This window comes from Salmo salar, chromosome ssa04 (assembly GCF_905237065.1).
Source record: "Salmo salar chromosome ssa04, Ssal_v3.1, whole genome shotgun sequence".
In the NCBI taxonomy this organism is placed as follows: Eukaryota; Metazoa; Chordata; class Actinopteri; order Salmoniformes; family Salmonidae; genus Salmo; species Salmo salar.
This window is the reverse complement of record NC_059445.1, coordinates 75,651,736-75,940,093: the sequence shown is the minus strand read 5'-3', so window position 1 is coordinate 75,940,093 and position 288,358 is coordinate 75,651,736. Positions and strand designations below refer to the sequence as shown.

The 288,358-nt window shown below is 42.8% G+C and overlaps 3 protein-coding genes across 7 annotated transcripts in view; 1 reads left to right on the top strand and 2 right to left on the bottom strand.

Moving 5' to 3' along the window:
- The window catches only part of gabra1 (gamma-aminobutyric acid type A receptor subunit alpha1), a 33,901-nt gene extending 27,808 nt beyond the window's left edge, over positions 1-6,093 (bottom strand). For 2 of the 5 annotated variants that reach the window (XM_014198036.2, XM_045717348.1), the window contains exons 1-2: positions 5,084-5,786; positions 3,426-3,523 (exon numbers count right to left, since the gene is read on the bottom strand). In XM_014198036.2, coding sequence (XP_014053511.1) covers positions 3,426-3,505 — 80 coding nt within the window. In that variant the 5' untranslated portion in view covers positions 3,506-3,523; positions 5,084-5,786. Of the gene's footprint in view, positions 1-3,425; positions 3,524-3,784; positions 3,848-5,083; positions 5,787-5,829 lie in introns of those variants that run through there. The other 3 variants (XM_014198037.2, XM_014198038.2, XM_045717347.1) reach the window with 3 other exon arrangements.
- A 16,033-nt stretch (positions 6,094-22,126) lies between these two features.
- On the bottom strand, positions 22,127-42,894 carry LOC106603847 (gamma-aminobutyric acid receptor subunit alpha-6). The gene is made up of 10 exons (XM_014198035.2): positions 42,464-42,894; positions 42,195-42,322; positions 41,664-41,731; positions 40,651-40,871; positions 40,111-40,193; positions 39,870-40,013; positions 39,344-39,496; positions 32,884-33,137; positions 28,429-28,682; positions 22,127-25,973 (listed from the first exon to the last, which is right to left on the bottom strand). The coding sequence occupies exons 1-10, from the start codon at positions 42,550-42,552 to the stop codon at positions 25,961-25,963; spliced, it is 1,407 nt and encodes a 468-aa protein (XP_014053510.1). The 5' UTR covers positions 42,553-42,894; the 3' UTR covers positions 22,127-25,960.
- A 25,329-nt stretch (positions 42,895-68,223) lies between these two features.
- LOC106603846 (gamma-aminobutyric acid receptor subunit beta-2) lies at positions 68,224-180,182 on the top strand. The gene is made up of 10 exons (XM_014198033.2): positions 68,224-68,390; positions 68,518-68,609; positions 69,307-69,374; positions 125,463-125,683; positions 141,269-141,351; positions 164,742-164,879; positions 170,147-170,299; positions 171,476-171,720; positions 173,098-173,238; positions 176,037-180,182. Exons 1-10 carry the CDS (start codon positions 68,308-68,310, stop codon positions 176,385-176,387), a joined length of 1,575 nt encoding a protein of 524 aa, XP_014053508.1. The 5' UTR covers positions 68,224-68,307; the 3' UTR covers positions 176,388-180,182.
- The last annotated feature ends 108,176 nt before the right edge of the window (positions 180,183-288,358 follow it).

The window sequence follows — 288,358 nt, the reverse complement described above, 5'->3', positions numbered from 1 at the left end:
ATAGATAGATAGATAGATAGATAGATAGATAGATAGATAGATAGATAGATAGATAGATAGATAGATAGATAGATAGATAGATAGATAGATAGATAGATAGATAGATAGATAGATAGATAGATAGATAGATAGATAGAGAGAGAGAGAGTTAGAGAGTTAGAGAGTTAGAGAGTTAGAGTTAGAGAGTTAGAGAGAGAGTGAGAGAGAAGTGGGGGCGGGGGGTCAGATCACACGGCTTTAAATGTGAGCAGGTAAACGATTCTTCTAAATAAGGACATGCTACTCACATCACTGCAGGAATTATATAGTTAATATGGCATCAACACAACTCTCATTCCCACATAGGCTATTTGTTAAAAATGCAGCTTCATGACAAAAATACTTTTAGGAAATATAAATAAGACAAATAATGAGACAAGCAATTGGAACAAGAGTCTGATATCAAACAATTCCACAGTTATGAATCTCTATTTTGTGTGAAACTTTAAGAAATGGCAAAATCTTCCATGCCATAGCTCAAGAGCCTAGACCACCAAAACAAAGATCTGAGGAACTGCCTGCAGGGTCAAGTGAGGCTGAAAAACTCTAATCTGAATAAAACACACACATACACACACATGTATTTTCTGCTTGCTTGGCTTGCTGATACAATGAGTGAACACAACATGCCGAAGGTTTTCGATTTTCCCCAGATACAGTAGATTAGTTCATTATATCCTCCTCACAAAAAACACAACAGGAAACGTGCAAGGATGCCTCTTTTTTTAATTTCACCTTTATTTATCAATTAAAAACAAATATTTTTTTACAATGACGGCTTGGCCAGTGATGACTGGGAAGTGCGGTGCAATTATTATAAAAAAATTTAAACATTGAAATCACAGGACAGTACAGACATCATAACGCAGAAGGACAGGGACATTATGACAAACACAAACGTCAATACAGAACACTTACAGCAGCAGGAGAGCTGATATCACAACACAGCAGAACAGAAACACATGGCAACAACGTAACATTTAGTAAAAACAGTAAGCGAAGCTGAGAGGTAAACGAACAAACAGAGCACACGCAGCACATCATGCTATGTTCACTCCGTCACACTAACACAGACTTACACTTACATACACGCCTCCGAGTTCTTTCAAGTGAGGAATAATTAAAATGCACTTGACATAGAATATATTTGGGAATGGGAGGTGGGGACAGAGGATGGGAGAGGCAGAAGGAGAGAGAGAAGGGGGGTGCAGATAAGCAGAGAGCAATGAACTGGATGCTTATGAGCTGCTGGGGTCACTTCCTCATAAAACATCATACACCACCCCCATCTACAGGTCATCTGAACAGCAACAGTACTGCTCACTGCTGCATGCCTTATATTTTATTTAACCTTTATTTAAGTAGGAAAGTTAAATAAATGCTGCTGCCTCCAGCCTGCCTACCTCACTCCCTGCCTCGCTCCCTCCCTCCCTGCCTCGCTCCCTCTCTGCCTCCCTCCCTCCCTATCTCCCTACCTGCCTCCCTCCCTACCTCCCTGCCTCCCTACCTCTCTGCCTCCCTCCCTCCCTATCTCCCTACCTGCCTCCCTGCCTACCTCTCTGCCTCCCTCCCTCCCTACCTCCCTGCCTCCCTACCTCTCTGCCTCCCTCCCTCCCTACCTGCCTCACTGCCTACCTCTCTGCCTCCCTCCCTCCCTCTCTGCCTCCCTGCCTACCTCTCTGCCTCCCTCCCTCCCTGCCTCCCTCCCTGCCTACCTCCCTGCCTACCTCTCTGCCTCCCTCCCTCCCTACCTCTCTGCCTCCCTCCCTCCCTCCCTGCCTCTCTGCTTTCCCTACCTCCCTCCCTACCTGCCTCTCTGCCTCCTTCCCTCCCTACCTCCCTCTCTGCCTCCCTACCTCCCTCCCTACCTGCCTCCCTCCCTACCTCCCTCTCTCTCTGCCTCCCTCCCTCCCTGCCTACCTGCCTCTCTGCCTCCCTCCCTACCTCCCTCTCTCTCTTTCTCCCTGCCTACCTCCCTCTCTGCCTCCCTACCTCCCTCTCTCTATGCCTCCCTCCCTCCCTGCCTACCTGCTTCCCTGCCTCCCTCCCTACATCCCTCTCTCTCTGCCTCCCTCCCTCCCTGCCTATTCCGTTAAAATATCACAACACCAATATCAACCTGTGCTCCTGATTATTGCGTTTGTTAAAAAACCCTCCATGGTTTGTTTTTGAGTTCTAGAGGTCAAAACAGTCAATCACAAGGCAGTAATTACACTGAAGTTTATGGTGACAGTTGTAAGGTGGAGTAATCAGGGAAGGTGTTTATTGGTTAAATGGACCATCCTTGAAGCAAGATACATTAAACTGTCTGTTGATTAATAGGGAAAATGTCACAGCTCACGGAAAATAAATCCTTAAATGGCAATTTCATTAGACTGATTAGATGTGGATGCAGCTCGGACAGTTCTACTGAATTATTTAGGCTAGCAGAATAGAAGAAAAAAAAACGTAATTAATTTAATAGTCACGCATCTTCATGCTATGTGATTCCACATGATCATATGCACACAAAGTTATCTAGGTATATGATGATCATATGCACACAAAGTTGTCTAGGTATATGATGATCATATGCACACAAAGTTATCTAGGTATATGCGGCTTCATTTGCAAATAGTGAATCCTTGATATTTGCATATTTTTGGTTCAATGTCAAACTTCTCAATGTTAATCCTAAAGACTGGATTAGCATTGAGGTGTAAATGCAAATGTCTGTCATTTCAATGGTGGGATTAATAGTGTGGTAATCACATGTCAAAAGCTATCATCTCTCATCCCATCTCACTGTGGTACTGAGTGGGTGGTCCGAGCACTGATGCCATCTGTATTCCCAGGTGTGACTTTTTATGTTGGACTAACCTCTACTTAAACTATGTCACTTGAAACACGTACATCCTTTGAATAAACGACAGAATGTCTGAGACATGCACTTCTCTACTCTGGTTGAACATTCAGTGTTATCCTATGTGGTTGCTTAGCATATGGAAACTGGAACACAGTATTTGCTATTTTGGGCAAATCCGCCCCAGCTCCTCTTATTATCGCAATTACAGTGTGGAGTCTTGAAGTGATGCCCTAATTACTGCCATCACAGAGTCATGCATAACATAAAATATGATCAGTTGGCAAAACATGATCATTACAATCATACCTTCTTATCCAGGATAATCAGGTGTTTGCTCTCAGACTGCCAGTGAGGGATGGATTCCAACATGACATGATTGCAGATCACAAAATATATTCTAATTCCACACTGTTGGGGACTTAAGAGATGAGCATATTGTCTCCGTAACTAGACCCTAGAACAGAACACAGTGATTCTCTTTTCTGGGCCAAATCTAGCTTGACAGTGAATATTTTGTTTGTGTGGTCGAAGCCCACCTTACCTTTTCCCACAAAGCACGTTGGCCACCAGCAAACAGGCCCACACACATATCAGTATGGCCGTTCCTGTCCGTCCACCCATGGTTGGAGAGTGGTGTCACTGAAGAAGGAAGACAACAACTACACATCAGAAAATAAAAAATAAAATACCACATCAGACAAAAAGCAGTACCATTGACAAGTCTGGCTCAAAAGAGAATCAAACAAGACACAAATGAAGAGGTGAGTGATTCTGAAACCAAGAGGATGAAGGAACATAAGAGACAGGCAACGTTCTAAGACCAGCCTTTCCCAAGAACTATGTTGTGTCTTTCAGTTCATATTAGTATCCAGCTTCTGTACACACAAAAACACGACTTACATTAAGATGTGGTGATGGGTCGAACCTCAAAGCTCTAAATATTTCACAAAATAGCCTATATAGGCTATCTTGAACTGAACTTTAACGGAACTGCATCCGTAAGCTCATATGTCACAAACCAAGCGTTCTCGTCACAAGTCAGATGTTAGTTAACAGCCGTTAAAGCCATCAGATATAATTTAGTGTTTTCAGTTTACTATATATTACACGTAATATAATTACCTGAAAAGAAAGCTAGCGAGAGCGCGTCTGAATTAACGTGATACACTGGCGGCGATGTATTGGTTTCGTAAAAAAAGAGCCACATTCCATGAAGAATCGATTTCGGATGATCCGTCGACATACATTACATTACGCATGCATATTGCATAAAGAATCAAACACGTTACCGGTTACATAGTCTTGTATGTCATTTGTTTTCATAGCACTTGTATAGCCTACTTAGTTTATTCATAGCCTGCAATTAAAAGGCGGCTGAAACCGCATATTAAACCAAATCCTCTTAGATTCACGCATTTTCACCTTCGTCCGAAATCATCATGTCAGCCCACTTTCAGAGGATGTAAGTGGTAGGATAATGTTATTGCGTTATGAGAATACAATTGTTGGCCAGATGCCCGTTTAACTGAACCATAAAAAAATCAAAAAATATATATAAAACGATGTTTCCCACGGCAGCAGCAATTAATTACCGGCGCAAAGGTATTGTAATCAATAGCTACACCATTATCAAACAAACGACTACAATAACCTGTAAATTAAAGATACATACTGTAGAAGATACGGCGCCTAATTTCTCCAAGCTGCGCTGGAATATACCGCAAACGAAGCGTATTAAACGATGTGCAATGTTCTGTTAAAATGTCGTTAGTTGACAAGGATTTGATAAACCAGGGATAATGCAGCTTAATGGGGGAAAAAATCATATACAGCACACTTTCTATATTATTCCGTGAAATGTGTCCCCAGTATAAACATCTTGAGTTCAGGGAGATATTGGCATTTCTCAATGCTCATTTTAAACATTCGTGTGTGGCGAGTAATTAAGCAACTGTATAATTCTACATTCGGAGCGCTGTCCAGGGATGAAACCACAGCAGATGCCAGTAAATCGTCTTCATTTTCAATAGCTAACTCCACATCCACCACTCCCCGACCGTTGCAACTCACATACCATCTATTTGAACTGGATTCAGCCTCTGTTAGGCTAAACACAACTCACTGCAGTTCGAACTGCAAGTCAAATTCCCCGACTCCCTTCTGCACCGAAAAAGACAAGCAAAATGAAAATTCACTTACAGTGATATGCCAGAGATGTTCGAGGCTGTCGTATTTTCAAACTTTTATGGATATCTTTTGTACACGGATTCGATTAGAACAATCCTCCAAGATCTCAGATCTGACGAAATGTAGCTTGAGTCTCGAGAAGTGGCAGCTGACGGTGCTGAGTATGCGCAGGTCGCGCGCACTGTTCAACGGTGTAGGGAGTGAAACTCTTCTCAGTCCCCAACAAATTGGCAATCTAACTACAAGATCTACTCTAAATACGGAGACTGCAGCCAAATAAAGCTTTACTTTACCAGGACAATGGTAACATATCACTGGGTAAACCGGATGTGAAATAGGCTGTGACTTCAAGCCAGGGCGATTTTATTTTAGAATGGAAGGTGGTACCAATGTCTCATCTAAAGACCAATCCGCCCATTGTTTATATTCAGCACAATGTAACTTCCACTGCTGTCGACTTCATCTTTTTTTCAGTGGCTGCAAAATCAAATCCTCTTACATTTTCAACCAGCTCCCTTGTCCCCCGCTCCCTTTTTCTTCCTGATTGATGTTTGACGTTTTCCGATAAAAACGGCGTTTTACATTTATAGAATTGGTTATATCAACTAGCACGAGATTTCGCTCTGAGCAAAACGAAGACTCCCAACTGATTATTCAATTATTATCTCATATCAATGAAGACACAATGCAAATAAAAATAACACATTCACACACACGAATACATTCTTCCCAATGTTAAGAAATACATATTCCCTCACCCGATATATTTGATGAGACAAGCCTCACTGAAAATTAACTTTAGTCACTCACTGTACCCCAAAAGCCCAGGATTCGCATCGAGATAACAGGACCGCCTGTTTACTGTCAAATATTATGCCGCTATGGCCTGCACTCCACGACTGAGCACAGACAGAGCTGTGCTGTGCTTCTGCAAAAACCGCCTGATGATACCGAGCGTATATTTTTGTAGTCATCTGCGTATTTCAAGTTAAACTACAAACCAGAAGACATTTTAATCATGATGAGATATGTAATAACGGAACATTTATGTAGCCGGTTTATTGACCTCAAAGCAAAATACACACTGATCTTATTGGTTTGTTTTAATACGTTTACGACACGCTATGATGACATCTAGACTACTCGTCCTTCATGTACAAATCATAACTCGTCAATGCGATATTGGCATTGGGTTTTATTTACCAGACTACGGAGACTGAAATGGAACCGGGCTTATGTGTTGTTTTATATGTGGTTAATATAGTGCATGTATGACTTATGGGTATTCAGTAAGGTTTCTGTCGCCCCCCCCCCGTCTCTGTCGCTCTCGCTCTCTGTCTCTCAGTCTCTTGTGCTCTACACAGATAGTGAGGTTGCCTAGTCTACATGCATCGACCTTAGCCTGATGCTGCAAGTGCATAACTCGTTATTCAAAACTAAACGCCGAATTCTGACCAGACTTAATGTTATTGTAACGTAATGTCTAGTTCATTTGTTTGTGTGTGCGTGTGGGAACGCGGGAGGATATATATATATATATATATCTTACTCTCTCTCTCTCCCTCCCGCGTCCCCAAACGCACACACAAATTAACTCACTGTTCATTGGGCAGTGAAGAAGCATGTCTGCGAAGACATTACGTTACAATAACATTAAGTCTGGTCAGAATTCAGAGAATATATATATATATATATATATATATATAGAGAGAGAGAGAGAGAGAGAGAGAGAGAGAGAGAGAGAGAGAGAGAGAGAGAGAGAGAGAGAGAGAGAGCCTACAGTGCAGTGAATGGCGAACTGTCATTTCAGCACCATGGACAGTTCAAAACCGGACCGCTTGTTGCCAATCAAGTCTATTTCCAATGAAAATCACACCCTTCACAGGGTTCGAACAAAAAGACAATGGCCTTTTATCATTTAGATTTGCTCACCTCCTGCATCCTCTCTCCTCCGTCTTCTCTGGCCTGCTTTTGAAAAGTTCAAGGGTAATCGAGGAGAGGCGGCGAGGACAGGGAAAGTGGACGAAAATGTGCTTGCATGAAATGACACTTCTCCAATCGCGCGTCATCAGGCAAATTACGTTTACCGGGTGGAATGCAAAAATAAATGTATAAAGTGATAAAAACAAATGTAGCTAGATGTGCAATACATTTTATAGATAAAGGATAAGTAGCATATCGTTTTTAAATGTTTGCATGCTTTTCTCCTGCGAGAAAACAATTGCTGATTCAAAGGGGGTGCGGCAGATTTCCAAACTTTTTAGTGAAGGACTTAGGTAGGATCATAGAGATAGATGACTCATATTTTTTATCTGTGCCATTATAGGGTCTGTGACAGCATGGGCAGTGCCACTGACACAATCTCCATTTTGAAGTAGTACATTTTCTTCTTCAGTATTGGCTGATCCCTCCTGATATCCGGTTGAACGTGACTCCAACAGGTCACAAGGAGGGATCAGCCAATGAAGTTGGAAGTCCCACCTAGTTGACTACATTAAAATGGTACAAGCCCTCAATGGCACTGACCAGCCTTTTGGCCACTAGAGGCCTCTATCATTCTCTATGGGTATAATACATTTTCGCTTCCTCGCCAAAAGAAGGCTGTAGAGGAAGAGACATCCCTCTTTCGTTTGCATACTAAGGAATTGACACAATCCTCCACCACTCGACCACTCGGGCCATGGAGGACAGAGGACCGACTTTCGCCCAAATGAGAAAAACCCAATCTCTGAGAGTTGCATGTTGTTTCCTTCAATGAAGGAGGAGCAGTGGTGTAGTGTGGAGATAAAGTAGGACTAAACATCAATGTGATGGATGACTAGCATTTATATAAGTGCCTTGTTTGATGTGCAGGTTACAGAGATATAATCACTGCTTCTGAAGTGATTATATCAACTAGCCATAGCCAGTTGCCCAGTGAATTATGTCATCTTTCCCTGCTGTTTTTATTCCATTATCTACATTCCTCACAAGTCTTTTGTGCAATATAGGCCACCTAACAGCATTTTCACTATCATTCACTATCCATATATCTTGTGTGTGTGTGTGTGTATTTATGTATCTGCGTGTGTTTCTGTGTGTGTGTGTGTTTCTGTGTGTGTGTGTGTGTGTGTGTGTGTGTGTGTGTGTGTGTGTATGTGTGTGTGTGTGTGTGTGTGTGTGTGTGTGTGTGTGTGTGTGTGTGTGTGTGTGTGTGTGTGTGTGTGTGAGTGTGTGTATATTCATATTAACCCCCTGCTCACATTGTTCCTCTAAAGTGGTCACCATTGTATCGTTGAAAAGCACAAAGACATGCGTATGTCTTCTTTATTCAAGGATGTTGAGGAAAACCTACATAGCTGTCACGCTGGAAAACTATATTTCTATGAAGCTTCCACACTGGAAGATTTTGGGACTGTCCCAAATGGCACACTATTCCCTATGGGCCCTGCTTAAAAGTACTGCCCTGCATAGGGAATCACTTAGGACATACTATTTCTCTATGAAGCTACCTGCCAGTACCAATCATGATGAAACGTGCACTGTCTGCATGAGCAGCATTTTTTTTAAAACCCTTTATTTAACTAGGCAAGTCAGTTAAGAACAAATTCTTATTTTACAATGATGGCCTACGCCGGCCAAACCCTCCCCTAACCTGGACGACGCTGGGGCAATTGTGCACTGCCCTATGAGACTCCCGATCACGGCCGGTTGTGATACAACCGATCCTGGATCGAACCGGGATCAAACCAGGGTCTGTAGTGACGCCTCTAGCACAGAGCCTTAGACCGCTGCGCTACTTGGGAGCGTTAACTGAGTCTGGACTAAATCACTCTGTTTTAGGAAGCAACCAGATTCCCACTGGTGGTGAAGGAAGGGGCTTCTCAGCAATCAGCCACAAGCTGACACTGCCTGTGACTCATCCACAGATCCACAGTGAGGCGGAAACAAGTTTCACTGGGGATATTTTCTTTATTAATTAAGTCATTAGGTGTACAACGTTCCATCTTGGTGACTCATGCACTAAATGTATGATCAATAAACTGTGGACACATTTGACTGCAAAGCTATGAAACACATGTGCAAGGTAGGCAAGGGGTCATTCACCGATAGTTACTCAACCATCCACCTTGGTAAACAACAGCGCCCGCTTGCCCTCACCTGCCTCAGGAGGATTGTCTGTGGGTCCGTTCTCAAGTGAGTTTACCTGAACATTTCGTGTCATTCCCATGCCTTCACAACTTATGTTGTTGAACATATTACTCAAAGTTACACATATACAAGTTCTAATGTAGCATGTTGATATCGGTGTATTCAGCTGAGGGAAAAGAAAACATCTTCACCGCGCAAGCCAGAAATAAATCAGTTTAGCAAAACATATGAATGCATATATAATACATCATTGATGGATAACGTCTCCTGCCAGCAGTCTTTTTGGAGTGGGTGATTCAGGAAGAGGGCTGCTTGTACCGAATAATAGTGTAGGGTTGATTTTATGTTGTGGGCGTAGGGAGTGCAGGCAGACGGTGCAGTGTATCCAGTCCGCAGTTTACGTAACACTGATTAGAACCCATAGATTTACCAAAGTCCAACAGTTTGGCTCCGGCATTAAAACCTCCACTGGCCATCTGTTCCTCCTCTTGTTTGCTTTCTTTCAAATACTTTCCTTCCATAACAACTTTTATTGGAACAACAATGTGCACAAGTTCAGAACTCAAGGAAAAGTATCAGTTAGATGCTGTGTTTGTCAAATATACTGACAATAAATGAAAATACAGGGAGATTGAATCCAATGCTTTAAGAGTCATGACACTTACTTTGTCTGTTGTGTACCTGGTGTAATTAATTGTGTATGTACTTTGCATTCTACATATGGTCAATTTGATGTTCCTATAAATATTTACAGCATAGTTATTGACCTTTCTCGCTGTGATGAAGGCCAATAAGTTACTGTCATAGATAGATATTTCAGTTACTTAGACATCTCATGAGTCCAATAAAACTCTACCTTCAAAGATACTTTGCTTTTAAGGATTAGCCTCTCTCTCTCTCTCTCTCTCTCTCTCTCATCCTTCCCGCTCTCAGGTTCCTATGTATTCAATAAGAAGGCTTTACAGGTTAGAATATTGACATTAAAGGCACATAAAATCCACTTCCCCTCCGCGGGCTGAAGCAATACAGAAATTGTCAGGGCGACATCATTAACTATAAAGGCTTCATGGAGTAACAGTAACCATAAAATCAATCCCAAAAATAGAGAGGAAAGGGGGAGTAGGAAGAGGAGGAGGAGAGAGAGAGAGGCACATCTCTGGTTGTTAGCACTGTAATGAAACCCTGAAAAGGTGACATTATCAATGCGAAAGGCTGCGGGATCCAGCATTTAAACAGATCAACACTGTGAAAGGAGAAGTGCAGGTGTGTGTGCATGTGTGTGTGTGTATATGTGTGTGTGTGTGTGTGTGTGTGTGTGATGAACACAGTGTAACACAGTTATCAGGCCCCTGCTCACATGTCCCAGTCCTACTTAGATCCAATCATATGACTCTTGAGCAGAGAGCTCCTGTTCTGGCTGATCTGCAATTAATACCTGTCTGAAATTACATCAGTCCCCAGGCACACACCCACACGGGGACTACTTCATGAGGGCACAGACAGAGAGGTGTGAAAAATATGTCTGTTCATTCATCCAGCCAATGTTACACAACTGTGGGAAGCATTGAAATCAACATGGTCCAGCATCCCAGTGGAACATTTATAGATTCTAAACAGATCTCATACTTTAGCATTCAGAATAATAAACCATAATGTGTGTGAATTCATAGCAGGTGTGGGCCTCAAGTTCGGCCTTTGCTTTTGTAATAAAATGAAGAGTGTCGTGGCTCATATATTACTGTAGGTGTTTGCTATGGCTATGGGTTATGACACACACACGCACGCATGCACACACGCACACACACACACACATTTTAATTTATGCATTTAAGTGGGTACCTCCGGTGACCACAGGGTGTCTGAAGGACTTGGGTTGCTGTATGTGGAGAGAGCTGTCCTTGGTGCTGAAATCTGTCAACACCCCGAGGCCACACTGCTGCTCCTCTCCTCCACTCCATCAACCTCTCCATCCTCCACTCCATCCTCCTCTTCATCATCCTCTCCATCCTCCTCTTCATCAACCCCTTCATCAACCTCTCCATCCTCCTCTCCATCCTCCTCCAGGTGGAAGGGGCCATTGCTTGAGTAAACTGGTGCATTTGAAAGTAACTCTCTCTCTCCATCTCCCATGGCTGCAGAGGAGTTTATGATAGCAGGGTGTCTATCAGCACTTGTTTTTGTTTTCATAAAGTACACTCCCATATAAAGTTCTCAGTAACAGCATGAGAGAGCACTGTAAATTCTTAACACTGTTATTTCCTCTGCACAAATAGATTTGAGCAGTAAACATACTATTATAAATGATCTAAAACAACTAGAGAGCCTGAGTGGAAGACTTTCAGCTCAGACATTTCAGCTCAGACTTTCAGCTCAGACATTTCAGCTCAGACATTTCAGCTCAGACTTTCAGCTCAGACATTTCAGCTCAGACATTTCAGCTCAGACATTTCAGCTCAGACATTTCAGCTCAGACATTTCAGCTCAGACATTTCAGCTCAGACATTTCAGCTCAGACATTTCAGCTCAGACATTTCAGCTCAGACATTTCAGCTCAGACATTTCAGCTCAGACATTTCAGCTCAGACATTTCAGCTCAGACTTTCAGCTCAGATATTTCAGCTCAGACATTTCAGCTCAGACATTTCAGCTCAGACTTTCAGTTCAGACATTTCAGCTCAGAAAATGGCCTCATAATCAGTTAGTGTGGAGAGTGGCTATTTAGGAAATAGTGCACAAAAAATATCACTTACCATCCAGACAGACAATCACCGACCACTCCCACCTGGATGGGTGTCTGGTCAGGTCCACATGGCGCGGGCATCAATCATCATCACCTTACTGACCTTGTGGTGACCGGCGGACTCTACCACCTGGACATGAGCCACAGGGCCTCTCTGCATTTCGTGAAGGCTCTGCCTCACCCTGGATCCTGCTGCGGGGTTCCTACCACAAGCCAAGAGAGCTTGTTTAAAATGATACATGGCAGTGAGCCCACATGGTGGAGAGAGAGAGGGGGGGAGAGAGTGAGCGAGTTGAGAGGGAGAGAGAGAGAGAGAGGGAGAGAGAGAGAGAGAGAGGAAGAGAGAGAGCAACCCTTGTCTCCCTCTCCATCTTTCCCCCACCTCTACTTCACCCGTCTCCCGCTCCCGTCCAGTCTGACTGCCTCATACACAGTGACATGCCCTCTAGTGTGCACTGTACACTGCATTCACTCAGGGTTGGAGCTGAACACTTGGGACTTCAGCACTGACAGCATGACAAGGCTGCATGCAGCGGCAGATTGGAGACACACTGTATTCATCCATGTTAGACACAGATGAGCAGACCAGCACCTTCTGGTAATGTGCTGTTTTAATCAGAGCATTGATCTTTTGTTGCCTGGCTAACCAGACTCCTTGCTCCAGCCAGATGCTACACCACGCCCACAGACGTTAGTTTCTCCTCTGCGATGAGTCTGGATCTGAGTACCTCCCCGACCCTTCACCAAACGCAAACACATTCGAGGCCGTCTGATTGGTCCAGAAACTGATGGGTTGGGCCAGAGCCAGACACACATGGGTAAAGCGGTAGTTTGAAAATTTGTCATTGGCTTTGATACTCTGATTGGTTAGAGACAATCCAATCGCTGATTACTTTGTTTTCTACAATGCCCCTCTTACCCCTCATCAACACAAACGGCTTCAATGACGGCCGTCTCAGACTATGAAGCGAACGATGAGTGTCGCGAACAACTGAACAGAATCTCTTTGAGCAGCTGATGCTAGAACCTACTAATTTACCGAATTTTCACATTCATAGTTAATCTTTTGTTTTCAGAACATCATGCGTGCCATGATTTCCACCCACTAGCAACAACATCTATACACTGAGCGTACAAAACATTAGCAACACCGTCCTAATATTGAGTTGCACCCCCTTTTGCCCTCAGAACATTCTCAGTTCATCGGGGCATGGTCTCTACAAGGTGTAGAAAGCGTTCCACAGGAATGCTGGCCCATGTTGACTCCAATACTTCCCACAGTTGTGTCAAGTTAGCTTGATGTCCTTCGGATAGCATGCTATTTTGATACACACGTGAAACTGTTGAGCATGAAAAACCCAGCAGCATTGCAGTTCTTGACTCAAACCAGTGCACCTGGCACCTACTACCATACCCCGTTCAAAGGCATTTAAATCTTTTGTCTTGCCCATTCACCCTCTGAATGGCACACATACACAATTCATGTCTCGGTTGTCTCAAGGTTTAAAAAATCTTTCTTTAACCTGTTTACTCCCCTTCATCTACATTTAACAAGTGACATCAATAAGGGATCATGGCATTCACCTGGATTCACCTGGTCAGTCTATGTCATGGAAAGAGCAGGTGTTCTTAATGTTTTGTATACTCAGTGTACATTTCTGACACAGGAATGAACAGACATATTTTTCACACCTCTCTGTCTGATGAAGTAGTCCCCGTGTGGGTGTGTGCCTGGGGACTGATGTAATTTGAGACAGACAGGTATTAATGTCAGATCAGCCAGAACAGGAGCTCTCTGCTCAAGAGTCATATGATTGGATCTAAGTGGGCTGGCAGGTAGCCTAGTGGATAGAGCGTTGGACTAGTAACTGAAAGGTTGCAAGATTGAATCCCCGAGGTGACAAGGTACAAATCTGTCGTTCTGCCCCTGAACAAGGCAGTTAACCCACTGTTCCTAGGCCGTCATTGGAAATAAGAATAGTTTCTTAACTGACTTTCCTGGTTGAATAAAGGGGGGGGGAGTAGGACTGGGACATGTGAGCAGGGGCCTGATAACTGTGTTACACTGTGTTCATCATACATACACACTTACAAAAACGTCAACCTTGTGACACGCATCTTTTCCCATTGAATGCAATATATTGAGTTTTCCCTTTTGGGAAAAAACGTGCCAGGATGATGTTTTCCTATGATATCATGTTGCAGTCTAGTCTTTCTCAAAAGACAGTGGGTGGGCTTGGAGATGTCTTATAATAGCCAAGCAGACTTGAGGGGATTGAATGTATTTTATGGAACAAGGAACAAGGAACAAGGGGTTGCAGGGCTGGATTGACTTTCAGTTTCCTCCCAGTCGCCCCTCTCCGCACCTCAGTCATTCCAGTCGGCCCTCTCTGCACCACGGTCATTCCGGTCGGCCCTCTCTGCACCACGGTCATTCCGGTCGGCCCTCTCTGCACCGCGGTCATTCCGGTCGGCCCTCTCTGCATCACGGTCATTCCAGTCGGCCTTCTCTGCACCACGGTCATTCCAGTCGGCCCTCTCTGCATCACGGTCATTCATGTCGGCCCTCTCTTCACCACGGTCATTCCAGTCGGCCTTCTCTGCACCACGGTCATTCCAGTCGGCCCTCTCTGCACCGCGGTCATTCCGGTCGGCCCTCTCTGCACCGCGGTCATTCCGGTCGGCCCTCTCTGCATCACGGTCATTCCAGTCGGCCCTCTCTGCACCACGGTCATTCCAGTCGGCCCTCTCTGCATCACGGTCATTCATGTCGGCCCTCTCTTCACCACGGTCATTCCAGTCGGCCTTCTCTGCACCACGGTCATTCCAGTCGGCCCTCTCTGCACCGCGGTCATTCCTGACGGCCCTTTCCGCACCACGGTCATTCCAGTCGGCCCTCTCTGCACCACGGTCATTCCAGTCGGCCCTCTCTTCACCACGGTCATTCATGTCGGCCCTCTCTTCACCACGGTCATTCCAGTCGGCCTTCTCTGCACCACGGTCATTCCGGTCGGCCCTCTCTGCACCACGGTCATTCCAGTCGGCCCTCTCTGCACCACGGTCATTCCGGGTTGGCCCTCTCTGCACCACGGTCATTCCAGTCGGACCTCTCTGCACCACGGTCATTCCAGTTGGCCCTCTCTGCACCACGGTCATTCCAGTCGGCCCTCTCTGCACCACGGTCATTCCAGTTGGCCCTCTCTGCACCACGGTCATTCCAGTCGGACCTCTCTGCACCACCGTCATTCCATGCATGCGCTCCACTGAGTTTCCTGGGACATCCTGACAGTGAGACAGGGAAGACTTTATGTAAGCACTCCATTATCGTCACTGGACTGCACAGAGCAATCAGTGCCTTTTGCAGCGAGAAATTGCCTATAAAAACATCCATTTGGCATATAGACGCCAAACACTTAGCAGGGATTTTACGCAATGGTGAACCCTGGCACTCTGATGCCGTGGGAGAATGGCGCAGTAGAAAAGGCTAGCGAGGGCATTGCATGAAGCATCTCACACACTAATTACACAGCACAGGGTGGGTGTAAAAATTAAAAAAAGAAGAAGATTGCTTGAACAAACAGCTGGCATGAGGTGTTGGAATTCCAACTCAAAGTTAGCTGGAACAGATGGAGCAGCTAGTCCGCTCTGCTGTGTTTCCATGGTAATGTGGAGTTGACCTGATGTCTAATATATCTCCTCCCTCTCCCCTCCCTCCCCTTCCAGGCTCTGGCAGGCCTGCTTGGAGGAGTAACTGTGCCCTGCTTCGCATCCAACTTGTACCTTAAACCCAAGGGGACGCTCCTGCACTTCACATTAGCATAGGTTCTGTCCATGCTGTTTAAGCTGTCATCAATCTTCCACTTAAGATATGCAAACGTGAAGCAACACAAAAAAACAGAGAGAAAATCCAAGCAAGACAAACACTCTTTGCTGTGAGGATCTGTGTGCAGCGTCATAGTCTTATTTATTGAATGTTTACTGTAATTTACACCTAAAATATACTATCTATCATGTTCCATACTGTTTGGACCTACAGTACATCATTAGCTTGATTCTAGCCTCCTCCGTCAGTTCTGGTTTAATGTTTCACTCGTAGAATGCAGCCATATTAGTCATAATCTGTCCCTTGTGGAGCAGTAAGCTGCTTACTTGTAGTTATTGCACAAGTGTTTGCCGTTTCTGTTACCCCCTCACTAACCTCCCAGGCCATCTTTTTATCTAAGAGAGAGTGAGCTCTCCTTGCTTTTACTTCACTATCAGGTTAGTGTGTCAACGGAGAGATGGCGAGACTGAAGCATAAAGGTTTGAGGCTGTACGTGGTGCATTTCAACAAGGTGCAGAACTAGACCATTTTCACTGGGCCATGGATGGCTGAACACTTTAGATATATGGCAGGAGGAGGTCTTAACATAATGAGTTTCTTCACTAGCTCTCCATATATATCTACAGTAGGCTATTATGCTAACGGAACTATTTATTTAACTGCAGACTGAAAACCTAGCCCTTTAAACGGATGAGGCCTGTTGAATATTTAGCAGCAAATCGGATCGTTATGACGATCAATGAAATGATCAGCTTTTAATGAGCCCTCGCTGCTACAGAAAGCTGGGTGTCTCCAACACTCGTCACGGGCCTCCGGCCAAGATGCCTGGCTTGGCGGTGAGTCAAGTGCATCAACAATACCCTTTCAGACATCCTTAATGGTTCCAATCCCTTCAAGCCATACCTCGATTATCTCTGCATGCTAGGGGAGCCTGGGGGCCCAGATGCACTAAGCGCCCCCTCTCTGTCCTTTAACTACAGCGTAGGAGAGCGGAGCGGAGCAGAGACACGCTGCCGTCTGGTTGGATCTCTCTCTGGATCCCAGAAAAGAGAAACGGTTGCCATGGAATCAGAATCATACGCTGGAAAGCATCTCCTCGCGCCATGTGTTTTACGAGTACCTCACGCATAAAGAGTGCTTCCAAGCGAACAGCTAACGGTCTACACTGGCGTGACTGTATGGTGCCGGTCCCCACTGGGTACCACTGCAAGCCACGCTTGACCTGACAGGGCAGGATCCTATAGGGTCCTGGAGCAACAGCGGTCACATGGTAGACCATGGTGACTAATGGGGATTTGATTGCTCCTAAAAATATATAATAAATCCCGGAAAAAAAGTTGGCTAGCTTATATAGTTAGTCACTTTTTGTCAAAGTATTAAGAGCTAGGCAATTAGTCACTACAAGACAATAATAGGGCATGTTAATAACGACATAGTAACGTCAATAGGAGAGCGAACGCCCCATTACCTCACTGAGAGACAACAGACACATCCCAGGGCAGAGTCACCTGACACCTCACCTCTACTCTAATAGGCTAATTCGTCGATTTCCAAGCATTTATCTGAGAATACTTCCTAGAGCAGGAGATACAGTAAAGTACAGAATATGTACAGTACAGTACACTCTCTATCTGGGCTTTCTTGGCTTTCAAATAGGCTAAAACACACACATAGACACACAACACACATACGCACACACAAACACATAGATACACACACACACACACACACACACACACACACACACACACACACGCAAACACACACTCCAGGTTATTTTTCTCTCACTGGGAGGAATTGTCAATGAGAATAAGGCCAATGTAGGAAATAGGGAAATTCAATGGGTTCACGTGGACGTGCAGAGGCCATTCATTCTACAGGACCTCTGTCTTTTACATAGGGTATGACTAGAGCTGATCTACTGTAACCTCACTATGAAGTTATCGGGGGTCCTTACCTAATCAGACAGAATTGTAACAGTACCCATGGCCTCTTCAATCCCCATCTTACAGTTTTTACAATCACTTTGGCACTAATTTCGGAACCTTGATGTCATGTTTCACAACTCTAGACACAAAACTCACAACCGATGATCAAAATGTTAATTTTTCAAAACTCTAACACTTTATCCAATTGCTTGGATACAATACACATAAAGCTAAGATCATTTGTTTATTGAACTAAAATCACCTGTTTAAAATGACACAACTTAACATCAAAGTATTACCATTTCAAAATGCAGTTCACACATTACATCTGAGATGACTGTCTATTCATTTCATTACAATGATCTAAATATCAATTGATACAACTGCTCAAAATGATAAATGACTGTTGCATTACTCTTAATGCATAGTTTTATGGAAACTGACAAACAATATTCCATGTTTAGATCATGAAAGTTTCAGGATAACGAGATCCATTGACACCAATTTCCGTGGAACATGAACCAATTGGACTACATTATCTATGGATGTAATATTTCATCATCATTCTTTATCAGACACTGTTTCTATGGTCCCATGTACCACTTTTCCAGACCATGTTTTCAGATTTGACATTACTGTACACTCACCGCCACTTTATTAGGTACACCTATCTAGTACTGGGTAGGACCCCCTTTTGCCTCCACAACAGCTTGAATTATTCATTGTGTTGTATGTTAAGAGATGCCATTCTGCACACCACTGTTTTAAACAGCTGTTATTTGAGCATTTGTGGCCTTTCTGTTAGCTTGAATGAGTCTGGACATTCTCCTCTGACCTCTCTCATTAACAAGGTATTTTTGCCCACAGAAGTGCCGCTCACTGAATGTGTTTTGTTTATCGCACCATTCTCTGTAAACTCTAGAGACTGTAGTGTGTAAAAATCCCAGGAGGGCAGCTGTTTCTGAGATGCTGGAACCACCATGTGTGGCATCAACAATCATACCACGGTCAAAGTTGCTTAGATTACTCATCTTGCCCGTTCTAATGTTTGGTCGAACAACAACTAAAGCTCTCTACTCTATATACTCTATATATTGAGTTGCAGGCAGCCACATGATTCGCAGTTCGAATGTAATCTTCCTTGATGAGCTAAATCAGGTCTGTAGAGCTGATGGCATGACCTATGTCATTGTGTGGGATAATGTCAGGTTCCACCACGCTCAAATGGTGCAAGCATGGTTTCAGGCCCAACCACAATTTACCACCCTGCACTTACCCACATAATCTCCTTTCCTTAACCCGATTGAGGAATTGTTCTCCACATGGAGGTAGAAGGTATATGATAGGCACCCTCACGAACAAGCCACCCTTCTCCAGGCCATGGATGACGCATCCAATGACGTCACGGCAGACCAGTGTCAGGCCTGGATTCACCCGAAGATTCTTCCCAAGATGTTTGGCTAATGGAAACATCCATTGTGATGTGGATGAGAACCTGTGGCCAAATCCACAAGACAGGGTTGATGGAAATATAGAAGTACAGTAATCAATCCTTTGTTTTGCTTTTTACAGTAAGCCAGGTGAGGAACACTGCAGTTGACATTTTACTGTATTTTTTTCTTTTTGTAGCTAATTATTTTTGCTTTGATTCAAAGAAACCTATGTTGTGATTTTATTGTATTTCATCAATAAATGTCATATTTTGTTCAATGATTCCACTGTGTCTGTAGTATTCTCTCTACTAGTCCTTTTACAGTGATGTATTTACGTGTAGTAGCATAATGAAACATGGATCACATATTTTGTACTACAACATTTAATGATTGTACAAACAACTACACAGTGAAACTATCGGTATCTTGTGTGTAGGTGATCTAAATGAATGTTCCTATGGTATTTCATGATAAATGAATTATTTGAAACAATGATTCTGCAAGTGCAAGGTTTCTTTAAAGATATGAATGCACAATGCAATGTTTTGAACATTGGACAGCCTGTGTTACAAGTGATGGCCGTTTTGAGTTTTGTGTCTAGAGTTTTGAAAAATGACCACAAGTTTCTGAAATTAGTGCCGAAGTGATTGTTAAACACTGTAATTCCCCCCTTTCCCCCAGCATCGTCACCGTGAGGGACTGTGAAGCGATAGAGCCCATGGAAAGAGGTCGTTTGTCACTGATTTCAGTTTATTTTTAACCGTGCCTCATGGGAGTTTTAATCAGAGCATGCTGTTCTATAATAAATTAAATCAGGAATTATTTGTCTAATCAAACAGAAGGCATGCGCGACTATCATTTTTGATAGCTTAGAACGTACAGGAATAATCTTGGTTTGGGGACACGTTGTTAATATTTATAGAGAGGTTATTACATGTTTCTCTTTAAGGAGACACTGTTATCCAGAGCGACGAACAGGAGCAATTAGGGTTAAGTGCCTTGCTCAATGGCACGTCGGCAGAGTTTTCACCTAGTCGACTCTGGGATTTGCTCTAGCAACCTTTCGGTTACTGGCCCAATGCTCTTAACCGCTAGGCTACCTGCTGCCCGTTACGCCTGATGATCATAGCAGACTCTTAGTGTGTGGACGTTCAGTTTCAACAAAGACACATCACCAGAAGTTACTGTACCTCCTCAGAAGACATGGAATTGGTGATCCATACATACAGAGGATACAGTGGTAATTCCTTCATATATCAGAATAAACGGAAATATCATTTTGTTAAAATCTGGCAAAAAAAAGGCGCCACACATTCTTGTCTTTTTCTTTATTTAGCTCTGTTATTGTGGAAGCACTGCCGGGCTATGTGTAACCGTGTGTGTGACACTTGATGTCCCTGGATGGAGCAGGTTTGCAGTCATGTTTTTCAAGCACCAGCTTGGCATTTCAGGCACGAGAGAGTGGGAGTTCTGCATCTATGCTTAAAAAAAATATATTCATCCTTCTCTTTCTCTCGATTCCTCCGCTGGCTCGTCCCCCTCTTTCTCTCTGGCTCTGACAGTGTCAGGGAAGTTGATGAATCAGACTGCATGTGACAGTCTGGCATTTGAGTGAATATGATGGGCCTAATATGGCGCTCTGACAGGCCTGTGGAAATCATCAGGAAGCTCAGTGTGACGAAGCCCGAGACACAACAGCAGCTCTCTACTGTCTGCCTGCCTCCCATCCACACCGCTCATTATGCCTCTGTGCCTGACCGCGTGGGGCTTTTTTCTTCTTCCGGGGGTCGGGGGTCAGGGATGATAACGTCTTCTCTCTTGGTCTCTATCCAACTACACCTATCAATCTCGCTCCAGAAAGCACAACAGCACTCGTTACAAGTAGAGTTCACTTACTACAGCAAAAGTTCACCATAAAAAAACAGAAAGTAGACACAAAAACAACATTATCCCGCCCGCCTGCATATGTAGTGCCTGACAGCAGAGCTGTGTGTGTGTGTGTGTGTGTACAAGGGATATGGTGAGCCTGTGCGGAGCAAACAAGATGTAGTAGGATACGGGCTGTGCACCAATAGGTGGCACTCTACCCTTTTTGACCAAAGAGGAGGGTAACCCAGGGCTTTGGAGCGCATGGGCGTCCCGTGGTCCAGACAAGAGGACAAGTGAACTTAGCAAATCTCTCTCTCGTACTCACTCACACTCCTCTGCCCGGCAGCTGCTTTCACGATGGTATGACAGAGAGAATAGAAAGAGAGGCGGGATTCTATTGCGGTCCTGTGTGCTTCAGTTGGTAGAGCATCGCCAAGTGTCGTGAGTTCCTTTCCCCCTGGCGCCAACCACACCTAAAATCGATGTACGCATGACTGCAAGTCGCTTTGGATTAAAAAACATCTGCTAAATGGCTTATATTAATACATGTACTGTATATTCTTATAGGAACATCCCCTTCACTACCTACATGAATGAAAAGTGCCTATGCCTGAGATGTACTGTAGCTGGTTTATATTGACCTCCTTTCTCATTCTTTAGTTCTGTTACATTGTTTCATCCCCTCCAGGATACTGACTTTGAGGTTAGACGTTGGCTCGAAGCCAGTGCATCATGTTGTAAGCCCAGGTCTATTGTAAATCCATTCAGAGAACAAATAAAATTGAAGGGAGTTTCGTAAAAGTGAATCATAACTCTTTCATGAGTTTCTGTCTTGACCCATCTCTCCTCCTATATGTCATTGTTATTTTGTCAGATAAGAAGGCATGAACTTGGTGTCATTGTGTGGCGTTGTGTTATTTTGAATTCCTCGAGGGAAAATGTTTCTGGCAGGTCATGGAAAGTCATATATTTTGGAGTAAAGGGCTTACTAAAAAGAGCTGAAGGAACATATTTTGGGTTTGCCATATTACCCATAAACAACTGCACAAACATTGCTATCTGATTGCTTGAAAGGGAATACATAATGTTTTGAATTGCGGGTTGTGCATTTTACAAGGAAAGAAACACACATACATCATTTGGATTTATTAAACATGATAATATTTGCACAATCCTGAGGGAAAGTATTTATGTGGAGATTGTTAATAAAACTACAGAATGTCTAAACACCAAAATATTGTTTTCTATGGCAATAAAAAAAACGGAGGCTCCAAGGGGAAATAAAAACAAATGGATTTCAATGTGCAGAATAGAGAATATAATGTGTGTGCACAAAATCATTTGCTAAAATATCATTATATACAAACGCTGCAATACATTTAAAGGCTGGGTTTCCTAAAAACATCGTAGGGCATCTTAATTCCATTGAAACTAAATGAACAAAAGACGATCTTAGTGATACGATGTTTATGGGAAACCCAGCCCCGATCAGTACAAATAATTAAGATAACAGCCGTCAAGCAGGGTTCCCAAGAAATAAAAATATAAGTCTATAAATACATTGATCATGAAATATTCACAAATATACACAAATAGCAGTGTTTAAAATAAAACTGCTTCATATTCACACTTTTCTTAGCCTGTGAATAAAAAAAACGAGCAAATAATACTGGTTAGAAATCAATGTAACCCATGCCTTTAGTGAAATATAATGTTGTCATGGTCTTCGACACTCACAACCCCCACACTCCAAACTCCTAAGGAGGACACTAAAGGGTCACAGGTCATGCTAGTGCTGGTCCCCCATATAGACCAGTGAGTTGAAGATGATCAGGCAGGTTGAGGGAAATCAATAAGGTCATTGATACCCTTCTCGTTTCATTCAGCTGAATAGCCCTTTCAATAGGGCTATTCAGTCGATGCTCTACATCAGCCACTTCCTTGCCTCTTTGTTAAGATTCAGCCAGTCTAATGTCAAGGAGTCCCTTCCAGGGCCTTCCAGTGTAGTCACTGGAGTGTCCTGTCTCCCCAGACTCCACATCAAAAGAAGAGGAGGGTTCCATTTAATAATAATATAATATAAGCCAATTAGCAAACGCTTTTATCCAAAGCGACTTACAGTCATGCGTGCAGACATTTTATGTATGAGTGGTCTGCCCATTATCCTGGCTTTGCAAGCACCATGCTCTACCAACTGAGCTACAGAGGCAGTCCTTCTACTTTTTCTTAGCAAAAGTTCTCACAATATTGGGAGGGGGACATAAAAACTGGAGGAATATTAATAGACTTTATGAAACAGTGAAAGAGATGCTTGATAGTGTTGTGATGGTGAAGTGTGTTGATAAGCTGCAATATGTTTTGCTGAGGGAGGCAACCAGTGGAACGACACTGTCATGAATAACCAATAAACACACATATCAATGTTGGATATATTTAGATGGCGCTACCGTGTGGATTTAATGGTTTACTTCTTTATTTTAATTGGAAATGGTGCATAATCACATGTAAATCCAGAAAGTAGCTAATTTATTAATGCATTTTGCATAATTGCTTATGAGGGGATTCAGTTATAAATTAAATGTAAAGCTGCCATTTAATGAATAATTGCCAACCACAAACCACTTTAGCATCCTTCCCAGTCCAATCATGACAGATGCAATTACATAAAAGTACAAAAAGGGAAAACATGAACACAAACAGCACAGCACTGACATTAAAGAATACATCCATTGATTGAGAGGCAGGCTGTTGCCAGGGAACTATATTTGTATTATCCGATACGCCAAATATAGACAAGTAAAGTTAGCAAGGAAAGAAGATTGTGAATGCCTTAAAGTCCAGGGTTTAGTTTGAGGTGGTGGATGGCAACAAATACAGGCCCTGTGATGGCTCTATGACCTGTGTGGAGAGGCCAATGATTTTACTGTCTTCCAAGACAGTGTGTGTGTTTGGTTGTGCGAGTGTGTATGTGTGTGGTTGTGCGAGTGTGTGTGAATGAGTGTGCGTGAATGAGTGTGTGTGTGTGTGTGTGTGTGTGTGTGTGTGAATGAGTGTGTGTGTGTGTGTGTGTGTGTGTGTGTGTGTGTGTGTGTGTGTGTGTGTGTGTGTGTGTGTGTGTGTGTATCTATGTGTTTGTGTGTGTGTGTGTGTGTGTCTGTAACTGTGAATATTAAACTGTATGTGATGAACAATGTTCATTGTAAGCTGCCTGCAGGCGAGCAGTAGCCCAGAGACTGCTACGCAGCTCCCCGGGACTGCCGCGAAGAAGAAATATCAGCCCACAGAGAGAAGCACGAGATTGAACTTCACTCAACTTTCTAGATGTTTCTCTGTTAGTTAACACTATCGTTTCCCTTTACTGTGGCAATTGTGATCGAATCAATGCAATATTAGCCACTTTCAATGCAACATACCAAAACAAAATGAACTACACAGACCAGTGCAGCATAACCAAACAGAGCTGCAGCAGGCCTATATGCAAATAAACCATTGCCATAAATGGATCTGTGCCATTTACGTTGAACTGGACTATGTTAACAGCATGAGCAGTCGTGAGTAGATGAGCTTGTTTTGAGATCAAAGCAAGAGCTGCATGTAGCCACATGTGCACATTTTGTTCATAACCTTGCTAGTTAGTGAGTTGTTAGCCCAGTTATAGATCATTTGTAGTCAGCAATAGGGGAATGATTGTTTCCTACAAGAGCACAAAAGATCATCTTTGAAAAGCGAGTCAGGTAAAGAGCTTTTTTTTGTCTTAAAGGGGCAGTGTTGTATTTTGAGACAGGCTTGAATAAACTAAGTAGCCAATAGGCAGAGGGTAGCATAATTTATCTGATTCTCTGTAATAATGGTATGGGAATAATAATGCATTTTATTTTGTAAAGTGGATTCTTGCAACAAACAACAGAACAACATTTTCAGTCACCTCCTTGTCTGAAGGACAAGTGGATAAACAGGTTAATGTCAAGCCCTGCATGTTTTTTCAAAAGTCTCATGGAATGTAGGCCTACATTGAACACCACAAATTGGCTGCTACCGTAGGCTAAACAATATAACAGTTATTTCCATGTTAAAATGTTATGGGATGTATGTTCTCCATTGTTTTTGATGGTAGGCCACTCTGGTAGGTCTACATTATGATCAAATAGCCACAGTAGCCTATTTGGCCACTGTTAAAACTATAACTTAAAGTGGGTACAGCCTCAGTGTTCACAGTAAACTCGTGCTGGAAATTGCACAGAATTCTCACAACATTCAATTTTGCACTCAGCAGACCTGAAATTTGCTCAGTGCCTTAACATTTTTGAGGGAACATTGTTGAGGAACCAATAAGAACCCTTTGAAGAAATGTTCCATGAGAGGAGTGAATATAAACCAATGAACCGAAAAATAGAGAAAGATGGCTATGTTGAAATTGGGAGGATAGAGTCAGTCAGTCAGTCAGTACACATTACTCCCCTCAGGTGTGTTCCAGTACTGTCCAGGGTAGACGGTGCCAAGCCGTGTGTCATTTTATACAGACAAAGAGCCTCCACTGCCTCCAGACCTGTGGCAGACACTCAGCCACTTCTTGGAAAGACCCACTGATTCAGGCAGCGACAGGGAAAGGGCATTACACATGGAAGAGAAGTTCAAATGCACATTGTCTCTTCAGGGGGGAAGACACAGAGGGATGTGCGAGAGACAAAGAGATTGAATACCTTTCTTAAATAGACTGAGAGCCCAAGCTATGAGTGAACATGAGCTCCCAGGTCAAGAGTTGGCAAAGCCCTTCAAAACCTCACACACTGAAATGATGTATGGAGGCAGCATAAAAATAACAATTGTGTGTGTGTGTGTGTGTGTGTGTGTGTGTGTGTGTGTGTGTGTGTGTGTGTGTGTGTGTGTGTGTGTGTGTGTGTGTGTGTGTGTGTGTGTATCCATGTGCGTATGTGATCAGTGAGGGGGCTCACTCCTGCAGGTGGCTCACACGCTGTCCCTGTAACAGAAAAACAGGAAAGACAAGAAGAGAATGTGAAAAAAAACAGAGAGGTTATAACCACAGTCACATCAAGTGAACAGAGACACTGCTGTGTGTAGTAGAGGGCGTACTGAGGGGGTTGGGAATGTGCGGGGGCAACATGTGACGCATTTTGAAAACAAATAAAGCTCTGCTTTCATCTTGTTAACGCAGGAGGAAGATGGAGTGTGTATTAACATGGCACAGCAGCCAACCAGCAGTGTGAACTGGCACACTAAAGGGGTTCTAATTTCATTCCCCTCCCAGGGTTGGCATGCAGGGGCCTGCGTATATTTGAATCAATCCCTTGCTCATGGGCTGTCGACAAAGACCTTGCGAAACTAGTCCGCCTCTATAATTTCTTCCCTGGGACACTCTGCCAGCTATTTCACACCTACGCCTCCTCCGTCTATGTGTCAAACCAGGGGATTATTGTGAGCACAGCCTTCCTGAACAGTGTAGTACTGGATTTATTGTCATCAGGAATATCTGTTTCCAGTTTCCTATGGTAGTGTGCATGGACACTGGTGTGATGTCTTAAATGTAATCATAAACACAACTCTATTGCTTTATATTGGACAACAGTTTTACTGGCCCCCTATTGTCTCTGCCTAAAATGCAGTGATTGAATGATCATTACACCAAAGTTATGGCAATGGTCTGTGCTGGAAAATAGGAATTGAGTTAAAAATGACATTTAGTGTTTTGATTTATGAGAGACAAGGAGAGAGCTGTTTTTCAAGTGTGGTACTCCAGTGGGCAATAAAGAGGAGAGGACACATAGCAAGACCCAATCCTATTTATTTATACCAACGTGTCTTGTGGCTCTGCTCCTCTAAAGAGCCTTTCTCCCTGTTCCTCTTCAGAGGGACTTGTCTAACAAAAGTGAGGCTGCAAGGAGGAATGCACTGATAATGTGATAACTGCATTCAATTAAGTGGCAGGCGTCATCAGAAAAATATATGTATTTCCCATAAATGAAAAAGGGGGCTTTCAAGAGATGCGAATGACATGTGGGTTAGGATGAATGTACAGCTCCCAGAGCCAGAGATCAGGTTGGCGGGAGGCAGCACATGGAAAACTATACAGTGTAATGCGGTTGTATAAACAAGGAAGTTGAAAGCTGACAATGGCTTGCACTTGGAGAATGAACCATATCCACATATCCTGAGAGCCTCACTTCAATGGCTGGTTGTTGTTCTATTTTTGATCACAGTGCTTTGGACCGCCTAGGCTTTCACTACGCTGCCCGCTGCGTATGTAGCTAACTGCTTGGTCACTTATAGTCCATATCAATAGTCAGAAACAAACCCTACACACTTAGAAAAAAGGTGCTATCTAGAACACTAAAGGGTTCTTCGGCTGTCCTCATCGGAGAACCCTTTGAAGAACCCTTTTTGGTTGCAGGTAGAACCATTTTGAGTTCCATGTAGAACTCTTTCTACAGAAGATTCTACATGGAACAAAAACAGGTTCTCCTATGGGGACAGCTGAAGAACCCTTTTAGAACCCTTTTTTTCTGAGTTTAGTCAGCTCTTATCACTGTCATGTAATCGGCCTGAGGCACCTTACGTTTATATTCAGTGAGAAAACACACACGTACAAACCTGGTAGGCTATCAGTAAAGCAAAATAAGATCCAAGTTAATGGCTGGTGTCGAGCCACTGCTGTTCTAAAGCCCTCTGTGTGTGTGGTGTAACGGTAGCGCTGCACACGCTACGCTACTCCATCCTGTCAAGTGTCAACTTCTCAGAATCCCATGTTTGATGCATTAGGAATAAAAAAAGATATGCATAACACATCTTTACTCAACACACACTCCACATGTACAATACTAGGGCCATTTCCTCAACCAGAGTGTACAGTAGTTCCACTATTCATAAACGCAAAAGCACATTCATTTCAATCCATTTGCCTTGACATGAGGCAACTATTGTGTCTTTAAAGCAGCCCTATACCTTGGCAGCCTGTGGTGTGTAGCATTCAATGATCAATCGGATGCTGTCAGGTGAAAAGAGAGATGAGCGGAAGGTGTCTTAATGCTTCCTACTCAAGTAGGAAAGCAATCTCTGACCCAGGAATCTGTGTTTGACAAACCACTCTCAGAAGCCATGAGGAAGCTGGATTCTATGCAATGTCAATATCACTGCATACGGAATGTTTACAGTGTTGTGACTGAAAGCTTCAGGTGTCACATAAGAAGTGGGAGTGCCTGTGCGTATGAGTAACAGCTGTGACAAACTGCAGATATCAATTAGATCTGAACCTGCCACTCTTCCATAATTCATCATCTCCCATTGGCTATTGAACATCTATAAGGATGAGAACAACCAACTTGATCTCAGTCCAACACATACATACTTTTATTTTCTCAGTACTGGTTCCCCGTGGGAATCGAACTCACAACCCTGGCGTTGCAAGAGCCATGCTTTACCTTGTCATCTCCATGGTGTCCTTAGTGAGATAGACAATCCAGTACACCAGGTTGAAGGCCCCGAACGACAGAGGGAAGAGGATGCGCGAGTACTTGTCTATGATGCTGGTGCCAGTCAGTAAGTTGTTGGACGGCACGGCTGAGCCTTGCTGGAGGAAGGCCTGGGCATTCACTGGAGGGTTAGGGAACACCTCCGCTGGCCTCTCAAAGTGAGGCGTGGAGTTTATCCTCTTCTTCAGCATACTGCTGGCATCCTGTATAGTACACCAACACAAAGATCGGTGGAGGGGGGGAGTGAGAGAATCTATAGTAAATCTATGACCAGAACGTCAGTAAGTCATTGGCAATTAAGATTAATAAAATAGGAAATGAGTTGGGTTTAATTTTGGTAAAACACAGTTTTAATTGAATCCATTTCCCATAACAACACAGTATGTTATATGCACAAAAATCATAAAAGATAGAGTAATTGATTAATTCATCAATACAACATTATACATTAGGTGTACAAAACATTAGGAACACCTGCTCTTTCCATGACAGACTGACCAGGTTAATCCAGGTGAAAGCTATGATCCCTTATTGATGGTACTTGTTAAATCCACCACAATCAGTTTAGATGAAGGGGAGGAGACAGCTTAAAAATCCTTCTTTAACCTTTCAGACAATTGAGACATGGATTGTGTATGTGTGCAATTCAGAGAGTGAATGGGCAAGACAAAATATTTAAGTGCCTTTGAATGAGGTATCGCAGATGGTGCCAGGCTCATCGGTTTGTGTCAAGAATTGCAACGGTGCTGGGTTTTTCACTTTCAACAGTTTCACATGTGTATCAAGAATGGTCCACCACCCAAAGGACATCAATCCAACTTGACACAACTGTGGGAAGCATTGGAGTCAAAATGGGCCAGCATCCCTGTGGAATGTTTTTTATACCTTGTAGAGTGCCTAACTAATGGAGGCTGTTCTGAGAACAAAAGGTGGTGCAGCTGAATATTAGGAAGGTGTTCTTAATGATTTGTACACTCAGTGTATAAAAAATGCATGGCAAGTTAAGATCAGCAGAGTGTATGGAGCAGGAACTGAGGCAGGGTTGGAAAGGGTGGTGTGGGTAGCAGGGACAGAGGGAGGGTTGGTAGGGGTGGTGTGGGTAGCAGGGACAGAGGGAGGGTTGGTAGGGGTGGTGTGGGTAGCAGGGACAGAGGGAGGGTTGGTTGGGGTGGTGTGGGTAGCAGGGACAGAGGGGAGGGTTGGTAGGGGTGGTGTGGGTAGCAGGGACAGAGGGAGGGTTGGTAGGGGTGGTGTGGGTAGCAGGGACAGAGGGAGGGTTGGTAGGGGTGGTGTGGGTAGCAGGGACAGAGGGAGGGTTGGTAGGGGTGGTGTGGGTAGCAGGGACAGAGGGAGGGTTGGTAGGGGTGGTGTGGGTAGCAGGGACAGAGGGAGGGTTGGTAGGGGTGGTGTGGGTAGCAGGGACAGAGGGAGGGTTGGTATGGGTGGTGTGGGTAGCAGGGACAGAGGGAGGGTTGGTAGGGGTGGTGTGGGTAGCAGGGACAGAGGGAGGGTTGGTAGGGGAGGTGTGGGTAGCAGGGACAGAGGGAGGGTTGGTAGGGGTGGTGTGAGTAGCAGGAACAGAGGGAGGGTTGGTTGGGGTGGAGTGGGGTGGAGCCGGGGCCATAATTTGACTGGCTTCCATCACAGACCAGGTTGGAGCTGAAAATGTCAGCTGCTGAATGCTGTGCGCGTCTGACGGAGGTGAGAAACCACGCAGGGACCATGTGGCTTTAATACTGCAGCTATTTCTGAAACGACAGCAGGCTCAAATTCTCTGCTGGCTCTCAGAATCAGAGCAGATTCTTATGCAGTGCGTATTACATTGTTTTGCATGCTGCCATAATATAGCTAGAGATTGATGGGATAACTCATAAAATGTCAATACCGGTGCCATTGTTTTGTTTTGGTGAGATTGAACATGCAGGATTAATGGTGTGATATTGTTATAATACACAGGTTATCCTATCAATGTGGCTTGTGTCCTCTCTGTAATCCAATTTCAACAATGGAATTTTAGCATGCTGACATCAGTGTATAATATAAACATCAAGCAAGGAAGAGCTGATAGACTCAGTTAACAACATTTTATCCAGTCAGCAACCAGACAACCACTAAACAATATTTTATTCAGTCAACAACCAGTCAACCAGTCAACAACATCTCATCCAGTCAACAACCAGTCGACATCTTATCCAGTCAACAACCAGTCAACAACATCTCATCCAGTCAACAACCAGTCAACAACATCTTATCCAGTTAACAACCAGTCAACCAGTCAACAACATCTCAACCAGTCAACAACCAGTCAAAAACTTCTTATCCAGTTAACAACCAGTCAACCAGTCAACAACATCTCATCCAGTCAACAACCAGTCAACAACATCTTATCCAGTCAACAACCAGTCAACATCTTATCCAGTCAACAACCAGTCAACATCTTATCCAGTCAACAACCAGTCAACATCTTATCCAGTCAACAACCAGTCAACAACATCTTATCCAGTCAACAACCAGTCAACAACATCTTATCCAGTTAACAACCAGTCAACAACATCTCATCCAGTCATCAACCAGTCAACAACATCTCATCCAGTCAACAACCAGTCAACAACATCTCATCCAGTCAACAACCAGTCAACAACATCTCATCCAGTCAACAACCAGTCAACAACATCTTATCCAGTCAACATCTCATCCAGTCAACAACCAGTCAACAACATCTTAACCAGTCAACAACCAGTCAACAACATCTCATCCAGTCATCAACCAGTCAACAACATCTTATCCAGTCATCAACCAGTCAACAACATCTTATCCAGTCAACAACCAGTCAACAACATCTCATCCAGTCATCAACCAGTCAACAACATCTTAGCCAGTCAACAACCAGTCAACAACATCTCATCCAGTCAACAACCAGTCAACAACATCTCATCCAGTCAACAACCAGTCAACAACATCTCATCCAGTCAACAACCAGTCAACATCTTATCCAGTCAACAACCAGTCAACATCTTCTCCAGTCAACAACCAGTCAACATCTTATCCAGTCAACAACCAGTCAACATCTTATCCAGTCAACAACCAGTCAACAACATCTTATCCAGTCAACAACCAGTCAACAACATCTTATCCAGTCATCAACCAGTCAACAACATCTTATCCAGTCAACAACCAGTCAACAACATCTTATCCAGTCAACAACCAGTCAACAACATCTCATCCAGTCAACATCTTATCCAGTCAACAACCAGTCAACAACATCTCATCCAGTCAACAACATCTCATCCAGTCAACAACCAGTCAACATCTTATCCAGTCAACAACCAGTCAACATCTTATCCAGTCAACAACCAGTCAACAACATCTCATCCAGTCAACAACCAGTTAACAACATCTCATCCAGTCAACAACATCTTATCCAGTTAACAACCAGTCAACAACATCTCCTCCAGTCAACAACCAGTCAACAACATCTTATCCAGTCAACAACCAGTTAACAACATCTTATCCAGTCAACAACCAGTCAACAACATCTTATCCAGTCAACATCTTATCCAGTCAACATCCAGTCAACAACATCTTATCCAGTCAACAACATCTCATCCAGTCAACAACCAGTCAACAACATCTTATCCAGTCAACATCCAGTCAACAACATCTTATCCAGTCAACATCCAGTCAACAACATCTTATCCAGTTAACAACCAGTCAACTACTGCTTTTCCAGTCAATGACCAGTCATAACCAGTCAACAACATCTCATCCAGTCAACAACCAGTCAACAACATCTTATCCAGTCAACAACCAGTCAACAACATCTTATCCAGTCAACAACCAGTCAACAACATCTTATCCAGTCAACAACCAGTCAACAACCAGTCAACAACATCTTATCCAGTCAACCAGTCAACCAGTCAACTACTGCTTTTCCAGTCAATGACCAGTCATAACCAGTCAACAACATCTTCTCCAGTCTACAATCAGTCAACCAGTCAGAACGAGTCAACAACATATTATCCAGGTCATTAAGATTTGTCTGCATTTTAAATAGATAGTAATTCAAAATGGTGCAGATGGAGAGATAGAACTCCTCCCAATTGGACTATTTAGTTCATATATTTGGTGCAGCCACCTAATAATAGTCTCTTTCCCACAGAAGCAAAAAGCATTGGGCTTGCCTGTCCCCTCTAGGCTTCTTGTGAGCCTGTAATGATCTGCCTGGATATTCCCTTAATCTATTCCTTTCACATAATCTGTGCTCACGAAGCCACTGGCTGTCTCTTCTCGCCAAATCTTCTTGTTGTCACAGGCTAGGAGTGGGGGGTGAGAGGGACACAGAGATGGGAGGAAAGGGAAGGGGGGAGGAGTGTAAAACGAGGAGAGAGGGAAGAGGTGGATTACCGAAGAGGACTCCCCGTCGGTCCTCCCGGCCTCTGCTGCCTCCAGGGCTGCCTTAATGGAGGCCGCCTTGCGAAGCTCCCGGTTGGCCTGCAGCGTGGAGAAGTAGTTGACTGCGGCAAACTCAATGAGGGCTGAGAAGACGAAGGCGAAACACACAGCGATGAACCAGTCCATGGCCGTGGCGTAAGAGACTTTGGGCAAAGAGTGGCGGGCGCTGATGCTGAGTGTGGTCATGGTTAGCACTGTGGTAATGCCTGGCATACACAGGGCACATAGAGAAACGTTAGACAGAGATACTGGACATGGCAGCCATTTTGTTGTCTGCATCCCAGAGCCCCAGGGTTGGCTGGCTGGGTTTCCAGGGTACCAGCCCATCATCTTGTTGAGTGGTGATTGTCAGGGCATGGAGTGGAGTGAAGTGAAGTGGAGGGGGTTGGAGGGTCAACCATCCAATGGTTTGCGTTAGAGCTGTTGTGCGGGCAGTGTAATGTGAACACACGAGCTTACATGCAAAGGAATAGCTTAAGGGGAAATAGTTAAGGGTCTATTCAAGCATGTCATTTGGCCTGAAAATTGTTATTTCTATGATCCCAATAGTTTAAACCTTATCATACATTTTCAGATAATTATTTCTGTTGTAATTCTCATGACTGAGATCTAACATTACTGAACATTGAGCAACATTTATGCCTTTGGTTCATCAGATTAGACTGTCTCGTTAATATGTAACTGAGGATACTGTAACAACTTAATCAATAGCAACCTACAAAATGAAGATTAGTATTGCATTACACAAAATCCTCAGAGCCCATTGATCATTTAGATGGTAATTGATGCCATACTGAATTTGTGGGCATGATGTTTAATCTCTAGCCTTCGGCAACAAGTTCACACGTCTAGACATGCACTACTCAACCAATAAACTTGCTCTTTCATTCAGAAATTAATTTGTGTCCAAGTTCAATGCTAAGCACTTTGTATCACTCACTGTCCTTTTAAGATCACTTTATTCGTGATTTGTACACAAGGTCCAACCGAAATGTGACTACCGTGGAACGGTTGTTGAGGGCGGTTAAGTACCTTGCTCAAGGGCACAACAGCAGGATATGGTATCTAGAATTCTATACCAGCAACCCTCCTGTTGCCAGCTCATTTCTTGACAGATGTTTTCTGTCAGACCAAGGATTTGAACTGGCAACCCTCTGGTTACTGGCTTGCCTCTCTAACTGCTAGGATACCTTCTGCCCCCACCTTTGGATGGAGGGTCACCATTGTTTATATACCAAGAAGGATTATAATGTCAATCTCTCAGAAACCAAACCAATGTGTTCTGACAATATTGATACATCATGAGACCTGTATAGTATTAAAATAAATGGCCAGTGAAATGTTAAAAAGTCCAAATCAATAGTTCACCCATATTTGAAGTGTATTCACTTTATCAATAGTGAATCATACAGTGTAATGAAAGTAGCACAGTGTACACCCAAAATAATCTATTGATCCTGAGAGGCAGCAACCAAAAGCATGGCTTAGTTTACTCTCTCACAGCTTAGCCTTAGCATCATTGCATGCAAACACAAGAGCGGTACAGATATAGGATCTTAATTTGAGCCAGGTTGCTACAGCAGGAAAATAATCCTGCCACAACAGGAAATGTGAATTATTATGTGGATTATAATTAATGGACATTTTTATTGGGATTGACACATTTTTCGTAAGGGAAAATCAAGTCAGAGATTTTTAATACAACTTCAGAAGCCTTTTTAAACCTCTAATACAGTACAAATGTTACATTTCCTGCATTGCAGAAAAGTTATCTTTTAACAGCGTGAGCAAATTAAGATCCAACATCTGAAGTGCCTGTGGTAATGAAGTATATTCCTAACAAGCTGGCCTAAAACAAATAAAAGTCAGGTCACTTAGGCATGCTATTTGGAAACATCCTAGCATTTGTCTTGATTTGTGCATGCAACTATGCTAATACTAAGCTTTAGCTGAGGAAACTAAGCCATGTTTTTGGTTGCTGACTCTCAAGATGAATAGTCTATTTGCTGGTTATCCATCTAAATGAGGTCAACTTTTCTTTTGGGTCAACTGTTACTGTTCCTGTTACATCTTGGACACAAATCCATTTGAATTTCTGACTTCCTTACAAGTCAAGGAAGGTTAGAGGAGGAGATTAAGTTTGTCATACCATCCACCGTGTTTACTGGTCATGGGATGGCCTGTTTTTAGTGACGATGATGATGATGATGATGGTTTCAGAGCAGCACAACTTGCATGGGTTGACACATGGTGATCAATGGGATATGGGTTGGAAGGAGTTGCCCGGGTAGTGTAGTTTCCTCTCAGGGAGACAATAATGGCTGGGCCGCGAGCAGGCCTGGAATGAGCAGGAGCGGCCAGTAATGATGATGATGAGGAGGGACACAGATGAAATTGACAAAGGCTTACACGGAACAAGTTTACAGGGAAATAGAGCAATAGAAGTCCCAATCCTGGATAATGAAGAGAGTACGTAGAAAAGCTGTCCTGTTCACTGATTATATGAAGCAATTTAGTGTGCTATACAGCTGATATAATGTACATGTCTGAAATACTTTCTACTAGTATAAGGCTCATTGGACTGCCAAGTGACTTCACAGACAGGAATCTCCAGATGTACAAGATTTCACAATTCCATGACCATTTTATCTCATCATAACACAGGGAAGAGACTGCTAATATTATTAGACTAGCAAAAGTTTTCATAAACTACTGCACCTGTACAGTATATTGATATAAATCGATAGCGAACCTCAATCTGTACAACCTTTTCCAGAATGGAGATGCTTTTTTCAAGTGGATCACTGCAAGTTATGTTTCGAGGGAGTACAAATAAATTGCCATTGATTGAAAGTGTTAAGTAATACTATGGTCAGGTTCATCTGAGGCAGGGCTACTACGGAAATTGATTGGCTGCATAACAACAACAATAACAACAACAATAACAACAACAATAACAACAACAGCAACAACAACAGCAACAACAGGCAATGTAGTTGAGCCTGAATCTGTTACAGTTAGTGTGACAACAGTTATCTAAGCAATGAATTACATTGTGGAGATTCAACATGCAAACAGACCCATGGATACAAGGTGTGTTACATACAACCACGGTAATACATCTCTCACATGTATTTAAAGTACGTTTTAATCTTTGGGCTCACACTAAAGACCCTTACAAGCTCTATGATGGTCCATTAACAAGGTACAGATATAATTTCACTGAGATCGTTTTCAAAAGCTAAAACAGTTGGAAAGAAAAGGGTCATTGACCACTGGCCTGCTATGCTCTTGTCAATTTGATATTTACACAGTTCATTTGCACAGGGGAACATGTAGATTTAAGTGGATGTAATAATGTTTCAATGCATTTAAGTGCTGCTTCAGCTCTGAATGACAGTTACCAACTCTCCATAAAGCTAGATACAGTACCAACTCTCCACAAAGCTAGATACAGTACCAACTCTCCACAAAGCTAGATACAGTACCAACTCTCCACAAAGCTAGCTAAAGTACCAACTCTCCATAAAGCTAGATACAGTACCAACTCTCCACAAAGCTAGATACAGTACCAACTCTCCACAAAGCTAGCTAAAGTACCAACTCTCCATAAAGCTAGATACAGTACCAACTCTCCACAAAGCTAGATACAGTACCAACTCTCCACAAAGCTAGCTAAAGTACCAACTCTCCATAAAGCGAACTACAGTACCAACTCTCCACAAAGCTAGCTAAAGTACCAACTCTCCACAAAGCTAGCTACAGTACCAACTCTCCATAAAGCTAGCTACAGTACCAACTCTCCATAAAGCTAGCTACAGTTACCAACTCTCCACAAAGCTAGCTAAAGTACCAACTCTCCACAAAGCTAGCTACAGTACCAACTCTCCATAAAGCTAGCTACAGTACCAACTCTCCATAAAGCTAGCTACAGTTACCAACTCTCCACAAAGCTAGCTAAAGTACCAACTCTCCACAAAGCTAGATACAGTACCAACTCCCCATAAAGCTAGATACAGTACCAACTCTCCATAAAGCTAGCTACAGTTACCAACTCTCCACAAAGCTAGCTAAAGTACCAACTCTCCATAAAGCTAACTACAGTACCAACTCTCCACAAAGCTAGCTAAAGTACCAACTCTCCATAAAGCTAACTACAGTACCAACTCTCCACAAAGCTAGCTAAAGTACCAACTCTCCATAAAGCTAGCTAAAGTACCAACTCTCCACAAAGCTAGCTAAAGTACCAACTCTCCATAAAGCTAGCTAAAGTACCAACTCTCCACAAAGCTAGCTAAAGTACCAACTCCCCATAAAGCTAGATACAGTACCAACTCTCCATAAAGCTAGCTACAGTTACCAACTCTCCACAAAGCTAGCTAAAGTACCAACTCTCCATAAAGCTAGCTAAAGTACCAAGTCTCCACAAAGCTAGCTAAAGTACCAAGTCTCCATAAAGCTAGCTAAAGTACCAACTCTCCACAAAGCTAGCTAAAGTACCAACTCTCCACAAAGCTAGCTACAGTACCAACTCTCCATAAAGCTAACTACAGTACCAACTCTCCATAAAGCTAGATACAGTACCAACTCTCCATAAAGCTAGCTACAGTACAAACACTCCATAAAGCTAGATACAGTACCAACTCTCCATAAAGCTAGATACAGTACCAACTCTCCATAAAGCTAGATACAGTACCAACTCTCCATAAAGCTAGATACAGTACCAACTCTCCATAAAGCTAGATACAGTACCAACTCCCCATAAAGCTAGCTACAGTAGCAACTCTCCATAAAACCCCCACAATTGCCAACAATTGTCAAACTCAAGCACTTGTTAAATGATCACGCACTGGGAAAGAAGGGTATGGGAGAAATCGTGTCAGGAAAAAAAGCAGAGGAGGCGAGAGAAAGAGAGAGAGGGAGGAGGATGAGGAGGAGGAGGAAATGAAGGATAAAGACAGGAGAAAGAAATGAAGAGCTTGAGGCATCCGTGTGCTTTTAAAGGCAAAAAGCAAGGTACAAATTAGGCCCACTCAATTAAGTCTGTGAGACTTCAGCTCTGGAGACTTTCAGCTCTTAGAAAGCCAGCCTGCGAAGCTGCACACAACAACAACAATGCCTAATGTGCTTTAACCCTGATGGAGTGCTTCTACATAGCTCTCTGTCTCTTTCTTTCTCCATCTGCACACGTCAGTGCATTACCACAACTTATTTAGCTACTGGCTTCTCGCTGTGCCCCATATTACTGTTGTTCTGTTGTTGTGTCACCAGCAAAGCATTAAAATACATTGTATTTACAGAAGCAATTTACAATCTCTTAATCATAGAATTTCTTAAGGCCAAAAAAAAAAAAACGTGTAAACTGTGAAGATAAAGCCTGTCATTCTTGGGTTTGGGGAAAATCCAATATGTTGAATGCAACAGCCTCATAAAGGACACACCATGCTCACACTAAAAACACTCCAATATCTCCACAGCGTTTTACTCCCGCTACCATGCCAAATGAAAGCAGCAGGATGTGGGAGGTTAATGACTTTCTGCATATGTGCGTCTCATATTGGGCCCAACTTGAACACGTACTAATGATTGGTATCTTTTTCCTCAGTGTGGGCTTGTCAAAATGCTGACAAGCTTCCAAACAGAGCCATAATCTACAAAGGCCAGCAGCCGCTCCTGCACACAAAAATGTAGCTGAGGAAATTTAAATTGAAAATCAAAAGGATGGCAAATGAAACTTAAGAGCGCTCTGCTCCTGAGGCTAGAGGCTGAAGCAAGTGTAGCATGATGTAATGGGAACAACCGGAACCTGCAACTCCTCAGAACAAGTTCAAGTAAACAACATCCCCCCGCTCTCTGCCCGGGTTTGACCGATTTCAGAAAAGCAGTTTTTAATATTCATTCAGATCCAATTGGGAGGGAATAGAGATAAGAGGTAGAAGACATAAGAGATACCATGTGACTGTGTTACCTATGTTCTCTAGTACCACTCTACATAATGCAAACCATTACCATGTCCTGCCAAGAAAACACATTAAAATACTGAAGTACAACACCTTCACCAAATTTACATAAAAGGATACAGAATAGATCATGTTATGCGTGATGAAACTGTGTTATCCAAGGTTAGTTGTTTTGTTATCTTAAAGAGGCTCTGGTGTTGAAAAAAACTGTTTGTGAACTAACACTTGCACGTGCCCCCTTGCTGATAGCTACTCCATTGAGGAACAATGAACTTACTATGACAGTGCTATGTGGTTGTCCAACCTAGATAAATGACTAAAATGTACAATGTAAATGTAAATATCACTTTAAGGGAACTCCAACTTATATTGGGACTTGTAGGGGTTACCTTGTAACGTAAGCATAGTGGACAAGACAATGGAGTAACGGTGGAGATCAGGAGGAGGCCTACCGAATACAGTTCGTGCAGGAACCGATTCCTTATTGATCCAAAAAGAGACCTGAGCCAGGATCACGGTCATGATACAGGGGATGTATGTCTGAATCAAGAAGAAGCCCATCTTCCTTTGCAGGTGGAAGTGAACAGTCATGACTACATATTCACCTGTCAGAAAACAAATGGAATACTTTCTGTGGGCACAGAGAGTTTCGAACAAACACATTGGCAAATCAGCATTTCACACAGAGCACAAAACTGATTTGTGCTACAGAAAACAGATGAGACAGTGAACTTCTCAGGGAGACATCGTACATGCAGTACATGCATACTCTAGCACATGTCAAATGCTGCAGTTTGAATGTGTACCAAACAAGCATAGATTCAAATGAAAATTTCATTTAGAAATAAAAAAATGATTTAGATTGAAATCTTCATTCAAAGCCATAAGCATACGGTATGCATATTGTTAGCATCGTTCTTTTTGAAGCTTATTTCTTTAAGCATTACTAAAGCGTTAAGTGAATGAATCTATTCTTACCAGTGTTGGATTTTAACCTCTCACTGGACACTGTCTGTCCTATTAGGTCGTACTGTAGCAAGCTGGAGGACTCCTCTGGTACTTCCACAGAGAACAGTGGTCCTTTTTTCCATGTGTACACAATTTCACTCATGGGGTAGGCATCTGGACAGCAAAAATAAAGATAATGTAGTCATTCTGTAATCACCAGCTAGCCTGGTGGAACCATCTGTCTGACTGAGGTTTATGAAGGACAACTTACAGCTACCAAACTTGAGAGGACAGGCATGGCCGTCCATGGGGAAGTTCATCAGTCTCATGGGACACTCTGCGTTTATTGTCAATCTGCAATGGAATGGCAAAGAGTGTTGGACACACCTTATGTACAGTAGTAATGGTCACCTATGATCATCTACAACTGATCACGTACCAGGCCAAACAAAGCAGTACTGATAGAGATATGCCTGGGTAAGTTGACGTGTATCGCACAAATAACTTAACCAGGGCTCTCCAATCCTGTTTCTGGAGAGCTACCGTCCTGTATGTTTCACTCCAACACGAGTTGTAACTAACCTGATTCAGTTTATCAACCAGCTAATTATTAGAATCAGGTGCACTAGATTAGGTTTGGAGCGAAAACCTACAGGACGGTAGCTCTCCAGGAACTTGGTTGGAGAATGCCGGGCGCTAAACCATAGCCAGGACTGTGTTTGTATGATACTCAGATAGATGTCCGGTAGAACACAGACGACTGTCCTACACAGGTCTGTTTTGGACCTGGATGGCTGTGACTCAGTAGTACCTCATAGTGTAGAGGATAGTTCCGTTCTGCATGATGCGGAACAGCTTGTTGGGAGTGGTCATGTTGTGAGAGATTGACCTCTTGCCATTCCGGAAGAATGTGTCCGGTGTCCAGATCTTGCTGACCATGAGGTTGTTGAGACGCAGAATCTCGATGGGGCCCTCAAATTTCAACCTCTCGTCAATCCACGTTTGACGGAAAAATACATCCATAGTGTACTCCTACAACATTGCAGTTTGGAAATCAAATCAGCAATCAATTAATATGCTAACGATGACATTGCTGTACAGTACAGTACATAGCCTACAGTATGTCAGTGACCTCATTTACGTTAATGAAATGTCAATAATAAGTACGATTACTATATTAAATATTTTAGAGTCTTCCCTACATGTTGTTTTTGATCTGTTGAAGTACTGTGCAGGTCCATATTTCTCAACTTCTCCACTAAGAAAAACTGACTGTATTTCATTACAGGTTCCAAGAATGATCCAAATTTTAACCAAACAGTATTGATTTACTTTGTTTTCTTGAATTTCTTGATGTGTACGCAGTTCAGCTTTTAGCTGCCATATATAATGAAATAAAACTCAATGGATAATGGCTTTTTCAAACCAGGAATACTTTTAGCTCTGGTCTTATCTATACTGCCTATGGGATGGCTACTAGTGGATCACATGGTACCAGAAGTGGGTTTTAGATGCTGTGAAAAATAATATAGTGTGTAATGGAAATCAAACGCTCAGCCGGCTCGGGACCCTCACTGACAGGGATTGTCAACCAGATTAAAATCCCTAAGCTGCAATAATGACATCCTGCCCAGAATAATGAAGGCTGGTAGGAATATGACTTGAGGCTGTGGACGGACATGCTAGGACTGGGAGCACCAAGCAATTATACTCTCCTGTCTGCACTAACACAAGTATGTGTTATTGAAATATAAATAAATGCAAACACTCTGGAGTTTTGTGTTATATAAGTGGACTGGATAAAGTAGTAATGAGGCCACATACCATCTCAACATCTGACACTGGACCAAAGCTTGTGACAAAGATGTCTGTTTTGACCTCAGTAACTGGACCTACAAAGATAAATGTTGTTTTGACATAAGACATAAATAAACACAACTCTTCAGTCTAAAATCAAATGGAAGGATGTGAGATATTGACAGGATAAAAACGATGTTATTGTTAATTTTATCACTTTTCTAGTTTACAGTTACTTGACCTGTAGTTCTTGGCTATTACACGTCAGCACAATAATATCCCTTAGTAGGATTGGAATTTAGCAATTTGTGAGAAAGAAACCCTGTGGTCAGTGGGTTATATTAATTGCCTGGACACTCGATGTCACAAATTCGACAGTTATATTAATGACACTAAAAGCAGCTTCCAACGATGGGACAGTGACCAAGAATTATGCTCTATCTGGAACATAGGCGCCTCACTACTGTGGAAAGGAAAACTTTATTACTACGTGAGTAGACTTGAATTTCACACATTATCAAACAACCTGTTAGAAGTATTAAATATGTATTACTGTACCTCCAAATCCAGGTCGCAGTCTGTTGTCATATCCATCTAGTAATCTATCCAATACACGCGTGATGTTATCCAAATAGATATTCTCAGTTTGCGTTGATTTCACATGATTTCCCCAAACATTGCTCACACTGTAGACAAAGTGCATATTCATTATCTGGTGGCTTATTCTACTCAATACAACTTGTTACTGCATCAAAGTTGCATAATGTACATTTATCAACATTCTAACACGCGTAAAGTCGGGGGGAAATGAGTTCACTTGTACTCACCAGGACAGAAAAAAACAATTGAAAACGAAAGCCATGCCTCGTAAACACTCCACAGCCACAAAGCCGTGGTCAACTGTTATAATTTCCATATTCCATCATTTAAAACCATACAAAACGCTGATCACACGGCTTAGTCTAAAAACGAGAAGGCTTTTGCGCCAGTCCTGCTCGACTTCCCCAGTGCGGCTGCGCCTCATCTGACTCGCTCAGTTGAGAAACTAAAGAGTTTTAAGAGACTGAAGAAGAGCAGGCACGGAGGGCATTGACAATAATCGAATAAGGCATTATGGGAGATAAGAAAGAAGAAATCCACTGATAGTTTTGGCAGGGAATTAGTTTGGACCCGTTTGGAGATTTGGAAAAGGCTCAAATATCCTCCTGGAAGAGATTGCACCAGAGATGGTTTCAATTTCTGGGGTGGAGAGCATTTTACAGATCATAATTCCTAATAAAGTTGAGGAGATAACAGCATCACTCCATTATTGCATGTTGGACTTGGTCATGTCCAACTTAGCTGTTTCCATTTCCACACCTGTGACAGTCTGTTTGCACGTGCTGTCCTTCACATCTCCTGCACATCAGCATGTGGGCTAACAAATAGGAAATCAAAAAAACAGATACACCTTGGATGGTGCATGTGATTGTGCTGATGGTGGTGGTGGTGGTGGTGTTGGCAAGGCTGGAGTGGGAAGGGGTTTGCTGGCTTGCTCCAAGCTTTCACTGACCTGGAGTGACATTGTCAAAGTCAGTTCATTCTCGATTTGGCACAAATGTGACTGTTACCACAAAAGTATTGCTTGTGTTATACCACTAAGATATAATCACAGTTATACGGACAGATCTTTTATGATTAGTACAGTAACTGTAGGTCTCATTTTAAATGAGAAATAAAGCACTATTTAATACACCACAAAGGCAAATGTGAGAGCAAAGTGATTTGTGCAGTTAAATATTAAATGCTGTTTAGTTCAGGTAAGTTCTCTGCCACAAGATATACTCTGATTTTTGGCTCAAGCGTTTGATTAATCTTATCTTCTATGTTGTTAATCTGTACAGAACGTGGCACACTATATTTTATTGTTAAACTTGACATATCCATTAAGGGTATAACATTCCACATATGTATAATTGACCTAAAGCATGTTTTCTTGAAAAGCCTAAAAAGAGTTATACATGAGTTATGCAACGAAATCCCACTATCCTGGTCTCATTGTACTCAATATGTAACTTATATAATGCTGTTGATGCACACCCACCTTCTTCAAGATGTGGTGCACTGTGTAATGCTGTGTCTATGTGGACATTGGAAAAATGTGTTAAACCGCGGCAGTCAAGAGAATAGGCATGATAAGATATGTGTTTGTATGTATGACAATGATATAGTTGTTTTATTTATAGTAAGAGGCCTGGAGACTTATATTAGCTCCCTAAGCTAATGCCTTGGTTTTAGTTCTGCGGGCTAACACAGTGTTGGAGGTGCAGGAGATCTGAGTTTGAACCCAGTCACTTACAGCAGCACACTAATCATAGTAAGAGCTAGGGCCTGAGTCCTGTATGTAGAGAGTTGGGTCAATGTGGTTTCTGCATTATGATGCATTTACTTGACACTACCACATTCTATGGCAGCGATGTTAACTCCCCATTAACATTACATGGGTAACATTTAAACAATGCTATGTAACTGAATGTCTAGAATCAAAACAATATTCACAATTCCAAAAATAAGCCTAATTCTCTAAATATATGGCATGGGTCACATGGTCAGCTAAATCTCCTGGCCCTGATAATACTAGAAGCAGCACTGATAGTTGTAGAGGCCATAGTGATAGTAACATAAGCAAGGGCAGCGGTTGAATCAACATTATATGAAACATTACTGCATAATATGATTCACTTAGCGTTAATGGAAGCCATTCTCTGAGCCAATGTGCCTCTTAGGAAGGGAGCTTGTTTCAGATATCATTGGTGTGAATCTGCTTGTCATGCTATGTAATGCCACCATTGAAATGACACAGGGCCATAATCCACATCCATGACAATAAAGTTTAAGCACCATGAAATTGGCACAGCATTATTAATTAAGGAGCGTGAGGACCATGGTCAATACAGGAGAGGCTTCAACCACAGATCATTAAGGAGAGGGAGGACCATGGTCAATACAGCAGAGGTTTCAACCACAGATCATTAAGGAGCGTGAGGACCATGGTCAATACAGGAGAGGCTTCAACCACAGATCATTAGAGAGGGAGGACCATGGTCAATACAGCAGAGGTTTCAACCACAGATCATTAAGGAGAGGGAGGACCATGGTCAATACAGCAGAGGTTTCAAACACAGATCATTAAGGAGCGTGAGGACCATGGTCAATACAGGAGAGGCTTCAACCACAGATCATTAGAGAGGGAGGACCATGGTCAATACAGCAGAGGTTTCAACCACAGATCATTAAGGAGAGGGAGGACCATGGTCAATACAGCAGAGGTTTCAACCACAGATCATTAAGGAGAGGGAGGACCATGGTCAATACAGCAGAGGTTTCAACCACAGATCATTAAGGAGAGGGAGGACCATGGTCAATACAGCAGAGGTTTCAACCACAGATCATTAAGGAGAGGGAGGACCATGGTCAATACAGCAGAGGTTTCAACCACAGATCATTAAGGAGAGGGAGGACCATGGTCAATACAGGAGAGGCTTCAATCACAGATCATTAAGGAGAGGGAGGACCATGGTCAATACAGCAGAGGTTTCAACCACAGATCATTAAGGAGAGGGAGGACCATGGTCAATACAGCAGAGGTTTCAACCACAGATCATTAAGGAGAGTGAGGACCATGGTCAATACAGCAGAGGTTTCAACCACAGATCATTAAGGAGCGTGAGGACCATGGTCAATACAGGAGAGGCTTCAACCACAGATCATTAGAGAGGGAGGACCATGGTCAATACAGCAGAGGTTTCAACCACAGATCATTAAGGAGAGGGAGGACCATGATCAATACAGCAGAGGTTTCAACCACAGATCATTAAGGAGCGTGAGGACCATGGTCAATACAGCAGAGGTTTCAACCACAGATCATTAAGGAGAGGGAGGACCATGGTCAATACAGCAGAGGTTTCAACCACATGTCATTAAGGAGAGGGAGGACCATGGTCAATACAGCAGAGGTTTCAACCACAGATCATTAAGGAGAGTGAGGACCATGGTCAATACAGCAGAGGTTTCAACCACAGATCATTAAGGAGAGGGAGGACCATGGTCAATACAGCAGAGGTTTCAACCACAGATAATTAAGGAGAGGGAGGACCATGGTCAATACAGCAGAGGTTTCAACCACAGATCATTAAGGAGAGGGAGGACCATGGTCAATACAGCAGAGGTTTCAACCACAGATCATTAAGGAGAGGGAGGACCATGGTAAATACAGCAGAGGTTTCAACCACAGATCATTAAGGAGAGGGAGGACTATGGTCAATACAGGAGAGGCTTCAATCACAGATCATTAAGGAGAGGGAGGACCATGGTCAATACAGCAGAGGTTTCAACCACAGATCATTAAGGAGAGGGAGGACCATGGTCAATACAGCAGAGGTTTCGACCACAGATCATTAAGGAGAGGGAGGACCATGGTCAATACAGGAGAGGCTTCAACTACATATCATTAAGGAGAGGGAGGACCATGGTCAATACATCAGAGGTTTCAACCACAGATCATTAATGAGAGGGAGGACCATGGTCAATACAGCAGAGGTTTCAACCACAGATCATTAAGGAGAGTGAGGACCATGGTCAATACAGCAGAGGTTTCGACCACAGATCATTAAGTAGAGGGAGGACCATGGTCAATACAGCAGAGGTTTCAACCACAGATCATTAAGGAGAGGGAGGACCATGGTCAATAAAGGAGAGGCTTCAACTTCAGATCATTAAGGAGAGGGAGGACCATGGTCAATACAGCAGAGGTTTCAACCACAGATCATTAAGGAGAGGGAGGACCATGGTCAATACAGCAGAGGTTTCAACAACAGATCATTAAGGAGAGGGAGGACCATGGTCAATACAGCAGAGGTTTCAACCACAGATCATTAAGGAGAGTGAGGACCATGGTCAATACAGCAGAGGTTTCAACCACAGATCATTAAGGAGAGTGAGGACCATGGTCAATAAAGGAGAGGCTTCAACCACAGATCATTAAGGAGAGTGAGGACCATGGTCAATACAGCAGAGGTTTCAACCACAGATCATTAAGGAGAGGGAGGACCATGGTCAATACAGCAGAGGTTTCAACCACAGATCATTAAGGAGAGGGAGGACCATGGTCAATACAGCAGATGTTTCAACCACAGATCATTAATGAGAGGGAGGACCATGGTCAATACAGCAGAGGTTTCAACCACAGATCTTTAAGGAGAGGGAGGACCATGGTCAATACAGCAGAGGTTTCAACCACAGATCATTAAGGAGATTGAGGACCATGGTCAATACAGCAGAGGTTTCAACCACAGATCATTAAGGAGAGTGAGGACCATGGTCAATACAGCAGAGGTTTCAACCACAGATCATTAAGGAGAGGGAGGACCATGGTCAATACAGCAGATGTTTCAACCAAAGATCATTAAGGAGAGGGAGGACCATGGTCAATACAGCAGAGGTTTCAACCACAGATCATTAAGGAGAGGGAGGACCATGGTCAATACAGCAGAGGTTTCGACCACAGATCATTAAGGAGAGTGAGGACCATGGTCAATACAGCAGAGGTTTCAACCACAGATCATTAAGGAGAGTGAGGACCATGGTCAATACAGCAGAGGTTTCAACCACAGATCATTAAGGAGAGGGAGGACCATGGTCAATACAGCAGAGGTTTCAACCAAAGATCATTAAGGAGAGTGAGGACCATGGTCAATACAGCAGAGGTTTCAACCACAGATCATTAAGGAGAGGGAGGACCATGGTCAATACAGCAGAGGTTTCAACCACAGATCATTAAGGAGAGGGAGGACCATGGTCAATACAGCAGATGTTTCAACCACAGATCATTAATGAGAGGGAGGACCATGGTCAATACAGCAGAGGTTTTAACCACAGATCTTTAAGGAGAGGGAGGACCATGGTCAATACAGCAGAGGTTTCAACCACAGATCATTAAGGAGAGTGAGGACCATGGTCAATACAGCAGAGCTTTCAACCACAGATCATTAAGGAGAGTGAGGACCATGGTCAATACAGCAGAGGTTTCAACCACAGATCATTAAGGAGAGGGAGGACCATGGTCAATACAGCAGATGTTTCAACCACAGATCATTAAGGAGAGGGAGGACCATGGTCAATACAGCAGAGGTTTCAACCACAGATCTTTAAGGAGAGGGAGGACCATGGTCAATACAGCAGAGGTTTCAACCACAGATCATTAAGGAGAGTGAGGACCATGGTCAATACAGCAGAGGTTTCAACCACAGATCATTAAGGAGAGGGAGGACCATGGTCAATACAGCAGAGGTTTCAACCACAGATCATTAAGGAGAGTGAGGACCATGGTCAATACAGCAGAGGTTTCAACCACAGATCATTAAGGAGAGGGAGGACCATGGTCAATACAGCAGAGGTTTCAACCACAGATCATTAAGGAGAGGGAGGGCCATGGTCAATACAGCAGAGGTTTCAACCACAGATCATTAATGAGAGGGAGGACCATGGTCAATACAGCAGAGGTTTCAACCACAGATCTTTAAGGAGAGGGAGGACCATGGTCAATACAGCAGAGGTTTCAACCACAGATCATTAAGGAGAGTGAGGACCATGGTCAATACAGCAGAGGTTTCAACCACAGATCATTAAGGAGAGTGAGGACCATGGTCAATACAGCAGAGGTTTCAACCACAGATCATTAAGGAGAGTGAGGACCATGGTCAATACAGCAGAGGTTTCAACCACAGATCATTAAGGAGAGTGAGGACCATGGTCAATACAGCAGAGGTTTCAACCACAGATCATTAAGGAGAGGGAGGACCATGGTCAATACAGCAGAGGTTTCGACCACAGATCATTAAGGAGAGGGAGGACCATGGTCAATACAGCAGAGGTTTCAACCACAGATCATTAAGGAGAGTGAGGACCATGGTCAATACAGCAGAGGTTTCAACCACAGATAATTAAGGAGAGGGAGGACCATGGTCAATACAGCAGAGGTTTCAACCACAGATCATTAAGGAGCGTGAGGACCATGGTCAATACAGGAGAGGCTTCAACCACAGATCATTAGAGAGGGAGGACCATGGTCAATACAGCAGAGGTTTCAACCACAGATCATTAAGGAGAAGGAGGACCATGGTCAATACAGCAGAGGTTTCAACCACAGATCATTAAGGAGCGTGAGGACCATGGTCAATACAGGAGAGGCTTCAACCACAGATCATTAGAGAGGGAGGACCATGGTCAATACAGCAGAGGTTTCAACCACAGATCATTAAGGAGAGGGAGGACCATGGTCAATACAGCAGAGGTTTCAACCACAGATCATTAAGAAGCGTGAGGACCATGGTCAATACAGCAGAGGTTTCAACCACAGATCATTAAGGAGAGGGAGGACCATGGTCAATACAGCAGAGGTTTCAACCACAGATCATTAAGGAGAGGGAGGACCATGGTCAATACAGCAGAGTTTTCAACCACAGATCAAAAAAATAAAAATAAATAAATAATAATTTAAAAAAAATTGATTTGATTTGATCATTAAGGAGAGGGAGGACCATGGTCAATACAGCAGAGGTTTCGACCACAGATCATTAAGGAGAGGGAGGACCATGGTCAATAAAGGAGAGGCTTCAACTTCAGATCATTAAGGAGAGGGAGGACCATGGTCAATACATCAGAGGTTTCAACCACAGATCATTAATCAGAGGGAGGACCATGGTCAATACAGCAGAGGTTTCAACCACAGATCATTAAGGAGAGGGAGGACCATGGTCAATACAGCAGAGGTTTCAACCACAGATCATTAAGGAGAGTGAGGACCATGGTCAATACAGCAGAGGTTTCAACCACAGATCATTAAGGAGAGTGAGGACCATGGTCAATACAGCAGAGGTTTCAACCACAGATCATTAAGGAGAGTGAGGACCATGGTCAATACAGCAGAGGTTTCAACCACAGATCATTAAGGAGAGGGAGGACCATGGTCAATACAGCAGAGGTTTCAAACACAGATCATTAAGGAGAGGGAGGACCATGGTCAATACAGCAGATGTTTCAACCACAGATCATTAATGAGAGGGAGGACCATGGTCAATACAGCAGAGGTTTCAACCACAGATCTTTAAGGAGAGGGAGGACCATGGTCAATACAGCAGAGGTTTCAACCACAGATCATTAAGGAGATTGAGGACCATGGTCAATACAGCAGAGGTTTCAACCACAGATCATTAAGGAGAGTGAGGACCATGGTCAATACAGCAGAGGTTTCAACCACAGATCATTAAGGAGAGGGAGGACCATGGTCAATACAGCAGAGGTTTCAACCACAGATCATTAAGGAGAGTGAGGACCATGGTCAATACAGCAGAGGTTTCAACCACAGATCATTAAGGAGAGGGAGGACCATGGTCAATACAGCAGAGGTTTCAACCACAGATCATTAAGGAGAGTGAGGACCATGGTCAATACAGCAGAGGTTTCAACCACAGATCATTAAGGAGAGTGAGGACCATGGTCAATACAGCAGAGGTTTCAACCACAGATCATTAAGGAGAGGGAGGACCATGGTCAATACAGCAGAGGTTTCAACCACAGATCATTAAGGAGAGTGAGGACCATGGTCAATACAGCAGAGGTTTCAACCACAGATCATTAAGGAGAGGGAGGACCATGGTCAATACAGCAGAGGTTTCAACCACAGATCATTAAGGAGAGGGAGGACCATGGTCAATACAGCAGATGTTTCAACCACAGATCATTAATGAGAGGGAGGACCATGGTCAATACAGCAGAGGTTTCAACCACAGATCTTTAAGGAGAGGGAGGACCATGGTCAATACAGCAGAGGTTTCAACCACAGATCATTAAGGAGAGTGAGGACCATGGTCAATACAGCAGAGGTTTCAACCACAGATCATTAAGGAGCGTGAGGACCATGGTCAATACAGGAGAGGCTTCAACCACAGATCATTAGAGAGGGAGGACCATGGTCAATACAGCAGAGGTTTCAACCACAGATAATTAAGGAGAGGGAGGACCATGGTCAATACAGCAGAGGTTTCAACCACAGATCATTAAGGAGCGTGAGGACCATGGTCAATACAGGAGAGGCTTCAACCACAGATCATTAGAGAGGGAGGACCATGGTCAATACAGCAGAGGTTTCAACCACAGATCATTAAGGAGAGGGAGGACCATGGTCAATACAGCAGAGGTTTCAACCACAGATCATTAAGGAGCGTGAGGACCATGGTCAATACAGGAGAGGCTTCAACCACAGATCATTAGAGAGGGAGGACCATGGTCAATACAGCAGAGGTTTCAACCACAGATCATTAAGGAGAGGGAGGACCATGGTCAATACAGCAGAGGTTTCATCCACAGATCATTAAGAAGCGTGAGGACCATGGTCAATACAGGAGAGGCTTCAACCACAGATCATTAGAGAGGGAGGACCATGGTCAATACAGCAGAGGTTTCAACCACAGATCATTAAGGAGAGGGATGACCATGGTCAATACAGCAGAGGTTACAACCACAGATCATTAAGGAGAGGGAGGACCATGGTCAATACAGCAGAGGTTTCAACCACATGTCATTAAGGAGAGGGAGGACCATGGTCAATACAGCAGAGGTTTCAACCACAGATCATTAAGGAGAGTGAGGACCATGGTCAATACAGCAGAGGTTTCAACCACAGATCATTAAGGAGAGGGAGGACCATGGTCAATACAGCAGAGGTTTCAACCACAGATCATTAAGGAGAGGGAGGACCATGGTCAATACAGCAGAGGTTTCAACCACAGATCATTAAGGAGAGGGAGGACCATGGTCAATACAGCAGAGGTTTCAACCACAGATCATTAAGGAGAGAGAGGACCATGGTAAATACAGCAGAGGTTTCAACCACAGATCATTAAGGAGAGGGAGGACCATGGTCAATACAGGAGAGGCTTCAATCACAGATCATTAAGGAGATGGAGGACCATGGTCAATACAGCAGAGGTTTCAACAACAGATCATTAAGGAGAGGGAGGACCATGGTCAATACAGCAGAGGTTTCAACCACAGATCATTAAGGAGAGGGAGGACCATGGTCAATACAGCAGAGGTTTCGACCACAGATCATTAAGGAGAGGGAGGACCATGGTCAATACAATAGAGGCTTCAAATTCATATCATTAAGGAGAGGGAGGACCATGGTCAATACATCAGAGGTTTCAACCACAGATCATTAAGGAGAGGGAGGACCATGGTCAATACAGCAGAGGTTTCAACCACAGATCATTAAGGAGAGTGAGGACCATGGTCAATACAGCAGAGGTTTCAACCACAGATCATTAATGAGAGTGAGGACCATGGTCAATACAGCAGAGGTTTCAACCACAGATCATTAAGGAGAGGGAGGACCATGGTCAATACAGCAGAGGTTTCAACCACAGATCATTAAGGAGAGGGAGGACCATGGTCAATACAGCAGAGGTTTCGACCACAGATCATGAAGGAGAGGGAGGACCATGGTCAATACAATAGAGGCTTCAAATTCATATCATTAAGGAGAGGGAGGACCATGGTCAATACATCAGAGGTTTCAACCACAGATCATTAAGGAGAGTGAGGACCATGGTCAATACAGCAGAGGTTTCAACCACAGATCATTAAGGAGAGGGAGGACCATGGTCAATACAGCAGAGGTTTCAACCACAGATCATTAATGAGAGTGAGGACCATGGTCAATACAGCAGAGGTTTCAACCACAGATCATTAAGGAGAGGGAGGACCATGGTCAATACAGCAGAGGTTTCAACCACAGATCATTAAGGAGAGTGAGGACCATGGTCAATACAGCAGAGGTTTCAACCACAGATCATTAAGGAGAGGGAGGACCATGGTCAATACAGCAGAGGTTTCAACCACAGATCATTAAGGAGAGGGAGGACCATGGTCAATACAGCAGATGTTTCAACCACAGATCATTAATGAGAGTGAGGACCATGGTCAATACAGCAGAGGTTTCAACCACAGATCATTAAGGAGAGGGAGGACCATGGTCAATACAGCAGAGGTTTCAACCACAGATCATTAAGGATAGTGAGGACCATGGTCAATACAGCAGAGGTTTCAACCACAGATCATTAAGGAGAGGGAGGACCATGGTCAATACAGCAGAGGTTTCAACCACAGATCATTAAGGAGAGGGAGGACCATGGTCAATACAGCAGATGTTTCAACCACAGATCATTAATGAGAGGGAGGACCATGGTCAATATAGCAGAGGTTTCAACCACAGATCTTTAAGGAGAGGAAGGACCATGGTCAATACAGCAGAGGTTTCAACCACAGATCATTAAGGAGAGTGAGGACCATGGTCAATACAGCAGAGGTTTCAACCACAGATCATTAAGGAGAGTGAGGACCATGGTCAATACAGCAGAGGTTTCAACCACAGATCATTAAGGAGAGGGAGGACCATGGTCAATACAGCAGAGGTTTCGACCACAGATCATTAAGGAGAGGGAGGACCATGGTCAATACAGCAGAGGTTTCAACCACAGATCATTAAGGAGAGGGAGGACCATAGTCAATACAGCAGAGGATTCAACCACAGATCATTAAGGAGAGGGAGGACCATGGTCAATACAGCAGAGGTTTCAACCACAGATCATTAAGGAGAGTGAGGACCATGGTCAATACAGCAGAGGTTTCAACCACAGATCATTAAGGAGAGGGAGGACCATGGTCAATACAGCAGAGGTTTCAACCACAGATCATTAAGGAGAGTGAGGACCATGGTCAATACAACAGAGGTTTCAACCACAGATCATTAAGGAGAGTGAGGACCATGGTCAATACAGCAGAGGTTTTAACCACAGATCATTAAGGAGAGGGAGGACCATGGTCAATACAGCAGAGGTTTCAACCACAGATCATTAAGGAGAGGGAGGACCATGGTCAATAGATCAAAGGTTTCAACCACAGATCATTAAGGAGAGGGAGGACCATGGTCAATACAGCAGAGGTTTCAACCACAGATCATTAAGGAGAGGGAGGACCATGGTCAATTCAGCAGAGGTTTTAACCACAGATCATTAAGGAGAGGGAGGACCATGGTCAATACAGCAGAGGTTTCAATCACAGATCATTAAGGAGAGGGAGGACCATGGTCAATACAGCAGAGGTTTCAACCACAGATCATTAAGGAGAGGGAGGACCATGGTCAATACAGCAGAGGTTTCAACCACAGATCATTAAGGAGAGTGAGGACCATGGTCAATACAGCAGAGGTTTCGACCACAGATCATTAAGGAGAGGGAGGACCATGGTCAATACAGCAGAGGTTTCAACCACAGATCATTAAGGAGAGTGAGGACCATGGTCAATACAGCAGAGGTTTCAACCACAGATCATTAAGGAGCGTGAGGACCATGGTCAATACAGGAGAGGCTTCAACCACAGATCATTAGAGAGGGAGGACCATGGTCAATACAGCAGAGGTTTCAACCACAGATCATTAAGGAGAGGGAGGACCATGGTCAATACAGCAGAGGTTTCAACCACAGATCATTAAGGAGCGTGAGGACCATGGTCAATACAGGAGAGGCTTCAACCACAGATCATTAGAGAGGGAGGACCATGCTCAATACAGCAGAGGTTTCAACCACAGATCATTAAGGAGAGGGAGGACCATGGTCAATACAGGAGAGGCTTCAATCACAGATCATTAAGGAGAGGGAGGACCATGGTCAATACAGCAGAGGTTTCAACCACAGATCATTAAGGAGAGGGAGGACCATGGTCAATACAGCAGAGGTTTCAACCACAGATCATTAAGGAGAGTGAGGACCATGGTCAATACAGCAGAGGTTTCAACCACAGATCATTAAGGAGAGGGAGGACCATGGTCAATACAGCAGAGGTTTCAACCACAGATCATTAAGGAGAGGGAGGACCATGGTCAATACAGCAGATGTTTCAACCACAGATCATTAATGAGAGTGAGGACCATGGTCAATACAGCAGAGGTTTCAACCACAGATCATTAAGGAGAGGGAGGACCATGGTCAATACAGCAGAGGTTTCAACCACAGATCATTAAGGATAGTGAGGACCATGGTCAATACAGCAGAGGTTTCAACCACAGATCATTAAGGAGAGGGAGGACCATGGTCAATACAGCAGAGGTTTCAACCACAGATCATTAAGGAGAGGGAGGACCATGGTCAATACAGCAGATGTTTCAACCACAGATCATTAATGAGAGGGAGGACCATGGTCAATATAGCAGAGGTTTCAACCACAGATCTTTAAGGAGAGGGAGGACCATGGTCAATACAGCAGAGGTTTCAACCACAGATCATTAAGGAGAGTGAGGACCATGGTCAATACAGCAGAGGTTTCAACCACAGATCATTAAGGAGAGTGAGGACCATGGTAAATACAGCAGAGGTTTCAACCACAGATCATTAAGGAGAGGGAGGACCATGGTCAATACAGCAGAGGTTTCGACCACAGATCATTAAGGAGAGGGAGGACCATGGTCAATACAGGAGAGGCTTCAACTACAGATCATTAAGGAGAGGGAGGACCATGGTCAATACATCAGAGGTTTCAACCACAGATCATTAATGAGAGGGAGGACCATGGTCAATACAGCAGAGGTTTCAACCACAGATCATTAAGGAGAGGGAGGACCATAGTCAATACAGCAGAGGATTCAACCACAGATCATTAAGGAGAGGGAGGACCATGGTCAATACAGCAGAGGTTTCAACCACAGATCATTAAGGAGAGTGAGGACCATGGTCAATACAGCAGAGGTTTCAACCACAGATCATTAAGGAGAGGGAGGACCATGGTCAATACAGCAGAGGTTTCAACCACAGATCATTAAGGAGAGTGAGGACCATGGTCAATACAACAGAGGTTTCAACCACAGATCATTAAGGAGAGTGAGGACCATGGTCAATACAGCAGAGGTTTTAACCACAGATCATTAAGGAGAGGGAGGACCATGGTCAATACAGCAGAGGTTTCAACCACAGATCATTAAGGAGAGGGAGGACCATGGTCAATAGATCAAAGGTTTCAACCACAGATCATTAAGGAGAGGGAGGACCATGGTCAATACAGCAGAGGTTTCAACCACAGATCATTAAGGAGAGGGAGGACCATGGTCAATTCAGCAGAGGTTTTAACCACAGATCATTAAGGAGAGGGAGGACCATGGTCAATACAGCAGAGGTTTCAATCACAGATCATTAAGGAGAGGGAGGACCATGGTCAATACAGCAGAGGTTTCAACCACAGATCATTAAGGAGAGGGAGGACCATGGTCAATACAGCAGAGGTTTCAACCACAGATCATTAAGGAGAGTGAGGACCATGGTCAATACAGCAGAGGTTTCGACCACAGATCATTAAGGAGAGGGAGGACCATGGTCAATACAGCAGAGGTTTCAACCACAGATCATTAAGGAGAGTGAGGACCATGGTCAATACAGCAGAGGTTTCAACCACAGATCATTAAGGAGCGTGAGGACCATGGTCAATACAGGAGAGGCTTCAACCACAGATCATTAGAGAGGGAGGACCATGGTCAATACAGCAGAGGTTTCAACCACAGATCATTAAGGAGAGGGAGGACCATGGTCAATACAGCAGAGGTTTCAACCACAGATCATTAAGGAGCGTGAGGACCATGGTCAATACAGGAGAGGCTTCAACCACAGATCATTAGAGAGGGAGGACCATGCTCAATACAGCAGAGGTTTCAACCACAGATCATTAAGGAGAGGGAGGACCATGGTCAATACAGGAGAGGCTTCAATCACAGATCATTAAGGAGAGGGAGGACCATGGTCAATACAGCAGAGGTTTCAACCACAGATCATTAAGGAGAGTGAGGACCATGGTCAATACAGCAGAGGTTTCAACCACAGATCATTAAGGAGAGGGAGGACCATGGTCAATACAGCAGAGGTTTCAACCACAGATCATTAAGGAGAGGGAGGACCATGGTCAATACAGCAGAGGTTTCAACCACAGATCATTAAGGAGAGGGAGGACCATGGTCAATACAGCAGAGGTTTCAACCACAGATCATTAAGGAGAGGGAGGACCATGGTAAATACAGCAGAGGTTTCAACCACAGATCATTAAGGAGAGGGAGGACCATGGTCAATACAGGAGAGGCTTCAATCACAGATCATTAAGGAGATGGAGGACCATGGTCAATACAGCAGAGGTTCTAACCATAGATCATTAAGGAGAGGGAGGACCATGGTCAATACAGCAGAGGTTTCAACCACAGATCATTAAGGAGAGGGAGGACCATGGTCAATACAGCAGAGGTTTCGACCACAGATCATTAAGGAGAGGGAGGACCATGGTCAATACAGGAGAGGCTTCAACTACATATCATTAAGGAGAGGGAGGACCATGGTCAATACATCAGAGGTTTCAACCACAGATCATTAAGGAGAGGGAGGACCATGGTCAATACAGCAGAGGTTTCAACCACAGATCATTAAGGAGAGTGAGGACCATGGTCAATACAGCAGAGGTTTCAACCACAGATCATTAATGAGAGTGAGGACCATGGTCAATACAGCAGAGGTTTCAACCACAGATCATTAAGGAGAGGGAGGACCATGGTCAATACAGCAGAGGTTTCAACCACAGATCATTAAGGAGAGTGAGGACCATGGTCAATACAGCAGAGGTTTCAACCACAGATCATTAAGGAGAGGGAGGACCATGGTCAATACAGCAGAGGTTTCAACCACAGATCATTAAGGAGAGGGAGAACCATGGTCAATACAGCAGATGTTTCAACCACAGATCATTAATGAGAGGGAGGACCATGGTCAATACAGCAGAGGTTTCAACCACAGATCTTTAAGGAGAGGGAGGACCATGGTCAATACAGCAGAGGTTTCAACCACAGATCATTAAGGAGAGTGAGGACCATGGTCAATACAGCAGAGGTTTCAACCACAGATCATTAAGGAGAGTGAGGACCATGGTCAATACAGCAGAGGTTTCAACCACAGATCATTAAGGAGAGGGAGGACCATGATCAATACAGCAGAGGTTTCAACCACAGATCATTAAGGAGAGTGAGGACCATTGTCAATACAGCAGAGGTTTCAACCACAGATCATTAAGGAGAGGGAGGACCATGGTCAATACAGCAGAGGTTTCAACCACAGATCATTAAGGAGAGGGAGGACCATGGTCAATACAGCAGAGGTTTCAACCACAGATCATTAAGGAGAGGGAGGACCATGGTCAATACAGGAGAGGCTTCAATCACAGATCATTAAGGAGAGGGAGGACCATGGTCAATACAACAGAGGTTTCAACCACAGATCATTAAGGAGAGGGAGGACCATGGTCAATACAGCAGAGGTTTCAACCACAGATCATTAAGGAGAGGGAGGACCATGGTCAATACAGCAGAGGTTTCGACCACAGATCATTAAGGAGAGGGAGGACCATGGTCAATACAGGAGAGGCTTCAACTACAGATCATTAAGGAGAGGGAGGACCATGGTCAATACATCAGAGGTTTCAACCACAGATCATTAATGAGAGGGAGGACCATGGTCAATACAGCAGAGGTTTCAACCACAGATCATTAAGGAGAGGGAGGACCATGGTCAATACAGCAGAGGTTTCAACCACAGATCATTAAGGAGAGGGAGGACCATGGTCAATACAGCAGAGGTTTCAACCACAGATCATTAAGGAGAGTGAGGACCATGGTCAATACAGCAGAGGTTTCAACCACAGATCATTAAGGAGAGGGAGGACCATGGTCAATACAGCAGAGGTTTCAACCACAGATCATTAAGGAGAGGGAGGAGCATGGTCAATACAGCAGAGGTTTCAACCACAGATCATTAAGGAGAGTGAGGACCATGGTCAATACAACAGAGGTTTCAACCACAGATCATTAAGGAGAGTGAGGACCATGGTCAATACATCAGAGGTTTCAACCACAGATCATTAAGGAGAGGGAGGACCATGGTCAATACAGCAGAGGTTTCAACCACAGATCATTAAGGAGAGGGAGGACCATGGTCAATACAGCAGAGGTTTTAACCACAGATCATTAAGGAGAGGGAGGACCATGGTCAATACAGCAGAGGTTTCAACCACAGATCATTAAGGAGAGGGAGGACCATGGCCATTGTATCTCTCCTGGCACACTTGCACACACACACACACATACACACACATGATGAGTGTCCCAGAGTGCACTGATGCAGAGATAGATATTGGAACTGGTCTTTGGAGCATTGTTTCTGTCGCAAAGTGTCAAATGGTCACAGATAGTGCCACTGAAGGCTTGTTGGCCCACAAGTGTAGCCGTATTGCTAATTGTCAAGATACAAAAGATCACTGGAATGTTAAGAGGTGTACTATATACATATTAATGATAATAATGGATTATATTAAGATTGAGGACTAAACAGCTCTCAAAACACTTTATATTGTACAGGTAACTTGAGGGGTAACCTCATCCAATACCAATGTTTATTTCTGCACTGTTGCCATTTTGAACTAGGATTTTAGTATTTAGTATTTATTAGAATCCCCATTAACTGCAGCCAAGCAGCATCAACTCTGGGGTCCAAACAGGAATAAAAACAGTTACATCATAACACAAGAGCAGTTTACATCATACAACAATATATCATACAATACAGTATTACAATATTCATGTATTATTACACATTTACAATTTATAATGTAGAATACTAAAATAATACAATATTACAATGTGTGTGATATTACACAGATTCAACATTGGAGAGGGGTAGGTTTTCCATTCCTCAAGAGATTTTGAAGAATAAATAACTTAGCCTTTTTGTGAACTGTGTCATAACTGAGTCATCTCCATAGATGACGAACTGACCTTGGTTAAACCTACGACAACGTCTGAGTGTTGGCACATATGTAAGGGTTGTGGAACTGGTGACAGTGAAGTCAGACGCAGGAGAGCAGAAAGAGGTAATAGCCAGAGCAGTTTAATTACAAAACCCACGGCAATACAAAAAGAACCTACATGGGTACAAAAATCCGACACGCACCAGTAACATAGAGTACAAGCACTTACAAACAATTCCACACAAGGACATGGGGGGGAACAGAGGGTTAAATATACAACAATAAATGAGGAAATGGAAACCAGGTGTGTAAGAAAACAAGACAAAACAAATGGAAAATGAAAAGTGGATCGACGATGGCTAGAAGACCGGTGACACCGACCACCGAACACCGCCTGAACAAGGAGAGGAAACGACTTCGGTGGAAGTCGTGACAGCATAACTCTTAATTTTAAAGTACTTCAATCAAGCAGCTTTCTCAGTGCCTTGCTGTTTCTTGCTTCACAGAAAACTTGTTTTATAACTCCCTGACCTTTGCCAAATTTCCTGGGAAAATAGAATGTTTGAAATGTTTTGTTCAGTTGAAATAGAATGTTTGAAATGTTGTTTTGTTAAGTTAAAATAGAATGTTTGAAATGTTGTTTTGTTCAGTTGAACACATTTTGTTTTGGGCATCCTAAAAATATATAATGTATTATTTATTAACTGAAATGTTATTATTCATAATTGTGCACTGAAATGCAGTAAATTAAAGTTAACTTTCTTTACCTCATAAACTTCAGCGGTGTACACTTCAGCACTGGACAGCGGCATCACCCTACCAGACCTTATTAAGGCAGTCTACAAACTTCAGCAGTGGAAATTTCAGCACCATGGACAGCAACAGAAGGTTGCGTGGAGCTGTGATGGCAGTCAATGCATTTAATGTTCTAAAAGTTAGTAACAGCACAGGCTAAGGAGCAGGCCCTCCTCTAAACTACAGTACCCAGATTGTGACCCAGTGAATGTCCTCTTTTACAGCCATCCTAATCTGGGGCATGTTGTTGTGCTTGAGTGCCAGTCTCTTTCAATCCTAATTATATCCCCTGCTTACTGCATCACCTGTTTAATTATTTACAACAACTCTGGATAAACACCAGATCCCATCATTTCACTAATTCAATTAGATAAATGTCTATTTCTAATCAACATTTTTAAATCAATTACTTCTTAGTTCAAATGTATAACGTGTTTGAGTGTAGTAGGCTACTTAACTTCATCAGTTTTGTAGCGGTGTGTTGTATATCATATACCGCCTACAGTAGATGTGGCAATTCTGCTTTATTATACAGTATCTATGGTAACGGTTCGCTCTTACAGAAAAAGAAACTCAGTGAGTCAAAGTCAGAGAGCCTGCAGAGAGGTGGTTGTTCTGAGGTTGGGTGGGCAGTGGTTGTTCTGAGGTTGGGTGGGCAGTGTTTGTTCTGAGGTTAGGTGGGCAGTGGTTGTTCTGAGGTTGGGTGGCAGTGGTTGTTCTGAGGTTGGGTGGGCAGTGGTTGTTCTGAGGTTGGGTGGGCAGTGGTTGTTCTGAGGTTGGGTGGGCAGTGGTTGTTCTGAGGTTGGGTGGGCAGTGGTTGTTCTGAGGTTGGGTGGCAGTGGTTGTTCTGAGGTTGGGTGGGCAGTGGTTGTTCTGAGGTTGGGTGGGCAGTGGTTGTTCTGAGGTTGGGTGGGCAGTGGTTGTTCTGAGGTTGGGTGGGCAGTGGTTGTTCTGAGGTTAGGTGGGCAGTGGTTGTTCTGAGGTTGGGTGGGCAGTGGTTGTTCTGAGGTTGGGTGGCAGTGGTTGTTCTGAGGTTGGGTGGGCAGTGGTTGTTCTGAGGTTAGGTGGGCAGTGGTTGTTCTGAGGTTAGGTGGGCAGTGGTTGTTCTGAGGTTGGGTGGCAGTGGTTGTTCTGAGGTTGGGTGGGCAGTGGTTGTTCTGAGGTTGGGTGGGCAGTGGTTGTTCTGAGGTTGGGTGGGCAGTGGTTGTTCTGAGGTTGGGTGGCAGTGGTTGTTCTGAGGTTGGGTGGGCAGTGGTTGTTCTGAGGTTGGGTGGGCAGTGGTTGTTCTGAGGTTGGGTGGCAGTGGTTGTTCTGAGGTAAGCCTAGTAGGGCTCTTCTGTGAGGGGGCAGAGATTGGGACAAACAAATAAAATAACATTTTATTGGTCACATATACGTGTTTAGCAGATGTTATTGCGAGTGTGGCGAAATGCTTGTAGTGTAGTGAAATGCTTGTAGTGTAGTGAAATGCTTGTAGTGTAGTGACATGCTTGTAGTGTAGTGACATGCTTGTAGTGTAGTGACATGCTTGTAGTGTAGTGAAATGCTTGTAGTGTAAAGAAGTGGCCAGGGGGGGGGGGTGAGGAGCAGATGTTGCCTTGAGGTTCTCATGTGGGAGGTCTGCCAGTGGAAAAGCTCCAGTCCCTCTGTTGGAATCTCCATCTCTGAAGCCAGGACACGAAAAGGCACTGTTTGCCAAGGTCGCTCAGATATTCCTCCCAACTGTGGCTGAAGCTGACTCTCACCCCAGATTTGGCGATGGTGTCCATTGTCGTGTAGTGGGAAGGGTGCGGTGACTTTGAGAAACAGCAGGTTGGCGCCTCCTCTGGTTGGTGGCGGTTAATGAAGCATGGAGGATGGTCGATGGTCTCCATTTTTACTGGTTATCTACACTTTCAAGGTTGAGCTCACTCCTGGCATTGGCAGGGACACTGTTGATAGTCTTGTCAAAGCACCCTGGTGTCTGTCACAGTGGAGGAAAACCACATGGCTGCTGAACAACATTAACAGATAAGAGGTTAAGAGAGAGGCAATGTAATGCATTGTGAGATTGAATGAAATGTAACGATTGGTGTCATAATTCACTTTTTGTAGCAAATATGGATATCAGCTGCCTCTGATGTCAATGACTTAAGATCTGCAAATGGTTTCAAAACAACTTCAGAAGCAGCACCTTATTAATGTGTCAATACAGTACTGTGTAAAAGTATTGTCCCCTTTTCTGATTTTCTCTATTTTTGCATATGTTTTGATACTGACTGTTATCAGATCTTCAACCAAAACCTAACATTCGCTAAAGGGAACCTGAGTTTACAAATGGGATACTTTTTGGATGACAATGGTCCCATTATGCCTGGCGAAAACCAAACACTGCATTCCATAGTAAGAACCTTATACCAACAGTCAAGCATGGTGGTGGTACTGCGATGGTTTGGGGATGCTTTGCTGCCTCAGGACCTGGACAACTTGCTTTAATAGAAGGAACCATGAGTTCTGCTCTGTATCAGAGAATTCTACAGGAGAATGTCAGGCCATGTGTCTGTGAGCTGAAGCTGAAGCGTAGCTGGGTCATGAAGCAAGACAATGATCCAAAACACACAATCAAGTCTACATGAAAATGGCTAAAAAGCAACACATTTGAAGTTTTGGAATGGCCTAGTCAAAGTCCAGACCTAATCCCAAATGAGATGTTGTGGCAGGACTTGAAACGAGCAGTTCGTGCTTAAAAACTCACACGTCACTGAGTTACAGAAGTTCTGCATGGAAGAGTGGATCAAAATTCTTCCACAGTGACATGAGAGACTGATCAACAACTACAGGAAGCATTTGGTTGGATTCATTGCAGCTAAAGGTGGCACAACCAGTTATTGAGTGTAAGGGGGCAATTCATTTTCACACAGGGGCATTGGGTGTTGCATAACTTTGTTTCTGAAGTAAATTAAATAAATATGTAGTTGTTGTGTTATTTGTTCACTCAGGTTCCCTTTATCTAATATTAGGTTTTGGTTGAAGATCTGATAACATTTAATATGACAAATATGTAAAAGTAGAGAAAATTAGAAAGGGGGCAAAAAGTTTTTCACAGCACTGTATACTACTCTATTCAGCGCATCTTTTGCCATGAGAAACAGATCTGAGAAATGTCAAGTTCATACTAAAATACAGCTTGCTTTGGAAATCAGACTTTATTCAATGAGTCAGCTATGATCAGTCCTAAGAGTACCAGATGTCCTTTTGAGTTTTCATGCTCTGATTATGTGTTTAATTGGCCAACCTCTGTGATTTCATCGCCATAAGACTCCTTTGACTAAACATCTTGTCAATAGAGAAGCATCATTCAAATGTACCTTTTAGGACTGTGACCCCCCATTGAGTTAAGAAAACTTAATCAGCACTGTAAGCGCTGTCATATTTTCACTGCATGTTAAATACACAAAACCTTTTTAATTGTGGTGGAACAAAATGGATTATGATTTTGATACATGACACACTGTACATACAACAGGTAGAGATACCAAACAACCAAATGATAATTCAGAGGATGGGTTTTGAAAAATGATATGTCTCAAAAGATATGAGTACCATCTAGCCTCATTGTACCATCCTGGCATCCTACCACATCTCCATCTCCCTTTGGTCCCTGGCCATGTCAGACGTTCACAGGGGGTCTATACACTGATCTGTGACCAGGTGCAAACTCCCCGCAAACTTTCCAAGCGAAAGAGGTTCATTAGGCTTAACAAAATAATCCAGTCTGTCCAAACGTTCACTGCTATCCACTGAATCAATAATCAAGTGATGATATTGTTATGTATTACACTTTATGTACAGTGTGTGTGTGTGTGTGTGTGTGTGTGTGTGTGTGTGTGTGTGTGTGTGTGTGTGTGTGTGTGCGTGCGTGCGTGCGTGCGTGCGTGCGTGCGTGCGTGTGTGCGTGCGTGTGAAAACACCCCTGGTTAGAATAGAATAGTTTGCAAAGGTTGTTATTGTATTTACATTTCTAGCTAACAATGAAAAATATTAAACCTTTTGTTCTCCAATTTAAAATCAGTTGCTTGCTCCTGAGTAGGTACATTGCAATTACAAGCGTCTCCTTGGTAACAAGATTGTACTTACATAACATTTGATGCAATAATCCCTTTGAGACATGTAATGACATGGAAATAAACTTGTTACTGAAAATAAGCTGTAGTTGGCAAGGTGTGTTAAATAGTCCGAGTCTATTAAGACCATATCTCCCATGGAACAACAGGGGACATGACCTTACTGGCATTGTGTAGTTAGCTACATGTAACAAAGTCACTTTGAAAAGTCTAGTTATATATTGGAACAACAAAAATGTCATAAGAAAATATATCATGGGTAATTAGGCTACACATGTGGAATTAACTTCAGCAAGTGGATCTGTAATCACACAGTCCTTGTCCAATTGTGTAAAAATCTATACCGATATACACTATAACCATGTAATTCCATAGCAGTTCGTAAGTAACTACAATGTTGTTGTAGTGAGGAAACACAGGCAAGTTGGTATGGTGTTAGCCAAGTATCTCTTTGTACTATTAATGTTTACACATGGAAAGACAAATTATGTTGCTTTGAGTATACTGACTATACTGAGTATACTTATACAGATGTGGGATCTTAATTTGACCCCCCTTTTGTTGCTGAAAATGTTCCTGCGCTGCAGCAAATACTGATGAGCTTCTTGATTTACATAAATTCACTGAACACACAATTATATTAACAGTATTGCACTTTTCATGTAATTTTGGCCAGCCAATAACATTGATCAAGGAACCTTATGGACTAAATGTCCTGTTGCTGCAGGATTATTTTGCTGCAACAATACTGGTCAAGTTAAGATCCTAAACTTGTATACGTTTTCTTTTATCTGAAATGTAAAATGAAATCAGACACGTGCAGAGACAAAAAAGACATTGTCTTCAGTGAGGAGATTGTATTACTTGTCAACAATCAAGTTAAAAGAGATCTCAAACATCATGCAACTTTGGTATTTTCAAGAGTTTATCATTTTGAAATGAGTCATTGTCTCATAGCATTTGAGGAGTGTATCTGGGTATAACATTCCACATATGTGTAATTTATCTAAAGGAGTGTAACATTCAGAATTTGAGTTATGACCTTTCAAGTTTGTTGTTGTTGTAACCGGCAAACATAACCCATCCCTGAGTGAGTGGGTACCATAGTGTGATGACTGCTAATGCTTACTTCCCCCCTCTTTTTCACTGCTTGTGGTGACAGTGCAATCCAAAGTCATGGCAGACGATGATCTGTGTGGTGCTATCTGTGTACACCAGCTCTGTGCACACACAGGCCAGACAGGCCTCTCTATCAATACCCTGGATGCCAGCAAACAAACCCTGTTTACTAAAACACAGCCACAAACGTCCTGTTCCAATACATGCTGTGATGTAGTTTGACCGGACATGAGGGCTGAAAACATGACTCATGTTTGATTATAATGACTCAGAAATCCATCAGACATTATCAGTCCTGGGTCTAAATACATGTGTAGTTGAATGTCTGATATTTAAAATACTTTTTGGGGGGTATATTTTTGTGTTTTCAAATAAACAGCCCAAAACAAGTACTTTTATTTGGGTATTTGAATGGTTAGTTGTAAATATATATATATGAATGTGAAAGTATTTGAGATATTTCATGCAGTATTCGAACGCAGGTCTGGTGATGATCATCTTGTTACCCTTCACTCTCAGTGCTGAGTGAAATACATTCAAATCCACTCTGGAAGCAACTCAATCAAGAACTGAATATTTGAGGTCCGTTCTTTAGAGGTGCACAACAAATGAATGGTAATCAAATGAGTGAAGACAGAGTGCCAGAAGGTGTGTGTGTGTGTTGTGTGTGTGTATGAATGAATGAAGTAGTGAACATTTAAAAGCCCATAACGTTGCTGTTGTTTTTTGTTGTTGTATTGTGCATGTGTGTTTTTATGTATCTGCTGTAAGCCACGATGCCAAATGCAAATGTCAATGTTTTTACAAATACACTGTAGACAAAGCTTTTGACCTTGACCTTCTTATTTATTCCTGTTTGGCCACTAAGGCCCATGGTTTTAATGACATATGTTCTACTGGTTATTGTATCCAACTGAGGACAGGGTTTTTCTCCACATGGCCTAATTACAATGGTGCCATCATTCTCAGAAAAGCTAGGTTATAGTACAGTACCTTGCAAATACACATCTCACTTCTAGCAGCTTATAGCAACCAATTAGGCTACAAGTAAACCTAAACAAAACACAAAGTAGCCTATACATACCGCAAGAGGCGACTTCAACATGTGCCATAATGTCTACTAATATAATTCTGATGTACACATGGGCCAGCTACAGTAGCTTAATGATACACATCTTAATTGTGGGTTGTTAAAGAATGACAGATGAGGGGGAGAGAGCCGATGATTAATTGTCACCATCGTCCAGGGGTTTAGTACGCTCCCCTCCCAGTGTCATGCAGCAATGCATCGGATTCCACCAAAGCATGACCACTTTAACGCAGAGGCGTGTGTCCGGATCGGATGTTGGTAGCGCTTACTTTGAAATGTATAGCGTACTTGCTAGTGTTCATGTATTATCTCAGCCTCGAGGCGCTATATTGACGTGAGCAATAGCTCGTGGTAATGTAGTCGCTCTCCATTTGAGCACGCCTGCGCACGTTTGCATCAAACGCACGAACGCGTAGGAGCGGTGCGGTTGGTGAAATTGATTGGGAAGTATTGAGTCATGTCATAATAACTTTGACGAGCATCTCTCATCGAAAGAAAGAGAGAGAGAGAGAGAGAGAGAGAGAGAGAGAGAGAGAGAGAGAGAGAACACATCCAGCACAGTGCATGGGTAGCCTAAAAGCCAATTTATGCTTGATCCGAAAATGAGGGTGTCGGCGCCGTATGGATGGTGTCACGCAAACGCGCAGCCTCTGGAGGCACACAGAAGCCAAATTGAGCCTCTCAACGTTTTCCGTAGGATATAGCTCCCCATTGACATGGTTGGTTAATGGTAGGTGAGGGCGGGAGGTCCTGTATAAACACAAACTCACTTTCTTGACAACTTCCTTTACAACAGCTCGCGCAAGACGTATGACTGCCCTAACTTCTGCAGAGGCCATATCACCGTAAATGCTGCACGGCCAATGCAGACGTCAGATTGACCACGCAACACCCTTAACTCTAATTTCAGAACCATGGACAGTTCCAAACTGGAGTTGACCATTTCCTGATTGACCAAGAGATGTTCAAGAATGCCATTATAGGTTTATTTAGGCTATTCATGTAGTGTTTGAAGGTACTATAAGAAATGATAAACGTTGCTCCCTCTCCTTTGAACAAACAACTAACAAATTAACCGATGATTACCTAACAATATTTCTGTTCATCATTCTACACCTTGAAAAGCCCTCACGCGCGCTCTCGGAGCTGTGGCTACACATAGCTCCCCTCCAACATTTTCGGGGTGCAACAATCGCGAATCTGTAAATGCGTGCATTGACGTTAGACAAAGTAGCATATGAAACACCTCATCCTAATTTATCCTAGTCCTCTTTCCCACGTTCCCACTTCGTTCAGCATGTTGTAGTTTTAAAACATGCTCTTTATTGGAATACACCATGTATATTAACGGAATATAAGAAAATAAAGAAAGTAAAGGTTCATGTATACTACGTTTATTTCACAGTTTTATTAAATATTGAATGGCGAGGGAGAACCATCCGTTTTCCTCACTTACTTGTTGGCTTCACTTTCCCCTTAAATAAAAAAATATCTGGCCGGGAAATTGCTCTGCCACCAGCATCAGCAACCACTGCTCCTTGATGTTGTGGTAAAGCATGCGCATGCGCCACACATTGGAATTACTGCACTGGCCAGAATAAGTTGGATCACGTCTGTCTTCACTGAAATCCAAAATCATATCAAAACTATGGCGGTGTTGAGAATAAGAACAATGAGATACTTTGGGGTTTGGACCTTCCTCGTAATAGTGGCTGTGGTCTGTGCGCAAAGGTAAGTGGTCGGCTTAGATGCTCTTCACTTCGAATGAATGTGTTATGTGTTATACACTGTGGAAAACACTTTAATAATGCCTTTGGAAGCCTGCACATCTAAGAACGTATTCCTTCTCCTTCTCTAGGGTCAATGACCCTAGCAACATGTCAATCGTAAAAGAAACTGTGGATAGACTGTTGAAAGGATATGACATTCGCTTGAGGCCAGATTTCGGAGGTAATTCAATTAATTGAATACAAACTGTAATTGACTTTTCTGTTGTCAGCCCTATAACACTCAGTTGTTGCTCTAATTGTGTGGATCGTCCAAATCCCTCGTCTTATTTTTTTTAAATTAAACGCACGTAGCCTACCCTTCAGTTTGTCCAGGTAGCCTGTACATACATCGGGCCACCTCGTTCCACGTGTGCCAACGACACGGATTAGGATCACTTTATAACACAATACTAGAAGGGTATTAGAAGTTGTAGGCTCAATCAATGATACTCCTTTTGACTGTAGTGTCATGGAATGAGATGATAAATTCCCCAACCCATTGTTATGTTGGCGATTGGCGTCTACCTTACGAACGTGGTTATATCTTTATTCAGGTGTAAAACCCTTGACATTTAGCTGGGTGCTCGTACAAGCTGTCGACATAGGTATACAATTTCAATTTATTCCGAAGCATTTAGACGTAATGAACACCATGCACTGTGTTTTGCGAAGAAACAGACACCGTGCGCACCTGCTTTTTGAAATCCCATATTGTATCGTGTTATCTGGCTGACAATAAATTAATGAATGATTGCTCGTGTGCTGCTGCTAGGCAGTTGCTATGCAAAGGGTTACATTTGTGGTTTATGATATTAATGTTATAAACCAAAAATCATGAAATGGTTAACATTACTGCCCGTTTTGTTGGTTTGTTCTAGGTCCCCCTGTGGGAGTGGGGATGAATATAGACATAGCCAGCATAGACATGGTATCTGAAGTCAATATGGTAAGTACTCGATTATCACCCTCCTAATGGTTTGTGGGCATTGCCCTAATATTCTATGCATTGTCTTTCCTAAAGGAAACCCAGTGCACTGCATGGAATAGGCTACCAGTCAAACCAATGCTAAAATATTTCGTCTTCTCAGAGCTATGACAATCGACCTTTTTAAATTCACACCAATAGGCCTAGCCATTATGTGCATGTTGTTGCTAATTCGCCCACAACCGAGTTTCTGTGAATGTGAAACACTGTGAATGTGAAGCACTGTGAATGTTTCCTAAAACACGTTTCAGGTTGTAACCTGCATATCAATTTATGGCAGTTGATCATGGAATTTCCTGCCGTAACGGATGAACACAACATCTTGCATACCAGTGGTTTGAGTCTTTGTAATGTGTTTACATGTAGTGGAAGTATTTACTAACGTTTTAAGGAATTTATGAAGTGCATACTGAAGTGGAGGCAAAAGTTTTGCTTCATGCAAGAGCATCCCCTAGTGCTATTAGTCAGAACTGCACGTCAGTCTCGAGAGACAGGGTTTCGGGCTCTGCCTGAGAGGAAAGGTCCCTACACCAATCCGTTGAGTATGTTTTTGACAAAATCCATGGTTATGCTTCCTGTCACCATGTCAACCTCTCTGCTAATCTGTGCTATTAGCTGAGTGCCGTGGGAAAAGGTATGCCTCCATTGTAGAAGACGGATAAGGCCCCTTTATATGACACTGAAATTGACATGATTATTATATCTGTGCTTATAAATAATGTTATGAATACATATATTTAGATTTCTGTTGAGTAGGATTGCAATGACTGTATTTGCGTTGAAATAGCAGGCTCTGGGCACAGACGTCACTTCAATGTTGATTCAACCAGTGTGTCCAGTATGTCTTTGCTCAGGTACATTTCTACTCTACTGGTTGTTGAAAGTATTTTTTCCAGTTGAAATGTGGCTCATCATAGTATGAAGTTAAGAGCACACAACTGGCTATTTTTGGCACAAAATACCCAAAGGTCTTAGTTTAAACTGTTGTCATTGTATTCGTCCCCCAGACCAAATGCAATTCCAGTTGGGTTTATTGTATAAAACGAGATTTATGATTAACAAGATGTATGATTGCTCACAAACAGTCTTTAATGGTGGAAGTTGCCCTTGTCCTCCATTTATCATAGATCACTGGTCCAGTGCCTTCCACGTTTTATTTGTCTGGCTCTGACTTCTGCATGCATTCATCTGGATTAAACACAGATTTTCACTGTGTAACCAAAGTGAGTGACCAACGCACCATGAACTGAAGGTTTTGTCATGGTAGGCACCTCCCTGTGGCAATGTGGACTCTCGTCATTCCTGGCATTTCATGGGAAACACTCCCTTTATGTGACGACCCCTGTGTGATGGCAAAAAGCTGGCCTTGGTTATGTTTAATCTCCTAATAAACGGCCTAATCCATGGCTCCTGGTTGGCTGAACCCCTGAATGAAGCAGCTGGGTTATTGTTTTAGGTAATGATTTTACCTTTAATGCTTTCAACAAATATGCTCAGCGACTATTACAGCGTTGTGCTAATCCACAAAGCCAGGCTGGAAGTCAACACAGGAAAGGGATCGTGCTCTTCTAGGTCCTCTGTGGTTGGCCCATCACCCTCTTATCTCTGGGTTGGGACTTTCACACTACACCTAAAGGAACAGGATTAGTGATAGATCTCACTACACACTCTCCATAGCTGTACCAGTCACAGCCAGCCTGTCAGCTAGCCAGCCAGCCAGCCGGCTAGTCAGCCAGGAGAAACAGGTAGCAATACAGGCAGCACCAAATCATACGTCATCTCCAGCAGGGCCTCGTAGAGTCCATTCCATCAATGGACAAGAAAAGCCTGTTCAAGAGCTTTGGCCCTATAGCCCATTTTACATTTACATTTTAGTCATTTAGCAGACGCTCTTATCCAGAGCGACTTACAGTAGTGAATGCATACATTTCATACATTTTTTTCTTCCCATACTGGTTCCCTGTGGGAATCGGACCCACAACCCTGGCGTTGCAAACACCATGCTCTACCAACTGAGCCACACAGGACCTGTCTAGGCCAGATCGCAAGGTGTTTCCCCACTCCAGCCCATCTAGGCCAGAATGCAAGGTGTTTCCCCACTCCAGCCCATTTAGGCCAGATCGCAAGGTGTTTCCCCACTCCAGCCCATTTAGGCCAGATCGCAAGGTGTTTCCCCACTCCAGCCCATTTAGGCCAGATCGCAAGGTGTTTCTCCACTCCAGCCAATCTAGGCCAGATCGCAAGGTGTTTCCCCACTCCAGCCCATTTAGGCCAGATCGCAAGGTGTTTCTCCACTCCAGCCCATCTAGGCCAGATCACAAGGTGTTTCCCCACTCCAGCCCATCTAGGCCAGATCGCAAGATGTTTCCCCATTCCAGCCCATCTAGGCCAGAATGTAAGGTGTTTCTCCACTCCAGCCCATTTAGGCCAGATTGCAAGGTGTTTCTCCACTCCAGCCAATCTAGGCCAGATCGCAAGGTGTTTCCCCACTCCAGCCCATCTAGGCCAGATCGCAAGGTGTTTCTCCACTCCAGCCAATCTAGGCCAGATCGCAAGGTGTTTCCCCACTCCAGCCCATTTAGGCCAGATCGCAAGGTGTTTCCCCACTCCAGCCCATCTAGGCCAGAACGCAAGGTGTTTCCCCACTCCAGCCCATCTAGGCCAGATCGCAAGGTGTTTCTCCACTCCAGCCCATCTAGGCCAGAACGCAAGGTGTTTCCCCACTCCAGCCCATCTAGTTCAGAATGCAAGGTGTTTCCCCACTCCAGCCCATCTAGGCCAGAATGCAAGGTGTTTCCCCACTCCAGCCCATCTAGGCCAGAATGCAAGGTGTTTCCCCACTCCAGCCCATCTAGGCCAGAATGCAAGGTGTTTCCCCACTCCAGCCCATCTAGTTCAGAATGCAAGGTGTTTCCCCACTCCAGCCCATCTAGTTCAGAATGCAAGGTGTTTCCCCACTCCAGCCCATCTAGGCCAGAATGCAAGGTGTTTCCCCACTCCAGCCCATCTATGCCAGAATGCAAGGTGTTTCCCCACTCCAGCCCATCTAGGCCAGAATGCAAGGTGTTTCCCCACTCCAGCCCATCTAGTTCAGAATGCAAGGTGTTTCCCCACTCCAGCCCATCTAGTTCAGAATGCAAGGTGTTTCCCCACTCCAGCCCATCTAGTTCAGAATGCAAGGTGTTTCCCCACTCCAGCCCATCTAGGCCAGAATGCAAGGTGTTTCCCCATTCCTGGAGCAAAGATCCAAATCTGACTCTCTGGTGGCCCCTTTTTCATGTCCTCTTAAGATCACAGCTGGGATTCAGATGCTTTCTTCTTCTCTATCAACTCAGAACACATAGTTGGGTGAAAGAATAATTCCAGTTCTCTCATGTCTACCGACAACCTATCCTTTTCTACCGTCCTTCATGGTACTCTAGCAGCACCATGTCTCTACCTACCTCAGACAATGTAAATTCATTAAAGCCAGCGGAGGGAGCTTTGTGGTGGACAGCTACTTGGTCTGTGGTTGGAATGTGCCACGTTTACTGAGTCACATACAGTGAGCTCCCGAAGTATTGGGACAGTGACACATTTTTGGTTGTTTGGCTCTGTTCTCCGGCATTTTGAATATGAAATTATGCAATGACTATGAGGTTAAAGTGCAGACTGTCAGCTTTAATTTGAGGGTGTTTATCCATTTCGGGTGAACCGTTTAGAAATTACAGCACTTTTTATACCTAGTCACACCATTTTAGGGGACCAGAAGTATTGGGTCAAATTCACTTATATGTGTAACAAAGTAGTCAAAAGTGAAGTATTGGTCCCATATTCCTATCACACAATGATTACATCATGCTTGTGACTAGGATATATTTCTAAACACTTCTAAATTAATGTGGATTCTACCATGATTATGGATAGTCCTGAATGAATCGTGAATAATGATGAGTGAGAGAGTTACAGACACACATACTGTATATCATATCCCCCCCAAAAATGCTAACCTCCCCTGTTATTGTAATGGTGAGAGGTTAGCATGTCTTGGGGGTATGATATAAAATGCTAACCTCCCCTGTTATTGTAATGGTGAGAGGTTAGCATGTCTTGGGGGTATGATATAAAATGCTAACCTCCCCTGTTATTGTAATGGTGAGAGGTTAGCATGTCTGGGGGTATGAATTAAAATGCTAACCTCCCCTGTTATTTTAATGGTGAGAGGTTAGCATGTCTTGGGGGTATGATATAAAATGCTAACCTCCCCTGTTATTGTAATGGTGAGAGGTTAGCATGTCTTGGGGGTATGATATAAAATGCTAACCTCCCCTGTTATTGTAATGGTGAGAGGTTAGCATGTCTTGGGGGTATGATATAAAATGCTAACCTCCCCTGTTATTGTAATGGTGAGAGGTTAGCATGTCTTGGGGGTATGATATAAAATGCTAACCTCCCCTGTTATTGTAATGGTGAGAGGTTAGCATGTATTGGGGTTATAATATTTGTGCGTCTATAACTTTCACACTCGTCATTATTCACAATTCTTTCAGAATGATCCATAATCATGGTAGCATCCACATTAATGTAGACGTGTTCAGAAACATAGTCTAATGTTATTTACACTAAAAGTGACTCCAAATTGACACAATACATTATTTACCATTCATTTCTATTGGGCACAAAACCATCTGAAACACAACCAAAACAAACAGCAGATGCATCTAACAAGTTTTGTAGTCACAACGAGATGTAATAATTGCGTGCTAGGAATATGGGACCAAATACTAAACTTTTGACTACTTTAAAACAAATATAAGTGAATTTATCCCAATGCTTTTGGTCTCCTAAAATGGTGGGACTAGATCCAAAAAGGTCTGTAAGTTCTAAAAGGTTGAATGAAAATACCCTCAAATTACAGCTGGTGGTCTGCACCTTAACCTCATAGTCATTGTATCATTTCATATCCAAAGTGATGGAGTACAGAGCCAAAATCATACAAATGTTGTCACTGTTCCAATACTTTTGGAGCTCACTGTATGTTCATCCAGCGTTCTAGGTATATAATAGGCCTGTGTTTGAATGCACATTCCCTCCTCCGAAAGGTACTCTGCTCCTGCATGCTCTTCCACACACAGCCCTGGGAAGAGAGCAAAGGTTAGATGTAAGGCTGGGCGATGTAAATCCTTGGGGTCAGGCCTCTCCATTTGGAGAGGCAGCCTGTGAGGTTGGAGGGAAGGTCACGCACCTCATGTTGCTTAAGGTTCATATGATTTAGAGACAGACAAACACAATAGAACACTCGGAAAACAAATGAAATAGACAAACTGCAACTCCAGGTAGCTATTGAATCTTAGGTGATGAATGGTTGGCTAAGTGGTAGAATCTAGTGCAGTGTTGCCCTACAGTATCTAGTGCAGTGTTGCCCTACAGTATCTAGTGCAGTGTTGCCCTACAGTATCTAGTGCAGTGTTGCCCTACAGTATCGAGTGCAGTGTTGCCCTACAGTATTTAGCGCGGTGTTGCCCTACAGTATCTAGCGCGTTGTTGCCCTACAGTATCTAGTGCAGTGTTGCCCTACAGCATCTAGTGTGGTGTTGTCCTACAGTATCTAGCGCGATGTTGCCCTACAGTATCTAGTGTGGTGTTGCCCTACAGTATCTAGTGCAGTGTTGCCCTACAGCATCTAGCGCGGTGTTGCCCTACAGTATCTAGTGTGGTGTTGCCCTACAGTATCTAGCGCAGTGTTGCCCTACATTATCTAGTGCAGTGTTGCCCTACAGTATCTAGCGCGGTGTTGCCCTACAGTGTATAGCGCGGTGTTGCCCTACAGTATCTAGCGCAGTGTTGCCCTACAGTATCTAGTGTGGTGTTGCCCTACAGTATCTAGTGTGGTGTTGCCCTACAGCATCTAGTGCGGTGTTGCCCTACAGTATCTAGTGCAGTGTTGCCCTACAGTATCTAGTGCGGTGTTGCCCTACAGTATCTAGTGCAGTGTTGCCCTACAGTATCTAGTGTGGTGTTGCCCTACAGTATCTAGCGCAGTGTTGTCCTACAGTATCTAGTGCGGTGTTACCCTACAGCATCTAGTGCGGTGTTGCCCTACAGCATCTAGTGTGGTGTTGCCCTACAGTATCTAGCGCGGTGTTGCCCTACAGTATCTAGCGGTGGCGGTGTTGCCCTACAGTATCTAGTGCGGTGTTACCCTACAGCATCTAGTGCGGTGTTGTCCTACAGTATCTAGTGCGGTGTTGCCCTACAGTATCTAGCGCGGTGTTGCCCTACAGTATCTAGCGCGGTGTTGCCCTACAGTATCTAGTGCGGTGTTGCCCTACAGTATCTAGTGCGGTGTTGCCCTACAGTATCTAGTGCGGTGTTACCCTACAGCATCTAATGCGGTGTTACCCTACAGCATCTAGTGCGGTGTTGCCCTACAGTATCTAGCGCGGTGTTACCCTACAGCATCTAGTGTGGTGTTGCCCTACAGCATCTAGTGCGGTGTTGCCCTACAGTATCTAGCGCGGTGTTGCCCTACAGTATCTAGCGCGGTGTTGCCCTACAGTATCTAGCGTGGTGTTGCCCTACAGTATCTAGCGCGGTGTTGCCCTACAGTATCTAGCGCGGTGTTGCCCTACAGTATCTAGCGCGGTGTTGCCCTACAGTATATAGTGCAGTGTTGCCCTACAGCATCTAGTGCGGTGTTGTCCTACAGTATCTAGCGCGATGTTGCCCTACAGTATCTAGTGTGGTGTTGCCCTACAGTATCTAGTGCAGTGTTGCCCTACAGCATCTAGTGCGGTGTTGTCCTACAGTATCTAGCGCGGTGTTGCCCTACAGTATCTAGTGTGGTGTTGCCCTACAGTATCTAGCGCAGTGTTGCCCTACATTATCTAGCGCAGTGTTGCCCTACAGTATCTAGCGCGGTGTTGCCCTACAGTGTATAGCGCGGTGTTGCCCTACAGTATCTAGCGCAGTGTTGCCCTACAGTATCTAGTGTGGTGTTGCCCTACAGTATCTAGTGTGGTGTTGCCCTACAGCATCTAGTGCGGTGTTGCCCTACAGTATCTAGTGCAGTGTTGCCCTACAGTATCTAGTGCGGTGTTGCCCTACAGTATCTAGCGCAGTGTTGCCCTACAGTATCTAGTGTGGTGTTGCCCTACAGTATCTAGCGCAGTGTTGTCCTACAGTATCTAGTGCAGTGTTACCCTACAGCATCTAGTGCGGTGTTGCCCTACAGCATCTAGTGTGGTGTTGCCCTACAGTATCTAGCGCGGTGTTGCCCTACAGTATCTAGCGCGGTGTTGCCCTACAGTATCTAGTGCGGTGTTACCCTACAGCATCTAGTGCAGTGTTGTCCTACAGTATCTAGTGCGGTGTTGCCCTACAGTATCTAGCGCGGTGTTGCCCTACAGTATCTAGCGCGGTGTTGTCCTACAGTATCTAGTGTGGTGTTGCCCTACAGTATCTAGTGCGGTGTTGCCCTACAGTATCTAGTGCGGTGTTACCCTACAGCATCTAGTGCGGTGTTACCCTACAGCATCTAGTGCGGTGTTGCCCTACAGTATCTAGTGTGGTGTTGCCCTACAGTATCTAGTGCGGTGTTGCCCTACAGTATCTAGCGCGGTGTTGCCCTACAGTATCTAGCGCGGTGTTGCCCTACAGTATCTAGTGTGGTGTTGCCCTACAGTATCTAGCGCGGTGTTGCCCTACAGTATCTAGTGTGGTGTTGCCCTACAGTATCTAGTGCGGTGTTGCCCTACAGTATCTAGCGCGGTGTTGCCCTACAGTATCTAGCGCGGTGTTGCCCTACAGTATCTAGCGCGGTGTTGCCCTACTGTATCTAGCGCGGTGTTGCCCTACAGTATCTAGCGCGGTGTTGCCCTACAGTATCTAGTGCGGTGTTACCCTACAGTATCTAGCGCGGTGTTGCCCTACAGTATCTAGCGCGGTGTTGCCCTACAGCATCTAGTGCGGTGTTGCCCTACAGTATCTAGTGCGGTGTTACCCTACAGTATCTAGCGCGGTGTTGCCCTACAGTATCTAGTGCGGTGTTACCCTACAGTATCTAGCGCGGTGTTGCCCTACAGTATCTAGCGCGGTGTTACCCTACAGTATCTAGTGTGGTGTTGCCCTACAGTATCTAGCGCGGTGTTGCCCTACAGTATCTAGTGTGGTGTTGCCCTACAGCATCTAGCGCAGTGTTGCCCTACAGTATCTAGTGCGGTGTTACCCTACAGCATCTAGCGCAGTGTTGCCCTACAGTATCTAGTGCGGTGTTACCCTACAGCATCTAGCGCAGTGTTGCCCTACAGTATCTAGTGCGGTGTTACCCTACAGCATCTAGCGCAGTGTTGCCCTACAGTATCTAGTGCGGTGTTACCCTACAGCATCTAGCGCAGTGTTGCCCTACAGTATCTAGTGCGGTGTTACCCTACAGCATCTAGCGCAGTGTTGCCCTACAGTATCTAGTGTGGTGTTGCCCTACAGTATCTAGCGCGGTGTTACCCTACAGTATCTAGTGTGGTGTTGCCCTACAGTATCTAGCGCGGTGTTGCCCTACAGTATCTAGTGTGGTGTTGCCCTACAGCATCTAGCGCAGTGTTGCCCTACAGTATCTAGTGCGGTGTTACCCTACAGCATCTAGCGCAGTGTTGCCCTACAGTATCTAGTGCGGTGTTACCCTACAGCATCTAGCGCAGTGTTGCCCTACAGTATCTAGTGCGGTGTTACCCTACAGCATCTAGCGCAGTGTTGCCCTACAGTATCTAGTGCGGTGTTACCCTACAGTATCTAGCGCAGTGTTGCCCTACAGTGTATTTTATAGTGTAATTTCTTTCTTTTTTTTCTTCTTTCTTTTCTTCCCCGTTGAGGCATATTACTGTTGACGGAGTCGTCTTATTGTTGAAGACTATGCCAACAGTATCCACAGGGAAAGAAATACTCAGTGATGAGGATGAGCCAAACAACAGAAATACCATTATTGATGTAGATAAAGGCCAAGAGCAGCTTATTGATCACTTGAGAAGGTGTTCAGAGTGCAGAGCCCTCCATTTTGGAGCACAACACATTCGACTCATGGCAGCTGAGGAGTTCCAGATATCACGGTTCAGAACAGACTGTGCTGTATCAAAGGATGACTCTACTGTATGATTTTAGTGATTGAGAGATAGAACTAAGCAATAAGGCACCACGGCTAAGGGCTATTCTTATTCGTGACACAAAGCAGAATGCCTGGATACAGCCCATAGCCATGGTATATTGGCCATATACTGTACCACAAACCTCTTCGGTGCCTTATTGCTATTATAAACAGTAAAAATAACAGTAAACCGTAATTAGAACAGTAAAAATAAATGTTTCGTCATACCCGATCTACATGGTCTCATGTACCACCACTTTCAGCCAATCAGCATTCAGGGCTCGAACCACCCAGTTTATAATGTGGAGTAACGTTTGCCCAAGGCGGGTTTATGTTGGCGTAGCTGGACACATTTATTGTAATACGTTTCATATATTGTAGTCTGAGTGCTATGGCAAATCTTTCATTGAGTCTGGACTTGTCTGTGTTATGATAGTTTATTGACAGGCTTATGAATCAAGAGAGGAAGTATATACAGAAAGAAGATCCATAATCTCTCATCCGGTCAGGAGAGGTTTAAAACAACATTCTCTCTTCATCTAATGCAGTCTGAATCTGTTTCCCAGCATTCCCATGGAATGGCGACTCTGGGTGGAACTGCGGTGACTAGTGAGTGGTTGTTCAATATGTTTGGAATAGGAGTGAAATAGGCTTGCATCACAGACAGAGCACTGTGGGTTGATGAGATATTTACCCATCTTAATTGAATCATAAATGACCTGATTTAATCTGTGGATGGATGATAAGGGAAATCTCAGAAGATATATTGAAATAAACGAAGGAACTTCAATTTATTACAGCGCTGTTATCACTTCCAATGTGTCTGACATGACTCATGAAGCTGATATTGTTAGTTAGCATATATCAGCTAGCTGAGCGCCGCAGTAATTTCTGTCACATTGACCCTTTAGCATTATGACGTTTAATTAGCATACTGCTAGCCTAATGGTCCAGTCTGTTTGTGCTTTAACCATGGCAAGGATATACATGTTGGCTGCTGCATGGGACTAGGCTAGCCAATAGCATAAGCTTTTCCTAAAGCCTTTGGATAAAGTCTACAATAGAGCCTGAGTTGTGCGTGGGAGATGTATCAGTGTTGTAGGACTGGTCATAGGGTTGGTCTGACTGGCTCATCCCTGGCCCCCTATTATGTTGCTGGGCTCCAGTCATGATTACTCATCAAGTTGTAATGTGAAATGATTGTTGCGTTACGTAATGGACAAAATGCAATAGAGGTTATCTCCGTAAGGGATGTAGAAGGTATTTCAGACTAGATGCTACTGTAGAGTGCTACGTATGGCACATACTAATCTCTCGTGTGCAGATTGTGTAACATAAATGCTACCAAAGATCTGTCATGATACAATGAGATGTGTGAGATAACAAGCAGCATTAGTTCCGGTGCTTTGGATAAATCGCGATTTCGCAGGTGTTAGCATCTTTCGAATTCCGGAAGGGGAGACGACACTTGGGCCATAGACTTGCCAGTAACTTGCAAAGAGAGAGGGTGGAACTCTTCGTTCAGGTTCTGATCTCTTCTCTTAACACACGCTGTATGAACCCAAAATGTAATCGAGCATCTGACCAATTACACAAGACTTTAGTTCTGGGTTAAACGAGATTAAGCACATACATATGTGCTACAGTCTCTCTATTGACACTGGTCGATACACAAACACTCCCTTATATAAACGTGTATGTACTTTCTGCTCATGCCTTGCTTTACTGTGGGTTATACAATAACATTAGAGACAATCTTTACTGTGGGTTATACAATGACATTAGAGACAATCTTTACTGTGGGTAATACAATGACATTAGAGATTATCCTTACTGTGGGTTATGAAAATACATTAGGGATGATCCTTACTGTGGGTTATACAATGACATTAGATATGATCTTTACTGTGGGTTATACAATGAGATTAGATATGATCTTTGCTGTGGGTTATACGATGACATTAGATATGATCTTTACTGTGGGTTTTAAAACAACATAAGAGACGATATTTACTGTGGGTTATACAGTAACATTAGATATGTTATCTTTACTGTGGGTTATGAAACAACATTAGGGATTATCTTCACTGTGGGTTATACAATGACATTAGAGAAAATCTTTACTGTGGGTTATACAATGACATTAGAGACAATCTTTACTGTGGGTTAAACAACGACATTAGATATGATCTTTACTGTCGGTTATACAACGATATTATAGATGATCCTTGCTGTGGGTTATACAATGGCATTAGATATGTTATCTTTACTGTGGGTTATGAAACAACATTAGGGATGATCCTTACTGTGGGTTATACAATGACATTAGAGATGATCCTTACTGTGGGTTATACAATGACATTACAGATGATCCTTACTGTGGGTTTAAAAACAACATTAGAGATTATATTTACTGTGGGTTATACAATGACATTACAGATGATCCTTACTGTGGGTTTTAAAACAACATTAGAGATGATATTTACTGTGGGTTATACAACAACATTAGAGATGATCTTTACTGTGGGTTATACAATGACATTAGATATTATCTTTACTGTGGGTTATACAATGACATTAAATATTATCCTTACTGTGGGTTATACAATGGCATTAGATATGTTATCTTTACTGTGGGTTATAAAAATACATTAGGGATGATCCTTACTGTGGGTTATACAATGACATTAAATATGATCTTTACTGTGGGTTATACAATGACATTAGATATGATCTTTACTGTGGGTTATACAATGACATTAAATATTATCCTTACTGTGGGTTAAACAATGACATTAGATATGATCTTTACTGTAGGTTAAACAATGACATTAGATATGATCTTTACTGTGGGTTATACAATGACATTAAATATTATCCTTACTGTGGGTTATACAATGACATTAGATATGATCTTTACTGTGGGTTTTAAAACAACATTAGAGATGATATTTACTGTGGGTTATACAACAACATTAGGGATGATCTTTATTGTGGGTTATGCAGTGACATTATATATATTATCTTTAGTGTGGGTTATGCAACAACATTAGGGATTATCTTCACTGTGGGTTATACAGTGAAGTTAGATATGATCTTTACTGTGGGTTATGCGATGACATTAGAGCCAATCTTTACTGTGGGTTATACAATAACATTAGAGACCAATCTTTACTGTGGGTTAAACAATGACATTAGATATGATCTTTACTGTGGGTTATACAATGACATTAGATATGATCTTTACTGTGGGTTATACAATGGCATTAGATATGTTATCTTTACTGTGGGTTATGAAAAGACATTAGGTATGATCCTTACTGTGGGTTATACAATGACATTAGATATGATCTTTACTGTGGGTTATACAATGACATTAAATATTATCCTTACTGTGGGTTATACAATGACATTAGATATGATCTTTACTGTGGGTTTTAAAACAACATTAGAGATTATATTTACTGTGGGTTATACAACAACATTAGGGATGATCTTTACTGTGCAGTGACATTAGATATGTTATCTTTACTGTGGGTTATGAAACAACATTAGGGATTAACTTCACTGTGGGTTATACAGTGAAGTTAGATGTGATCTTTACTGTGGGTTATACAATGACATTAGGGCTGATCTTTACTGTGGGTTATACACATTAGATATGTTATTTTTACTGTGGGTTATGAAAAGACATTAGGGATGATCCTTTACTGTGGGTTATACAATGACATTAGATAGGATCTTTACTGTGGGTTATGCAATGACATTAGATATGATCTTTACTGTGGGTTTTAAAACAACATTAAGGACGATATTTACTGTGGGTGTCACGTTCTTGAAAATGATCGGACCAAGGCGCAGCATGAGTATAGTTCCACATATTTATTTAAGTGAAACTATACTCACGCTGCGCTTTGGTCCGATAATTTTCAAGAACGTGACAAAATATCCCACCAAACCAGGACCAAGCAGCGTGTTCACCAGGTAAAGGAGTTTTGGACATGGGAAGAAGTGATGGGTGGATGCGAAACCCTTCCTTGGCGGCAGACGGAAGGTAATAATGGAGGACAGCGACGACACCAGGGTTTCGCTGCCACAGAAAGCCTAAGGACAACCCCATTTTTTTGGGGGGGGGGCACAAGGGGTGGCCAGTCGAGCCGAGGAGAGTGCTAGAGCCCGAATGGCAAACTCTGGAGGAGCGTGTAGTCAGACCACGGCCCCAGAAACCCCAAGATTTTTATGGGGGGGACACATGGAGCTGTCGGCTGAGCCGCGGGAAGAGCCAGAGACTGTCAGGGAGGCAATGGAGAAGTTGGGAGAGAGAGAAATGAGAGAGATGTTGTGCAACTGTGTTCTGCTCAACATTCGACCAGAAGATCCGGTTAGCAGTCTGGTGAAACCTGTGTCGGCTCCACGCATCTGGCCTGAAGTGCGTGTCCCCAGTCTGGTACGTCCTGTGCCTGCTCCTCGCACTCGCCCTGAAGTGTGTGTCCCCAGTCCGGTACGTCCTGTGCCTGCTCCTCGCACTCGTCCTGAAGTGCGTGTCACCAGTCCGGTGCCACCTGTACCGGCTCCACGCATCAGGTCCCCAGTGCGCCTCCCCAGTCCGGTACGTCCTGTGCCTATTCCCCACACTCACCCTGAAGTGCGTGTCACCAGTCCGGTGCCATCTGTACCGGCTCCACGCACTAGGCCTCCAGTGCGCATTCACAGTCCAGAGCTTCCGGCGACGGTTCACAGTCCGGAACCTCCAACGACGTTCAATGGTCCGGAACCTCCAGCGACGGTCAACGGTCCGGAACCTCCAGCGACGGTCAACGTTCCGGAAACTCCAGCGACGGTCAACGGTCTGGAGCTTCCAGGCACGTTGTCCAGTCCAGCTCCAAGGCCAGAGCCTTCCTCTGCGCTGATGCCCAGTCCAGGCATGGTGTCCAGTCCTGCTCCATTGCCAGAGCCTTCTTCTGCGCTGGTGCTCAATCCAGGCACGGCGTCCAGTCCAGCTCCAGGGCCGGAGTCCTCCTTTGCGCTGGTGCCCAGTCCAGGCACGGCGTCCAACCCAGCTCCATGGCCAGAGTCTGTGGGTTTTAAAACAACATTAGAGACAATATTTATTGTGGGTTATACAATGACATTAGGGATGATCTTTACTGTGGGTTATACAGTGACATTAGATATGTTATCTTTACTGTGGGTTATGAAACAACATTAGGGATCATCTTCACCGTGGGTTATACAGTGACATTAGATATGATCTTTACTGTGGGTTATACAATGACATTAGAGATTATCTTTACTCTGGGTTATGCAACAACATTAGGGATGATTTTTACTGTTGGTTATACAGTGACATTAGATATGTTATCTTTATTGTGGGTTATGATACAACATTAGGGATTATCTTCACTGTGGGTTATACAATGACATTAGAGACAATCTTTACTGTGGGTTATACAGTAACATTAGAGACAATCTTTACTGTGGGTCAAACAACGACATTAGAGATGATCTTTACTGTGGGTTATACAATGACATTAGAGATGATCTTTACTCTGGGTTATGCAACAACATTAGGGATGATTTTTACTGTGGGTTATACAATGACATTAGAGATTGTAAGGCTCGGGCATCGTGAGTGAGGAATCAAACGCAGGAAGCAGCGAGCACAGGGTAGTGGCTTTTTAATAGGTCAAACAGGCGAGCACACACAAGCCACCCCAAACAGCGAATAACGCGCACACAAAATAAAGTGCCCCAAACACAGGGGAAATCACATGCGGCGCAAAAACAAACGCACAAGCGTAAACACAAGCACAAACAGGAATGACAATCCCGCACAATGAGAAGGCGGACCAGCTAATACTAATAGCCCCGCTAATCACCCCCACTAAGAACAGGTGCACACAATCACAAAAAGGGGGAAAACAAAAAAGGGAATCAGTGGCAGCTAATAGGCCGGTGACGACGACCGCCGAGCCCCACCCGAGCAGGAGGGGGCGCCACCGTCGGTGGGAATCGTGACAGTACCCCCCCTCCTGACGCGCGGCTCCCGCAGCGCGCCGACACCGGCCTCGAGGACGACCCGGAGGGCGAGGCGCAGGGCGATCCGGACGGAGGCGATGGAAATCCCTCAACATGGATGGGTCCAAGACATCCTCCGCCGGCACCCAGCACCTCTCCTCCGGACTGTACCCCTCCCAGTCTACGAGGTACGGCAGGCCCCTCACCCGGTGTCTCGAGTCCAGAATGGCCCGTATGCTGTATGCCGGGGACCCCCCGATGTCCAGAGGGGGCGGAGGGGCCTCCGGCACCTCATCTTCCTGCAGGGGACCAGCTACCACCGGCCTGAGGAGAGACACATGAAATGAGGGGTTAATACAGTAATAGGAAGGGAGTTGTAACCGATAACACACCTCGTTTATCCTCCTCAGGACTTTATAGGGCCCCACACACTGCAGCCCCAGCTTCCGGTAGGGCACGCGGAGGGGCAGGTTCCGGGTTGAGAGCCCTTTCCGCCTGCCCATTATTCTAGGGGTGATAACCGGAGGTCAAACTGACCGAGACCCCCAGCCGCTCCATATACGCTTTCGAGACCCTGAATGTGAACTGGGAACCTCGATCAGAGACAATGTCCTCCGGCACCCCGTAGTGCCAGAAGACGTGGGTAAATAGGGCCTCCGCAGTCTGCAGGGCCATAGGGAGACCGGGCAACGGGAGGAGACAGCAGGACTTTGAAAACCGATCCACAACCACCAGAATCGTAGTGTTCCCCTGAGACGGGGGAAGATCTGTCAAGAAGTCTACAGACAGGTGCGACCATGGCCGTTGCGGAACGGGGAGGGGCTGTAACTTCCCTCTCGGGAGATGCCTAGGAGCCTTACTCTGGGCGCACACCGAACAGGAAGAGACATAGAACCTCACGTCCTTAGCCAAGGTGGGTCACCAGTACTTCCCCCTGAGACTCCGCACTGTCCTCGCCACACCAGGATGACCCGAAGTGGGTAGCGTGTGCGCCCACCGAATCAATAGATCACGAACACCGAGCGGCACGTACATGCGACCCACGGGACACTGTGCAGGCGCAGGTTCCAATACTAATGCCCGCTCGATGTCCGCGTCCACCTCCCATATCACCGGTGCCACCAGCCTAGATGCTGGAATGATGGGAGTTGGATCGATGGGCCGGTCCTCCGTGTGATAAAGACGGGACAGCGTGTCGGCCCTCGTGTTCAGGAAGCCTTGTCTATAGGAGATCGTAAACCTAAACCGGGCGAAGAACATGGCCCACCTTGCCTGACGCGGATTCAGTCTCCTAGCTGCCCGGATGTACTCCAGATTTCGATGGTCGGTCCAGATGAGAAAGGGGTGCTTAGCCCCCTCAAGCCAGTGTCGCCACACCCTCAAGGCTTTTACCACCGCTAGCAACTCCCTGTCCCCCACATCATAGTTACGCTCCGCCGAACTGAGCTTCTTCGAAAAGAAAGCGCAGGGGCGGAGTTTCAATGGCGTACCCGAGCGCTGTGATAGCACGGCACCCACCCCAGCCTCGGATGCGTCCACCTCCACTATGAATGCTAGAGACGGGTCCGGGTGTGCCAACACGGGTGCTTCGGTGAACAGCGCCTTCAACTTCTTGAAGGCTCCGTCCGCCTCCGTCGACCACCGCAAACGCACCGGCCCCCCCTTCAGCAGTGAGGTAATGGGAGCCGCTACCTGGCCAAAACCCCGGATAAACCTCCGGTAGTAATTGGCAAAGCCTAAGAACCGCTGCACTTCCTTCACCGTGGTTGGAGTCGGCCAATTACGCACGGCCTTAACATGGTCGCACTCCATCACCACCCCCGTGGTGGAAATGCGATAACCCAAGAAGGAAACGGCTCGTTTGGAAAACACACATTTCTCAGCCTTAACGTATAGGTCATGCTCCAGCAGTCTACCAAGCACCTTGCGTACCAGGGACACATGCGCGTAGCGGGTGGCGGAATATATCAGAATATCATCGATATAGACAGTCACGCCCTGCCCATGCAGGTCCCTGAGAATCTCGTCTACAAAGGATTGAAAGACGGCTGGAGCATTCTTCAACCCATACGGCATGACGAGGTACTCATAATGGCCCGATGTGGTACTAAATGCGGTTTACCACTCGTCTCCATCCTTGATACGCACCAGGTTATACGCGCTCCTGAGATCCAGTTTTGTGAAGAATTTTGCTCCGTGAAATGATTCCACCGCCGTAGCGATGAGAGGTAGCGGGTAACTAAACCCCACCGTGATAGCATTTAGACCTCTGTAATCAATGCACGGACACAGACCTCCCTCCTTTTTCTTCACAAAAAAGAAACTCGAGGAGGTGGGTGAGATGGAGGGCCAAATGTACCCCTGTCCCATAGATTCCGTGACATATGTCTCCATAGCCACCGTCTCCTCCTGTGACAAGGGGTACACATGACTCTTGGGAAGCACAGCATTAACCTGGAGATCTATCGCACAATCCCCCTGTCGATGAGGTGGTAATTTGGTCGCCCTCTTTTTACAGAAAGCGATCGCCAAATCGGCGTATTCAGGGGGAATGCGCACGGTGGACACCTGGTCTGGACTCTCCACCGACGTGGCACCTATGGAAACTCCTAGACACTTCCCTGAACAGTCCTCTGACCACCCCTGGAGAACCCCCTGTTTCCACGAAATCCGGGGATTGTGATCAGCCAGCCAGGGGACCCCCAGCACCGCCGGAAACGCAGGCGAATCAATAAGGAAAAAACGAATCCGTTCCTTATCATTCCCCTGCGTTACCATGTCCAGTGGAACCGTAGACTCCCTGACTAGCCCTGACCCTAATGGTCGGCTATCTAGGGAGTGCACGGGGAAGGGGGAATCTATCGGCACTCGCGGAATGCCCAGCTTAATGGCTAGTCCGCGATCCATAAAGTTCCCAGCTGCGCCTGAATCGACTAGCGCCCTATGCTGGGAGGAGGGGGAAAAATCTGAAAACAAAATAGGTAAGAACACGTGACCAACAGGGGGTTCTGGGTGAATCTGGTGCTGACTCACCTGGGGTGACCGAGAAGTGTTCTGCCTGCCCTCTCGACTCCCAGACTGGCTCCTCCAGCACCGGTCGGCCGCGTGTCCTCTCCGACCACAGCTGGTGCAGGAGGAGCCACCTCCTCCGGTGCCCCTTGGCACAGCCCCCCCACCTCCATAGGAGTAGGGGCGGGGTGCACGGAGGTGGAACGGACAGGACCCTTTCCGCACGTCCGCGGGCAGCCAGCAGATTGTCCAGACGGATGGACATATCGATGAGCTCATCAAGGGACAGAGCGGTGTCTCGACAGGCTAGCTCCCTGCGGACGTCCGCCCGGAGACTACACCGGTAAGGGTCTATAAGGGCCCTGTCGTTCCACCCCGCCCCAGCAGCCAAGGTCCTGAACTCCAGCGCGAAGTCCTGCGCGCTCCTCGTCTCCTGCCTGAGGTGGAACAGCCGCTCACCCGCTGCTCTTCCTTCCGGAGGGTGGTCGAACACGGCCCGAAAGCGGCGGGTGAACTCTGGGTAGTGATCCCTCGCCGAGTCTGGACCATTCCAGACAGCATTTGCCCATTCCAGAGCTCGGCCCGTCAGGCAGGAAACGAGGGCACTAACGCTCTCCTCTCCCGAGGGAGCAGGTCTGACGGTGGCCAGGTACAGCTCGAGCTGGAGCAGAAATCCCTGGCACCCAGCCGCCACTCCATCATACTCCCTCGGGAGCGCCAGACGAAGCGCGCCAGAGCCAGACGCAGTGGGAGGCGGAGGTGGCTGGGTCGGAGGGGCCGGAGGTGGAGAGAGGAGACCACTCCTCTCCCATCGGTCCATCCTCTCCATCATCTGATCCATCGCGGATCCGATTCGGTGGAGGACAGTAGTGTGGTGGAGCACGCGTTCCTCCATTGAGGGAAGGGGGTTGCCGCTGCTCCTGCTGACTCCATAGTATTGTGGTGCGGGATTCTATAAGGCTCGGGCGTCGTGAGTGAGGAATCAAACGCAGGAAGCAGCGAGCACAGGGTAGTGGCTTTTTAATAGGTCAAACAGGCGAGCACACACAAGCCACCCCAAACAGCGAATAACGCGCACACAAAATAAAGTGCCCCAAACACAGGGGAAATCACATGCGGCACAAAAACAAACGCACAAGCGTAAACACAAGCACAAACAGGAATGACAATCCCGCACAATGAGAAGGCGGACCAGCTAATACTAATAGCCCCGCTAATCACCCCCACTAAGAACAGGTGCACACAATCACAAAAAGGGGGAAAACAAAAAAGGGAATCAGTGGCAGCTAATAGGCCGGTGACGACGACCGCCGAGCCCCACCCGAGCAGGAGGGGGCGCCACCGTCGGTGGGAATCGTGACAGAGATGCTCTTTATCGTGTGTTATTAAATTGTATTAGGGATGATCTTTACTGTGGGTTATTCAACAACATTTAGGATGATCTTTACTGTGCGTTATACAACAACATGAGGGATGATCTTTACTGTGGGTTATTCAACAACATTAGGGATGATCTTTACTGTGGGTTATTCAACAACATTAGGGATGATCTTTACTGTGGGTTATTCAACAACATTAGGGATGATCTTTTTCATCAGCTGTCCAGCCAAAATGAACATGTTAACGGTCTAGATTAAAATTATGTTCGGGAACAACACAAATCTGGTAATAGTGATCTGGTAACGATAATGTAAAGGCCTACCACTTTATAAGTTCCTTTAAAAGTGCCTAAGTCCATTCATCTACTGTGCTCTGTTTTCTGTTCATGCATACATGTATATGGATGTTGTAATGTATTATAGATGATGTCTGTACCATGTTCCACTATGGTTGTTTTAAATGTCTCAAAACTACATTTGAGTGGTCCACAATGTGGTTGAAAAACATCTGTATCTGTATTATTGTATCATTGTGACAAAAAAAGAAAAACCTCTATGGTGGGGAAACCAGTCTTGTCGTTTCAGACCGTATCTAACGGATTTGAGACAATGAAATAATGGATGATATGCATGTTGATAGTGAATCATCCATCTTGGCTGGGCTAGTCTTCTGTACTCTGGAAATATGATGCTCATGACATGTACAGTATCGAGAAGCCATCCTTCCAAATCTTGTCTCGCTGACTAAGCGAGCGAAGCCTGGGCTTCAGAGACTAGTGTAAAGCTAACTGTTAGTCAACCAAAGCCTTTTAGAAAGAAACAAGTGGAAGAGGAGTTTCACAGGGAAGGCTAATAGATTTGTCTTTTCCCCCCTGATCTACTCGATTTTCATTCTTCATGTGATTCATGTGATTAGCCGGTAATCCTGACTGAGACATTACATGTATTTTTAACAGTTAAAGGTCCTAATAATACTGCGTAATCCCTTTTACTTGCCATATAGCCGCAGTATAAATACTAAACTAAACATTTTAACTAATAAAAAATATTCAGTTTCAGTTTTTATAGTTTTTTTCATCAGTCAGGCGTTGACGTATTGCCTGTTACATGGCGAATGGTTTCATTTTCAGTTCACTTGCCCTGTAATGGTTTCTTGGCTCCCTTTCACTCAAAGGCCTTTTACCTCAGGCCTGTTTCACCTACCTCTTCCACCTGACAGCCAGGGGAGATAACCACTGCTGGGCCCATCAACAAATAGCACAGTCACAGGCAGGCCCAGTGGCTTTGTATATATTGCATATGCATGTATCATTCAGGGAAAAGTATATGCTGAGGGAATTCACAAGAGAGAGTGGGTTTATGTGGGTAAGGAGTAGAGAGCAACATCAGCACATACTGCATTTTACATAATTCATTAGGTTTTGTTTGGATACGTCCCTGTAGAATTTGGGATCAATTGTATATCCAGTCGTACGCTCGATATTACATTTAAGAAAGTGTAATATCAAGTGGATTGTTCATATGTATGCTAATAATGAGTTTACTATCAATGTAAATGCACAGCACATTGATTCATTATGATGATGATGGCTTTACGTTCTTACATTCCACGCTCCCTCACCATCTCCACCCCCCCTCCCTTTAACACACTGTAGGCTTTCTCAAGGGCTTCCACTTCTTTCAAGGGGATCTCCATAGAGGTTCCCTGATGACTCACCCTGCATTTAATTCCTCTACTCTATTGATGGAAGAAACGTCAATTTGGCCGGAGGTCATGGTCAGTGGATGGTCAGCCAGGCAACATAGAGGAGTGCTCACTCTTATTCAGAGAGACAGACAAAAGACAGTTTTCATAGTGATGACATAAGGTTTATACATACAGTACCAGTCAAAAGTTTGGACACACCTACTCATTGAAGGGTTTTTCTTTATTTTTACAATTTTCTACAGGAATGGAAGACATAGAGTTCCCTCTGCTGCAGAGGGTAAGTTCATTAGAGTTAACTGCACCTCAGATTGCAGCCCAAATAAATGCTTCACAGAGTTCAAGTAACAGACACATCTCAACATCAACTGTTCAGAGGAGACTGCATGAATCAGGCCTTCATGGTCGAATTGCTGCAAAGAAACCACTACTAAAGGACAGCAATAATAAGAAGAGACTTGCTTGGGCCAAGAAACACAAGCAATGGACATTAGACTGGTGGAAATCTGTACTTTGGTCTGATGAGTCTAAATTTGATATTTTTGGTTCCAATCGCCGTGTCTTTGTGAAATGCAGAGTAGGTGAACTGATGATCTCCACATGTATGGTTCCCACCGTGAAGCATGGAGGAGGAGGTGTGATGGTGTGGGGGTGCTTTGCTGGTGACATTGTCTGTGATTTATTTAGAATTCAAGGCACACATAACCAGCATGGCTACCACAACATTCCGCAGTGATACGCCATCCCATCTGGTTTTCACTTAGTGGGACTTTCATTTGTTTTTCAACAGGACAATGACCCAAAACACACCTCCAGGCTGTGTAAGGGCTATTTGACCAAGAAGGAGAGTGATTGGGCTGCATCAGATGACCTGGCCTCCACAATCACCCGACCTCAACCCAATTGAGATGGTTCGGGATGAGTTGGACCGCAGAGTGAAGGAAAAGCAGCCAAGAAGTGCTTAGGATATGTGAGAACTACTTCAAGACTGTTGGAAAATCATTCCTCATGAAGCTGGTTGAGAGAATTCCAAGAGTGTGCAAAACTGTCATCAAGGTGGCTACTTTGAAGAATCTCAAATATAAAATATATTTTGATTTGTTTGACACTTTTTTGGTTACTACATGAAAAACCATTCAATGAGTACTGTAGGTGTGTCCAAACATCTGACTGGTACTGTATATAACTACTAATGAGTTGGTCAACAGATGAAACTGTTGTTGGTCTTGATGTCTATACTCTCTGGAGTTTGTGTTATTGGGAGCCTTGGTGATGATAGAACCAGAATGTCCCACTTCCTCTGTGTGTCACAGAACAGGGTTCTCAGGGGAACCTTTGTTTTGCATAGTCTGTGTTTGTCTCAGAGAACACTATTTTGCTGATTGTATCAAAAATACACTCGACTTTTGTAGTTTAATTGAAAAGTGAAATTGAAACCAGTTTGCTGACCTCTTCCTTCTGTGGAACTCTGCGGAGAGGCATGGTAGTGGTAGTGGGCCTGCTCTGACCAAAAATGTTGCTGTTCAATAGCTAATTTCCTGCAATTCTACACATTTTTCCATGGGTGCGAGGATTAAAAAAACAAAAAACATTTAAGCTAATTTCCTGCAATACTACACAGCCTCTTTATGGTTATATTACCTTCCTAATATTGGTATGTCACCGTTTACATGGTGAGGCTATTGCGTGATAGGAATGAGAATGTTGAAGATTGCCCTCTGCACTTTACTTCATTGATAATTTTTTTTGTAATATGAAACCTGTAGATTTAGGAATCTTGAGGAAAGTTTGAAATGGAAGTTTATTAGTTATTTTATATACTTTATTTGGCAGCTTTAAGTGAGTAGGTGGGGAGTTCCTGTTAATTATTATTATATCATTATAACCCATAAAGTTGCCATGTAGATTTTCTACCAGCGAAGAGATGTGTGGAGGGCCATGTCACATGACCATCTCCTCCATTACACATATGAATGACAAGCTAAGGCGAGCTATAAGTGTTATGTTAAGTCAGCCATTAATTGTCATAATGGCTGCCTCTGAGCTTTGATATGGCCCTCTTTCATTTCACCAGCTTTACTGAAATGAATATCTGAAAAGCTATAAACCTCTTCACTGCATATGCAGCACACCAGCCTTTATTATTATAGTTAATGAAACAAATGGCAGCTTGTTACAGTTAAGAGGCAATTGCGATTCGGATAGGAAATGTTAATGTTTCCGTGTGAATCATTTGCCTTAGTGGATTTATTATGTTGGAGATTCCAGCACGCAGGCTTCCATCAAGCACTATTTAAAAATGATGTTTGAAAGCTAAGAGCTCTTTCTAATGGTAGACTGTGGTCATACTGTATGTTGAGCCTCGTCCTCACCTTCCAGTACGTGATAGGTTTTTATTATATTCATTCATTATAGAAAAAGGTATTCTGAGGCTTCTGGATATACAGACACATGCGGTTGTTGTGTATTGTGCTTGCAGAACAATACAGTAGTGTCTAGTACATTGTCAAATGTGAAATCGTAATCATCAAACATTGATCATTTTTTCCGGCGGTCTTGGTGTATGTAAGTGGCCACATTATTTCCACACAATTAAACAATGACATTCTGCTTTTAATTAGATGCAACAAGATGAACACTCCCAAATTAAACTGTCTCTAGCACTCATGGCAGGAAGTTCACACTGCAGATTCAACAAGACTATAATTATCAACTTGACTTCTAATTGTTGGAGGCACCCACTTGCCTGCTCTGCTAAGGGATGCTTCTCATGGCTCATTATAAGTACAGGCTGTCATATCCCCTGTAAAGTCCAGTCTATATAGTATTAGTGTCATTATATAGTTCAGCCATTATATAGTTCAATGGGCCACCTGCTTGCCCATTACATTCATGTGACTAGGTTCATACACACTGTTGGTTGTGGGGCCCACTAGAACTGTTGGTTATCCTCTTGTTGGTCATTTTTGGGACACTGAAGAGGCTGGTGAATTTGAACAGCTGCCGGGACGTAGGCCTAGTTAGCTAGCATGTGTCATAAGTCTGACTTAACTGTGCTCCTATCTCGGGCTGTAGATGATAATGACTGTCATTACCAACCATTATCTGTCATTACCAGTCATTATTATCAGGCATGTGAACCGGGGAATTCTCTAGCAGGAATTGCATTGAGACAGAGGGAGTGACAAAGAGAATGTCTGTCACTCATTTAACATTTGTTCCTAGAGCTTCAACTTGCTCTAAAATCACTGTTGATCGGCCCTGGCTACAGCCAGCCTTAGTGTCAATTCACTATGCCTGTGTGCTGAGTTAGCTGGGCTGAAGTTGAGAGAGGCTTTATAGTACCAGAGTTATACCTGCTCATCGTCAGTAAGGCCCACATCTGCTGACCCTGACCCTCTATGCCAAGTTTCTATACTGTCTGTTCAAGTTCTTTTTCATGTTGTTTCGCTTTCTCAAATACTTTGTTATGCGTCACTCGTCCACAACAGTCTGCACACCCTAACTGCTTCCTCCACTCTTCATATACATAGCCCATATCCTCTCTTGTGTATCATGTGTTGCTTGCTGTTCCTCCCCTGCCATCTCTCCTTCCCACTCCACCTTTTAGTTTCAGCCCCACTCTCATGCTACATCTCTCTCTAATGCTGATGGGTTTTTGATGGGTGCCAGCTGAAAACACTTGGATTCACAGCTGTGAAAGACAGCTGGCCCTAGAACTAATTTCAGGAATCATTGAAAGGATTGAAAACCCTTGAAAGTATTGGAAATAGTTTTGAAACTCAGCATTTCATAGCTAAGAGATGTGTTAGGATGATGAAGGAATTCCTATGGGGCCTAAATGATGGTAGCCATGGTCAGTGTGAGATTGGGAGCAGCAGAGGAGGGTGTTTAGCCTTGAAGGAACATAGACAGTCTGACAATCTGACAGAATGCTGCTGTTATTGTAGACTGGATGAGCCCCTTGTGTAGCCTAGCATCGAACGGCTAGGGGGACTGTAGTCTAGCTATACCCTCATGCTCCTCTAGCAGCAATCACACGCACAGTGACAAACACTAATGATATACTGCTTACATTATTATTAATGATGCAGCAGAGATGGCTTATCATGCAATTAGGGACTGTGCTCCAAATGTCAAGGGAAGGCAGGCATGTAATCAATTCCCTGTGGTTAGACTACAGTGGTAATAAACTGATTCAGAGGTGCTGCTGTCAGTGAATGATGAGCTGGGATGTGTAGCACATCAGCTGCTGCTGCGTCATGTTTGCTTGTCACACAGCAGCGTTGGGAATTGACAACATATTGTCTTGTGCCAGTCATTGTGGAACGATAATCTCCCCACCTGTCCTCTAGCAGCGTTCGATAATGGCCAAGGCCGGCACTACGTAACGGATTAGGCGGAGTGACAAATGAAAGTGGGTTAATCGCCGCCAGTGCCATTCTCTCTGTGCTGTTCGGGAGGCAGCACAAACCGATTGCGCTCTATTTCTTTATTTTTAATAGTAACACTGTGCTCGTCGGTATGTCCCCCCATCCTCTAACATGTGGCTTTCTCTCTGTCACTGAGTGCTGGGGTGAATATGGTACAGGGGTGAATGAACACACAAACCTAGATTTGTCTCTGTTGGATAAGTAGCTGACACATCTGACTGATGTATTTCTCTTCAGATATTTCTCATGGGGATTTCAATAGACTGTCGGACTAGGATGGAAGGTAAAGATTGGAAATGAAGTCCAGTATTTCTTACCTGTGTAAGAAATGTGTAGAAACAATGTGTAGAAACAATAAGTAAAACCTAATTCATAATTATTTAGCACTGTAGGATTCAATATCAATACCCCCACTATCAGATACTAATTTATCTTCGACTCTGACTCTCGAGAGACCACAAAAGATTGTAACAGTAAAAATACTATAGCTGGAATGAGAAATGCTCTACCCTGAGCTACCGGCCTCTCCCTCTCTGCGTGTGTTGTGGAAAGCAAAGATAACCACTCCAGTGATACTGTGCATTATTAGAAGATGAATCAAGCTACAGTATGTTTGCAGGCTTGAGTGTGAAGTAGCTACGGCACACAGTTATTTCGTATGGAGTGTTAGTGCTGTGCCTGTGACTGCAGTGGTAGTCATTTCAGTCAGACACAGTGTAAGGTACAGAGGTGAGATGAGGTGTTGCTGCTCACGCTGACAAGAGACGGAGTGTCATCCTTCTGCTGTCCCAGTGCGTTATGTCATCAAGGACTCTGATTGGCTATTCTCCGAGCCACCTTTGAACAAGCTGTATCTGTTGGTTGTTTTTCCCCCACTGAGTTTAGTTGGGTAAACATTTTTGAAAAGAATTGACTGTTGTCAATGATCAAATGCACTGTATCTAAAGAGACTTGTCACATCACTGTATTGCTCTTCAGAGGGGATGATTGCATTTAATGAGGAACCCTGTAACCATGTTGCTCTTAGACAATTGCCCCCAAAATACTGGTAAAACATTAGCTTGCTGTCTTACATACAATGGAAGAATACAACCAGTATAGTTATTCCCTTCGCAAGCAATCAAGCAGGCTAAACGTTGGTATAGGGACAAAGTTGAGTCCCAGTTCAACAGCTCAGACACGAGACGTATGTGGCAGGGTCTACAAACAATTACGGATTATAAAAGGAAAACCAGCCACGTCTTGCTTCCGGACAGGCTGAACACCTTCTTCGCTTACTTTGAGGATAATACAGTGCCACCGACGCGGCCCACTACCAAGGACTGTGGGCTCTACTTCTGTGGCCAAAGTGAGTAAGACATTTAAGCGTGTTAACCCTCATAAGGCTGCCGGCCCAGATGGTATCCCTAGCCGCGTCCTCAGAGCATGCGCAGGCCAGCTGGCTGGTGTGTTAACAGATATATTCAATCTCTCCCTATCCCAGTCTGTTGTCCCCACATGCTTCAAGATGGCCACCATTGTCCCTGTACCTAAGAAAGCAAACATAATTGAACTAAATGACTATCTCCGCGTAGCACTCACCTCTGTCATCATGAAGTGCTTTGAGAGACTAGTCAACGATCATATCACCTCCACCTTACCACCCATAATAGATCCACAGACAATGGAATTGCCACCACACTGCACACTGCCCTGTCCCATCTGGACAAGAGGCATACCTATGTAAGAATGCTGTTCACTGACTATAGCTCAGCATTCAACACCACAGTACCCTCCAAGCTCGTCATCAAGCTTGAGTCCCTGGGTCTGAACCCGCCCTGTGCAACTGGGTCCTGGACTTCCTGACGGGTTGCCCCCAAGTGGTGAAGGTAGGAAACAATGCCTCCTCTTCGCTGATCCTCAACACTGGGGCCCCACAAGGGTGCATGCTCAGCCCCTTCCTGTACTCCCAGTTCACCCATGACTGAGTGGTCAAGCACGTCTCCAACTCAATCATCAAGTTTGCATATGACACAAAGGTAGTAGGCTTGATTACCAACAATGATGAGACAGACTCCAGGATGGAGGTGAGGGCTCTGGGAGTGTCGTGCCAGGAAAATAACCTCTCACTCAACGTCAACAAAACGAAGGAGATGATCGTGAACTTCAGGAAACAGCAGAGGGAGCACCCCCAATCCACATCGATGGGACCACAGTGGAGAAGGTGGAAAGCTTCAAGTTCCTCGGCATACACATCACTGACAAACTGAAATGGTCCACCCACATAGACAGTATGGTGAAGAAGGCATAACAGTGCCTCTTCAACCTCAACCTCAAGAAATTTGACTTAACACCTAAAACCCTCACAAACTTTTACAGATGCACAATTGAGAGCATCCTGTCGGGCTGTATCACTGCCTGGTACGGCAACTGCCCCACCCACAACCGCAAAGCTCTCCAGAGTGTGGTGCGGTCTGACCAACACATTACCGGGGGCAAACGTCCTGCCCTCCTGGACACCTACACCCAATGCCATAGGAAGGCCAAAAACATCATCAAGGACATCAACCACCCGAGCCACTGCCTGTTCACCCCGCTATCATCCAGAAGGCGAGGTCAGTACAGGTGCATCAAAGCTGGGACCGAGAGACCAGCCATCACTAGCACAACAGAGGCGGTTACCTATAGACATAGATTAGGAATCACTGGCCACTTTTAGAAATGGATCACTAGTCTCTTTAATAATGTTTCCATATCTAGCATTACTTATCTCATTTGTATAAACCACACTCCACACTATTCTACAGTATCTTAGTCACTTTTAAATTGTGTTTACATATTGCATCACCCATTTCATATGTATATAATGTATTGTATTCATTTTACATTTTAGTCATTTAGCAGATGCTCTTATCAAGAGCAACTTACAGTAGTGAATGCATACATTTCATTTCATTTCATGCATTTTTTTTTGTACTGGCCTCCTGTGGGAATCGAACCCACAACCCTGGCATTGCACACACCATGCTGGCGTTGCAAACACCATGATCTACCAACTGAGCCACAGAGAAGACCGTATTCTATACTACACCCCTGACTGTTAAACAGCCATGTCCAGCACATCAGAGGCTGCTGCCTATAGACATAGATTAGAAATCACTGGGCACTTTAAGGAAATTAAACACTAGCCACTTTAATAATGTCTTCGTATCTTGTATTACTCGTCTCATATTTATAAACTGTAATCTATAATATTCTACGGTATCTTAGTCACTTTAATTGTGTGTAAATATTGCATCACCCATCTCATATGAAAACTCAGCAAAAAAAGAAATATCCCTTTTTCAGGGCCCTGTCTTCAAAGATAATTCGTAAAAATCTAAATAACTTCACAGATCTTCATTGTAAAGGGTTTAAACACTGTTTCCCATGCTTGTTCAATGAACCATAAACAATTAATGAACATGCACCTGTGGAATGGGCGTTAAGATACTAACAGCTTACAGACGGTGGGCAATTAAGGTCACAGTTATGAAAACTTAGGACACTAAAAAGTCCTTTCTACTGACTCTGAAAAACACCAAAAGAAATATGCCCAGGGTCCTTGCTCATCTGCGTGAACATGCCTTAGGCATGCTGCAAGGGGGCATGAGGACTGCAGATGTGGCCAGGGCAATAAATTGCAATGTCCGTACAGTGAGACGCCTAAGACAGCGCTACAGGGAGACAGGACGGACAGCTGATCGTCCTCGCAGTGGCAGACCATGTGTAACAACACCTGCACAGGATCGGTACAAAATGTGCTCTTCGCTTACGGGTCACGATTTTGTCTCACCAGGGGTGATGGTCAGATTCGCGTTTATCGTCAAAGGAATGAGTGTTACACCGAGGCCTGTACTCGATTTGGAGGTGGAGGGTCCGTCATGGTCTGGGGTGGTGTGTCACAGCATCATCGGACTGATCTTGTTGTCATTGCAGGCAATCTCAATGCTGTGCATTACAGGGAAGACATCCTCCTCCCTCATGTGGTACCCTTCCTGCAAGCTCATCCTGACATGACCCTCCAGCATGACAATGCCACCAGCCATACTGCTCGTTCTGTGCGTGATTTCCTGCAAGACAGGAATGTCAGCGTCCTGCCATGGCCAGCGAAGAGCCCGGATCTCAATCCCATTGAGCATTTCTGGGAACTGTTGGATCGGAGGGTGAGGGCTAGGGCCATTCCCCCCCAGAAATGTCCGGGAACTTGCAGGTGCCTTGGTGGAATAGTGGGGTAACATCTCACAGCAAGAACTGGCAAATTTGGTACAGTACATGAGGAGGAGATGCACTGCAGTACTTAATGTAGCTGGTGGCCACACCAGATACTGACTGTTACTTTTGATTTTGACCCCCCCCCCTTTGTTTAGGGACACATTATTCCATTTCTGTTAGTCACATGTCTGTGGAACTTGTTCAGTTTATGTCTCAGTTGTTGAATCTTGTTATGTTCATACAAATATTTAAACATGTTAAGTTTGTTGAAAATAAACGCAGTTGACAGTGAGAGGACGTTTCTTTTTTTTGCTGAGTTTATATACTGTGTTCTATACTATGTCACTGTATCTTAGTCCAATGCCGCTCTGACATATATGTATATATATTCTTAATCCATTCCTTACTTAGATGTATGTGTTTTTTGAGTGTATGTTGTGAAACTGTTAGATATTACTGCACTGTCAGATGATTTTGTCTTTTTCTTCCTCAAGAGGAAGCAGAGAGGAAAATTAACCAAAGAAGAAGTGAGTTGCTCTCTGGGCCAAGCGGTTTGCATCAGTAGTTACAGTGGTTGCGAAAGTATTCACCCTCCTTGGCATATTTCCTATTTTGTTGCCTTACAACCTTGAATTAAAATAGATTTTTTGGGGGGGTTGTATAATTTCATTTACACAACATGCCTACCACTTTGAAGATGCAAAATATGTTTTATTATGAAACACACAAGACAAAAAAAGAAAACTTCAAGTGTGCATAACTATTCATCCCCCCAAAGTCAATACTTTGTAGAGACACCTTTTTCAGCAATTACAGCTGCAAGTCTTTTGGGGTATGTCTCTATAAGCTTGGCAGATCTAGCCGCTCGGATTTTTGCCCATTTTTCAAGGCAAAACTGCTCCAGCTCCTTCAAGTTGGATGGGTTCCGCTGGTTTACAGCAATCTTTAAGTCATACCACAGATTCTCAATTGGATTGAGGTCTGGGCTTTGACTAGGCCATTCCAAGACATTTAAATGTTTCCCCTTAAACCACTCGAGTGTTGCTTTAGAGTATGCTTAGGGTCATTGTCCTGCTGGAAGGTGAACCTCTGTCCCAGTCTCAAATATGTGGAAGACTGAAACAGGTTTCCCTCAAGAATTTCCCTGTATTTAGCTCCATCCATCATTCCTTCAATTCTGACCAGTTTCCCAGTCCCTGCCGATGAAAAACATCCCCATGGCATGATGCTGCCACCACCATGGTGTTCTCGGGGTGATGAGAGGTGTTGGGTTTGCGCCAGACATAGCATTTTCCTTGATGGGCAAAAAGCTCAATTTTGGACTCATCTGACCAGAGTACCTTCTTCCATATGTTTGTGGAGTCTCCCACATGCCTTTTGAAGAACACCAAACGTCTTTGCTTATTTTTTTCTTTAAGCAATGGCTTTTTTCTGGCCACTCTTCCGTAAAGCCCAGCTCTGTGGAGTGTACGGCTTAAACTGGTTCTATGGACAGATACTACAAACTCCGCTGTGGAGCTTTGCAGCTTCTTCAGGGTTATCTTTGGTCTCTTTGTTGCCTCTCTGATTAATGCCCTCCTTGCCTGGTCCGTGAGTTTTGGTGGGTGGCCCTCTCTTGGCAGGTTTGTTGTGGTGCCATATTCTTTCAATTTTTTTATAATGGATTTAATGGTGCTCCGTGGGATGTTCAAAGTTTCTGATATTTTTCAATAACCCAATCCTGATCTGTACTTCTCCACAAATTTGTCCCTGGCCTGTTTGGTCTTCATGGTGCCGCTTGCTTGGTGGTGCCCCTTGCTTAGTGGTGTTGCAGACTCTGGGTTCTTTCAGAACAGGTGTATATATACTGAGATCATGTGACAGATCATGTGACACTTAGATTGCACACAGGTGGACTTTATTTAACTAATTATGTGACTTCTGAAGGTAATTGGTTGCTTCAGATCTTATTTAGGGGCTTCTTAGCAATGGGGGTGAATACATATGTACGCACCACTTTTACATTTTTTATTTTTTAAATTTTTTGAAACAAGTTATTTTTTTCAGCAATTTGGACTATTATGTCCATTACATGAAATCCAAATAAAATCAATTTAAATTACAGGTTGTAATGCAGCAAAATAGGAAAAAACTCCAAGGGGGATGAATACTTTTGCAAGGCACTGTATGCTAAACTGATCCCCAAAACAATTCCCTAGTTTTAATTATGCAGGCTGAAAACAGCAGCTAAGGGATCTAACTAAAAGGTGGTGGAAATGGAGGGAGGAGTGGAGGGAGGAGGATTAGTGGGTGGGTGTCAGGGTCACCCAATGCCCACCTGCATTGTCCACCTGTAATTATTCCATTTACTTCATTCCCAGGAGGATGTGGGCTGTTCCATATGGGAAAGGATGGATTTTTGCCTTTCTACCTCTTTCTTTCTCTCTCTCTCTCTCTCTCTCTCTCTCTCTCTCTCTCTCTCTCTCTCTCTCTCTCTCTCTCTCTCTGTGTCTCTCTCTCATATCTTAAATACCCACTGTACAATCCCAGATTGAATTCAGTGGGATATACAGAGAAATGGAAAGAGAACAACAGGGTTTATCTCATGGATTGAATTCAGAGAACTGGATGTTTTGAGAGGGGTAGTCAATTTGATATCCTCTCTGTAGTACAGTTTGCCAGTAAAAAGCGAGCATGCATGGAGTTTTATTTCCCCTGAAATAATCTCAGTCAGAGTCAAATGTTGCCAATCACCAGTTCTGCTCTACCACGTACTTTGGAGTGTGTCCCCTCCAAAGTATCAAGACAGACAGATGTCATTTTCTGCCCAGCACACACTCACACACACACCTCCATGTATAATTCTGCTCAAAGAGATGTTAAAAATGCAGGCTCCTCTCCCAGACTCAACTTCACGGTGACAGAAAAACAGAACTCAGTATGTCAAGCCCCATTCCTCTTTATGGACCTTTCTTTTGCTCACATCATTGGTGAATAATATGAAAAGAATGCAATGTTTAAAATAATGCAATTACTGAAAGTTGGACCTTTAGGGTAAATGTAATTACGACACTTACTTTGAGTTTCATTTGAACACTGTTTGCAGCATTTATGAGATCTAGGTTTGACAGCAAACCTAGACCAGCAGTTTGTCCCTAATTATTAGCTGATTTTAGATGTGTCTATTTTCCCAGTTGGGTTTGAAATGTGCTTGTGAGGAAAGATTCAATCTCTCTCAGAAATAACCTGACTCCTTGGTTATCCTTGTACTTGTCATTGCCTCCTACCCTCTCCTGTAAGTCACACCAACTGAGAGGAGTTATTGCTTCTTCAAGGGTGTTCCTGTTCAGGGATGTATGTGCAAGCCTCAAGTGTGGCCGATCCATGCTGACTGAGAAATGTGGGTCAGAAACAGCCGGATGATAACTCGCCTCCTGACATCGATCCATAAATGTCAATGTATTACATTATCTCGTTGTTGACAATATGAGATTGGGTTTTGCTTTCGCTACACTACTGGAATAGCAATAAGGCTGCTCCTCAGACCTCCATAGCCTCCCAGCTATGTTTCCTTAAGAGCATTATTTTCTGTGTGTGGGAGTCAGAGGACAGCTGTCTATAGCTTTGGAGGCTATGGAAAGGCAGAAGCTTGGCAGAACAACCCTCTGAAACGCACAACACAGACCCACACTCAGCCATACACACAGCTGCACTGATACTTAGGCTACACACACACACATACACACACACACACACGCACGCACGCACACACACACACACACACACACACACACACACACACACACACACACACACAGAGAGCGAGGATGATGAGAGGCAAGTTAGTGTGAGAAATAGCATGGAGAGAAAGGCTCATCTCTAATGTTAGGCTGGCTAACATCCTGATGTCCATAAATGACAACTTCCCCTCTTCCCCTTGGTGTAAAGAGCCCTAATCATTTTACCCCCGTCTCATTCCTCCCTGTTTACATGAATGGCCACTCAAGTCAACATCATTCTGGGAAACAAAAAAGGTCTGCAGATGCACAAATCATATCAAATCAATTGCATACAGTCAGTTAACTGCACTGGTGCCAACCGCAGAGCTATTGGCTTGTGCTCTGGAATCACACACAGTAAAATTCCCCTTTAAAAGCCCTGAATGTTACACTGAGTGCACAAAACATTAATTCAATCAGTGTAGATGAAGGTTAAAGAAGGATTTTTAAGCCTTGAGACAATTGAGACATGGATTGTGTATGTGTGCCATTCAGAGGGTGAATGGGCAAGACAAAATATTTAAATGCCTTTGAACGGGGTATAGTAGTAGGTGCCAGGTGTACCGGTTTGTGTCAAGAACTGCAACGCGGCTGGGTTTTTCACACTCAACAGTTTCCCGTGTGTATCAAGAATGGTCCACCACCCAAATGTCATCCAGCCAACTTGACACAACTGTGGGAAGCATTGGAGTCAACATGAGCTATCATCCCTGTGGAAAACGCATTCAACACCTTGTAGAGTCCGTGCCGCGACGAATGGAGTCTGTTCTGAGGGCAAAAGGGGGTGCAGCTCAATATTAGGAAGCTGTTCTTAATGTTTTGTACACTCAGTGTCTGTCTAAATAATAAAGGAGTAGAGAGGCCCTAGAGAGATAGTGCTTTAGTGAAATGCCATCTACTCTCCAACAGGCTATACTTAGGAAATCATCTGCGAAAGACAAAAAACTGACAGACCCCTATAAGAGGTTTAGTCCTCAGTGAAGAATAATGTCCTCTGGAAATCCAATCATCCAACCAGAACATGCTCTTTTGTTGCTCGGGTTCTCAGTAACTGAAGAGTGAAACATCCTGCAAATGAACATGACACAGACACACACAGACACACACACACACACACACACACACACACACACACACACACACACACACACACACACACACACACACACACACACACACACACACACACACACACACACACACACACACACACACACACACACACACACACACACACACACACACACACACACACACACACACACACACACTGCATTGAGACCAGAGCCAAGTACTTCGATTTTTCTAAATATATGGCGCTGCATTGAGACTGACATTTCTATACGTTGAGATTGGTTATGGTTGGTTCTTCACTTCACCCTGTCATACAATAGCAGCATTTTTATTGTGTTTTAATTTCACAGGGCATTGGGGCAACAAATGGCAGTCCATGGCAGATATTCTGTGCAGTGTGGACAAGCTGTTGTTCAAAGACAGTCTGAATCCCACACATACCCAGATACAAGTATCCCAGGGGACTGGGTGGATATACGGTATACAGCTATGGTTATAAATCTGTCGTCTATTTTTAGGATAGTCAGCAGTGCTCCTGTATACGCTAGGCTGTGTGAATGGAGTAAGGTAGTGAAAGGATGTGCCTGTTTTAAAAGCTTTTCCATTGACTGAAGTGAGTTAACATTAGACCATTCTGTGGACATCTGGTTGAAGGATGGGTCTTCTCAGTAATTATATCCCATAGACAGGAGAAGAGTGTGAAGCTGCTTTAGGATTCAGGCGTCTTGTTAAGGTCAACCCCTATGGAAATACTTTAAAGAGACATATCCATTCCTGTCTTACATACCAGCATATTAAAATCCCCCTGTCTCAATTACCAGCATATTAAAATCCCCCTGTTTTACATACCAGCATATTAAAATCCCCCCGTCTTACATACCAGCATATTAAAATCCCCCTGTCTCAATTACCAGCATATTAAAATCCCCCTGTTTTACATACCAGCATATTAAAATCCCCCCGTTTTACATACCAGCATATTAAAATCCCCCCGTTTTACATACCAGCATATTAAAATCCCCCCGTCTTACACACCAGCATATTAAAATCCTCCTGTCTTACATACCAGCATATTAAAATCCCCCCATCTTACATACCAGCATATTAAAATCCCCCCGTCTTACATACCAGCATATTAAAATCCCCCCATCTTACATACCATCATATTAAAATCCTCCTGTCTTACATACCAGCATATTAAAATCCCCCCGTCATACATACCAGCATATTAAAATCCTCCTGTCTTACATACCAGCATATTAAAATCCACCCCATTTTACATACCAGCATAATAAAATCCCCCTGTCTTACATACCAGCATATTAAAATCCCCCCCATTTTACATACCAGCATATTAAAATCCTCCCGTCTTACATACCAGCATATTAAAATCCCCCCCATTTTACATACCAGCATAATAAAATCCCCCTGTGTTACAACCAGCATATTAAAATCCCCCTGTCTTACATACCAGCAGGCTTTGGTTGCCATGCTGTGTGAGATATTCCAATTCAGCTTTTATCATAAACCTTTCAAAACCATCTAGCATTTTCCAACATGATCTAACACCAGCTAGTTTATGGATAGTGTAGCTCCAGTGGCTCCCTATTTATTAACAAATAATGATCAGACTTCACATACTTGCTGTGAAATTGTCAGAAGATTTATTTCCTTCAACATAGGCACGTGGATTGACACACGAGGTTTCTGTACTGAGATAGATATGGAAAGTCACAAAAATGGGGAAGAAATAAAAGGAGAGAGGGAAGGAGATAGAGAGATAAACAGAAATGAAGGAAGGAAGGGGGGAGATAGTGACATCATCTCTCCCCCGAGGCTGTGTCTAATAAACAAATTGTGCCTGCAGCGTTTTTGGCCCAACGAGGACAGTCGTGCCAGGCCTACTCAACAGTATTTTTTGTTGTTGTCATTGTTGTTTTCAATCTCCGTGTCCAACAGAAACAAAACGCAGAAATAGCATGGAAAGAGGACTTACTGTATCTGAAATACAATTTGCGGCGATATGGAACAGGGTTATACAATGATACATGTGGAGACTTGATTAATCCCTGTTGAATATTAAAACAAAAAAACAACGTTTTAATTGAGAAGTATGCCTTGGTCTGAAGCTTAAAAAGAAAGGTAATTCACATGATGCACCACAATACCTACTTCACCCATGCTCTACCAAGGGTTTTTAGCACACAGCTTTGACCAAGTACAGGAGCTATGTTGGTCTATTGTACTTCAAACAATGTGCATGCAGGTTGCTTAGGATTCAAACCTCCTCAAACAGCCTAATTCTTACTCTAAGAGGACGTGCTCCCACAATGATGTGATTTGTACCGCAAACAAGGAAAAGTATTGCAGTCTTCCCACCCCACACGCAGACATTACCCCATTCCACTACCTTTTCAAGCTTTTATATGATATGACACAGTCACTCATATATATATATATATATATATATATATATATATATATATATATATATATATATATATATATATAGAGAGAGAGAGAGAGAGAGAGAGGTCTATAGAGTCTGTCTGCATTGCTGATTTCTGTAACCATTAGCTTACCTGCAGAAAATTGACATAAGCTCAGAACCACTTCTTTTTCAAACATGGTCCTGTTTTATCAATTGCTGTGCTGATCAATGGACAGTGCATTACCGCTGACAAATGACTGTGTAGCTTAAAGTTGTGTGTATTTGTATATTTTTTTGTGGCAATAAGGATTATGATGCTACAATAATACACATTTAAAATAGGCCTATGTCTATAAATACATACAGCCTAATACAGCCTACACATTGTTGGAAGTGCAATAGACCAACATAACTACTGTAGTAGGTCAGAGCTGTGCGCTGGAAAACCTTAGTAGAGCATGGGTGAAGTGCGCAATGTGGTGAATTTCCTTTCTTTTTTGCCTTCAGACCAAAGCCATGTACCACACCCCTTTGGGCCTTATTGCTTAAATATACAATTTACAATCAAACGTACATTCATCAGATATAGTAAACTTTGTAAATACAATTCAGGCATGACCACAATTGCTCTTGAAGAGCTACAGGGTTATGAAGGCTTTCTTGTTCAAGCCCAGTTCTACCACACCTGATTGTACTATTCATGGTCTCGATGAACAGCTGAGGTCTCGATGAACAGCTGAGGTCTTGAACAGCTGAGTAGTAGAGTCAGGTGAGGTAGCTCTGGGCTTGAACAAAAAGCCTGCAGGGATACTGTAGGGATGCGTGCATCTAACAGATGAGGGCAACAACATCTTCCTGGAGAGTTTAAGAGCAGGTCTCTCTACCGTTCTCTCCTCCCTAGTAGAAAGAGACGCGCACTAGTACATGTCACACTCGCTGTCCATTGCCACTCAACAATGCCCAACCAACCCAAAGTCTCTTTTAAGAGAAACCCAATAAATGAATAGAAGCACACACCGTGCTTGTGCGCTCCAATGTGTGTGTGTATGTCGGGAAAGGGAGGGGGTGTCAAAAACGATACATGAAAGAGAATGGTCAAAATGGCCCTTTTCTGGTTCATTCACTGATTGAACGTTTACTACTCTTAAACAGTTGATGTGTTGACAGAGGATGAAGTGTACTCAGTGCTTGATTTGGGATGAAAGAGGTGCAGGAACTATCTTTTTTCATGTGGGTTCATTAGACCAGGGTTTCCCAAATTCGGTCCTGCTCCCCGGGGTGCATGATTTGGTTTTTGCTCTAGCACTACACAGCTGATTCAAATAACCAACTCATCATCAAACTTTGATGATTTTAATCAGCTGTGTAGTGCTTGGGCAAAAACCAAAGTGTTTGTTCCAGCCCTGAAACACACCCGAGTCTGCCTATCAAAGTCCTGTTGAGCAGCTGATGTTTAGGCTACAATGTTGTGTATTAGAGTGGGGTGGAACAAAAGCCTGCACTCCCAATAGCTCTCCTGGAGATTTGTTGGCCACCCTTGATATAAAATATTGCAACATTACAACCAAATACTTTTGTCTTTATATAATTATTCCCTCATTCAATGAATCAGGGATACAATTGATAAGGTAAGCTACTTTAAAGCAAGGTAGCTAACTAAGGCAGGTTTATCTATAACCTTACAAGGCAAAATATTAATGCACAGAATGGAAACTATTTGCCAATTAGGCTATTCTTAGAAGAAAGTTATCGGAATTACATAGTCTACTGTTTAATAAGTGGAATACCTGCTTTAAAATAACTGTGTCAGATTTATTTCTCAACAGTGCTGGTGGAAAGGCAACAATGAGTCAATAACATTAATTCTTAGGCCTATAGCTAAAACGTTAACCAGCAAGACAGCTTGTAGCATGGCTAGTTATGGTTTAAATTGTCTATTTAGTTAGTCTATCATTATTGTACAGGCTACCTAATGCTGAAATATCTCTCAATGAAGGGTAGACCTATTTCTGATCATGGCTCATATGTAGATTTTTAGGTGATTGATAATATATTTAAAAAGAAAAACACAATAATACAATTCCATGACTTTTCCACAATTTTCATGACCGTAAGAATCCTCATTTGACAACTTGGAATAGCGCATTCTGAGCATTTAGGCTGGCACATTCTCAATCTGCGCATTCTCAAACTCCAGCAGTCTACTGCCATGCATACACCGGATTCACAGACTAGTGTCAAATAAGCTTGAACAAAGCATAATCAGGATATGATTGCTATTCAATGCAGATCTGGCCTTAATTCCACTTCGATCAACCTTTTTTTGCTGTCGTGTGTGAATCTGGGCAGGTGATAGGCCACTTTGTTTTATAAAGGAGATGAGATGCCGGTATGGCACTCCAGACAGCTCCGACCCAAGTCAAGCACTGATCATGACAAGAGGCGGGGAGTGTGTTGGGAGCCTCCAATCAAGATGGTTTGCACATTTTCATTGTCATTGATGGTATATTGGCTTAGTCATGATGATAAGGAGATTTATATTTAACATTGAGCTTCAACCAATGGATGCCATAGAAGCGCCAACCAGCACGACTATAATAGTATTTGTAATGAAAACTTTCCTGTCAGCAGCTGAGTGAACATTTGTAATTGCACAGCAGTCTGTAGGTATTGGGGTCTGGCCCGTGTCTCTACGTGTCTCTACAGTTAGCATTCTGTGAAGACCTCTCTCAGACAGCACATGCGCTTGCACCATTGCGCGCATGTTGATTTTGTTCACCCACACCAGACGCGATCAGGACACGCAGATTGAAATATCAAAACAAACTCTGAACCAACTATATTAATTTGGGGACAGGTCGAAAAGCATTAAACACGTATGGCAATTTAGCTAGCTAGCTTGCTGTTGCTAGCTAATTTGTCCTGGTATATAAAAACTTACTGAGGTAGGACATGCCTGAAGCACTTGCCCTGAGTCTGAGAGGAGAAAACGTGTTTGGGGAAACTTTAAAAAGGTAGAAATGAAAATGAAACCTGAAGATCTAACTTCCTATTGCATAGTCATACTCTTGATGGTGAGGAGGTTTGGTTTCATGACCACGGTAAGGGCCACACTGAACCATTGGACATAGCCATCTGGTTAAAGAGCTTTCTCAATACAAAGCCAACAGCTGCAAGGGAGTCTGGGGACTATAATTGTCTTCCTCACAGGCAGCCCAGCTCACATAAATCTAGCTCTCAGTTTCTCTCCTCTAACTTAGTGATGCTCATTACCAATGCTGTTATGACAGCTTCCTCCACACTGATACTGGCTAGCACTGCTCTTCTGGTGATTCTCAGCAGCAATTCCCCATCACCTCCTCCTCTCCTCCAGAGAGATGGAAGCTATAATACTCTTCTCCTCAGGAGAGACGGAGGCTATAAAACTCCTCTTCTCCAGAGAGATGAAGACTATAACACTCCTCTCCTCTAGAGAGATGGAGGCTATAACACTCCTCCAGAGAGATGGAGGCTATAACACTCCTCCAGAGAGATGGAGGCTATAACACTCCTCCAGAGAGATGGAGGCTATAACACTCCTTTCCTCTAGAGAGATGGAGGCTATTTAAAAAAAATATATATATTTCACCTTTATTTAACCAGGTAAGCTAGTTGAGAACAAGTTCTCATTTACAACTGCGACCTGGCCGAGATAAAGCAAAGCAGTGCGACACAAACAACAACACAGAGTTACATATGGAATAAACAAGTGTACAGTCAATAACACAATAGAAAAGTATAAGGGGTATAAGGGGCTTTGGTAACAAAACGGATGGCACTGTGATAGACTGCATCCAGTTTGCTGAGTAGAGTATTTGGAAGCTATTTTGCCGAAGTCGATGATCGGTAGGATAGTCAGTTTTACGAGGGTGTGTTTACTGGCGTGAGTGAAGGAGGCTTTGTTGCGAAATAGGAAGCTGATTCTAGATTTAATTTTGGATTGGAGATGTTTAATATGAGTCTGGACGGAGAGTTTACAGTCTAACCAGACACCTACAGTGAGGGAAAAAAGTATTTGATCCCCTGCTGATTTTGTATGTTTGCCCACTGACAATGAAATGATCAGTCTATAATTTTAATGGTAGGTTTATTTGAACAGTGTGAGACAGAATAACAACAAAAAAATCCAGAAAAACGCATGTCAAAAATGTTATAAAATGATTAGCATTTTAATGAGGGAATTAAGTATTTGACCCCTCTGCAAAACATGACTTAGTACTTGGTGGCAAAACCCTTGTTGGCAATCACAGAGGTCAGACGTTTCTTGTAGTTGGCCACCAGGTTTGCACACATCTCAGGAGGGATTTTGTCCCACTCCTCTTTGCAGATCTTCTCCAAGTCATTAAGGTTTCGAGGCTGACGTTTGGCAACTCGAACCTTCAGGTCCCTCCACAGATTTTCTATGGGATTAAGGTCTGGAGACTGGCTAGGCCACTTCAGGACCTTAATGTGCTTCTTATTCAGCCACTACTTTGTTGCCTTGGCCGTGTGTTTTGGGTCATTGTCATGCTGGAATACCCATCCACGACCCATTTTCAATGCCGTGGCTGAGGGAAGGAGGTTCTCACCCAAGATTTAACGGTACATGGCCCCGTCCATCGTCCCTTTGATGCGGTGAAGTTGTCCTCTCCCCTTAGCAGAAAAACACCCCCAAAGCATAATGTTTCCACCTCCATGTTTGACGGTGGGGATGGTGTTCTTGGGGTCATAGGCAGCATTCCTCCTCCTTTTCCAAACACGGCGAGTTGAGTTGATGCCAAAGAGCTCCATTTTGGTCTCATCTGACCACAACACTTTCACTCAGTTGTCCTCTGAATCATTCAGATGTTCATTGGCAAACTTTAGACTGGCATGTATATGTGCTTTCTTGAGCAGGGGGACCTTGCGGGCGCTGCAGGATTTCAGTCCTTCATGGCGTAGTGTGTTACCAATTGTTTTCTTGGTGACTATGGTCCCAGCTGCCTTGAGATCATTGACAAGATCCTCCCGTGTAGTTCTGGGCTGATTCCTCACCGTTCTCATGATCATTGCAACTCCACGAGGTGAGATCTTGCATGGAGCCCCAGGCTGAGGGATATTGACAGTTCTTTTGTGTTTCTTCCATTTGCGAATAATCACACCAACTGTTGTCACCTTCTCACCAAGCTGCTTGGCGATGGTCTTGTAGCTCATTCCAGCCTTGTGTAGGTCTACAATCTTGTCCCTAACATCCTTGGAGAGCTCTTTGGTCTTGGCCATGGTGGAGAGTTTGGAATCTGATTGATTGATTGCTTCTGTGGACAGGTGTCTTTTTTACAGGTAACAAGCTGAGATTAGAAGCACTCCCTTTAAGAGTGTGCGCCTAATCTCAGCTCATTACCTGTATAAAAGACACTTGGGAGCCAGAAATCTTTCTGATTGAGAAGGGGTGAAATACTTATTTCCCTCATTAAAATGCAAATCAATTCATAACATTTTTGACATGCGTTTTTCTGGACTATTTTGTTGTTATTCTGTCTCTCACTGTTCAAATAAACCTACCATTAAAATTATAGACTGATCATTTCTTTGTGAGTCGGCAAACGTACAAAATCAGCTGGGGATCAAATACTTTTTTCCCTCACTGTAGGTATTTGTAGTTGTCCACATATTCTAAGTTAGAACCGTCCAGAGTAGTGATGCTAGTCGGGCGGGCGGGTGCGGGCAGCGAACGGTTGAAGAGTATGCATTTGGTTTTACTAGCTTTTAAGAGCAGTTGGAGGCCACGGAAGGAGTGTTGTATGGCATTGAAGCTTGTTTGGAGGTTTGTTAACACAGTGTCCAAGGAAGGGCCGGTGTCATCTGAATGGTGTTGTCTGCGTAGAGGTGGATCAGGGAATCACCTGCAGCAAGAGCGACATCGTTGATATATACAGAGAAAAGAGTCAGCCCGAGAATTTAACCCTGTGGCACCCCCATAGAGACTGCCAGAGGTCGATACAACAGGCCCTCCAATTTGACACACTGAACTCTGTCTGAGAAGTAGTTGGTGAACCATGCGAGGCAGTCATTTGAGAAACCAAGGCTGTTGAGTCTGCCGATAAGAATACGGTGATTGACAGAGTCGAAAACCTTAGCCAGGTCAATGAAGACGGCTGCACAGTACTGTCTTTTATCGATGGCGGTTATGATATCGTTTAGTACCTTGAGCGTGGCCAAGGTGCACCCGTGACCAGCTCGGAAACCGGATTGCACAGCGGAGAAGTTACGGTGGGATTCGAAATGGTCAGTGATCTGTTTATTAACTTGGCTTTCGAAGACTTTAGAAAGGCAGGGCAGGATGGATATAGGTCTATAACAGTTTGGGTCTAGAGTTTCACCCCCTTTGAAGAGGGGGATGACCGCGGCAGCGTTCCAATCTTTAGGGATCTCGGACGATACGAAAGAGAGGTTGAACAGACTGGTATTAGGGGTTGCAACAATGGCGGCAGGTCATTTTAGAAAGAGAGGGTCCAGATTGTCTAGCCCAGCTGATTTGTACGGGTCCAGGTTTTGCAGCTCTTTCAGAACAACTGCTATCTGGATTTGGGTGAAGGAGAAGCTGGGGAGGCTTGGGCAAGTAGATGCGGGGGGTGCGGAGCTGTTGGCCGGGGTTGGGGTAGCCAGGAGGAAAGCATGGCCAGCCGCAGAGAAATGCTTAATGAAATTCTCGGTTATCGTGGATTTATCGGTGGTGACAGTGTTACCTAGCCTCAGTGCAGTGGGCAGCTGGGAGGAGGTGCTCATATTCTCCATGGATTTTACAGTGTCCCAAAACATTTTGGAGTTAGAGCTACAGGATGCAAATTTCTGTTTGAAAAAGCTAGTCGTTGCTTTCCTGACTGACTGCGTGTATTGGTCCCTGACTTCCCTGAAAAGTTGCATATCGCGGGGACTATTTGATGCTAGTGCAGTCCTCCGCCTATAACACTCCTCCAGAGAGATGGAGGCTATAACACTCCTCTCCTCCAGAGAGATGGAGGCTATAACACTCCTCTCCTCCAGAGAGATGGAGGCTAAAACACTCCTCTCCTCCAGAGAGATGGAGGCTAAAACACTCCTCTCCTCCAGAAATATGGAGGCTATAACACTCCTCCAGAGAGATGGAGGCTATAACACTCCTCTCCTCCAGAGAGATGGAGGCTAGAAACACTTCTCTCCTCCAGGGAGATGGAGGCTATAAAACTTCTCTCCTCCAGAGAGATGGAGGCTATAACACTCCTCTCCTCCAGAAAGATGGAGGCTAGAACACTCCTCTCCTCCAGAGAGATCAGGCTATAACACTCCTCTCCTCCAGAGAGATCAGGCTATAACACTCCTCTCCTCCAGAGAGATGGAGGCTAGAACACTCCTCTCCTCCAGAGAGATGGAGGCTAGAACACTCCTCCAGAGAGATGGAGGCTATAACACTCCTCTCCACCAGAGAGATGGAGGCTAAAACACTCCTCTCCTCCAGAGAGATGGAGGCTAAAACACTCCTCTCCTCCAGGGAGATGGAGGCTAAAACACTCCTCTCCTCCAGAGAGATGGAGGCTATAACACTCCTCTCCTCCAGAGAGATGGAGGCTATAACACTCCTCTCCTCCAGAGAGATGGAGTCTAGAACACTCCTCTCCTCCAGAGAGATGGAGGCTAGAACACTCCTCTCCTCCAGAGAGATGGAGGCTAAAACACTCCTCTCCTCCAGAGAGATGGAGGCTAAAACACTCCTCTCCTCCAGAGAGATGGAGGCTAAAACACTCCTCTCCTCCAGAGAGATGGAGGCTATAACACTCCTCTCCTCCAGAGAGATGGAGTCTAGAACACTCCTCTCCTCCAGAGAGATGGAGGCTAGAAACTCCTCTCCTCTAGAGAGATGGAGGCTAGAAACTCCTCTCCTCCAGAGAGATGGAGGCTAGAAACTCCTCTCCTCCAGAGAGATGGAGTCTAGAACACTCCTCTCCTCCAGAGAGATGGAGTCTAGAACACTCCTCTCCTCCAGAGAGATGGAGTCTAGAACACCCCTCTCCTCCAGAGAGATGGAGGCTAAAACACTCCTCTCCTCCAGAGAGATGGAGGCTAAAACACTCCTCTCCTCCAGAGAGATGGAGGCTATAACACTCCTCTCCTCCAGAGAGATGGAGGCTAGAAACTCATCTCCTCCAGAGAGATGGAGGCTAGAACACTCCTCTCCTCCAGAGAGATGGAGTCTAGAACACTCCTCTCCTCCAGAGAGATGGAGGCTAAAACACTCCTCTCCTCCAGAGAGATGGAGGCTAAAACACTCCTCTCCTCCAGAGAGATGGAGGCTATAACACTCCTCTCCTCCAGAGAGATGGAGGCTAGAAACTCATCTCCTCCAGAGAGATGGAGGCTAGAACACTCCTCTCCTCCAGAGAGATGGAGTCTAGAACACCCCTCTCCTCCAGAGAGATGGAGGCTATAACACTCCTCTCCTCCAGAGAGCTGGAGGCTAGAGCACTCCTCTCCTCCAGAGAGATGGAGGCTATAACACTCCTCTCCTCCAGAGAGATGGAGGCTAGAAACTCATCTCCTCCAGAGAGATGGAGGCTAGAACACCCCTCTCCTCCAGAGAGATGGAGGCTATAACACTCCTCTCCTCCAGAGAGATGAGGTCTAGAACACTCCTCTCCTCCAGAGAGATGGAGTCTATATCACCCCTCCAAGACCACCAACAGTCAGTATCTGGATAATATGTGTGAAATGGTTATTAATGTATGTGGCATCAACAGAGAGGTATATTTTCTGGGGTTTTAAATATTGACAGGCTTTCATTAGGCTGACCACTCAAGAGAAAGCTTCAAACTGTAACTAGTGCCTGCAACCTGGTTCAGGTTATCAGTCAACCTAACATGGTCATTACAAACAGCCCAGGAATTAAATCATCAAGTGTTGATCACATCTTTACTAATGCTGCAGAAATTAGATTGAAAGCAGTATCCAAATCCATTAGATGCAGTGATCACAATATAATATAGTAGCCATATCTAGGAAAACCAAAGTTCCAAAGGCTGGGCCTAATATAGTGTATAATAAGTTTGTAGTGATTCATATGCTGTTGATGTAAATAATATTTGTTTGTCCGTGGTGTATAATGAGAAGCAACCAGACAATGCACTTGACACATTTATGAAATTGCTTATCCCAGTTACTAATAAGCATGCACCCATTAGATGCATGCACCCACTGTAAAAACTATTACATCTCCATGGATTGATGAGGAATTTAAACAGTTTATGGTTGAGAGGGATGAAAGAAATGGCAAATAAGTCTGGCTGTACAACCGATTGGCAAATGTACTGCAAATTGAGAAATTATATGACTAAACTGATTAAAAAGAAGAAGAAGAAACTACACTATGAAACAAATATAAATGACATAAAGAATGATAGTAAAAAATCTTTGGAGCACCTGAAATTTTGGCCAAAAAGACAAACTCCGCTCCATAATACATTGAATCAAATGGCTCATTCATCCCAAAACCCACTGATATTGCCAACTACTTTAATGACATTTTTTCATTGGCAATATTAGCAAACATAGGCATGACATGCCATCAACAAATGCTGACATTACACATCCAAGTACATCTGACCAAATTATGAAAGACAAGCATTGTAATTTTGAATTCCGTAAAGTGAGTGTGGAAGAGGTGAAACAAATATTGTTGTCTGTCAACAATGACAAGCCACCGGAGTCTGACGACTTGGATGTAAAATGACTGAGGATAATAGCGGATGATATTTGTCACGGATCCCTCCGGAACTTTGATCATGCACACCTGTCCCCTATTCCCACTGATTAGTACTTGTATAAGTGTGCCCTTTGGTTTCCGTTGTCTGTCGAGTATTGTTACTATATCCGTTGGTGCGTATGAGTACCTGTGCTGTATGTTTTGGCTTTCGTGCCATTGTGGATTGTGCAGATGATTACGGGTCTCGTCCCGTGTGTTAATCATTGTTTGCGTGTGTATGTATTCGAGGTACTCCTCGCTCTTTTGTTTGGGTTTCAACCCTGTGTTTTGTTACGTGTTTGTTTGGTCTTCATCCGTTTGTTTGGTCTTCAGTACGCAGTAATTTGGGGTATAATAAAAAACAACTATTAAGCATTCCTGCGCCTGTCTTCCGAATAATTTATGCCTACGTGACTATAGTGCCACTCCTATTTGCCATATCTTCAATTTAAACCTAGAACGTGTGTGCCCTCAGGCCTGGAGGGAAGCAAAAGTTATTCCCGCTACCTAAGAATAGTAAAGCCCCCTTTACTGGCTCAAATAGCTGACCAATCAGCCTGTTACCAACCCTTAGTAAACTTTGTGTTTGACCAGATACAATGCTATTTTACAGTGAACAAATTGACAACAGACTTTCAGCATGCTAATAGGTGTCACGTCCTGACCAGTAGAGGGTGTAGTTGGGTCAGGACGTGGCAGAAGGGAGTGAGTGTTTTATTGTTTCATTTAATTTTGGCCGTGTGACTTCCAATCAAGCACAGCTGTAGAGGGTTGTGGTTGATTGGGAGTCACACATAAGTTGCCTACGTTTCCGTTGTGTGGTGTGGGTAATTGTTCTTGTCACTGTTGTTGCACCTGACAGGACTGTGTTGGCTGTCAGTTTTGTTGTTTTGTGAATTGTATAGTGTTCGTAACATTAAAAATGACGAACCCTAACTCCGCCGCATTTTGGTCCACTTCTTCCGTAGACAGCCGTTACAATAGGGATGGAAATTCAACAAGCACAACACTTAGACAAATGACTGATGATTGGCTGAGAGAAATTAATGATAGGCTGCTGCTGGAACAACATATGTCTTTACATCCCCTGCTATATTTTGGATAAAGAGTTACCTGTGTAACAGAACACAGAGGGTGTTCTTTAATGGAAGCCTATCCAACATAATCTAGGTAGAATCAGGAATTCCGGCTGTCTAGGCCTCTTTCTTTATTCAAACTTTACTAACGACATGCCACTGGCTTTGAGTAAAGCAGATGACTCAACACTATAAACGTCAGCTACTACAGCCACTGAAATGACTGCAACACTTAACAAAGAGCTGCAGTTAGTTTCAGAGTGGGTGGCAAGGAATACGTAAGCCCTAAACATTTCAAAAACTAAAAGCATTGCATTTGGGACAAATCATTCACTAAACCCTAAACCTCAACTACATCTCGTAATGAGTAATGTGGAAATTGAGCAAGTTGAGGAGACTAAACTGCTTGGAGAAACCCTGGATTGTAAATTGTCATGGTCAAAACAAATTGATACAACAGTAGCTAAGATGGGGAGAGGTCTGTCCATAATAAAGTGCTGTTCTGCCTTAACAGTATTATCAACAAGGCAGGTCCTACAGGCCCTAATTTTGTTGCACCTGGACTACTGTTCAGTCGTGTCGTCAGGTGCCACGAAGAGGGACTTAGGAAAATTGCAATTGGCTCAGAACAGGGCAGCACAGCTGGCCCTTGGATGTACACAGAGAGCTAATATTAATAATATGCATGTCAGTCTCTCCTGGCTCAAAGTGGAGGAGAGATTGACTTCATCACTACTTTATTTGTGAGAGGCATTGACATGTTGAATGTACCAAGCTGTCTGTTTGAACTACTGGCACACAGCTCGGACACCCATGCATACCCCACAAGACATGCCACCAGAGGTCTCTTCACAGTCCCGAAGTTCAGAACAGACTATGGGAGGCACACAGTATTACATAGAGCCATGAATACATGGAACTCTATTCCACATCAAGTAACTCATGCTAAAATTAAAATTAGATTGAAAAAAACAGATCAAAAAACATCTTATGGAATAGCGGGGACTGTGAAGAGACACAAACAGACACACACACGATAACATACGCACTATACACACACGTACACATGGATTTTGTGTTGTAGATATGTGCTAGTAGAGTAGGGGCCTGAGGGAACACAATGTGTTGTGAAATCTGTTGTGAATGTATTGTAATGTTTTTACAATTGTATAACTGCCTTAATTTTCCTGGACCCCAGGAAGAGTAGTTGCTGCCTTGGCAACAGCTAATTTGGGATCCATAATAAATACAAACACAAATAACACTCCTGTCCTCCAGAGAGATGGAGGCTGTAACAATCCTCCATAGAGATGGAGGCTGTAACACTCCTCCAGAGAGATGGAGGCTGTAACACTCTTCCAAAGAGATGGAGTCTATAACACTCCTCCAGAGAGATGGAGGCTATAACACTCTTCCAGAGAGATGGAGGCTGTAACACTCCTCCAAAGAGATGGAGGCTGTAACACTCCTCCAAAGAGATGGAGGCTGTAACACTCCTCTAGAGAGATGGAGGCTATAACACTCCTCCAGAGAGATGGAGGCTATAACACTCCTCCAGGGAGATGGAGGCTGTAACACTCCTCCAAAGAGATGGAGGCTGTACCACTCCTCCAGAGAGATGGAGGCTGTAACACTCCTCCAAAGAGATGGAGGCTGTAACACTCCTCCAGAGAGATGGAGGATGTAACCCTCCTCCAGAGAGATGGAGGCTGTAACACTCCTCCAAAGAGATGGAGGCTGTAACACTCCTCCAGGGAGATGGAGTCTATAACACTCCTCCAGAGAGATGATGGCTGTAACACTCCTCCAAAGAGATGGAGGCTGTAACACTCCTCCAGAGAGATGGAGGCTGTAACACTCCTCCAAAGAGATGGAGGCTGTAACACTCCTCCAGAGAGATGGAGGCTGTAACACTCCTCCAGGGAGATGAAGGCTATAACACTCCTCCAGAGAGATGGAGGCTGTAACACTCCTCCAAAGAGATGGAGGCTGTAACACTCCTCCAGAGAGATGGAGGCTGTAACACTCCTCCAAAGAGATGGAGGCTGTAACACTCCTCCAGAGAGATGGAGGCTGTAACACTCCTCCAGAGAGATGGAGGCTGTAACACTCCTCCAGAGAGATGGAGTCTGTAACACTCCTTTGAGGAGCTCCATGTTTTACTCCAGTCCCAGTAACATTGCCCCAGCGGCACATCATCGGGATCATCATGCCAAGCAAGCCCTCCCTCTCAGGTAACACTGTTTCCATACAATAACAGCAATGGGATGACAAGGGGTACTCTTTATCCCTCAGCCTAACAAGCCACAGCCATAATGCAATCTTTATTCAAATGTGGGGTCTGTCCAAAGTTTTGACAGCTGGGTGAAGTAGGGTGTAGAGTTGCAGTGTATTGCAGGAAATGCCTACAGTGATTATCTAATAGCTCACACCAGCCTCCATCATATTGCAGGAGATGTCATAATGATGTGAATACTGCTGGTGTAATCCAGCCTGCTTCACACACAAACACACAATGCCTGTTCATTCCATCTCCTATCACTTCTATTGCAGGGTCTTCATAGAAAGTACTAATAATGTGGTAACAAGTTATTTTGCCAATATTGCAACACTGAACATGGTACTGTGGTACAGTGCAGACACTAGAGCCAATACATAGCACGTGTCTGACAATATCTCACTGTGATGTGTCTGTAGAGTACAGGGACCACAGACTGATTGATATGATAGATCAGTCTAGTCAAATCCAAAAGGGAGAGTTCATACTTCAAGAGACTTTCTCATCAGAAAGAGAGAAGAAACCCATGCCTGATATTTAATAGATCATAGCAAAGAGCACGACTCAAACACCATCATTAAGTTTGCAGACGACACAACAGTGGTAGACCTGATCACCGACAATGATGAGACAACCTACAGGGAGGAGGTCAGAGACCTGTCTGTGTGGTGCCAGGATTACAACCTATCCCTCAACGTGATCAAGACAAAGGAGATGATTGTGGACTACAGGAAAAGGAGGACTGAGCACGCCCCCATTCTCATCAATAGGGCTGTAGTGGAGCAGGTTGAGAGCTTCAAGCTACTTGGTGTCCACATCACCAACAAACTATCATGGTCCAAACACACCAAGACAGTCGTGAAGAGGTCATAACAAAGCCTATTCCCCCTCAGGAGACTGAAAAGATTTGGCATGAGTTCTCAGATCCTCAAAAAGTTCTACAGCTGCACCATTGAGAACATCCTGACTGGTTGCATCACTGCATGGTATGGCAACAGCTCGGCCTCCGACTGCAAGGCACTACAGAGGGAAGTGCGTTCGGCCCAGTACATCACTGGGGCCAAGCTTCCTGCCTTCCAGAACCTCTATACCAGGCAGTATCAGAGGACGGCCCTAAAAATGGTCAAAGACTCCAGCCACGCTAGTCACAGACTGTTCTCTCTGCTACCGCACGGTAAGTGGTACTGCAGCACCTAGGTGCAAAAGGCTTCTTATCAGCTTCACAGCTTCAACCCCCAAGCCATAAGACTCCTGAACTGCTAATCAAATGGCTACCTGGACTATTTGCATTGTACCACCACACCCCCTCTTTTACACTGCTGCTACTCTCTGTTTATTGTCTATGCATAGTCACTTTAACTCTACCTACATGTACATATTACCTCAATTACCTCGACTGACCTTTGCCCCCACACATTGACTCTGTACCGGTACCCCCTGTATAGAGCCTTGCTACTGTTATTTTACTGCTGCTCTTTAATTATTTGTTATTTTTATTTGTAATTTTTTACTTAACACTTATTTTTCTTAAAACTGCATTGTTGGTTAAAAGCTTGTAAGTAAGCATTTCACTGTAACGTCTACACCTGTTGTATTCGGCGCATGTGACAAATAAGATTTGATTTGATTTGATGCTCGTGTGTATTGATGAGTAGAGAGGGAAATGTAATATCGCTCGCTGCGTTCACTCGCGTGCCTAACAACATGTGCTGGGCTTTGCTGCCATGGAGTCTTCACAAACTACATAATGTCTGATCAACTGGGATTTATCTCAAGTTTTGGGAGGCTGCACGTGCAGTGGCCTGTTTAGTACAGTACAGTATTGTATGTTATCCTCAACCACCACCAGCCATCAGCAGACTCACCAGTGTCTCCATTTCCTGTGCCCTTACTTACCTTTGGCCCCTGACCGGGCAGACTGGTTAGTTTGGCCCCTTGTTAATATAGGACCAGGCTGACTGGTTAGTTTGGCCCCTTGTTAATATAGGACAAGTCTGACTGGTTAGTTTGGCCCCTTGTTAATATAGGACCAGGCTGACTGGTTAGTTTGGCCCCTTGTTATTAAAGGACCAGACTGACTGGTTAGTTTGGCTTGGAGCAGAAGTTGAATCAGAGGATCAGGTACACAAATAGTCTGTATTTATTTAACAGTGCAGATGATGATGAAACTGGATACAGAGGTTATCAACAACATATACAAATGCAGGGAAATCATGGTGAAACACTTAACTCTCACAGCTGAGTAGATGCATATATTCTGACAGAGTTCTGTAATAAGCAGCACCCCTGAATGATAAAAATGTCTGCCCTAACCTAGCATAAACCATTAACACCTAGAACAGGTATTAGTATTTTCAATAGACAGTGTTAACACACCTCGAATGCAATACTATTGCTCAATTGACATACAGTGAGGGAAAAAAGTATTTGATCCCCTGCTGATTTTGTACGTTTGCCCACTGACAAAGAAATGATCAGTCTATAATTTTAATGGTAGGTTTATTTGAACAGTGAGAGACAGAATAACAACAAAAGAATCCAGAAAAACGCATGTCAAAAATGTTATAAATTGATTTGCATTTTAATGAGGGAAATAAGTATTTGACCCCCTCTCAATCAGAAAGATTTCTGGCTCCCAGGTGTCTTTTATACAGGTAATGAGCTGAGATTAGGAGCACACAGGCTGGAATGGGCTACAAGACCATCACCAAGCAGCTTGGTGAGAAGGTGACAACAGTTGGTGCGATTATTCGCAAATGGAAGAAACACAAAAGAACTGTCAATCTCCCTCGGGCTGGGGCTCCATGCAAGATCTCACCTCGTGGAGTTGCAATGATCATGAGAACGGTGAGGAATCAGCCCAGAACTACACGGGAGGATCTTGTCAATGATCTCAAGGCAGCTGGGACCATAGTCACCAAGAAAACAATTGGTAACACACTACGCCGTGAAGGACTGAAATCCTACAGCGCCCACAATGTCCCCCTGCTCAAGAAAGCACATATACATGCCAGTTTGAAGTTTGCCAATGAACATCTGAATGATTCAGAGGACAACTGGTGAAAGTGTTGTGGTCAGATGAGACCAAAATGGAGCTCTTTGGCATCAACTCAACTCGCCGTGTTTGGAGGAGGAGGAATGCTGCCTATGACCCCAAGAACACCATCCCCACCGTCAAACATGGAGGTGGAAACATTATGCTTTGGGGGTGTTTTTCTGCTAAGGGGACAGGACAACTTCACCGCATCAAAGGGACGATGGACGGGCCCATGTACCGTCAAATCTTGGGTGAGAACCTCCTTCCCTCAGCCAGGGCATTGAAAATGGGTCATGGATGGGTATTCCAGCATGACAATGACCCAAAACACACGGCCAAGGCAACAAAGGAGTGGCTGAAGAAGAAGCACATTAAGGTCCTGAAGTGGCCTAGCCAGTCTCCAGACCTTAATCCCATAGAAAATCTGTGGAGGGAGCTGAAGGTTCGAGTTGCCAAACGTCATCCTCGAAACCTTAATGACTTGGAGAAGATCTGCAAAGAGGAGTGGGACAAAATCCCTCCTGAGATGTGTGCAAACCTGGTGGCCAACTACAAGAAACGTCTGACCTCTGTGATTGCCAACAAGGGTTTTGCCACCAAGTACTAAGTCATTTTTTGAAGAGGGGTCAAATACTTATTTCCCAAATTAAAATGCAAATCAATTTATACAATTTTTGACATGCGTTTTTCAGGATTGTTTTGTTGTTATTCTGTCTCTCACTGTTCAAATAAACCTACCATTAAAATTACAGACTGATCATTTCTTTGTCAGTGGGCAAACATACAAAATCAGCAGGGGATCAAATACTTTTTTCCCTCACTGTAACAATGATCAACAATGAACACGTTACTCAATATAAATAGGGGATTTACGATAAACAATGAAATCATTAACCGGAAAACGAATGATAAACATAAAAAAACATGATAATGATAACCAGACTCATTTGTTCTTTCAATTTTACAATACACAATGTTTTACAGGACTAGCGATACAGGACTAGCGAAAACATAGTTATGGCAGCAAACAAGTTAGGAACAAACTTTGCAGCAAAACACTGTGTTAATGTGGGGAGAAATGGAGGGAAATGCTGGGCATGAGTCACGTGTCGATAGCTCACTGGCACAATCGTTGCTTTCAAGCGCTCCTTCCCAGTCAGTCCGTTTAGTCCAGTAGATATAGCGATGTCATCATATTCGCAACCAGCAGGCATATGGAAAATGAATGCTGACCCTGAGATCCTGTGTTGGGAGAAGATGAGCCAGTCGTGACAAAAGTGCCCCGAGACAGCAAGTCTCCCCAAGTTTATTTTTCATGGATGGATGGATTGCTGTGCTTCTTATTGTTAGCGTGGCAGGAGCAGGGTGCTGGTTTGTTCCAAATTCACTCTGACAATTTTGCAATGCTCCTTGACTAACCCCACACATGATTATGCAGCTGAAATGCAAAGGGCTCTTCAGCTCTAATTTTGTCAAATGTTGTTTTAATGGAGAATATTGTTAATCATTTGCATTAACTCATGAGTCAATAAACTTGCTTATGAGGAGTCAGGACTAGGCTAAGTTACTGAGGATGTTAAAAACCTGAAGTAGTCAATATATGGGGTCATATTTCTTATCTTGTTTTTCTATTAAACTTGTTGATGATGCAATATATCTACAGTACACAGATGTACAGTACACATATCATAGTGCTGACGTTGCTTCTAGAGGCAGTTTGAAACTCGGTAGTGAGTGTTGCAACCGAGGACATACGATTTTTTACGCACTACACGCATCAGCACTCGGCAGTTACAGTTGACTGGGGCAGCTCTAGCAGGGCAGAAATTTGACGAACTGACTTGTTGGAAAGGTGCCATACAATGACGGTGCTGCGTTGAACGTCACCGAGCTCTTCAGTAAGGCCATTCTACTGCCGAAGTTTGTCTATGGAGATTGAATGGCTGTGTGCTCGATTTTATACACCTGTCAGCAACGGGTGTGGCTGAAATAGCCAAATCTACTAATTTTAAGGGGTGTCCACATACTTTTGTATATCTAATGTATTTACACACATATTTTGCTTAAACCTTGTTTTACAATGCAGTGCAGACAGCTTTTAGGCAAAGCCGTCTATTTGACTACATTTGATGAGAATGCACAATGCCAAGGGATGGTCTAAAACTTTAGGCTCTTGCTACTGAAATCAAAACATGCTTTTTTATTTGGACATGGTGGAATTTTTTATGCAGGTTTACAGTAGTACTACGCCGTTGCAGACAACATTGAAAACCAATATTAATGTATTGCTAAAATAAATGTTTTGAGGGTCACAGAGAGGTCTATAATTCTGTCAAAGTGTCATGGTCACAGGCCACAAAAGACACAACTCATGTCGAGTTAACTTGAATGATTCTCCCCTGGTTCCTACACACTCTCTCCTCCCACTCTCTTCTTCCTCTCTCTTTCCCCTCTCCTCTCTCTCTCCCTCTCACTCCTCCCTCTCTCCCTCTCTCTCCTCCCTGAATCACTTAGTCACCCTTTACCTGACATGATCCCTCTGCTTTTAAGTTAACATCATCTAATATTGAAAGTGATCTGAAAGGTAATGGGAAGATCTTTGAACACATTTAGTCAAATGGCAGTTTTGTTCTAGAGTTAACATCCTGATCCCTGGGCCCCAGTAATCTATATGCCTCTCTCTCTCTCTCTCTCTCTCTCTTCTTCTTTCCCTCTCTCTCTCTCTCACCTCCAGGACTATACATTGACTATGTATTTCCAGCAAGCTTGGCGAGACAAGCGGTTATCCTACTCGGAGATTCCCCTCAATCTCACCCTGGATAACCGGGTAGCGGATCAGCTGTGGGTCCCAGACACCTACTTCCTAAATGACAAGAAGTCTTTTGTCCATGGTGTCACAGTGAAAAACAGAATGATTCGACTCCATCCAGATGGAACCGTGCTCTATAGCCTGAGGTAATGTTTGTAATGTTTCATAATACATATTTTTTTAAATGACTTGACATTACTTATCTGAATATCTGATATCTGAAATGAATTTAGGGATATGGCTTTTCTATCTTCCACCCCAGTATGTAACAAAACCATGTACAAAATCACACCAATAACAAGCCTAACTCTATCCAATGAAGGCAACCTAGTGAGCTGGTTGACTTAGTCATCGATCATAGTCATCCGTCTAACTAGCCAACCGTATGAGAGCGTATGGTCCATATCCTTGACTTTTCCCCAGATTCATTTTAACAAATTACAGGATTATCTAGACAACAGCATCTGTCAACTGAAAAGCCAGTTTGAGGGTTGGTCAGATTGGATGTGGATGTCAGATTGTTGGGTGGTCCGCTGTATTTCTAGCTTCCATCTCCCCCCCCCGCCCTACACACACCTATACGTACTCCCACCCCCCGCACTATGATCACTATGTGTTGTTGGCTTAGCGTTCGACACGCCACGTTATGTAATTCCTCTGCAAAAAAGAGCAATTAGCCGATTGTTTCATGGAGTGATTAATTGATTATTACGTGTCGACCATAGAAGCCACATTATTGCTGAGGCTAGAAAGCTTCAAGTTATTAGCCTTTCGAGGTCCAGAATAATCTCTCTGTCTGATCTCTCACTGAACTGACTAGTCCTATCAGACAAGAGGGAACTGCAAACCTTGTCCTCTACTATCCTATATCTCATCTTACTTCCTGATTACATGCAGAACTACTACTAAAGCTATCAGGTATCAAGTTAAGACCCAAGTACAGACTGTGTGAAGTAAAAATGTTTATTGTAACAGGGGCAGGCAAACGACAGGTCAAGGCAGGCAGGGGTTGATAATCCAGAGTAGGAGCAAAGGTACAGGACGGCAGGCAGGCTCAGGGTCAAGGACAGGCAGAGTTCAGTAATCCAGAGGTGGCGCAAAGGTACAGGACGGCAGGCAGGCTCAGGCAGAGTGGTCAGACGGGCGGGTACAGGGTCAGCACAGGCAAGGGTCAAAAACCAGGAGGACGATAAAAGAGAGGCTGAGGAAAGACAGGAGCGGACAGGACAAACGTTGGTAAACTTGACGAACTGGCACAGACAGACAGAAAACACAGGTATAAAAACCCAGAGGATAAGTGGAGAAGATGGGCGACACCTGGAGGGGGTGGAGACAAGCACAAGGACAGGTGAAACAGATCAGGGTATGACAGTACCCCCCCCCCACGCCTGGGTGGATACCTGGTTGACTGGGGTGCCGGTGGTGAAAGTCGGCGATGAGGGCTGGGTCCAAGATGTCTTTAGCGGGAACCCAGCACCTCTCCTCCGGGCCATAAACCTCCCAGTCAACCAGGTACTGGAAACCCCTGCCCCATGGTTGAACCTTCAGGAGGCGTCTCACCGTGTACGGTGGCTGGCCATCGATGACACAGGGGTAGAGATGGGCCTAGAAACAGAAGACAAGGGGCAGTCAGACATGATTTGACTGTAGACACAGAAGAGGTAGGAAAAATACGGAGGGTACGGGGCAACAGAGGACAAACAGCGGAGGGGCTAATGATCTTGGCGCAGGGGAGAAAGGTTTTGTCTTCCGGGGGTGTAGCCGCGGCACTATAGTGGCGTGCCAGTGCCTCAGGCTTGACCTTCTTGGATACCGGTCGGTGCTGCGGAAGCGAAGTGGCACAGGCCTTACTGAAACCTTCCTGGATGTCCTGGTTCTCTGCTGAGCAGGCGGAGAGGTCCAGGGCAATTTCCAAGTCCCCAGGAAGACGACCCAAGGCAGGCAGAGCTGACTTCAGGCAATGAGTGTGGCAGGATGGGCTCCAGCCCACAATGGCACCAGTAGCCCAGTCATTGGAGGGATTGTGTCGCTGGAGCCAAGACAATCCCAATACCACGGGAACCTGCGGAGACTCAACCAGCAGGAATTGGATCGTCTCGCTGTGGTTCCCTGATACTCGTAGGTTGACGGGGGTGGTCTGGTGGGTGACCCGGCCTATAGAGCGCCCGTCCAGTGCTCTAACACCCATGGGAATTGAGAGGGGTTGAGTAAGGATGCCCAGCTCGGACACCAGAGACGTCCGTGAGACTTACATCGGCCCCTGAGTCGATGAGTACCTGGAGAGACTTGGACTGGTTGCCCCACAGCAAGGTGGCATGGAGAGGGGGGAGAGTAAGGGGAGAAGAACAGTTATCTTTATGACCCATCACTCCAACGAATGAGCTAGGTCCCTTGAAGGGACAAGTAGACACAAAATGACCGGCCATACTGCAATACAGACAACTCTGGGTCTCAAGTCTGCGTATGCGTTCGGCTTGAGATAGCCTAGCCCTGCCGAGCTAGGCTGTCTCCAGCCGAGACCGCCCAGCCCCATCCCTCAGCGTTTTACCAAAACAGGGGTGGGGAGAATGCTTTGTTATTGTTTCAACTGCTCACTGCCTCTTTAATTGGAATCTTAATTGGATTCAGTAAGTCTAGTGTTTCCTGATCGCTGATGCAGCCACTGTGCACAAATATTCCACATTTTCAAATTGGCCAAACTAATTTATTCGCCATTGAGCTGCCAATTCGCCTGCAGAGTGATTACAAAGCGAACACCACAGGATTTTGTGCCCCAGTGTGTTTTCATGAGGCACCTTTTGTTGACATTCAGAGACAGTGTTTTTGCTACCAATATAACTTGCAGCCTGGATTGATATTGAAAATTGAAATTCACTCCTTCAAAGGCATTTATATAGCTCCAACTCAACAATAAAGATGCTCATTGAGTTTTCAAAGGAAAGTCATTGAAAAGAGAAAACAACAGAATTTGCAAAGTTAAGGAAGGTGCCTTTCTGTAAGTTTGTACAAGCTTCGATTGGCTACAGTACAGTCTGTGGTTTTGAACATGATTGCTCTTTGTTCAAGAAGTTGTTGTCTGAGTCACTGCAGAGGAGCACAAAGCACACTAGTCCAAGAAAAACAAAAGAAGTATAGAGAGAAAATATGGAGAATTGATAGTACTGCTAGCACTGCATGTGCCCAGCACCGGAGGTGACTTGAGGTAAAATAGAACTCTCTCTCACTCCTTAGAAGATGACGGAATGCACAGTGAAAATGTTAAGCGTTTTCATCTATATTCTTCGTAGCTGTCTATTTATCACCACAAACTGATGCTTGCACTAAGACCGCACTCAATGAGCCATAAGCAATCAGGAAAACGCTCATCCAGAGGCGTTGCTTCTAGTGCCGGGGACTTTAATGCAAGGAAACTTAAATCCGTTTTACCTCATTTTTACCAGCATGTTAAATATGCAACCAGAGGGAAAACAACTCTAGACCACCTTCACTCCACTCACAGAGACGCTTACAAAGCTCTCCCTCGCCCTCCATTTGGCAAATTTGACCATAATTCTATCCTACTGATTCCTGCTTACAAGCAAATATTTAAGCAGGAAGCACCAGTGACTCGGTCAATAAAAAAGTGGTCATTTGAAGCAGATGCTAAGCTACAGGACTGTTTTGCTAGCACAGACTGGAATATGTTCCGGGATTTTTTATTTATTTAAACTTTATTTCACCTTTATTTGACCAGGTAGGCCAGTTGAGAACAAGTTCTCATTTACAACTGCGACCTGGCCATGATAAAGAAAAGCAGTGAGACAAAAACAACAACACATGTGATAAACAAACATACAGTCAATAACACAATAGAAAAATCTATGTACAGTGTGTGCACATGTAGTAAGATTAGGGAGGTAAGGCAATAAATAGGCCATAGAGGCGAAATAATTACAATTTAGCATTAACACTGGAGTGATAGATGTGCAGATGATGATGTGCAAGTAGAGATATTGGGGTGCAAAAGAGCAAAAGCAAAAGTGCTATTTACAGATGGGCTGGGTAAAGGTACAGCTATTTACAGGTACAGTAAGCTGCTCTGACAGCTGATCCTTAAAGTTAGAGAGGGAGATATACGTCTCCAGCTTCAGTGATTTTTGCAATTCATTCCAGTCATTGGCAGCAGAGAACTGGAAGGAAAGGCAGCCAAAGGAGGTGTTGTCTTTGGGGATGACCAGTGAAATATGCATAAACAAACGTACAGTCAATAACACAACAGAAAAATCTATGTACAGTGTGTGCAAATGAGGTAAGATAAGGGAGGTAAGGCAATAAAATAGGCCATAGTGGCAAAGTAATTACGATATAGCAATTAAACACTGCAGGGATAGATGTGCAGAAGATGAATGTGCAAGTAGAGATACTGGGGTGCAAAGGAGCAAAAATAAATGAATAAATACAGTATGGGGATGAGGTAGATGGATGGGCTATTTACAGATGGGCTATGTACAGGTGCAATGATCTGTGAGCTGCTCTGACAGCAAGTGCTTGATGTTAGTGAGGGAGATATGAGTCTCCAGCTTCAGCGATTTTTGCAGTTCGTTCCAGTCAATGGCAGCAGAGAACTGGAAGGAAAGGCGGCCAAAGGAGGAATTGGCTTTGGGGGTGACCAGTGAAATATACCTGCTGGAGCACATGCTGCGGGTGGGTGCTGCTATGGTGACCAGTTAACTGAGATAAGGCAAGGTTTTACCTAGCAGGGTCTTGTAGATGACCTGGAGCCAGTGGGTTTGGCGATGACTATGAAGCGAGGGCCAGCCAACGAGTGCATACAGGTCACAGTGGTGGGTAGTATATGGGGCTTTGGTGACAAAACAGATGGCACTGTGATAGACTGCCTCCAATTTGTTGAGTAGAGTGTTGGAGGCTATTTTATAAATTACATCGCCGAAGTCGAGGATCGGTAGGATAGTCAGTTTTACGAGGGTATGTTTGGCAGCATGAATGAAGGATGCTTTGTTGCGAAATAGGAAGCCGATTCTAGATTTAATTTTGGATTGGAAATGCTTAATGTGGGTCTGGAAGGAGAGTTTAGAGTCTAACCAGACACCTAGGTATTTGTAGTTGTCCACATGTTCTAGGTCAAAACCGTCCAGAGTAGTGATGCTGGACGGGCGGGCAGGTGCGGGCAGCGATCGGTTGAAGAGCATGCATTTAGTTTTACTTGCCTTTAAGAGCAGTTGGAGGCCACGGAAGGAGAGTTGTATGGCATTGAAGCTTGTCTGCAGGCTTGTTAGCACAGTGTACAAAGAAGGGCCAGAAGTATATAGAATGGTGTCGTCTGCGTAGAGGTGGATCAGAGAATCACCAGCAGCAAGAGCGGCAGGGCTTGCAAACTATTATAGACTACAAAGGAAGCACAGCCGAGAGCTGCCCAGTGACACGAGCCTACCAGACAAGATAAATTACTTCTATGCTCGCTTCGAGGCAAGTAACACTGAAACATGCATGAGAGCATCAGCTGTTCCGGACATCACCCTCTCCGCAGCCAATGTGAGTAAGACCTTTAAACAGGGCCACATTCACAAGGCCGCAGGGCCAGACGGATTACCAGGACGTGTACTCCAAGCATGCGCTGACCAACTGGCAAGTGTCTTCACTGACATTTTCAACCTCTCCCTGTCTGTAATACCAACATGTTTCAAGCAGACCACCATAGTCCCTGTGCCCATGAACACTAAGGTAACCTGCCTGTCACGTCCTGACCAATATTTTATTATATTTGGTCAGGACGTGGCAGAGGTATATTTGTTTTGTATTATGGGGTTTTGTGTGGGGTGTATTAGTTTGGTATAGGTTCTAGGTTTGTTTTTCTATGTGTAGTTTTGGGTGCTGGACTCTCAATTGGAGGCAGGTGTTTCTAGTTGCCTCTGATTGGGAGTCCCATAAGTAGGTGTGTGTTTGTTTGGTTTTCGTGGGTAGTTGTTTTTGCACTGCGTGTTGTGTGCCTGCAAAACTGTTCCTGTCGTGTATATTGTTTTCCAGTGGATGCGTACTCCTTTTTTGAATTAAAACATGAGCATCCATATTCCCGCTGCAGTTTGGTCTATTCAACACGGCTCTTTTTGTGACACTGCCTAAATGACTACCGACCCGTAGCACTCACGTCTGTAGCTATTATGTGCTTTGAAAGGCTGGTCATGGCTTACTTCAACACCATTATCCCAGAAACCCTAGACCCACTCCAATTTGCATACCGCCCCCAACAGATCCACAGATGATGCAATCTCAACAGTGGTAGGCCTGATCACCGACAACGACGAGACAGCCTATAAGGAGGAGGTCAGAGACCTGACTGTGTGGTGCAAGGACAACAACCTCTCCCTCAACGTGATCAAGACAAAGGACAAATGAAAAGGAGGACCGAGCACACCCCCAGAGTTTCAAGTTCCTTGGCGTCCACATCACCAACAAACTAACATGGTCCAAGCACACCAAGACAGTCGTGAAGAGTGCACAACAAAACCTATTCCCCCTCAGGAAACTGAATAGATTTTGCAAAAGGTTCTACAGCTGCACCATCGAGAGCATCCTGTCTAGTTGCATCACTGCCTGGTATGGCAACTGCTCGGCCTCCGACCGCAAGGCACTACAGAGGGTAGTGCTTATGGCCCAGTACATCACTGGGGCCAAGCTTCCTGCCATCCAGGACCTCTATACCAGGCGGATTGCTTCAGCCACCCTAGTCATAGACTGTTCTCTCTGCTACCGCACGGCAAGCGGTACCAGAGGGCGAAGTCTAGGTCCAACTCTGGTATTATCTATAACATTGCCACTTGAATAACTCAACCTACATGTACATATTACCTCAATTACCTCGGCTAACCCCGCACATTGACTCTGTACCGGTACCCCCTGTACATAGCCTCGCTTTTGTTATTTACTGCTGCTCTTTAATTATTTGTTACTTTTATTTCTTAATTTTTGGGGGGTAATTTTCTTAAGACTGCATTGTTGGTTAAGGGCTTGTAAGTAAGCATTTCACCGTAAGGTCTACACCTTTTGTATTCGGCGCGTTTGAGAAATAACATTTGATTTGATTTGACTTCAGAATTTATGTTGTTCTTTCATAAACGGATGTTACAGGTGTAGGATCCTAATTTGACCTTCCTGTTGCAGGAGCACTTTCCTGCATTGCAGGAAATGTAAAACTTGTAGTGTATTTGAGTTTTAAAAAGGTGTCAGAAGTTTGTCATTTCAACTTTGAACTTTCAGACTACAAAAATGTCCATTAATTATATTCCACATAGCAATTCACATGTCCTGTTGCTGCAGGATTTTCGCTCAAATTAAGATCCTATATCTGTAATAATGATGCTTTGGCATTGGACAGGTTTGTGTTATCTATCCATGAGAAATAACATTAACCCATGTCACAAACAGTCATCAGAACAGACCAGCAGTAGGAAACCCAAGGTGACCACACACAATGACCTCAATATCGTGTGAGAATATGTCCAGGGGAGACGTGCTGACGCCTGTGTGTGAAACTAGAACAGACAGCAGTAGAAGTGGGCTGATGGGACGTGTGGATGGATCTGTTTGTTCTCTCTCTCCTTTCCCTACGGCCCTGGTCCCTCCTCCTCCTTGAGGCCTCTGCTCTGACCTCAAACTTCTGAAGCTCCAGTGAGGTTCTGGATCCTAGTGAGATCCCACACTGTACACTGAGTACACTGAGCCTGTGCCAGTGTCCCATCGTGCCATCTGGCATTTGAGGTCACAGTAGGTGGACAGCCATATGGGGCTCAGTTTGCACCACTTGTAGTCAGTAACCAGCCGGCAACCGCAGGGTGCATGTGACGTGTCTAGTGCAGTAGTGCCTAGGTAGAGGTTAGTTGTATGGCTTACCAGTTGCTTGTGTGCTCTTACTTACAGCTCGCTGCCGCCGGCTAGCCCTTGTGATGAATTGGGGAGCAGCTTCATGCACAAGTCTCCCCTTGCCGGTACAAAGCCTCTCAATAACCAAGACTCCTGTTGGGCCTCCTCGCGGTGGCACATGTTAACTGGTTGTCTTGAAACTCCAGGCTAACTGGCAGGGGATCTCGGAGCAGCAGTTGGCCCCAGGGATGCATCTGTGTGGACATGTCCTAGTAGCCGTCAACCACTGTCCCGCTGCCTTGTGGGTTAGTCTGGTATGTCAAAGGCTAGGGAGGCACACCCTAAGAGAAAAGCAGCGTGCAGGCGGCGCGCGGTTGGCAGACGCCGACAGAATGGTGTTCCGGCAGCCTCTTGAAGCTGTGGAAGATACTGGTCATCCTGGGTTTCCCCCCTTTCAACTGGAATTTCACCTTCCTGCAGTGAAGTAGTGCTGTTGGGGATTGCGCACCCTCAGCGGCACTTTAAATAACTTATTTTGCGCGGGTATCCACTTCTGACCTCGGTGAAGCCATCAACCGGAAACCGGACTAAAGTCTGGCTGAGTTGGGGTGTCTGGTGATGGGGCAGGAGTGAATGCACCGGGAGCCCTTAATCAGACCGCTGCAAGCCAGCGGCACAGGGCTATGATTGGACTCTACAGTCACCAAAGGATTCATCGTTAACTCAGAAGTGGAAGTCATCATCGAATGCAATGGACTACCATAAGCAAGTCAGTAACCAAGCAACCGAGGGTTATGTTGGAAACGTGAAAATGATACTTAAAATTAATACCTAAAACAAATATTCACAGAGACACACAAAACATTCACGTGCACACACACACACACACACACACACACACACACACACACACACACACACACACACACACACACCACTGGCCTACCACGGTACTGTATGTGTACACATTCCTTTGTAGACTGTGTCAAAGGCGCTTGCTTAAGTTCTACCCCATTGAATCAATCTTGACACAGAGATCAGAAAGTTTCTGGCAAGTAACCGGCAATTTGCTCCTTGGTTAAACACTTGGAAGTCAGAAACCTTCAGAAGATGCATCAAAGGGAAATTACTGCTGACAAAGACAGGGTGACCGCAGGCGGAAAGAGAACATCCATCTCGACCTTGGAGGCTTTAAGGAACATGCCCACTCCTGGGTGCAAAACGTCTGGAGGGTGTAATTTGAAACAGCAAGCAATATTTCTTTTTTTCCATTTCTTCATTGATATTAACTGGCTTTGTGACAAGACTCTCTGTGTTATGCGAGAGTTTGGCCTGTTACAGGTCCAATGCAGCTGTTTTTATCTCAATATATCTTGGTAAGAATTAAGTAAGTACCTTACAGTGATTGTTTTCAATTAAAATTGCAAAAAAGAAACAAAAATAGGTTCTTAGCAAAAAGCTATTTATCAAGCAACAATTTTTAGCTGGGACTGTCTGGGAGTGGTCGAGTGGGGAGGGGGAAATTGTTATTGTCAGAGAGGTTTGGAACTCTCTTGGTTATTGGTCTATTATCTCATTTACAACCTGGTGATGTCACCAGGCAGGTCAAAACTCCATCCCACCAAAACAGGCTGAAACAGCACTTACACTAAAAGAGCATTATCATCATTTTCACAAATTCATAGTATTATTCCATGCTCATATGTTGGAAATACAGTATATATAAAACACAGGAAATCATGTTTTTGACTGCACTGGGCCTTTACCTTCTACTGCACCTACAGAAACAGAGCTTCAATGTACTATCTGAGATAGTACATCTGAGATATCTGAGATATCTACTGCAGCCCTCATCCTCCACATACAACACCCGTTCTGCCAGTCACATTCTGTTAAAGGTGCTCAAAGCACACACATCCCTGGGTCGCTCCTCTTTTCAGTTCGCTGCAGCTAGCGACAGGAAGAGCTGCAACAAACACTCAAATTGGACAGTTTTATCTCAATCTCTTCATTCAAAGACTCAATCATGGACACTCTTACTGACAGTTGTGGCTGCTTTGATGTATTGTTGTCTCTACCTTCTTGCCTGTTGTGCTGTTGTCTGTGCCTAATAATGTTTGTACCATGTTTTGTGCTGCTACCATGTTATGTTGCTACCATGCTGTGTTGTTGTCACACCCTGACCATAGAGAGCCCTCAGGGTTCTCTATGGTGTTTTAGGTCAGGGCGTGACTGGGGAGGTTTCTAGGTATTGTGTTTCTATGTTGGTGTGTGTGTATGGTTCCCAATTGGAGGCAGCTGAGAATCGTTACCTCTAATTGGGGACCATACTTAGGGTTTCCTTTTTCCCACCTGCGATGTGGGATATTGTTTTTGTATGAGTGTCTATGTACGCTACATTTTTCACGATCGTTATATCTTTGTTGTTTTGGAAGTTTCACTATTATTAAAATGTGGAACTCTACTCACGCTGCGCCTTGGTCCAATTATTTATACGACGGTCGTGACAGTTGTCATGTGTTGCTGCCTTGCTATGTTGTTGTCTTAGGTCTCTCTTGTCGTGATGTGTGTTTTGTCCTATATTTATATTTTATACATTTTTTATTTTAAATCCCAGCCCCCGTCCACGCAGGAGGCCTTTTGCTTTTTGGTAGGCCGCCATTGGTAATAAGAATTTGTTCTTAACTGACTTGCCTAGTTCAATAAAGGTTAAATAAAACATAAAAAAATGTAAGAAAAACACAGAAATACAACCCCAATCTGTATGCGGCCTCAAATCAGTGCCATACTCCCTCCTGTAAGCTTCTGTTTACCATATCTATTTTCTCTAGTGTTGTAGATCAGTGCTACATTATCTGAGAGACATAAACAAAGGCGAAGACAGGCGAAGTGACATCAGATGGACAGGCGAAGTGACATCAGATGGAGAATCTGCAGGCCTGGTTTTCTGTTTCCCTGATGGGAGATTATCTGATGGGACACTCCACTGCCTGATGATCTGTTTCACAGAACCCCAATCCCTCTCACTGTGTAGTCCAGTGTGTGCATAGGTACAATACAGTACAGTAGGTGTTCAGTGTATTGAGATGAGATGTTTTGCTCATCACAGGTACCATAAAGTGACATTCTGCGGCATGTAAATGTTACACTTGAAACCCTTCATCATGTGATGATGCAGGTTTGACAGCCGATTACTCATGCAAAAGTATTTTCGCTTTGCTACCACTGTGAGAGCATCAATCAACCATTCTTTGGTCTGCTTTCATGATCTCAAATAAGTTGCCTGTTATCTCTCTGGTAGAGAAGGACGGTGATGATGAACAATGTGTTCACTAAAATGTGCTATTCTAAAGAACACGACTATAAGTGTGCCCCCTGAATGTGCTCAAGAACATCATATAATTCGATGGTAATACATATTTAATTTGTGGCAAATTAGCTTAATAATAACCTGCTCGCTACCGCCAACTGTGTAGCTACCTGAAATAGGGCATGAGAGAATACCGTCATTCTGATTAATGGGAAATATGAAGAAAAGGCCCAAGTGCACCCAGATGGCCCAGATACTAGTACTTGAAATCAACTAGTGGTTGACCACGCTACCAACTTATAGTAGATTCTTGGCCCAGATCTCCAGACTGTGATTCTTGGCCCAGATCTCCAGACTGTGTTTAGAGATGGAGGGTGTTGTACCCAGTGCTCACTCCTGTGGTGGAGCAGAGCTGAAGGATGCATCGACCTTGCCTCGGCTCGGCTGCAGTCTAGGGACAGTGGTGGGTGATATAGAGGGACAAGTGTGAAGGAGGCAGGGATGAGGTGATTATCTCTCCCTTGTACCACAGAGGATTGGGCTCCAAGTTGAGCCTCTCCGCTGGCCGGGATGTATCAGTGTCGTCAGGTGGGCTTAGACGATTACCCATGGTGCCGTGCAGGCTGGCAGCACCCACTGTGGGCATCCACCTTCTCTTCTCACGCATGACCACAGCCAGAGAGAGTGACTCCCATCTATCAACCCCTTCTGTTCCTGCTTCTGCCTGATGAATACGCTGACCTTATCTATTCACTCATGGCTGGTATTACAGTGTAGGACTCGGACCAGTTCCAGTATGATAAAGACTGCCCTACCCTCTGTGTGGATGATTGACTTTGTTCCGGCCAGAAGTTTCTCCTGACCACCAACCTGATCAAGAACAACTCTGGTCCCTAGTTATAAGCAGAGTAATCATTCTGTCTTACTCACAGAGTGTAGAATCATGCTCTTGTTTCTGATGGAAATGGTATTGGTGTAATCTCTGGCAGGCCTCTTGTACAAATATAAAAAGTCCCCTGTGTTGGCACTAAATAACTAATTTTGAAAACAACCAAATTATAATTTAAACATACAATATATTCAGTATTTGAGTCTGAATTTCACAAACTAGAGCTCTCCCAGGATTTCTGAACCAGTTGCAACAGGGCAGAGTGTTCCCCTTTAAGCCCCCCAGTATACAGAGACAGAGACAGAGAGTCATTTGCTTTTAAGGTGCCCTGTCCCCCTTGGGTCACACAAGACCTTGCATAAATGTTTGACAAGTCTCCAAAGTTACCATTTCAATACATTTCTCAAAGTATTCTACTCAGTCTGGGTAGACTAAGGCGGCCAAGTATTCAGAACCCTAAAAGCCAATTAAATATGCGTTCAGAGTGCATTGTGTTTTCTAAAAGAACATCACAGTAGGTCAGACATTTGGCTTACAAGTAGGAGTGTGTACAAACACAAACACAGACTGTGGAAAATGTGAGTTTGTTTATGTGATCAGAGTCAGCAGACTAGAGTGCTTAACATCTCAGCGGGCAAAACTGGTTGAAAAATGACCTCATTATAACAAGAAACTAGTTGAAATGACCGGTCACCCCAGATGGACTGTTGATTTTAATCTACACACTTATAGATCTTTTTTTCACCCACTCTGCTCAGAGTGGGTGAAAACCCGCTTTGGTGATGAAATTTCACTGCCTTATGTTATAAAATATATTTTCCAAGACAAATAGGATTATTCATGTTCTGAATTGTTCAAAAGCATATCCAAAATGTCAGATTTCGTGACCTAATAAATCCATTAATAAGCACTGGGCTCTGCTGACAGAACGGTGCCGCTTTTTCGCAGCAACGTTTGAGGATTTCATGTGAGGTGTTCGTCTTCAAAGTTATTTCTGCATGTCGCAAAAAGCTAAATTAGCATGACACGAGCTGAATTTGAATGTAAAAGGCTTTGAAAATAAAAAGCTTGCTGTACGCTCAGTGCTCCATTGAAATTTCACAGAGCTACCCTTGTTTTTGTGAGAAGCCTTCTAAAAGTAACAGGTAATTCGCATTAATATGAAAAGTATATACTAAAATGTCATGTCTCAAAATCTATTGTACCTTTTTATTGTTTTATGTCCTGTGGATTCGGAAAAAAATATGAGTTCAACGGGAAAGTGAGCCTGTCACAAAGCCTTTATTCTCGCACAGCATCCAGCCTAGCTGACGTGATGCTGTACAACTTCCTTACTAAAGTAAGTCACCATTTTTGCCATCCTGCAAGGGTAAAAAACCCAATCACTTTTAAGACCGATTATGAGACATGACATTTGGACCATTGGTTTACTTAAAGGATTATCTACACAATTAACATAATATGTGTTTTTGATTGGACACCCTTCTTTATGCCTACCAGTATTTACCCTCTAAAATAATTATAGTGCTCAGGTTTAATGGCAGTTTGGCAGCTGGGGCCTATAACTAGATCCATTCTACACCTTTCCAGGGTTATATGATTTCCATTTGCCATTTGAAGGACTTCCCTGAGTGAGTTTTAATGCTGGTGATAATGAACTCTGCAAGAGAAGAAATGGACATGTATGTTCATAATCTGGATATTAAGGCAGTAAATATTTAAAACACACTTCAGACAGTTTTTGGAGGAGGCTACACATTTGCAGAGAACTATTTGCAATATTTTCCACTGTACGATGCAGCTCTGTTTTTCAAGTTAATTTCCAGTCATTAAGTTATCTTCACAACACTGACTAGAGGGCACGAGAAGTTGACTTTGAGATCTCAACGAGTTCTTCACAAGGTATTCACGGCATCCATTTTCTTTGTTCTCGTTGAGTTGTGCCAGTAGACTTCCACCTAAGGCACTCTTCCCACTCAACCGATTCTGGCAGCTGCGATCTTTACAAGATGAAAAGAGTTCGTCCTCTCACCATCACCCTCATCTCTTGCCTCCCTGGGATATCTATGTCTTGTTAGTGGGCTCTGTGTCAGTGAGAATATGAGAGATGGACTGTAAGCCAGAGTTTTTACAATTACTAGCATGAACTCTTAGGCCTACCCTTTGACATACATAGAGTACGCTTTCACATATGACCTCAAGGCAATTCTGCTTTCATATTAACGTATTTGATGTGCTAAGGTTATTTTGAATAATATATTCGCTTTCAGCATTGCCTTTATAAGTTAGACCACAAGGTCGCTTATGATCCGACTACATCAGAGCTCTCCAACTGGTCCTGGAGAACTACTGGCTGTCAGGGCTTCATTCCAGGCCTTCAGTAACACACCTGATTCAGCTAATTAGTTGACTGAAGACCGTAATTAGTTGATATTTTGAATTGGATTAATTTATTAATGGGCTGGAATAAAAGTTTGCACACCTAGCTCCTCAGGACCAGATTTGAAGACCCTCAATCTATGTGAAGCTCCTACAAGCATACTGATGTAGTGTAGCAGTAGCCAGAGGTTACAGTATGTCACCGAGTGATTTAGTGCTGTGTGTAGATATTGGCTCAGTTGGTAGAGCATGGTGTTTGTAATGCCAGGTTTGTGTGTTCAATTCCCACGGGGGACCAATATGACAAATGTATGCAATCACCTCTGTAACTCATTCTGGATAAGAGCATTTGCTTAAATGACAAATCTTTCAAAAATGTAGATAGTGTGGGGCTATTATCAGTAGCTGGCCTGGGAATCCCTGTAGTGAGCTAGTCTGTGATTCACCTCCCAGGTAAAGGGAACTTGTACAGTTGGATTATTTTAAGAATCTAGGATGAGGATTAGGTTTGGCCTTTTAATCCTTAAATCCATGGGCTGCACCCACTGATGCAGAATCATGTACGGCTTGTTTAGTGGTTCTATAGTCGTGTAGTGCTTATTTATCTGACATCACAGGCTACTGCATAATGAGAGTTGGCTAGAGGAAAAGTGAATATTGAGGAGTGCAGCTGTAGGTTTACTCACCTGTTCTATTTACAGTATACACCACTGTAGACCGGTTAGTTCCGCGAAGTCCATTGCTGTTAAATCCCAGGTTGTTCGTGTTTTCTTTCTTTGCCACGTGTCTGGGAAACATTGAAAATGAGTTAGCTCGTTATTTGAATTGTCTAATATCTTTCTGGAAGTGCTGCTGCAGCAGTGATATAGCTGCTAAACAAGATGGAGATAATCTAGAGATTTACCAAACGTTGATTTAAATGGGGATCGATATCAGCTCATGGTTATCGTCGACTTCATCACACTATTAACTTTATCGGTGCACTGACAAGATATGAGAGCAATAAGATTATGAAGAACGTCCTGATGCTGCTATAAAAAGCCATTAAGTAGCAATATGTGCCCTTACTTCAAGGATGTAGTTATCTGCTAGACACAGGTACCAGATACTGATTGAGATTTTGATTGTAGCTAATAATGAATGTCTTCATGCTACTCGGCCCAGGTTCCTTGGACCTAAAGCTCCACTTAAGAAATGACAGCGTGAAGTTGGGATCCCATTGGCAAAACCACCTGAACCTTCAAAATGACATCCTTGGTCTGTACTGACTCTTGACAATGTCTTTTTCCCCTTCAGGATCACCACTACAGCAGCTTGTATGATGGACCTGAGACGATATCCGCTGGACGAACAAAACTGCACACTGGAGATAGAGAGCTGTGAGTATCTATCTTTCTCACTTTCAGTTCAACTCAATTACATTTAATTTGATCTATCTTTCTCGCTTTCAATTCAATTCAACTCACTTCAATTTATTTGAATTGGTATGAATGGGAAACAACCTGTGCCAAACCAATGGTCTATACTAGTACTGTATGTATAAGGAATCCACAAAGTTGAAGACACAACTTCAAGTCAGTTACTATAATACAATAATATCTCAAGCATTAAAAACTACTCATGGACATGTACAGTAAATTAATCCTCATGAGGGGAAATTAATAGTGTTTCCTGTCGGCAGATTTGTCAGTGAAACCTAAAGCACCCAATTCAAGAATACTATGTTGCATCACTTCAGAAATTCAGGGATTTCTGCATTACAATGGTGTACAAATATTAAGACAAAAAGAGGCTGCCAAGGTCTACTTTATATGCTGCTTTTTGAAAAGTGTATTTCTTTCTCAACAGCTTGGTAAATGCTTTAAGGGCTTTCATTAACCTTTAAAAACTTGTTTTATTTTTTGTTATGACATTTTTGCACTATGAGGTCAAAATAACACTGGAATTATGAAAATGATAATTATGCCCTTTTTGTGTAAGAGCTGTTTGAAAACAATGCCTGGAATTTCAGCCTGTTCAGGTAGGATGGAACATGTCATGACATAGACAAATTACTTTGCATCTGGGTAAGGGGGTGGGCTCTAGACCATCCTATCAGCCAATCTGGGCTGTATATGTAAATATCTCAGGGAAATTAACAAGAACAAATATTTTGGAGTTATTTTCATTAAATAAACACAGTGTTTTACTAGACATATAGTGATTTAAAAATACAATTACAAAGACTGCATGGGGACTTTAATACATCTAATTTAGTCATTGACGTTAACATTAATCACTTGAATAAATCTAAATAGAAACGTTTCAATAAAAAATATCCGTTATCATCTTCCCCTCTTCAATTAATCAATTCAGCTACAATTTGAGAGGTCACGCAACACAAAAGCATGAGGTAATAGCACTACGTTTGCATTATCCTAATTATGTTCACCTTCATCTTGACAGAACTAAAGAACATTGTGCAACCATTGTGAACACAAATGGCCAAGTCAAATCTAATTGGGACCTGTTTTGCCTTTGTCGGGTATAGTTTTTGGGGAGGCAAACGTTAGTTCCAGTGTGATCCTGTTCAGCTGCTGAACAGACATGTCTCAGTGACTGAAGGCATTACAGCCAGGGACAGAGAGCCTCACAGAACACTTAGTTATTCAACATTCAGCTCTTTAACACAAAGCCTCCCCCTTCATTTTAGTGGCTGACAACAGCGACAGTGTGGACCAAATATGTAATGCATCTCTCCCTGATAAAGTTTTTAAAAAACACCTGAGGCCTCTCCTGTTTCATCTGTGCTGCTGGATTCAGAGTTTGTGAAGCTGCAATGTGATGTGGGCTCTGGCTCTGTAGACCCGACACCTTTGTGATCTGATGTGCTGCCTTTCCAACTCAGCAGCCGTCCTGGTCTATCTTGTCTTGATTCCCCTCTTCTCTTTCTCTTTAACTCCCCCCATATTTCTCTCTCTCTCTCTCTCTCGTCTCTCTCTCTCTCGCTCTCTCGCTCTCTCGCTCTCTCATCTCTCACTGTCTTTCTCCATCTCCCACTCTCTGCTTGGCTTTTTTTCTAGGGAGTATGACAGGTTGATCGCACCTATCTCCCTTAATACCTCTGAAATATAACCACTGAATCACGCTCAGTTTGTAACCAGCTTTGACAGTAGAAGCAGAACTTTCAAGTGTATTTTATTTTGTGTTAGATTTTCATCAAATTCATCAAATTCAAATTCGTAGTGTAATTGTTTTGGACTAAAACTAAATAGCTGAACCTGATTTAAATAGCATTCTTTAAATGCAGAATGTGACGTTTTACAGGAAAGGTTATTGTTGCTGCATCGTGCTGCAAAGAAAACCCCACCATTTGTTTGTTTTCTTTTTTCCTTTTTCAGAAGTTCATTCATTTATTAGAATTATTCAATTACCATACAAAGAAGCATTGATATAACATGAATCATAATGTTCTTGTTTTGTAACTTGTAAAGGTCTGCTGCCTATTGAATAAAATAGAATAGGAGGGAAGAAACATACTCAAAGGGCATGTTGTAAATCCCAATTAAAAGTCCCCTAGGAAGTGGGTGTTGAAATGTGAAATGAGATGCTGATTAAGTAGTATTTAATAATTCAGTCCGGCTTTAAACTTACTCTTTAAAGTTGTAATAGTAGAATGGACAAGAAATTGGGTAGTGCATCATCAATTCCTCTTGTCATGTTAGTCATTGCATACCATAACTTGTTGGAAATGTCCAGATAAACTAGCCCATGTCAGTTTTTTAGTCCATAGATTTTGTTGTAATTTTTTTGTCCCTGAAATATCACACGAATACACTTTAGATGTATAGAATGAGCTTTAAAACTGCAACATTTTCTTTGCATCCCATGACAAAATGTGTACAATTTCAGGAAATAATCTTTAATCCTGCAAAATGTTCTCCACCAACAAGAGGGGTGTGAACAGTTTGTGTCATGAACAGTGCCTGTGCCCATAGAAATAGACGTGGCGTGTTTGAAGGGGGCGGGGGGTGAGCGGTATGTTCCCCGATGCTGGAAGGGGGGCCCTAGTGAAACAGTTTGGGAACCCTTGCTCTATACCAGGGCACCAAGCAATAAAATAAATAGAGTCAAACGTTTCCATTTTTGTCATTTAGCAGACGCTGTTATCCAGAGCAACTTACAGTTAGTGCGTTCATCTTAAGAAAGCTCGGTGGGACAACCACATATCACAGGCATAGAAAGTACATTTTTCCTCAATAACGTAGTTGTCAGTAGAGTCAGAGCTAGAGGGAGGGGGGCTGGTTAAGTGTTTTTATTTTTTTATTTTATATGAGGTGAAACAGTCCTTTATCCTAGTGGCAATAAGGCTGCTGAATGACAATCACTAGCAGGTCCAGTGGGCTGGCCTACACTTGACAATGTAATTGACCATGTTCTGACATGTATAATGTGTTTAGTAGTGTACCATTGAAACACCTACTGTAAGAATCGCACTGGTTGTATTTATTGTACACAGAGCTGCAAACAACATGTCCCCATGGGGATAATAACGTTATTGTCTTATCTGTCTGTTTTAGGCATGCATGTCTTTGGAATATAGTCTTTCAGCTCCATGTGTATTTTCCTTTATCCCTGTCAGAGCTGATGTGTTGCTAGTTCAGACGTCTTCTGACAATATCACAAAGTGTCAGATGAAAGCCTTGTCAGGTTCAGAAGGAAGGAGGGAAGAGAGGATAAAGCCTCAGAAAGTTTGGCTGGATAAAAGAAGGCCCCTAGATAGAGTATAAGCCTACAAGCAATAATAACTATTCAACACTTCTGTGTAAATTACTTTAATCATTAGTGTGAGCACGTAATATGCACTATACAATTAGCGTGATACAGTTATTTAGTCTCCCCTTCTATAAATTGTTCCAGTTATAAGCCCCTCTGTCTTCATACTAATTTGGTTGTAATGAAATACATCTCTGGAGCGGACTTTTCCCTCCTGGGAGTAGGAGTGTGATGAGATGAGACTTGTGCCCTGAAGGTGGACAGTGGAAGCAGTTATTTTGGATAGTCTGCCTCTCCTCTATGTGGCTCATTGCTGGGCAGGGACACTAATGTGTCATTTAAGGGAAATGCCTTTTTCATGGAATCATGTGTTAAGTGAGTTTTGTTGTCTAAATGCTGTTTTTACTTGTCAATACAACAACACAGTATGTCTAGCAGAGTGGCCGTGTGTGGCTACTTTATATTAAAGAACAACTGACCCATGTCACTGCACAGTGCTGGGTGACTTTCAGCAATATTGCATGAGTGCTAGTTTATGACCTTACAAAACACCTCCTGTCAAGCTACATTTGTTGTGTTGTTTCTTCCCAGCTTCTCTATAATGTTTGCAAATCTGGGCAGTAGTACAATAGGCCACATAACCTATATCTAGGAAGTGATAACCTTGGACTGCATTATTCAACAATGTCAAACTCAAAATGTTATAGTCGTTGCATAGTATAGTACATGCTTATGAATTTCACACGCACACAGTACTTCATTAGTAAAGCATACTGTATGGACTAGTCCACTGTATAAATCGTGCTGCCAGATGTATAGAGTATAATTAATTCACACCTACTGTAATACACTCAGCAAAAACGTGCCTTTTTCAGGACCCTGTCTTTCAAAGATAATTCAGAAGGGTTTAAACACTGTTTCCCATGCTTGTTCAATGAACCATAAACAATTAATGAACATGCACCTGTGGGAACGGTCGTGAAAACACTAACAGCTTATAGATGGTAGGCAATTAAGGTCACAGTTATGAAAACTTAGGACACTAAAGAGTCCTTTTTACTGACTCTGAAAAACACCAAAAGAAAGATGCCCAGGGTCCCTGCTCATCTGCGTGAATGTGCCTTAGGCATGCTGCAAGGAGGCATGATGACAGCAGATGTGCCCGGGCAATAAATTGCAATGTCCGTACTGTGAGACGCCTAAGACAGCGCTACAGGGAGACAGGACGGACAGCTGATCGTCCTCGCAGCGACAGACCACGTGTAACGAGACCTGCACAGGATCGGTACATCTGAACATCACACCTGCAGGACAGGTACAGGATGGCAACAACAACTGCCCGAGTTACACCAGGAACACACAATCCCTCCATCAGTGCTCAGACTGCAATAGGCTGAGAGAGGCTGGACTGAGGGCTTGTAGGCCTGTTTTAAGGCAGATGCTCACCGGACATCACCGGCAACAACATCACCTATGGACACAAACCCACCGTCGCTGGACCAGACAGGACTGGCAAAAAGTGCTCTTCACTGACGAGTCGCAGTTTTGTCTCACCAGGGGTGATGGTCGGATTTGCGTTTATCGTCGAAGGAATGAGCGTTAAACTGAGGCCTGTACTCTGGAGCGGGATCAATTTGGAGGTGGAGGGTCCGTCATGGTCTGGGGCAGTGTGTCACAGCATCATCGGACTGAGCTTGTTGTCATTGCAGTGAGTTACAGGGAAGACATCCTCCTCCCTCATGTGGTACCCTTCCTGCAGGCTTATCCTGACATGACCCTCCAGCATGACAATGCAACAATCCCTACCACTCGTTCTGTGCGTGATTTCCTGCAAGACAGGAATGTCAGCGTCCTGCCATGGCCAGAGAAGAGCCCGATCTCAATCCCATTGAGCACGTCTGGGACCTGTTGGATCGGAGGGTGAGGGCTAGGGCCATTCCCCCCACAAATGTCTGGGAATTTGCAGATGCCTTGGTGGAAGAGTGGGGTAACATCTCACAGCAAGAACTGGCAAACCTGGTGGAGTCCATGAGGAGAAGATGCACTGCAGTACTTAATGCAGCTGGTGGCCACACCAGATACTGACTGTTACTTTTGATTTTGACCCCCCTTTGTTCAGGGACACATTATTCCATTTCTGTTAGTCACATGTCTGTGGAACTTGTTCAGCTTATGTCTCAGTTGTTGAATCTTGTTATGTTCATACAAATATTTACACATGTTAAGTTTGGTGAAAATAAACGCAATTGACAGTGAGAGGACGTTTCTTTTTTTGCTGAGTTTACAAATACGGTATCAAAGCAACATTCAGTATATTCCTTATTATTCAGTATAGTGTAGACCCAGACTGTGGGTGGTCAGAGAAAAAAAGAGGTGTTTAAATAACATATTTTGAAATAAAAAGAGAGATAATTGCACCATTTTAGAGGACAATTATGCCACTAGTAGACCCACAATCCAGCCTTCTCTCTGTTTATTTTACTAGGCAAGTCAGTTGAGAACAAATTCTTATTTACTATGACGGTGTCGTGTCTTTGGCATCATTAAACTGAAGACTTATTTATCAAATAACTCTGTAATTATTATTACGCGATTAAACTGATTAATCATGTAACTGTAATTAACTAGGAAGTCGGGGCACCAAGGAAAATATTCAGATTACAAAGTTATAATTTTCCTAATATAACTTTCAGATATTTTAATATCTGATCAATTAGTCTTCGAATTAATGAATTATTATTTACCTCACGTTAGTCTCATTCCAAATGTCGTAAATTGTTGGTTATCTGCATGAACCCAGTCTTCACTATGAGTCATCTATACATCAATTGTCTTAAAATAATTTATTTACTAACTAGGTAATTCACAGAAATGCATAACAAACAGTAGATATGGTTACAAGGAAATTATAGAATGTGCCCTAGTGGGCTAAACCGGCATGGCGGCTTGTTAGACAAAATGGGAGTGGGGGTCAGCTGAGAAGGCACTACAGAGTTGATAATTATAACAAATGAAATGCTAACCCTTTGCACATGAACGCTCACTCATTTGGGAATAATTGCAATCAATATATATATTTACGCTCAGTGTGTCGTCGGGATCTCTGTTGAAAAGTTTGTTTCTGTTGGAGAGTTTGTCCGCTCTCTCTCTCTGTCGTGGTTAGAATGGTTAGTTCAGAGTGACATTCATTCATGTCGTTATAGAATAGGTGTTTCGGCGGTTGTTGGTCTTCGCGTTCAATGATACCGAATTCCTAGCTGCAGACTAGTAATTAATATCAGACTTGTTTTTATTCTGTCGGTATCGATAGTCTAAGAGTTTAACCATGTGGTATGGTTAAAAGTTCAGCAAGAGAAATGCATGGTCTGCAACCTTTAGCCATCTCGTAATTGAGGTAAGCTTGGTCTGGTCTCAAACCTTGGCCCTCTTGTTATCGAGGTAAGCTGGTCTGGTGATAGAAAACCTAGGTGGGGGATTTATTCGGAAGAGCAGGAAAGGGCCTGTCCCATGACGCCAGACCATAACTGTGCTCATGGGCGGTCCTCTGATTTAGTTAAAGCCCAAAAGGGAATTGGAGTTTCCTTCATTAAACAGTCCAAAATCACATTACACAATTTCACAAACAGTTCCATGCTCACTCATTCATTTTATACAACAATTAGATGTAAGCCTCATAACTGAGGCTATTATATAAACAGCGTTATGGTAATGTGGCCGTACTGTCTCTCATGAGTTTCACAAAATTGTACCAAACGGAACAGTTCGTAGCTGGATTCTTCACCGAACTTTTATAGATTCTCCAGAACATAAATATTGTTCGGACCTCCAGTTCTGTGAGGTGGAAGAAATTCCTTTGTTCTCTCTATGAAAACTCACTCCCTCTCTATACTGTGGCCATGAGGAGATAGTCTCCTCCAGGAATTTACAACCTCTCTGACCACAGCAGCTTGGGTGGAGGAGACAGAGGGAGATGGTGCTCACTGTGTCCAAAGAGGGCAACGTCATGACAACAGCCTAGGAACAGTGGGTTAACTGCCTTGTTCAGAACGACAGATTTTGACCTTGTCAGCTTGGGGATTCGATCTAGCAACCTTTCAGTTACTGGCCCAACGCTCTAACCACTAGGCTACCTGCCACCCCAAATGTACGTACTTATTGTTTTTCTTTCTAAGATGGCAAGAGTGGAAGCGATGCCTCATTATTATGGTGATTTTACGCTGTTGTCAGTGTTGTCACAATGAAACCCTCATCTAAGCTCAAAATTCCACCAAGTAATAGTTACATTTTCTGCACCAGCGGTGCACAACGTACGGAGCGTCACTGCTATCAGATCCTATTTTAGAAACCACAAATGTCCTCTGGGGTCTGAACAGTTTGTACACTGGAGTTTATTCTGCGCCTTAGATCTTCCCATCACAGCTCCTGCAGGTTTGCCAACCAGCTGAACTGAAGACAGCTCGCTGCGCGCTGTCGGACTTTAGAGACACTTTTAATTGGACACCAGGAATAAGATTAAAGTAACTTTGAACCGTGGGTATCAAACATTCATTTTAGTTATATTTTAGAGGAGCCTCTCAAGCACATGCAGGGGAAAAAGCGTCAGTTGTTTGAGACTCTGACTCTGATTTTCCTGTGCTCTGTCCAGTTAAATTTGAAAAGAGCAGCAGACCTTCCCATGCATTGTTAAGTCTGAAACTTGGCTCTTAAGTCCCCCGGTGTAGCCCTTTGATGGTATTTCTGAGACTCTCTCTGACTCAATGTATACTTTACAGACTTCAATTAGGCTTGGCCTCTGCTTTTGGTTTACTTTTCATTTATGTTTGATGATGGTGTATTCATGTATGAACCAAGGGATGTGTGCAACTCCTAGCATAAAGTTTTAATTTGTTCGAGGCCAGTTTTCCCATGAATCCTAACTGAAAATCCATCTGTGTAACTCGATAGGATTACATTATTTACACAGTTTCCAAGTGAAGTGCACCTCTCAAGTTAGTATTTGGCCCTAAGAGAGCAAACCTCCAGGATTCACTTGTCAATTTGCTAAAATTCAACACAATCTAACACTCAATTCGTGCAAATATGTACAAAAAAGTATTTCAGCAGATTTTGTGTTTTTGCTCATTTTTGGTGTGGCTTAATTAGTAGGAAACGACAACATTTTTGGTGCAACTTAATTCATAGGAACATACTTTTTGGGGAGGCAAACTTCAGAACAGTCTTTTGAAAGTTATTAGAACAATGCATGATGGGCAATGGTTTTCTACACTGCCTTTTTTGTGTCCCACATTTATTCATATAAAAAAAAAAACTTGTTAACAACCCAATATTGTTAATCCACCAGGTTGTCACCGAAATAATCATAATATAATAGTAGCCTTACATTTGTTTTGTATTTTAATAATGCCAAAACTGTTTTCTATGCTTGTTTTCACTTACTACTTTGGGATACTGGTGCACTTGAAGTCAGAAATGCCCATTTTTCATGTAGGCAACAATAGGCCTACATTATTTTCTTCATAACGCATTTCATATTTCATGGAGCCTACATTACAACATTTTCTTCATAATGCATTTAATACAAGGCAAGGACAAATTTTATGAGGGTTGCCAGATTTGTTTTGTTGGTATTGATGAAGGTATTTGATTGGGGAATGGGGATGCATTTTTATGATGGGAAATTATAATACACACCATAATACACAAACACTTACACACATATACACACCCTCACTTTGTTTGTACTCATATTATAGCCAACTCTTTTGTATGAATAATTTTTTATAAAATATGTGTTATGTATTCATTATCTTTAACTGGTTAAATGTTTGTAGTTTGCATGTTTCAGTAGTGATTAACATGGTTAAATAGTCATAAATCTCTGCTTGATTTAGCTTTTGGTATATTTGGCATTTTTATACATATTCTGTATTTCCACTGAAGAAATCAATAATTAATCAACACACTATTGTAAATAAATGGACACTACCTGTTATAAAATGGAAATTGCTCTCCCTAAATAAATAGTGAGAAATGTTCAGTCTGAAACCATGTGTTTTACAGCCCTGTAATAACGATATATCACCTTAATAATTGTTTATTTATAACCTATGGAGTATAAGATGTTGGTAATAGTGGCATAGGAGAGTGTGAAATTAATGAAATACCCTAAACCTAAGCTATGTCAGCAGCAATTTCCAGTGAGACATGCTCAGTCTGAAGCCATTCGGCTATGGGTTTCACAGCCCTATAATAATGATACAAGTTATATCACCTTAAAAAGGGTTTATTTACAACCTCTGGGGTATAACATGTTGGGCAAAGTGGTGTAAGAGAGTCTGACATACAACCCCTAACTTGAGTTCAGTCTTCGCCAATGAGAAACAAGAGGGGCCTAGCTTCGTCCTTCATGACTGCGAAAGGCCTCAATTCTAGGCCGTAGAAAATCCTACATCCATCTCATTAGATCAGGACAGGATGGATCAACAGTGATTCATATTACTGGTTTGCATCCTAAAAAAAGGACAGTTGTGTTTAGCTGCATAACACACTTCCATTATTTGTCTACCCATATGATGTGGATCATTGTCAGGTTATTAGATATATAAGCTTCCGCAACAACAGAACACCATGGTTGTAATAATACTTTAAACAGGTAGTTTCTAAATCTGTAGAATGTGTTTGTTTTGGGCCCACACTGGTAAGTTAACTTATGTAAATTAGACAGTAATAGGGGATTTTCTTCTGAATAACTGGTCAGAGCATAGCACTTTCCATTCAGCTTCAGGCAACTTGGATGTATCACTACTGTAAGTCGCTCTGGATAAGAGCGTCTGCTAAATTACTAAAATGTAAAATGTAAATCACACCTGTAGTGACTACTTCTATCCGTCACGCCCATTGTTGCTTACCCATTGTTCACTAGATATATCAATGGAATTACACCCAGCACAATGTTGAAAAACAGAATGCTTTCAACCACTAGATATCATAACTAGACGTGAGCTGGAGGTGGTCCCAACGCTGCCACCAATGTAGCAGAAGAAAGTGAAAGCTGCAACAGGGACTCTAACCAGGGCTCATATGTGGCAAAGTGAGCTCTAACGGCCATTGTCATGAAAGCCTAGTAGGTCTCTGGGCAGAGACAGTTGGTCTACAATGCTGGCATATGCCTTGTTACAATAGCCTAAGTATATAGCATGATTGACACGACCATAATAATCATCATGAAATGGCCTTGGTAGTACCATAAGTGTAAGCCAACATAATTAATAATTTTACATTAATCCTGTTTAACTGCATTGATATCGATTAATTGGTCATAGTCCAGACTCGTTATAGTGGCAAATACCATGCAGTTGCACCAGGGGAATTTAAACCAAACAGATTTTTTTCTACAGGTCTTCTGTTTCCCCACATTTATTGATGCATTCATTTCCCATCATGAAAAGGTGTCCCATTCCCCAATCAAATACCTTCATTGATACCACACACACAAAAAAAATACAGTGTCACGGATCCGTCTGGAACTTTCATTGCGCACACCTGGCCCCTATTCCCACTGATTGTATTTGTATACAGTTGAAGTCGGAAGTTTACATACACCTTAGCCAAATACATTTAAACAAAGTTTTTCACAATTTCTGACATTTAATCCTATTGAAAAATCCCTGTTTTAGGCCAGTTAGGATCACCACTTTATTTTAAGAATGTGGAATGTCACAATAATAGTAGAGAGAATGATTTATTTCAGCTTTTATTTCTATCAGATTCCCAGTGGGTCAGAAGTTTACGTACAATCAATTAGTATTTGGTAGCATTGCTTTTAAATTGTTTAACTTGGGTCAAACGTTTCAGGTAACCTTCCACAAGCTTCCCACAATAGGTTGGGTGAATATTGGCCCATTCTTCCTGACAGAGCTGGTGTAACTGAGTCAGGTTTGTAGGACTCCTTGCTCACACATGCTTTTTCAGTTCTGCCCACACATTTTCTATAGGATTGAGGTGAGGGCTTGGGGTCAGGGCCACTCCAATACCTTGACTTTGTTGTCCTTAAGTCATTTTGACACAACTTTGGAAGTATGCTTGGGGTCATTGTCCATTTGGAAGACCCATTAGCGACTAAGCTTTAACTTCCTGATTGATGTCTTGAGATGTTGCTTCAATATATCCAAATAATTTTCCTCCCTCATGATGCCATCTATTTTGTGAAGTGCACCAGTCCCTCCTGCAGCAAAGCACCACCACAACATGATGCTGCCACCACCATGCTTCATGGTTGTGATGGTGTTCTCTGGCTTGCAAGTGTCCCCCTTTTTCCTCCAAACATAACGATGGTCATTATGGCCAAACAGTTCTTTTTTTGTTTCATCAGACCAGAGGACATTTCTCCAAAAAGTATGATCTTTGTCCACATGTGCAGTTGCAAAACGTAGTCTGGCTTTCTTATGGCAGTTTTGGAGCAGTGGCTTCTTCCTTGTTGAGCGGCCTTTCAGCTCATGTCGATATAGGACGTGTTTTACTTTGGATATAGAAACTTTTGTACCTGTTTCCTCCAGCATCTTCACAAGTTCCTTTGCTGTTGTTCTGGGATTGATTTGCGCTTTTCGCACCAAAGTACGTTCATCTCTAGGAGACAGAACACGTGTCCTTCCTGAGCGGTATGACGGCTGCGTGGTCCCATGGTGTTTATACTTGCGTACTATTGTTTGTACAGATGAACGTGGTACCTTCAGGCGTTTGGAAATTGCTCCCAAGGATGAACCAGACTTGTGGAGGTCTGCAATTTCTTTCTGAGGTCTTGGCTGATTTCTTTTGATATTCCCATGATGTCAAGCAAAGAGGCACTGAGTTTGAAGGTAGGCCTTGAAATACATCCACAGGTACACCTCCAATTGACTCAAATGATGTCAATTAGCCTATCAGAAGCTTCTAAAGCCATGACATTATTTTCTGGAATTTTCCAAGTTGTTTAAAGGCACAGTCAACTTAGTGTATGTAAACTTCTGACCCACTGGAATTGTGATACAAGTGAAATAAGTGAAATAATCTGTCTCTAAATAATTGTTGGAAAAATTACTCGTGTCATGCACAAAGTAGATGTTCTAACCGACTTGCCAAAACTATAGTTTGTTTACAAGAAATTTGTGGAGTGGTTGAAAAACGAGGTTTAATGACTCCAACCTAAGTGTATGTAAACTTCCGACATCAACTGTACATGTGCCCTTTGTTCACCATGGTCTTGTCGATTATTGTTCAAATCAAATCAAAGTTTATTTGTCATGTGCGCTGAATACAACAGGTGTGGCCCTTACAGTGAAATTCTATTTTACAGGCTCTAACCAATAGTGCAAAAAAGGTATTAGGTGAACAATAGGTAGGTAAAGAAATAAAACAACAGTAAAAAGACAGGCTATATACAGTAGCGAGGCTATAAAAGTAGCGAGGCTACATACAGACACCGGTTAGTCAGGCTGATTGAGGTAGTATGTACATGTAAATATGTTTAAAGTGACTATGCATATATGATGAACAGAGAGTAGCAGTAGCGTAAAGTAGGGGTTGGCAGGTGGTGGGTGGGACACAATGCAGATAGCCCGGTTAGCCAATGTGCAGGAGCACTGGTTGGTCGGCCCAATTGAGGTAGTATGTACATTAATGTATAGTTAAAGTGACTATGCATATATGATAAACAGAGAGTAGCAGCAGCGTAAAAAGAGGGGTTGGGGGGGCACACAATGCAAATAGTCCGGGTAGCCATTTGATTACCTGTTCAGGAGTATTATGGCTTGGGGGTAAAAACTGTTGAGAGGCCTTTTTGTCCTAGACTTGGCACTTCGGTACCGCTTGCCATGCTGTAGTAGAGAGAACAGTCTATGACTGGGGTGGCTGGGGTCTTTGACAATTGTTAGGGCCTTCCTCTGACACCGCCTGGTGTAGAGGTCCTGGATGGCATGCGGCTTAGCCCCAGTGATGTACTGCGCCGTATGCACTACCCTCTGAAGTGCCTTGCGGTCAGAGACCGAGCAATTGCCGTACCAGGCAGTGGTGCAACCGGTCAGGATGCTCTCAATGTTGCAGCTGTAGAACATTTTGAGGATCTCAGGACCCATGCCAAATCTTTTTAGTTTCCTGAGGGGGAATAGGCTTTGTCGTGCACTCTTCACGACTGTCTTGGTGTGTTTGGACCATTCTAGTTTGTTGTTGATGTGGACACCAAGGAACTTGAAGCTCTCAACCTGCTCCACTACAGCCCCATTGATGAGAATGGGGCGTGCTCGGTCCTCCTTTTCCTGTAGTCCACAATCATCTCCTTAGTCTTGGTTACGTTGAGGGATAGGTTGTTATTCTGGCACCACCCGGCCAGGTCTCTGACCTCCTCCCTATAGGCTGTCTCGTCGTTGTCGGTGATCAGGCCTACCACTGTTATATCGTCTGCAAACTTAATTATGGTGTTGGAGTCGTGCCAGGCCGTGCAGTCGTGGGTGAACAGGGAGTACAGGAGGGGACTGAGCATGCACCCCTGGGGAGATGCAGGGTTGAGGATCAGCGTGGCAGATGTGTTGCTACCTACCCTCACCACCTGGGGGCGGCCCGTCAGGAAGTCCAGGATCCAGTTGCAGAGGGAGGTGTTTAGTCCCAGGATCCTTAGCTTAGCGATGAGCTTTGAGTGTACTATGGTGTTGAACGCTGAGCTGTAGTCAATGAATAGCATTCTCACATAAATGTTCCTTTTGTCCAGGTGGGAAAGGGCAGTGTGGAGTGCAATAGAGATTGCATCATCTGTGGATCTGTTTGGGCGGTATGCAAATTGGAGTGGGTCTAGGGTTTCTGGGATAATGGTGTTGATGTGAGCCATTACCAACCTTTCAAAGCACTTCATGGCTACAGACGTGAGTGCTACATGTCTGTAGTCATTTAGGCAGGTTGCCTTTGTGTTCTTGGGCACAGGGACTATGGTGGTCTGCTTGAAACATGTTGGTATTACAGACTCAATCAGGGACATGTTGAAAATGTCAGTGAAGACACCTGCCAGTTGGTCAGCACATGCCCGGAGCACATGCCCGGAGCACACGTCCTGGTAATCCGTCTGGCCCCGCAGCCTTGTGTATGTTGACCTGTTTCAAGGTCTTACTCACATCGGCTACGGAGAGCGTGATCACACAGTCGTCCGGAACAGCTGATGCTCTCATGCATACCTCAGTGTTGCTTGCCTCGAAGCAAGCATAGAAGTGATTTAGCTCGTCTGGTAGGCTCGTGTCACTGGGCAGCTCGCGGCTGTGCTTCCCTTTGTAGTCTGTAGTAGTTTGCAAGCCCTGCCACATAAGACGAGCGTCGGAGCCGGTGTAGTATGATTCAATCTTAGCCCAGTATTGACGCTTTGCCTGTTTGATGGTTCGTCTCAGGGCATAGCAGGATTTCTTGTAAGCTTCCGGGTTAGAGTCCCGCACCTTGAAAGCGGCAGCTCTACCCTTTAGCTCAGTGCGAATGTTGCCTGTAATCCATGGCTTCTGGTTGGGGTATGTACGTACAGTCACTGTGGGGAAGACGTCCTCGATGCACTTATTGGTAAAGCCAGTGACTGATGTGGTGTACTCCTCAATGCCATCGGTAGAATCCCGGAACATGTTCCAGTCTGTGATAGCAAAACAGTCCTGTAGTTTAGCATCTGCTTCATCTGACCACTTTTTTAGAGACCGAGTCACTGGTGCTTCCTGCTTTAATTTTTGCTTGTAAGCAGGAATGTTACTATATCCGTTGGTGCGTATGAGTACCTGTGCTATATGTTTTGGGCTTTCGTGCCTTTGTGGATTGCGCAGATGATTACGGGTCTCATCCCGTGTGTTAATCATTGTGCACTTGTGTTATTTATTCGAGGTACTCCTCGCTCTTTTGTTTGGGTTTCAACCCTGTGTTTTTATTACGTGTTTGTTTGGTCTCCATCCCTGTGCCTTTACACAGCACGCCGTCATTTGAGGCTAAATTTTAAAAAAATATTACGCATTCCTGCGCCTGTCTTCCGAATCATTTATACCAACGTAACGTACAGACAAATATAGCTTTTAACTCCAATCTGGCAACCCTCATAAAATCCGACATAGCACCAGAATCCCAAAATATTGAGGAAAAACAAGCATAGAACAGCATTGGCATTAATAAAGAAATTAAAAAACTTACGGATACTATTATATTATAAGTATTTTGGTGACAACTTGGTTGATTAACAATATTGTGTTGTTAACATGTTTTTTTTTATAGATAAATGTGGGACACAAAAAAGGCAGTGTAGAACACCATTGTCCATCATGCATTGCTCCAATAACTTTCAAATATATGTTCTGAAGTTTGCCCCCCAAAAATTACTTTTCCTATGAATGAAGTCACACAAAAACGTGTGTCTTTTCCTACGAATTAAGTAGGAGAAAAATGTGTGTATTTTCACATGAGTTAAGCCACTCAAAAACGCACAATGTCTGTTGCAATACTTTCTGTACATATTTAGTGTGAGATTGTGTTATTCAATTCTAATCCAGTCAGCTCCAGTCAGAGACATATTTGAATGTCTGGTTTCAGCCCAAATGTTGTTTGAAGTCAAGTTACAGTATATTATGATGAGTGAAGTCTCCCACCACACTCCTACAAAGGTCTCCCTAAGAACAATAAAACAAATCAATTCTGAATTTATTTTATAAGCTTTATAAAATGCCTTTAGTCAGATGGGCCTATTATGCTATCTCTAACAATGTTATCAAGATAAATTTGATGTATTTTTATTGACAAAGCTCCCAAACCCGTGAGTCTATGGGAAGATACTTCGTGTTAGCTTAGCATAGTCATCTATCCTTTAAGACAGGGGTGGTTAATTCCAGTCCTCGAGGGCCTGATTGGTGTCACAGTTTTGCCCCAGCTCCAGCTAACACACCTGACTCCAATAATCACCTAACCATGATCTTCAGTTTAGAATGACATTTCATTAATCAGCTGTGTTTGCTAGGGATGGAGAAAAAGTGTGACACCAATCAGGCTCTCGAGGACTGAAGTTGCCCACCCCTGCCTTAAGAGTTCAAATTAAAGTCAACCAGGGACAAGGGAGACCCAGCCTATGTAGAAAGGCAGGGCGTTTTCTCCTCAGTCCTCTTCTCTCTCTCTCCTCTCTCCCTCCTTCCTTCCAGTTCTTGTGCATCACTGATTCTGCATGGGGATCCAATCAATCCAAATACAGTGATGAAAGAGCTATGACAGCAAATGGAGGCAAAATATAATTTGCAAAGTCGGGCTCAATGGAGTTAAGTGGATCAGAGAAGCCCAACCAACCAAGCAGCGACCTGATATCGCCATCTCTATAGCAGGGGTTGGAAGGATGTTTATCGTGTAGGCTCTATGATAATAATGCATTGGTTATTGCGTATTGACTTGTATATGCTGTATTACGTAACTTAACGATCTATCACAAAAAACAAATAGCTCTTAACAGCCTCTTCGAAATAGCTTCAATGAAACACATACTGTACCATCATGATGTCGTGTCTGACTATGATTCAATTATATGACATGCTATATATCGAATCCATTACCTAACGTTTAATTGATTTTGTGATTGAATTAAACCATGTAACAATTAAACCATTAATAGAGCAGTTATCTCCCGAATCCACTCTCTTAAAGATCTGAAGATCTTTTATATCAATAGTAGTCAATTATTAATCGTCACCTCAATCGGTCTCATTCTGATTGTTGTAAGTACTTGAATCAGCAATACACAAATTGGCTTAATTATTTATTTACTAGATACCTAAATAATCACAGAGAATTACATATATATACACATGATAGATCATACATCGATTACTAATCATGTCATGAAAAGCCCCTAGTGGGCTAACCCGATATGACAGCTGGTTTCACAAAGGAAGGCGGTTGGGTTTGAATGAAAGAGTGGGAAGACTGAGGGACAAAGGGATTGGGTCTATCAGACCTTGAGAAGCTATGCTACCGTAAATACTGAATCGTATCCATTCTAATAACCGCCCATTCAGAAAAGGAAAGTGCAAGATACAGTGGGGCAAAAAAGTATTTAGTCAGCCACCAATTGTGCAAGTTCTCCCACTTAAAAAGATGAGAGAGGCCTGTAATTTTCATCATAGGTACACTTCAACTATGACAGACAAAATGAGAAGAAGAAAAAATCCAGAAAATCACATTGTAGGATTTTTAATGAATTTATTTGCAAATTATGGTGGAAAATAAGTATTTGGTGAATAACAAAAGTTTATCTCAATACTTTGTTATATACCCTTTGTTGGCAATGACACAGGTCAAACGTTTTCTGTAAGTCTTCACAAGGTTTTCACACACTGTTGCTGGTATTTTGGCCCATTCCTCCATGCAGATCTCCTCTAGAGCAGTGATGTTTTGGGGCTGTCACTGGGCAACACGGACTTTCAACTCCCTCCAAAGATTTTCTATGGGGTTGAGATCTGGAGACTGGCTAGGCCACTCCAGGACCTTGAAATGCTTCTTACGAAGCCACTCCTTTAATGCCCGGGCAGTGTGTTTGGGATCATTGTCATGCTGAAAGACCCAGCCACGTTTCATCTTCAATGCCCTTGCTGATGGAAGGAGGTTTTCACTCAAAATCTCACGATACATGGCCCCATTCATTCTTTCCTTTACACGGATCAGTCGTCCTGGTCCCTTTGCAGAAAAACAGCCCCAAAGCATGATGTTTCCACCCCCATGCTTCACAGTAGGTATGGTGTTCTTTGGATGCAACTCAGCATTCTTTGTCCTCCAAACACGACAAGTTTTTACCAAAAAGTTATATTTTGGTTTCATCTGACCATATGACATTCTCCCAATCCTCTTCTGGATCATCCAAATGCTCTCTAGCAAACTTCAGACGGGCCTGGACATGTACTGGCTTAAGCAGGGGGACACGTCTGGCACTGCAGGATTTGAGTCCCTGGCGGTGTAGTCTGTTACTGATGGTAGGCTTTGTTACTTTGGTCCCAGCTCTCTGGAGGTCATTCACTAGGTCCCCCCGTGTGGTTCTGGGATTTTTGCTCACCGTTCTTGTGATCATTTTGACCCCACGGGGTGAGATCTTGCGTGGAGCCCCAGATCGAGGGAGATTATCAGTGGTCTTGTATGTCTTCCATTTCCTAATAATTGCTCCCACAGTTGATTTCTTCAAACCAAGCTGCTTACCTATTGCAGATTCAGTCTTCCCAGCCTGGTGCAGGTCTACAATTTTGTTTCTGGTGTCCTTTGACAGCTCTTTGGTCTTGGCCATAGTGGAGTTTGGAGTGTGACTGTTTGAGGTTGTGGACAGGTGTCTTTTATACTGATAACAAGTTCAAACAGGTGCCATTAATACAGGTAACGAGTGGAGGACAGAGGAGCCTCTTAAAGAAGAAGTTACAGGTCTGTGAGAGCCAGAAATCTTGCTTGTTTGTACGTGACCAAATACTTATTTTCCACCATAATTTGTAAATAAATTCATTAAAAAATCCTACAATGTGATTTTCTGGATTTTTTCCCCACATTTTGTCTGTCATAGTTGACGTGTACCTATGATGAAAATTACAGGCCTCTCTCATCTTTTTAAGTGGGAGAACTTGCACAATTGGTGGCTGACTAAATACTTTTTTGCCCCACTGTATATATATTTACTCTGAGCTACACTTCGATAGATGGGTCAAAGATGGAAGACTGGTTTACCCAGCAGAGATCGCCATTGTCCTTTGAAGAATCTTTCTGGTCGTAGTGTTGTAGAGCGGATACGTTGTAGTACCCTGTCATTCTTCTGAGATTGTCTGTCCTTTCCTAGGCCATGTGTGTTTACAGCTGCAGCTGATAAGTCGACGTCTAGGATGTATCACTTCTTTAGTGAATAATAGTTCAAAGTTCATACCAAGTTGACATAGTCAGCTCGTGCTGTATTCTGGCTGGTCCAGTCGAAGTTCACCATTCCAGCGTGGTGATCGTCACCTCCACGTTGAAATTCGCCCTTTTAAACGTTAGGACAGCAGTCCTAACATTTCTAGAACTAAATGTTAATTTTGTTTGGTTGTAGTTGAAATTAGCCCTTTTAAACATATGGACACCAGTCCTCACGTCATCGGGAACTAAGTTTGACTTCTGTCAAAGGGCTTTTGTACTTGGGGAGAGAAGGGCGTGTTTCATAGTTCTCAACCAATGTCTGTTCACTTGGGCATGGCCACTGAGTGGGCCTACGTTTTACTATGAAACAATTCTCTTATTTAGGAGGCTAAAATTATAACATTTTCACAAATAGTTTCATATTTAAACATTTAAATTGCATAACAATTCCATGTGAATCTGATAACTAGAATGTGTAGACTTTCCAAGATACAATTTATGTCGTCCTATCATCAGATATAATGTCCCAGACAACAGCTGATCTGACATTATATTCTTTATGTACCAACGGACATTTTCAACTGGTTGAGAAATGGAAATATTGTTCCATTCCCCAACCTTTTGATGTTACCATACTCTCTCTATGTTAACAAAGAGCTTTCCAAGAGTCCATTCTGTAGAGTGGAGAGTAAAGAGGGAAAGGTATTTATGGGGGTGTCATTAACCTCACCCAACAGGGCATGTCATGAGGAGAGGGAGGAGAGGAGAGGTAGGAATAGGAGAGAAGAGGGAGGAGAGGAGAGGTAGGAGAGGAGGAGAGGACAGGGAGGAGAGGAGAGTGGCAGTGGAGAGGGGGAGAAGAGAGGGAGGAGAGGGGGTGAGGGAGGAGAGGAGATGGGGAGAGGGGAGAGAAGAGGAGAGGGGGAGAGGAGAGGAGAGGGAGAGGGGGAGGAGAGGGGGAGAGGAGAGGAGGAGAGGGAAGAGAGGGAAGAGAGGGAAGAGAGGGGGAGCAAGGGAGAGGGGGAGAAGAGAGGGTGAGAAGATAAAGGAAGAGAAAGGGAAGGCCTGCATGGGACTAATCAATGAGCCAGTGGGAGAGTTCCTGCATAGTGCTGTCAAATATCACTCAGCCATGAGATCCACCTGCACACGCACACCAAACACACCACGCTCTCACACGCACCACGCTCTCACACATACATATTCATGTGAATAGATACACACACATTCACGCACACAAACATACACACACATGCAGGCACGCAGACACACAGTCACGCAAATACACACACTCAAATTCATAAACACACACACACGCACATTTTGATTACCAGTCATTATGAGGAGGAAGTGTTTTTAATGTTTGATTAGGAGAGAGACAAGAGAAAAACACCTTATTTATTTCTCATTCATTAACCTGCGATTTGGAGTGTTGCAGAACCCTCCATCTCTGTCTCTTGTCTCTGTTATAATGCGTGCACACAGTGCCCTGGAGTCAGCCGAATTGACCACTGCATTGGCCTAGGCAGGCAGGAACTGGATTATGCAAGACCCAGTTTCATGGTCTGATGGAAAGAAAAAAAATCATTGGGATTCTATAAGATGTTACTGTCACGCCCTGAGTTCCTTTTTATATCTCTATTTTGGTTTGGTCAGGGCGTGAGTTGGGGTGGGCATTCTATGTTCCCTATCTATGTTTTGTATTTCTTTGGTTTTTGGCCTGGTATGGTTCTCAATCAGGGACAGCTGTCTATTGTTGTCTCTGATTGGGAGCCATACTTAGGTAGCCCTTTTTCCACCTGTCTTTTGTGGGAAGTTGGCTTTGCGTTGCATGTGTTTGCACGCATAGCGTTTCGTTCGTTGTATTGTTTATTGTTTTGCTGGTTCACGTTTAAAATAAAGTAAGATGAACCCAACTCACTCTGCGCCTTGGTCTACCTTTAACGACGGACGTTACAGAACATCCCACCAAAAGAAGACCAAGCAGCGGGGTAAGGAGCTGGAGAGGAGTTATCTCGAGTCATGGACTTGGGAGGAGATTTTGGACGGACAGGGACCCTGGAGACAAGCTGGGCGATATGAGGCAAGGTAACAAAGCAGGCACGAGAGGCAGCCCCAAAAATATTTTTTTTTTTGGGGGGGGGCACACAGGTAGATTGGCGGAGTCAGGCGCTGGACCAGAGCCAACTCCCCGTGCTTACCGGAGGCAGAGTGGTACTGGTCAGGGACCGTGTTATGCGGTAAAGCGCACGGGGTCTCCAGTACGCGCTCATAGCCCGGTACGTTATATCCCAGCCCCCCGCAAGTGCCATGCGAGAGTGGGCATCCAGTCAGGGCGGAGTGTGCCAGCCCAGCGCGTCTGGTCTCCAGCACGCCGTTTCGGCCCAGGGTATCCTGCGCCGGTTCTGCGTGCTGTGTCTCCGGGGCACTGGGAGGGCTCAGTTCGTCCTATGCCTGCACTCCGCCCGTGCCGGGCGAAAGTGGGCATTCAGCCTGGAAGAGTGGTGGCAAGCCTACGCACCAGATCTCCAGTGCTCCCCCACAGCCCGGTCGATCCTGTGCCTCCTCCACGGACCAGCCCTCCAGTACGTCAGGTTCCTGCTCTCCGCACTAGCCTGGGGGTGCGTGTTACTAGTCTGCCGCCTCCAAAGCCAGTTCCTCGCATCAGGCCTCCAGTGCGCCTGCCCAGTCCAGTACGTCCTGTTCCTGCTCCTCGCACTAGCCCTGTGGTGCATGTTACTAGTCTGGCGTCTCCAAAGCCAGCCCCACGCATCAGGCTTCCAGTGCGCATTCCCCGTCCAGAGCTTCCGGCGACAGTTCCCCGTCCAGAGCTTCCGGCGACAGTTCCCCGTCCAGAGCTTCCGGCGACAGTGCCCCGTCCAGAGCTTCCGGCAACAGTTCCCGTCCAGAGCTTCCGGCGACAGTTCCCCGTCCATAGCGTCCGGCGACAATTTACAGTCCGGAGCCTGCTGAGACGGCCTACAGTCCGGAACCGACAGAGACGGCCTACAGTCCGGAACCGACAGAGACGCCCTCCAGTCCGGAGCTCCCAGAGTCGCCCTCCAGTCCGGAGCTCCCAGAGTCGCCCTCCAGTCTGGAGCTCCCAGAGTCGCCCTCTAGTCCGGAGCTCCCAGAGTCGCCCTCCAGTCCGGGACCCGCTGTGAGGGTCCCCAGTCCAGGGTCGGCGGCGAGGGACCCCGCTCTAGAGGCGTCACCAAAGTGGGGTGAGCCAGTGGTGGAGCGGGGTCTGCGTCCCGCCCCTGAGCCACCATCGCGGCTAGATGCCCACCCGAACCCTGCCCTATAGGTTTAGGTTTTGCGGCCGGAGTCCGCACCTTTGGGGGGGTACTGTCACGCCCTGACCTTAGAGTTCCTTTTTATGTCTCTATTTTGGTTTGGTCAGGGCGTGAGTTGGGGTGGGCATTCTATGTTCCCTATCTATGTTTTGTATTTCTTTGGTTTTTGGCCTGGTATGGTTCTCAATCAGGGACAGCTGTCTATCGTTGTCTCTGATTGGGAGCCATACTTAGGTAGCCCTTTTTCCACCTGTCTTTTTTGGGAAGTTGTCTTTGCGTTGCATGTGTTTGCACGCATAGCTTTTCTTTCGTTGTATTGTTTATTGTTTTGCTGGTTCACGTTTAAAATAAAGTAAGATGAACCCAACTCACGCTGCGCCTTGGTCTACCTTTTTAACGGAGGACGTTACAGTTACTCAATAGTTTATATCCGTGAGTCCACTGGCTGGCTGCTTATTTCTGTACTAGTTTTAGTTGAGTAAGCACTGAGGCAGAGAAAATAACATTGTTTTATATGAGTTTTTATGCTCAGTTAAAAAAATATTATTCTCATTGTGGTCAAAATTTGACTTAATATTGTGGTTGTTTTGTTTAAATCTTCTCTATTGAAATATACTCGGATCCAAGTGGCAGACATGTTAGGTTGAAGCTACAGTATTTACAATGCTTCTGATTTAATCAACACATTCTTTCTGTGCCTTATATGATGATTATGTGCCCACAATTGTTTATGTTGATCTTAATAATCCTTGGAGACACATACACGTTCAATATATTTCTGACTGGTTGTGTGCCCTTGTGTTCTCCATCAAATGCCCTGCCTCCTCTCTCGTCCTCAGATGGGTACACCACTGATGACATAGAGTTCTACTGGCGAGGAGGTCATAACGCTGTGACGGGGGTGGAGAGAATAGAACTGCCCCAGTTCTCCATCGTGGACCACAAACTCATCTCTAAGAATGTCGTCTTCTCTACAGGTGATGTCTTATGCACCAACTGGCCCCTATATTAAGCTTCTCTCTCCCATTTACTCATCATTATAGCTAAGTACAGATACAAAGGTTGCAGAGTAGACAAAAAAGTGCTTCTGTTACAAGGTTATCCTTGGCCAGTTTCTGAGTAGGAGCTCTCATGTCGTTTCCAGAAAATGCCGTGTTACATCAGTCTAGCTGTTTTTCTGTAATGGCCCAGGCTGAGCTAGAGCTCCTCTCTGTGCAGTGCAGGGACCATGGGGCTGACTAAGGGCCTGGCTGGTAAATTGCATCCATTTATAGGTCAGTTAGATGCTCTGACATTGGGGCTCCTCTGACAATCTGCATGCCGTTTCCAGGACATTACCCCCATAGGGGGAGAACGAGGTTCTTATTAAGGCGGAAGAGTAATGTAGGGTCAAGAGAGAGAGGCGAAGGGTGACCCTGTGGTGGTTCCGGAATGGATGTGGGGTGTTCCTGCTTTAGCCGAACTGGCACAGGCCCCATAGGCAAAATGGAGGCCACCCCCTTCTCAGAAATGGAGCATGCTCATGACTTATTTAAAAAAATAAATTGTTTTATTGAATTATTTATTCATAATCTACATTGTTTTTAATTTCATGAATTTGTAATGCAAGCAGGCAATAGGACAGTGGCAGTGTATGTAGAGGCTCGGGGAAACTACTTTATTGAATGGGAGCAGTACAATGACACAGAGTGAGTCAAACAATTACAGCTTGTCCTGTGCCTTATGAAGCTCATGTGTCCCCATGAACTGGTAAACCCAATGTTTTCTGATGCATAAAGAATGTATAGTAGTTACAGCTCATCCCTTTCTTTATGGGCTGTGACTGCACTGCTTAGGCATTGAGGATGGGGGATTACCATTTTCTACAGCAGCCTGCTGAGACCAGTAAGGGCTGACCCTCAGGTTACATGGAGAAGCACACATCAGCAGAAATGGTTGGCATTATCAAACACCCCCCCACCCCCTCCCCCCAATGTTGTGGTAAAGACCAACAAATGCCCTTGTTGCTTTATTAACCAGACTGTAACCTTAACACCCCCACTGTTTCATTAGTCCTTGAGGAAACCCTCCCTGCATCTCTATTTGCTGTGTGCCGCAGACTAAACTCACTGAAAATCTTTAACTAACGGCAACGTCAAAACTAACTGTGAACTACTCACTGGAGATGTGTGCCAGAGGCGGTTTTATACCCACTCTGTAAAACATTCACTTTCTCTTCCTACTCCTCTTGCACCTTCTGTTTAGCTTTTCCTCAGCTCCTTATACCGTGGGTCCTTCTTGATGTCAGCTCTAACGGTCCCCCTCACCTGCCATTGTAGTAGAATGATACAACCTAACCAAAATACATCCCAATCCCAAAGGACACAATATATGAGCATGTTCAAGCAATGCTGCCATACAGCGACCTGCTGGGTTTATTTCAAATAAAGCCTAGATAAGAAAAATGTAGTGCTCTCCTAGGCAAGCAAAGAAGCCCTCTATTCATACATTTAGAGATAGTCATAACCCTGATAATGCAAGAGAACGCTGATGTCACAGAGTTAGAACCAGAACAAGTATTCTTTCTGTTGATTATTTCCCCGAAAGATATCTTGGAAATGACAACAGGTAGTGGGACCCTTCAGGCAGCCTTTGTCAGGCATACTGTAGGTTGTCAATCAAATTATGTAGTGATAGGCTCTGGAGGCAAACAACAAATAAAATCAAATGAAATGTTATTGGTCACATACACATGTTTAGCAGGTGTTATTGCAGGTAATATCTAACAATTTCACAACAATACACACAATACACACCAATCTAAGTAAAGGAATGGAATTAAGAATATGTATATATATGGACGAGCAATGTCAGACCAGCATAGACTAAGATACAGTAGAATAGTATATAATACAGTATATACATATGAGATGAGTAATGCAAAATATGTAAACATTATTAAAGTGACTAGTGTTCTATTTATTAAAATGGCCAGTGATTTCAAGTCTATGTATATAGGCAGCAGCCTCTAATATGCTAGTGATGGCTATTTAACAGTCTGATGGCCTTGAGATAGAAGCTGTTTTTCTGCCTCTCGGTCGCAGCTTTGATGCACCTGTACTGACCTCGCCTTCTGGATGATAGCCAGGTGAACAGGCAGTGGCTTGGGTGGTTGTTGTTCTTCCTGTGACATCGGGTGCTGTAGGTGTCCTGGAGGGCAGGTAGTTTGCCCCCGGTGATGCATTGGGTAGACCACACCCCCCAGTGGTTGCGGGCGCTGCAGTTGCCATACCAGGCGGTGATATAGCCCGACAGGATGCTCTCAATTGTGCATCTGTAAAAGTTTGTAAAGGTTTTAGGTGCCAAGCCAAATTTCTTCAGCCTCCTGAGGTTGAAGAGGCGCTGTTGCGCCTTCTTCACCACACTGTATGTTTGTCAGTGATGTGTACGCTGAGAAACTTGAAGCTTTCCACCTTCTCCACTGTGGTCCTGTCGATGTGGATATGGGGGTGCTCCCTCTGCTATTTCCTGAAGTCCACGATCATCTACTTTGTTTTGTTGACGTTGAGTGAGAGCTTATTGTCCTGGCACCACACTCTCAGAGCCCTCACCTCCTCCCTGTAGGCTGTCTCGTTGTTGTTGGTAATCAAGCCTACAACTTTTGTGTCATCTGCAAACTTGATGATAGAGTTGGAGGCGTCCGTGGTCACGCAGTCATGGGTGAACAGGGAGTACAGAAGGGGGCTGAACATGCACCCTTGTGGGTCACCAGTGTTGACGATCAACGAAGTAGAGGTGTTGTTTCCTACTTTGGAGGGTACTATGCTATTGAATGCTGAGCTATAGTCAATGAACAGCATTCTTACATAGGTTTTCCTCTTGTCCAAATGGGATAGGGCAGTGTGCAGTGCAATGGCGATTGCATCGTCTGTGGATCTATTGGGGCAGTAAGCAAATTGAACTGGGTCTAGGGTATCAGGTAAGGTAGAGGTGATATGATCCTTGACTAGTCTCTCAAAGCACATCATGATGACAGAAGTGAGTGCTATGGGGCGATAATCATTTAGTTCAGTTACCTTTGCTTTCTTGGGTACAGGAACAATGGTGGCCATCTTGAAGCATGTGGGGACAGCAGACTGGGATAGGGAGAGATTGAATATGTCCATAAACACACCAGCCAGCTGGTCTGTGCATGCTCTGAGGACGCGGCTGGAGATGCCGTCTAGGCCGGCAGGGTTAACACGCTTAAATTTCTTACTCACGTCGGCCATGGATAAGTAGAGCCCACAGTCATGGTAGCGGGCCGTGTCGATGGCACTGTGGTATCTGCAAAGCGGGCGAAGAAGGTGTTTAGCTTGTCCGGAAGCAAGACGTCGGTGTTCGCGATGTGGCTGGTTTTCCTTTTGTAGTCCATGATTGTCTGTAGACCCTGCCACATACGTCTCATGTCTGAGCCATGGAATTGCGACTCCACTTTGTCTCTCTACTGACGTTTTGCGTGTATGATTGTCTTACTGAGAGAATAACTACACTGTATGTATTCTGCCATATTCCCAGTCACCTTGCCATGGTTAAATGGGGTGGTTCGCGCTTTCAGTTTTGCAAGAATGCTGCCATCTATCCACGGTTTCTGGTTAGGGTAGGTTTTAATAGTCACAGTGGGTACAACATCTCCTATACACTTCCTTATAAACTCAGTTACCTTATCAGTATATTCGTCAATGTTATTCTCGGAGGCTACCTGGAAGATATCCCAGTCCGCGTGATAAAAACAATCTTGAAGCGTGGATCCCAGTTGGTCAGACCAGCATTGAATAGTCCTTAGCACGGGTACTTCCCGTTTCAGTTTCTGCCTATAGGAAGGGAGGAGCAAAATGGAGTCATGATCAGATTTTCTGAATGGAGGGCGGGGGAGGGCCTTGTAGGCATCCTGGAAGTTGGAGTAGCAGTGGTCGAGTGTTTTAGCAGCGCGAGTACTACAGTTGAGGTGTTGATAGAACTTCGGCAGCATTTTCATCAAATTTGCTTTGTTAAAATCCACAGCTACAATAAATGTGGCCTCAGGATATGTGGTTTCCAGTTTGCATGAAGTCCAGTGAAGTTCTTTGAGGGCTGTTGTGGTATCAGCTTGAGGGGGAACATACACGGCTGTGATTATAACCAAAGAGAATTCTCTTGGGAGGTAATACAGTCGCCATTTGATTGTGAGGTATTCTTAGTCTAGTGAACAAAATGACTTGAGTTCTTGTATGTTATCACAATCAAACCAAGAGTAGTTAATCATAAAACATACACCCCCGCCCTTGTTCTTCTCGGAGAGATATTTATTCCTGCTTGTGTGATGAACTGAGAACCAAACTGGCTGTATGGACTTAGACAGTATATCCTGAGAGAGCCATGTTTCCGTGAAACAGAGTGTGTTACAATCTCTGATGTCTCTCTGGAAGGTAATCTTCGCCCTCAGCTCGTGAACTTTATTATCCAGAGACTGAACATTAGCGAGTAATATACTCGGAAGTGGTGGGTGGTGTGCGTGCCTCCTGAGTCAGACTAGAAGTCCACTCCCAGTACCTCTTCTCTGCCGGCTATGTTTTGAATCAGCCTGAACAGGCAGTAGGACCCTTCAGGCAGCCTTTGTCAGGCATTGTCACGAGTTACCAGGATCAGTAGAGAGGCAGAGTCATTTGCAGGAGACAGAGGTCCGGTAGATCGTAGTGTTTAATAACAATCCGGAAAACACAAGAAGCCGAAAGGCACAGGGCGCACACAATAATCAAAGAGGGAAACACGTTCCCAAAACAAATGATGCACGGGGCGCAGCCCGTTCAATAATAGAAAATAGGGAGCAGTGCTCACTAACATCTATACTGAAATGACATAAAACAATCCCGCACGAAATCCTGAACTGAAAAGACACACTAAATACCACCCCCACTAATGACAGAAACAAGTGCGGAACAGACAGACAAAACCAAAAGACACAGAAAAATGGATCGGTGGCAGCTAGTAGGCTGGCGACGTCGACCGCCGAGCGCCGCCTGACCGAGGAGGGGCGCCACCTTCTGTGGATACTGTGACAGGCATACTGTAGGTTGTCAACCATATACTGTAGTGATAGCCTCTGGAGGCAAACGTAAAGCAAAGTAAAATCAATAGAAAGTTATTCTGCAACAAGCCCAGCAGACACACCACCTGTATGTCCAGTATGTTAGTCTTGTGTCGTCTTACGTTAACAACGTCTATATGTTGATCTTTCTCCCTGTAGGATCCTACCCCCGACTCTCCCTCAGCTTCAAGCTGAAGAGGAACATTGGCTACTTCATCCTGCAGACATACATGCCCTCTATCCTGATCACCATCCTTTCCTGGGTCTCCTTCTGGATCAACTATGACGCTTCCGCTGCCAGAGTGGCTTTGGGTAGGGACTTGTGTGTCATGGATTTGTCATGTGACCAGTGACTGAGCTAATGACAACCTTAGCCAAAGCAAAAGTTTGAGGCATGGTTTCGTTAGCGGGAATCCATAGTGTAACACTATGTCATAAAAATACAGGATGTTGTGCTGTCTTTTTTATATATATATTGGTTTTGAATCTAATCTATAATAGTCTCACCTTACATTGCCAAACTATATTTGCTTGAATTCAGGAAGGAGAAAAAATATTTGTTTGTTTTATGTTGGAGTTTCACTTTAGCTTTTTACCAACGCCAATGGAGAAAAAGTCATGATGTAGCAGTATTGCAGAACACAACAACCGAGACGCTTCCTAAAGGAGAGTGATGAATGACTGAAGTGATTTGTTTCCTCTTTGATTTGAGTGCCTCTGCGTTTTTTGTTCCCCTTTTTTTGGAAGTCAACATTTTCTCGCTGTCATCCTTCATTACATAAGTCTAGACCATGAGGTCCGTGGTGCGTGGGATGTAGGAAGCTCCGCTTTCTCTCGCCCCTCCCTCTGGCTTGCACCCTCGATAAGAGCAGTACTCTCCCTGATTGGAGACTGACCTGCATTTATTTCTCCAAGAGGGAAGCATGTGTGGGATTTAATGAAAACCAGAAGTAATGCTTAGTAATGGAGTCGGCTGGACAGGGAGTTACAGGGTCAACCCAGATCAGACCTCTGTTTATGAATCGTTTCACCCTGTCCTGCTTTCAGGCATTATAGGCACTAACTCTACAACAAATGAAGGTGTGGGAGGTGCATTGCAATTGTGTATGGATGCAATGCTTAGTTTATATCAGAATCAGAGGTGGACAATGAAGAATGTCATTTACAGAATGCATGCAGAGTCAATGCCAAAAAAAGCAAGAATAATCTGTGTCATATTTAAAGAGTTGAAACAAGACATCAACATATAAATAGAAAACACCAAAGTCCCTTTTAACAGTGAGTTGACCTCCAATTTGACTGTCACGTCTCATTGAACAGAAATGCTAATGAAAGCCAGCAGTGGTTTTCTTGTCAGTCATAGCAGCCTACTCAGATCTGAGGTCAAGGTTGAATTTCTCTCTCTGTGGGAGTCCTCTGCTAATGAGGTGGATTGTTGGTCTCCTGTGATGATCTGTGATGGTGATGATGGGCAGGTTATTTTCCCAGGAATCACCACTGTGCTGACCATGACCACCATCAACACTCACCTGCGGGAGACGCTTCCCAAGATCCCCTACGTCAAGGCCATTGACATGTATCTTATGGGTTGCTTCGTATTCGTCTTCCTGGCCCTGCTGGAGTACGCCTTGGTCAACTACATCTTCTTCGGCAGAGGACCCCAGCGCCAGAAGAGAGCGGCTGAGAAAGAAGCTGTCGCCAACAATGAGAAAATGAGAATGGATCCAAACAAGGTACCATGCACCTACACAGCGTTTTCCTGTACAGAATACCCAGTATTTTAAAGAGTAGCCCACTGGATAGATGATACAAGTTAGGTCAGGCCTTGCCAAACCTATTCCTGAAGAGCTACCGTCATGTAGGTTTTTGCTCTCACCCTAATCTAGCACACCTGATTCATTAATTAGCTGTTTGATAAGATGAATCAGGTTAGTTACAACTGGGGTTGGAAAACCTACAGGATGGTAGCTCTCCCCGAACAGGGTTGGAGTGAAAACCCACAGGAGGGTAGCTCTCCAGGAACAGGGTTGGAGTGAAAACCTACAGGAGGGTAGATCTTTAGGAACAGGGTTGGAGTGAAAACCCACAGGAGGGTAGCTCTACAGGAACAGGGTTGGAGAGCCCTGCTCTAGGTAGTGAATCATCTTTGTGCGCATTTAGAAAAATGTACTACATACTTGATAGAAATATGACTTATCATAAATATTGACAAACGGTATAATAATTACACGTGTAGTCTTTCCTGTATCGTGAATAACTGTACTAGTTGTTCCTGTCCAGTCTTTTTTCTTAACTCCACTATTTCACTGTGAACACACACACACATTCATTTTAACTCTGACATTGTCAGATGAAAGTAGTGCCATGACTTGACTCTTCAGCTTATATGAATTTGATGTTTTCTCTTTTTCGTCTTCACTTTATGAAAGTGAATTTAATTATTGAAAGGACTGACTGTGAAGACAAGCAAGGTAATCATGATGGGGAATAGTTTCACCACTTCAAATGGGGGGTTGGATTAATGCTACTCTGCCTTACCGTCAAGGAGAACAAGCCTTAATGAGCCTACATCAGTCCTGTGAGAAATCCAAATAAGGCGCTTTGCAATCTGAAACACAGGCAGACAGAGCACATCTGTCACTGTGTTTTTTTGTCCAAATGAAATGGAATGAAAGGCCAGGAACTCTTTAGAACCAATGGGAGAGCCTAGAGAGATGTGAAGTGAAGAATAATGTGATGTGTATTCTTCCTATTACATTTACCTGTTTTGTAATGTACCGAAATGAGATGGAGAATTTCAAAAGCTTTTCTCTTATCTACATGGTAACTGGGTCAACTCAATGAACACACGGTGTATCAGGGTCTGTTTTCAGGTTGACTCATACAACAGAAAAACTTGCTTTGGATAGAGATTTGGATGTTGTGGATTTCATTTAAATAAAGAGATGATTAGTAGTTTATTGTTGTATTCAACTGTGAGTAAAAGACACACTCAGAGTAAAAAAAAAACTGCCTGTCTAACCATGGATACATAAAACATAATTGTCTATTTTGTGTTGCCTCTCCCGGCAGCTGACTCAAGTGAGCATAATTATTTTTTATGCTTGCAGTGGTTGGTGGGAAATGTAGTTCAGAGAGACGATACTCTGTATGCCAGAATGAAACAGAGGGATATTGACGCTCATGACTCGATGTGGGAACCAATCTTTGTGGACGATGCAGCGATAGGACTAGGCGAGGAAAAGAATAAGGTACTGGATTAACAACTGAGAGTGACAATTTACAGTACAACGCAATAAATATTTACAACCCAACTAGCGTCAATTTTATAGTTTGACTTATTAAATTGTACCTAGAGTTTCCATCACCATCATCATTATCATCATCATCGTCCTCCCCTTATCCCTGAACTCCACTTTTAGACACTGGTTTGCACATTCTAAACAAATGTAAATGTTATGTACGTATCTGTAGTACTCTATATGGTAACATCTAGCAAATAACAGGGAGGGATAGCTTCCCGTTTTGGTGAATACATTATATGTTTCAGTAGCTATGTTTCCATCCAATTGGTGACAGATATTCATGCGAATATTCTCACATCTGCATAAAAACAACATTTTCCCGCCAGAGATGTATTGGCATTAAATGTACTTGTTTACAGATAAAAGGCTGTGCGTGATGATGTATTGCACCTAAAAAATACGTTTTGCGGTTAATTTCCCATGTACCAAATAGAAAATACAAGTTAAAATGGTTTCTATCGCTTTTTCAACTCTACTGATGGTTTTCTCACTAACAAATATGTGCTATATTCTTATTTAACTACCACCAGGGGCGGCATGCAGCCTAGTGGTTAGAGCAGTGGGCCAGTAACCGAAAGGTTGCTTGATCAAATCCCTGTCCTGACAAGGTAAAAATATGGTGTTCTGCTCCTGAACAAGGCAGTTAACACATTGTTCCCCGGTAGGCCATCATTCTAAATAAGAATTTGTTCTTTACTGACTTGCTTAGTTAAATAAAGGTTAAATGTAAAAAACGTAAATATATATAGTATATAGCGAGTGTGCTCACTCTGGTATTTGCACATGCGCTCTAGCCAACAGCTCGCAGATACAGTGCATGGATAGCCTACACTACATGATGAGATATTATGGACAAAAGGACGATATTATGTTTATTTGTCAAACGGCAGCCAAGCATCGATGATAAATGTCACCAGAATAAGACCCTCAATATTTATTGGAAAGGAGAATCAAGCTCATCACCTTGCACTTTTACCTACACTGTGAAGTTCATCACAACTTATTTCATCTGTAGAATAATAAACTGCTTGCTTTCCCCGTGAGTTCTCTTCCATATGATGGTTATTTTATCAATATTTGCGCATAAAAACGTTTCCACTGACATTTCTCGCATAATACATTTTACTGAAACAAAAAGATCCCACCTTGCCTAGCATATTTTGTTTTGTCGACATTTGTAAGTGTACCGACAAATGTTCTCTTCCATCAGCTCTGTCATGACATTTTTTATCTGACGTAATTTACTCGCATAAAAACATTGGATGGAAACCTGGTTAGTGTGTTATTAATTATGATATGGATGATTAGGTTGTAATACAGATGCAGAATCTTAGTTTGATCACACTGTTGCAGGAGAATTTTCCAAGAAATGTAAAACTTGTAGTGTGTTTGAGGTTTAAAAAGGCTTCTGAAATTTGTAATTTTCACTTTGAAATTTCACACATTATTTTCCCTTCGAAAAATGTATCAACCCCTACAAACATGAACGTAAATTATAATTCACATAATAATTCACATTTCCTGTTGCTGTAGGATAATTTTTCTACTGCAAACTGGCACAAATGAACATCCTACATCTGTAATGTCACCATATTGTTGGTTCTATGTTCACACTGAGAATGATTAAAAAGTCACCTTACCCTCTCTATCCCTCTCTACCATACATTACTGTTTACACCAACACTGGCGTTCTTATCATCTGTTATCGCCATCTTTGTTTACACCGTGTGTTATATCAGTTTTTTTAGTCATCCAATTCTAGATTTAACAATTGTGCCTGCTATTTTGTTCATTCAACTCAACATTGTCAGTGAGTATAACTCACTGCAAAGCAGTAAGTATAGTATGCCGTTCACATTCTAGGGACCCACAGCTCCCTTTCACCCAAATAAACATGAGTTTATCTGTTTTTTCAAGTTTTGTTTGCATGCCATCCCACATTATGAACATATTTATGTTAAAATACAATTAGTACTTGAATTATAAACTGTGTTAACACTACAATATAAATATGTTGTTTTAGACACCAAAATAATCTAAGTCACTGAATTCCTTTCTAGAGTATAAATTTAAGACATATTCCATTGATATTTATTTGGCATTTTAAGATGTATGGGGTAGTGGTTAGGACAGGGTGAGTAAAGCAAAACAAGTTGTTTTCTAGAACAAATACAGTATGTCATCGCAGATTTAACATGAATTGAGTTCAGAGTCTCTTACAAAAAGACATCTTTGGCGGATACTAAGTATGTTTTTAACTGCCCGCTTTGGGCTGGATGTGTCAGTGTGTAGTTCATACATGTATAATCTAGGAGCAGAATTACTGTCTTACCTCAATTAGCCATGAAATCCCTAGTTTGAAAACGACTGTTTTTTGCACCATTTTCGCTACATTGTCCCCCACATGGGCCAGCCCCCTAGCAATTCGAGTTCAACCAATGAGCTTCAGCTCCTTGCCATATTTGAAAAGAAGAATTTGTTCTTAACTGACTTGCCTAGTTAAATAAAGGTAAAATAAAATATGAGTGACAGCTAGAAAAAGGTACATGATGCACACAGAGAGAGAGAGAGAGAGAGAGAGCAATGACATTGTGCACCTTTCAGAACTACTGGCTAAAAAGTATACAAAAGTACAGAATAATCTCTATAAAAGTGATGTATGGATAGTGAAGATATTAAGCATTAAGTTGTCCATCCATTACATGAAGCATAACTAATAATGCATTTAATTTCTCACCATGTAGATGGACCCGCATGAAAATATTCTACTGGGCACCATAGAAATGAAGAATGAGATGGGAGCATCGGAGCTGACCCTTGGTCTCAGTGACCCCAGGAGCACCATGTTGACTTATGACAGCTCCACCCTGCAGTACCGCAAAGCAGGGCTGCAGGCCAGGCACAACTTTGGACGCAACACCCTGGAGCGCCACATGCCTCAGAAGAAGAACCGGCTACGGAGGCATGCTTCACAGCTGAAGATCAACATTCCCGATTTGACTGATGTAAACTCTATCGACAAGTGGTCGAGAATGATCTTCCCCACTGTCTTTTCTTTGTTCAACATAATCTATTGGCTCTACTACGTCAACTAAATGGACTTCAGCAAGGGCAGAATTAAACAAACAACAAAGGAAATGTTGCTTGTTTTTCTCTGAATAGTTATAATTTTGCTGTTTGTTCTTGCAACACAAGACTGAATTACTAAAACAAAATCAGGACTGACTCCATTTTACCTTGGAACACCTTAATTGCTGGCTAACACATGAAAACCTTAGAGGAGAGAGAGAGAAATTCAGAACATATACTGTATGGTGCCTGTACCAGAGTTTTTGTTTATAATTTTACAAGTAGAATATTTAGTGAATTTAGTATTTGATCATTTTTAAATGTTTGTTTGCATATATTTGTATGTTTTTACTTTTTAAAATCTTTTATATATATATATATATATATATATATATCTATCTAATTTGTTGCCAAAACATAGTTAGAAATATTAATGATGTATTGATTTCTAAATTTCTCAGACCACAAAGACACTCCTTAAAACAGTTACAAGCATGTTCAGGTTAATCTTTTCTAAGATTCATTACTTCAAAGAGACAAAGATGTAATGTTATTTATCCTAGAATTTATTTTGTCTTTATATTGTGAAGTTTCACGTTTTCATAGTATTAATATATTAAGTCATAGTAAAAGGGTTTTACGATTAACCAACCTTTTCTACCTTGATATAGTTGATAAATCATATTATTTATTTTGAAGCATTATTTCAATTCTATGAAAGTGTTTGATAGTGTAGTGGATACTATTTTAGACAAAAGAAACGAACATCATTCTAAACCTTGACAGAATAAACTAGAAAGTAAAGCTTATCGGCCGTTGACATTGAATGCTGTAGCACAGCTTACAGATAAATGCATCACAAAGCCTTTGATTCATGATTTGACATTGTTTTCTTAAAGTATTCACTCAGAAAAGGTACAGAATATGAACTTGAACTGAGAAGCTGAATATATTGCAAAAATGAGAAGAAACTGAGAAAGAAATGGAGAGAGAGAATGTTGCATTAGTCATCAAAGCAGTTTAAGGGGCAGTGATACAGTGATAGATCATGTAGAAGATCAAATATATCTTGAAGAAAAATACACAAACTTGTACCTGAATAATTGTCCTTTGTCCATTTCGGTCCTTTGTTCACATATCCGGAAGATTACAGGATAATATTATGTATTTGCTCATAATTGCTCTTCACATGGATACACAGAAACAAACATTGGCTCTAGTTTGTTAAGAAACATCAGATGGCATCTTGTAATTCCTATTCCTAATGACATTGAGCCAGCAGTTAAGGATTCTATGATAGGCATTTCATGATGCATCAAAAGCCAATCTTTCCTATCACCATGATGTGTAAATATCTCTTGTATATGATTATTTAAAAAGTAATGATATCTATCACAGTTCCAGCGAGGAGCCATCCAGAATTAGTCCATGATATAATTATCTTCAGGAAGCTGGAAGGATTTGAAAACAAAGGTTTTGAGCAGCTCCACATACTTAAATTATACAACGTCATTACTGCCATTTCTTTAACAAATATCCAGGTTTTGATATTAACTCTACAAAACAAAGAGTATGATAGAGAGAAAAGGCTGCTCTGCAAGCTGACAAGAGAAACCACAATGCACGAAACCACAATGCTGCTCCAAATCTCAATTAAAAATGGACTGTCGTCTTAAGATAATATGTTTCTTTCTGGTAATCAATTCATTACATTACTCTACTTTCCTGCCAAATGATTACTATACGTATACTGTAATAATACTAATTTCCTGATAATGCATTTTTACTCTACTTTCCTGCCAAATGATTACTATACGTATACTGTAATAATACTAATTTCCTGATAATGCATTTTTACTCTACTTTCCTGCCAAATGATTACTATACGTATACTGTAATAATACTCCTTTCCTATCTGGTTGTTTACCTTATTAATAATACTCCATGAAGGATCACCCTATGGCAACACTGCCAGTGGTAGAGTCAGCATTCAATGTAAATTAAGAAACGTCATAAACATTTTGGAAACCGAAACACACAGTAGTACTTCGTACAACTGTTGCGTGTACCATGTTTGACCACTGACTTTGTAAAACAACATTTTGCACACAAACAGATCCAAAAGCCATAGTGTCTGTATAGTAGGTGGTGCAACACTTCTTGGTGCTCTTGAGACTGCTCCCTCCAAACAGAGATATAGTTACAAGAGAGAGACTAGAACATTACAATTTGTCTCGTATGTTTCTTGAAAATGTATGGAAACACACACAGGGATAACTGCACAAATATTATAAATGATTTATTAGTGATTTCTGATCATTTTAGTGTTTGGTGACTCCCTTAGATGATCGGTAACAATTAAATATAGAAAACAAGCCCATGAACATATGAATTATCATTACATGCAGATGTTGTGACATCACCTCAAGTGCAATTGCATGTTTTCAACATAAGTAGTATTCACCCCCCAAAAAATTAGTATTGCATTTTTTTATACTAGCTTCTTTACATCTGCATGCGCTTTTCTCAATAATATCAACGGAAAAAAGTCCACTTCCTTCTCTTTTTTGGGGCTTTTGATTAAGTCTTCTAAAGCTTTCTTTTACACAATCCAAACAAAGGTAGCCATCACACTCTTGTTGTGACGTGATGAACATCATTTAAATGTACAGTATAAGGGTGAACAAGTAATGGTTAAAAGTAAAGGGTTCGTTTAGGACTTTTTTGTGTGTGTTTTTGCAGTGTTAACATTCTATTATGGTTTGAAGTGGTGATAGAAATACAGCTTACTTTTTATTAAGATAATGATTATAAAGTTGGTGAGTGATACAGGATAAACGTGAGACTACGGCTGGAATTCAGTCAAACCCACACAGCAGAAAAACATTATACATTTTTTTAACATACATTTTCTGGCAGAAAAAGTAAGGAAAGGGTGCATTTTTACAAGACATGACCTAAGTGATTTTACCACCAATGTGGTTTTCTGCGGTAAAGGTTTGATTTAATACACCCTTAATAACCATGCATACTAAATATGGCTATTTAACCTAATCCATATCTATATAATGATTTGGTTATTTGGGCTATTTTTACTTTTCACTCATGTTTAATTTATCATTACAATATTGTGTTTGTGTAATTTATTTATATATATTCATACGGCCCTTCATTACATTTTGTTTAATGTTCACTCACTCTATTTTAAGATATTAAAAGATCATCTACATGTACATTTGTAGAAGCTTGAATATGATTAATACATACATTGATCTACAGAAATGTCTTGATATTGGTGTTGTTAAATTTTTCACAGGGTTGGGGTAGGGCTTTAAATACTGTGTTCAAAAACCTGTTTCTAGGTGTACATATAATATATTGTTAGTAAACATCAATTGGAGCCTGTTATTCCTGTAAATAGAAGACTAAAATCAATTTTTAACTTGCTGATTTGTACTTTAATGTAAGACGAAGGCAAAGCAATTTCATGGTTTCAGCTGATATGACAACGATAATGTAAATATTTTGAAGAGTACCACTCGATCACTTAGTAAAACAAACATTTGTTTTCATTGTGTTTTAATGACTCAAATCAGAATGTCTTTAGTTTTTGCCAAATTGTAAAGTATTATCAAAGGAAGAATGTAGTTGATGTAATTTTGCAGCACATGCCTGAGTTAGCTGAGACATGTAAGCAGGAGTATAAGCATTTATCGTTCTACTGATTGGAAAGATACACATACATGTGCACGCACACACACACACATTTACCTGCATGCACACACACACACACACATAAACCTGCATGCACACACACATAAACCTGCATGCACACACACACACACACACACATAAACCTGCACGCACACACACACAAACACACATAAACCTGCACACACACACACACACACACACATAAAACTGCATGCACACACACACACACACATAAACCTGCACGCACACACACACATAAACCTGCACCCACACACACACACACACACACACACACACACACACACACACACACACACACACACACACACACACACACACACACACACATAAAACTGCATGCACGCACACACACACACACACACACACACACACACACACACACACACACACATAAACCTGCACACACACACACACACACACACACATACATACACACACACACACATAAAACTGCATGCACACACACACACACACACACACATAAACCTGCACACACACACACACACACACACACACAGGTCAAGTATAAAGGAGCTTAATGGGACTCTAATAGCTAGCGTTAAGTCACCCATCTCAGGTTCGCACAACTAACCAGTTCACTACTGAAATGTTACAGAGACGTATTAATCTGCCCAGTGATGCTACAATACAACTGTTTGTTGATTTCTATATTTGCAGTGTATTATATGTATGTGTGTGTTTGCGTGTGAGAGTGTGTACGTATGTCAGCCAGTGGGATGTTTTAAAAGCACATCTGTAACTGGCAAAATGTTGGCTTCATAAAATGGCTTCACTTTGAAAAATGTGTTTGTACCTCACAGCACTTTTTCTTTCATATATTTTTATATTTCTATAGTCCTATAAAAAAAATCCTCTGAATGAACCATCTTGGTGACAGTGTATGTTGGCACACACTCACAGATGAAGCCTTAGCATCCTGCCCTGCCCTGGGCAGTCCCTCTAGTGTCACATCAGAGAGCAGCAACCCCTCCCTCTTCTTCACAAAGAGCACCTCCAGAACAAGATCTATACTGAAATCTTTGAACCTATGAATAATGTGTTTTTAATACATGAAAACCTGTGGAGAAAAAAATGTTAATAAATATTGTATATAGTTCTGAATCTATGAATTCACATGTTTATTGCCGCTGCTGTTGGGAGTAATCTATGATGTGTCCATGTTTATTTGTCTTCTCTGTAGACTTCTGATCATTTTCATGTTATTCATCCATTAATCTAGAATTCAGCTTCTGTCCGTCAGTCTATCAATCTGCTGCATCATTATATAGTTTCCTATTTTGTTACATTCTATGTGAAGTTATGGTATATGGTATAGCACAATTTAGTCATGCATACATGCATAAAGAAAAATTAGGGTAAATGCACAGTGTTCTCACTCCATTACATAGGCCTACATAGATGTTCAGGTTTTCCACTTGATTGTTTGATGGAAAATCTTTATTTGAAACCCCGTAGAACCACTATCCATGCCCTTATCATTTTACTGTCTGTGAGATTCCTACCTTTTGTTCTTTACCTGCCTCCACCACACACACACGCTTAGGAAAAAGGGTTCCAAATGGGTTCTATGATTGTCCCCATTGGATAACCCTTTTGGGTTCCAGGTAGAACCCTCTGTAGAAAGGGTTCTATATAGAACCCCTAAAGGTTCTACATGGAGCCCAAAAGGTTTCTACCTGGAACCAAAAAGGATCTACCTGCATCCATAAATGATTCTTCAAAGAGAGACAGACGATGAACTCTTTAAGGTTCTGGGTAGCACTATGTTTTCTAACAGTGCACCCTTTAACAGACAAATGTATGTTGCGTCTAAACATACTCAGCCTCTGTATAAATGCAACTGCAGGCATGGGGATAGTTTGGAATCAAAGCTTAATATCAGTATTCAAAGTGTAGTGTTTTCACCTCACATTCCTACCTGTAGAAATATGAATAGTGTTTTTTTATCTTCTTGAGAACCTTAATTGTTTTTGTAACTTTCTTATTTAAGAATGAATCGTTTAAAATCCAATATGAGTGGTACCTTGTTACCTTTTCTCTGTTTTCCCTTACAAACTGGGTGGAGTGGATGACTTCTATACATATCACCTCACTGGCTAAATTCATAAGAGTTGAAGAAAAGCTTCCTGGCAACATGTTGACAGTGAACAATTTGTGTGATGAAAGATATTTTCTATAAAAAACAAATACAATCTTATAAAGAAGTGATATATATGTATACACATTTATAAATATATTGCAGCCAATGTCTGCGTGTAAATATTAACAACTGTTGACTAGTGTGTGGTTCTTGAATTTGAAATAATTCCATTATGAATAAACAATATAATTACTGAATGTGGTTTTGTTACAATTGAGCACTTATTCGTGTTTTCAGATGTAACGAAATAAAACTCTGACTTTAGTCCTATCAGCAGCAGTACCAGCCTGTCCAGGTCACTAACCTTACACTTAACTCATATCTAATGACAATACATAGGCCATTCAAGATAAACTGGATAGAGAGTAGTATGAACTACAGTACTTGTCCACGGCCATGATAATGTTAGTTTATGTAATTGAGTATTGGTTGACACTGTACTGTGAAAGAAAAGTATGCACAATTTGCTTTAAGTATAGAAATATACATGCCAGCTATATTTGGATGCATCTGTATAACCATATGTGCATAAGAGCCAGTAGAGCTTTGTTTGGTGTCCCCAAGCGAACGGTTTGAAGCCATATTGTAAAGACGCCTTGTGTTACTTCCTATTCATTGGAGCGACAGAAGCAGTTTGATGATGTGTGTGATTTATGTTTATCTGAAAACACGCAATGGATCAAAACCTGCACATGTTCCCCAATGACTGGAAACATACAGAACCATTAAACCAATCATGTTATTGCTTGAATTCCAAATTACCTCCCAAAAGAAACACATATTTGATACATCTCAAACCGATCTTGATGAAAGTGATTGACAAGCAGACACAGACATGGAAAAAAAACACTGTTTGTTTTTTCCAGGGCTTGATCTGGGGAACTATGTACATTATTACATCCACATGCTCTATCCCAGCTTGTGAACCAGAAATCCCTCACAGAGCCCATTCGTGTCTAATGAAAATGGGGAAAGCATTTCAGTCTGATGGAAAAAATGATGTAGTCACAGAGTGTATGTACTTTTCAGGAAGAACTAGAAGGTGTAGTGGTCCGGAAGCCTAAGGGAACTTTGTAGTATTTGTTAGAATATGATGAAAAGGCTGGAACGGGGCTGGCTGTACATTTAAACCTAACTGAAGGGTAACCTTCGACATGAAAAACCTCAAAACATATTCCTTTCTTTGAGGATCATTCAGCCTCCTTTCTAATGGGTGAAGTAACTATACATGTGATGCAACAGCCACCATGTCACATTCTCACCAGTGGTATAGAACTCCGTTAGAAACATTTTGAGAGGTGATGCCCACACCCCCACATGTAGATTTAACATGTTTTTACACACACAGTGACTCGTTTCAGGAAACTAGGAGTATGTCGCACGTAACTACTTCACAGGAGAGGCATTTGAACGTAAACATATATATTTTTTCAAAATTCGTTTTTTGGGCAAAAAAGTATTCTGGAATGTGAACTTTCATGTGCATTAATAACAAATTTGTATTCCATCCATAAATAAAAATAACATTGTTAAATTACTAGTCTAGTTGGTTTAGCCACGGAAAAAGACAGGGACCTTCCCGCTAGCCATGATGCCGGGAGATGAGTTTGGATTGGTCTGCCTTGTAGCATGCTTCTGTCTATAACGTGAGCTGCTCAGTATGTGTTGATAGTCCTTCCTACCGCACCGTTTAAAAAAAATATATCGTTAGCCATCAAGAACTACAAAAACTTTTCTCAACAACATTGATGCCCTGAATTTAGCAGGAGCTATCCACAGATCATTTGGAAAAAGTGATGGGATACTTTTTGCACAGGAGTTAAATGGTTCCAGTCTGCCATGAAGTGTTCATCCGTGTATACGGGTGAGAGTTTAGCTACATTTTCAGATATTATATGTTTCAAATTTTGTCAGACAGTCATTTTCATTGCAAGGTAAAGTGTACTGTTCGTTAGCTACCGAATGTTAGCTTGCTGGCTAGCTAACATTGCGTGTACGTTATGATCTGTGTAGTAATATTATTTGAATCAGAAATCCATTTGCATTGCTCGTTAAAGCCCAATGTTAGTTAGCTAACATTGAACCTAGTTGGTTAGCATTAGCTACCTGCAGATTCATACTACAGCTATGACAATGTGTACATGTCTAGACAATAGTGACCCATCCACTTAGCTAGATGTGGCTGGGGGGTGATTACAACATTTCCTTCACATGACCCATCAATTTAGTGCGTTAGGTAAGTGTCATCTAATAATTATAAAATATTTATAAAATATTTTTATCTGGACACTTTCTGTTTTGCAACTATGATATTGCAGCTATGCAAGAAGCCATTCCGCAGTACCGTTTACACCTTCTGTATCCTGTGCATGTGACAAATAAATGTATGTTTTAATTGATGTAGTGTGTGTTTACCAGAGACGGTGATGTGAAGAACAACATGACCTGCACCAAAGTGGTATATCATACACTCCAGCTGCAGTGTATGATATACCATTATCTAGCTCTGAGTCTCTAGTTTTTTCACATATGTGACATTGGATTTTGTGACATTTTTCATTGGATAAAAGTAGAGACTCAGTGCTAGAAAATGTTATATCATACACTACAGTTGAGGAACAATGGGAAAGTAATTTTGCTTTGAAAGTTGATAAACTCCACTTTTGAGAAAATGGCCTTTGAATGTTTTGTTACACTGACTTCAGAGCTCTTCTTTGTCTACACCCATTCAGCATCGTTCACACCCTCTTAAGCCTTAGCCCCACCCACCTCTTTAAGGATTCACATATGAGGTCATGTACTAAACAACCAAAGATTTCAAGAATGTTGCAGTGACATCATGAACATTCTATTGTCGTACAACGTCAAGCTTGTTGTTGTCGTTATGAAAAAGTATAAACACAAAAACAACAGGCTGCATAACAGCCTGGTAGTCCAAAAAAGTATAACTGGTGTATTTTAACACCAATAAACCCTCCTGTTTAAAAATGAATTTAATATATGTCAATCTAGCAAACCAGGAAACTAAAAGCAACTTTCTAAACAATGTTTTCCTTTCTAGCTTGTTAGCTAGCTAGCTAGCTAATGGTAAGTTAGCTGGCTAGCCAGTTCAAATAGTGACCATATCATATCGCTCACAACTTCTTCAATTTAGCTCATTTGTATACATTTTTACAGGATAAAAACTCACAAGAAATCATTATTAACTTAATGGCGAGCCAATTACAGAATATAGCATATTATTGTGAGTGAGAGTGATGAAATAAAAGCGGGGCGTTCTACCGGAGAATTTTAAAGCTTGGACACTGTCTCATTGGCCTATCGTCTCTGGAAACACATACTGTATCAAATAAAATCACAGTTTATCTGTCACATGCACATGATACAGAATGTGTAAACGGTACAGTGAAATGGTTACTTGCATAGTGGAGTCTTTTGTTAAGACATGTAGCTAGCTAGCTAGCTAGCTAAACAATGAACCATAATCCCAATTCATAACGTTACTACCCTGCATGAATCTGCAGGTAGCTAACCAACCAGGTTCAATGTTAGCTAGTTAGCTAACTTTAGGCTATAACTAGCAATACACATGGCTCTGAGATACAAGTAAAATTACTACAAACATCATACACATAACGTTAGCTAGCGAGCCAGCCATTTTACGTTAGCTAACAGTACGCTTTAACTTGCAATGAAAATGACTTTCTGACAAAATGTAGCTAGCTAGACTCTTACCTGTATACATGGATGAATGCTTCTCCCTCTCTGTCACGGATGCCATGGTTGCCCTTAATTTGAAGATGTAATCGGGAGACAGGTGTTACGTACAATTGTCTTCTGTGTGTTCTCTTTTCAACTCCCTCTGCATACTTGCAATCTAACGCCAGATTTTTCTCCATCTCATTTGCAATCATACCTAGCAGTGGAGAGCAACATTTTGCAGTTCTACTACATGATATCTTTCAAAAAAGCCACGTTAGAAAGGATTACCTACACATACTGACCAGCTCATGTTATAGACAGAAGCGTCCTTCACAGCAAACCAATCCGCACTCATCTCTCGGCATGTCCAGCCCATCCATTATCTCAGCCAATCATGGCTAGTGGGAAGGTTCCAGTCTTTTTCCGTGGCTAAACCAACTAGGCTTGTAATTCAACAATTTGATTCATATTTACAGATGGCATCCACATTTGTTATTAAGGCACATGGAAGTTCACGTTACAGAAGGCATTTCTGCCCCAAAAAATGCTGTGTACTTTCAAATGCTGACGCGCGACAAATGCCTAATTTCCTGAAACAAGTCAAAAAATGTTAAGAGGATAAATTAACATTGGTATTAAAGTTATTCTGTCTGCCTGCAGTTGGAGGTCATGGGAGAGAGTCCTGAGGGATGTAACTCAACAAAAAATTTCAATTTGGTTTTGGTAAAATATGTAAAATGGGCACTCTAAAAAATGTAGCGGTTCAATCAGTGAAGTGTGAGAACCCTCCGAGACCCTTGTCCTTATGCAAATAACTTCTCCCTACCCTTTTATATTCACAAATACATCACAATCATAATACATACTTCATAAATGTGATTTCATTTGATAATCCAAACTTTGCATCTGAAGCAGTTTTCACACCCCAATAAATCAGTGTATGTTTTTTTTGTTGCTTGGTCTCTGGGAAAGACGTGATGAGTGCATAATAATAGTGTGGGGTGGCCCAGGGGAGAGCCGGAGAGGGAGAGCGAGGAGTGGAGATGTGGAGATCTGCTGGAAGAGTGCTTTTTGGTCCTGACGGCAGAGACAATTCCCGGGTGAGGGGAGACCCATGCGTGTTCTTCCACTTCTGGGGCCCAGGCAACATAGTTAGCAACATTCAGCAGAGCACTCATAATTGAGCATTACTCTGTAGCATTCCGCTGTAGCATGGCAGTGAACTCCTATTGACTTAAATACACCTGCACCCAATGTGGGAGTGCACACAAATAGTGTATGTTTGGAGATTTTCTATTAAACGTTTGACGGGCTCAGATCAAGGGCTTTGTTCTATCTAATCATGGCTTGTGTAGCATTTTTTCAATCATATTATCCTGTCTCATTAATTAATCTGAAGGCCATAAACGAAACAAAATCACTTGCGTCTCACTAAGGCTATGTCAGGAGAGGTTACTGGCAGCTTGGATGTTGTTGGCTCGTGTTTCCTTATGTTTTCCAGTGAAGCCTACATTAAAACTAAAGCTCAAGGAAGCTCTACTGATGCCTGAGAGTAGTGCTCTCTCCTGTCAGACAGCTCAAAGAGTCTTGGTGTCACCTGGGTGACGCACACACACCAACGCTGCCTGGCAGGTTACACCACGCTGGGACTGACACATCGCCGGCGGGTGCCTTATCTGCCCTACCCGTCAGCTGAAACTTGGCCATATCCCTTGGGTTGCTTGAGGAGGGAAGAAGAACGGCATGACTCATGACACCCATATGTGGGCATGTTTGGCAGGGCCAAGAGAACTCTCTTTCCTGTGCTGCTCTTCACCCACAGCCCCTGGTCCTGGATTACAGTACCGAGCATTTCAGATTACACATAGAAGGGTTGCTGAGCCCAGATAACATAGAGAAGATATTGTTGTAGGGTGAATCACTCACAACAAGAACACTTCATATTTTCATCTAAGGCAGATGAAGATTTCTCATTTTCTGGAGGACGGATCCACACTGGAAAGAGGAGGCCACTTCACCCCCCTGTGTTTGGGAAGAGGAGGCAGCCCCATCCCCCTGTGTTTAGAAACAGGAGGGAGCTTCAGCCCCGTGTGTTTCGGATGAGGAGGCAGCTTCACACCCCTGTGCTTGGGAACAGGAGGCAACTTCACCCCGTGTTTGTGTGTGTTTCAAGATTTATTAGTCATACAGTATGTACGGGAAACAAATTATATACACTGTCCAATGAAATGCTTACTTGCAGGTTCCTTCTCGACAATGCAACAACAATATGAAATAATACAAGATAAGAATACGAACATAAAGTAAATGGCCCAGTAGAATAGAAGAAACATTTTAGCATAAGTATAATTGAGAAAAAAGCTAGCTGGAGCTCTTCTGAGCGGTTAGCTTCTGAGCCTATCTACTTAATGCTAATTTAATGCTGATTCTGACTTTGGCTCTGACCCTCTACAGGATGTCCGGTAAGATGGATGCTTCTGATGATTTTATTGCTTTTCTTCAACAACACCACAAATTAGGCACACACGCACACGCATACGCACACGCACACACACACACACACACACACACACACACACACACACACACACACACACACACACACACACACACACACACACACACACACACACACACTTCGGTTCTTTACAATGGATCTTGATTGTAATGACTTGGAATTGTTGAGGTTCTATAAGGCAAAGATATGCACATATTTAAACAGTATTAGTATACAATATACATATATGTACATGTATAAATGGCATATGGCATTACACTTATAACACGTCTATAAAAGACTATAAACACAGCATCAATATAAATCTAGTTATTAACCTTTCTGGGAAGGGGTTTCCGCTAGCGGAACACCTGGCCTACAGCCTGTGAAATTGCAGGGCGCCAAATTCAAAAAACAGAAACCTCATAATTAAAATTCCTCAAACATACAAATATTATACACCATTTTAAATATAAACTTCTCATTAATCCAACGACAGTGTCCGATTTCAAAAAGGCTTTACGGTGAAAGTACACCATGCGATTATGTCAGGTCAGCGCCTAGCCACAAAAAAACATACAGCCATTTTCCAAAGAAGGAGAGGTGTCACAAAAGTCAGAAATAGCGTTAAAATTAATCACTAACCTTTGATGATTTTCATATGGTGGCACTCCCAGGACTCCATGTTAGACAATAAATGTTTGTTTTGTTCGATAAAGTTCATCTTTATGTCCAAATACCTCCTTTTTGTTCGCGCGTTTAGTCCAGTAATCCAAATGTACAAAGCGTGGGCACAAAGTCTAGACGAAAAGTAAAAAAAGTTCCATTTGAGTTTCGAAGAAACATGTCAAATGATGTTTCTAATCAATCCTTAGGGTGTTTTTATCTTAAATATTCAATAATGTTTCAACCGGACAATACTGTTTTCATTAGAAAGGAAAGGGAATGGAGCTCACGCACACGGCCACGCGCGTGACTAAACTAAAGGCTTTCACCTGGGCCATCTGCTTAGAGTGCTCTTATTCACCCCCCTTTCACAATAGAAGCCTGAAACAACTTCTAAAGACTGGACATCTAGTGGAAGCCTTAGGAAGTGCAATCTGACCCCACAGACACTGGATATTCGATAGGCATTCACTTGAAAACTACAAACCTCAGAATTCCCACTTCCTGGTTGGATTTTTCTCAGGTTTTTGCCTGCCATATGAGTTCTGTTATACTCACAGACATTACTTCAACAGTTTTGGAAAATTTTGAGTGTTTTCTATCCAAATCTACTAATTATATGCATATTCTAGCTTCTGGGCCTGAGTAACAGGCAGTTTACTCTGGACACGCTTTTCATCCAAACTTCCCAATGCTGCGCCCTATCCCTAAAGAGTGGTTAATTAACCTCTTACATCTAGACGTTCCGCTAGCGGAACACCTGCTCCAATATCCAATGATAGGCGTGGCGCGAATTACAAATTCCTCAAAAATACAAAAACTTCAATTTTTCAAACATATGACTATTTCACAGCATTTTAAAGACAAGACTCTCCTTTATCTAACCACACTGTCCGATTTCAAAAAGGCTTTACAGCGAAAGCAAAACATTAGATTATGTCAGCAGAGTACCAAGCCAGAAATAATCAGACACCCATTTTTCAAGCTAGCATATAATGTCACAAAAACCCAGAAGACAGCTAAATGCAGCACTAACCTTTGATGATCTTCATCAGATGACACACCTAGGACATTATGTTATACAATACATGCATGTTTTGTTCAATCAAGTTCATATTTATATCAAAAAACAGCTTTTTACATTAGCATGTGACGTTCAGAACTAGCATACCCCCCGCAAACTTCCGGAGGAATTTGCTAACAATTTACTAAATTACTCACGATAAACGTTCACAAAAAGCATAACAATTATTTTAAGAATTATAGATACAGAACTCCTCTATGCACTCGATATGTCCGATTTTAAAATAGCTTTTTGGTGAAAGCACATTTTGCAATATTCTAAGTACATAGCCCAGGCATCACGGGCTAGCTATTTAGACACCCGGCAAGTTTAGCACTCACCAATATCAGATTTACTATTATAAAAGTTTGATTACCTTTTGTTGTCTTCGTCAGAATGCACTCCCAGGACTGCCACTTCAATAACAAATGTTGGGTTGGTCCAAAATAATCCATCGTTATATCCGAATAGCGACGTTTTGTTCGTGCGTCCCAGACACTATCCGAATGGTAAAGAAGGGTCGCGCGCATGGTGCAATTCGTGACAAAAAAATTCTAAATATTCCATTACCGTACTTCGAAGCATGTCAACCGCTGTTTAAAATCAATTTTTATGCCATTTTTCTCGTAGAAAAGCGATAATATTCCGACCGGGAATCTCCTTTTCGGCAAACAGAGGAAAAAATCACAAAGACGGGGGCGGCCAGGTCACGCGCCTAAGCCCGCAGTCCCTTGATCGGCCACTTGAGAAAGGCGATAATGTCTTTCAGCCTGGGGCTGGGATGACGACATTCTGTTTTTTCCCGGGCTCTGAGCGCCTATGGACGACGTAGGAAGTGTCACGTTAGAGCAGAGATCCTTTGTAAAAGATAGAGATGGCAAAGAAGTTCCAGAAATGGTCAGACAGGCCACTTCCTGTAAAGGAATCTCTCAGGTTTTGACCTGCCATTTGAGTTCTGTTATACTCACAGACACCATTCAAACAGTTTTAGAAACTTTAGGGTGTTTTCTATCCATATATAATAAGTATATGCATATTCTAGTTACTGGGTAGGATTAGTAACCAGATTAAATCGGGTACGTTTTTTATCCAGCCGTGAAAATACTGCCCCCTAGCCATAAGAGGTTAACCTCTTGCTGGAGAAAGATAAACTAATTACTGAGATTGACAAGGGGGAAAGATTTATGGCACCCTCGCCCTCCAATCTTGTGAAGCCGTCATCCGAATCTGCAGGCTGAAGATCTTATTGGATCTGCCCGGCACCAAAGGGTCAAAAATTACTCTGCGCATGTGTGAGCTCCAAGAATTCTATAAGCTTGGCCATGGCAGCACAATAAGACACTAGCAAAGGACACCATGAAAAGCATTGCAGTAGCGTGCTCATACAACAGACTATTTACTAATATGAGCAAATAACAACTTCTGCATAAGCAGTTGTGCAACCAATGCAATAATTGCACAATTAACTATACACAATATGCAAAGCAGTATCGGCACAAGAACATTACAGAATAGCAACAAGTGTACAGTAGAAAATAGCTTCAAACTTATTAAATGATTATTGCTAATCCCCTATTACCAAGCTGCATGAAACCCCCCAATAATAACCCGCCATTAACTCACATTTCGATGCACTCACAACATTCAGGTACTTGTAATAACGTCCACAATGAAAAAGTCCTCAGAAACCGTGTGTCTTCGCTCTTCAGATGATGATAACATTCTGACCTGAGTGGGAAGGTGCAGTGTCCAGATGCACATTTCCAAGCACTCTGATTGGTTGGGAATGACAGAGCTATGATGGTTAGGTGACAACTAAGTTAGACTGAGCAGCCAAACTAATGGGACTTAAAGGAAACTAAGGGGGCTGTGAGGGGGAAATTGGGTAGAGCAGGTAGGCCTTTTTTACATCTGCGCCAATATTTTTCATGGATATATTAACATACACGAAAAGGCCTCTAACCTAAATGTCACAATCTCTAATGGTGGCCTACAACAGGCCAAAGTCACTGAAAGGCCACATGCCTCAAGGGGGAGCTTAGTCCTAGCGTGTCTAATCCTATCCGGCAGGACAGGCAGGGCAGAGGAGCAGAGCAGGGCAGGGCCCACGCCGGCCACAAACTGTCACTGGCAGCTCACCTGCTGCTTCGGCTGAGGTTTGATGACTCTCTCACCACTGCTGAAAAGCGATGGCTTCCACGGTGGAGTGGGTTGGCGACCCCTAGGCGAGGCTCATCAGTGATTCAGAGGCAGGGGCCGGCTGGCCCCCAAAGACGAGTTCAGGTGGTTCCCCAAGTGCACGGGCCTTCCAGTGCAGCAGGCGGGCGGCCCCCCAGAACTGGAGACAACAGGCCCACCAGGTCATGAAATGGTGGGTCCCCCAGTTAAGGGACTGAGGGCCAAGCATGGCAGGAAACTCAGAGACTGATAGGGCAGGGGACTTGGAACCTACTACGATTGAAGACTGCAAACCAGGTATGGCGGCAGGCTGCGAAACTAGCTGAGCAGGAAACGTGTAGCCTAACGTTAGTAGAGGTGATTGGGCACCAGCTGAGGCTGGGGGCTGCAAACTGGTTAGTGGCAGGGACTGCACCCCTAGAGGAGCAGATAACTCAGAGCCTAGTGGGACAGTAGACCCAGGGCCTAGAACTAGGGCAGAAGGTTTAGCATGTAGCACTGAGAGAGCTGACTGCTTGCAGACAGAGGCTGCAGACCTAGTAGGGCAGAGAACCTATAGCCTAGCGGAGTAGTGGACTGAGGGCTGACTAGACCTGGAGACAGAAAAACTAGAACAGCTGGAGCCTAGTGCTGATAGCGTTGGAACCTGAGAGTGAGAACGACTCTGAACCCGAGAGGGAAACTGACTCTGAGCCTGACAGGGAAGCTGGATGCGCGCAGGGAGAGTGGTAGAGCTCTGGGCCTACTAGAGGAACTGGTAACAATGACCTTAGCAGGGTAGGCGCCTGATGACCCACCTGGGCTGGGGACTAAGAGCCGACTAGTGCTGGAGACAGCAGACCCATGATAACTGGAGACTGAGGACCTAGTGCTAGGGACTGAGAGCCGACTAGGGCTGGAGACAGCAGACCCAGCACAGCTAGAGCCTGAGGACGTAGTGCTAGGGACTGAGGGCAGATGAGGGCTGAGGACTGAGAACCTAGCGCAGGTAACTTGTGACAGGAGGCTCTAAGCCTGGCGGACTAGGCTACTGTCTACCAACTACAGCGGGGGACTATGATCTCAGCAGGGCAGGAGACTGCAGACCTGCAAATGGGCCAGCTAACTTAGGACCTAGCATGGCAGGAGGCTCTAAGCCTGGCAGGCTAGGATGCTGCGTACCCAATAAGGCGGGCATCTGCAGTCCATGCAGGGCATGATACTGCAGACCTGACGGTGAAGCAAGCATGTGTCTTAGGTGGGTAGGATACCTAGGGCCTGGCAGAGCAACAAACTTAGGGGCTACTAGTACAGGGAACTGTGGACCTAGAATGACAGAGGACTTGGGGCCTAACAGTATGGCAGGAGTCCAGGAACCTAAGTCAGAACACTGTGAACCTGCAACTAGTGCTAAAGACTGAAACTGAGAGCCTTGCTGGGGGAGCAGGATACATCTGACCTATCGAAGGGCCGAGATACACTAGACCTACCGAGGGGGCAGGATAGACTGGACCTACCGGGAAGGCAGGGAACTCTAGCCCTACTGGGAAGGCAGGCAACTCTAGACTTACTTGAGGAAACACTTGGCCTCCTGGGAAGGCTGGAAACTCTGATCCTGCCGGGAAGGAATTGAACTCTGAGGTGAGGTCCGGAAGGTCTGGAGGTAGCAGGGCCCTCGGGATTGGAACTAGCACAGTGCTGGCAGGTGGGGCTGGAGAGGCCCCAACGTCCTGGCTGCACTTGACATCTGCCGTATCTGCAGGCAGTAGCTCCATCCTAGGAGCAGGTGAAGAATCAATCGCTGGCTTGGGCTCCGGGCCAGGAGCGGGAGAAGCAGTTGGAGACTTTGTGGTTGAAGGTTCCAAGGCAGCAGACAGTCGAACCTCAGGCACCCAAGCATCTGCCTCGACTAGCAGGTGATCCCCACTGGGAGGACAGGACAACTCCGCAATGACAACCAGAATGGGCCACATGGCAGTGGCTGGCTGTGGGTCCACGATTGCAGCGGGAGTCTCCTTAACCTGTTTGGGATAGGGGGCAGTATTTTCACAGCCGGATAAAAAACATACCCGATTTAATCTGGTTACTACTCCTGCCCAGAAACTAGAATATGCATATAATTATTTGATTTGGATAGAAAACACCTTAAAGTTTCTAAAACTGTTTGAATGGTGTCTGTGAGTATAACAGAACTTATATGGCAGGCCAAAACCTGAGAAGATTCCATACAGGAAGTGCCCTGTCTGACAATTTATTGTCCTTCTGTAGCATCTCTATCGAAAATACAGCATCTGTGCTGTAACGTGACATTTTCTAAGGCTTCCATTGGCTCTCAGGAGGCGCCAGAAAGTGTAATGTGGTGTCTGCAGTCTCTGGGCTAAGAACAGCAGGAGTATTTGTTAGTGGTCAGGCTGGGAACAGTGACACTGGAGATGCGCTTCCGAGACTACTCAATTTTTTTCTTTCAGCCTTTGAATGAATACAATGTCGCCCGGTTGGAATATTAGCGCTATTTTACAAGAAAAATAGCATAAAAATGTATTTTAAACAGCGTTTGACATGCTTCGAAGTACGGTAATGGAATATTTTGAAATTTATTGTCACGAAATGCGCTAGCGCGTCACCCTTCGGATAGTGACCTCAACGCACGAACAAAATGTAGCTATTTCAATATAACTATGGATTATTTGGAACCAAAACAACATTTCTTGTTGAAGTAGAAGTCCTGGGAGTGCATTCTGACGAAGAACAGCAAAGATAATCCAATTTTTCTTATAGTAATTCTGAGTTTAGTGAGCACCAAACTTGGTGGGTGTCAAATTAGCTAGCCTGTGATGGCCGAGCTATCTACTCAGAATATTGCAAAATATGCTTTTGTCGAAAAGCTATTTATGGACTCGCCAATTCGCTGGTTGTTATCTATTTATAAATTCATTATTAAATCATTATTTAAGGAATCATTTTACCTCTCATAGCTACATGCCAATGATTTGTTTAGCATAGCAACATTGCAAACACTGTGGAATGAATAGAACTAACAACCAGCCTATTTGGCTAGCAGCTTCAGAACCTCAGAACTAACAACTGGATTTTTTCCGGACTATATCGTCTGGTGGAAGGATGAAATAAAACAAATTTACTCATTCAAATATATCTTTTTTTAATGCAAACATGTCATTAATATGTTTTTAATATGTGACTCGTTTCAGGAAACTAGGCGTATGTCGCTACTTCACAGGAGAGCCATATGAACATAAACTTATTTTTTTTAATCAAAATGCATTTTTTTTATCCTTAATAACAAATGTGTATGCCATTGTAAATACAAATAAAATTGTTAAATTACGAGCCTAGTTCGTTTAGCCACAGAAAAAGTCAGCAACCTTCCCGCTAGCCATGATTGGCTGAGACAATGAGTTGGCTGGACATGCCGAGAGAGTTTTGAAATCAATGGAATTAGAATATGATAGCTAAGAAGATGGAGGAAACAACAGTCTCCGGATTACATCTTCAAACTAAGGGAAACCATGGCATCTGTGACAGAGAGGGAGAAGCGTCCATCCATGTACACGGTTAAGATAGTATAGCTAGCTACATTTTCAGATATTGCACATTTCAAATTTTGTCAGAAAGTCATTGCAAGTTAAATTGCAAGTTAAAGTGTTCATTACAAGTTAAAGTGCACTGTTAGCTTGCTAGCTAACGTTATTTGGCTGGCTCGCTGGCTAACGTTACTTGTATGATCTGTGTAGTAATATTATTTTTATCCCAGAGCCATTTGCTTTGCTATTTATAGTCTAATGTTAGCTAGCTCACCTGGTTGGTTGGTTAGTCTACCTGCAGATTCATGCAGGGTAGTAACGTCATGATTTGGGATTATGGTTCATTGTTTAGATAGCTAGCCAGCTACATGTCTTAACAAAAGACTCCACTATGCAAGTAACCATTTCAATAGAATGTTAATGATGTCAATGTGACAATTGTTGATAGAAGTAGATGGTAAATTCGCCCTGGCTATCTATTCTGATTTCAGAGCACTCTCGTCTGAGTGTGCCAGAGCGCAAAATAACTGACGAAATTACAAATGCTCAACACCTGTAGAATATGGCCGGTGTCAGTAAAAAAGCTTCATTAAATAGTTGTAAGCAGCACATTTGCAGTCACCAACGCTCCGGATAACATAAAAACACCCTAACCAGCTCTGCTAGGATCAGTGAAATGGTCAGAGTGAGCTGTTCTCTCATTTGCATCTGGAAGTAGCTAGCAACCTAGCCAACATTAGCCAGTTAGCTTGGGTGCTTGACTGCTGTTGTTAGGGCAGAACGCTCGGATCAACCTTACTCCACGGCCAGAGCATGCAGTGTGTACTCTGAACGCTCCGAGAGTGAAACACTCTGAATTTATGAATGGACAATCTGACAAAGCTCTGAAATGTACAGGCGGGGCTATAGTTTCAGAATGTGTGAACGATGCTGAATGGGTGTAGACAAAGAAGAGCTCTCCAGTGGGTGTAGGAAAACATTCAAAGGCCATTTTCTCAAAAGTGAGGTTACAAGTTTATCAAACTTTCCACTGTTCCTCAACTGTAGTGTATAATATAACATGTTCTATGTCTGAGTCTCTACTTTTATCCAATGTAAAAAACACTGTTTCACATTTTGCTACAAGCCGGACGGATCACATATGTTCGGGTTTGGCCAGGGTAGGTCGTCATTCTAAATAACAATTTGTTCTTAAAACCTCCGCGGGATGGTTGAGCTAACGTAGGCTAATGCGATTAGCATGAGGTTCTAAGTAACAAGACATTTTCCCAGGACATAGACATATCTGATATTGGCTTAAATTTGTGTTAATCTAACTGCACTGTCCAATTTACAGTAGCTATTACAGTGAAATAATGCCATGCTATTGTTTGAGGAGAGTGCACAGTTATGAACCTGGAAAGTTATTAATAAACCAATTAGGCACATTTGGGCAGTCTTGATGCAAAATTTTGAACAGAAATACAATGGTTCATTTGATCAGTCTAAGACTTTGCACATACACTGCTGCCATCTAGTGGCCAAAAGTTAACTTGCGCCTGGGCTGCAATAATACATTATGGCCTTTCTTGCATTTCAAATATGATGGTACAAAAAAACGGTTGTTTTTTTCTTTGTATTATCTTTTACCAGATCTAATGTGTTATATTCTCCTACATTAATTTCACATTTCCAGAAACGTCAAAGTGTTTCCTTTCAAATGGTATCAAGAACATGCATATCCTTGCTTCAGGCCCTGATCTACAGGCAGTTAGATTTGGGTATGTCATTTTAGATGACATTTTTTAATAATTGAGAAACATCTGTTTAGTAGTATGTCTGGTTGGGGATCTGCGTGGCCCCCATTGACCCGAGGGCAAAGCCTGCTTTAGTACTGTAGCCCTTTCCTGCAGTCAAATGATTGAATGGCCTCATGGGTGGAATGTTGTTAATATTTTTCATAATGTATAAATAAAATAAAGCTGTTGAAAATCCAGTGTTTCTATGTCAAACGGTTTTGTTAGATTTCAGTATTCTGGGATGTATATAAAGTGTAATATTGGGATGCAATCTCAAAATTGTATCAATTTCAACTCTATATGACATTGTACAGCTGTCTTATTTTTTTGTAAGCCCATAACTTTGTGTGTGAGGTGTATACTTTTGTTTCAAAGTAGATTTGTTTAAGGACTTACAGGACTTACAGGACTTACAGCTTATCAATAGGAACAGTGTCTGTATCTCAAATGGCTGTGTCTATTCGTTATGGGCCCTGGTAAAAAGTGGTGCACTAATGTAAGTCGCTCTGGATACGAGTGTCTGCTAAATTTCTCAAATGTGACGGATCGCCTCAATTTGGTCTTATGTAGCAACATTTTAAATTGTGTATTTTACATTGTATAAAGGTGTAGACTCAGAGCTAGAAAATGGTACACTACAGTTTAGGAACAATGGGAAAGTAATTCTGCTTTGAAAGTTGATAAACTTGCAACCCCACTTTTGAGAAAATGGCCCTTGAATGTTTTGGTACACTACTGGAGAGTTCTCACTTTGTCTATACCCATTCAGCATCGTTCACACCCGGATTCACATGTGAGGCCATGTGCTAAACAGAGTGAGTAGTTCAGTAAATAACCAAAGATTTCAAGACTAAAAGTGGTAAAAGTAGTAGCCTACAATAAGGAAAAACTCCAGGTAAAAATGCACTTTATCTCATCCTTGGCCCATATCCGAATCTAACTTTAGTGCAGGTCATGTTGTTCTACACTTACAGTCTCTGGTAAACACACACTATATCAAAGAAAATCTAAATGTATTTGTCACATGCACAGGATACAGAAGGTGTAATTGGTACAGTGAAATGGTTACTTCCATAGTAGCAATATCAAAAACAGAAAGTGTCCAGAGAAAATATATTTTATAAATATTTTATCATTATTAGATGATATTTACCCAACACACTTGTCTAAATTGATGGCTTATGTGAAGGAAATGATAGAACCACCCCACATCCACATCTAGCTAAGTGGATGTGTCACTATTGTCTAGACATGTACACACCCCCAGACAGACCTGGCTAACTTTTGTTTAGACATTTAGCTAGCTAGCTTGATAAACAATGAACCGGGATAATCCCAACTCATACTTATACCAATACAAACATTGTCATAGCTGTAGTATGAATCTGCAGGTAGCGAAAGCTAACCAACTAGGTTCAACGTTAGCTAGCTAACATTAGGCTATAACTAACAATGCAAATGGGTTTCTGATTCAAATAATATTACGACACAGATCATACAAGTAATGTTAGCTAGTGAGCCAGCAAGCTAATGTTCACTAGCTAGCTAACAGTACACTTTAACTTGCAATGAAATCGACTTTCTGACAAAATGTATAATATTTGAAAATGTAGCTAGACTCTTGCCTGTATACATGGATGAATGCTTCATGGCCGACTGGAACCATTTAACTCTGTTTTGTTTGTAGCTACATCTTGTTTGGCAAGCATTATGTCAAGTCATTTTGGTTTACACTGACCGTGGTGTGTGCAGGAAGTAGCCCATCACTTTTTCCAACTGATCTGTCGATCAGCTCACATTATAGTCAGAAGCAGGCTACATGGCAGACCAATCCAAACTCATCTCCCGGCATGTCCATCCATCCATTATCTTAGCCAATCAAATGGAATACAAGTTTGTTATTAAGGCACATGAAAGTTCACATGTTCCAGAAGGCATTTCAGCCAAAAAAAGCATTTTGATAAAAAATGTATGTTTACGTTCAAATGCCTCTCTTGTGAAGTAGTGACGTGTGACTTACTCCTAGTTTCCTGAAACGAGTCACAGATGTAAATGTAAAAGGTACACTATATCGACATGAAGGTCAGTCAAACAGGAACAAAGTTTCTTCAAGTGCAGTCGCAAAAAACATCAAGCGCTATGATGAAACAGGCTCTCGTGAGGACAGCCACAGGAGAGGTTCATTAGAGTTACCAGCCCCAGAAATTGCAGCCCAAACAAATGCTTCACAGAGTTCAAGTAACAGACACATCTCAACATCAACTGTTCAGAGGAGACCGCTTGAATCAGACCTTCATGGTCGAATTGCTGCAAAGAAACCACTACTAAAGGACACCATTTTTTAAAAAATGTAACCCTTATTTAACTAGGCAAGTCAGTTTAGAACAAATTCTTATTTACAATGACGGCCTACCAAAAAATAAATACAATATAAATATAGGACAAAAGACACATCACAACGCAACAGTACATAAAGAGAGACCTAAGACAACAACATAGCAAGGCAGCAACATATGACAGCACAATAAGTAGAAGAGACTTGCTTGGGCCAAGAAATACGAGCAACGGACATTAGACCAGTGGAAATCTGTCCTTTGGTCTGATGAGTCCACATTTTTTTGGGTTCCAACTGCCTTGTCTTTGTGAGACGCAGAGTAGGTGAACAGATGATCTCCGCAGGTGTGGTTACCACCGTGAAGCACGGAGGAGGTGGTGTGATGGTGTGGGGGTGCTTTGCTGGTGACACTGTCAGTGATTTATTTAGAATTCAAGGCACACTTAACCAGCATGGCTACCACAGCATTCTACAGCGATATGCCATCCCGTCTGCTTTGAGCTTATTGGGACAATGACCCAAAACACACCTCCAGGCTGTGTAAGGGCTATTTGATCAAGGAGAGTGATGGAGTGCGAGACGGCCTACAGGGAGGAGGTAAGGGCCCTGGGAGTGTGGTGTCAGGAAAATAACCTCTCACTCAACGGCAAACAAAACAAAGGAGATGATTGTGGACTCCAGGAAACAGCAGAGGGAGCCCCCCCCCCCATCCACATCGACGGGACAGTAGAGGAGAAGGTGGAAAGTTTCAAGTTCCTCGGCGTACACATCACGGACAAATTGAAATGGTCCACCCACACAGACAGCGTGATGAAGAAGGCGCAACAGCACCTCTTCAGCCTCAGGAGGTTGAAGAAATTTGGCTTGTCACCTAAAACACTCAAACTTTTACAGATGCACAATCGAGAGCATCCTGTTGGGCTGTATCACCGCCTGGTACGGCAACTGCACCGCCCTCAAACGCAAGGCTCTCCAGAGGGTAATGCGGTCTGCACAACTCATCACCGGGGGCAAACTACCTGCCCTCCAGGACACCTACAACACCCGATGTCACAGGAAGGCCAAAAATATCATCAAGGACAACAACCACCCGAGCCACTGCCTGTTCACCCCGCTATCATCCAGAAGGCGAAGTCAGTACAGGTGTACAGTCTCTCGGTCCGAGGGACTGAAAAACGGATTCTATCTCAAGGCCATCAGACTGTTAAACAGCCATCACTAACATAGAGAGGCTGCTGCCTACATACAGACTCAAACCTCTGGCCACTCTAATAAATGGACTTAATAAAGGTATCACTAGTCACTTTAAATAACGCCAATTTAATAATGTTTACATATCCTACATTACTCATCTCATATGTATATACTGTATTCTATACCATCTACTGCATCTTGCCTATGCCACACAGCCATCGCTCATCCATATATTTGTGTGTATTAGGTAGTTGTTGTGAATTTGTTATATTAATTGTTAGATATGACTGTATTGTCAGAACTAGAAGCACAAGCATTTCGCTACACTCGCATTAACATTTTATTTTATTTATTTCACCTTTATTTAACCAGGTAGGCCAGTTGAGATCTGCTAACCATGTGTATTTGACCAATAACATTTCATTCGATTTTTTATTTATTTGCTGCAGCAGATGACCTGGCCTCCACAATCACCCGACCTCAACCCAATTGAGATGGTTTAGGATGAGTTGGACCGCAGAGTGAAGGAAAAGCAGCCAAGAAGTGCTCAGCATATGTGGGAACTCCTTCAAGACTGTTGGAAAAGCATTCCTCATGAAGCTGGTTGAGAGAATGCTTACTACATGATTACATATGTGTTATTTAATAGTTTTTATGTCTTCACTATTATTCTACAATGTAGAAAATAGTAAAAACAAAGAAAAATCCTTGTATGATCTCTGATGTAGGTGGCAGGGCATAATCAAAGAAAAAGGGAGTTGTTTTTGGCGACAATGCAAATGTTCTGTCTTTTTCCCTGCTCTTGTTTATTTATGTCTTTATTTCTCACTAAGAACATCAAGCAGCTTCTTATAATTCCTCTGTACCTCTCTAATTAAGAAGAAAACATGTTAATGGGCTGCCTCCAGCGGAATAATTAAGATTGTGATTAGAGCACAGATACTGTCTGCCAGAACATGTCTGGTGCTGGGGTAATCATCCAGACGCTGACATTTACAGCAGCAACATGACGTCAACTGGATGCTTACAGGCAGAGCTTCTACTAAAGGGAAAAGATGAGACATGATTCACATTGTTTGTCTGTCATGTGTTGTATCAACAATTTTAAATGTTATAAGAAAAGCAGGTGTTTCAAACCTGGTGGTGAAATGTAGGTGAAAATGTAATGTTATCCTTTACAGTATAAAGTGCCATTGTAAAATATGACTGTATATCATCCCTTCTGATTCAACAGTATTGAAAATCCATGCACTCAGCAACTGCATAGGCTCTTCCAGATTTCTCTGTGAATTGCAGTTTGCTCAATTCTCAATTGCATTCAAGTCGGACCTACATAATATATTAGCTGGTGAATTAATTAGTTAGACTGAGATGATATATACATAAATATACTGTATGTAATTTGTGAGAACAGGGAAAATGGAATTAATCAGTATCGAAGTGATTATGAGTGAGTGTGTGTGTGGCACCCCGGGTAAAGCTTGTTCAAACAACCAGATGATATTATTTAAGTGATCATCAGTGCATCATGGAGACAGTAGCCCTGTACTGCTTCCTAATGAGATGTGGAGCTACCTTAGTCACATTGCTGTGGAGGGAGGGTGTCACATTGGGTAGAGAAGGCTGCAATGTGCAGGCAGACCACGTTTCCTCCCACTAATGAGAAATTCAAAGGTTTCTCCCTGATAAAGCCAGCATAGCAACAGTAGAAAAAAAGCTGCTGTCTCAGATTCTCTCTCTCTCTCTCTCTCTCTCTCTCTCTCTCAGATTCTCCCTCTTGTTCCACCTTTCTCTCACTCTCAATTTCTCTGTTTGTCTATCTGTCTCAGATTCTCCCTCGTTCCTCCTCCTCTCTCTCTCTCTCTCTCTCTCTCTCTCTCTCTCTCTCTCTCTCTCTCTCTCCCTCTCTCTCTGCGCCTTTGGTTTAGTTTGTTTCATCATGTTTTTCACAGTCTGATTGACTTCTCCTATTTGCTACCTTCCGTGGAAATTCAGCAGCAGAAGTATTGGTTTATTTGGATCCCCATTAGCTTTTGCTAAAGCAGCAGCTATTCTTCCTGGGGTCCACACAAAAACATAAAACACGACAAGTAACAACACATTGATACACTGATAGACAAGAACAGTCACACAAATTTTAAATACAACAATAAAGTTGCAACATGTAGTGACACGTGTCTGTGCTGCTTGGAGTTAGTCTTCAGTGGTCTACAGGGCTGCCAAGAGGTAGGGTTCAATCTCTGCCTCTATAATCATTCAAATAAATCTGATGTATGCTTGAATGGCCATTGTGCCTTGATGTATGAGCCTGTGCTGCAAGGTAGCGGATGTAAAGTAGCGGATGTTGGGCATGTGTAAAGGGGATTTTCAGGTGAATTAAAGAGACAGGAGAATTAAAGAGTCAATAAAAATCTATCTGGTTTAATACATGTTGCAACAGGGAGACTAGATCCAAGACAGAAGCAGAGCAAATGACTCCCGGTCCTTCTCTGAGAAGGCACTTATATATTAATCCCACAGCACCTAATGTTCTGTAAACACCAGCCTGAGAGGCTTGTAGGACGTCACAACATCAACTGCTACGTAGATGTCAGCTGCTACATACATTTACATTTAAGTCATTTAGCAGACGCTCTTATCCAGAGCGACTTACAAATTGGTGCATTCACCTTATGATATCCAGTGGAACAACCACTTTACAATAGTGCATCTAAATCTTTTAAGGGGGGGGGTTAGAAGGATTACTTTATCCTATCCTAGGTATTCCTTAAAGAGGTGGGGTTTCAGGTGTCTCCGGATGGTGGTGATTGACTCCGCTGTCCTGGCGTCGTGAGGGAGCTTGTTCCACCATTGGGGTGCCAGAGCAGCGAACAGTTTTGACTGGGCTGAGCGGGAACTGTGCTTCCTCAGAGGTAGGGGGGCCAGCAGGCCAGAGGTGGATGAACGCAGTGCCCTTGTTTGGGTGTAGGGCCTGATCAGAGCCTGAAGGTATGGAGGTGCCGTTCCCTTCACAGCTCTGTAGGCAATCACCATGGTCTTGTAGCGGATGCGAGCTTCAACTGGAAGCCAGTGGAGAGAGCGGAGGAGCGGGGTGACGTGAGAGAACTTGGGAAGGTTGAACACCAGACGGGCTGCGGCGTTCTGGATGAGTTGTAGGGGTTTAATGGCACAGGCAGGGAGCCCAGCCAACAGCGAGTTGCAGTAATCCAGACGGGAGATAACAAGTGCCTGGATTAGGACCTGCGCCGCTTCCTGTGTGAGGCAGGGTCGTACTCTGCGAATGTTGTAGAGCATGAACCTACAGGATCGGGTCACCGCCTTGATGTTAGTGGAGAACGACAGGGTGTTGTCCAGGATCACGCCAAGGTTCTTAGCACTCTGGGAGGAGGACACAAGGGAGTTGTCAACCGTGATGGCGAGATCATGGAACGGGCAGTCCTTCCCCGGGAGGAAGAGCAGCTCCGTCTTGCCGAGGTTCAGCTTGAGGTGGTGATCCGTCATCCACACTGATATGTCTGACAGACATGCAGAGATGCGATTCGCCGCCTGGTTATCAGAAGGGGGAATGGAGAAGATTAATTGTGTGTCGTCTGCATAGCAATGATAGGAGAGACCATGTGAGGATATGACAGAGCCAAGTGAGCTCGTAGTGAGTCGTCGAGCCACGGAGCAGGAGGGGAGGACCGAGCTGGCCTGGAGGATAGGGGACAGAGAAAATCAAAGGATGCAGAAAGGGAGGAGAGGAGGGTTGAGGAGGCAGAATCAGGAGATAGGTTGGAGAAGGTTTGAGCAGAGGGAAGAGATGATAGGATGGAAGAGGAGAGAGTAGCGGGAGAGAGAGAGCGAAGGTTGGGACGGAGCAATACCATCCGAGTAGGGGCAGAGTGAGAAGTGTTGGATGAGAGCAAGAGGGAAAAGGATACAAGGTAGTGGTCGGAGATTTGGAGGGGAGTTGCAATGAGATTAGTGGAAGAACAGCATCTAGTAAAGATGAGGTCAAGCGTATTGCCTGCCTTGTGAGTAGGGGGGAAGGTGAGAGGGTGAGGTCAAAAGAGGAGAGGAGTGGAAAGAAGGAGGCAGAGAGGAATGAGTCAAAGGTAGACGTGGGGAGGTTAAAGTCACCCAGAACTGTGAGAGGTGAGCCATCTTCAGGAAAGGAACTTATCAAGGCGTCAAGCTCATTGATGAACTCTCCAAGGGAACCTGTAGGGCGATAAATGATAAGGATGTTAAGCTTGAAAGGGCTGGTAACTGTGACAGCATGGAATTCAAATGAGGAGATAGACAGATGGGTCAGGGGAGAAAGAGAGAATGTCCACTTGGGAGAGATGAGGATTCCAGTGCCACCACCCCGCTGGCTCGATGCTCTAGGGGTATGTGAGAACACGTGGGCAGACGAAGAGAGAGCAGTAGGAGTAGCAGTGTTATCTGTGGTAATCCATGTTTCCGTCAGCGCCAGGAAGTCTAGGGACTGGAGGATAGCATAGGCTGAGATGAACTCAGCCTTGTTGGCTGCAGACCGGCAGTTCCAGAGGCTGCCGGAGACCTGGAACTCCACGTGGGTCGTGCGCGCTGGGACCACCAGGTTAGAGTGGCAGCAGCCACGCGGTGTGAAGCGTTTGTATGGCCTGTGCAGAGGGGAGAGAACAGGGATAGACAGATACATAGTTGACAAGCTACAGAAGTGTTGTTTCTTGTATTATTGTCTCTTGTGTCTTTAGAGAACTGTTTCACTTATATATCCTTTTTCTTCTGTCCTGATTTTCTCTTTCTTTTCTTCTGTTAACTAGATATTCTTTGTTGTTCTTCGTTAGCTAGCTAGCTTCTTCCAAAAGAGTCCCTAGCAACTGCTTAGCAACTGGTAAACAAATCAGCTAGCTAAGATAACTACAATTTTATGAAAAATAGTTATTTTTCAAAAGCCTATCTTCTTTGTTTGTTGCTTGTTTTTTCTCCTCTTCAGTCTTGCAGTTTTCTTTTGCTTTTTTCCGATGTACTTCACTCTAAAAACCATGTAAATTTCAATATTTGTAGGAGCTCATTTTACATACATAGACATGGTGGCCCTATTCATGGCTCCTAAGCAACTTTGAAGTATTTTTTATATATATTTTTTATATTAGAACTCACCAGCATTTTGACCAGAAATACTACTTTCCTGAATCGGACCCTTTGTTCGTTCCCCCCAAGGCAGATCCAGTTATCCCAGAGACTGCTCCAAGGTGCCGCCGGCGGAGAAGAGGTATTCGGAGTGGACTTTTAGTCCAACTCAGGAGGTGTGCATATCATCCATTGCTTCCGAGTATATTACTCGCTAACATACTCTGTTTCAAAGAATCATGGCTCTCTCAGTATATGCTGTCCCCGTCCATACAGCCAGCTGGGTTCTCAGTACATCGCGAAGACAGGAATAAAGAACTCTCCAGGAAAAAGAAAGGTGGAGGTATATGTTTCATGATTCATGGTGTGATTGTGGTAACATACAGGAACTCAACTCCTTTGTTCGTCCGACCTAGAATACCTCACAATCAAAAGCTGACCGCATTACATCCCGAGAGAATTATCTTTGGTCATCGTCACAGCCGTGTATATTCCCCCTCAAGCCAATACCACAATGGTTCTCAAGGAACTACACTGGCCTTTGTACAAATTGGAAATCGCATATCCTGAGGCCACATTTGTTGTAGCTGGGGACTTTAATAAAGCAAATCCTAGGAAAACTCTACTGAAGGTATATCAACACATTGCCTGCGCCACTCACGCATCAAAAACTCTCGGCCATTGCTACTCTCCCTTCCGGGACAGCTGCAAGGCCCTCCCCACCCTCCCTTTGGCAAATCAGATCTCCATCCTGCTCCTCCCTTTCTATGTTTGCAGATGACACAACAGTGGTAAGTCTCATTACCAACGACAACGAGACAGCCTACCGAGACAGCCTCATTACCAACGGCAACAAGACAGGTGAGGGTCCTGATGGAGTGGTGCCAGGAAAACCAATCCCTCAATGTCAACAAATGATGGAGCTCATCGTGGACTTCAGGAGACAGCAGAGTGGTCACGCCCCCATCCACCGTCAACAACTGCAGAGCTCTCCAGAGTGTGGTGCAGTCTGCCCAACGCATCACACTGCCTGCCCTCCAGGACATCTAGAGCACCCGGTGTCACAGGTAGGCCAAGAAGATCATCAAGGACCTCAGCCACCCAAGCCACTGCCTGTTCACTCCAATACCATCCAGAATGCGAAGTCAGTAAAGGCGCATCAAGCTGAGACTGAGAGACTGAAAAACAGCTTCTATCTGAAAGCCATCAGACTGTTAAATATTTACCACTAGCCGGCCTCCGCCCATACCCTGCCCTAAACTCAGTTCATCTACCATGCACCTTACAGGCTGCTGCCCTATGTAAATAGTAATGGAACACTGGTCACTTTAAAAATGTTTACATACTGTTATACCCATTTCATATGTACAGTATTCTAGCCAAGACCTATCCTATCTAAATATTGCTGTAAATATACTATTCTTCAGATATACTACACATTCTATCCATATACTGTCCATATTGTCTATACTTCCCATCACATATATACAAAAGTATGTGGACTCCCCTTCAAATTAGTGAATTCGGCTATTTCAGCCACACCCGTTGCTGACAGGTGTATAAAATCGAGCACACAGCCATGCAATCACCACGGACAAACATTGGCCGTAGAATGGCCTTAATGAAGGGCTCAGTGACTTTCAATGTGGCACCGTCATAGGATGCCACCTTTCCAACTAGACAGTTTGCAAAATTTCTGCCCTGCTAGAGCTGCCCCGGTCAACTGGAAGTGGTGTTATTGTGAAGTGGAAATGTCTATGAGAAACAACGGCTCAGCCGCAAAGTGATAGGTCACACAAGCTCACAGAACGCGACTGAAGCATGTAGCGCGTAAAAACCGTCTGTCCTCGGTTGCAACACTCACTACCAAGTTCCAAACTGCCTCTGGGAGCAACGTCAGCATGAGAACTGTTCATCGAGAGCTTCATGAGTTGGGTTTCCATGGCCGAGAGGCCGCACACAAGCTTAAGATCACCATGCGCAATGCCAAGCGTCGGCTGGAGTGGTGTAAAGCTCCCCACCATTGGACTCTGGAGCAGTGGAAACGTGTTCTCTGGAGTGATGAATCACGCTTCACCATCTGGCAGTCCGACGGACAAATCTGGGTTTGGCGGATGCCATGATTACGCTACCTGCCCAAATGCATAGTACCAACTGTAAAGTTTGGTGGAGGAGGAATCCAAATTCGTGGCAAATGTTTTGGGAAGGCCCTTTCCTGTTTCAGCATGACAATGCCCCCGTGCACAAAGCGAGGTCCATACAGAAATGGTTTGTCAAGATCAGTGTGGAAGAAATTGACTGTCATGCACAGAGCCCTGACCTCAACCCCATCGAACACCTTTAAGATTCATTGGAATGCCGGCTGCGAGCCAGGCCTAATCGCACAATGTCAGTGCCCGACCTCACTAATGCTCTTGTGGCTGAATGGAAGCAAGACCCCGCAGCAATGTTCCAACATCTAGTGGAAAGCCTTTCCAGAAGAGTGGAGGCTGTTATAGCAGCATAGGGGGACCAACTCCATATTAATGCCCATGATTTTAGAATGAGATGTTCGAAGAGCAGGTGTCAACATACTTTTAGTCATGTAATGTATACTGTATATTGTGTGAATATTCGTTATGTATCTAATTTATCACACGCATACAGATACAGAGCCTTTGAAGGGAAAATCTGTCAGACAGCACTTTTATAATGCCAATCATTGCGCAACATTTGTAAATGTAATCGTGTTAAAAAAAAGTTTTTGGGCCATGATTAAAAAGAACTACAATTTGAATTTCTCAGCGGATAATTGAAGCGCTTTCCATTCGCCATTCAAATGCATAGCTCTGAAAGCAGGCTTCATGAGCACGTCACACACCACTTTGCAATGAGCTGGAAGTACAGTAGTATGCATTTTGAAAACATATAGCTACTTAATTGTTTGAAACCTGAACGTTTTATTACATATTATGAAGCATGTTTAACCTTGCTTCAAAGTAGCCAAGGCAAAATCTGAACATAACCGTGGAGGCAATTCTTTTATAAAGACTTCCATATGCCATTGAAACCAGTCACTATTTCGCACATTTTCAACGTTCTTTCATTGTCATAAGGCTAGGGGAAGCTAAGCTTTCCCTAAGTAAATGTAATTAAATTGCCAAAATTATATAGCCTAATTAGCCTATTCCTGTCCAGGAGCGCAGACAGGGATTTTGGGCCCCATGAAAAGATATCACATTGGGACCCACGACCACAGACCACACCAACCCTGCGCAATTGCTGTAACCACACACCTCCAGAACCCAACCGACCCATTCAAAGCTTTATATAACTCTACCTTTGCAGGCTTGCAACTCACTTGTAGTCCAATATTTACTGTACGATACTAATTGAGTGAATGTAAACTTCAGACTCACTGGGAATGTGATGAAAAAAATAAAAGCTGAAATAAATCATTCTCTCTACTATTATTCTGACATTTCACATTCTTAAAATAAAGTGGTGATCCTAACTGACCTAAGACAGGGAATTTTTACTAGGATTAAATGTCAGGATTTGTGAAAAACTGAGTTTAAATGTATTTGGCTGAGGTGTATGTAAACGTCCGACTTCAACTGTATACAGTCGTGGCCAAAAGTTTTGAGAATGATAAATATTAATTTTCACAAAGTCTGTTGTCAGTTTGTATGATGGCAATTTGCATATACTCCAGAATGTTATGAAGAGTGATCAGATGAATTGCAATTAATTGCAGGTTCAATTGTTGTGAAGAAGGCTTCAGGGTGCCGAAGAAAGTCCAGCAAGCGCCAGGAACATCTCCTAAACTTGATTTAGCTGCGGGATCGGGGCACCACCAGTACAGAGCTTGCTCAGGAATGGCAGCAGGCAGGTGTGAGTGCATCTGCAAGCACAGTGAGGCGAAGACTTTTGGAGGATGGCCTGGTGTCAAGAAGGACAGCAAAGAAGCCACTTCTCTCCAGGAAAACATCAGGGACAGACTGATATTCTGCAAAAGGTACAGGGATCGGACGACTGGGGTAAATTCATTTACTCTGATGAATCCCCTTTCCTATTGTTTGGGGCATCCGGAAAAAAGCTTGTCCGGAGAAGACAAGGTGAGCACTACCATCAGTCCTGTGTCATGCCAACAGTAAAGCATCCTGAGACCATTCATGTGTGGGGTTGCTTCTCAGCCAAGGGAGTGTGCTCACTCACAATTTTGCCTAAGAACACAGCCATGAATAAAGAATGGTACCAACACATCCTCTGAGAGCAACTTCTCCCAACCATCCAGGAACAGTTTGGTGACGAACAATGCCTTTTCCAGCATGATGGAGCACCTTGCCATAAGGAAAAAGTGATAACTAAGTGTCTCGGGGAACAAAACATCAATATTTTGCGTCCATGGCCAGAAACTCCCCAGACCTTAATCCCATTGAGAACTTGTGGTCAATCCTCAAGAGGCGGGTGGACAAACAAAAACCCACAAATTCTGACATACTCCAAGCATTGATTATGCAAGAATGGGCTGCCATCAGTCAGGATGTGGCCCGGAAGTTAATTGACAGCATGCCAGGGCGGATTGCAGAGGTCTTGAAAAAAAAGGGTCAACACTGCAAATATTGACTCATTGCATCAACTTCATGTAATTGTCAATAAAAGCCTTTGACACTTATGAAATGTTTGTAATTATACTTCAGTATTCCATAGTAACATCTGACAAAAATATCTAAAGACACTGAAGCAGCAAACTTTGTGAAAATTTATATTTGTGTCATTCTCAAAACTTTTGGCCATGACTGTACAGTGTTCAGGTGTCTTACTTCATTTTGAAAATCAGGTGTATGATCTCTGGAATATTTCATGATCAGTGGTTGGCACACAGAAGGGACTTTATCCTCACTAATCTGCCCAACTTTGAGAACAGTAGAAAATTATTCTACAACTTTTTCAGTGCTGTGTAATCTAGTGTCCTAGTCACTTATGATTTTGTCCATAGCAGTAAAAATCCCTGTGTTCCGTAACACTGTTGCTGCACTGTCCTGAGCTGTCTCCTCTTGAGAGGTCTCATCATGGAATCTCTTCCTTTTCCTCTGGTGGCTGTGTTCCTTGCTAAATTGAGGTGCAACATCCATTTGCGTAGCAATCAGTGTTGCCTCAGCCTCTCTAAGAGCCTGCATCTCTTCCTTTAAGACTGATATTGGCTGCCTCTGTGTCAAGTGAGATTTTTCCTGACTGGAGAATCATATTCCTGTCCTCAACGCATTGTATTACCTGCAATTATGCTAACTATGCCAACTGAAAACTTCTTCAGTTGGGAGTAGGGCTGGTTCAGGGGTATGGGGATGGGGAGACAGGGCTGCTGAGCCTGAAGCTGCATCTGTTGGGCCTGGTACGAGGCAGGGGCAGGGACAACTGATTTATATGAATAGCTTGCTAAAAGTTTGCCTGGCCCAATATGTCAAAATAGGCTACTAAAGCATGATTTGGCCACAGAGGACCATTAGCTCCCGTAGCCTTAAAAAAAAATAGATTGTGGATTGTTTTAAATCGAATTGCCTACAGTCGGATGGAAAGTCAACACACGCAATTTGGGCAACATGAGTGGCAAATATCACATAGATGATTGTTGAGTTGTGACTGTCAGCGAAAAGTAAAGAGTCCCAGCAAGACATAGGGGAATATTTCAAAATTAAATCGCCGGAAAACATTGTTTGGAAAGCAAATGGCTGTTGCTGTAAAGAAAAGACAATATTGAATATCTGAATATCTGAAACATTCAATATACTTGCAGTGAAGCCGCTCAACAACTGCTCAAGGGCACGTTGATAGCTCTCCGACTAGGCCAAAAAATGTGAACCCGAACCCTCCAAGATCCCCCCACAGTTTGCCAATAGCTGTCGCTCAACCATTCGAGACCCCTCCTACAGTCCCCCCCAGAAAGAAAATAAAAATAAAAAAGACAATTAATTCCATTCCCCACCCCCAAGAACCCCCCCAATGCACCAACAACCAAGAGAATGAACTAAAGAGTAAAAAGAAAAAGTAAGAAGAAAACAGCAAATAACAATGCAAAAAAATAATAATAATAAAAACATAAAAATAAACTAAAACAAATAAAATAAACACAAAGGACATCAAGGACAAGTAAAATCATAACAGCAATGCCTACTTTATATGTTTGTGTGCATGTCTGGCACTATTACATGTATGTGTGTGTTCTTGTATGCATTTATTTGAATGAGAGTGTGTGTATATGCATGTGTACAAACACCTGCACGGCATCAGCCTCAGGCAAACCGGCATTAGTTGTAAAAACACTGCCCCTCAGTGTCATTCAAACTTACTTTTTATTGTGTTTTAATTTGACTTTTTTATGTACTTTTATCTTTGACCATCATTCTATCTCCCGCACAGCAACTCCACTACCACTTGTCTCCAATTTCACATCCCAACCCTCAGCTTCCCTCAGATACGCAATGCATATCTTTCAACTATGCTACGATGTTTAACATACAATTTCAATCTTTCTAATCGAATAGAATCCACAGATTGCGAGTTGAAGATAAATACTTTTACTAAGAGTCTTAGTATATTAGTAATTGACTGACCTGGTCTCTCCAGATCTCCTAACAGTACTACTTCTAGGGTCAATTTTAGATCAATGCTATGCATTTTCAGCCATTCCTGAACCTGAGACCAGAAACAGGCTACCTGAGGGCAATACCAAAATAAATGGTCAATAGATTCTGTATCCTCACAACAAAATCTGCAGAGCTTCGATGATTTTATGCCCCAAATATTCAACATTTTGTTGGTGGCAAGAATTCGATATAATCATTTTAGCTGAAAAGCACAAAGTCTTGAATCTTCTGTTGTTTTATATATCAACTCATACACCCTGTACCATGGAATCTTCCCAACTATTTTGCAATCTGTATGCCACAGTTGTCAACATCTTGGTACTCAAATGAAACTGGTTTACTTTCCTATTTATGCTATTTTTAATCCTCTGTGAGTTTTGATCATTTATATTGGGCAGACAGACCAGTTCCCTACCTCTTCTCGATGCCACCTGCCTCCTCTATTTTTGGGGTAATGCTGAAATCAATTGTTTGTACTCTTGGATTGAGCAGACCTCCCCGTACAACTCTGATAACTCCATGAAGGACATACAGTGGGGAAAAAAAGTTTTTGATCCCCTGCTGATTTTGTACGTTTGCCCACTTACATCAGTCTATAATTTTAATGTTAGGTTTATTTGAACAGTGAGAGACAGAATAACAATTAAAAAATCCTGAAAAACTAATGTCAAAAATGTTATAAAATGATAATGAGGGAAATAAGTATTTGACCCCTCTGCAAAACATGACTTAGTACTTGGTGGCAAAACCCTTGTTGGCAATCACAGAGGTCAGACGTTTCTCGTAGTTGGCCACCAGGTTTGCACACATCTCAGGAGGGATTTTGTCCCACTCCTCTTTGCAGATCTTCTCCAAGTCATTAAGGTTTCGAGGCTGATGTTTGGCAACTCGAACGTTCAGCTCCCTCCACAGATTTTCTATGGGATTAAGGTCTGAAGACTGGCTAGGCCACTCCAGGACCTTAATGTGCTTCTTCTTGAGCCACTCCTTTGTTGCCTTGGCCGTGTGTTTTGGGCCATTGTCATGCTGGAATACCCATCCACGACCCATTTTCATTTTAAATATGACCCTGTGATGTTCTTCCACCATCCCCACACTCAGTTTGTGTGTTTGACATTTCTATTGATCTGAGGGAAGGATGTTCTCACCCAAGATTTGACGGTACATGGCCACGTCCATCGTCCCTTTGATGCGGTGAAGTTGTCCTGTCCCCTTAGCAGAAAAACACCCCCAAAGCATAATGTTTCCACCTCCATGTTAAGGTGGAGATGGAGATGGTGTTCTTGGGGTCATAGGCAGCATTCCTCCTCCTCCAAACACGGCGAGTTGAGTTGATGCCAAAGAGCTCTATTTTGGTCTCATCTGACCACAACACTTTCACCAGTTGTCCTCTGAATCATTCAGATGTTCATTGGCAAACTTCAGACGGGCATGTATATGTATTCTTGAGCAGGAGGACCTTGCGGGCGCTGCAGGATTTCAGTCCTTCACGGCGTAGTGTGTTACCAATTGTTTTCTTGGGGACTATGGTCCCAGCTGCCTTGAGATCATTGACAAGATCCTCCCGTGTAGTTCTGGGCTGATTCCTCACCGTTCTCATGATCATTGCAACCCCACAAGGTGAGATCTTGCATGGAGCCCCGGCCGAGGGATATTGACAGTTCTTTTGTGTTTTTTCCATTTGCAAATAATCACACCAAATGTTGTCACCTTCTCACCAGGCTGCTTGGCGATGGTCTTGTAGCCCATTCCAGCCTTGTGTAGGTCTACAATCTTGTCCCTGACATCCTTGGAGTGCTCTTTTTTTTCTTTTCCATGGGGGAAATTTAGGAATCTGATTGATTGATTGCTTTTGTGGACAGGTGTCATTTTTACAGGTAGCAAGCTTCGGTTCGGTTAATCTCAGCTCGTTACCTGTATAAAAGACACCTGGGAGCCAGAAATCATTCTGATTGAGAGGGGGTCAAATACTTATTTCCCTCATTAAAATGCAAATCAATTTATAACATTTTTGACATGCGTTTTTCTGGATATTTTTGTTGTTAATCTGTCTCTCACTGTTCAAATAAACCTACCATTAAAATTATAGACTGATCCTTTCTTTATCAGTGGGCAAATGTACAAAATCAGCAGGGGCTCAAATACTTTTTATCCCCCACTGTAACTCTACAATATAATTTAAGAACAAAATACCCTTTTCAAACATTATTCCCATAAATACAGGTATTTTATCAACCAGCACATTTGAGTTCCGCCATAATATTTGTTGTAAATTTGTTCTATCTTTTCAGGGGGATGAAATTTAAATTGTAGCCAGCTCTGCAATGCTTGTTCGAAAAAGAGAGATACTTTGAAAAAAAGTATCATTTTCAATTCATCGAAAATGAGACATGGAAATCTGGACAAAGGAAAAAAGGACATTTTTAAACAACGGATGAGCTTTTCTTGAACCATTTAGGGTTCAAGTAAAACTTTTGAATAAGTGAAGCTTTTAGAGAGGTTTAGTGCTTTTATATTTAATAATCTCAACCCCCCCCCCATTCATATTCATTATATAGATAGGCACGATAAAGCTAAATATTTTTTGCTCATATAATTAAAACAATTAATCATCAGGAGTAGGCAGCACCATTAGTAAGTGAGTAAACTGAGATTTGACTAAGGAGTTAATCAGGGAAAGTTTTCCATAAATAGACAGGTATTTACCTCTCCATGGTTGCAGGATCTTGTCTATTTTTACAAGTTTTCTATTGAAATTCATTGTGGAGAGCTTATTTATATCTTTTGTGATATGAATACCAAGTATGTCTACTTCACCATCAGCCCATTTTCTAGGTAAACTGCAGGGTAATGTAAAAGTTGTATTTTTTTTTTTACTTAGACTGCTGACACCCTGTGGAAGCCATAGGAATTGCATCATGGGAGCTAGAATTCATTATTCCCCTATACTTTCCATTGTAAGAGCATGGGCTCTCAAAAAAAAAATCCAGTTGGTTTTTCTTTGGATTTTCTCCTACCATATCTATTGTGTTATACTCTCCTACATTATTTTAACATTTCTACAAAATGAAAAGTGTTTTCTTTCCAATGGCACCAATTATATGCATATCCTGGCTTCAGGGCCAGAGCAACAAGCAGTTAACTTTGGGCACATCAGTCAGGTGGAAATTGAGAAAAAAAGGTCCTAAAGAAGAAGAAAAAAAAGCCCTAACAAGATTTTTTAAAACAATCCAACAATGGAGCTTTAGTATATCAAAAAAGGCTTATTTACCTCTACCGGTATGCAATCAAGCCCTGGGGTTTTTCCAGACTGAAAGTATTTAATCGCCTCAAAAAGTTCTTCCTCTGTAATTTGGCCATCCCACTGATTTTTCTGTACATTTTCAATTTTTTTATATTATTTGGAAAGAATTCCTTACTTTAATCTTCATTCAGTGGGAGAGGATGAGACGGAAAAGAGAACATCTGCCTAAAATAATTAGCTTCCTCTTTTAAAATGTCATTCGAAGAATCATAGATGACTCCATCTTCAGTAACGAGTTTCTGCAAATTATTTTTGTTAGCGTTCCTGTATTGGAGATTCAGGAAGAATTTTGTGCATTTTTCTCCATATTCCATCAAGTTTGCTTTATTTTTGTAATAGATTACATTAGATTGTTCTTGAATAAGTTCCTCAAGTTATTTTTGTTTTTCCTCTAACTTATTTTGTATCTTTGTAGTATCGTTTTTATTGCTATCTACCTGTACAATTAGTTCATGGATTTCCCTTGTTAGTCTTGTCTCTTTAGCCAGAAACTGCTTTTTTATTATTGATGAATATTGAATTGAATGACCTCCGAAGGTACATTTAAAGGTATCCCAAACAAAAAGGGAATTTGCTGAACCTATATTATACTGGAAGAATTCTGTTATAAATTATTTTGTCTTAGTTAAAAATAAGTGTCCTCCAGTAAACTTTGATTACATTTCCAATATCCCCATCCACGTGGAAAATCTATAAGACTTATGTGCTTGATTAAGTCTCCTCTATGTATATCTCACTAGGTCGGGGTTTTTTAGTCTCTAAATATCCACTATTTCTAATGTGTCCATAATATTTGTGATTTCCTTAAGTGCACGATGATGATAGTTTGTAGAGTGATTACCTTTATGGTGCATTGAGGTACTTAACACTGTGCTAAAGTCTCCTACCATAATGATTTGATCATTTGTTGCCTGTAAGTTCAATAAATTGGTATAAATGTTTTTGAAGAAGTATGGATCATCCTGATTTCGACCATATAGATTAATGAGCCAAATGTATTTTCGTCCACTTTCATATTCAAAAACATCCACCTTCCTTGCAAATCATTCCTGACTATTTGCACATTCAGATCAACATTTTTGTTAATTAATATCATCACACCTTTTGAGTTCCTTTGTCCATGACAGAAAATTATTTCACTACCCCATTCCCTTTTCCATGCAAATTCATCTAAGGATGTAGAGTGAGTTTCCTGTAAACAGTATATGTTATATTCCTTTTCTTTTAGCCATGTAAAGACTGATCTTCTTTTTTTATAATCTACTAAACCGTTACAATTATAACTGGCTATACTTATTTCACCCCGTACCATAACTAGATACTATTCAGTCTAAATTGACCATAATTAGTGATTGTAAAGTTACTGCCATCAGAGTTATTATGACAGTCAAAAAAAGGACCTTTCAAATGTCTGATATTTTGAATTCAAGAAATAGGTTCTAGCAATATTTGTTTTATTCCCTTGCCTGTTTGTCTGTGAGCCAATGCCACGTATGTTAGACAATTGAGACAAGATATTGCGTGTGTAGTAAATCTGAGTAGGTTGATGTGTATTATATTGGATGTGATTTAGTGAGAGTGTGTACGATGTCTGTATAAGAGTAAGACTATAATGTGTGATGTCCAAATAAATAATAACCGCCAATTTGCATGGTTGAATGTCTATGTGTGTTACATGTAGTGTATAGCCTTAATATTCATGATGATAATTGTAATCCATATCGTATCACCATCATTGGGGCGGCAGGGTAGCCTAGTAGTTCAAATCTCCGAGCTGACAAGGTACAAATCTCTTGTTCTGCCCCAGAACAAGGCAGTTAACCCACTGTTCCTAGGCTGTCATTAAAAATAAAAATGTGTTCTTAACTGACTTGCCTAGTAAAAAAAGTAAATAGTTTCCTTTAACATAATTACCTTTAACATCATTGAAAAACACGTTCCAGCATTTCCATAGCAATTGACGTTTCACATGATCATGAAAGAGACCTTGCATTACTCTAGAGATGGCTTCATTACAGTACAAATGTATTCCGTACAATATGTTATTATTCCCCAATGCCTCTATTCTGATATCTTCCCCTTGCTTGTTGTAAACATATATAAACTTGTAGACAAATACATAAAAAAAGACAAACAATAAACATATTCAATTATAAAACAGTTCTCAACAACAGAGAGGGAGAGAAGAGAAGAGAAAAGAGAGAAACAGAGAGTGAGAGAAGAGAGCAAGATCAGGTGTGTGTTGTTGTATGTATAAGTCCGAATGTGTAAGCGAGCATGTGATTAAACTTGTCATTAAAAAAATCTATTGAAGCACCCTCTGAGGAGACCTGTGGTGCTCTCAGAGTACGTGTGTGTTCATATCCACTTCATAGTCTAACCTGAAGTCCCTGTAGAATTTAGTCATCTGTCTTTTAGTTATCAAATTTCTTAACTTATTTGAGCAAACAAAAGTAGGCCTATAGCCTATCTTATTGGCACCAGCTGAGAGCATTGGCCATATCCGCAGTGAGTGCACACTGCGCATATTCACTCTTTATCATTGTTGGGTTTATCAAAGTTTGTTTTTGGACAATCATTTCCTAATTATGTCATCATCTATTTGTGTCTCCCCTTCTCGTAGGCCAACTATATGGACAATGTCGTTTTTATTGATATGTTAGTCAGTGTGAGAAGAGTAGGCTACCATGTAATTTGTCATATAAAAAAAAATATTCTGCCCAGCAATCAGGGGAGGGCATTGGTCAGGGAGGATCAAGAACCTGATGGTCACACTGACAGAGCTCCAGAGTTCCTCTGTGGAGATGGGAGAACATTCCAGAAGGACAACCATCTCTGCAGCACTCCACCAATCAGGCCTTTAAGGTAGAGTGGCCAGATGGAAGCCACTCCTCAGTAAAAGGCACCTTGGAGTTTGCCAAAAGGCCCGCTTGGAGTTTGTCAAAAGGCATATAACGGACTCTCAGACAATGAGAAACAAGATTCTCTGCTCTGATAAAACCAAGATTAAACTCTTTGGCCTGAATGCCAAGCGTCTGTCTGGAGGACACCTGGCACCATCCCTACGGTGAAGCATGGTGGTGGCAGCATCATGCTGTGGGGATGTTTTCAGCGGCAGTGACTAGGACACTAGTCAGGATCGAGGGAAAGATGAACGGAGCAAAGTACAGAGAGATCCTTGATCAAATCCTGCTCCAGAACGCTCAGGACCTCAGACTGGGGCGAAAGTTCACCTTCCAACAGGACAACGACCCTAAGCACACAGCCAAGACAATGCAGGAGTGGCTTCGGGACAAGTCACTGAATTTCCTTGAGTGGCCCAGCCATAGCCTGGACTTGAACCCGATCGAACATCTCTGGAGAGACCTGAAAATAGCTGTGCAGTGACGCTCCCCATCCAAGCAGACAGAACTTGAGAGGATCTGCAGAGAAGAAAGGGAGAAACTCTCCAAAGACAGGTGTGTCAAGCTTGTAGCATCATACTCAAGAAGACTTGAGTCTGTAATAGCTGCCAAAGGTGCTTCAACAAAGTACTGAGTAAAGGAATACTTAAGTAAACGTGAAATTTCCGTTTTTTTCTTTGACGTTACAGGATATTGTTTGTAGATTTATGAGGGGGAAAAATGATTTGATCAATTTTAGAATAAAGCTGTAACGTAATAAAATGTGGAAAAAGTGAAAGGGTCTGAATACTTTCCGATGGCACTGTATGTAGAGTAGTATTACCAGTTCTTAATTTGAGGATCCGGCACCTCTCCGTTTTGAACTGTTTCGTTCCAGAACCTATTTAACTGGATCCGTTACCTTTAGTGGCATGAACAATAATTGTAACTTTTTGCAATGTAAGGTCATCCCTACTGCATCTGATCTGGCGGACTCACTAAACACACATGCTTCATTTGTAATGATGTCTGAATGTTGGAGTGTGCCCGTGGCTTTCTGTAAATTTTAAAAAAAAACTATAAATTGGTGCAATCTGGTTTGCTTACTATAAGGAGTTTAAAATGATTTATACTTTTACTTTTGATACTTAAGTATATTTTAAACCAAATACTTTTATACTTTTGCTCAAGTAGATTTTACTGCGTAGCTTTTACTTTTACTTGAGTAATTTCATATGAAGATATCTTTACTTTTACTCAAGTATGATTGTTGGGTACTTTTTCCACCACTGCGGTTGGGCCGGCCCGGGCTTATGGTTTGCACAACATGGCAAACTATGTTTGAGACCAACACGTGGCGGTGGCTGTGTGAGACGCACATCTGTCTATCTAACAGAAGTAGAATGAGATTCACTTTCTATAATTTCTCTCCCTCCCTCTGCTCTGATAGACATGAGCCTGCAACTCACATCTCTCCAGTGCTGCACCTTCGTCCTTTATTTCTTTATAGAATCATAGCTGCATGGCGGGTTCTAAAGGAGCTGCAGCACCCCTGATACATTGAAATACATTTGCCAAAGTTATGGAATTACTGCTGTCTATTCAGAAATAAATGAAATAATTTAGAATAGCCTACCATGAGAAGGCCTACAATTTAGCCACAGAGGTGCAATAGCTTCTTTAAAAAATAATAATAATAATAAGGCATAGCCTACAGTCTGGAACAAATGTCAGTGAACAGCATGCAGACAAAACAGGCCTTTCGCAATATTTCAAATACAGTCATGGGAAAACACAGGTTGGAAAGCAAATGACTCCTGCTAACTAGAGAATAGTCTAATCTGTCTGCTGTAGGCCACCAAAATATTTGATCAACTTCCAAATGTTGTTTTACAACCATCACCAGCAAGTGAACTGCGTCAGTGAACTGGAAAGCATTTTTAGGACAATCATTTATATTCTAGTCTACATTATGTGTGTCTCCACACACCTAGGCCTGGGCTATTGATGGATTTAAGACAAGGTTGTTTGTATTGATCTCAGATTCTCAGTTTATCATTGTCAAAGTAGCCTGTCATTTTGATTATTTGTGCAGTATTAAAAAAGATTCTACCAAAGTCTACAGTCATGTAAAATTAAACAGAACTGCATGAAATGCATTTATAAAAGGAAAACATTTTCCCAGACCCTAGGATTCAAAAAATTATCCGTATTTCTGCAACTTCTGTAAGTGCCTATACTCTACTGCTCTATGCCACTATGCAAATGGTATGATATTTATTATACTGAACAAAAATTGTAATGCAAAATGTAAAGTGTTGGTCCCATGTTTCATGAGATTACATAAAAGATGGACAGGTGAGACAAAAATCTGATTGCATTCATTTTGTACAAGCTGGACATCCTGTTAGTTCTCTGAGATACGTTGGAATAGAAATGGTCAAGATGTCACACAGGGAAGGGGACATTGTCAGGAGACTTCTTCAAAGGGATTCTTTCTGGATCCAAAGGCTAAACACACTGTTTCCTCTTGGCCTTAACGAGGAGTTGGATTTGAAACCGTTTTCATAGTTTCAAAATGTTTTTTATTTTTTATTTTTTATACTAATTGAATATTGTATGTGCATATATACAGTACCAGTCAAAAGTTTGGACACACCTACTCATTCAAGGGTTTTTCTTCATTTGTACTATTTTCTAAATTGTGGAATTATAGTGAAGACATCAAAACTATGAAATAACACATATGGAATCATGTAGTAACCCAAAAAGTTTTAAACAAATCTAAATATATTTTACATTTTAGATTCTTTAAAGTAGCCACCATTTGCCTTGATGACAGCTTTGCGCAGTCTTTGCATTCTCTCAACCAGCTTCACCTGGAATGCTTTTCCAACAGTCTTGAAGGAGTTCCCATATATGCTGAGCTCTTGTTGGCTGCTTTTCCTTCACTTTGCAGTCCAACTCATCCCCAACCATCTTAATTGAGTTGAGGTTTGGTGATTGTGGAGGCCAGGTCATCTGCTGTAGTACTCCATCACTCTCCTTCTTGGTCAAATAGCGCTTACACAGTCTGGATGGATGGCACACTAAGTGCAAACCAGATGGATGGCATACCACTGCAGAATGCTGTGGTTGCCATGCTGGTTAAGTGTGCCTTGAATTCTAAATAAATCACAGACAGTGTCACCAACAAAGCACCCCCACACCATCACACATCCTCCTCCATGCTTCACGGTGGGAACCACACATGCGGAGATCCGTTTACCTACTCTGCGTCTCACAAAGACACAGCAGTTGGAACCAAAAATTTCAAATTTGCACTCATCAGACCAACGGATAGATTTCCACCGATCTAATGTCCACTGCTCATGTTTATTGGCCCAAGCAAGTCTTCTTCTTATTGGTGTCCTTTTAGTAATGGTTTCGTTGCAGCAATTTGACCATGAAGGTCTGATTCACAGTCTCCTCTGAACATTTGATGTTGAGATGTGTCTTCTACTTGAACTCTGTGAAGCCTTTATTTGGGCAGCAATTTCGGAGGTTGGTAACTCAAATGAACTTATCCACTGCAGCAGAGGTAACTCTGGGTCTTCCTTTCCTGTGGTGGTCTTCAGGAGAGCCAGCTTCATCATAGCCTTGATGGTTTTTGCGACTGCACTTGAAGAAACGTTCAATGTTCTTGAAATATTCCGTATTGACTGACCTTTGAAAGTAATGATGGACTGTTAATTCTCTTTGCTTATTTGAGCTGTTCTTGCCATAATATGGACTTGGTCTTTTACCAAATAGGGCTATCTACTGTTTACCACCCCTACCTTGTCACAACACAACTGATTGGCTCAAACACAACTGACTGGCTCAAATGCATTAAGAAGGTAAGAAATTCCACAAATGAACTTTAAACCTCATGAAGCTGGTTGAGATATTGCCAAGAGTGTGCAAAGCTGTGGCTACTTTGAAGAATCTCAAATGTAAAATATATTTTGAGTTGTTTTACACTTTTTTGGTTACTACATGATTCCATATGTGTTATTTCATAGTTTTGATGTCTTCACTATTATTCTACATTGTAAAAATGAAGATTTTTTTGGAATTAGTAGGTGTGTCCAAACTTTTGTACTGGAACCTGTATATATATATATATATATATATATATATATATATATACACTGCTCAAAAAAATAAAGGGAACACTTAAACAACACAATGTAACTCCAAGTCAATCACACTTCTGTGAAATCAAACTGTCCACTTAGGAAGCAACACTGATTGACAATAAATTTCACATGCTGTTGTGCAAATGGAATAGACAACAGGTGGAAATTATTGGCAATTAGCAAGACACCCCCAATAAAGGACTGGTTCTGCAGGTGCGGACCACAGACCACTTCTCAGTTCCTATGCTTCCTGGCTGATGTTTTAGTCACTTTTTAATGCTGGCGATGCTTTCACTCATGAGACGGAGTCTACAACCCACACAAGTGGCTCAGGAAGTGCAGCTCATCCAGGATGGCACATCAATGTGAGCTGTGGCAAGAAGGTTTGCTGTGTCTGTCAGCGTAGTGTCCAGAACATGGAGGCGCTACCAGGAGACAGGCCAGTACATCAGGAGATGTGGAGGAGGCCGTAGGAGGGCAACAACCCAGCAGCAGGACCGCTACCTCCGCCTTTGTGCAAGGAGGAGCAGGAGGAGCACTGCCAGAGCCCTGCAAAATGACCTCCAGCAGGCCACAAATGTGCATGTGTCTGCTCAAACGGTCAGAAACAGACTCCATGAGGGTGGTATGAGGGCCCGACGTCCACAGGTGGGGGTTGTGCTTACAGCCCATCACCGTGCAGGACGTTTGGCATTTGCCAGAGAACACCAAGATTGGCAAATTCGCCACTGGCGCCCTGTGCTCTTCACAGATGAAAGCAGGTTCACACCGAGCACGTGACAGACGTGACAGAGTCTGGAGACGCCGTGGAGAACGTTCTGCTGCCTGCAACATCCTCCAGCATGACCGGTTTGACGGTGGGTCAGTCATGGTGTGGGGTGGCATTTCTTTGGGGGGCCGCACAGCCCTCCATGTGCTCGCCATAGGTAGCCTGACTGCCATTAGGTACCGAGATGAGATCCTCAGAACCCTTGTGAGACCATATGCTGGTGCAGTTGGCCCTGGGTTCCTCCTAATGCAAGTCAATGCTAGACCTCATGTGGCTGGAGTGTGTCAGCAGTTCCTGCAAGAGGAAGGCATTGATGCTATGGACTGGCCGGCCCGTTCCCCAGACCTGAATCCAATTGAGCACATCTGGGACATCATGTCTCGCTCCATCCATCAACGCCACGTTGCACCACAGACTGTCCAGGAGTTGGCAGATGCTTTAGTCCAGGTCTGGGAGGAGATCCCTCAGGAGACCATCCGCCACCTCATCAGGAGCATGCCCAGGCGTTGTAGGGAGGTCATACAGGCACGTGTTAATTTCTCTTCCTTCCAAGGCTGGGGGAACTTTTTAAACCACTGCAACCCCAGGGAATACTCCTCATGGCCGAAGAACAAAATAACCAATGGAGCTTCACATCCTGTTGGAAACCCAGAATAGATAGTGGTGCTTTGAATTAGTGATTCTGTAAATGATTGTTGTCTGAGGTATGGGCTTGTTCTGGTGGAGAGGAGATGTCCTCCTCTGCACATACAGCACTTGACTCACCTGTGAACAAAGTGTCAGTTCAGATCTCAATTGGTAATTCTACACCCTTAAAAAAAAAGAGTTCCAGAAGGGTTCTTTCAGCTGTCCCCAAAGGAGAACCCTTTTTGGTTCCAGGTAGAACTCGTTTGGGTTCTGTGTAGAACCCTCTGTGTAATGGGTTCTACATGGAACTCAAAGGGATCCACCTGGAACCAAAAAGGGTTCTTCAAAGGGTTATCCTATGGGGACAGCAGAAGAACCCTTTTAGATTCTAGATAGCACCTTTTTTTTCTAAGAGCATATTACTATAAATCTGACATCATTAACCATCGGTAACAGCTGATTATGAAGAATGATGAACACAAGAGAAAAACAAGTTTATTTAAAAACCTCTTTGGGGTATGTGGGACACTAGCGGGACGCACACTATTCAACAGCCAGTGAAATTCAAAACAACAAAAATCTCATAATTCTAATTTCTCAAACATACAACTATTATATCCCATTTTAAAGATACACTTCTCGTTAATCCAACCACATTGTCCGATTTCAAAAAGGCTTTACGGCGAAAGCATAACATTAGATTATGTTAGGACAGCGCCGAGACAAGAAAAACCACACAGCCATTTTCCAAACAAGGAGAGGTATCACAAAAACCAGAAATACAGCTAATATTAATCACTAACCTTTGATGATCTTCATCAGATGGCACTCATAGGACTTCATGTTACACAATACATGTATGTTTTGCTCAATAAAGTTCATATTTATATCCAAAAAGCCCATTTAACGTGTAATGTTCAGAAATGTGTTGCCTCCCAAAACCTCCGGTGAATGAGCACATCAATTTATAGAAATACTCATCATAAACGTTGATGAATATTCAACAATTACTCAAAGAATTATAGATACACTTTTCCTTAATGCAACCGCTGTGTCAGATTTCAAAAAGGCTTTACGGCGAAAGCAAATTTTGCTATAATCTGAGTACAGCGCTCAGATATCAAAACAAGCCATACAGATACCCGCCATATTGGAGTCAACAGAAATGACAAAAATTACATTATAAATATTCACTTACCTTTGATCATCTTCATCGGATTGCACTCCCAGGAATCCCAGTTCCAGAATAAATGTTTGTTTTGTTCAATAAAGTTCATCTTTATGTCCAAATACCTTCATTTTGTTCACGCGTTAGGTTCACTATTTCAAATGTAAGACACGCGCTTACTATGTCCAGACGAAAAGTCAAAAAAGTTATACTACAGTTTGTAGAAACATGTCAAACGATGTATAGAATCAATCTTTAGGATGTTTTTATCATAAATCTTCCATAATATTCCAACCGGACGATTCCTTTGTCTTCAAAAAGAAAACGAACACAGCTAACTTGCACGTGAGTGCACGCCACTGAGCTCATGTCATTTTCTCACTCATCTACTTCGAGGAGCTCTTATTCTCTCCCTATTCACAGTAGAAGCACGAAACAACATTCTAAAGACAATTGACATCTAGTGGAAGCCGGAGGAAGTGCAAAATGAACCCTAAGTCACTGTATACTGTATAGGCAATCACTTGAAAAACTACAAACCTCAGATTTCACACTTCCTGGTTGGATTTTTCTCAGGTTTTTGCCTGCCATATGAGTTCTGTTATACTCACAGACATCATTAAAACAGTTTTAGAAACTTCAGAGTGTTTTCTATCCAAATCTACTAATAATGTGCATATCCTACCTTCTGAGCCTGAGTAGCAGGCAGTTTACTATGGGCACGCCTTTCATCCGGACGTCAAAATACTGCCCCCTACCCTAGAGAAGTTAAACAACCTGTATATTTGCATTTACAGCACACTTCATTGCATGTACAGAACACTTCTATCAACCAGACATTTTAGTCACTAACACATTATACCGAATATGGAAATAGAGCCTTTCGCCTGTACATTTGAAGTTAAATGGGATCCACCTCAAAGCCATGAAAGTCAGGACTTGGTGTGGGAGAGAGAGACTGTGAAGACACTGATCCTACCCTGCCTGGGGGCATGTTCCTCAGGGGACCTGGGGAGGTAGGGACCCCCTGCTGGATCTCCTCTCATCATAATCACCCCCCAGAATTCTCCCCACATATCCGACAATTGTTCCTTCCACTCCAGAGACAGGGGCTGACGCAGAAAGTCATGCTGTCATTAACATGTTATGGATAGGGGGCAGTATTTTCACGGCTGGATAAAAAACGTACCCGATTTAATCTGTTTATTACTCCTGCCCAGAAACTAGAATATGCATATAATTGTTTGATTTGGATAGAAAACACCCTAAAGTTTCTAAAACATTTTGAATGGTGTCTGTGAATATAACAGAACTCATATGGCAGGCCAAAACCTGAGAAGATTCCAAACAGGAAGTGCCCTCTCTGACCATTTCTTGGCCTTCTTTATTCTCTTTATTGAAAACAGAGGATCTCTGCTGTAACGTGACACTTTCTAAGGCTAAAGGCTCTCAGATGGCGCCAGAATGTTGAATGATGACTCTGCAGGCCATGGCTGAAAAACAGTAGCGCATTTGGATAGTGGTCAATCTGAGAACAATGAGACGGGCGTGCGAGAAGAGGCCATTTTACATTTTCAGTCTTTGAACGAAAACAACGACTCCCGGTCGGAATATTATCGCTATTTTACGAGAAAAATAGCATAAAAATTGATTTTAAACAGCATTTGACATGCTTCGAAGTACGGTAATGGACTATTTTGAATTTTTTTGTCACGATACGCGTCCGCGCGTCACTGTTCGTTACCCTTCGGATAGTGTCTTGAACGCACGAACAAAACGCCGCTATTTGGATATAACTATGGATTATTTGGAACCAAACCAACATTTGTTGTTGAAGTAGAAGTCCTGGGAGTGCATTCTGACGAAGAACAGCAAATGTAATCCAATTTTTCTTATAGTAAATCTGAGTTTGGTGAGTACCAAACTTGGTGGGTGTCAAAATAGCTTGCCTGTGATGGCCGCACTATCTACTCAGAATATTGTAAAATGTGCTTTCACCGAAAAGCTATTTTAAAATCGGACACCGCGATTGCATAAAAGAGTTCTGTATCTATAATTCATAAAATAATTGTTATGTTTTTTGTGAACGTTTATCGTGAGTAATTTAGTAAATTCACCGGAAGTGTTCGGTGGGAATGCTAGTTCTGAACGTCACATGCTAATGTAAAAAGCTGGTTTTTGATATAAATATGAACTTGATTGGACAAAACATGCATGTATTGTATAACATAATGTCCTAGGAGTGTCATCTAATGAAGATCATCAAAGGTTAGTGCTGCATTTAGCTGTGGTTTTGTTTTTTGTGACATTATATGCTAGCTTGAAAAATGGGTGTCTGATTATTTCTGGCTGGGTACTCTCCTGACATAATCTAATGTTTTGCTTTCGTTGTAAAGGCTTTTTGAAATCGGACAGTGTGGTTAGATAAAGGAGAGTCTTGTCTTTAAAATGGTGTAAAATAGTCATATGTTTGAAAAATTGAAGTTTTCGGATTTTCTAGGAGTTTGTATTTCGTGCCACGCCCTATCATTGGATATTGGAGTGGTGTTCCGCTAGCGGAACGTCTAGATGTAAGAAGTTAAGCAGCTGCATGCTTTTGATGTGAGCTCACATACCATGTCTTCTTCTCCACCCCACAGGTCTTCAGCTTTCCTGCCATGTGTGTATGGCACAGAAGAAACCTCATGAACCTCAAGTAGATTTTATTTTACTAGGGGTTTGTACTGTAGGCCACTGCTACTTCAATCTTGATACCACCAAAGGCCAAGAGGACATTTAATGTGTGGATCATACTAAATTACTTCTTAGATTGACTAATAGCCATTTTTGCCAAATCCATTTATGGGATATAAGGGTATAGTTGATGCAAAATACTCTATATCTCCACAGAGGACTAGAAAGACCAGGAGGCTGTGTGGCAGCAACATGGTGTCCTTGCAACTACCTCTTGTGCACAAATCTTCGACCTCTTTCCTGTCAACATCATGCATGTGAACCATGTGTCCTTTGATGTTAAATGTGAATGTCTATGTGCACACTAATGTGTGTCGGTGTACTTTACGTATGTGCTTCCATCCATGGCAGCGATGGTGGATGGTTGCACACACACACACACACACACACACACACACACACACACACACACACACACACACGGTTTATGAAAATGAGTCATGGTGCTTTAATAGAGGAAGTGAGCACAAAGTCAACAGAGATCTTTCTCCATGGCCACCAGGGCTAGAGGACTGGGAGCATGTTATGGGCCGACACACTCACATCTCTCCCCTGTGTGTCTTATTCACCAGGCATGGCTGTCAATCCATTATTTCTCACACCGCGATCCCTCACCATATGCGGGCATGTCCTCCTCACTCCTACAGGATCACTGCACCCTTTTCCTCGCCAAATCCGCCAGGTGCTGGGTCACTGAGGCTTGAGGAGTGGAGACACTGGCAGCTACTGGGATAATTGTACAGCTCCAGTCTTATGAAATACTATGAAGTACTATTTCTATAGCAGTTCTGTCCAGCTGAATTTGAGAAGGTAACAAAATATAGAGAACATACTGAAAGATTTTTCAATTGCATGCAGCAATTGTTGGAAATTGTACTATTAAGTTGTGAAGAGTATGAATCAGAGAGGAGATTGGACAACAATGTAAAGACAGTGGTAAAAAAGTACTCCTCTCTGAGCACATGTTGTCCTTGAGGAAAATTATTTTGTCTCGTTACCATAAGAACCTCCCCATGAGGCAGAACAAGATGGATGATAGGGCCTCTTTAAGCTCATAAAACAAGATATAAAGACAAAGATGTCCCAAGGATAGATTCTTAATGAATTGTTGGTGTTGTTTGATGTTTGGTTATGCTCTCTATCCCTGGAATGCTCTACGTACACACTGTATATTTTACAGAACATTCTGTCATAAACATGTGAACACGGGGAGTTGGGGGGGAGTTGGGAGTTGGGATATGCAAAAAAACGAATTTCCATTAGACACTTTTGTGGAACAGGACAAATACAAGCACCCCCAAAATTAGTATTATCATCAACTCCCAGTCATGATGTTGCGGAGTTCAAACTGCCTGTGAAAACATTGACAGTGTAAAAGCAGCCAAGTGTGACCTCATCTCAGAGCTTTAAACTCCCATGGTGCACTGGGGGGAGAATGAGGTCACTCTGAGACGTGGAGTCCATATCCTGTCGTGAGCATGTGGAAGGAAGAGGGATGCTGTGAAGCCCCTGTATGGACAGCATTTATCAGGTGGGAACCACACAGCCCCTGTATGGACAGCATTTATCAGGTGGGAACAACTGAGCTCTCTCGCTAAAAACTGTTGTATAATTAAGCAATAAGTCACGGGGGGGGGATATGTCCAATATACCACGGCTAAGGGCTGTTCTTAGGCACTATACAACGTCGAGTCTCTGGATACAACCCTTAGCCGTGGTATATTGGCCATATTCCACAAACCCCCAAGGTGCCTTATTGCTATTATAAACTGGTTATCAATGTAATTAGAGCAGTAAAAATAAATGTTTTGTCATACCCATGGTATACGGTCTGATATCAGCATTCAGGGCTCGAACCACCAAGTTAATAATTATGTGTTAATCTAACAAAGCGGAGATGAGAGGCAGGACTCTAACTACCCCAGAGGGCAGGAGCCTGGACTCCTGATATGTGAAAATGACTAAGAATAGCCATCTGTCCTTCTTAATACGGCAGCAGTTACTCATGTTTACAAAACTGATGTCATGCATGGAATTGTTCCATGTGGCTGGTTTTGCTGGGAGATGCTGGGTGTCCGACCATGTTCATTTACAGTAAACAAAATAAAAATCTTGACAAGTGACATATTCACCCTCCTAAATACCCATCACATACAGAATGATATGGATGTAGCCTGATTGGGTCTTTCTATAATGAATCAAAACCGAATGAAGGATGTTGTGAATGGAAGCCTCCCTATATGCACTGTCAAAGCTAGAAGCAAAAGCATTTCACTGCACCTGCAATAACATCTGCTAGTCACGTGTACAGTATGTGACCAATATAATTTGATTTGATTTATATGGTTAGCTTATTTTCATTTTTGAGAGAGGAGAAGAGAACAGATCCATTATAACAGAAGTGAGTGGGAGGAAATCTCTGTAATCTCTTTGCTTTACCAGGGTATCCACAGGCACTAGTAAGACCATGCACGCACACACACATGCATGTGCACATGCACAAGCTTAAGCATGCACATGCACACACACATTCACACGTACACACGTACACACGCACAGATAGGAATGCACTAATGCAGTGACATACACATGCACACATATCATTTCCTGTAGTGGTGATTGAATGTTTTTTTTCTCTTCAGAAACAACATCATGAACATGAGAGATAATCAGTCACTATCAATGTACAGGCTGTTGATGACTTCCTACTGCCCTTTGCAAGACATTCAGTATTAAGATATTATATTTTACCATTGTTTTCTTGACAGATTTAAGCAATTATTCCAAACAGGAACAAGCTAGCTGTTTTTTGAGAGGGTTGACATGTATGAAAATTCTCTGAGGAAATAGTGTCTAGGCAATGACTGATGTTGCGTTGCAGCATAAAACACACACATTGAATTCCTGCAATTCATTTCACTCTTTGATTTGATATGCACTGTCTCCTCCAGCCAAGCATGGAGCAATCATGTAGATTGAATTTAAACAACTATTCATAGTTTGAGCACTGTGCATTGGGAGAATGAGAAGCGAGGATAATGCACAACAATGCAGAGTTCCATGCACAGACTGATTGTTGATACAACCCATGTGTGCTATCAGCACAGAACAGTTACTGTCACATTTTACTATCCGGGTTGAACCTGTCTGAAAGCCTCAGAAGTTACCACATGTTAATAACTATACTGAGCCCTTACAATCTTAGGCTCTTCTATATCTGTTTTCTTTCTAATTGTTAAATCAGATTACATTGCTTTGCTACAGGCCCTAAAATAATAATTTACCTCTTGGATTACATCAGTGGATCACATTACTGGATTACATCAGTGGATCACATCAGTGGATCACATTAGTGGATTACATCAGTGGATCACATCAGTGGATCACATTAGTGGATTACATCAGAGGATCACATCGGTGGATCACATCAGTGGATCACATCAGAGGATCACATCGGTGGATCACATCAGTGGATCACATCAGTGGATTACATCAGTGGATCACATCAGTGGATTAAATCAGTGATCCTCTGCTGATACCAGACCCATGATATTATTCGTGTTACTATGGTGATGTGTCCATTCCATGCATGGGGACTTTGACTGATGCAAATGTTAATCGGACATGTTTTCTACCCATATTTGTCTCCTCTGATTAAACCTTTTGCGATGAGTCAGACCCTGTTGGCTCTTACTAAAGGCCATATTGGTGGTGGGGCCTGACCATTTTGGATGCTTCCCATGGAGCATGTCCTCTTAGCAGCAGCAGGCTCTCTCCACACATCATGACCCCTATGTTGTTCACTCTCCACATGCTGATTCATTTATGATTTCTGACACTATGTAACACGAACAAACATTAAATAGACTTGTACACATTCACATATAGCCTGGACAATGTGATGGAATCTTATTGAAATGTTATTGATAACTGCTCCCCAGAGACTCAGATCGCACTGCCCCAAAGACTCAAAGCTACGATGGACCTGCACTCTTAGAAAAAAGGTCCTATCAAGAACCTAAAAGGGTTCTTCGGCTGTCCCCATAGGAGAACCCTTTGAAGAACACTTTTTAGATCCAGATAAAACCCTATTGGGTTCCTATGGGGACAGACAAAAACAACTTTTTGTAACCCTTTTTTCTATACAGAAAAAAAATGATGATCGCAGATGTAAAGTGTTGGTCCCATGTTTCATGAGCTGAAATAAAATATCCAAGAAATGGTTCACATCCACAAAGAGCGTATTTCTCTATAATTTGGTGCACAAATATGTTTACATCCCTGTTAGTGAGCATGTTCTCCTTCGCCAAGATAATCCATCCACCTAACAGTTGTGGCATATCAAGAAGCTGATTAAACAGTATGATCATTAGACAGGTGCACCTTGTGCTGGGGACAATAAAAGGCCACTCTAAGTTTTGAGGGAGCATGCAATTGGCATGGTGACTGCAGGAATGTCCACCAGAGAATTTGGCAGTACGTCCAACCAGCCTCACAACCACAGACCACGTGTAACCACGCTAGCCCAGGACCTCCACATCCGGCTTCTTTACCTGCGGGGTCGTCAGAGACCAGCCACCAAGACAGATGATGAAACTGAGTATTTCTGTCTGTAATAAAGCCATTTTGTGGGGAAAAACTGATTCTGATTGGCTGGGCCTGGCTCCCCAGTGGGAGCGCCCCTGCCCAGTCATGTGAAATCCATAGATTAGGGCCTAATTTAATTTATTACTAATTTATTCAGTCATTAAAATTGTTGCATGTTGCATTTATATTTTTGTTCAGTGTAAGAGTGTACCGGCAGGAGCATAGCTAGCAGTGTTGTAGTTAAGCATCATAGCTTGTTGATTAGGAGACACACCCGTCTGTAAGCCTCCATGGACAAGGCGAGGTTCCAGCCGGTAGTCGGGGCTGGACTATGGCTTGGATAAAAAGCGTCCAAGTTTAATTGTACAGGGTCCACAACTGAAGATCGAGGTCGATCGTGTCAGAGTACCACTCCGGAGCTGCTGCTGATCTCATTGGGGCTACGCAGGACGTAATCGGAGCCAGAGGAGTTCTAAGCTTTCCACCATTTGTAAAAGGAACGGTCGATTCCGAGTCCTATTTCTGAGTGAGTGGGATGCCAAATGTAACTTTTTTCATGTAGTACTCATCCCTCTGTTCCCGTTGAGCGTGTGCTGCAAGCCGGGTGGCTAGACCCTCTGCTCGGGGGGCGACGGTATTGGTCGGACTCCCAGACCTCCAGGCTTACCAAGACACCGGAGAAAGAGAGACCCACACAATCTACATCCATAAAAGGAATGGTTGCTTCCATGTCTTTAAAGTGTAACTGACAGCATTTTAGCAACATGAAATCTTATTAAAATCTGTTCATATATACCCCCAGGAAGAATATGACACTTAAAAAAAAAAAATCTAACAATCGAGCACAAAGAAATGGTCACTTCTTCATAAATTCTTAGAATGTTTGGGAATCAGGTATACAAAGACATTTTGGGAAAAATCTTTAGCAATGTAGAGTGGGAAAGCGGCCGACATTTGGAGAATTAATAGACACTGCAAGAAATTAAAACCTAATACATCTGTCTGGTCCAGTACCGGAGTCTACGTAGACCGTTGCACCATAACCAATCAGATCTACAGTATATAGTGAAAGTATTCATCGCCCTTGACGTTTCTCATATTTTGTTACATTACAACCTGTAATTTAAATGGATTTTTATTTGGATTTCATGTAATGGACATACACAAAATAGTCCAAATTGGTGGAGTGAAATTAAAAAATAACTTGTTTCAAAAAATTATAAAAAAAATATAAAACGGAAAAGTGGTGTCGAGCGTATGTATTCACCCCCTTTGCTATGAAGCCGCTAAATAAGATCTGGTGCAACCAATTACCTTCAGAATTCACATAATTAGTTAAATAAAGTCCACCTGTGTGCAATCTAAGTGTCACATGATCTGTCACATGATCTCAGTGTATATACACATCTGTTCTGAAAGGCCCCAGAGTCTGCAACACCACTAAGCAAGGGGCACCAACAAGCAAGCGGGTCCATGAACAACATGGAGCTCTCCAAACAGGCCAGGGACAAAGTTGTAGAAAAGTACAGATCAGGGTTGGGTTCTAAAAATAATATCCCACGGAGCACAATTAAATCCATTATAAAAACATGGAAAGAACATGGCACCACAACAAGAGTGTGGCCAGAAAAAAAGCCATTGCTTAAATAAAAAAATAAGCAAACACGTTTGGTGTTCGCCAAAATGCATGTGGGAGACTCCCCAAACATATGGAAGAAGGTACTCTGGTCAGATGAGACTAAAATTTAGCTTTTTGGCATCAAGGAAAACGTTATGTCTGGCGCAAATCCAACACCTCTCATCACCCCGAGAACACCATCCCCACAGTGAAGCATGGTGGTGGCAGCATCATGCTGTGGGGATGTTTTTCATCGGCAGGGACTGGGAAACTGGTCAGAATTGAAGGAATGCCAGATGGCGCTAAATACAGGGAAATTCTTGAGGGAAACCTCTTTCAGTCTTCCAGAGATTTGAGACTGGGACGGAGGTTCACCTTCCAGCAGGACAATGACCCTAAGCATACTGCTAAAGCAACACTCGAGTGGTTTAAGGGGAAACATTTAAATGTCTTGGAATGGCCTAGTCAAAGCCCAGACCTCAATCCATTTGAGAATCTGTGGTATGACTTAAAGATTGCTGTACACAAGCAGAACCCATCCATTTTAAAGGAGCTGGAGCAGTTTTGCCTTGAAGAATGGGCAAAAATCCCAGTGGCTAGATGTGCCAAGCTTATAGAGACATACCCCAAGAGACTTGCAGAGCACGATGAGCTAAAATCTAATGAAGGATCATAAGATAAACCCTCTCAAACTGTTTCAGCTAGTTGGCCGTCAAAATTTAACTGATAAACTATGGGGAATTGTAGCCTACTTGTTCTTCTGCAGCTTGCCTGCAACCAAGCACCCAAGCTAACTGGCTGAAGTTGGCTAGCTTGCTAGCTAGCTATTTCCAGTCAATGAGAGAACACCTCACTCTGACCATTTTACTTGCCCTAGCAGAGCTGGTTAGCTAGGCTGTTTACATGTTATCCATGCTTGACTATATATTTTTTTTGTCTACATTAACTGACTCTTAACTTCAGTGTTTGTTGTCTTATTGTATGTAAATTGTGACCGACCAGCTCAATTTTGTCTTATGTAGGAAAATGTGAAAGTGTTTTTTATATTGGATAAAAGTAGACTCAGAGCTAGAAAATGGTATATCATACACTAAAGTTGAGGAACAATGGGAAAGTAATTCTGCTTTGAATGTTGATAAACTTGTAACCCCACTTTTGAGAAAATGGTCCTTGAATATTTTTGGTACACCTACTGGAGAGCTCTTCTTTGTCTACACCCATTCAGCATCGTTCACACCCTCTTAAGTCTTAGCCCCACCCATCTCTTTAAGGATTCACATGTGAGGCACAGTGCCAAACAGTGAGTATGGTCGTGTACTAAACAACCAAAGAGTTCAAGACTAAAGGCTGGTTTATACTACGCCTATCAACATGTCTGTATACAGTTGTCATTCATTATTATAGGAAAATAAACTCACAACAAGATCATTATTTAAGTTAATGGCGAGCTAATTACAGAAAATATGGTTGTGAGTGTGATGAATTCTACCAGAGAATCTTAGAACTTTGACTCTGTATATATCTAATGGAGGCAGAAGAGCAGTCCTCATCTTCAAAGAGAAACAAGGATGAAACCATTACCAAAGTCTCTTCTGATGAGGAGATCACCATAGACTCTGATCCCATTCTACTCTGATCCCATTCTAAATTATATCCTAATTTGACTATGCTGCAGGTCATGTTGTCCTTCACATTACCGTCTCTGGTAAACACACACTATGTCAAATAAAAGCAAAGTGTATTTGTCACATGTAGAGGATACAGAAGGTGTAAACATTACAGTATAATGGTTACTTGCATTGTGGAGTCTTTTATTTAGACATGTAACTAGCTAGCTAAACAATTAATCATAGTCCGAACTCATACTGTTACTACCCTGTATGATGTGGTGGCTAATTTCTGCATTACCAAATGAGGAGAGTTACAAACACCCCAGTCCGAGTTAACTACATCTTTAATAATTAAGATACTTTTGCAAAAGCACCTTTGACTTTCAACGATTCTCCATTTGTAATGACCCGTTAAGAGTGTTAACACAATGGCTACTGAGGTCTTTATAGCAAGGTCCACCCCCTTTTGACATGACAAACCACAGATAGTTAGGAACGGTTCACAAAGAAAGACTGTTTACTTTAGAGAGGAGTATCTACAGCCAGATAGCATTCGCTATAAATTATCGTTCAGTTTGGTCCCTAATGACGAGGTTCTAATCTCGTCCCTGGTACTTCATAGAACAAAAACACAATTTCATCCAATGGCATATATCAATTGTCAACTCTAGATACTCCCATCTCAAGCAAACCCCCTCTTAACCCCACTCCTGGACAAGCTCACTGAGGGGAGTGACCTGCGCACAGACATTGTGGAGACAAATAATTGGTTCCCCATTAATCACACCATCCCTTCACATGGTTTAAGAATAGGTAAAGAAACGTTCACATATGAAGACAGTTTCATTCTGTCCTCCTCTCTTGCTGATATTCTGCATAGCAACAGAGACATGTAAAAAAACAAGTCTGACCTCTCCCCTCTTTGGGCTCCAAGTGACTGAGCCCCAGCTAAGGGAAACGTGCACTGAAAGACACCAGAGTCCAAAGGACACTTTCTAATGACAAGTATCTCACATAAGCATATTATACTAATAAAACATCTTAATTATTATGTTACCCAACTAATTCTGATTCATCCACCACAATGAATATACAGGTAACTAAACGCTAATCAACTAGTAGGTTCAATGTTAGCTAGCTAGCTAACATTAGGCTATACTCTTAGGGATAGCCCCCTTTTTTTCAATTTTCGCCTAAATGACATACAAAAATCTAACTGCTTGTAGCTCAGGCCCTGAAGCAAGGATATGCATATTCGTGGTTCCGTTTGAAAGGAAACACTTTGAAGTTTGTGGAAATGTGAATTGAATGTAGGAGAATATAACACAATAGATCTGGTAGAAGAAAATACAAAGAAAAACCAACCATTTTTTTCTACCACCATCTTTGAAATGCAGCAGAAAGGTCCCTGTTCCACCCATCACTAGTTGTAATTCCAATGGTATCCATAAGATGTCAGCAGTGTATGTGCAAAGTTTCATGACATTTTGTGTGAAGTCACCCAGGTACATTTGGGCAAATCGTGAAGGACACATTTACATTCATATTACATTTTTCTGCAAGAATATCGTCAAATCTGTATTCTTGGACTTTGATTTAGCTTTTCCAGTATTAGTAGCCATATTATAAGTTCAACATTTGCAAAACAACCAGTTTTCATAACTTCATGACTGAATATTCTTATAATTTTTGTCCAAAATGATAAGGCAGCTACATAGTAGCTACATTTTACGACAGATACATAGTTTCCAGATACTCCCGTAAAGCCCAGATCATTGGCTATCTAGCTAGCTTTGTTTGACCCAAATTGGTGCCTATTTGACAAAGTTAGAGTTGTTCAAGTGAAGACCGCTCGCGTCATCGGCGTGCCATGAAGGCATCACTCTCTGACCAAATAGGGTGTCCTATAGGATATACTACACTCCTAATGATATAGTGAAGTCTCGTTACGTTCTAGGATCTCTGAGGTATACATATGAATGTGATTTGACTTGTTGAAAAAATGTTTAGGGTGAGATTTTCACAGATTCCTTTCTTTGCAAATTGAACAAGTGGAAATACAAAATCAATCGCGCATGCTATATGGACCTTTTTAAGATATGAAAAAGTATTTTTATCTAACAAAATGACACTTCATGTTATCTCTGGGACCCTTTGGATGATAAATCAGAGTAAGATTTCAGAATGTAAGTACACATGTCACCTTCAGAGGTGAATTTATCAAACCTATCACGGTGAAACAGTGTTTTGTTGTTAGGAGCTCTCCTCAAAAAATAGCATGGCATCTTTTTTTCCCAGTAATAGCTACTGTAAATTGGACAGTGCTGTTATATTAACAAGAATTTAACCTTTCAGCCGATATAAGACACTTATATGTACCGACATTTGTTGTTTCTCTAAAATCTGCGATGGTGACACAAGGTGCTGCATGATTTACAACTGTCCCAAGATGCCGATCCCTAAGAAGGCTTTAACTGGCAATGCAAATTGCTCTGAGATACGAATAATATTACTACACAGATCGTAAACATAACGTTAGCTAGCGAGCCAGCAAACTAACGTTAGCTAGCTAGCTAACCAATGAAAACAACTTTCTGACAAAATAATAAATGTATAATATCTGAAAGTGTAACTAGATAGAATCTCTTACCCGTATACATGGATGAACGCTTCTCCCTCTCTGTCATGAATGCCATGGTTGCCCTTAGTTTAAAGATGCAATCCAGAGATAGGTGTTTTATACAACAGCCTTTTGTGTTCTCTTTTCGACTCCGTCCACATTTGCAATCAAATGCCTGAATCTTCTCCATCTCTTTAGCTATCATACTCTGCTTCCACCAGGCATTCCACTGATTTCAAAGCTCGGTCCTCCAGAAAGTGGAGAGCTATCTTTCTAAAAAATATGCGTGAGAAAGGATTACCTACATATACTGAGCAGCTATGTGGCAGACCAATCCGAAACTAAACCAACTAGGCTCGTAACCATTTTTATAAATTCATAGTTACAGATGGCATACGAGTTTGTTATTAAGGCACATGAAAGTTCACATTTTCCAGAAGGCATTTTTGCCAAAAAATGCATTTTGACAAAAAAAAAGGTTTACATTCAAATGCCTAACCTGCGAAGTATTGATGGGCGACATACGCCTAATTTCCTGAAACGAGTCACAATTGTTGATGCTATTACTGTATTAACCAGCGTGAATAATGTTTTAGGTTGCCAGTGGAGAGCCAGAGTAGGAGGTAGTGTTAGAGTAGTAATAGGACGAATGTTAAACGGTGCTGAGCTTTTCCCTGTCGACAATGCTATGTTTTTGGGCTTTTCCTTACGAGTGCACAATTTCGAATTGCATGTAGTGTGCCCATTTTGGGATGCTGTGTTGCCCAGAAATTCTATGCGTCATAGCCGTCAGGCTTTATGAAACATTGAGTAATCTAATGGCGTGTTATTATAGCCATCTCAGGCCATTTAGTGATTTCTGCATGCTCTTCTTCTTGACATAAATAAAGTAGCCGCCTAGTTAAATAAAGGATAAATAAAATTAAAATTAAAAAATCACAGTTTTTCTGTGAATTAAAGTTGCATATTAGCCAGTAGTGGATGGAATGGATAGATCACCATACTGACACAAAGAATATCATGGCTCTGACTGGCCAGAGCCATGATATTCTTTGTGTCACTATGGTGATCTATCCATTCCATGCATGGGGACTTTGATTGATGCAAATGTTAATATGATATATTTTGTACCCATATGTGTTTCCTCTGATTAAACCTTTAGCGATGAGTCAGTCTCTGTTGGCTCTTACTAAAGGCCATATTGGTGGTGGGGCCTGGCCATTTGGCCATCCACGGCGCCACTGCCCACAGCGCAGACACTTCCCATGGAGCGTGTGCTCTTAGCTTAGCATCAGCAGGTTTTTTCTCTCCTCACATCACCAACCCTATGTTGTCCCTTCAACGTGCTGATTCAGTCATGATTCATGACACTACATAAAAAAAGAAAAACAAAACCACGGTGAGGCATAAAACAAGTTTTGAACTTACAGTCAGGTCCAAAATGATTGCCAACCTTGATAAAGATGAGAAAAAAAGACTATATGAAATAAATAATACAAATATTGAGCTATATTGTATTCAATATATATTATTTTATTCTAATACTATATGAATACAATTGCTCAGAGAAGGAGATGTTGTTTAACAAGTAATACAATTAAATCTAAAAAAGATACCGGGAGAGCGCCCAAGTATTGAAAAAAGGGGTGGCAATAATTTTGACAACCCTTTTTTCAGTACTCAGGCATTCTCTCCCTGCGCAGATAATAGCACAGGGCCTTTTTCAAAAATGTTTTCTGAGATTGGAAAACACATTGGGAGGGACCATTCCTCCAAACAGAATATTTCCAGATCCTTGATATCCTTCAGTCTACACTTATGGACTACCCTCTTCAATTCAAACCACTGGGTTTCAATGGGGTTCAAGTTCATAGACTGAGATGGCCATTGTACAATTTGTCTTTTGTGAACAATTAACCATTTCCTTGTGAATTTTTATGTGTACTTGGGCTTATTGTCTTGCTGAAAGATCCACTTGTGGCCAAGTTTCAACCTCCTGGCAGAGGAAACCAGGTTTTTGGCAAAAATGTCCTGGTACTTAGTAAAGTACCGTGTGGCTCAGTTGGTAGAGCATGGCACTTGTAATGCCAGGGTTGTGGGTTCGATTGTATGCACTCACTATTGTAAGTCGCATCTGCTAAATTACTCAAATGTAAAGTTTATGATAACGTTGACCTTAACAAGAGGACCAGTAGAAGCAAAACAGCTCCATAAGATCCACAACCATATTTTACAGTAGGTATGAGGTGTTTTCTGTAAAAGGTGCTATCTAGAACCTAAAAGGGTTCTTCGTCTGTCCCCATAGGATAACCCTTTGAAGAACCTGTTTGGTTCCAGGTAGAACCCTTACATAACCCCATGTTCTACATGGAACCCAAAAAGGTTATACCTGGAACAAAAAGGGTTCTACATGGAACCAAAAAGGGTTATCCTATTGGGACAGCCGAAGAACCTTTATGGAACCCTTTTTCTAAGAATAGATTTGGCTCTTGGATTTTTCTTTGCCTTCCGAACCATCTTCCTCACTGTACGTAGGGATAACGGTCCCGTGTGGCTCAGTTGGTAGAGCATGGTGTTTGCAGCACCAGGCTTGTGGGTTCGATTCCCACGGGGGACCAGTACGGGGAAAAAAAAGTATGAAATGTATGCATTCACTACTGTAAGTCGCTCTGGATAAGAGCGTCCGCTAAATGACTAAAATGTAAAAAAATAACAGACTTGCGTCCATTACCAGGCAAGTTTACCACTGTTCCAGTGGTTTTAAACTTCTTTTTCTTTTTTTTTTAACTTCTTATTTGTTGCCCGAACAGTGGCAAGTGGTATACATATTTCCTTTTTTTGTGCTTTTTTTTGTACCCATTGCCTGATTTATGAAGGTCAAGAACCATTTGTCTCTGTTTTTGAGCTCTTTGGCTTTTCCCATGGTGGTGGATTACAAAGGGATTTTACAGGTGTGTTACCTAATTTCAATACCCCAATGAAACAGGTAACCATGGAAATTCAAAATATAGTTCCTAATTAAGCAGAGATTAACTTTAAAAAGTACAATGTTAATGCAGATGTAATTTTGTTTGTATTTATTTATAAGAATTGTTAGGGGTGCCAGTAAGTTTGACAACTATCTTTAAAAAATAAAACAAAACAAAAATTATTTTGGAGTCATTAAAACTAGTTTTTCAACCATTCCACAAATTTCTTGTTAACAAACTATAGTTTTGGCAAGTCGGTTAGGGCATCTACTTTGTGCATGACACAAGTAATTTTTCCAACAATTGTTTACAGACAGATTATTTCACTTATATTTCACTGTATCACAGTTCCAGTGGGGCAAAAGTTTACATACACTAAGTTGACTGTGCCTTTAAACAGCTTGGAAAAGTCCAGAAAATTATGTCATGGCTTTAGAAGCTTCTGATAGGCTAATTGACATCATTTGAGTCAATTGGAGATGTACCTGTGGATGTATTTCAAGGCCTACCTTCAAACTCAGTGCCTCTTTGCTTGACATCATGGGAAAACAAAATAAATCAGCCAAGACCTCAGAAAAAAAATTGTAGACCTCCACAAGTCTGGTACATCCTTGGGAGCAATTTCCAAACGCTTGAAGGTACCACGTTCATCTGTACAAGCAATAGTACGCAAGTATGAACACCACGGGACCATGCAGCCGTCATACCGCTCAGGAAGGAGACGCATTCTGTCTCCTAGAGATGAACGTACTTTGGTGCGAAAAGTGCAAATCAATCCCAGAACAACAGAAACAAAAATAGAACTGTTTCCTCCAAGCATCAATACGCTTGGAGGAAAAACGGAGAGGCTTGCAAGCCGAATAACACCATCCCAATCGTGAATCACTTGGGTGGCAGCATCATGTTGTGGGGGTGCTTTGCTGCAGGAAGGACTAGTGCATTTCACAAAATAGATGGCATCATGAGGGAGGAAAATGATTTGTATATATTGAAGCAACATCTCAAAACATCAGTCAGGAAGTTAAAGCTTGTTCGCAAATGGGTCTTCCAAATGGACAATGACCCCAAGCATACTTCCAAAGTTTTGGCAAAATGGCTTAATGACAACAAAGTCAAGGTATTGGAGTGGCCATCACAAAGCCCTGACCTCAATCCTATAGAACATTTGTGGGCAGAACTGAAAAAGCGTGTGCGAGCAAGGAAGACTACAAACCTTACTCAGTTACACCAGATATATCAAGAGGAATGGGCCAAAATTCACCCAATTTATTGTGGGAAGCTTGTGGAAGGCTACCCGAAACGGTTTACCCAAGGTAAACAATTTAAAGGCAATGCTATCAAATACTAATTGAGTGTATGTAAACTTCTGACCCACTGGGAATGTGATGAAAGAAATAAAAGCTGAAAGAAATCATTCTCTCTACTATTATTCTGACAATTCACATTCTTAAAATAAAGTGGTGATCCTCACTGACCTAAGACAGGGAATTTTTTATAGGATTAAATGTCAGTAATTGTGAAAAACTGAGTTTAATAAATGTGGAGTATGAAATTATTTTTACATAACTCATTTTTGCTATCGTTCTTTTTTTACATCCGTTATTAGAAAGTGATGATGATTATGAACATGGTCTTTTGCCTGCTAATGCCTGCAATGCATTGAAGAAAATGATATGACAACAATAACGTATAATGTAACTGGCCCCTCTAACAGTACAACTGGCCCCAGCTTGGCCCCCCAGTTGAAATGGTCTAGAACTGCCACTGGTCCAGAGGCCCATTATCAGCAACCATCACTCCTTCCAATGGCACGTTGTGTTAGCTAATCCAAGTTTATCATTTTAAAAGGCTAATTGATCATTAGAAAAACCTTTTGCAATTATGTTAGCACAGCTGAAAGCTGTTGTCCTGCTAAGGAAGCAATAAAACTTCTTTAGACTAGTTGAGTATCTGGAGCATCAGCATTTGTGGGTTCGATTACAGGCTCAAAATGGGCAGAATCAAATATCTTTCTTCTGAAACTCGTCAGTCTATTCTTGTTTTGAGAAATGAAGGATATTCCATGCGAGAAATTGCCAAGAAACTGAAGATCTCATACAACGCTGTGTACTACTCCCTTCACAGAACAGAGCAAACTGGCTCTAACCAGAATAGAAAGAGGATTGGGAGGCCTCGCTGCACAACTGAGCAAGAGGACAAGTACATTAGAGTGTCTAGTTTGAGAAACAGACACCTCACAATTCCTCAACTGGCAACTTCATTAAATAGAACCCGCAAAACACCTGTCTCAACGTCAACATTGAAGAGATGACTCCGGGATTTTGGCCTTCTAGGCAGAGTTGCAAAGAAAAAGCCATATCTCTGTACAGTGTCTGTGTTCTTTTGCCCATCTTAATCTTTCATTGTTATTGGCCAGTCTGAGATACAGCTCTTTCTTAGCAACTCTACCTAGAAGACCAGCATCTCGGAGTCGCCTAGCAAGGGTGGCAATCATTTTGGACTTGACTGTATGCAGTTACCTATGTAGGTACTTAAGGTTTGTATAATTAATAAAAACATTTAATGTAACGTATTACTTACAGATGACTGGATATACCATGTACAGTACAGTACAGTACATTCCCTCTTCTCTCTGTTTGAGAGTAGCAAATAGCAGGTGCTCTAGACATTGACCCGCTGTATAGATCTGTATGTAGGAGAATGGCAGGGCATTGGGGTTGATCTGATTACACTCTCCGTGACTTGCTATCCCGAAAGATTATAGAGGAAACAATTAGGCCTGTGTAGAATGTGGTTTCAGGGCATGGCTTAAACGACAATGTTCACTACCAGGGCCACACTGTAGCTAAAGCATTTGAGCGACTAGGGCTAAAGGAGTTTCCATGACCTGGTACGACCTGACTGTAACAATGTCTCTGAAAATCTATAGCAACCAAGCTATACTCTGAGAAAAGTATCTGAAGTCCTGTTTAAAGATTGCGTTCCCTCTGGAGGTCTGTGATCGGGAGGTCCTCTTTTAAACCTGGCCTTTACTCTCCACAGAGCCAAGAGTGTTCAGAATGCTTTTAGATGCTTTTTATCTAATTAGCCTGTCACTATGGGGAATCAGCCTGCCATGGTTGCAATATACCACATATAACACTGCACTGTGCCATTCCTTGACCTTAGATAACTGGCAAGGCAGGCCAGAAAGACCTAGAGAAGCTAGTCAAAAGACAACAATCCCTCTCCCATCCCAATTTTAGTCTAAGTCTGAAAGTGAAATAATGTTTCAGTAATACGCTTAGGGTGTTGTGGGATTGGAAATGGAAGTCTGGAGCAGAGGTTTTCAATAAGACATCTGGCACAGGGCAAATCCCTCTCTGGGTTGTCAATTTCTTTTATTGAAGCACGCTTTTATGGGATGGTATTACTGAAATGTTTCTCAAAACATTTGTTCTAAGAGTAATTATACTGAGCTGGAACATAGTCATAGGGAAGAGATGTAGAGGCTTTTACGGAGTCTACAGTACTGCTTTGTTAGGATCTGTCAAATCAATCCCTGTATGTGTTATTTTGCCTAGCCTCTTGTGTGTTGAGGATATATTATATGTATATACAGTTGAAGTCGGAAGTTTACATACACCTTAGCCAAATACATTTCAACTCAGTTTTTCACAATTCATGACATTTAATCCTAGTAAAAATTCCCTGTCTTAGGTCAGTTAGGATCACCACTTTATTTTAAGAATGTGAAATGCCAGAATGATAGTAGAGAGAATGATTTATTTCAGCTTTTATTACCTTGACTTTGTTGTCCTTAAGCCATTTTGCCACGACTTTGGAAGTATGCTTCGGGTCATTGTCCATTTGGAAGACCCATTTGCGACCAAGCTTTAACTTCCCGACTGATGTCTTGAGATGTTGCTTCAATATATCCAAATAATTTTCCTCCCTCATGATGCCATCTAGTTTTAGAAGTGTACCAGTCCCTCCTGCAGCAATTCACCCCCACAACATGATGCTGCCACTCGCGTGCTTCACGGTTGGGATGGTGTTCTTCGGCTTGCAAGCCTCTCCATTTTCCTCCAAACATATTGATGGTCATTATGGCCAAACAGTTATATTTTTGTTTCATCAGACCAGAGGACATTTCTCAAAAAAGTACGATCTTTGTCCCCATGTGCAGTTGCAAACCGTAGTGTGGCTTTTTATGGCGGTTTTGGAGCAGTTGTTTCATCCTTACTGAGCGGCCTTTCAGGTTATGTTGATATAGGACTCGTTGTACTGTGGATATAGATACTTTTGTACCTGTTTCCTCCAGCATCTTCACAAGGTCCTTTGCTGTTGTTCTGGGATTGATTTGCACTTTTCGCACCAAAGTACGTTCATCTCTAGAAGACAGAACGCGTCTCCTTCCTGAGCGGTACGACGGCTGCGTGGTCCCATGGTGTTTATACTTGCGTACTATTGTTTGTACAGATGAACATGGTACCTTCAGGCATTTGGAAATTGCTCCCAAGGATGAACCAGACTTGTGGAGGTCTATAATTTGTTTCTGAGGTCTTGGCTGATTTCTTTTGTTTTTCCATGATGTCAAGCAAAGGGGCACTGAGTTTGAAGGTAGGCCTTGAAATACATCCACAGGTACACCTCCAATTGACTCAAGTGATGTCAATTAGCCTATCAGAAGCTTCTAAAGCCATGACATCATTTTCTGGAATTTCCCAAGCTGTTTAAAGGCACAGTCAACTTAGTGTATGTAGACTTCTGACCCACTGGAATTGTGATACAGTGAATGAAGTGAAATAATCTGTCTGTAAACAATTGTTGGAAAAATGACTTGTGTCATGCACAAAGTCGATATCCTAACCGACTTGCCAAAACTATAGTTTGTTAACAAGAAATGTGTGGAGAGGTTGAAAAATGAGTTTTAATGACTCCAACCTAAGTGTATGTAAACTTCCGACTTCAACTGTATACCATACCAGTCAAAAGTTTGGACACTGTTTTCATCAGACCAAAGAATCTTGTTTCTCATGGTCTGAGAATCTTTAGGTGCCTTTTGGCAAACTCCAAGCGGGCTGTCATGTGCCTTTTACTGAGGAGTGACTTCCGTCTGGCCATTCTACCATAAAGTCCTGATTGGTGGAGTGCTGAAGAGATGTTTGTTCTACTGGAAGGTTCTCCCATCTCCACAGGCGAACTCTAGAGCTCTGTCAGAGTGACACTAAGGTTCTTGGTCACCTCTCTGACCAAGGCCCTTCTCCCTCGATTGCTCAGTTTGGCAATGCGGCCAGCTCTATGAAGAGTCTTGGTAGTTCCAAACTTCTTCCATTTAAGAATGATGAAGGCCACTGTGTTCTTGGGGATCTATAATGCTGCAGAAATGTTTTGGGCCCCTACCTCAGATCTGTGCCTTCAACACAATTCTGTCTCGGAGCTCTACGGACAATTCCTTCGATCTCATGGTTTTTGCTCTGACATGCACTGTCAACTGTGGGACCTTATATAGACAAGTGTGTACCTTTTCAAATCATGTCCAATCAATTTAATTTACCACAGGTGGACAATCAAGTTGTAGAAACATCTCAAGGATGATCAATGGAAACAGGAAGCACCTGAGCTCAAGTTCAAGTCTCATAGCAAAGGTTCTGAAAAATTATATAAATAAGGTATTTCTGTTTTCACTTGGTAGTTATGGGGTATTGTGTGTAGATTTCTGAGGATTTTTTATTTATTTAATCCATTTTAGAATAAAGCTGTAACATAACAAAATGTGGAAAAAGTCAAGGGGTTTGAATACTTTCCGAAGGCACTGTATATACAGTACCAGTCAAAAGTTTGGACACACCTACTAATTCAAGGTTTTTTCTGTGTATATAGATATACACTACCATTCAAAAGTTTGTGGTCACTTAGAAATGTCCTTGTTTTTGAAAGAAAAGCACATTTTATGTCCATTAAAATAACATAAAATTGATCAGAAATACAGTGTAGACAGTGTTAATGTTGTAAATGACTATTATAGCTGGAAATGGCTGATTTTTTATGGAATATCTATATAGGCATACAGAGGCCATTATCAGCAACCATCTCTCCTGTGTTCCAATAGCATGTTGTGTTAGCTAATCCAAGTTTATCATTTTAAAAGGCTAATTGATTATTAGAAAACCCTTTTTGCAATTATGTTAGCACAGCTGAAAACATGTGCTGATTAAAGAAGCAATAAAACTGGCCTCCTTTAGACTAGTTGAGTATCTGGAGCATCAGCATTTGTGGGTTTGATTACAGGCTCAAAATGGCCAGAAACAAAGATGATCAATTAGCCTTTTAAAATGATAAACTTGGATTAGCTAACACAACGTGCTATTGGAACACAGGAGTGATGGTTGCTGATAATGGGCCTCTGTACGCCTATGTAGATATTCCATAAAAATGTACCGTTTCCAGCTATAATAGTCATTTGCAACATTAACAATGTCTACACTGTATTTCTGATCAATTTGATGTTAATTTAATGGACAAAAAATGTGCTTTTCTTTCATGGACATTTCTAAGTGACCACAAACTTTTGAACGGTAGTGTATATTATAGTTATCCTTATCAATAACACAGAGAACAGTTAATAGCATCATCATTTCAACAATGCATTAAGTTACAATGATCGTACTAGCGGAGGTTGAATACAATTATTACATCATTATTTGGCCTCTTTGAAAGCAAACCGTATAAAAGAGAGCATGAACAAATGTTCAAATTAATGATTGATGGTGTGGAGAAATGCTTCATTTACTGAAACGTACATCTCATAATTTGATGTGGCGCCTTTTCAGATTTTTTCTGACTAGCACTAATGGAATGAACATGACTTTTGAATAGATCAGGCAAAAACCTAATTTCCTCTTGTCACAATCCTTTATGAGACAAAGGTGACCTTCAGCTTTCCACCACTGTGTTTAAACAGTCAGCCCAATACTGATTTTTTGCCACCAATTGGTCTTTTGATCAATCAGATTAGATCTTTTTCCCATAATTGGGCAAAAAAATCAGAATTGGGCTGCCTGTGTAAACGCAGCCTCAGTGCTCTTACAGTTTTTTTCAATTGCTAACATGCGTTGGTCAAAACTGAAGTCACATTGTCAAAACTCTTCACACAGTCAGCGAAACAGAAGTGTAAGTGGACCAAACTGTGAATAATTTAATTGGTTTCACACAAAATGCACTCAATGACCACATTCTCCGAAATCCATGAACTCTTTTCTCATTCATACTTCATCACCTGCAAAACTATAGATTTGCACCACATGTTTTCAAATGCTAACACACTGTTTCCAAAACTGTTAAAAACACATTCAAAACAGAATAATGGCAAATGTTGTGCATTTCTGCAGTAACCAGATTGAAACATATAGAAAATCTCAGCAGAATATTTAATCATTCCAAACACAGCTGATTGCAATTTCAACTGAATGCCTGCCCAAGTGTCCTGTTTTTAGTTTTGTTACGAAACAGACAAAAGAGGACGGCTTCAGAATGATTTCGTTTGGAAACATGAATCAAGGAAGACAGGTTGGTGGGGAAAGAAGAGTGGCAGGGAGAGGGAGAATGCGTGGAGGACAAAGGAGAGGAAGACCAAGAGCTGTGGTCTCTGATGAGATAAGGGCCCCAATTATTGACCATGTTGTAAACCATGGTCTCTCTTTGAAAGAGGCCGGTTTAAGGGTGCAACCAAATCTGCAGCGTTCAACAGTTGCATTAATAGTACGAATTTTCCGGCAAAACAACAGGTGAGATTTGCATCCTTCAATGATAACTGAACTACATATTACAGTACAATACAGTATGTTCACATTTTTACATGTACTGACATTTTGAAATATATTGATTGTTTTGTGTTTTTCAGTAGGATCCAAAGGTTGGCTCCCAAAGGAGGGAGAGGCAGAATATTATCAGATGCGCCGGAAATTGCCATTGTTGACATGGTAATTGGCAACAATGCAATAAAACTGTGGGAAATTCGGGACATAGTGCTGGCAGACAGTATTACTTTTGGGAATGTGAATACGGTCAGCACAATGACAATTGCCAGAGTCCTAAAGAAACATAAAATAAGTATGAAGCAGTTGTACACTGTACCCTTTGAGAGAAACGGTGAATGTGTGAAAGAACTCCGTAATCAATATGTCCAGGTAAGATGTCTGTTCAATAACCAAACAGGGTACATACACAGCTATGCATAACGTAAAGTACCGTACAACTGCGGATTTACTGTATTTTAGAGTAATGGAGAAGGAAGCCAGGCAAACTGCACATACATTCATCTTTGTGGATGAAGCTAGATACAACCTGTTAAAAACACCGCAGGGGAAGAAATGTGATTGGACAGAGAGCAACCACGGATGTCCCAGGCCAGAGAGGAGCTAACGTCACAATGTGTGCATCACTGTCCAATGATGGTTTGCTGTTACACAAAACATTCATTGGCCCCTGCAATACAGAGAGGCTCATTTCTTTTCTGGATGACCTGCATAATCGACTTGTGCCAGCGGAGGAGAGAGGGGCAAGAAACTCCTCTACCTTCGTTGGTGTGTGGGATAATGTGGCATTCCACCACTCTGCTGCAGTCAGACTGGTTTGCTGCACATCCCAGGATGTCAGTACTATTCCTGCCTCCATACCCCCCCCCCTTCCTAAACCCCATAGAGGAGTTTATCTCTGCGTGGAGGTGGAAGGTTAATGACCACCATCCACATGACCAGATGCCCTTACTGGATGCCATGAATGCGGGGTGTAGAGACACTTCTCCTAAAGACTGTCAGGGTTGAATTAGACATTCCAGGAGATACTTTCCAAGATGCATCGCCAGAGAAGACATAAGATGTGATGTTGATGAGAACTTGTGGCCAAATGCAGGAGAGAGGGAGAACTAAAACCCTCTCAGTGTTGTACAGTATGAGTGATTATACTATACACGTTGATGAGAACTAGAACCCTCACAGTACTGTACAGTATGAGTGATTATACTATACACGTTGATGAGAACTAGAACCCTCACAGTACTGTACAGTATGAGTGATTATACTATACATGTTGTTGTTGTTTTTGTAATTATTATTGCAGCCCAGGAATTTCAGGAATTTGTTTTTTGTTTCAACTTTTTATTATTCACAAGTAAATTACTATATGTAAAGATATAGAAAAATAAAGGCTATTGAAGCAAATTGCTTTCTTGTTACATATACTTTAGTACAGAAAATTTTTCACATACTGAATTATGTGAAAAATCATTCAAACTTCAAAGGTCATCATTTATGTAATGCTCATTGTTAGCGTTTTTTAGGTCAGTGTGTTATGAGTGACAATGTATGCTTTTTGAGTGAGAATTGTTGCCAGTGTTATGGTCAAATAAGCTTATTTTGAGACATATTTTTTTACCTTTATTTAACTAGGCAAGTCAGTTAAGAACAAATTGTTATTTTCAATGACAGCCTAGGAACAGTGGGTTAACTGCCTTGTTCAGGGGCAGAACGACAGATTTGTACCTTGTCAGCTCGTAGGATTCAAACTCGCAACCTTTCGGTTACTAGCCCAACACTCTAACCTTATTCAGGGGCAGAATGACAGAGTTGTACGTTGTCAGCTCGGGGATTCGAACTTACACCGTTGCGGTTACTAGCCCAACGCTCTAACCACTAGGCTACCCTGTCCCACCAACCCCTCTTTTACGCTACTGCTACTCTCTGTTCATCATATATGCATAGTCACTTTAATCATATCTACATGTACATACTACCTCAATCAGCCCGACTAACTATGTATGAAGTGATTTGGTGGTTTGAGTGAGTTTTGGAGGTGAGTTTAACTGTTTAGCCAAGATGCATGTTGGTAATGCAGACAGTGTGAAGAGTTTTGAAAAAGCGGCTTCAGTATTGACTGATGCTTGTTAGCAATTGAAAAAAACTAGCATCTGTGCCGAGAGAGAATCACAGCCTTTTGTAACTAGACTAATTCCTTCTGGTCACATGGAAGTTGGGTTGTGCAAAAAATGACAATGCATGTCACACTCACCAGCAAACTGTTTTGAAAGAATGAAAGTAAAAGTCTTACTGTTGTGCAAAGCTTTACTCAAAAGCTACGTCATGACGTTGCCCTCTTTCGACACTGCGAGCACCATCCCAGACCTCTATACTTCTGACACCAGGCTCTGTAAGAGCGGTCGTAAATTCCTACGAGGAGACCCTCTCCTCATGGCCCCAGTATAGAGAGAACAAAGGAGTTCTTCCACCTCACAGAACTGGAGAACCGAATGACATTTATGTTCTGGAGAAGGTATAAAAGATCGGTGAAGAATCCAGCTACGAACTGGTCCGTTTGGTACAATTTTGCGAAACTCATGAGAGACAATACTGCCCCATTACCATAATCATGTTTACACAATAGCCTCAGCTATGAGACTTACATCTAAATGGTTGCATAAAATGAATGAATAAGGATGGAACTTTTTGTGAAATTGTGCAATGTGATTTTGGACTGTTTAACCTGTTAGGGCTAGGGGGCAGTATTGACACGGCTGGATAAAAAATCTGGTTACTACTACTGCCCAGTAACTAGAATATGCATATAATTATTGGCTTTGGATAGAAAACACTCCAAAGTTTCTAAAACTGTTTGAATGGTGTCTGTGAGTATAACAGAACTCAAATGGCAGGTCAAAACCTGAGAAGATTCTGTACAGGAAGTACCATGTCTGACCATTTCTTGGCCTTCTTTGCCATCTCTATCCATTACAAAGGATCTCTGCTGTTACGTGACACTTCCTACGGCTGCCATAGGCTCTCAGAAGGCGGCAAAAATCTGAATCGTGGCTTTGCAGGCTCTGGCTGAAAAAAAGTAGCGCGTTTGGGTAGTGGCTGGTTACAGTACTGTGAGACTCAGGCTCGTGCCCGCGTCGACCGAAAGCTTTGTTTTCTTTCTTTACTAACAATTTACTAAATTACTCACGATAAACGTTCACAAAAAGCATAACAATTATTTTAAGAATTATAGATACAGAACTCCTCTATGCACTCGATATGTCCGATTTTAAAATAGCTTTTCGGTGAAAGCACATTTTGCAATATTCTAAGTAGATAGCCCGGCATCACAGGGCTAGCTATTTAGACACCCAGCAAGTTTAGCACTCACCAAAGTCAGATTTACTATAAGAAAAATGTTATTACCTTTGGTGTTCTTCGTCAGAATGCACTCCCAGAACTTCTACTTCAATAACAAATGTTGGTTTGGTCCCAAATAATCCATAGTTATATCCAAATAGCGGCGTTTTGTTCGTGCATTCAAGAGACTATCCGAAAGGGAAAATAAGGGTTACGAGCATGGCGCATTTCGTGACAAAAAATGTCTAAATATTCCATTACCGTACTTCAAAGCATGTCAACCGCTGTTTAAAATCCATTTTTATGCAATTTTTCTCGTAAAAAAGCGATAATATTCCGACCGGGAATCTGCATTTAGGTAAACAGACGAAAGAAAATAAAGCATGGGGTCGACTCGGGCACGCGCCTAAGCCCATAGTACTCTGATCGGCCACTTGCCAAAAGCGATAATGTGTTTCAGCCAGAGGCTGCCTCGATATCGTTCAGCTTTTTCCCGGGCTCTGAGAGCCTATGGGAGCCGTAGGAAGTGTCACGTTAGAGCAAAGATCCTCAGTCTTCAATAAAAAGAGCCAAGATGAACAACAACTTGTCAGACAGGTCACTTCCCATATAGAATCCTCTCAGGTTTTTGCCTGCCATATGAGTTCTGTTATACTCACAGACACCATTCAAACAGTTTTAGAAACTTTAGGGTGTTTTCTATCCAAAGCCAATAATTATATGCATATTCTAGTTACTGGGCAGGAGTAGTAACCAGATTAAATCGGGTACGTTTTTTTATCCGGCCGTGTCAATACTGCCCCCTACCCCCAACAGGTTAAAGTGAAATGCTTACTTACAGGCTCTAACCAATAGTGCAAAAAAGGTATTAGGTGAACAATAGGTAAGTAAAGAAATAAAAACAACAGTAAAAAGAGAGTGAAAAACTGTAGCGAGGCTATATACAGTAGCGAGGCTATAAAAGTAGCGAGGTTACATACAGACACCGGTTAGTCGGGCTGATTGAGGAAGTATGTAGATATAGATATGATTAAAGTGACTATGCATATATGATGATTGTTGGTGATTGTTGGTGATGTGGACACCAAGGAACTTGAAGCTCTCAACCTGCTCCACTACAGCCCCGTCGATGAGAATGGGGGCGTGCTCGGTCTTCCTTTTCCTGTAGTCCACAATCATCTCCTTAGTCTTGGTTACGTTGAGGGATAGGTTGTTATTCTGGCACCACCCGGCCAGGTCTCTGACCTCCTCCCTATAGGCTGTCTCGTCGTTGTCGGTGATCAGGCCTGCCACTGTTGTGTCATCTGCAAACTTAATGATGGTGTTGGAGTCGTGCCTGGCCATGCAGTCGTGGGTGAACAGGGAGTACAGGAAGGGACTGAGCACGCACCCCTGGGTAGCTCCAGTGTTGAGGATCAGCGTGGAAGATGTTTTGCTACCTACCCCCACCACCTGGGGGCGGCCCGTCAGGAAGTCCAGGATCCAGTTGCAGAGGGAGGTGTTTAGTCCCAGGATCCTTAGCTTAGTGATGAGCTTTGAGGGCACTATGGTGTTGAACACTGAGCTGTAGTCAATGAATAGCATTCTCACATAAGTGTTCCTTTTGTCCAGGTGGGAAAGGGCAGTGTGGAGTGCAATAGAGATTGCATCATCTGTGGATCTGTTTGGGCGGTATGCAAATTGGAGTGGGTCTAGGGTTTCTGGGATAATGGTGTTGATGTGAGCCATAACCAGCCTTTCAAAGCACTTCATGGCTATGGACGTGAGTGCTCTGGGTCGGTACTCATTTAGGCAGGTCGCCTTCGTGTTCTTGGGCACATGGACTATGGTGGTCTGCTTGAAACATGTTGGTGTTACAGACTCAATCAGGGACATGTTGAAAATGTCAGTGAAGACACCTGCCAGTTGGTCAGCACATGCCCGGAGCACACGTCCTGGTAATCTGTCTGGCCCCGCAGCCTTGTGAATGTTGACCTGTTTAAAGGTCTTACTCACGTTGGCTACGGAGAGAGTGATCACACAGTCGTCCGGAACAGCTGATGCTCTCATGCATGCCTCAGTGTTGCTTGCCTCGAAGCAAGCATAGAAGTGATTTAGCTCACCTGGTAGGCTCGTGTCAATGGGCAGCTCACGGCTGTGCTTCCCTTTGTAGTCTGTAGTAGTTTGCAAGCCCTGCCACATAAGACGAGCGTCGAAGCCGGTGTATTATGATTAAATCGTAGCCCTGTATTGACGCTTTGCCTGTTTGATGGTTCGTCGCAGGGCATAGCAGGATTTCTTATAAGCTCCGGGTTAGAGTCCCGCACCTTGAAAGCGGCAGCTCTACCCTTTAGCTCAGTGCAAATGTTGCATGTAATCCATGGCTTCTGGTTGGGTTATGTACGTACAGTCACTGTGGGGAAGACGTCCTCGATGCACTTATTGATAAAGCCAGTGATTGATGTGGTGTACTCCTCAATGCCATCGGAAGAATCCCAGAACATGTTCCAGTCTGTGATAGCAAAACAGTCCTGTAGTTTAGCATCTGCTTCATCTGACCACTTTTATATAGACCGAGTCACTGGTGCTTCCTGCTTTAATTTTTGCTTGTAAGCAGGAATCAGGAGGATAGAGTTGTGGTCGGATTTACCAAATGGAGGGCAAGGGAGAGCTTTGTACACATCTCTGTGTGTGGAGTACAGGTGATCTAGAATTTTTTCCCCACATTTAACATTGGTTTAAGAGGGGAAAATACTATTTTACAGTTTCTCTCAATTTCTTAGACACAATTCCTGGAACAACTCAACATTTTCTCAAATCTTCACACACAATTTTAAAAACCCACACCCAACAGTACAAACATCTAACTTCTGGGTCTCAAATTAAACTTTGCCCTCAGACAACACATATAAGCTGTCAAAAACACAGACTACATGACTGTTACACACTGTAGGGATTAATTCAGAACACTGCTACCAAAATGTTTAGAATAGGTTTTCAGATAAATATTTTGGAACTTTGTAAAATCACAGCACTGACTATCCAGATGACCCTTTCAGGAACACCCTGGACAGAGAAATTCAAAACAGTACTAATAAATATCTCTTACATTAGTGGAAAAGGGAATACTACTGAATATGCTGTTTTTGTCAAAAACCTGACCTTTGAAATGTCACACTGACAAAACATGTAAGGAAGAGTCCATGCACAGTAAAATACCCAATTTCCAAAAGCGTTATTTCCAAATGCAGCAAATGTACAGGAACCCAAACCTGCTGCTCGCGTACGCCATCGTGCATAAATGTATTGTTATGTTATTTTTTATGGTAGAGTAGGTCAGGGCATGACAGGGGGTGTTTTGTGTTTTTCTATGTTTTGTATTTCTATGTTTATGTTCTAGTTTTCTATTTCTATGTTTTTTTGGGGGGGATGATCTCCAATTAGAGGCAGCTGATCCTCATTGTCTCTAATTGGAGATCATACTTGAGTAGTGTTTTTTTCCCACCTGTGTTGGTGGGTAGTTGTCTTCTGTTTAGTTTATGTACCTGACAGAACTGTGCGCTTTCGTTTTTCTCTTTGTTATTTTTCCTTTAGTGTTTTGAGTTATAATAAATATTCATCATGAGCAACAAACACGCTGCGCTTTGGTCCCCTCTCTACGACAGCTGTTACAGAACTTCCCACCACCAAAGGACCAAGCAGCGTGATCAGGAATGGACCTGGGAAGAAATTCTGTACGGGAAAGGACCCGGGAGTCAGGCTGGGGAGTATTGCCGCCCGAGGGAGGAGATTGAGGCAGCAAAAGCAGAGCGGCGTTATTATGAGACGCTATACCAACCACGAGGTAAGTGCAAGAGACAGCCCCCCAATTTTTTTTTAGGGGGGCACATGGGGAGATTAGCAAAGTCAGGATGGGGACCTGAGCCAACTCCCCGTGCTTACCGTGGGGGGCGAGTGATCGAGCAAGCACCGTGTTATGCGGGGATGCGCACTGTGTCACCAATGCGCAGCTACAGCCCGGTGCGCTCGGTGCAAGCTTCCCACAGTTGCCGTGCTAGAGTTGGCATTCATCCAGGAAGGATTGTGCCTGCTCAGCGTTCCTGGTCTCCGGTCCGTCTCTTCGGCCCAGGTTATCCTGCGCCAGCTCTACGCACGGTACCCCCAGTTTGCCAGCACAAACCTGTGCGACCTGTTACAACGCCCCGCGCTTGCCGGGCTACGGGGGTTATCCAGCCAGGATGGGTTGTGCCAGCCATAAGCTCCAGACTTCCAGTGCGCCTCCACAGCCCAGTATACCCTGTGCCTGCTCTGCTGGGGTTACGCCCCGAACCGGAGCCGCCTCCTCTGCTGGAGGCTACGCTGGAGGATAAGGTTATGTGGACTGCACTAGAGCCGCCATAGATAGGAGTAACCCACCCTACACTCGTTTTTTTGGGGGGGGGATGATCTCCAATTAGAGGCAGCTGGTCCATGTTGTCTCCAATTGGAGATCATGCTTAAGTAGTGTTTTTTTTCCACCTGTGTTGGTGGGTAGTTGTCTTCTGTTTAGTTTATGTACCTGACAGAACTGTGCACTTTCGTTTTTCTCTTTGTTATTTTTCCTTTAGTGTTTTGAGTTATAATAAATATTCATCATGACCAATCAACACGCTGCGCTTTGGTTCCCTCTCTATGACAGCCGTTACAGACATTAATTTGGGGACAGGTCGAAAAGCATTAAACACGTATGGCATTTTAGCTAGTTAGCTTGCACTTGCTAGCTAATTTGTCCTATTTAGCTAGCTTGCTGTTGCTAGCTAATTTGTCCTGGGATATAAACATTGAGTTGTTATTTTACCTGAAATGCACAAGGTCCTCTACTCCAACAATTAATCCACACATAAAACGGCCAACAGAATCGTTTCTAGTCATCTCTCCTCCTTCCAGGCTTTTCATCTTTGAACTTATATGCTGATTGGCATCTACACCTTCATAGTATTACCACGACAACCGGCAAAACATTTGTCTTTCAATCACCCACGTGGGTATAATTCTTATCCAAGATGGCGTAGCAGTCAGACGTCCTTTGTCTTTGTCTTGTCCCGTGTATATATATATTTATTTATTTTCTTCGCATATCTTTTTAAAAATATATAAAGAGATTTTTTTTCTTCTAAAAACTCAACTTCAAAACACTCTCCTGCAACCCGCCTCAACAATTTAAAAAAAGTATTATTCACCTCAAATCCACAACAGAAGCTAGCCAGTTCACTGGCTAACGTTAGTATTCACTGGCTAACGTCGGTACCGGAGCAAACTCCAATTATCCCGGAGCTAGCCAGCTGAAGAGTTCCATCAGCCACTCCTGGGCTACAATCAACTATCCAGACCCGTTTTACTGCCGATGCGGAGCCCCACCAGGCCTTCACAACTGGTCTACCGATGTTATCTGCCCGAGGGATTTATCCAACTGGCCCCTCCGTCGCGACGTAACCTGAACGCCCATCTGCTAACTGCGGCCTGCTCCTCGTTAGCTGTTTTGAGCATATCGGCTGCTATCTGAATAGGTCTATCGGACAATTTTCTTGGGCCACTATAACTATAACTATTTTGCCAATTGGATTGGTCCCCTCTACCATACGGAACCTCACTAATCTACCGACGGAAATGCACGAGGTGGCTAAAAACTGACCATCTTCTGCCAGCTTGCTACCCATGGCCCGGCTAGCTGTCTGAATTTCCCTGACCCTAACCAACCTCACTACTCACTGGACCCTTATGATCACTCGGCTAAGCATGCCTCTCCTTAATGTCAATATGCCTTGTCCATTGCTGTTCTGGTTAGTGTTTATTGGCTTATTTCACTGTAGAGCCTCTAGCCCTGCTCATTATACCTTATCCAACCTTTCAGTTCCACCACCCACACATGCGATGACATCACCTGGTTTCAATGATGTTGCTAGAGACAATATCTCTCTCATCATCACTCAATGCCTAGGTTTACCTCCACTGTATTCACATCCTACCATACCTTTGTTTGTACATTATACCTTGAAGCTATTTTATCACCCCCAGAAACCTGCTCCTTTTACTCTCTGTTCCAGACGTCCTAGACGACCAATTCTCATATCTTTTAGCCGTACCCTTATCCTACTCCTCCTTTGTTCCTCTGGCGATGTAGAGGTGAATCCAGGCCCTGCAGTGCCTTGCTCCACTCCTATTCCCCAGGCGCTCTCTTTTGATGACTTCTGTAACCGTAATAGCCTTGGTTTCATGCATGTTAATCTGTTAGGGCTAGGGGGCAGTATTGACACGGCTGGATAAAAAACGTACCCGATTTAATCTGGTTACTACTCCTGCCCAGTAACTAGAATATGCATATAATTATTGGCTTTGGATAGAAAACACTCCAAAGTTTCTAAAACTGTTTGAATGGTGTCTGTGAGTATAACAGAACTCAAATGGCAGGTCAAAACCTGAGAAGATTCTGTACAGGAAGTACCCTGTCTAACCATTTCTTGGCCTTCTTTGCCATCTCTATCCTAAACAAAGGATCTCTGCTGTTACGTGACACTTCCTACGGCTCACATGGGCTCTCAGAAGGTGGCAAAAAGCTGAATCGTGGCTTTGCAGGCTCTGGCTGAAAAAAAGTAGCGCGTTTGGGTAGTGGCTGGTTACAGTACTGTGAGACTCAGGCGCGTGCCCGCGTCGACCAAATGCTTTGTTTTCTTTCCTCTGTATACCGAAACGCAGATTCCCGGTCGGAATATTATCGCTTTTTTACGAGAAAAATGGCATAAAAATTGAATTTAAACAGCGGTTGACATGCTTCGAAGTACGGTAATGGAATATTTAGAATTTTTTTGTCACGAATTGCGCCATGCTCGTGACCCTGATTTACCATTTCGGATAGTGTCTGGAACGCACGAACAAAACGCCGCTATTTGGATATAACGATGGATTATTTTGGACCAAACCAACATTTGTTATTGAAGTAGCAGTCCTGGGAGTGCATTCTGACGAAGACAACAAAGGTAATCAAACTTTTGTAATAGTAAATCGGAGTTTGGTCAGGGCTAAACTTGGTGGGTGTCTAAATGGCTAGCCGTGATGGCTGGGCTATCTACTGAGAATATTGCAAAATGTGCTTTCACCGAAAAGCTATTTTAAAATTGGACACCTCGATTGCACAAAGGAGTTCTGTATCTATAATTCTTAAAATAATTGTTATGTTTTTTGTGAACGTTTATCGTGAGTAATTTAGTAAATTGTTAGTAAATTCCCCGGAAGTTTGCGGGGGGTATGCTAGTTCTGAACGTCACATGCTAATGTAAAAAGCTGTTTTTTGATATAAATATGAACTTGATTGAACAAAACATGCATGTATTGTTTAACATAATGTCCTAGGTGTGTCATCTGATGAAGATCATCAAAGGTTAGTGCTGCATTTAGCTGTCTTCTGGGTTTTTGTGACATTATATGCTAGCTTGAAAAATGGGTGTCTGATTATTTCTGGCTTGGTACTCTGCTGACATAATCGAATGTTTTGCTTTCGTTGTAAAGCCTTTTTGAAATCGGACAGTGTGGTTAGATTAACGAGAGTCTTGTCTTTAAAATGCTGTGAAATAGTGATAGGTCTGTACCCAAACAATTTGAACTTCTTCTTTTAAAAATCCACCTCTCTTAAAACAAGTCTCTCACCATTGCCGCTTGCTATAGACCACCCTCTGCCCCCAGCTGTGCTCTGGACACCATATGTGAACTGATTGCCCCCCATCTATCTTCAGAGTTCGTGCTGCTAGGTGACCTAAACTGGGACATGCTTAACCTGTTTGGGATAGGGGGCAGTATTTTCACGGCCGGATAAAAAACGTACTACATTTAATCTGGTTACTACTCCTGCCCAGAAACGAGAATATGCATATAATTAGTAGATTTGCATAGAAAACACTCTAAAGTTTCTAAAACTGTTTGAATGGTGTCTGTGAGTATAACAGAACTCATATGGCAGGCCAAAACCTGAGAAGATTCCATACAGGAAGTGCCCTGTCTGACAATTTGCTGTAACGTGACATTTTCTAAGGCTTCCATTGGCTTTCAGAAGGCGCCAGAAAGTGGAATGACGTCTCTCCAGTCTCTGGGCAAAAAACAGCAGGAGATTTTGTGAGTGGTCAGGCTGAGAACAATGACACTGGAGATGCGCGTTCATGTGAATTCTAATTTTTTTTCTTTCAGTCTTTGAATGAATACAACGTCGCCCGGTTGGAATATTATCGCTATTTTACAAGAAAAATAGCATAAAAAATGATTTTAAACAGCGTTTGACATGATTCGAAGTACGGTAATGGAATATATTTTATTTTTTTGTCACGAAATGCGCTCGCGCGTCACCCTTCACATACTGACCTGAACGCACGAACAAATCGGAGGTATTTGAATATAACTATGGATTATTTGGAACCAAAACAACATTTGTTGTTGAAGTAGAAGTCCTGGGAGTGCATTCTGACGAAGAACAGCAAAGGTAATCCAATTTTTCTTATAGTAAATCTGAGTTTGGTGACGGCCAAACTTGGTGGGTGTCAAATTAGCTAGCTGTGATGGCCGGGCTATGTACTCAGAATATAGCAAAATGTGCTTTCGCCGAAAAGCTATTTTAAAATCTGACACCGCAATTGCATAAAGGAGTTCTGTATCTATAATTCTTAAAATAATTGTTGTGTATTTTGTGAACGTTAATTGTGAGTAATTTAGTAAATTCACCGGAAGTTTGCGGTGGGTATGCTAGTTCTGAACATCACATGCTAATGTAAAAAGCTGGTTTTTGATATAAATATGAACTTGATTGAACAAAACATGCATGTATTGTATAATATAATGTCCTAGGAGTGTCATCTGATGAAGATCATCAAAGGTTAGTGCTGCATTTAGCTGTGGTTTTGATTTTTGTGACATATATGCTTGCTTTGAAAATGGCTCTGTGATTATTTTTGGCAGGGTACTCTCCTGACATAATCTAATGTTTTGCTTTCGCTGTAAAGCCTTTTTGAAATCGGACAATGTGGTTGGATTAACGAGAGTCTTGTCTTTAAAATTGTATAAAATAGTCATATGTTTGAGAAATTGAAGTTTTAGCATTTTTGCAGTGTTTGTATTTCGCGCCACGCGATTCCACTGGCTGTTGCCCAGGGAGGTTAATCACCCCAGCCAGCCTACAATCTAAGCTTGATGCCCTCAATCTCACACAAATGATCAATGATCTTACCAGGTACAACCCCAAAGCCGTAAACACGGGCACACTCATAGATATCATCCTAACCAACTCGCCCTCTAAATACACCTCTGCTGTTTTCAACCAAGATCTCAGCGATCACTGCCTCACTGCCTGCATCTGTAATGGGACAGCGGTCAAATTACCTCCACTCATCACTGTCAAACGCTCCCTGAAACACTTCAGTGAGCAGGCCTTTCTAATCGACCTGGCCTGGGTATCCTGGAAGGATATTGACCTCATCCCGTCAGTAGAGGATGCCTGGTTATTTTTTTTAAATGCCTTCCTCCAGACCTGACTGCCCTTAACCAACACAAAAATATCCTGTGGCGTTCTGCATTAGCATCGAACAGCACCCGTGATATGCAACTTTTCAGGGAAGTTAGAAGCCAATATACACAGGCAGTTAGAAAAGCCAAGGCTAGCCTTTTCAAGCAGAAATTTGCTTCCTGCAACACAAACTCAAAAAAGTTTTGGGACACTGTAAAGTCCATGGAGAATAAGAGCACCTCCTCCCAACTGCCCACTGCACTGAGGATAGGAAACTCTATCACCACCGATAAATCCACTATAATTGAACATTTCAATAAGCATTTTTCTACGGCTGGCCATGCTTTCCACCTGGCTACCCCTACCCCGGTCAACAGCACTGCACCCCCTACAGCAACTGGCCCAAGCCTTCCCCATTTCGCCTTCTCCCAAATCCAGTCAGCTGATGTTCTGAAAGAGCTGCAAAATCTGGACCCCTACAAATCAGCCGGGTGAGACAATATGGATCCTTTCTTTCTAAAATGATCTGCCGAAATTGTTGCAACCCCTATTACTAGCCTGTTCAGCCTCGTGTCGTCTGAGATTCCAAAAGATTGGAAAGCAGCTGCTGTCATCCCCCTCTTCAAAGGAGGGGACACTCTTGACCCAAACTGCTACAGACCTATATCTATCTTATCCTGCCTTTCTAAGGTCTTCGAAAGCCAAGTTAACAAACAGATTACCGACCATTTCGAATCCCACCGTACCTTCTCCGCTATGCAATCTGGTTCAGAGCTGGTCATGGGTGCACCTCAGCCATGCTCAAGGTCCTAAATGATATCTTAACCGCCATCGATAAGAAACAATACTGTGCGGCCGTATTCCTTGACCTGGCCAAGGCTTTCGACTCTGTCAATCACCACATCCTCATCGGCAGACTCAATAGCCTTGGTTTCTCAAATGATTGCCTAGCCTGGTTCACCAACTACTTCTCTGATACAGTTAAATGTGTCAAATCGGATGGCCTGTTGTCCGGGCCTCTGGCAGTCTCTATGGGGGTGCCACAGGGTTCAATTCTTGGGCCAACTCTTTACTCTGTATACATCAATGTTGTCGCTCTTGCTGCTGGTGAGTCTCTGATCCACCTCTATGCAGACGACACCATTCTGTATACTTCTGGCCCTTCTTTGGACACTGTGTTAACAACCCTCCAGACGAGCTTCAATGCCATACAACTCTCCTTCCGTGGCCTCCAACTGCTCTTAAATACAAGTAAAACTAAATGTATGCTCTTCAACCGATCGCTGCCTGCACCTGCCCGCCCATCCAGCATCACTACTCTGGGCGGTTCTGACTTAGAATATGCAGACAACTACAAATACCTAGGTGTCTGGCTAGACTGTAAGCACTCCTTCCAGACTCACATCAAACATCTCCAATCCAAAGTTAAATCTAGAATTGGCTTCCTATTTCGCAACAAAGCATCCTTCACTCATGCTGCCAAATATACCCTTGTAAAACTGACCATCCTACCGATCCTCGACTTCGGCGATGTCATTTACAAAATAGCCTCCAATACCCTACTCAATAAACTGGATGCAGTCTATCACAGTGCCATCAGTTTTGTCAACAAAGCCCCATATACTACCCACCACTGCGACCTGTACGCTCTCGTTGGCTGGCCCTCACTTCATATTCGTCGCCAAACCCACTGGCTCCGGGTCATCTACAAGACCCTGCTAGGTAAAGTCCCCCCTTATCTCCGCTCAATGGTCACCATAGCAGCACCCACCTGTAGCACGCGCTCCAGCAGGTATATCTCTCTGGTCACCCCCAAAGCCAATTCCTCCTTTGGCCGTCTCTCCTTCCAGTTCTCTGCTGCTAATGACTGGAACAAACTACAAAAATCTCTGAAACTGGAAACACTTATCTCCCTCACTAGTTTTAAGCACCAGCTGTCAGAGCAGCACACAGATCACTGCACCTGTCCATAGCCCATCTATAATTTAGCCCATACAACTACCGCTTCCCCTACTGTATTTATTTATTTATTTTGCACCCCATTATTTCTACTTTGCACTTTCTTCCACTACAAATCTACCATTCCACTGTTTTACTTGCTATATTGTATTTACTTTGCCACCATGGCCTTTTTTGCCTCTCCCTCCTTTATCTCACCTCATTTGCTCACATTGTATATAGACTTATTTTTCTACTGTAATATTGACTGTATGTTTGTTTTACTCCATGTGTCCCTCTGTGTTGTTGTATGTGTCGAACTGCTTTGCTTTATCTTGGCCAGGTCGCAATTGTAAATGAGAACTTGTTCTCAACTTGCCTACCTGGTTAAATAAAGGTGAAATAAATAAACACACACACACACACACACACACACACACACACACACGTTAAGCAATGCAAATTCTTGCTCCATGTGGAGGTCTGTAAGGAAAAACAAATCAATAGTAATGTTACAATCTACTCACAGAACGTCCTGTTTCCACAGTAACAAACTGAGAGTTGATACTGAGAGAGACTCTAGATCACATCAGATCTGTCATCATCATCTTCATCATCAGATCTGTCATCACCATCTTCATCATCGTCTTCATCACCCTTGTTACCCCCCCCCCCCGCTTCTCCTCATCATCTTCCTCATCCCTATCATTGTGTCCAGAGTGATGTTTTTTGCAGTAGAACAGAGAGGAAAAATAACAGAACAAGCAGAGAGACCTTCAGAGCACAGCAACTGCCAGGTTTGTAGCAGCAATAAAGGGAACGTGTGGCTCAGTTGGTAGAGCATGGTGTTTGCAACACCAGGGTTGTGGGTTCGATTCCCACGGGGGACCAGTACGGAGAAAAGAAATGTATGCATTCACTACTGTAAGTCAATGATAAGAGCGTCTGCTAAATGACTAAAATGTAAAATGGAACGCACTAGTCATCTATCTCAATGCAGGTCAGATGTGAGATAAAAGTACCTCTGCCAGGACTCACTGCCCTGTTCAACCAACAGACATGCAGTCCTGAAGCTTGAAGTTACTCAACATGGACAGCTCTCTCTTTCTGTGGAGAGAACTGTGTAGAAGACAGTTGGACATGTACAGCACAATGTAGGTGATGAAAGACTCTGTGATATGTGTTTGTGATGATTAGAGGATAACAATATACTGACACATTAGATGGGAATTAATACAATAACTTTTTACCAAATGACCAGCCCCTCCTTTATGAGCTTACTTTAGTATTCTTTATGGCCTTTGAGGTGGTTATTGCTATTCACTATGAGACTGTGGTCATAAAAAGATCTATCATGAAACATTTATGGGATGCTCTGAAGATCTGCCAGTGCTGGTCTCAGTTCTTCACGCTGTTCTACATTCTTTGAATTGTCTTCTCATTGTTTTTAATTCTGATTGTTGTGGGTCTCTGTCGCTCTCCGAGTCTTCAGAGAGTTGTAATTGGTTTTGGTTTCTCCGCTGCCTGACTGACTATGATTGACGTCTGACAAACTTCACTTCAGATGAATTATGTGGTGTAGAGTATGAAGTTAAATATGCCTGCCTATCTCTCAAAAAGTTGAAAAAACTTACATTTGGTAAAACTGCAAAGGTGCGTTGTGCAGAAAGTGATTGGTGATAGATACGTACATGCAGTTCACATAGCACATAAGTGCTACAGTGAATCCAATACTTGTCTAGGCTAAATCTTCCACCACCAGAACTTTGAAACTGCAGGAGCTGTCTGTGTCTTTTGAGGTCACTCCAGGAGAAATGTAACCAACAACATAAATCCTACCAATGGGCTTGCCCTAACAGATTCACGATTTGTGATAATTAGGAGGCCCATTTATCAAACTTGGCTAAAGTCGAACAGTATGGCAGGGCCGGTGGGGGAAACGCTGGGTCTTATTGATTTCTTACTGGGCACATTGCAATGTGTATTGATTTGCCCCTACTTTGCATGGAACTGGGTTTCTTTTTTTTAAATAAATGTTTTTCTAAAACTCCACACTAATCACATTATTCAATCATTTCACCATAACTCCTTGCAAATACAGATAATTATACCTACAGTAGCTCCAATGTTTGCGTTTTCAGTTTGCCCGTGTTCTAAACATGTCGCTTTTGCAGCCTTGAATTTATAACAATTGTCTCTCCAGTTTCCCATACAATTATCCCTTCTTAATGAATTTGTGCAATACTCTTGGTATTTAATGCTGGTGCTCCATAGATTGGAATGCCAATAGGGCCTCTAATATACCTTGACCTGCTCTTCATGCATATAAAGGGCTTGTTGGATGGTCAGGATCATCCTGTGGTGTAGTGGAGGGTAAACGCAAGTAAATGCTTTTTACCAAACAATTTTTTTACCACTACATCACTGGGAGCATCCCATTGCATGGCAGCACAGAGACCCTCAGAGAAGCATGGATGTTTGGCAGGCAGGGGAGCAGGACTCTGGAGCTCTGAGTCACAGCATACAAATGAAGAGCTGTCAGAAGGACTGGAGGTCTGGCCTCTCCAAGCCGTGGTGCTGGCAACTGACAACATCATACACTCACATACACACATATATACTCACATACACACACACGTGCACACGTGCACACAAACATACACACACAAACATACACACACGCATGCACACGTGCGCACACACACGCGCACTCAAACGCGCGCACACACTCACACACACACTCACACACACTCACATACACTCACGCACGCACATCAGACGCACCTGGCTAGTGGCATCCATGGTATAATTGTAGGTCTCACGCTACCAAAAAAAATTGCACACTCACAAAAACAAACACTCACATACACTCACGCACGCACATCAGACGCACCTGGCTAGTGGCATCCATGGTATAATTGTAGGTCTCACTCTACCAAAAAAAATTGCATTAGATGCCAACAATTCTGTCTTCACCAAAATCAGACAATAAATATGCGAGAGCAACCAGATGCTGGCCAAAATGTCACACTTTCATTTGGCTGCGAACAGAGTCTTTCCTTTTCAACAGTCAGGTATGAGAGCAAGTCAGAGGATAATTGGATCTCATGCCCAGCTGTCGCCTTTCAACACACGAGTCACGACCACAAGTCCCAGAGGAACGGCATGCCTGAAATGGAAACATTCTTCATCTCCTACAAGTTATAGCTATTTACTGCACATCATATCCACATTGTTGGTGTCCCTCTCTTAAATCATTTCATTGAATATACATGTTAACAATCATATATGCACCCACATAGAATGTGCTATGAATTTATGGAAGTGAATTACATGTGATTATTTCCCCAGCTGTATTGCAGTTGGTGCAGAGTCTGAACATTTTGTTTTAATTATGGTCATAACAACTGAGTCGACAGAGACAGCACATATTTAAAAGCATGTCAGAACATTGCATTCCATTTAAAATACACGTAGATTCAAATTAACCTGCGCATCACACAGAAACACCTGAATAGAATATTAGAGTTGCAGTGCACTTAACCTTTTGTTTAAGAGAGTCTGCCAATGTTTGTAGAGGGACCTCCTTTATAGTTCTTGTTGAAACAGTACTTGTGGTTTGATTTCTGTGACTTTGATGGTATTATTGGTGGTATTAGAACAGAGTTTTGTACACCACCTGCAACATTTTCCCATTACTTTGCCGATAAGACAGCTAACGATTAGCGGGCCGCAGATGGGCGTTCAGGTACGTCGCGACAGAGGGGCCAGTTGGATAACTCCCTCAGGCAGATAACGTCGGTAGTCCAGTCGTGAAGGCCTGATGGGGCTCCACATCAGCAGTAAAACGGGTCCGGATAGGGGATTGTAGCCCAGGAGTGGCTGATGGAACTCTTTAGCTGGCTAGCTCCGGAAAAATTGATGTTAGCTTCGGGACCGGCGTTAGACAATAGTCACTCGGGTAGCAGCTAGCTAGGTGCAAGATCCAGGTGTAAATGTCCAGAGCCTGAGGTAGAAATCTGGGGATATGGAGAGAAAATAGGTCCGGTATGCTCTGGTCTGAGTCACACTGTACAAAACTGGCGATAGCTTTTCGAGCTAAGGGATAGCTGATGACCGCCAACCGTGGCTAGCTGAACTCCAACGTTAGCCAGTTTACTGGCCAACCTCTGGTTAACCTGTTATGGCTAGGGGGCAGTATTTTCACGGCTGGATAAGAAACGTACCCGATTTAATCTGGTTACTACTCCTGCCCAGTAACTAGAATATGCATATAATTATTGGCTTTGGATAGAAAACACTTCAAAGTTTCTAAAACTGTTTGAATGGTGTCTGTGAGTATAACAGAACTCAAACGGCAGGTCAAAACCTGAGAGATTCCTTTACAGGAAGTGGCCTGTCTGACCATTTCTTGAACTTCTTTGCCATCTCTATCTTTTACAAAGGATCTCTGCTCTAACGTGACACTTCCTACCTCTTCCATGGGCGCTCAGAGCCCGGGAAAAACCTGAATGTCGTCATCCCAGCCCCAGGCTGAAACACATTATCGCCTTTCTCAAGTGGCCGATCAAGGGACTGTGGGCTTAGGCGCGTGCCCTGGCCGCCCCCGTCTTTGTGATTTTTCCTCTGTTTGCCGAAAAGGAGATTCCCGGTCGGAATATTATCGCTTTTTTACGAGATAAATTGCATAAAAATTGATTTTAAACAGCGGTTGACCTGCTTCGAAGTACGGTAATGGAATATTTATAATTTTTTTGTCACGAATTGCGCCATGCGTGCGACCCTGATTTACCATTTCGGATAGTGTCTGGGACGCACGAATAAAACGCCGCTATTCGGATATAACGATGGATTATTTTGGACCAAACCAACATTTGTTATTGAAGTAGCAGTCCTGGGAGTGCATTCTGATGAAGACAACAAAAGGTAATCAAACTTTTATAATAGTAAATCTGATTTTGGTGAAGGCTAAACTTGCCGGGTGTCTAAATAGCTAGCCCGTGATGGCTGGGCTATGTACTTAGAATATTGCAAAATGTGCTTTCACCAAAAAGCTATTTTAAAATCGGACATATCGAGTGCATAGAGGAGTTCTGTATCTATAATTCTTAAAACAATTGTTATGCTTTTTGTGAACGTTTATCGTGAGTAATTTAGTAAATTGTTAGCAAATTCCCCGGAAGTTTGCGGGGGGTATGCTAGTTCTGAACGTCACATGCTAATGTAAAAAGCTGTTTTTTGATATAAATATGAACTTGATTGAACAAAACATGCATGTATTGTATAACATAATGTCCTAGGTGTGTCATCTGATGAAGATCATCAAAGGTTAGTGCTGCATTTAGCTGTCTTCTGGGTTTTTGTGACATTATATGCTAGCTTGAAAAATGGGTGTCTGATTATTTCTGGCTTGGTACTCTGCTGACATAATCTAATGTTTTGCTTTCGCTGTAAAGCTTTTTTGAAATCGGACAGTGTGGTTAGATAAAGGAGAGTCTTGTCTTTAAAATGCTGTGAAATAGTGATATGTTTGAAAAGTTGAAGTTTTTGTATTTTTGAGGAATTTGTAATTCGCGCAACGCCTATCATTGGATATTGGAGCAGGTGTTCCGCTAGCAGAACGTCTAGATGTAAGAGGCTAACCTCTGGCTAGCTTCTGTTGTGGATTTCAGATTTGAGGTAAGTAAAACTTCTTTTTTTTAATTGGTGAGGCGGGTTGCAGGAGAGTGTTTTGAGGTTGAGTTTTTAGAAAAAAATATATAAAAAGATATGCGAAGAATATATGTAAATATATATATATACACGGGGACACGACAAGAGGAGGACAAAGGATGTCTGACTGCTATGCCATCTTGGAAATAGTGTGTGTAAGCATCTGCCTCACCTCCCTTGATAGAAAAAAGAAATGATCTGAACCATATTTTTTTTATTTAACTAGGCAAGTCAATTAAGAACAAATTCTTCTTTACAATGATGGCCTACTCCGGCCAAACTCAGACAACTGTGCAGTGCCCTATGGGACTCCCAATTACAGCTGGATGTGATACAGCCTGGATTCGAACCAGGTATTATAGTGACGCGCAACTCGGGAGCGTATAAAGTACCTTTTGATATGTATAACTATCTATTTCAAATGCATATATTTTAAGTGGGGTCTCTTGTATAAATGCAACCCCATGACTCTAGAATGCTTACAAAAACATGCTCATGGGCAATGAGGATAAATATTGGACAGGCATGTAAGTTACATTTGAACTCATACAGTGTTCATCTTAGTAAATGTACAGTTGAAGTCGGAAGTTTACATACACTTAGATTGGAGTCATTTAAACTCATTTTTCAACCACTCCACAAATTTGTTGTTAACAAACTATAGTCTTGGCAAGTCGGTTAGGACATCTACTTTGTGCATGACACAAATCATTTTTCCAACAATTGTTTACAGACAGATTATTTCAGTTATACATTTACTGTATCACAATTCCAGTGGGTCAGAAGTTTACATATACTAAGTTGACTGGGCCTTTAAACAGCTTGGGAAATTCCAGAAAATTATGCCATGGCTTTAAAAGCTTCTGATAGGCTAATTGACATGATTTGAGTCAATTGGAGGTGTACCTGTGGATGTATTTCAAGGCCTACCTTCAAACTCAGTGCCTCTTTGCTTGACATCATGGGAAATCAAAAGAAATCATCCAAGACCTCAGAAAACAAATTATAGACCTCCACAAGTCTGGTTCATCCTTGGGACCAATTTCCAAACACCTCAAGGTACCACGTTCATCTGTATAAACAATACTACGCAAGTATAAATACCATGGGTTCACGCAGCCGTCATACCGCTCAGGAAGGAGATGCGTTCTGTCTCCTAAAGATGAACATACTTTGGTGCGAAAAGTGCAAATCAATCCCAGAACAACAGCAAAGGACCTTGTGAAGAAGCTGGGGGAAACAGGTACAAAAGTATCTATATCCACAGTACAACGAGTCCTATATCAACATAACCTGAAAGGCCGCTCTGCAAGGAAGAAGCCACTGCTCCAAAACGGCCATAATTAAGCCAGACTACGGTTTGCAACTGCACATGGGGAAAAAGATCGTACTTGTTTGAGAAATGTCCTCTGGTCTGATGAAACAAAAATATAACTGTTTGGTCATAATGACCATCGTTATGTTTGGAGGAAAAAGGGGGAGGCTTGCAAGCCGAAGAACACCATCCCAACCGTGAAGCACGGGGGTGGCAGCATCATGTTGTGCGGTGCTTTGCTGCAGGAGGGACTGGTGTACTTCACAAAATAGATGGCATCGTGAGGCAGGAAAATTATGTGGATATATTGAAGCAACATCTCAAGACATCAGTCCGGAAGTTAAAGCTTGGTTGTAAATGGGTCTTCCAAATGGACAAAGTCAAGGTATTGGATTGGCCATCACAAAGCCCTGACCACAATCCCATAGAAAATTTGTGGGCAGAACTGAAAAAGCGTGTGCGAGTAAGGAGGCTTACAAACCTGAATCAGTTACACCAGCTCTGTCAGGAGGAATGGGCCAAAATTCACCCAACTTATTGTGGGAAGCTTGTGGAAGGCTACCCGAAATGTTTGACCCAAGTTAAACAATTGAAAGGCAATGCTACCAAATACTAATTGAGTGTATGTAAACTTCTGACCCACTGGAAATGTGATGAAAGAAATAAAAGCTCAAATAAATAATTCACTCTATTATTATTCTGACATTTCACATTCTTAAAATAAAGTGGTGATCATAACTGACCTAAGACAAGGAGTTTTTACTAGGATTAAATTTCAGGATTTGTGAAAAACGGAGTTTAAATGTATTTGGCTAAGGTGTATGTAAACTTCCGACTTCAACTGTAGGTCTATGTGGGCACTGTGGAAACATACTGCCTGTAAATGTATGTTAGACAAACAAACAATTTCCTGGTTTAAGTCCAATGCACATGATCTATAGTCTGAGTCTGATTCTTACAACAGGTTGCCATAGCATCATTGAATTTTTCAGAAAAGCAGAATTGTATAGTTTAAACATCAAAATCAAGCCTTCCCCTTGGACACACACTGGTTAAATCAACGTTGTTTCGACGTCATTTCATTGAAACCAACGTGGAATAGACATTGAATCAGCCAGTGGGTTGATTCTCATCTAAAAGCTGGGCCAGAGATGCTAATACAGTCACAACTGACAAACAGACGGAAGACCTGGAAAATCACTCCAGTTTTCGTCACTAGCATAGCAGGATCTGAAAACACATTACTGGTGCCCTTGAAGCCTGGGACTCACGGAGTAAATTCAATTTCCCTGACCAATAGAACAGGGAAGAACCACTGGCTTTGCTGCTATTAAGAAGGTACAAAAGTAATTTATGGGTGTCCTAGGAATAGAGAGAAGTCTTTTTTACTATTTGAGCTTGGTGGGCTCTGTAAACACTGAAGTACTGAAGTATTCTGTGGGAGGTCTTCAATCTGTCTTCAATCTGTTCCTCTCAAGTCGAGGCACATGATGCCATCACACAGTTTGCAGGCAACACAACTGAGAAAACGTCAGTAATTTGGGGGAAAAAACGTTACGCTGGGCCCCCGAAGGACTTCACCACCCGCAACCCATACATTTTGCCTCTGATATTGCAGTTGATGTATTGAGTGAGAGTAGTGTACTGTGCAGCTGTACACTACTGTCTCTCTCTCTCTCTCGCTCTCTCTCTCTCTCTCTCTCTCTCTCTCTCTCTCTCTCTCTCTCTCTCTCTCTCTCTCTCTCGCTCTCTCTCTCTCTCTCTGTCTCTCTCTCTGTCTCTTTCTCTCTCTCTGTCTCTCTCTCTCTCTTTGTCTCTCTCTCGCTCTCTCTCTCTCCTGAAGGACTTCACAACTCGCAACCCATACTTTTTGCCTCAAATATTGCAGTTGATGTATTGAGTGAGAGTAGTATACTGTGCAGCTGTACACTACTGTCTCGCTCTCTCTATCTCTCTTGCTCTCTCTCTTTCTCTTTCTCTCTCTCTGTCTCTCTCTCTCTGTCTCTCTCTCTCTCATTCTCTCTCTCTGTCTCTCTATCATTTTATTTCTCCTCCATAGTCAATAGTGTATCTCTATGGCGAAAAGGAAAAGCAACTTCTCTTCCTGAACTCTATTTACCATTGTGAACATGATTGACATTTATTATGAGCAGTCAAATCAGATAACACTTGGGGTAAAATTGCAAATTGGACTTTTCAGGTTGGGTTATCAGCTCTATGCTTAATCTTTAGCACATTCCTGCTTTGCTTTCATTTCTTCCAGAGGCGATGTGTACACCGTGTCACGCCCTGATCTGTTTCACCTGTCCTTGTGATTGTCTCCACCTGCTCCAGGTGTCGCTTATTTTTCCCAGTGTATTTATCCCTGTGTTTCCTGTCTCTCTGTGCCAGTTCATCTTGTCTGTTTCAAGTCAACCAGCGTGTTTTTCCCGTGCTCCTGCTTTTGCTATTCTCTCTTTTGCTAGTCCTCTCGGTTTTGACCCTTGCCTGTTTTCTGGACTCTGTACCCGCCTGCCTGACCAGTCTGCCTGCCCTGACCTCGAGCCTGCCTGCCACTCTGTACCTCCTGGACTCTGATCTGGTTTTGGCCTTTTGCCTGTCCATGACTATTTTAGCGCCTACCCCTTTTGGAACTAATAAATATCAAACACTCAAACCATCTGCCTCCCGTGTCTGCATCTGGGTCTGTCCCTGAGCTGTTATACACCGGGAGCGTTGGACTCTAATTCAATTGTAACAGTAACAGTAATTCCAAGTAGTCTTTGGGTGAATTGTGCATTGTGAAAACAGTGCGTGATCACAGAGCAGCTGCTTATTAATAGCTTGTAATTGTTGAACTTGTTCGAAACAAGTAACAACTCCAACAAAATTATATTGATTTCCCTCAGTCTTCATCATTGCAGAAGCTCTCGTAAACATTGAGTCAACTGGCCTTATTCCCATTCTCTCGTTATTGTGTTGCCATGACGTTTGCCCCTCAATTCTAGAATAGAACCATTCTTTTTTTGAGACTCCAGCAGAGTGTTGAGAGATCACTATTCTCATTAACCTTGTGGATTTAAATGATCCTGAAATGGTCCCAACCCTCCCGCACATTGACTCGGTACCGGTACCCCCTGTATATAGCCTTGTTATTGTAATTTTGTGTTCTTTTTTTTACTTTAGTTAATTTAGTAAATATTTTCTTATCTCTTATTTTCTTAAAACTGTATTGTTGGTTAAGGGTTTGTAAGTAAGCATTTCACAGTAATGGTACACCTGTTGTATTCATCGCGTGTGACAAATATAATTTGATTTTATTTGAAAAGCCTGGCACTTGTGCATTGTATGCACGCTACTGCATTGTATGCCGACGCTGTTCCTACAGCTGTTTAAATGGGAAGAACATGTTCCAGCTGTGATATAGTGAGGTCATTTACATTATATGGCATCTATGAATAAGAGCATAATTGAATTGTGGTAATTTGCCTATTCCCATTGTTTCGATATACGCATTGGTGGAAGTTAATGTGGAGTAGCACGCAATTGTATGGACGTATAGATTTACTGTAATCCAGAAAAGGCATCACCATAAAATATATGCTACAAAGATGCATGTTTGTATATGAAGAGGTAGACAGTGACCAGACGGAAGGAGGAAAAGATGTGAATAGATGAGGAATGACAACAAAGAGAGATTGAAAATAAACACTGTAACATACAGTCAGCCTCACTGTCACAGCAGATCTAAAGATAACATGTCATTTTGCTGAGGTTGTTTTGCGTCACCATTGTAACATTTAACATTTAACTCTTTTCACTTTGTGATCCATAAACATGTAATGTGACCGTACAGAAATGATTTCAGCTTCTCACCACTGAGTGTTTGAGGTAAACCTAATATTACTGTTTCATATATTCAGTAGCTTCTATCTCTTGGAAGTACAGATGACATATGACTCTAACCTGTTGTCAGTCAACAAGATGCAATACATTGCTGCAAAACAAGAGAAGTATAGGTACACATCATATCCTATAGAGACTTGTATGTTAACCAAAACCCTGCAGACAAAGGAGATTTTGTGGTGACACAGATCCGTTCACAGTGACCCTGATAAATAGTGAGCGATTACAATTGCTTGACATCGATTTACAACAAGTGTGATTCCTGATCATAGGAATGGAAAGCATCTGTTTATTCCCTCAAGCAGAGTTCCTCACTGTGATCAGACCCCGTTCTACAGCTGTCTAATTCACAACTAATTCCCTTCCATGAGCCAAGAACGAAATGAAAGCCATTACTGTGTGGCAGGACCTGATGGGCTTGCAGAGTGAAAAACAACACCATTGATTTTTGCTCCGGTGCCTTGGCCCAGCCTGCTCCACAGATGCTGGCATATATGGGTAATTCATTGCTCATTATATATAGCCAGGCTCAGTTATCATATGGAGTTAATGAAGATCTCAACTGAAAGTATGGATGAAGATACTTTACATGTCATTAGACACGGATAGAGACACATGGAAATGTTCGAATCAAAATGTCATATGTGGCAAAAGAGAGTTACGGTGTCAATTTCATGCTATTGATACAGATCTGGGTTCGATCCCGGGTTGTGTGGCAGCCGGCCGTGATCGGGAGACCAATGAGGCGGCACACAATTGGCCCAGCGTCATTAGGAGAGGGTTTGGCCGGCCGGGATGTCCTTGTCCCACTGCGCTCTAGCAATTCCTGTGGCGGGCCGGGCGCATGCATGCTGACACAGTCGCCAGTCGGACACCGTTTCCTGCGACATATTGGTGCGGCTGGCTTCCGGGTTAAAATGAGCATTGTGTCAAGAAGCAGCGCGGCTGACATGGTCGTGTTTTGGAGGACGCATGGCTCTCGACCTTCGCCTCTTCTGAGTCCATACGGGAATTGCAGCGATGGGAGAAGACTGTAACTACCAATTGGATATCACGAAATTGGAGGGAAAAATGTAAAACTAAATCTATAGCATTCTACAGTATACTACAGTTTTCTATAGTAAGTAATGGGTGAACAGTGTGAGCTCCCACCAGAAATGGTGTCGTATGGTTAGGCAGAGCTCCTTACGCTCTGGTTTGAACCTCACAAAAATACATTAATAAGGGGAGACATCCTGATGTGCATTGCACATTTTTTACATCCCCAATTTCATGGTATCCAATTGGTAGTTGTTACAGTCTTGTCTCATCAGTGTAACTCCTGTACAGACTCGGGAGAGGCAAAGGTCAAAAGCCATCCGTCCTCTGAAACACAACCCAACCAAGCCGCACTGCTTCTTGACACAATGCCCATCCAACCCAGAAGCCAACCACACCAATGTGTCGGAGGAAACACCGTACACCTGGTAAGCGTGCACTACTGATATCGCTAGTGCGCGATATCCCTGCCAGCCAAACCCTCCCTAACCCAGACAACGCTGGGCCATTTGTGCGCTGGCCCATGGGCCTGCCGGTCACAGCCGGCTGCGACAGAGCCTGGACTCGAACCCAGAATCTCTGGCGGCACAGCAAGCACTGTGCTGCATTGCCTTAGACCACTGCGCCACCCGGGAGGCCGTGATGTGCATTTCTGCAGAAATCTCCATTTGACATCAATGCATGATCCACATTAGAACTCGGAAGTAATGCATGCACACAGATCACAAAGTTGGTATTCAGCCTAAGGCATTTCTTCTAATTAGCATAAAAATGCAGACGCATACTCGCTTCACTCAGAAATTAAGTCATGTAGGATAGACATTTCATCAATTATGTTCTTTAAAAATTGGTGCGGTAAAGAGATACTGTAGTAAATTCAACCTTTAGGGAGGTACATTATCTATCGGTTTTCAACTGGTCAAATTTGTATTTGTATTTATTATGGATCCCCATTAGCTGCTGCCAAAGCAGCAGCTACTCTTCCTGGGGTCCAGCAAAATTAAGGCAGTTTATACAATTTTCAAACATTACAAAACATTCACAGATTTCACAACACACTGAGGGCCTTCAGGCCCCTACTCCACCACTACCACATATCTACATTACTAAATCCATGTGTATGTATAGTGCGAATGTTATTGTATGTGTGTGTGTGTGTGTGCGTGTGCGTGTGCGTGTGTGTGTGTGTGTGTGTATGCATGTGTCTGTGCCAATGCTTGTGTTGCTTCACAGTCTCCACTGTTCCATAATATGTTTTTTTTATCTGTTTTTTAAATCAAATTTTACTGCTCGCATCAGTCACTTGATGCGGAATAGAGTTCCATGTAGTCATGACTCTATGTAGTACTGTGTGTCTCCCATAGTCTGTTCTGGACTTGGGGACTGTGAAGAGACCTCTTGTGGCATGTCTTGTGGGGTATGCATGGGTGTCCGAGCTGTGTGCCAGTAGTTTAGACAGACAGCTCGGTGCATTCAACATGTCAATACCTCTCATAAATAAAAGCAGTGATGAAGTCAGTCTCTCCTCCACTTTCAGCCAGGAGAGATTGACATGCATATTATTAATATTAGCTCTCTGTGTACATCCAATGGCCAGCCATGCTGCCCTGTTCTGAGCCAATTGCAATTTTCCTAAGTCCTTTTTTTGTGGCACCTGACCACATGACTGAACAGTAGTCAAGGTGTGACAAAACTAGGGCCTGTAGGACTTGCCTTGTTGATAGTGTTGTTAAGAAGGCAGAGCATCGCTTTGTTATAGACAGACTTCTCCTCATCTTAGCTACTTTGCAGCAATATGTTTTGACCATGACAATTTACAATCTAGTGTTACTCCAAGCAGTTTAGTCATCTCAACTTGCTCAATTTCCACATTATTTATTACAAGATTTAGTTGAGATTTAGGGTTTAGTGAGTGTTTTGTTCCAAATACAATACTTTTTGTTTTATAAATATTTAGGGCTAACTTATTCCTTGCCACTCGCTCTGAAACTAGCTGCAGCTCTTTGTTGAGTGCTGCAGTTATTTCAGTCACTGTAGTAGCTGACGTGTATAGTGTTGAGTCATCCGCATACATAGAAACTCTGGCTTTACTCAAAGTCAGTGGCATGTCATTAGTAAAAATAGAAAAAAGCAAGGGGCCTAAACAGCTACCCTGGGGAATTCCTGATTCTAACTGGATTATATTTCAGTCTCCATTAAAGAACACCCTCTGTGTTCTGCTAGACACATAACTATTTATCCACATTATAGCGGGGGGTGTAAAGCCATAACACATATGTGTTTCCAGCAGTAGACTATGATCAATAATGTCAAAAGCTGCACTGAAGTCTAACAAGGCAGTCCCCACAATCATTTTATCATCAATTTCTCTCAGCCAATCATCAGTCATTTGTGTAAGTGCTGTGCTTGTTTAGTGTCCTTCCCTATAAGCATGCTGAAATTCTGTTGTCAATTTGTTTACTGTAAAATAGCATTGTATCTGTTCAAAAACATTTTTTCCAGAAGTTTACTAAGGGTTGGTAATAGGCTGATTGGTCGGCTATTGGTCGTCATTTAAGGTGCCCCAAAGTTTTTTACTATCATTCTTTATATAATTTATCTTTGTTTCATAGTGTAGTTTATTTTTATTTTTATTTAGTTTAATCACATGATTTCTTCATTTGCAGTATGTTTGCCAATCAGTTGGGCTGCCAGACTTAATTGTCATACCTTTTGCCTCATCCCTCTCAACCATACAATTTTTCAATTCCTCTTAAATCCCCTTGGATTGCTCAGTTTTTACAGTCATTTTCTTAATGGGTGTGTGCTTATTAGTAACTGGAATACGTAGTTTCATAAATGTGTCAAGTGCAGCGTCTGGTTGCTCCTCATTACACACCACAGACCAGCAAATATTCTTTACATCATCAACATATGAATTACTACACAACTTATTGTATGATCTCTTATACACTATATTAGGCCCAGCCTTTGGAACTTTGGTTTTCCAATATATGGCTATTATATTGTGGTTACTATAACATATGGATTTGGATACTGCTCTATAGCAAATGTATGCATCGTTTGTAAAAATGTGATCATTACATGTTGATGATTTAATTATTGTGCTGTTTGTAACTACCCTGGTATGTTGACTGACACCCTGATCCAGGTTGCAGGCACTGGTTAGAGTTTGAAGTTTTTTCCTGAGTGGGCAACTTGCTGATAGCCAGTCAATATTTAAATCACCCAGAAAATGTACTTCTCTGTTGATATTACATGCATTATCAAGCATTTCACACATATTATCCAGATACTGACTGTTAGCACTTGGTGGTCGATAGCAGACGATAAATTACTCTTCTCTTCCTCCACTTACTTTCTTGCGGAGTAGAATGTGAAATTCGACAATGATTCACCATCATTAGGTGGTTTTGCAAATGGAGTGCATGAAAATGAGTCACTGATGAAAGACGTACCTGCCCATGTTTATTCAATCTCAGATTTGTGACAGGTTAGGGTTACGACACTAAAAGAGATCCACATCTACAGTTAATGTTGCAAACAAACAAACACACACACAACAAAACAAAACCCAACCATATTGATAAAAACAAAACCCACTGGGTGGTTATCCTCTCCTGTGATGGATGGATGGAACTTCTCAATGGCGTCTCTCCTTGATGATTCTTATGAAGCATTTCCGACAGCCTAATGAGATAAGAAGGAAGCCGGATCCAGGGGAGACATGTTACGCCTTTAAATGAGACGGAATGATAGTCTCTAAACTATTCATCAGCTGGCTGTGTAAGTGCCAGTCCCTGGCCCTCCCTCGACACCTTGCTCCGTGTGAAAGCATTCCAAGCATCCGTGTTGGAGTGGGATGGAGCTTCCGGAGACACATAATTGCCTGCTACTCCAATTCTAAGATGAGTGTTACCCTGCGGAGTTTACCTCCCGAAAGGGACCACTGTAATCTATGCACAGGTCTCCCCTTCCCCATCAGTGGAGATACAAATTACTTAGGATGAGGCTGCATTTGACCTTAAAAACATTGGAATTGTACCATTTGCTTAGGGGGCTTGCATTGCCTTGGTGTGTGTTTTGAATAAAGCATGAAGTGACTAAAAGCAAAACATTAACTAATGTAGACTTGTGTCTCAGGTTCTTACTTTGCATTTAGTTATGTGCTATGTGCTATGCTACAGTCTTGTTACTTGTGTACGCATTCACTAAAATATTTTTGTTCTACAACGGAAATTAGCAAGTTAACAATTGTATTGTGATGTTAACTCCCCTGTGGAATGTATCACCGAAAATCACAGTTTTCATTACGCATATTACCAAACCGATGTTAATATAAGTATTCATTCAAATCTTACACATAGCGGCTATATCCATTGGCTGGTCTCAATTACATTAAAAAGCTTTGAGGAATATACTGAATGTATAAGGGCACAAGGTGAGACCCAAATGCAGACACAGGAGGCAGATGGTTGAGCTCCGATATTTATTATACCAAAAGGGGTAGGCAAAAGGAAGGTCGGGGACAGGCGAGAGTTCATAAACCAGGTCAGAGTCTAAACAGTACCAGAGGATAGGCAGGCTCAATGTCAGGACAGGCAGGGGTTCAGTGAACAGGTCCGAGTCCAAAAAGTATGTAACGACTGTCGTAGCGAGGGGACCAAAGCGCAGCATATTGAGCGCTCATGATGAAATTTATTTTAACACAGAACACAAAAGAAAATAACAAAAGCGAAAACGATCATCTCACAGTTCTGTCAGGTACATAGACTAAACAGAATACAACTACCCACAAACACAGGTGGAAAAAAACCCTACTTAAGTATGATCTCCAATTAGAGACGAGGACCAGCTGCCTCTAATTGGAGATCATCCCCCCCAAAAAACATAGAAATAGAAAACTAGAACTAAACATAGATATAGAAAACATAGAAAAACACACAAAAAAACCTGTCACGCCCTGACCTACTCTACCATAGAAAATAAAATCTTACTATGGTCAGGACGTGACACAGTACAAGGGGATAGGCAGGCTCGAGGTCAGAACAGGCAGAGTGGGTCAAAACAAGGAGGGCTAGGAAAAAACAGAGACTGGGAAAAATAAGAGCTAGGAGAAACGCTGGTTGACTTGGCAAAACAAGACGATCTGGCACAGAGAGACAGGAAACAGAGGAATAAATACACCGGGGACTAATGGGGAAAACAGGAGACACCTGGAGGTGGGTGGAGACAATCACAAAGACAGGTGAAACAGATCATGGCGTGACAGAATGACTGCCAATACATCTCAAGGGTAATAAAGTGAAAAACAGTTGTATGTGGCTCCACTCCACAGGTGAGCAATGTATTATTGTTAAGCTCAATATTTCCCCTTTTTGTTGCTGATTCTTTCCAAAGTGACAGAGTTCATGATGACATGCTGCTCATGAACCACATAGAGAGAGAATGTTCAGAAAGAGTGAGTGAGAATGTTCAGAAAGAGTGAGTGAGAATGTTCAGAAAGTGTACAATTGACATTTCATCGGTGAGTGACCACAGTGGGATGACCTGACCTTCAAAACAGAATGGAATTGGACTGGGAAACTTTTACATGTCCAGAGGCCTGGGAGAGGGGGAAGCTTGGCAAGAGGGGGAGAGGGGGAAGCCTGGAGAGAGGGAGCGAGGGAGAATCCTGGAGAGAGGGAGAGAGGGGGAAGCTTGGCAAGAGGGGGAGAGGGGGAAGCCTGGAGAGAGGGAGCGAGGTGGAATCCTGGAGAGAGGGAGAGAGGGGGAAGCCTGGGGAGAGGGGGAAGCCTGAAGAGAGGGAGAGAGGGGGAATCCTGGAGAGAGGGAGAGAGGGGAAAGCCTGGGGAGAGGGAGCGAGGGGGAATCCTGGAGAGAGGGAGAGAGGGGGATGCCTGGGGAGAGGGGGAAGCCTGGAGAGGGAGAGAGGGGGAATCCTGGAGAGGGGGAAGCCTGGGGAGAGGGGGAAGCCTGGAGAGAGGGAGAGAGGGGGAAGCCTGGGGAGAGGGGGAACCGGATTGTGAAGACAGGGGTGATGGGGAACCCGTCTCTTGCCTGCCACGAGTTAACCAGTTCCTCACCTCCACCTCTTCTCCCCTCATCTGTCCCTCGGCCCGGTCGCTGGCAGAGGTATTTTATTGTAATGGAAGAGGTAGTCCACTGTACCTATACTAAAAGAGCCTGGATGAAATGTGCTGTGACGTATGACTGTAGGAACACAAGCACTGGAGGTAACCAGGGCAGAATGAAATGTAGGTAACCCCTGCTTTGGAACTCAGAGTTATTAAGAGTTGATAGGCCAGCGTTATTTGCCGTTGGATGAGAGTTAAGTTTCTTAAGCAGAAATCAATCATGTTAATTGACTATTAATTAAGTACCTCCGAAAACATCTGCCCAGGGTCTGTTCTCCGGTTTATTCTTTATGGAAAATCATTGAAGACAATCACCTTTGAAAGTCAGTGAGGTTCTCTGTTGTCTAAAGGGAACAGTGTCACCTACTGGTCTACTTTGAAACACCTTGGATTCCAGGACAAAGTGGACTCCGATGCCCAAACAATCCACTTTAGCCACAGGCATAAAGCTACCTCTCGGAAATGATCAAACTTGTTGTCAGAGCAACTGGGCAACCAACTTAAATTCTGGTTTAAAGTTAATGCATTATCAATTTAGCTAATTAAGAGGTTTCAATAGTTAATGAATATCAACTGCCAAAAACTACCTCATGGTACAAATTCTCAAGGAAAAACCAGTGAAAAGAACTTAATAGCTCAATTATAATGATGTTCATGTTCTTTACACATTCTTCAAGCATACATTAAAATATTCAGATGAATCATAAATAGATAGTATAATTGAATGTTTGATTAAATATGTATAAAACAGGTACAAATCTTTGTACAAATAATGTATCTATTTTCTCAACCTGTTTGGATGATGATAGATCCCAGCTATTTCTCCACAGCGCATGTATCTTGCAAACAGAACAGCTGTGGTTGAGCAGTGCCCTGTGGCATCTGATGTGAGAGAGAAGGAGAGACATTCACCTCACTGCTCTGAAAATACAAGAAGACTGGTATTCACGTAAACTATGCATATGTCGGCTCTATCGGAAATTACCTTTTAATGGTGCACTGAATCCTGGCCTTGGTCTGACTGGTGGAAAGATGGTATCACAATCACATTGAGTTTATACAGCACTACCCATCTTTAAGAGTCCTTGGCAGCCCAAGGTGGATGACTTAGAATCAGGTGGCTGGTTCCAAGTCAAACACAGTCACTATGGTAACGCTTCAACCAGCTTAAAACTCCGCAGTGCGTTTTCTTCAGAGTAATATCAAAATTGCTTTTCAGACTGCAAAATGTATCTGTTTGTACTGTATACTTATACTGACTAATAATCATTTTAAGTGACTTCTGTCTCTCTTATACCCTAAAAAGTGTTCAGAATTAGCCAACCATCCTTGGGAGACTATCTCTATCACATTTTGACATTCTCTTTCCAGTTCTTCCATCCAGCCTCTCTTGTTATCTCCATACCGCTCAGCACACCTACAGCGCCTTGCATGAGCAAATAGATATGGGAGACCAATGTTAAGAGTTACAGAGCATCGTACAGTATTAAATTGCACATTTCAGTGGTCCCCTTGCTGGGGTTGAGTCGGGACTCGGGATAGTGTGGGCGTTATTGGATCCTCCCATGCGGACCAAGGCAATGGTCGCCCAGTCTCTGTGCGATGGGCTGGAAGCCCGAGGTTTGCCTGCTCCATATAATCAGGCATGAACCATTGGCCCAATGTTTCCAGAACCACGCTGGCCAGGTCACAGCGCGATAAGCCCTCAGAAGCGGCGCCAGTCAGAACCTATAAGCCTTGAACACCATCTGTTTCTGGACTCATCCAAGAGAAGCACATCCCACTGTGGGAGAGGAAAGAGGAGGAAGAGAAAAATAGAGTGGGAGATATAGGGAAGTAAGTGAAGGGAGGAAAGAGTGGGGAGAGGGGTAGGCTATATTCTACACTGAGAAAGAGAGATGGGGAGAGAGGTAGGCTATATTCTACACTGAGAAAGAGATATTGGGAGAGGGGTAGGCTATATTCTACACTGAGAAAGAGAGATGGGAAAACAGAGTAGAGGAGAGAACGCGGGGTATTCTGGAGAGCCGCCGTGACACCTGTTAATGTTAGCCTACACTCTCCACTGAGTTTTGTCTTCACCATCTGATTTCCTGGTTAAATGAGGGACACATTCTGTTCAAGCCTTATGGCAATTTCACCAATATAACTAAGTCAATTCATTACACGTCCTCTGTATTAGGCTACCAAAGTGTTTTGTAAGGGATATGGCATTAGGGATATCATCACAAACTGAAATTCGGAAAATGAACACCACCTAATATTCAACAGGTGCTAATTATAGAGTTCACTGGAAAGGAAAGGCGCAACGCTCGCTCACATTGTCAAATGTAGAGTTCATTGCTAAATACTGAATGTGTATGTGACCAATAAAATTTGATTTGATTTGAATTAAGAGCCGAATCCTAATATGGAGATTGATTAAACCCTGACCTTTCCCTGATCACACTATATCCTGGGCCATTCCTCTATCTGGTTGCTGTACACAAACACCCTCCGCTCGTCAGGTTCAACAACACACACACACACACACATACACGCACGCACGCACACACACACACACACACACACACACACACACACACACACACACACACACACACTTGCATTCTTGCACGCACGGAGGCATCAGTATCCAACATTCTGTGCAACCCTGACCTCTGAACTTTTTCTTGACTCGTTTAAACTTTTTTAATGGATTCTTACAGTTGCGGTGCTGCAAGTAAGGAATGCTGTGCAATACATTCTATATAGTATATTATATATGTACTGTAAACTTATTAAATTAATACATTTAGCACATGATGTATGGGGGAGGGCCTGGCCTTGTTCACCTTTAATCTGTCCACATCCCAGCACATGTATCAACCTCCCACAGGTAAAACAGAAGAGAAGGGTCACCTCCAGTAGATGGCTTCACACTGAGCCGTACAGTCCAGTAGGCTCATTGTGACTTTGGGATGCTGTGTCAGGTCTACTCAGCCTGAAGTTGCAGCAGTGATCTACTGTGGATGATTGTTTTCCTGACACTCAGTGTCCTGGACAGTCATTTCAAAGGGTCTCAGGGGACACATTATGCAGTTATAATTACCAGCTCAAAGATGAGAGAAACTGACGTAGAAGTATTCATCATGCCTGCTTTGCCTAAAGGCTGGAGGGGCTTGATGAGCTGATAAATTATGCACACCTCTCTTAACACAGGTTGGCCTCTTGACACAGGTTGGCCTCATGATCAATTGACACAGGTTGGCCTCATGATCTATTGACAAAGGTTGGCCTCTTGACACAGGTTGGCCTCATGATCTATTGACACAACTTGGCCCCATGATCTATTGACGGGTTGGCCTCATGATCTATTTACACAGCTTGGCCTCATGATCTATTGACACAGGTTGGCCCCATGATCTATTAACACAGGTTGGCCCCTTGATCTATTGACACAGGTTGGCCCCATCATCTATTGACACAGGTTGGCCCCATGATCTATTGACACAGGTTGGCCCCATGATCTATTGACGGGTTGGCCTCATGATCTATTTACACAGCTTGGCCTCATGATCTATTGACACAGGTTGGCCCCATGATCTATTAACACAGGTTGGCCCCTTGATCTATTGACACAGGTTGGCCCCATCATCTATTGACACAGGTTGGCCCCATGATCTATTGACACAGGTTGGCCCCATGATCTATTGACGGGTTGGCCTCATGATCTATTTACACAGCTTGGCCTCATGATCTATTGACACAGGTTGGCAACATGATCTAATGACACAGGTTGGCCCCATGATCACTTGACACAGGTTGGCCACTTGACACAGGTTGGCCCAATGATCTAGTGACAAATGTTGGCCTCATGATCTATTGACACAGGTTGGCCCCATGATCTATTGACACAGGTTGGCCCCATGATCTATTGACACAGGTTGGCCCCATGATCTATTGACACAGGTTGGCCCCATGATCTATTGACACAGGTTGGCCCAATGATCTAGTGACACATGTTGGTCCCATGATCTATTGACACAGGTTGGCACCATGATCTATTGACAGGTTGGCCTCATGATCTATTGACACAGGTTGGCCTCATGATCAATTGATGAAGGTTGGCTTCATTATCTATTGACACAGGTTAGCCCCATGATCTATTGACACAGGTCGGACTCATTATCTATTTACAAAGTATGGCCCCTTCATCTATTGACACAGGTTGGCCTCATGATCTATTGACACAGGTTGGCCTCATGATCTGTTGACACAGGTTGGCCTCATGCTCTACTGCACAGGTTGGCCCATTGATCTCTTGACACAGGTTGGCCCAATGATCTCTTGACACAGGTTGGCCTCTTGACAACGGTTGGCCCAATAATCTATTGACAGAGGTTGGCCCAATGATCTAGTCACACATGTTGGTCCCATGATCTATTGACACAGGTTGGCACCATGATCTGTTGACAGGTTGGCCTCATAATCTATTGACACAGGTTGGCCACATGATCTATTAACACAGGTTGGCACCATGATCTGTTGACAGGTTGGCCTCATAATCTATTGACACAGGTTGGCCACATGATCTATTGACAGGTTGTCCCCATGATCTCTAGCACCAGCACACTCAGGTTCATGTGTGTGTTCAGCCATATTTCGTTGTTAGTGTCTCTGTCTTTTTTTTTATTAAACCTTTTTTTTCCATCCATCTAGAGTCAATGTATACATTTTGTTATCAAAATACTTTCAGGTAGAGTTTTATCCTGCCTCAGAGAAATTGATAGTTAGTGGGACAGTTACATGTCTTTTAAGGCAATGAGGGATTGAGGGTTCTATCACATGAAAAGCTTTATATATCATTCCTGCTAGTATGCTTAGAAGTTTTTTGAGTGAGTGAGAGAGAGTGAGAGGAAGAGAGAGCGAGAAACAGAGAGCGTGAGTGAGAGAGAAACAGAGAGGGTGAGTGAGTGAGTGAGTGAGAGAGAGAGAGAGAGAGAGAGAGAGAGAGAGACAGCATGTGTGTGAGAGAGATAGAAGTATGTTTGCTTACATGAGTAATCTACTGACCATCAAACAGTATCCACGCTACACCTCCATTTTACTATTGAGGTCATCGTCCCCCAACTTGCCAGCTCAGGCCACACGGTAAATGGATCCTGACATTCACAGATAGTCCTCTCCCAGCACCATGCAGGTGTCAATGCCATCAGCTGTCCGCTTTCATAGATGGAGATGAATGAACCAGCACTTTAAAATAATAAACGCTATTTCAATACCTTTATATCAAGTGGGGATAAAAGTTCTGTCTTCGTTAGATATTAAGCTTTCTTCTCCTCTTGTGCGTACACCGACGGGTCTAATGTGAAATACTGTACCAATCTATTTCATCTTGTTCAGTAAAATATACTTATTCATTGTCATTGGCTGGTGAGTAACCAAAATACCAATCCTATTTTTCAACTGCTATGGCAGAACTGAAAGCAATTCATTTGTGTCAAAGCGAGTGAGATTCGGCTTCACTGTGGCCAGTCGTTCCAAGAAGTGAAGCCGTACAGTTTCAACTTTGAATTAGATTGGATGTGACACATGAAATGTCATGGCCAGTTTCCTGAGCAGATGCAATATACATGGCACACTGCTACAGACAACTCTGAGTTATTCTTTATTGTTTCAATGTTCCATTGTTGCCCTCACATTGACTATCAGGTTTCCAGGAAGTCTGCAGTGAGTGGTCTCCAAGGGTCGAC

Excerpts from the sequence above, each read along its gene's own strand:
- LOC106603847 (XM_014198035.2), bottom strand. The coding sequence starts at position 42,552 with ATGGAAATTATAACAGTTGACCACGGCTTTGTGGCTGTGGAGTGTTTA. Across the intron at positions 40,872-41,663 it reads CAGTGTCAGATGTTGAGATG|GAGTACACTATGGATGTATT; the intron begins GTATGTGGCCTC and ends GCAATGTTGTAG. Across the intron at positions 40,014-40,110 it reads TCCTCTCAAGTTTGGTAGCT|ATGCCTACCCCATGAGTGAA; the intron begins GTAAGTTGTCCT and ends TTTGCTGTCCAG.
- LOC106603846 (XM_014198033.2), top strand. The coding sequence starts at position 68,308 with ATGGCGGTGTTGAGAATAAGAACAATGAGATACTTTGGGGTTTGGACC. Across the intron at positions 125,684-141,268 it reads ACCGTGCTCTATAGCCTGAG|GATCACCACTACAGCAGCTT; the intron begins GTAATGTTTGTA and ends TTTCCCCTTCAG. Across the intron at positions 141,352-164,741 it reads CACACTGGAGATAGAGAGCT|ATGGGTACACCACTGATGAC; the intron begins GTGAGTATCTAT and ends TCTCGTCCTCAG.